Genomic DNA, 210,366 nt, shown 5'->3' with positions numbered 1-210,366 from the left:
GCGGGAACGGGCCGCTGCGCGCGGGTTCGCGCCCGGTGACAGCTCCAGCTGACCGTACCTGCCCTCACGGGCGGGCTGAGGCGGGGCGGCGCCGGTCGGTGTGAGGTACCTGAGTTGGTGAGTTGGTGTTTATATACACGGGGCGGCGCCGCGGTGTCTGCGGACACGGGCCTCGCCGGGCTCTGTCCCGCTTATCTGAGAGGAGCTGGCGCAGCTGTGTCCTGAGGATGCAAAGTTCAGCCCCGCCGCAGGTTCGGCCGCCTCAGGTACCAACATCCCTCCCGGGGCGCGGGGAACCGGCTGCGGGAACCAGCCCATGGCAGCAGCGGGGCCTGGGCTACCGGCCCCTGCTCGGCAGACCTCGGACCGGCCGTGTTCAGCGCGCCCGGCAGCAGCTCCGCACCAGCCTTCCGGGAAACAAAGGAGCTCTTGGCAAACAAAGAGACGGGGGTAGCGGCGAGCAGGTGCCGCGCTGCTTCCCCCCATCGCTGCCCCGCGGGGAGGCACCGCGGAGCCGCCGCTGCTCGCAGGAGGGGGTGCTGGATACAGCCCCGAGGAACCGAGACCCAGCTGGAGGTACTAAAGTTAAGAAGTATTTGCTTTCAGCATTTCCTCTTTTAAAAACTGATTTAAACAAAGCAGGATTAAATATTCTTATAGAGACAATATGAACAGAAAACACTCCTGGGAGTAAAAAAAGAAGGGACAAAAATCGGCAATAATTCCATTCAAGCAACAGTGCAACGTTTGTTAGTCTTCCTCTGCTACACAAGCACGTATCCAAGGCATGCAGTAACCTGTTTTTCAGTTTTCTAAAGCACAAAGTCACCTTAATGCCACTGAGCAAGCTGAGCAAAACAAGGTTTATGTGGATGCAGAAACACGTTTTAGAAACCTCTAGACCATCCATAGAGTAGACCAAACATGTTAAAACTACTAAAACCCAGGTAACTATTACATTTATAGGGTTCTAAAATTACATTTGGCCCTTTGAAGGCAACTGCGAGGCTGGTGTGGCCCCCGGTGAAAATGAGTTTGACACCCCTGCTCTAGAAAGACATCCTATCTCCTTTACGAAAAAAGGAAAGAAACATCAAAAACAGACATTGAACCTGTAAAATAGTTATTAAACAAAGGACTAAGGCAAAAATTAGTGAGCAAGAACTGTATGTTTACTTCAGTGGGATAGCTCACAACTGAAAATTACCACGTGCCCAGGAGCGTGCTTTGTGGTTTTAGTTTCTCTTCATCCAAAAAACACCTTCATCACATGCAACAAGACCTTTACCAATATTTGCAGTGTTATGTAACGTACTTTCGTGACAGCATTTTAAATAAAGCAAACTACTGTGTATTCTCTTGGAGAGCCCCCTCACCAGGTACAATCACAACAGGCAACTGAAGCGTGCTCTGACAGAGGCAGCGGAGGCATGTGCTGCCTTAGAAAAGGAAGCAAACCAGAAGCAAACCAGGGTGGCTGGTTTATTGCACTATTCAGTACTTTAGCTCGCACTGAGCAAAACAAATACCTGAACTCGAACTCAGCCTCAATAAAGGCACTTAGGCTTCAAATATCTTTTTTAATTCATTCATTTATTTACTCTTGTCCAAGAAACACTGATGAACTGAAGTCAGATATAGTAACGGATTATGAACATGGAAAACAGGCATTCTGGCCATTAAAGAGAGAAACAGAGAAAGGTCACTGTTGTAGTTTCCATTTGCTTTCAAGAGCAAGCTGCAGAATGAGATGACTATAGATATATACCAGTCAGCTGCTGAAACAATGATCAGTTTGCATGAGGGTAAGTATGCTACTTCTGCAACACCGTAAACTAATACCTAGTCTTTCAGAACTTATATAAATCCCAAACTTATCCCAGAATGAGGGCCACAGTGAAGAACATCTTGAATTGTTTTATTAGACATGCTAAAGCATGAGTTTAGCGTCTACTTATAGTAAAACTTGCACTGCAGAAGTTCTCATGTGTCCCTCTGGAACAGTCAGTGGTATCCCAGCCTTAGAACAAGGTCTTGCTCCATCTGGCCGGTCAGATCCCTTTCAGATCCCTCACCTTACCTGTTCACATGTTACTTCTCAACCTTTGCTAGTTGCATTGCTTTCCTGCTAGCAGGCAACTGTAGCTGTGCTAACCTACATAAGCACTAACCAAAACCAGCCCCCCCCACGTCTTTTCTAGTGCTGAACTTGCCCCTACTCCCTGTAAAACCTTGAACTAAAATGCTGTCCAACTTCTGGATCAGAGCACTACCACATTCCCTGATTCAACCTGCAGTACTGACATACCTGTTTGTTTGAAGCGGTGATCACAACCTTGTCCCTACTTTTTGGCTTGGACCAGTAAGCACAAAACCCCTGCTATTCCATGCCACACTGACTGGCAAGAAATGGTTGATACCTTTTTCCACCATGCTGCTGTTCAACTGGTGAGGCTCTGTGCTGTGCCCTGAGCCTGGAAATGGGAGAAGTTGAAGGATCTTGCTGCAGAGATGACAGAAAAAGCAGCTAGCTGGCTGAAACTGCAACTCAGTATTTTCCTTTTTCACCTTCTGACAGGGAAGCAAGTACAAATGCTCTTGTCAAAAACAGATGAGAGTAACTGAATTAATTTTCATAAAATTAGCTGTTACAGGAGAGAAGAAAACACTGCTTAAAAGAAGAGTACCCAAAAACATTGGTAAAGTTCATTAAAGCAAGATTTTAAACAGCTGACTTGATTATTTTTTTACTTATATAAGAACACGCATAGGTTGTCTGCTCAGTATTTTCAACTATCTGAAGACTATTTCATCTGCCCTTTCTCTTGCATGCAGTAATTAATCCAGTAGTAGTGAGATTCCTCTGTCAATAGAGGGATTTTTCATGCTGTGTAGTCTCTACATATATATAGGACTATATGTTGTTCTGAATGATAGAATCGCCAAAGTGGGATGAAATTACTGTTGGCACCCTGTGTATCTGGGGAGGCAGGATGCCCAGAGATCATTAACATTTCTCTCAACTGAATTTCCAACCTTCACATGCCTGATGAGGTACATCACTACCCGATCCTAAGTAAAACATTCACACTCTCAACATGGTGTATCTCTTATAAAGATACAAACTAGTTAACATTTACAATTTTTGTATTTTTACCTTTACTATCAAAAGTAAAGTATTTTTACTTTTACTCACTCAGTGGATAGCAAATGTAAAACTGCATATATTTTTCAAATTGATAAAAACCACTCCTGAGGCCTCCACTCCTCATTTCAAATTCATTATGAATTAACAGGTACCACTTTAAGATATCAGTGCATTAAACATCTCCTGGGAAGACACAATAAATATTTCTCATAACAGATAAGCAAAAGAGGCTTATTGATCAGCAACCAAATTTCTTCAAAATGTCTATTAGTCTGTTCAGTCTTTGGGCAACTACGCATCACAAGCTGTGGCAAATGCTCTGACCTCCACAGGCTGATCCGCCTTGGTAGACTTAAAGACACCCGGTTTATTTGAGACACTCAGTACTTTGAACCTCACCACAACAGAACAAACAACTTGGCAGATAATTTGAAAGGCTCAGGTGGTGAATATAGTGAGGCCTTTTGGCATCCTTAATTTGCAGTGAAATTTCTCTTGGCTAGTGGAAGGAGAACAGGTTGAATTTCCCATTTCAAATTAAATGGTGACAGTGGTAATCAGTTCTCCAGAATAGGTCCTCTGGGATGCTACCTGGAGCAAGAGGACTACATGATGTCTTGGTTATCTTCTATCCTTCTAGCTGTGCTATGGCCAGGATGAAAATCACCAGTATGTAAAGGTGCAGTATAAAGCACGTGGCTGAGTTACCTTCAGCAAAGTGATTTGAACAGAATCAAGATTCAGCTCCCTTTAGAGCTTCATCTGGAAGCATCACAGGAATCCTAATCAAACCCAGCAAAACCATAAAATTAGGTGAACAGAAGTCAAGGAGCCTTCGTCAAGAGGGTAGCAGTAGACATTATTCCTAGGCAGACTTCCAAGTGAACTTCAGTGAGAACAAAGTGTAGAATGCCAGCAACTGAGGCCACAAACTTCTGCTCAAAGTGCCAGACTCAAAGCCCTTCTGTTTGGCCCAGTGTTATAGAACCTTCCTTAGCAGTGAGGTTGAGATGACAGAGAAAGCCACAAGCTGAACACAGGGGTTGAAGCAAAGCAACTGTTCCATGTATCCTGTAACTGCAGGTTCTTACCTTAGAGCTGGAGGAGTGGAGAGAACCTCATCGATGGATTTTATATTAGTCTTGGCACCTGAAAAGCCATGCTTTATAGTCCAAAAAGAAAAACCAAAAGTATCTATATAGCTATCAACAACATAGGTCATACAGTCTGCCATATTACTAGAAATCAGCAAATGAACCTGTTTCCAGACTTCAGGATTCCCATTAAAGTAAGTTTAGGAGAAAATGGTCTCTGCAACTTGAAAAATACCCAGAGGAAAAAAAAAATATGTGCCAAGATATAGCACAGCTTGAGGGACAGAAAGTGGCAGAAGAATAAGAAAAACAGTACATAAAGCTAAGTGAGACAGGCAAATGAGGTCTAGACTGAAGAAGAACACAGCTAGAGTAGATGCTCCAACTCATGGTAGATAACTGCGAAAGAAATGGAGGGTATGTTGTATGATTTGTCTTTCCGTGTTTCAGCATGAGAAAAAGTGAATTATAGTTCTTTGGCCCTCCTCAATAACGTTATATCTATAAACGTTTCTTGTCGCCAGTATCTGGGGACCACAATCACCCACAGCTTGAATTTGATACTACTCTGAAATGAAAATGTTAATTTGACATTTTTGAAAGTGATTTACACACACTCCTGAGAAAATTACAATTTAAGTTTAGTGATAAACAAATACATAAGAATAATTAACTAGGTATTTTTTTAATTATAATTTGTTTAAAAATATAAAAGTAATTCACAGCTTCAAAAATATACTTTTGACCCCCTTTTAGCTAATAATAATAGGATTTAACAATAGGCTTGAAAATACTAATGTTACAGATTTTTACAAGTAAGAATACTTGTAACTACTTTTAATGTCTTTGTATTAGGCATGTCAGGTAATACAGCTTTTTGATCTTTATAAAATTTAAAAAAATTGAGCTACAAACTAGATAGGAGCCATCAGCTACCAAAATCCTGGATTTTTTTTTCTTTTTTAATGGAGTACTGAAAGCCTACTTGCTTTTGTATTTCATCTTAATTTAGTGCACAAACACATGATCACAGAGCCGGGTCAAATGCTTCCTTAGAAAGTCAACCAAAAGGTGGTAACAGGCTACTAATAACAAAATATCTTTGTAGACAATCAAGTTCATCACAACCCCCTTCCCAACAATAATTTTATTTTTCTTAGAAATGCCTAGGGAGGTATATGTGCCTTTTACTCTTCCTTAATGATTAACATATAAAAATTTTAAAGATCAGAAGGAACACGAGTTCCTCAGTAGAAAGCCCATTAGAGGAAAACAGTCCCCATCTCTAGTACATGGTAGGATTCAAGGAGCTGGGCCACCCAAAGGAGGTCACCGAAGGGACACAAACGCTGCAGCTGGAGTACAGCTGTCACAGGGACGGTATGAAGGTTCGCTGTGGTGTGGTAAGTAGTCTGGCAGCACGGGGGTAACTGAAGTACCGTATAACTTTATATATACACCATCACAAATTTCAGTTATGGCTTTTACGGCCCTGTTAAGGTCAAGATTATAAACAGGAATTAAAAAATAATTCTTCTATAATTAAAATGCCAACTTCTACCAGCGGAGGGAGCGCTTCATTGCTTGTAGCCAGGTATCCATAGCAGGTTTGTATTCCTCAGAGTCCTTCTGGGGCTCAAAAACAGCTTCTATCCGCCTTAGCTTCTTTAGTTGTTCTTTGTCAGACCAAAATCCTAAAAACAGAAAGCTCATTCTCAATCTCAACTGCAAAGATGTTATTTTTGAGTTGTTCTAATTTATTTCCAAGGGATCCAAAGCAGGAACACAGTAAGAACTCATGACAGCTCTTCTTTCCTCAGTCAACAACTTTCTCAGAGGGAAGCATACTTTTAACATGTGAAACTCTTTTCCACTAGCATCCACTTGTTTGGAATCCTGACAAGAGCACATCTGCTGAACTGGGACCGTTTCCAAGGAACAGCTCTGCTACACTGACATCCCTTAGGTTTCATCCACACTGAGCTTTCGGCTGCAGGTCCCTCCCAACAAAGAAGTGCCACAGAAACAAAAACTTAGCACTAGTTGCTTTCTAGTGTCTTAACGACTGCATAAATGGCAGAAAGCGCTGGTGTTATGTACTGAGATTAACTTATGCTATTGAATCGTTCTTGTCTATCAAGAGCTGCAGCTTTCTTATAGTTCTAATTGCTGAGTAAGTCTTACCTCAGTATATAGTTTATCTTACAGATATTTATGTATCAAAACAATTGAATGAATTTAATATCCACCTACAAAATACACTTCCATTCAGCAAAACCATTGCCAGTTTGTAGTTTTAAGTCTGGTTAACTATATACAATTCCTTGTGAATAGAGCTGCATTTTTTCCCTGTTAATAGTTTATTTTTTACTTCCATTGTGAAAACCCCAAAGAATAAAGACTCGGTTCACAGATGAGAGGGCACAGCTTCAGTATGAGCGACAGGGCTGCACATTAGCACAGCAGTTTGTTACGTGATCCACCCCCACCGGGCACCGTTCCAGGCACTGCAAACATGGGAGGGGATGCAGTGTCCAGGTCAAGAAAGAGGGAGGCTCACCTCTTTCTTCTCCAGCAGTATATCCTGCTAAATGTAAATTAACCTTACAAACACATATGCAGATACTTTTCACATTAAACTCATTATCACTATTCATTTATGTAAAACCAACCAAGCATGCAACTGCTCAGCGAATTGGGACATTGTGTTAGAAATACAAATACGGTCCTTCATTTGGTTTATGTATGACTATGATCTGTTTCTTTAGTACATCACATACAAGTACATGGGTACAAAGAACTACACAGAGAAACATAAACACTGCTTACCCTGGATTCCCACAACAATGACTAAAGTTTGGGGAGTTTTTACAATTATTTGAAGTTATAAACTATTTTTCTGACTTTTTCCTTTATTCACAAATGTGCATTATGAAGGGGAAAACAAAACCCCTTTGAAGGTATACATACCTGAAGCAAGGCCTGCTAGAAAAGCTGCACCAAGACTAGACATGTCTGCATTTGCAGGTTTTTCTATTTTCTTATTAATTAAATCTGAAGTCATCTGCATGACAAAACTATTATTACTGACACCTCCATCAGCTCTATAGTGAAAAGGGAAGAAAAAGTAAAAAAAAAAAAAAAAAAGTGTTTAGTTCAAATGCTTATTGACAACATTTCAGAAAACAACTTCTGGCATTTCATACCCACGCATAAATCTTCCCGTCACTCATGCACAAATGCATTTCCATTCCATGGGCAAATTTAGAGGCCTGCACAAGGTGCCTATAAACTGGGGGCAGAACAGTAGACAGACACAGGCCAGACACATTATCAAAATATGTGAAAGCTCTGTCTTCTAAAACTACATCAACCTGGTTGAAATGTTGGGGTTCAGAACAGAACCTTTACATGGTTATCACCACATGACAAGAGTCAAACCCATTACATTAAACAAACCATTTCAAGTGTTCTCAGACCTAGAAAATACTTCTTTCATTACTACCAAATCTTTGTAGTAGTTAGTTAAAATACTTCACAGTTGCTTCTTTTTATGAGGAATATGAGAACGAGGCATCTATTTTCCTAATTACATCACGAAGACCCTTTTAATGGATAAAACTAGAACTTATCAATGCTGATCTTTAATCATTTGAGAATGATTACTAGTGGTGCAAAGTAATCACTCTTGCAAACAAAAACCAACTATAACAGAAAGCAATCTTTGAATTGTCATTGACTGGCTGGTTATGCTGTTGGACTCCAACAGCAGCCAGGTACAGAGCTGTTGTTCTATCAACTGTGGTGCAGTAAAGACATCTACTGTTTATTCTTAGTATAGAAAGTGTTGGGTAATAAAACTTAACAGTTGCTTAAAAAATCTTCATTTATGCCAGCTGAAATCTTCTCTGTGATAGGATGCCTCAGAAAACTTTTGCATAAATGTATTGGCTGTTTTTGAAAGTAAAATCGGGAGACACTGCCTGATCAGTGATGGTACAGGGTTTTGCTTCTTTGTACATACAGTTAAGAAGGGTTACCACCTGTACGCTATGGCATAAAAACCTTTAACTGGCAAGCTCACTTCCTTAATGCCAGTGACATGCATTTTCCTTTGTCTGTAAAAATAAGACAACCTACAACACAGGACACGAGGACTAAAACTGAGGGTTCCTTCCTTGATGGTGTTGAGACAAGCAAAGAAAAGTAACAGGAATGTAGAGGGCTAATGAAAACAACTTTGCAAGAGCCAGAGACTGAGAAGAAAGGAAAGATACAGGACAAGAGATAAAAAGAGAATGAACATATTTATGGCATAGAAATGACTAAAAAAAAATCAAAAGTAACGGACAGATACTAAAGATGTGTGGACAAAAGCACGGGAGAGCAGTTAACAACCCTACTGGAAAACCCTTTAAGTTTATCTCAGTATCTCCTAATGCTTAATCCAAAAGCTGAATTGCTACTGATCATAATTAACTATCACAGTCAGTATATGAAACAGCAATTTCGTATTAATGAGTAAAAACAGAACACGATCATACAATTTAAAGTTTACATTACAATGTAAATGGGTTCAGAATTCTCATGTTCCCTAAGCAGCACCTCCATACTTCCCATTATTCAGTTCGCAGTCTTAATATGACTTCTCAAATTTTCGATGCAATTTTCTATGTAAAAATGCTTCCTAAAGAATCAAAGATTCCAATACTTCTCAACTTTTCCTCGTCATTAAAACCCCAAGCCTGGATGTTCCTCATCTTTGCCTACTCTGTTCCAGTACATGATATAAGGCAGAAACTTTTACCTCCCCCCACTTTGTGCTATCATTTTTTTTCCACTTCTCAAAAGTCTGATTTCTCAACGTGCCCACCAGTCTAAATCCTTTGCATGGGCATCAGGAAAAAAGCCAGAAGAGGGACAGGAAGACTCTCCTCTCTGTTCTTGACCACGGTATCATGGTGACCCCTGGCTGCCAGGAGAAATGTTGGAGAGCTTTCTCAGCATGAGAAACAATTCAGCTAAATTTTTCCAACACTTTGTGAAAAGTGTATACTAGGGATCACAGTTACCTTACTACATTTCATTTGATTCTTTAGAGACTGAATCAAAACCAATGTATTCACAATTGAATTGGAAAAATATTCTTCCTCTTTCCTTCACGAATAGATCCAGTCTTAACTAATGTCTTCACAAAATCTTGTCAGTTGAAGAGACCCTCAGGGTCACTGAGTCCAAGCATAACCTAACCTAACTCTGGCACTAAACCATGTCCCTAAGAACCTCACCTAAATGCCTTTTAAACCCCTCCACGGATGGAGACAGTAAAATAAAATGCGTAATAAAGTTCACACCTATTTAAATCAAATTCCCATGTATCAAAGTTAAAAGTTACATAGAACTTACCGAATATTTTGAAGAGGAATGCGTACGTCCTTCACAATGATATCATAAAGCTGCTTGTTTCTTAAAAAAAAAAAAAAAAAAAAATAGTTGAATTAAGCATTATATATTCCATAAAGTGTTTCCAGTACCTACATAGTCAGAAAATAAAATAAATAAAAGACAAAAAAGGCCTCAGTTGTGCGAGAAATGCTGCATTTCTAAACTGCATTAAAAAAAAAAGGACTATATCCCAGCCCATTGTATAACAAGTCCCTGTAGAAGGTACATTTATTCCCACCTGAAAGTGATGATGGGTTTCTACAGATATGATGGAGTTGTTGATGAAACAAGTGGTTTAGAATGAGGAAAGCAGACTGACAGTGTTCACCAGAGTTCATCCAGCTGTTCTTTAAAGAGAACCTCCAAAGGCTGTAAGTTTGATTTGTTCTGAAACCATTTCATTTAATAGGAGAAAATCTACACACAAAGGATCTCTACCCTTCTCTAGTCACGTACTTGAATGAAATGAGTTTCTCAGCATGCCTGTTTTCAAGAGACCTGTGCTTCAGTTCAGGAATTATTGCATGTCATGTTTCTCTTACAGTGCAGAAAAAAAATGTTGTTGTCCATTCACATCTTTAAAGATGCTTAAGATGCCTATTACCACGTTTTATAACACACCAAAAATTCAGACTTTAACCACAGATAAAAATTTCAGCTTCAGGGATACTTTAAACAGAGCCAGACTGGGCTACAGCTTCTGACAAAACACTGTCAGGACGAACTTTAAACAGAAAACATTTTTAGAACATACAGAAAACAATAATTAAGTAATGATATAAGGGTTTTTCAATTATAAAAATGACCTAACAAATACATATGAGTTTATTTGTAAAGTGTGAAAAGAAAAAAAGGGAAGCAGCTAAAACTTTTAAATGTAACAGTAATGAATTACTACATTTTATATTTTACAAACTGCAGAAGTCCATGCATCCATTTAACACTGCTGATCAAAATAAAAGTAACTGTAGGAAAATAAAAGCAAGATAATTAACAAAGTAGTACCTGAAAGCTACAGATTCCAATATAGCTCGTACAAGATGGTTTCTGGTAGTGGAAGGTTTCAGCCCCATGAAAGAAGCACATAAATACGGGTCATTCACAGAAACCTGCAGAAAAGATGTCACCGTGAGCTCGGTGAATTGTATTTGTTGGCTTTTGAGAAAGAAGTCAAAGAGTAAGAAAAAAAATAACTTACGACAATTACAGGCAGCATAATGAAAGAAGAAAATTGAAAACAATATGTAAGAGGTATATAGTGTTATTTAGCTAACTCAGTGAACAGTTTAAAGAGCTTTTTTCAACAGGTAAAAGGTTTAAGTGACTTCTTCCAAATTTGACATACTAACACCCAGTAATCTGCACGACTTCTCTTTAAAATACATATAGTGTACACTTTAGGTGTGTAGGACAGGGCTCACTGGTATTGCTGTTCTCTAGGAAGGTTTCGCACGCACACTTTTTTTTTTAAACACTTCTGAACTGCTGAAAGATAAACTGAGTTTTAAAAGTAACACTGAAAAGGATGGTCATACTTGGTTAGTTTATACTACAGCCTGTTTTCAGTGACACTGCTAAAGAGTTCAGCTAAAATTCTAATGATCACTGTCTTCTTTTTGCAGAACTGGAGGATTGATTGATAATCTCCTCTTCACCCCTTCGATGAACTTTATCACAAAATATGAGTTTGCTGGCCCATACCTGGTTTGTGACAATGCTACATCTTATTTTCATAGTAGACAGTAATTTTTAAATTGAAACAATCCTGTCCAGTTGTGTTGTGCTAAATATCAATTATGACAACACTTACGAGAAGTTTGAATTTCATGCTTATAGAATACATACACACATATTTAAAAATTAAGAAACTGCTAACGTACGTAAAAAAAACCCCAAAACCAACCAAACCCACACACAACAAAAACCAACAAGAACACGTATGGACAGGTACACACAGCCTAAAGGAAAAACTGGAATTTTGCATAAGTTCTTAAATAGAAGAAACTAAAAGTAAAAGAAAATATTGCTTTTTTTCCACGTATAACTACCTTTCCCATTCTAAGAATGGAACTACTTGTCCATCCCAGTAGCACAATAAGGATCCATGGCTTCCAAGTTTGCTGATTTTCATATAAAAAGATAATAAACTAAAAAGTGCAGGCCCATATTCTATGTAAGGGTGAGCATCCTGAAAGAATCAATCATAAAAAAAAAAAGAGAAAAAAGTAGCAGTGCATAATATCTGCATACACTCCAATGAAGAGTCCTAAGTTTTTGGTGTTACTACTCACCACAGCAAATTAACCCTGGAAACCCCTATTTATAGCAGAATAAGTGGAAAAATGATTGAAGCACATATTAATTTAAATACACTTTCACAATGATGCTCCTCTCAGTGCGCTGCATCACAGCAGTGGAACTCGGTAAAAAACAAACTTGTTCTTATTGCCTTAATATGGGCAAGTACAGAGACATTTTACTCTGTGTAGGAAACCAACATGTAGGCTTCACAACAACCCTCCCCAACCACTGTCATTTTAAGGTCTAAGAAACACGACCATACAATCAATTTGTGTTACCACCTGGCCATGAAGCTAAGCAGACACGTTACAGTCCCAGGAATGTTCAGCTCTGTTCATGTCCCTTTTCACACTGTTTTTACTCCACTCAGTTTCTAAATTGACACAGATTCTGTTACTGTGTTCAACTGAAATACACAGGGCTTTTCAAAAGCAAAGAAAGCCAGATTGGTGGATACTGTTAGGTAACTAGATGTCACAGCTGAAGAGAAATCCATTCAGTTTTCTAAATACAGATTCTAAATTTGGACTGGGAATATTAGAATTGGGTGAAAAAAGACTGAATCAATGTTTACCAAGAAGCCAGCTCAGGTTCCTTCTGGAGACAGTGTCAAGAAAGCAAGGGAGAGACAAACCCGCAAGGCAAAACAAGAACCAACCGAACAAAAGAGAGGCTTTACCAGCATCTGTAGAACTTGAATATTAATAGGATTAAGAGTTCAAAAAAGATTCAGACTAACATTTGTCCACCTCAGGATTCCTGTTTGCAAATATTGAAATTCGGTGTGGCTCAACATTTACTTATCCACAGCAGAATTACTCAGAGTAAATGCTAAATGGAAGCATCTCCACATAATCAAGTTTTATACCCTTAAAAATAAATGTAAATTATTAGGTCAGCTGGTTGAGAGAAGGTAGCTGAGCTACCAGCAGAAGAAGTGAAATTTTTCTTTGCTTTGTTCCATTAACGTACAGGACTTACACAAAGGTAAGGTTAAAGATGTTAAGTTTCTTTAGGAAAAAACCACTAGTCCTGGGAACAATCAAACCAAGCATGGTAGACCAGTGAAGATCAAAATTAAATGTACTTTTCGACCCACACAGAGACACAAGCTGTCACAAACATTCCATGTAGCTCTAAAATATATGTATTCAAACTAACACATTCCTATCTAAGACTTCTAAAAGAAAAGAGAAGACAGTGATTTTTGAGCAAAACCCAGAATACTGTTTTTATCCTAATGGTTTTTCTTTGTTTGCTAGAGCCACAAAGATAATTAAGGGAGTGGAGCATCTCCCTTATGAGGAAAGGCTGAGGGAGCTGAGGCTCTTTAGCTTGGAGGAGACTGAGGGGTGACCTCATTAATGTTTACAAATATATAAAGGATGAGTGTCATGAGGATGGAGCCAGGCTCTTCTCGGTGACAACCAATGATAAGACAAGGGGTAATAGGTACAAACTGGAACACAGGAGGTTCCACTTAAATATGAGAAGAAACTTCTTCCCAGTGAGGGTGACGGAGCCTGAAATGGGCTGCCCAGGGAGGTTGTGGAATCTCCTACTCTGGAGACATTCAAACCCACCTGGGTGTTCCTGCTCCAGTGGGGGGATCGGACTAGGCAATCTTTTGAGGTTCCTTCCAATCTCTGACATTCTGTGATTCTCTTTGGGCAGCACAGTGGCACCTGACAGGTTCAAACATCAGCTGTCTATGCATTGAAGAACCAGGTGATGACAGACCTTACTCAACTCCCAGAGCACAGCAACAGCTTTCCCTTCATCTTGCCTGGTCCATCTGTCCAAAACAGTTTATAATGCTAATATTCCAAATGACAAGTTGAAGACCAGGGCTACAGCACAGAGTCTTTCCTAGACAGCAACACTGATCAGCAAGACAAAGTTTTGTGGAGACGTTGGGTATTTTTATGTTGACAAACCAAAAATGTAGAAACAGCTATGCTGCTGAACATGGGCTTTCAGTCAGATTGTCTCATACTGCTTAGGAAAGTGGCATAAGCAGATAAGGTTTTGGGGCTCTGCACAGTCCCCAAGCGAGCAATGGCTGTATTAGCAAAACCTGTTTATTTTCATTCTGTATGAAGGTTTGTCCAAGAGCTCTGACTTGCAGCTCTGCCATACTTTGTGGTAACAAATTAGAAACTATTATTAGAAACTATTATTACCAACTGTCAAACATATACTGGAAGCAACTGCTTTGTAGCTGAACAGACAGTTTGTCAGCTCCTCTGCTATCTGCCATTTAATGTAATGTATTCACTGGAACTCTCATCAGTTCTAATCTAGACTAATATGCTAGACTGAACTGCGATATCAGTATCACCCTTGTCGCTGCCTCTGCACAGGGACAGGAATTCATACCTGTAATGAAACTCAACAGGGATCACAAATCAGAGGTAGAAAGGACAGACATGAGTATACATAAGTTTCTCGCATAAATGGAAAGCAAGCAGAAAGAAGCCAGAGCTTGTGACCCAGAGGGCATCAAGTAATTGCAGGAAGTTCCTCAAACAGAGAGGAAGGTGAAAACAAGCTACTGGGAAAAAGAGGGGACAAAATGAAGAACAAATATCAGGAGCTCCTTATGACACACATTGTGCTCAGCAACAAGGCACAAACTTTAAAATAAAGGGAAAAATCTAATACAGACTGAAATCTGCATATCAAAGAAGTGTCAGAATATTACTGTCTATGCCTTTTGTAACACCAGGACATGGCAGTCTTGCTCATATTTAAGTATTAACTAATTAATTGCAATCTACATGTTTAAAACAGGCAGAATAAAATGAATTATTTTAGAACAGTGATTAGAAGCATTGTCCCTATGAAGGCTTTGCGTGAGGCAGAAAGGCTACGGGATCAGTTTTCATCTCTGCAGGAACTGCCCAAGCTACCGTAGGCAAGTCATTTAGTTTCTCTCTCCCTCAGGTCTCCATCCGAAAAATGGAAGTAATTTTCTTGTTTCACAGGGTTTTTCTCATGGGGGGGTGGTGTTTAAGCATTTTCATGGGACAACGAGCTCTATATATTGTGGTGAGGGACAGAGAATAAGAACCTGAGTAGTATAGAATGAATCATAGGATACCAGGTTGGAAGGGACTATAAGAATCATCTGGTCCAACCATTCTTGGCAAAAGCACCATCTAGACAAGATGGCCCAGCTGTGGGAAGATGAAAGTTACCACATTTAAACATGTAAAGGTTAAAATTTTAACTGGGTTATTAAAAATATATTCTCAATTATATCAATAATAATAATTTTACCTGAAAACCTGGAACAAAACAAACGCCTTGAGAATCAACAACACTCCGTGCCATTTTTTCTGTTTCATCTACATTGGTGAAAAGATCTGTAAAGATGCATAAGTCATACGCTTTTATTATTCACTTCAATTTCTTCATGTATTACTAAGAGACAAAAATCTAGAGGTAGACTATTTCTTTGTGTAATATTCTTAAAATATATATTCCAAGGGAAATAATCACTTCATTATTTCATGGCTATCAGTCACATTAAAAAAAAGTCCTATTCAGATGAAGACTATATTCAAAAGGATTCTCTCATCTCCATTATGCTATAGCCTTTTAACTTCCAGATCTTGTAAGAGGTCATTAGCTTTCCAAACAGACATGAGAATTGAGAACACTAACAGTGGCACCCTATGTATGCTAAAAACCAAACCAAAAAAAACTGGTTTTCTCCCCAGAGATGTTGTTATTGTCAGCCCAAGCACCAAATGACTACAGAGACAGTCCTTAATACCCGTCATATTTTCTCAGCACCCTTAATATTTTTACAAGTGACTGAGGTCCTAATATCACCTGTTTGATAGACACTACTTTCAATGCCTTGTCTAGCTGGATGTCTCCTTTCACAACTCTATTGACATCCCTCTTTAGCTTGTTCTTTACCCACATGCAGTTCTTGTACTAACACCCATCTTCTGTAGTTTTAACTAATTATGTCTTATGTAGCCACATAACGTATTTTTACAGAAGACTAGGTATCTGCTGTAAATGAGAGCTATTGCTTTTTCTTGTCTGAAAAAGAAAATTTTCCAATCAAAGACAAATTAGATTAATCTAGCTCAATTTATCTTCGAAAAACCCATCTTGGTAACTTGCCAGGAGTTTCAATTTACCTTTGTAACCTTCATAAATTTCTTTGAAAGCTTTGGATTCTATTGTGCCCAGACTAATAAGCCTAAATCACATTGTTTCCTTCCTGTTTTATTTGCTGCTACTGAACTACATATAGTACCTCTATGTCACGACAGAAAATGAAAATGTTAAGTAAGGCTTACTTCACCTTGAAATTCCACATACTATTTTTTCAAAATTCTTGGAAGTGATCTTATCCCACTAAAAGAAGCCCATTCAACTAAGTTTGTATTGCTGCAGAAATTCCTATTTCCAAACTTTTACCACTATTCTATGTCTCATCTTCATCCACACTGAGTCTCACCATCCTTACTGAGGCCATTAGTTTACCTTGTGTTTCAGCCCAATTCCTTCTGTAGAGCAGAAGTTTTACCCTTCTCTTTATTTGTAAAGCTGATAAAAGTTTCTGAATTCTGCTTATCTGAAATAATATTTCCAGTAAATACAGGTCTTGCTTATGAGAGAGTTTATAGCAGAGTGCCTATTTTATTATTTCCCTCTAAATCTTCCCCTATTTTTGCCTGTGGTAACAATTATAGGTCATATCCATTTCACTACTGGCTGGCTAAAAAAATCTCTTATACTATTCCTCTGCATATACCAACAATATCCATTTTAAGTATGGATAAATTCTATATGGATATGTATCAATTTTAAGTATGGAATTTGAAGTAGCAAGCTTATATATGTACCACTGATACTTTCATCTGCAGCACTGAACCGTGTGATGAAGTGAGTTACTGCCTCAGAAGACCAGTGGCTGTTACTCTCTAGGCTCAGATGAAGACATGAGGACCAATCTGAGTCACATCTAATCCTTAAGGGCACATATGTGAGCAGTATACGCACATATGCACCAGAAGTTGACAACTTCAAGAAATTTGGAATTTTGTGGTCAGCTACACTTCAGGAAGACCTTTTCCAGACAACCTAAAGTTTGAGGCAGTAATTCCTTTTGCTGCACCCCAGTAAAGGTGTACTAAATTTATAAGTAAGCAAAGTAAATAGTTTATTAGAACACTCAGGAAAGTTATCCTACAAACAATCAGTGGCTTTCGATATCAACTACCATAGAGCTAGTATTTTTCTTAGTCTTTTATTAATCTGGAATGCAAATCTTGTCATTACATAGTAGTCATAGTCCAAAGGCATATTACTTCTATGCGAAGCAACATACACACCACTGTCACTTTCAGAAATGAAGTTCTTCACTTCATTTTCATGTAACTCAAATCTGTTGTTAATTCTGAGAGGTACAGCTAGAGATCTCTCAGAAGCATTAAAACAACTGTTTGTGGAATACTGGATTTACAACCATGCTACCTAGACTGAATCAGTAGTCAATTTCTGTGCTTCTCCTCAACTGAAAACTCAAGTTCAAATACCCTAAACCAGAACACCTGTAACTTTACACAGGTCTCCTTTACACTATTTCTATTCAAGTCTGGATACCAGGTTACAAAAAAAAAAAGCAGGCATCTGGAAGTTTGTCATGCTCAAGAGAAAGCAAGTGAGGAATCAAATGTTTCAGGAAAATCAAAGCCTACACAGGTAGGAGGGTGTGAGAGGCAGAGTCTGATGAGAAGATGATTGTGCGAACCAGACTCCCCGCAGTAAACACGCTCGGCAGAGAACTCACTAATGAGATAAAACATTTTGCACTGTCCAAGACATGTAGTCTAGTTTCTTCAATTGTGGATAACAAAGCCAAGCCAAATAACATAACTAAAGCCCTATAAAACGTTTTCTTGAAAGTCGTAACGTATTTTACCTTCTATAAAATTAAAGAATTACTTACTTATATCCTGAGCCCATTTTATGGCAGTGCCAACGTCAGACATACAGCCTTCAGTTAAGTAAACAACTTCTTCCCCAATCTTCCAACCAATGAGCGGATACAGACCTTAATTATTTTCCATGAAACAAAACACTTAGTTAAATTAAATGTTTCCAGACAATAATCCAAATTAAAAAGAGTAGTTTTTATTCCATTCCTTTGCAGAATTCAATCTAAAAAAGTGTTACTGATAGAGGTTAAATTGTTTAAAAATTAATGATGGAATTACAGGAGAATTAAACAATAGTTTGTTAAAACCAAGTTAACCTAACAAAAACCCACTATCAAATCACAAAAAAAAAAACCCACCTAAAAACCACAACTCTCTTTAAGGTAAAGAGAAGAGCTATCTGCACTTAAAAAATATAATAATAAGAGATTCTATGTACTTAAAAAAAATAAAAATGTTCTCCTATTTGTTTTCAAGCTATATAATTTTCCCCAATGGTTTCTAAAATATCAGAATTTACTTCCTCAAAACATAAACCATGAATGCTGGGCTTTCAGATGGAAAGCACAAATACTAAACCAGACATATACACACAAAAAAACTCCAAACAATACAAAGCTAGAACATGGATCTTCTTCATAGAACTGGATGAAAAAGCTAATACTGTTTCAGTCCTTTTTCAATATGCAGTGCTTCCTCACACAGAAAGCAAACAAAGCAAGCTAGTTTCACAATTTCCCCACCTTTGTCCCCAGTAAAGGCTCCCATCAGTTAACTATAGCATTTTACCTGCCTAATACAAACAACAAAAGCAACATCCAAACTCATTAAAAATATTTGGCAACATACTTTGTCTATAACTGCTAAAGATTAGCACTTCTAGGCTTCAGATGATTGGATCTGCAGGAAGTTACAATTGATTTCCACCAAATAGTTTTGACTTGGCAGTGACCCAAAAAAAAAATAATGACTCTGAAATTTGTTTTCCTTATCCCTCAGAAGAAAGGCAGAAAAGCATACGGCAAACACTGTTAGTTGATTTGATAACACAGTTATCAAAGAGCTGTCTGCCTGAAGATACTATTACATCAGAAATAAATAGTGAACAATGAAGATAAACCTGACAATTTGTTTTCCCCTTCCCCCTCCTCCAACATGTTGAAACTTTGACAAAGACAAGAGAAACATACTATTAAAAATTGTCAGTGTGAACCCAAAGACCTTCTTATCTGATACCTGTATTAGTAAGGACATAACACAAAAGTCCTGCAGAATTCTGCTTGTATGCTAAAGCAAAAAGACTTTGTTATCTAGCTGAATAGAACATGTTCTCCAGCACTACAGCTGGACAAACAGTTTTCAGGCCACTCGGTAAGGACCTAAGCATTCAGTGGCCACTGCAATAACAACTTCACCCAAGCCAAGTGCTGTAACTGCTGGAGTGAAGAAAGTGCTCAGACCTTGTGGGACCCTGCAGAGGGCTCGGAGATCATGAGTAATGCAACTAAAGTAAATTACTCCCAGTCATTTACCAGAAAAGCATCAGAAGGATCTAAGGATAATATCTACTTTGTCAAGGTGACTTTGCTGAATCATCTCCAGTTCACTCGCCTGTGTCCAAAAGAGTGGCACGGTACTATCAGTGCAATTGCAGAAACTGGTTTACTGCTGGAGGCACTCTGGTGCTTACAAGAAAAAACAATTAGCAGTACCTGCTTAAAGTTTTGTCTCTTGAAAGGAAAAGCTGATATACATATCTCCAGACCCTTGGTGCAGGCCCCCCTTATAATCTTTATTTTGTACCAAAGGTGAAGATGCAGAGCAGCAAGAGCAAACAACACATTGAGGCAAAAGTCCTAGAGAAGGACAGCTAACGAGGGCCAGAGAAGGCCGTCAGGTAGCCTTCCTGATGCCACTCACCCCAGAATCATTGGTAATGTAAGATCATCTACGTCCAGAGAACGGATTGACATGACGCTTGGTCATGATCACAGCTACTAACATCTAACAGACTACCAGAGAGGTAGATTTAAAATCTATACAACATGCTTCCATCATTGAATTGTGAGAAGTGCTTTCTCAAAGGAACTATATTTTTTTTTTTAAACTGTCATATATAGCAACTAAATGTATATCAGAAACTAGACCAGCAGCTAATTAATAGCTTGCTCAAGGATACTGTAGGGATTCATCTTGCAGTCTTAAATACATATGTCAACTTTAAAGACTGAACACATTCCATTTCATGGCCAGGGCACTGATAAAGCTAGGCAATTAACTTGTCCTACTAACTGTACCACATGACAGCCAAAGAACACAGAGAAAATAATTTTAACATAAACAACAGCCTAAAGCAGTATGTTTCACAGCATGGCCTTAAAGATTTCAACTCCTGTCAGGTCACAATAGCCATATATTTTTTTAAAAGAAAACAAAATGGAAAAACCTTACAGCATGTTTTCGCTATTATGTTTGCACAGATCACATACATTTGATTCCCTAAGTAAAAGTATCATTGCAATGACATCACTAATTAGCCTAAATGCATTTGTATTCACAGGGAATTCAATGTCCCTGCTATTCAGTTCTGACACAACTCCTGTATTTGCCAAGCTCCTTTCTGACTTTAGCTGGTGCAAGTCTCCTTGGGACACCACTGTCCTCCTCCCCAGCCCCACCCTCCCATTTCAAATTGTAGGCTTCCTGAAATTAGTAACCATGGAAAAATATGACAGAGACTGTGCAGGCAAATTTACTTTACTATCATCTGTTGCTTTCTTGACAAATGGTCATCTATGACAAACTAATACGCTTGACAGATCACAAATGTTCAAAACAACGAAGTTTTAAACACTAGAAACACATTGGGGAGCCCATTTCCAGTATTTTAAAAGAGAAGTAATAATTGCTAATTCTGCACTACCTCAACTGCAGGTACTTCAAAGCATAAGGGCTCAAGAGGAGGAAATTGCAATGATCCACTGAACATTTTGATCTGAGAAACCAGAGGATGAACCCCATTTTTCTCCATTCCTGGACTGTATAATACTACTATCAAGAAGAATAGGTGAAGGAAAGAAAAAAACCAAAAGGAGGTATGCAAGTGGTAGAAATAATTATCAGTGATATTACCTAAATTCTATCTTTGAGAGTCATGTTTCAGGATAACAAATATCTACATTTTTCTAATTAAAACTTTCCACAGCTCTGAAAACACTTTCAAGCTGTTTTTCTACAACTGAAGACAGAAGAAAAGCGTAACCCTTTCTATCCCCTTATCATCAACAGCTGTCAAGTAAAGTGAGATACTCCACAAGTAAAATTTCACTAGCTTACCTCTCCATGATGCAAAGAGACGCTCTCCAGTATTCACATTCCAGAAACCACCTGTTCCCATGGTCAGTTTGGCATCTCCTGGGTGAAAGCAGCATTCTCCAAACATGGCTGACTGCTGGTCAGCCACCTGCCGCCCCAACAAACACACAACTCAGCTGCCAACCACCAGCCTACAATCCTGCTGCAGTTTAAAATAACTATGCAAACAGATTCCTGACTACAAATGACCATTCAGAAAGGAACTGAGCATTAAGAGAGGATTCTCATACAATTTCTGAAGTATCTGCAGACCATTTTGACAGACGGATTTATCGCTAGAATCAAATCACACCAGGTTTGGACACAACGTGAATGCCTGTAGTATTACTTGCAAGACTGAAAAATATGTTATAGGAACAAAATAAATATTTTCTGTTTTAGTATTTGATAAGGATAAACAGGGCAACTGCAATGCCAAGGAGCAGAACGGAGTAGCTTGGCTTGAATTCCTCTTCCCCCAAGAGAACCTGAAGTTTTGAGGTCTCACCTTCCTTTTTCCCCTGTTACTTTCTCCTGCACCAAATTATTCCACGCTTAATTTTTATTAAGTCTATTTACTTATGTTTGTGCCTTGGTAAAAAAGTAAATTTACAGAGAAATTGAGTCTACACGTCTTTAAAAATAGCAAGGGAAATTAATGTTAGATAGATGACTTTTTCCATATACCTCAATTCCAGCAGATTTTTCTACATGTCATCACTTTACAAAAATAATGGGTTTTTCTTATCCAAATCCTAACTGCTAAGGCGAGAACATGTAGTTCTCCATTATTTTTACTGAAAATAAATAAATAAATAAATAAAAGGCACCACAAGTGGACCTGTTAACAAATACTCCTACATTTGTGTAGTCTTACTGAAGACAAGCCAGGATGGACCCCATGGCACAGCTTTATACAGAACAACTGATTATCTGCCAGAGACATCAGCACAGCCTGGAGCAGAACCCAGCTCTGCTCAGTCCTCCATTCAGTGCTTAATCATTCGGCCATCTGACCTTCACAGACCTCAACCCCTACAAACCCCTTCCTGTTCCTCTCTCCTCCTTTGCCCCTAAGGTCATAAACTGAGTGTTTGGAGAAAAATTGAACAACCAATTCTACCGCAGTTAAGTCACAGAGAAGGAATAGAGAACACTCTCCAAACAAGCAAGTATTAAATTAAAGCTAAATAAACAGAATACAGGTAAAAATGGACAGATTTATCTACGAAAATATTTTCACTCACCATTGCCATTATTGGAATAGGTACCCCAAATATTTCAGAGTCAGCTGATCCAAAGTTGAAGCTTAAAACAAATGTTATGGAGAAACATCACAACACTAAATTGAACCTTTTGTTAAAATGAAATCTAGGCATATAAGGCCCAAGTCTGAATCACATATGAAAGGTAATGCTACCAATTTATTTTAAAGAAAGCATTAGAACTATCACTTTCAGAAACACTGATAATAAAAATAAAGTTTTGGATGTTGTGTTAAAAAAGTAAATCTGTATATTGAAATATTTTTGTGTGTAGCTGTATATTACTTTGTGCAGATTATTTAGCATTTTTCTAAAGGCCATTAATTCAACAGGTATATTTTCTTTTAAATATGCCTTCATAGTTACCTTGTGTCTTTCACTGAAGGATAAATAGATGTTGGAATGGAAAGTAAGCTACACAAAGTGGGGCTCCAACATTTCTGAAATAATACGGAAAAAGTAAAAATGTCAGCAACTCTCTCATAAATACGATATCTAGAAACAACATTTTGTGGAGCAGCACATACCGTATAGGGTTCAAAAATGCCTGTAGCACTGGCATTTGAGCAATCTGTAGCATACACAGAACCTACCATTAAAAAAAAAAGAAATAAGATTTTAGATATCCAAATATTTAAACATACTTTTTCTTTAAACATCTCTTGAGATATAAACTGAGTGTCTATAGGAAAAGTCATAATGAGACAATTGAGCACGCAAACTTTACCTGCCGCTCACTATAATGTGTATATATTCATTACCTTATTTTACCCTCATGAAACTGGCTAAAAGAGAGTTGGTACTTTGGACACTGTGTACAACACTGACTGCATCGCTGTCAATCATAACCCATCCAATTGCTCAGACACTGGCCCATAGCACAGACACTTGTGATTCTTTCACATTTGTAACAATTCTTTGTTCTTTTCTCCCCCGTCCCGCACAGGTACTTTTCTTCAACCAATGCCAATTAGTCCTGGTAGCCCTCTTTAAATCTTAAATGCTTAAAAGGTGATTACACTAAATGGTTATTTTCCTTTCTGACTACCTTTCCAGGCAGACCCAAAGAATAATTAATTCAGAAGTTTAGTGGGTTTTCTGTTTGTTTCTAGGTGTTTGTGGGGTTTTTAGGCTGTGGTTTTCTGTTTGTTTTGTAAACAGTAAATATACTACAATATTCATCAATTATTAAAAAAAGCAAAAATTGTCAAAGAAGTCTTTGAATTCTAGAAAATATCAATGACAGTTATGAATGTCATTAACCAGATTCCAGTATGTTTTATTCATATTTAAGAGGAAATGCAACATTCACCTTTAGTCAATCTATAGAGTAACCACGTGTCAATTGTTCCAAAGCAGCAGTTGTTTTTTTTTGCAGCTTCTTCTGCCTGAGAACAAATATACATTAAAAAAAAAAAGGTAGTATTAACAACTGGGTACAATAAAGAGGAATGTACTTCCTGATTCCCTTTTTCATTCTCTTCATGGTTAATGATAATGCCCCCAGAAAATAAGTCTGTGATTGACAAAGTTTCTTCTAAAATAGAGCGAGTCAGCTTTATAAGTAATGTTATCCTACGGTTCATGCTCCTAGAAGAGGATAAGCACAGTTTCTTACAGTTGCTGCTAAAGAAAGAAAAGCAATTAATCTTCTGCTAGAGTGGCATCAGAGACTTAAGAAGGGAAACTTCGTAGTCACAACTGTAACAGTGGTGAAGGAGCGGTGAGAAAACAAGGTCCTGCACACTGCGCTTAAGTAAAAAATTAACAGAAATGGAAGAAACCAGTGTATTTTTAAACATGTGCTTGACAAAATACAGAGACATCATTTTCTGGTTTATGTAATCTGTAAAGAGTTCAAAATATTATTTTTCTTGGGATTTTTTTCTCCTTTAAAACAGGAAATTCAGGTTTCATCTAATTACTATTAACCAATGCTGTGTATAACTACAGAATTCAGAAAAAGAACACAGAAAGTAGTTCACTCAAGACATGACTGAATATATTACTCTCTGTAATTAAGAGTCTTGAAATTTTGAGCTTCTTGGTTTGATAGTCACATATTTTAGATATCAGTGCCTGACAAAAAGTGGAAGAACGTTCATCTCACACTGAAATCTCAGCAGCTGCATAACTTTCAATTCTATAATCCTCCAAATTCACACCTTATATTTTCAACAGGTTCAAGCAAAACATGCCAGTAAAAAATTCTACTTGACCTTCTCAACAGTTAGTTTTGTGACAGAAAACATCAGATAAAATTCAAAAGATTTTGGGGTTTCTTTACACAGAGTAGAAAATCAATGATAACCATCTTCTTCAAAAATACCTTGAAAATTAACATAGAAAATAAGATGCCTGAAGTCAGAAATACAATAGGAAGAAACAAGACAATTGGTAAGGATTAGAACAAAAAATAGAAAAAAATATTTGTTAAATAGCTCATTAGCCCATTAGATTATTCCAGCATAACTTATTTCACATGTAGTTTTGAATTTACCCTACAACAAAATGCAAAATAAATTGCAGCGTTTGATTGCTCAGCACAACATTATTTGTGAAACTGTAAACACTGGAATAATGCTGAGTGGAAAGACGGGAGTGCCAGTTGAAAATAAATACAATTGCCACGCAAAACTAGAGTGCAAACAGCCTTAAAACAAATTACTATTACAAACTGTGTAATTATATGAAGTGAAGTAAGGTGTGAGAATAGCAAGAAGTGCGGTTCCAGGGACCTGGATCATAAAGGAAGATCAATACTAACACGACCATCTGGATAGTCAAAGAAGAAATAACACTAACATAATTAAATCACAGCAATTAGTCAAAACATGAAGGGCCTTGGACAGGTTGTTCTGAAGTATGTTTTTCATAATCGTAAGGAGTGACAGCCCAGGCTCATGGTATCTCGGGCTGGAAAACCGCCCCCAAGTATATGTGACATGTGAATGTTGTTGGGGCTGGTCTGGGAACGTGATTGAAACAGACACAACACGAGTGTGGTGTGTATGGAATAACAATAACTGAAAAAATCCTGTCTAACCTCTTAGTCCAGGCCCATATCTGTAAACCTATAAATTGTGAATGATTAATAAAGAGAGCCTCGGCCTGGCTCAGCACCCCCTCCTGAACGCGACCTCTGCCTGTGTGCATGTCGTTCCTCATCGCTGCAGTGAGGTGATTTGATTATGTTTCTTATGCATGAAGAAAACTTATTACTACATGTTTTGAGAATCAGAGGAAAAATTTGTACAAACCTGAGCAGATATCAAGGTACACAGGCTTTGAACATTAACATGGACAAAAGTCTTTCATTCTGGTTCTTCCGAGGAAAATAACAAGCAAGACAAAACTGAAGAGGTTACAACCAAACTAAGTCACTAGCTGTTATTATGGCTTAAGAAAGGTATTGTTTTTCCCTTTCCAACTTACCTCATATATGTTTTTAAAGACCCATGACAACTTCATAGAAGCTTGTTGTGTTGAAAAAGTAAGAAAACTTGGTGCCAAATATCGATCATTCCCAGTCAAAAAATGAAGTATTGTAAAAATAACATGGACTACCTGTTTCAAAAAAAAACAGTTACCTAATTTTTAACCTCCCCCTTCAAAGGTTTCTGATCAATTGTCTTTAAAGGATGACAATACAGATGAGAGCTGCTGACAGAAGATTAGATTCAGAAAGGTAAAATTCTGTTAGGGATTCTTTACATAGGATTTCACCAGGCAGCCTTCCCACAACAAATACCACAGGAAAGATCAACTGCACGAAGTCAGTCTGTTTTCCTTACTTCTGCTGGCAAATTGAGAGAGAGAGCTCGGCATTACGAGGGCAAGTCACCTACACGAGCCCAATGCCTGACCTGATTGACTGCATTACAGATATTACAGTGCAAGCTATCCTGCAGTAAACAGGCTTACTCATGTTAATAAAATGTAATAATTAATCAAGTTTTCATTCACAAAAGATATCGGTGGAAAACCGAAGAATTTAACTTCTTATTGGGTGCGTGCTAGGCAGTTTCCACTTACAGGCAAAATAACTTGTTTTCCCTCTTAGAGCAAACCTTTCTCTTCTAAAGGTATGAAGCACAAGGTATGAGCAGCGTAAGCGTACCATCTGTACATAATCTGAGCAAAGAGTACATTAAAAAAGACAGGCAAAACCCACTACCAATGAAAAACTGCCTATGTCCAAAAAAATAAGATGTAGCAGTGTTAGCATGCAACATTTTAATATAACAAAGAGACCAAAAAGTAAAAAAATGCATGCTAGACCGAGGGGTATCTTTTCCCATAATTAATTACCTTCAGGCCATCAGTGCTACATTTTTCCTGGTACTATCTTCCATGTTGATCTTGCTCAGATAAATGTTTTAGATCACAGTACATCATAGTAACATGTTAACAGGACACTTACAGTATTTCATATATTGCGCTACTCTTCATAAAAATGAAGAAGTTCCAATATGCCATGTCCAAGCAGTATCTAGCTCAGCACAGTATTACCTTCAGCAGAAGGGACTTATTCCAGGAATTCACAAGTTCAGCACTTCTTGAGTCTTGCCAACTTATGAAATTATGAAAAGGTTTCCCTGTCCTCCTGAAAAACAATATTTGAACATTCCCATTTAAAACTACAGAACATACACTGCCCCTAAAATTCAACATCATTCACCATTTCCAGTCAGGACATTTAACACTAGGTCTGTTCCTAAAATAAGTGCATGTCCTCCGGGTGGATTTGAGGAATTACTAATAGGCATGTGGAGACTTTGGGTGTGAGGCTTCTCATCAGAATCACAAAATAAAAGTATATATTCATCTCTTTCAAAGTACTAAGAACAAAACAAGAATGACACACATCACTTATAAACCATTCTGAACTACTATAAGGTATGGCTGTGCAAACACAAAAGAACAGGAGTGACTGACATTCGTTGCTTTCAGGTTGTGACTTCACTGAGTTCAACATTTCTTTCTACATCTTGTTTCCATACAGTCCATGAACACAAATTCATTTTAAACAACACACAAAATACATACTTGTGCCATGTAATGAAAGTTCCTCTCTGCGTTGAGATGCCGAGACCGGCAATTTGCCTCATGTGAAGACCCGCCACTAAAAAAAACAAACCATATACACAAAAACAAAGAAGAAACAAACAAAACTACAACTTTTCCAATATAACTGTAAAACCTATGGAATATTAAAAAAATAATTTAAGAGAATATAAACCTCTACAGACTGGCCAACTAAGTTAGCTTCCCAAGTACCTCCATGCACGCTTCCAGAAGCAAAATTATGTGGAAAAAAAAAAATCCATTAAGAAATGTCACCTAACTAATAGACTACCTGTTTTGTCCAAAGTACTGTTACTCTGAAGGGCTCTCAATCCCACTATTTGAACAAATCACAGGTTAAGTAGCTTCTTCTCACATATGTTGTTATGTTAACTTTCATGTGCAAAGTTACTCATTTGCATAAGGATATTCTGCAGCCTACAACTGCCAGCCACCAAAGGGGTTTCACAGACAAAGGGCACGCCTTGTTCTGCCAACCTTGACATGTGCTTCTGCACCTTCTCTTACCCTGGTCCTCGCATGCGTGCAGGCAGTGCTATTGAGGCCCTCAATCAGCTGAAAATTAAATCTGTGCTTTTGCAAAGCCACCTGCGCCAGCTGCCCGCACAAGTGCTGCTGGTAGCGGGAGCGTACAGGAGGACTGGGGAGCAGGTGGCTTGACAACAGCAATACTTCTTTTTCAGTAGCAGCTGGGTGTAAACTGAAGGCAAGACCATGCCAGTGCTACCCCAGCTCATTAGTGGCACGTGTTACTCCTCCCCATCTCCACAACCTAGATGCTCCCACCACTTTTGCTGCATCAACCATCATGCTCTCTAAACGTCTATGTGAGCAGAGCTAACTTCCATTATAGAGAAAAGCAAAACAGAAAACACGGACGACCTTCAGCTAAGCTGTCTCCTGGAAGGACTGGACTAGTTTCAGAGTGAGAGAAGGCTGGGGCCTTCTACTGAGGTAGTACTGAACTACATCAGTTTATCCACCTGTGCATGGAATCCCATGTTTTAGCTCCACAAACCCTGTAAACCGAAGTGCTCCTATGCCTCCTTTCTGCTTCCAGACAGCTATTCCTGCCCATTACCACACCCTCCCTTGTGCTGGCACAAATATTCATGAAGCTCTGCTGGCATAAACAACCAACTGCACAGTGATTTGTCCCAGGAAACTGCTCTGGACTTGAAACAACCCTGCGGAAAGGAGGGTGGAACTGCTTCTTTTGACAGCAGTGTGGGCTCACTTACATTACACAACCACTTAAAAAATGACTTGCCAACAGTGCACACAGCTTGGCCACAAGAAAAGCTTCCCATTTTAAAACTAACTGAAAACTCTTGCTTCCTGATTCACCCTACAGAGTGGGAGTGGAGAAAGCTAGATAGGTATTTAGGGGATGAGGTGGCATTGCTATTCTTGTGACAGAACAGTTGTGGCCGCTGAGAAAACAAGAACAAGAGTCCAAAATAATCAGCTGCAGCTTACAACTGGTAATGGTTCCTTTCCCTGTCCCCTAGGCTGCCTTCCAAAGGAAGAGACCAGAGCACCTTTGCCTTGATCCAAGCTTGGAGGCAGAACAGCACTTGGAGACCAAACTGCCAGAGGGGTTGAGCAGAAGGAACTTCAGGCACTGTACGAAAGAGTATGACGCACACACATGTGACAAGGAGGCTGAGGCACAGTGACAACATGAGCTGGGGTGCAGCTGACAGGCCCAAGGCACCCGCGTGGCACAGAAGGTGATCCATGCTGCACAGCAGAATGCCAGAGCTGGCACAATGGGAAACATGTGGGAGTTGCAGAGAGTAAGCACATAGTTAGATCAGCATCCAAAAAAGTGGGTTGGGTGGGAATCGGAAGTTTGGGAGAACAGGGAGTTGTTTGTGTTTAGTGCACATAGTGAATACTAGGAAATTTTAGGCTAAAGTACAAATACAAACCAAGAAGAAAACAGAAATCAGATGGTAAGAACTGTCTGCAGTTTGAATGGGGAAAGCAGGAGTATCAGGTTGTAATTGAGTAAGTGTAACTATGCAGCATGCTGCTTCCATTCTCTCCTACAATCACATACACACACAAGTGGCAGTAGAACAATGGGGCATTGCAAGAGCAAACAAGTCTACTCTCTGTTTCTAGAGAGGCATGTGGAGGAAGGGAGACAGGCACTGGGGAAGGATACATACACAGAACACTGGAACAAGGCTGTCACTGATGCGTACACTGACCAAGCACCTTGCTTCTAGTTCTACTCTAATCCTAACCTGACCCCACTGAAAGAAGTAATTGAAGTGTCCTATTTACATAATGGCTCAGGAGGCCTTAAAGCATGTTGTAGACCTGCGCTCAGTGATGAATTTTCAGTACTTTAAAAAAAAAAATAGATAAAACAAGCCTTATTATCTAATTAACTACAGTAATTTTGACAAAAAATGAATTAAGCTTCTCCAACTTTTATAACACATTACCTTGTACAGCCTCTTTTATTACACCAACAAACTGACTCCATAGCACTTCAGGATCTAATTCAACCCAGCCAGGACGAGGATAAATTGATTCCACCTGTTCACAAAGACACACAGCACTGTTATAATCCCTAGTACACAGGAACCAGCACGCTTATCAAAGTTTGTGTAAATACATTTGGGTTTATTTTTTTATTGTTCTTAATTTCCTGAATCTACTGCAAGAGGAGAAACAATAGTGTTTGTCACTTTTGAAACACAGTCGAACATGGGTGCGTGTCCTCTAGAAGACTCCCTCAGTCCAGAGGTGATACAGAAACCCAAAGCCCCAGGGACTGGGGAGCCTGTAAACCCCTTTGGGGGCTCCAAACTGGAAAGGAGGTTTCTCAGAGAGCCTTTTGGCTTTGCTGCTGAACTCGGATGCCGCTGCCCCTGAGCAGCTGCCGGCAGTGCAGCACAGGCCTGGGCGCACCCCACGATGGGCTACTAGTGAGAGAGAGGGTCAGCTCCACTGACCAGCCCCTTCCATCTCTGAAAATCAATCACATTTCTTAAGCTTCCCCTTGCTGCAGTTTTTTTACTATACCAGCTAACAATAAAAAAAAAAAAAAAAGTTAATTCTATAGATCGTCTTTGATCCCAAAATTATGAGCTATGTAAACCAAAAGCAGCCTGAAATCCGTGTTTGAAAGCCCACGCTTTCTCACACGGCACTGTTACGCAATGGGACGTGTGTAAACACAAGTCCTACCCAAGTCTCGGCCAGGCGCTACCAACAAAGGCTGTTTTGTTTGAAGAGGGATCCGTGCACAAGCGACTAAAGCAAAAGGAACAAGGACAGGTGGGCGGAGCAAACGCTGAGAGGTGCCGGGGGGAGCGCAATGGAGGTGGCCCCGGGGTCTCAGCCGGACCGGGGTTCCATTTCCCCCGGGAAGCCGTCCCGTCCCCACCCGGCTCAGGAGTGCCCGTGCACTGGAAAAGCCAAGCGGGGTGAGCGCCTGTGGGCGCTGCCCACGCCGAGCCCCGACCCGCGCCCCGCCTGGGCAACCGGCCGCCTCCTGGGAGCCCACGGATGAGGGACCCGGAGACCCGAAGGCCAAAGCCGCCGTCGCTCGGGGGAGAGTAGGCACGCTCGATCCCGCCCGGGGCCGCCCTCGCCCGCGAAGGGCCCGGTCCAGCCCGCTCGTCTGGTGAGGGCGCCGCCCCGCCGCCCCGGACTCACCTTCCTGCAGCTGGAGCCTCTGACCGCGGCCGCGCGGTCATAGACGTGGCATTTCACCACGGTGCTGCCCACGTCCACCCCCACCACGTACCGCGCGGGGGGGACGCCGCTCTCCTGCTGCTCGCACGGCATTGCCCGCCGCGGCCGGGCGCGCAGGGAGCGCGGAGTGCGCCCGGGACGCACCCGCCCAAGAACAGCCGCGGGGCGGGCGGCCGGCAGCCTATGAGCGCGGGGCGGGAGGCGGGTCACGCCACCGCGGTGCCGCCAGGCTGACAGGTGGCGCCCGCCGCCTCCAGGACGGAACTCAGCGCGACCTCCGCCCGCCCCGGCCCTGCGGCGGAGACCAGCGCGGGGCGGGTGTCAAGGCAGCCACGGCACCTTCCCGGGGGGGCCGGGCCCTTGGCAGCGGGATCCCACACACAGACCAAAACCACCAACACAAACCCGTATTTAGTCTGTGCAAGATCTAGATGAATTTACCAAACGCACGTGAAAGGCTTTTAATTAAAACAGCACATATTACAAGGTTTCTGAAAGGCAGAATTCAGCGAGTACCACTGGGTGCTAATCCTGACCCCCGCAGCTGCACCAGAGGGAAACTCTGCTAGGAGCTGCTGCATGGTAAACAGCTACTGACCTACTGGAGGTACCGAGCAGCCATGAGTAAATTATCTGTAATTACAGGAAACCACATTTAAAATTACTATTGGAACAGAGTTAGTGACGGAAATGTTCCCGTACTGTCCTTAGATGGGTGGTGGTTTTAAAACAGGAACAACCTGAAATATTCTCAGTTAAGCAATAAAGTTCAGAATGCTCAACCCTAAACTAGTATCAGTACAATTTAGTTTTAACCCCAATTTAATTAGAAGAATTAGTAAGTTTTAACTCATTTAATTAGAGCAAGAAAAGCAAAACATACATAGAACATATTTTCCCTTTGCTCTTCTGTTTGCTCTCTTACAAAAAGTTGCACTATGAACAAAAGGATATTATGTGTGATGACGCTCTTACGTTACTGGATCTTTAAACCAGGAACACCAAAGACAGCGAAAGCCACATAAGGAGCAGCAGCTTCCACCTCGCCTGGGCAGGTGTAGAGGTCACTGGGACAAAGGCTGGGAACACTGGGAACCAAAGGCACATGAAACAGAAAGGCAAGAAAGAGCTGCTTTACCTCTCCTCCCTAAGGAGCAACTCATTCAAAAGTCATTGTCTCTTTGACTTCTATATTCTCTTTGACTATAATTTGACAAGTTATAATCTCCTGACATGCATCTAGAGACGTACCAAGTACTTAATATCTCATTAAGGCTATTTTTCTTCAAACTAATTGAATTATTCTGTTAGTTTTGGTAAACAGTAATTATTTAGAACTCCCGAAGAAAACTCCCTAAATAAGATTCAACGTATGTAACTGGTATAAAAGGCTAAAGCCTCTCCCCAAACACTCAAAAACTAGGAAGCCTTAAGTAAAATTGGGAAAATGTATCTAGACATCCCTTCATGTTTTTACAGAATCAAAACAGGTGGGGCCCATCTCACTGCAAGATGAAGCAAAAGTTCAAAAAGAAAATGAAGGTGCTGGTTACTTTTTTGTTTTACAAGCTCTTAATGGAACAAATACATAACCCCTGATGCACTGCATGGCATGCAAGTGACCATAAGCCAATTTCTTCATTCAAATCTTAAACTCCGTTTAATATGCTAATAAGAACTTAGATGCATCATGAACACCTATATACATTAGAAAAAGAGAACATGAACCAACTTGCAGGTATACAGCATGTATTGCAATTGCTCAATTTATGAGAGGCGTATGAAATACAAATTTTATATTATTGTTCTGTTTGCATTGTGATAAAAACAATGCCATAAAGGAGGCAACAGGTTTTCAGACACGCATAGCTTGTCCATACATGACTTATCTGGCATGAGCTTATGGTATTTTGTCACAAATAACACCATCCCCACACAAGCACTCTGTCTGTCCAGAACCTCTGTCACCCTCAGAGAAAAATCTTATTACAGCATGGGTAAAAGCCCCAAGTTCATCGTAGCGCACACAACACCCTCCTCTGGCACAGCACTGCAGTGCTGATTACAAACCTGTGTAACTTTCACTGACCGCCGCAGTCTTCCTGCCGCAGCAAGAGCAGCGGGTGCCAGTGCCCCTGTTCAGAGGGCAGAGAATTCACACACCTGGGGTCACATACCAATTCCTGCAGCAACTGTGTCCTGTACTTCTGCATCTTCTCTGCTGAAATCCTCCGTTTACTTGGTCTCTGGTCTTATCTTTTACTGGACTACCAAATCACATGAAGGAGTGGAAGCACCCCAGGGGCCTGTCCAGTGCTGTAGCAAACGAAAGAGTTACTAAATAAAACCAACCAAATAGCAGAACATCAGGCACAAGAAGGTCCTCCATCACTGCAGCATTTTCTAGGACTAGATTATTCATTAAGATTTCCAAATTATTAATTAAACTGTATTTGGAATAGGTAACTTATTTTTTCTTTTAAATAGAGGTACTCTCAGGTGCATTTCTGTTGTGCCGTTGATCCCTAGGAGCCACTTCGTGCAGCCCAGGCTTCCAGTATGAATCAAAACCTGCCATTGCAGCACTGCAGTGCTAACAGGATACCAGCTACTGGAATCTAGGAGAGCAAGACCCAAAACTTATAATGCATGTTTTTTTTCTTTAACTTCCCTTCCTTAGCTGTCTTTTGTCAAGATACATCTACCTTTCTACTGCCTCATCAAACTCTTATTTACTGTTTTACTCATTTTTTGGCTCTACAATTTTAACAATTTTTAACATTATGAAAGCATTGACCTCAAGGTGCTCAGTAAGTTTGCATTTAAATAAGAGCTCACTAATTTGTATTGCTCCATTTGGTTGGTACAGCCCACATACAACATTCATTAAGCCTTGCCTGGAAACTTATCAGACAACCCAAAATTCTGGCAAATTTTGCTGCAATAATTTACCATATGACCATTCTCAGCAGTTCCTCCTGTATACCTGCTAGAATTTACCACTCTCCTTGATGTCAACAGATAGAACTACAAACAATGACATCAGTTAATCTAGCATGCCAGATTTGTGGGTGATTTTAGGTAGTGATGGGATGTTTCTCAGGCAGTTCCACTCTTGCTAAATCATGCCACCCTCACACGGCAAACTGTCATAGCAACACAGCTGTTCCTTTGGCTCCCCAGAGAACTATCAGGCTGAAAAATAACATGGGCGAAAGAGCTTCAATCAAATTAATTCCTTGATATGGTTCATAATGTGGCAATACAAACAGTTTGGTATGATCCAGTGGAAACAAACAATAAGAGACTGGCTAAGCCAACATTTTCCCCAGAAAATTACCCATCAAAACTGTGCCCACATCCACGAGGTTTTGCACTGTGTCTGGGGCGTGAGCGGTCCTTCCTTTCTGCCAGCTCTGCGACAGAAGTAACCTTTGACAGAGAATGAGGAGGACTTTAGGACAATCAAGTTTTAAGCCAAGAAGTTATCTACCAAAGCAAGTGAAGTGAAAACTGGTGTACTTATTCAGTTAATGTCTAGTTGCCCATGCTTTTAACCCATCCTAAGTAGTATCTGTATCTGGAGATGTGCAATGTGTATATATGAGATAATGTCCATCATCCTCTGGTGTTTCTTAAGGAATTATGATGTGGACTAAAAATAACAGACAACTATGAACAACTTTGAGGAAATAAGAGATTAAGTCCCATTTCTGTGTATGTATGTGTGTGTGTACATGTGATGAGCAGTCATTTGTACCTACAAAATCCGGGGCTGAACAGCTCTTTAAAAGAACATTGATTTCAAAGTCTGGAAATTCACAGGAAAAAAAAATCTAGAAATAAAGAGAGGAAAATGGTCATCAATGAAGCTTAAGTAGAAGAACAAGAAAAAGGATATACTAGAGGCTAAAGGGATTATAAAGCACTTAAAAACTATTGTTTCAATAAGATCTGAGGACTTAAAAAAAAAAAAAGGCAAGAAGAAGGAAACAGAAAACATTTAAACACAGAAAAGTCTAGAAAAAGAACTAATTATCTCAGTACAGGCTCAGTAAACTCAGAGGTTCCAGCAGCCTGCACTACTCTCCACTTACCCTGCTGGGTTAGGTTTCAATAACTGACAAAGCATTTCAGCTCGTTCAAAGAAATATGTACAGAAAGAAACATCAAGAGCTAATAGTAAATGTCACATTCTAACCCAAATTAGTACTAAATCTAAAACATACATCGCTTACTCTGAAATAGATCACTTACTTGCACTGGAATCGCCATTCTTGCTTCACCCCATACCCTCAATGTGCCAAAAGTTGATGACTTAGACTTTTATTGCTATTGTTACTTGCACAGAAATTACATTTTGGCTTTTGATTGCCAGCTTTTGTCTTTCTTGCAATCACAGAAAAAACAGGACTAAGGGTGATTATCAACTTTCATGAAGCACTGCTGATGCAGTAACTCTTACTGACCAAGTTTTACCAGAAAAATTCAGTTTCAATGAAAAACACTTTATCTTGTCTTTTCAAATATCAGGAATCAGGTTTACTGTTTGCACTTGATGGCATCACAACTCCTACTGTTCTCTTTACTTGTATTGTCTTTCAAAGCAGAAATGAAACAGGAAATTTGTAAATTACAGAAAAATAACAGTAAATACCCCATCAAAAATTGGCAGCAATAAGGAACTGTTGTTGGAACCACAGATTGTTTTGTTAATAAACAACAGCTACTTACCTCACGATATCCAATTCTTCAAAATATGTATCAGTTACAATCTCAATATTCATGGATCCTCATGCACCTGAATTTGGATTCTTTTGGCCAAGAGTGTGTATTCAGATTGCCCTTATGCCCTTGGTGTCACTGTGTCCCCTTTCCAGAGACAGAAAGAGAAGAACATAACTGTCTCTCAGTAGTAAGGAAGGCTGATTATGGAATACATATGGAGGTCACATCTCAAATAAAAAGAATAAAGAGATCTCTTACTGTAAGTAACCATTCCTTCTTTGAAATTCCTCACTCTCAGGGGTCATCTATATAGTAGTTCAGATGAACTAAACTAAATTGAACAGAGGTCACTTAATTTTGAAGTAATTCCTTTTCTTAATTTGTTTTAGGGAATGAGGAAACCTAATCACCAAGTGTAATTTGCCATTTGTCTCTTAAAGAAATTCAGACACATTACACCGGTTTTAGTGCCGTTTGTCATTATGCTTCACTCAGAAGCCTCCTTACCAATGAGGTAACTATTCTTGCTCTGGCAAGAATCTCAGCACAATGTTTTGCTCCAGGTGCAGAAAAAGGGCATCAAATATTTCCATGCACTCACAGCTCCTCCTGCTTTTCAGCCATCAGCTGGTTTTGGACCTTGTTAAGAACCACTAGGAATGAACTTGCTGGAAAGCAATCTTACTGCCTGTTCTATAGCTTGTTTTTTTCCTCCTTAAATATCTAAAAGGTGACAGAAGCCAAAGAAATTTTGGAAGATCAATATCTACTTAAATGCTTTTAATGGCAAGGTGACCAACAGCCTTTTTCACAAACTTTGTATCTGTAACTGAGGAGTGGTTGAAAGCTGTCGAGAAACAGCTCAGAGATGGGCAGTCGCTGCTTCTGAGAATCACAAAAATTTGGCTTAATGAGATTTAATTTATATCTTAAAATCTTGGTTTGGAGTGTACAGAAGTTCCCAGGTAGTATGTGGTAATAAAACAGTGAAAATAAGTAACGTTTCTTGTTTCAGTATTTAATCCAAGCAGACACAGACACAGTTTATAAAATTATTCTATCGCATTAAAGTTTTATATAGCGTTTAACTTTCATGAATGTTTTTCCTTCAGTGTATCATATATTCATATTTTAAAATATCTTTGCACACTCCTTTGTGCAACTACATGCTAAAAATCTGCAAATGCACACTTAACACTAAACAGCACAAAAAATACATTCTGTATCCATTCATATGCAAATTTTAAACATTTCACTTGGCAGATAAACAATGGAAAGTTATTTTAAAAAAATCAGAAACTACAAAAATGCACACATAAAAGTCTTCCCTTTTGGATTTTTAGTAAAATACTGCTCTGTATAAGATCTAATGAAAAACCTCCAGTGCTTACAAAATACTTTATATCTATGAGAAAAACAAATGCTTAAATTTATATCTGTATGAATTAAACACAATCATCTTGTTGAAGTATAAAACTGAAATAATAGGGGGCATGGCATAGGTCAATGCAGATGTCACATCTACCGGGACATGTAAAACTGTAATTAACTGGGCACCAGGCAGTCAGTAGCAGAGAATATTTAAAATTAAAAACCAGGGACTAATACAATATGCAGTAGCTACAGAAGAAAGTGTTTAACCAGCTGTATATACTAAATATAGCAATTCTCCTTGAAGAGGGAGAGGAAGTCTTAGTCTGCAGTAATTAATAATAAAAACTGCTGTGTTTAACGGTGTTAAGAGCATAGTGTCCTTCACAACTTTGTTCCTAAAAAATCTGCATAAATTGGCTATCCAGATACGTCAGAATTACGTGATATAAGAATCTAACATCGCCTCATCTCCATCACAGGGATTTCTAAACAGATCTTTTCTCTGATGATCAGATAATTCATATAGGATATAGGGGACTAATATTTGTGTCTCATAACTAAATTTCACATAAACACTTCTAAAATATTTGCCTGTCAGCATCGTGTCAGTTTCATGTTGCTTATAGCAATAAACCACCAAAATGCACAACTTTCCTTTCCCAGGATATGGCTTCAAACCCTCTTGAGACTAGATGGCTCTAAAGAGAACAAAACCAATGTATTTTAAGACTGTATATAGACTATTCTACAAAGTTCGTGATACTAAGTAAAATGAAATAAAATTTCTCAACCTTGTTTTTACTTCTCTGACCTTTTTATAGGGCTTGCTGTTAGCATTCAGATAGAGTTTGAAGCAACCACTGTTTTGGAAAAATCGATGTAGAAAAATCCTATAACATAGTAACTATGTGAAACTTGGTACTACACCAAGAAATGGAGGCAAAGGCTACAGACTTGCAGATCCAACATGAAACCTGTTTGGAGACAACCAAATTCATCACTGAAGTATGCTTTATGTCTAAGCTTTCCAGGCCTTGGAGGAAAAATATTTCTTCTAGAACAAATTAGAATAAAGAAGGAAATAGAAATTTAGTCAACATCAGTGAACAGGACCAATTGAGGTTTCAAATTTTCTTGTAGACTGAAGATTTCTTATTCATGTCAATAAAAATGGTACATGTGGGTTAAAAATAGTACAGGGACCTTTGAGCCTTTTTTTTTTCCTATATGAACCAAGAATGATGCAGTTACTTCCTTTACAACATAGCTGCCTCCAAAACGACAAGTCAACTTTTTGTCTCCATATTCTTATGGAAGCAGCAATCACAGTTCCTGATAATTTAATTTTGCTACATGGAACTTCTATCACAAAACTAAAAAGTAAATATTAAAAGACACTAGCAACAAAAAAATAACCTACCATAGAGAAGGTTTCAGGGTGCAGACTGTTAGCAGGAGAAATGGACTCCAAGTAAATAAACGTAACTCTGACAGCCATATTACACAAAGGGACGTGTTTAAACTCTGGCCACTTTTATAACTTAGAAAAAAAAAATCAGCATATCACTAGCATTTAAGGAGGCTACGCAGATCTGTAGTAGATATCTATGTTATTTTATCATCAGAAAACAATGAAATTAATAATGCTGCTAGATTAAAAAAATTAAATGTACTTTACCAAAGAGGTCTCTACTTTGCAATTTTTTTTTTCATTCAATACATCCTATAAATTAATCTCCTGGAACAGATTCTGCATCAGCAACCACTTTTTGCCACTCTATGGCTAGAGACACAATAATATCTATATTTTGAAAGCTGTAAAGTTCTTGTCCTCTGGTATAAAACCTAGCGGTTCCTAGTTAAAATTAATTTGGCAGTTCCACGGTAGTTAAGTTTTAGTCACACCGATTCAACTCAGAAGGACCTGGAGAGCCAATATAAAAGCTGCACTTAAATAGTTTTTCCTTAGTGTCTCATCACACTATTTAAAAATAAGCTGGAATACAAAATGTCACACTAAGCAACGTTAGATGCCCAACTTATTACCGCTCCATATCCCTCCCCAAAAGCACAGCAATTCTGAATTAAGGTTGCCACTGTTATTGCTGCTTACCCGGTACAGTCCGTAAGCCACTGTTTAAGAAACCTAGGCACAAGGGATGGCATGGGAACCTTAACTCAGCATTTCCTGGCTTTTGCTGATTTAAGTCAAAATAATTAATTTTAACATAATTTTTATAGTTTTCATAACAAACTGAAAATAATAGCAAATAAAATGTTTTTCATTCTATATTATACTTAAAGTGGCTGGTCTTTTTAATAGAGCTTTCTGATTTTTTTAAATGGTAGAACATAACAGTGGGGGAAGAGTTAAAGATAAAATACACCTAGCTACCATATTTATTCTGAAGATTTTGGTGCGCCAAAATTGACAGCCAGCTTTCTTGGCTTTCGCTTGCTGGAAGTGTTTGGTGTTGATTTGTTATGAGGAACGCTTGGAGTAGCCACATTGTCTTGAAATGAAACAGTGGATTGAGCAGCTTGAGGAGATTTTAAAGGAGCTGAAGAACTATCTCGCTGAATGTGGTCAGAAGACACTGGCTGTTCATTCTTTAGTGGTGCAGCTTGAGGGGAACTCTGAAACTCCTTGAGCTCAAAGTTTTTCTTGCTAGCAGCCCTTTTTTTAGTTACCTTTAAATTAAATAAATATTATTTAACAGAATGCATTCTCAAAACCTGTAAATATTCCACTTTTATAAAACATGCATACAATTTTTTACAATAATTTTCTAAAACTAAATAGCACTTCACAGTGGGGGTGTTGCATTCATCCCATAGGCACATTTTATACAAAACTAGAATATGAAGACAAACCTGCCAATCTTACCTGCAGAGGTATAAACTGGTTGTGAGAACCGACTGGTATAGCTCCCCCAAGAGATACATTTCCAGGATAAGCGCCAGGATAATAATGTTTAGGCACCGGAGTTCCCCAGGACACTGGACCAAACACGTGAGATGATGGAGGCATTATATTAGCTGTGAAAATAAGTAACTTTTAGCTCTTTTTAGCTCAAAAAGAAGATACCAATTCCAAGACTCCAAAAGTACCCCAGCCACATTTGTCTGCATGCTGTTTCTCTTTCCAATAAAGCCTCATATTCTTCGCATTTACTTGAAAATGGATAAGTATTTATTTATCATCAAAGAAGTCCCAGAAAAGCAGTTCTGCTGTTAGAGAATTACACCTAGATGACAGCAGAGTTGAGAGCACTACGTCATGACAGCTCCATTTCATAGCGCACATAACTTGGGATCTTCGCACCCTTAGCTGAGTGAACTGTATTAGCAGGAGGTCGCAAGTTCAGGCCATCCTTCTGAAACGAGCCAACAATATAGAAACCCTGGGGAACAGAGACGCAGCAGCTGCTGTATGGGTTACCAGGATGCCGCAGTGGTGCTGGCTCACTAATTACTAGCTGTGAACGTGAGCTTTAGTAGAACGAAAAAATAGGTGGGAACCAGAAACGCCACCAGGATTTTTAGCAATTTTTGGGTGGTTACTTAAAACGCTAATGTTTGGCAGTGTTTCTCAGTGAAAGTTTTTTACAAACAAATAAAACCACTAATGCATGGATAACCATTGGCTATACAGGGCGTGGGGAAATCCATATAGAAAATCAAATAAGAGGGTTTTTTTTACAAATTCTGGACAGGACCTATCAGCTTTGAACTATTGTTTCGAAGGAAAAAAAACCCAAACAACAACAAGACACCAACACACACACACAACCACAACCAAAAATCCCAATTAACACTGAAAGGACAAATACATTCTTGAGGAAAAGAAACAGTTCTTTGTATTGAATTGATTTGAATATTGATGAGAAGAGGTTCATGAACTGTTTTCAAAGCAGTTCAGACATACAACTACATACATGAAGAACAAAACTGGGACTTTCCAGAAGGCATTCATTTTCATATAAAGAACTACTAAAATTATAGGATATCATGACAATATCTGAAATGTGCACTAGTCAAATACTTACCAGGGGGTTGTGCAAATACAGGAGGAATGGATCCAGGTGCTACAGGAACTCCCAGCGGCTGATAATTTGGAAACACTGCGGGAGGTGGAGGCAAAGGGAAGTTTACTCCTATAGAACCCTAGGAAGAGGGAAAGGGAGGATTACAAACAGACATGATGCAATAGAGACAAAGATTTAAAAGACTCTCTGCATACTCACCAGACGCTGTAAAGCAAAAAGTGCTGCTTTCTCCTTTGCTTCAGCTTCAGAATGACACTGTGGTCCATGAACCAACAAACCATTCGATAACTTTATGTGACAAACTGTCATGGTCTAGAAAAATGAGGTAAGATTTTTGAGAGAATTTGTATTGCTGGCAAACTGTGAGATAGAAATACTGAATTTGTTTGTTTTGAAAAAAGGTAACAAAAGGAGCTAAGGTTTATTTTTAGATGGATTTCAGTGCCCATACCAAATGTCTAATATAAGATAGTTGAAACAAAGCTGAGAACTTTAACTTTTGCAGAAAAACGTTTTACCTGTGGTGTTTTTAGGAAAGAGAAATCTGGTTGTGACATTCCAAGAAGAGAACAAACACGAGAAAGTTCAGAAACAGTAGACGGTACAGGCTGTGGGCAAGGGAAAGGGTGACCTCCTGTTTCCACTGCTGGTGTGTTCTGGGGGCCTCCAGTGCTGTGAGGCTTGTTCATATAAGCAGCTGACCAAAAAAAAAAAAGGAAGCGGTATCAAACATTTTGTGCACTGAAAAGATAGCAACTTTGTTATTAGCAGAACAAAAAGCATTAGTTGATTTTTTTCTGGTATTTTCATATCCGATTAACAAAACCTAGGAAACTATAAATAAAGAGATTTTTAGATCTAAATAAAGAGGCAGAACTGAAAAAGAGACATTTTATTACTATATCTTGAAAATAAGTACTATACTGTTAGCTATGTTCTAAAATGCCACTACAAGGTAAAACTCTGAACTAGGAGCTGATGTCTAAACATACCCATTTTTTTTGTTTGTCTATATGGCAAGGGAGCTCCATGGCAATCCTGTCTACTAGGGGGAGCAGGAACATCAGTTACTTGGGATTTCGCTTCATTCTTCGTTTCCAGGTCAGAGCCATCTATCTTCAAAATCTCTTTGAGCATCTGTGTTCCTTTCTTTAAAAATAAAAAAAAACCATTCAGGGACATGATGACATTCAGATAACAATACCTTCTTTCTTAATTCTGAATTCTTAATTGGTAACAAAATCTGAATTCTTGTCTTCCTGTCAGCTACATTTTATCAAAGCACAGATAACAACATCTCAGCATAAACAAACGTGTTTGTTAATTTTCTTTGAGAATAGCTAATTAAAACCTCATCAGTGTTTAAAAGGCAGTATGAGGTTTCATGGAGTTTCTTTAAATAGAAGCATTGATGCTAAGATAGCAGACACTACACTGCAAAGTAATGATTACTGCAGTATACGAACCATAGCAAATGATTGTGGTGACAGATGTTCTTCATTTGTAGCTGTTGCTTCCTTGGAATAAGTCTGCACTTCATTTTCTTTGGAAATTTTCAAAGAAGCTAGAAGACTTTCAAGTTCATTGCCCTTCTTAAAACAAATTTTTAAAAAAAGTACGTCAACTTAGCACATTACAAGCAGATGCAACAGGAGGGGTATATTAGTTTGAGATTAATTTCATCCTCATTCAGGATAGTTTTAGCTTAGGCAAATCAGAGTCTGCTCAGAGTGTGAACAGATATCCATAGACCGCATCAAGTTTTGCATACTAAGTATCGACCAACAGAGAACTGATTTAAAGAATGATCAAGGCTACACTGGTTTGCCTTGTGTCTGTTATGAATTTGCACACAAGTGACCTGGAATAACTGGCACAGAAGAGCACAAGAAATTCAACAATCTATATCCTACCTTTCCACCTGTACAGGGACCATCAACTGCTGCTTTCTGACTTGCAGGCATGTTGGGACTTTCATTCCTCTTCAAAAGTTTGACATTGTACTTATTCACACCTGCAAAATTCTGAAATAAACCGCAGCATTTAGTATTGAATACTAATACTCCATTACTCATTATAAAACAATCATATTAAAAATGCATCTGCCAATAGCTTTCACAAGCTAATATTCTTGAAGATTTCAGCTTACTGAAAACCCAGCATTTGTGTCCTCCCATTACAGCATAGCTTTTAGAGTCTGAGAGGAATAGGAAAATCATTTGGTATCGTCATTATACATCTTAAGCACTTTCTCTCCTTTACTGTCTATAAAAATCTCTAGAGAAAAAAAATCCTCCAAAATAAAATTTACCTAGTAAAAGAATCAACTAATATACCAGTTAAAGAGAAATCTGTAAAATGATGCATCGGATTAGAGCAAGGGAAAAGAAAAAAATACATTTACTCAGTACAGAAGAAATTACCTGTTTGTTTGATACTTTGTTATGTGGCTGATTTTCACCTCTTGTGACTTTGGAATCTTCTTTAACTACAAGAGAATGCAATCTTTTGAAATGCTTTAAAAAACCTTAATAATAATCAAGACTCAAAAAAAATCCATAGCTCCATACAAGCACACAGCGTTGAATTAATTTGATGGTTGCATCTGGTGTTTAATTCATACTTCATATGCTGTTGTATGCTCTCCTTGTAGGATAAAATGAAGTATATGCAATTAGAGAACTAATTTTATATTCTACAAATATGATCACAAGCAAATTTTCAAAGCCAAGTTGTAGGGTTATTTTGTTTTGGTTTTATATCAGATGGGTGGAAAGGCAACATAATGCAGAACAGCTTGATTAAAAGGTTCAGGATTAAGTGTGGAATAACCTAATATGCACACCATGGACATTATTTGACAATAACAAGTGCAATGTAGTGTTCATATAACTATAACATACTCTGTCAATAACTACAAAAATCTCAATAGGCATTTCAATGAAGGTCAGATAAAGCAGGCAGTCCTCCTAAACAAAGTTTCTAATGACAGTACTTACATTTTTTATATGGCTCCTGTTTTCTTTGCTGACCTTTAAAGCTGCCATCATTGAATCCTGGCTTATAGAATTGACTGCCAGTTCCCAGCTTGATTTCCTGAGGTAGAACTGCACCCTAGAATTTCAAACATCAAACCTTAACCAGAAAACCAGGTATCTATCATTTACATAGCAGTTCCATATAATTAACTTTTTCCAGAGCTGCGGGTACCCTGTGTAAGAACACTTTCATCCAGAGGATTTGTTTGCAACAGTAACTAGAAACCTTTTTCTCATGTAACCAACTGACGTATAAAATTTAGTATCTTCATATTTTGAACCCAGGAAACTGTTTACATACTAACCTTCTCATGCATGTTTTGCTGAATGTGGTGAGACTTCCCAGAACTCTGCAATGATTGCCATATGCTGCAGAATTCATCTTCTTGCTTACTCTGTGCCTGACAAAATAAGAAACAACACCCCCCAACTAAATCAGCAGCTATAAACTCAACTTTGGAACAGCTCATAGTATACAAAGACATTCTGAAAATTGTCAAGTTTAACAGTGCTTATATGACAGAAATTTTCATGCTGACACACGGGATATTATACTCATTCAAGAACTGCGACAAGTTCTGCTCTAGTCTGTATCTGGACTAAAAACATCTAATGTACTAAAACACTGCTCTCTCTTAATCATGAGAAATGGAAACCTACTCTAACTATTGAGACATTTGGGTCCAATACTAAATGAACCAGAACACTCACTTTATTTTTCTGATTGCCACTCAGAAATGATCCTTTCTGGGGTGAGTTAGAGTTGCCCTGATTTTCAGCCCTGAGATTGTAATGCTGTCTTCCATTCAGTTGCTAAATTGTAGAGAGAGAAAAAAATCACAAGTGTTTCATTGCCTTAGATTTTCTTTTGGAAAGCAGTTTTTCTTGTATAGACTTAGAAAACACGAGGCAATTCTTCTCCAACACACCTACAGCAACATGAAGTTACCCATTAAGCTAATTTCCTTTGAAGAAGTCACTTTACAAAAAAATAACTTTTAATTAAACCAATGAGAGTCCCAATTCACCTGTAATCTTTCTTCCTTTACTGTGTTTTCAAACAAAGTAAATCATAACCGAGAAGCAAAATTGACAGGGAAATTATGTCTTTTCTTTCTGAGCACGGACAATCGTGGCCTACAGGGAACAGAGCTTAAAGGAAATAATTGCATCTCTGATCAAACAATTCAGTGACACCAAATGTGGTGTCACTGCTCTCAACTAAATATTTGTCTCTTGGAAATGCAACTGGAGCTACTCAGAGCCAAACAACTGTCAATAAGGAACTTGAGGCCCCTTTATTACTGGATTAATTAGTTTCTCTGAAATAAGGATTATCCTACTTTGCACCAAAGAAGATAACAATCATAATTCAGCTTCTATGGAAAAACATTTTTGTACAAACAAAAGGAAAGTCTTACTTGAGTAGGAACAAAAAGGGAGCGAGGAGAATGGTTGAGGCCTCCCAGATGCACCTTTTGTGAGCACACAGATGACTGATCAGATGCATATGAACTGTAGTTATTCGCAGCTGGCTGAGGTTTAACTATGGCCGTCAGTTTTTGATTCCCCATTTCTGACCGACTACCATGAGACAGGTTAATTAAGGCACTTGATGGCAGACGATAACCTCTGGCAGGTGAGCATCTTAAGAAAAGTGAATTACACAGTTATTTCATGTAGTTTAATTGCTCACATTTCAACATACCTGACTTAACAACACTGTTGCCTCTATGGCAGGAGATGATGACTCAAGTTTGAACAGCAGAGGTTGAAAACTGTATCCAATATTGAAATCTAGTACCTTTACACACAATGTTGACCCCCTTGTGCTCTCCTTTGTCCTCCAGTCATCAAAACCAGAAAACAGCAGTAATTACTACTACTCTGAGTTTATATTGTGCCTTTCAGTGCTGAGCTCAAAGAAATTTTGAAGATGGGTGAATTGTTACAGCATAGCTCTGCAGTAAATATTTATGTAAAAAATCAAGAACCTGAGATGAAAACTGAAGCCAGTAGCAGAATTATAAATGGAAGTTAGGCAGCATTTAGTGAGTTTTATATCTTCCTTTATCATTCTGAACAATGAAGATTATCTGTGTTACTGGACATGTTCTTGCAAGGGGTAGCATTGTGTTAGGCTTGCTGAATGCAGGCAACAGGTAAGATTTTCCTCTAAATTCTGTCATAAAACAATTTATATAAGGACAACAGTGAAATGAAGCCTGTTGGGTAAATTAGTGCACTTTGAAGTTTACTTCCTTACTTAAATACAGAAGAGTTATCACACTTTTTAAAAGAAAGGCATTAACCATGCCTGCATCTCCTGATAAGCAGTTTAGGTTTTTAACGGTGGTTACAATTGTAAAGGATCAGATGTCCACTGTTTTTTTCAATCCATAGGTTAAAAAACATACTGATAACCTGTTTTCTACATATTTGATTTAGAAAGTGATTTGGATTTAGTGGTTTACTCTGCTGGTTCATATTTGCTTTCTAAAACCAGAAGCTTCTAAATATGTAAAAAAAGCCTATAAGAGCATTTCCAAAATATAACACGCTTCATAAAAATTGGCCCTACTCAAAGAGAAAAAACACACAAAATAAATAAAAACTGTTGAGAAACAAAGTTCTAAAAAGAGGAATTAAAAATACTTGACCAAACCAATGGCAACAATTTCATGCCATCTATACCAGCAGCATGAAATTACTATGAAACCCCCTGCACAAACCTTATAGTTAGGCCTCCAAGGAATTCTTCATCAAACAGAACTTCAAAGAGCACATCTGTTTCTCTACTGGCTGTAGAAAACAAAGTAAAATACCATCCCATGTATGTAATAGTAGCTGTTTTCAACTACATTATATAAATATCTATATTAGTTATGCAATAAATAATGAAAAGACCAAATCCTAACTCATTAGCAACAACAACAACATTATTCTTTAAATGAGTAATTTCATTAACAGCAATTTGGAAATGCTCCTCAAAGCTATGTATGACTGTCCTTTTAGATATACTTCCAACAGAAATGTACCATGCATAACAATTTAATTAATTAAGAGAGCTGCTATTTATAGCAGCATGTCACAGTTGTCAGAAACAGCCAGAAAAGAGATGCAAGCCATCTTCACTTTCAGACAGTTGGAAACCAACTGCATTAACACTACCTTGTTGCATAATGATGGACTAATATTCCTTTAAAATTACACGAGTATATAATCGTTACGGAGAAAAGAACACCTCTTTAAAAAAGCTGCACTCAAGTCTAGTCTACTCAAGATTCTCTCGAATGCAAACTGAATGAGAAAGGAACTATTTAAATGCCAGGGAAAAAAAATAATTTCTATTACTAGATCTCAAACTGCTACACCCGATGTGATGTAGTAAATCCTTTTGTTTACCTGGATAATCTTGTCAAAGAAGGTATAAATCCATGCCACTTAATAGAACTAGAGTATCACAGAGTAGAAACCTAATTCCAAATAATTTGAGACAAATAATATTTGATAAAACATTAAATGAAACTATTAAGGCTAATACTTGTTTTTATCTCTACTTCTCTTTGCCCATATCTTCCCATAACTTCATTTTGTTCCTTGTTTGCAGCCTGTGTTATTTGTCTTTCTGCCTTCTTCATACGAATAAAGAAAAAAGGCTAAGTAATTTTGTATTCGAAATACAGCTGTGAAACACAAGAAATGAAAATAGTATGCCTGCAGGTTTAATTAAAAAAAAAATAAATACCTCATTAGTGCCTTCAAATTGTATACGCTTCATAGGCGAGAAATTTCTGTGCATTCATAACCATTATACAAAACACTTTTCTGAAGCCTGCTTTCACATCACCAGCTGTAGGGTTCTTTAGCTACAACACTACAAGTATGAAGAAAATATTACCTCCTTTGATTCCTATAACGGTACCTCGAAGGCCAACCGGAACGGAAAAGTTCTCTCTCACGTTGACAACACGGTCAAACAGCCTATACTCTGCATCTCGGTCTGGAACAACCCCATTCTGTTGTTCTAATGGCTGACAATAATCAAAAGATTGTGTTAATGTTTGCAAATAATAGAGATTACAATCAAAATGCTTGTATAACAATATCTGAAAATCACTATAAAGCAAACTTTCTGAAAATAAAATTAACACCATAGAACCTTCCCTCCCCAGACACAAAGCAAACTTCCATTTTTTTCTTGCAACTCCAACTGCTTCTGCCTGAGAAACAGCAGCGCTCTACATGGCCCAAGGCAGACCAAGGGGATCAAGACAAAATAAAACCATCAAGTGTAACCTGCCTGTGGCAGTAACATGGGTATCTGTGAAATACCAGGTAAGATAAGCCGTTGGTCCTATGCCAAGAACTGAACAAAAAGCAAAAGAGGGAAGAAGAGACAAATGGGAAGTACTTTCTATTTTGCCTTTGTTACGTAGCCAATAAGAACTGGAGAAGCAGGAAGGACAGAAGGTGGAAAAGAACTGAAAGTCAGTTCAAAGTCAGTAGAAACTCCTTCTAGGCACAGACTACCATTCTCAAATTGATTTTCTAGAAGGCATCATAAAATTTTTCTTCCATCAATACTGTCATAAAATTCCACTCTGAAAGGTGGTAAGCCTTGGTAGAATAAATACAATCTGGACAACTTAACTTTAAAAAAAAAAAAAACAAAACATTTTCACATCACTTACTCTGTACAGCAAATGGGGTTTCACAGTTACTCGCACCTTCTTGTTGCTCTTTCTCTGCTAAAGGAAAGGAATAGCAAGTCATTACAAACTAGTGTAGAAACCAACACTGGATCTCAGGTACAACAAAACACCTGAAAAGATAAAGCAGTATTCTTTTGTTTACTTTAGACAAAGGTAAACTGCTTTCATTAAGTCTTTAGGATGACTAAGTCCAGTTTTTAAAACATGACTGATTTCTTACCAAAGCTTTTGCATTGTTTGGTTAATTCCATAATCTGCACCAATTTTATTACATGTCCTTACAAGTAATTTCAAAGAAACCAGACCATTATCTCATGTGGCTTTGCCTTCAGTTTTTGCTTTAGTAACTTCCTTAGCCCTTTTTTTTGATCTGTGGCATTCAGAAAACAACTAATTTTCCTCAGACCAAAAAGAAAATGCAAGGGAAGAACAGCTCAATCACACTTAGAAACAGCACTTCAGTAGCTGAGAACAGATACTGACACCTGTTCCTTTCTGAAATCACCAAAAGGCAGAGGTTCAGAGCATGGCCTAATGCTGCTGAATCACCTCAAAAATAGTCAATTAAAACCATCCATAATGAGCTGGGACAATTTATATTATAAATTCAGATATTACATTACGTTACATTCTGTATTCTTTTTCTTTCAAGTAACAAGTAACCTTCCATCTTCTAATTCAAGAAATTGGAAAACAATGAGCAGCTGCTTTTTGGTTCATCCCCACTCACCATGCCGTCAAGCTGCATACCTTGCATTTCTCTATTTCTTCTTCAATTTTCTCAACAATGGCTGCATCCAAAATTTGCAAGTCACAAGATGAGCGAGACAAAGCAGACACAGGATGTGCCTTTAACCAGGCAACAATTTCTTGAACTTTCTCAGCTCTAAATAAAAGACAACATGAATTATAACTTTTAACTGCACAAACTAAGCATTTTACCCCAATTTAATCGGCCAATTATTATCATATAGGCACAATACTTGTATACACTCATAAAGTAACAGAATTCAAGAGTTCTGTATGAGTTTACTATAGAGGTTGAAAAAAAAAATATCTCTAATTAAATCATGTAACACTGTTTCAAAACTATAACCTGTAGTTGTGTCTCAGATAAAAATAAAAGTAATCAGTAAATTATGTTTGCATCCAACCAACTAACCATGTCCAGCTGTGATTAAAGGTTCTGTGACCAGCTGTTTCTCATACCACAGTAAGAAAGAACTTCAGTACATGCCTCTCTAGTAAAATGGAGCACAAACCTGAGATTCTTATATTAGTAACAGAAGAGTCCCACAACGGTACATCTGCCTGGTAAGAGTCCTGTGGAGTGCAGCATCATGCAAACTTACCAACTCAAGCCCGTGAATAGGGCTTACTAGCTAATAATGAAAGCTTTTTCAATGTTACTACACTGTATCTGGAACCAAGGTTGCTCCTTGTGTCCCATGAAACTGACTGAATGTATACTAAAAACGTGCTTTAAATTCTGTACATTATTTTTCAAATTCAAAGTGATCTTCAGCAATTACAATAATTATTGCTTGTTTTCCAAAAGTGATCTTTTGCTGACTTTGTGACTCTCCATAACTCTGCTTACTGAAAGTTACTTTAAAAGCAAGAGTTATGAAGTAGCCATCAAAAATTACATTTCTCACTTATTAGACTTGAGATAAGAGTCTGACAGACACTTGGACTGCACAACTGCAATGTAGACATCCTGATAATTTTTGAGTCATCACTGAACATGCTACTCAAGGAACAGCAAAGTTCCAGTTACATACCAGCCACTATATGACCACCACCAATTTAACAATGTTGTCAGCTTTTATTTCACTTATTCTAGAAAAAAATAAAGGAGAAAGATGGCTTACCCATTCTCATCCTCTCCAGGCCAAATGTCATCTTCATAGAAGATATCTTCCTGGTTGTTCTTGGCTATGTAAGTAAATAGTTCAGGAACCCTAAAAAATTAAAAAAAACACCCCAAACTGAAGAAAACTTGAGTTTCACATCAGCATAAACCACAAAAAAAGCCTCATCAAAACAAACTTTGATGAGCTTTTTCCTATTTTCTTATTTTTTAGTTAATCTAGCATCATGCTGTTCATTTGTCAAGGTTAAGCTGCTGACAAAATTACTCTATCCTAAAATAAGCTTCTCCTTGGAAGGAAAGACAGCTGGAAGGAGAATATTGGAATAAAGGAAATTTCATCAAGCAATCTCCAAAAGTAAACCCGTGTTTTTAGAAGATCTGTGTCCAGAGGACAAAATCCAAAAGACTGGTGCAAAGGTGGATAATTTGGATTAAATTCATATCCAATATTTACCTCTCTAAATACTCAGCAAGTAGTTGTTCTACCGCAGAAGAATACATCCATTCATTTCCAACTTTCTTAGTATAGCCAGGAACTTCTTCATTTTTCTTATTGAACTTCAGGTTTAGCCCCACATTTGCTCTGTGATCTCCATGAGGACTGGAAATAAGAAAAAGCTGATTAACTTGCAGTAACATATATGTGTGTGTGTACATACATTAAAAAACAAGTAAACGTACATCCTCAGCCTTGACCACAGAAAAATTAAATTCATTGTATTGTCTACTTGTTAACACCATGACAGCTGTAAATGCTGCAGGACATCAGCTGTGCTTTGGTCGCTGTCCACACGCATGCCCACACCGTATTGCAAACAAGGGCAGGGAATATTTTACCCTTCCTCCTTAACTGAGATCTAATCTACCTGGTATCTACCAAGATGTAGAAGGATGCCCCCCAAAAAATCAGTGTGGAATAAATGTACACATTAAATCACAAGAAGATGCTCATGCATCAACCACTTTAGTGAACTGTACCAGGAAACGACAATTCTGACATTCACAGAACTATAGGGATTTCCTTCCTTGTAGATTTTAAGCAGTTTTAGCGTTCACCGGTTCTTAAAAACATTACAGGTACAATTATTATCCCTTTATACTAACAGTAATGGTAAGTACAATGAAATCAGATCCCGATTCCACTTTCTATTCTCAGTTTGGCAAAGTCAGTCCAAACTCCTGCTTCAATTCTGCAAATAGCTAACCAGGAAAGTCAATGTATGTCTTTTTACAACACTAAAATCAACAGAACAACTCTCCAGTAAACAAAAATTAAAAATATGTTTAAGATAGGAGAGAAAAACACCACACATGAATGGAATTTACAGCTTCACATCACAAAACAGTTACACACTTGGTAAGAACAGCACTTAAACATGGCAGAAATTCTGTAGAGATGCATTAGAACTTAGAAGCTTCTCCACAAGCAACATTCACAGAGAAAACTTACTTTTTCTTCGATCCTCTTCCAATAAAGATACTCCCTGTAAATCTGGAGACAAGATATCCACTTACTCCAAGACGGCTGGCCAAAATATATGCAGGATTGTATTTCACAGAATATTTCTTTAAAACAAACAAACAAAAAATAATGGCAATTCTCAAAGGATTTTTATACAAATGGCAAATTAATAACGTGGAAGGATCCCTTAAGGACATATACCATTGCAAAATAAACTCGGCACATTGTTTAAGCTTTTACTAGAAAAGCAGAAGCACTTACATGCTGGTTCTGTATTAAAGGATCAAGCTGGGGTTCACATGGAATATTGAAAACTACACGAATTCTACCTTCTGTGATCACATCACGTGAGTCTTGAACCTTGGAGAGAAACACAATACATTAAAAACGTTATTTAAAAACAGTGGTCTTTTGATACTAGACCTCATAGTTTAGCATTTTGCTGCAGTTGGCACAGAGACACTTTGTGATTAAACATCTTGCCTTGACTTGTACACTGCTTCCTCATAGACGCAATCGAACAGTATTATATCAGAGGAATCCATAACTGAAAAATAGTCCAAAATGGGAACTCTGTATTGCAAATTCTCCCAAATACTTAGTAAAAATAAGTCTGCATTCAAGCAATGCTACCTTTTTCTTGTTATGCCAGCAACAGTGATAGCAGAAGAACCCCTTTGTCCTCCAACTAAAGCATCAGGGAACCTTAAAAATTCTGTCTAGCAAATCACCACTACTGCCACACAACACCTTTGATTATTTTAGGCTTATAAATAAAGAAATCTAGGGGAAAAATATATGACATTATTGGAACTAACTTCTCCCATGCAGCCATAGTAAGGAGATCCCAGCATAAAGGCTGTAATTCCAGGAGGAAACAAGTCATCCAGAGTTTTGATGTTCGAAAACCGAGAGTCAAAGGCTTTGATATCCTACATGAAAAAGACAAATTTGATAATGTTCAATATCACTCAGTTCCAGTAGAATAATTACAAAGTTTATATAAATAGATGCTTATTCTAAAACATCACCTGAGTCTCAAGTAATTCATTGAAGACAAAGAAGTTAATGCTATATTGCAAATGTTGTTACACAAGCAACCATGCTACCCTGCAGAACACCACTACTGTACTTCGTTCCAAATATCACCAGTAAAAAGATGACAAAAGCCATTTATTCTGTAAAATCTCTAAACTGTGCAACACGGCCCCAAATTTTGTGACAAAATACTTCTCTAAGCACATTACGATTTCTATACAATAAATTACATTACTTTAAGGTGCTATTTTTGTTCACCCTTTTGTTTTAAAGGAGCAGACACTCCTTCCTCCGCGCACTCCTTTACCCCAATGAAGTAAGGAGTTGTGTGCAACAAAATAGAGAACTTCTGTATTTACCTTGACAACAGTTTGGTAAACAAAAGGAAGAACTTGTTTGGACCACTGCTTCTCCAAGTAAACTTCTCCATTTTGCTTTAGTTGATATCTATTACCAGTGAGTAACTGAGCATATACAACTATTGATGTTTCATGAATAATTATTCCTTTTCTTCTCTGGTACCTGAATACAAAGTAGAGCATGTAATTTGATTACAATAAATGGAACTGAACCAAGAGGGTGGAATTCATTTCTTGAAAACAAAACAAAAAACAAAACACAAACCAAACTCTATCCAAAAGGATTCTAATACTCTTTTTCCTGTTTTATAAAAAAATACCTACAATAAATGGATTAACCAATTGAGTATCCATTGTTGCACAGCCATCACTACATAGCTATGTGTGTTAATTTAAACACATTTTACGCTTACAGTGGAAAGGGTTAGATGTAATTAAGGAAGTTAGCTCAAACGACACACAATAAAATGGCAAGACACTGTAACTCAGTCGAGCTCCACTGGGCAGCCGCATTCTAGGAGAGGAAGAGCTGTATTCAAATTTAGCAATTCTAAGCTTTGAAGTTGTTACTTGCTACTGCATGACTCCATTCTATATACTTCCTACAGCTGAAGATTACTAAGACCAGAACAGAAAATTGAGTGGGAGAGTAAATACTCTTCATTTGAGAGTTCTTTTGTAACAGCATCTAACTTTAAATACTTAGGGACTAACTCCATATATTCTGAAATTTCAACATAAGCTCTTTGAGGTTTGCTTGTGGGGCTTTTATTATTTTTTTTAGATTTTTAATTTCAGCAGACTCATTAACCTTCATGATCAAGTATGTAGCAGCTCTTCTCTGCTACTTAGGCCTGTGATACAACAAAAAAATATAGCTCAGCTATAAAACGCAAAGTTACACTTTAATTTTCAAAGTTACTTACTGCTCTGAAATGCCTTGAACTTCTTTTACCCACGTGCTTTGTTCCTTATCTCCAACGTATGCTACTTTAGTTGGGGGCACTGCATTTCCCATGTAAAGCTTCTGTGTGCCATGTGGTTCTTCCAAATAAAACCTTGAGATTATTTTGACACGTATTAATTCAACCAAGTAAGATTAATCTAGACATAACCCTGAGTAAAACTTAAAATAGTTAGAAATTGCTTGTTAAGGACATGGAAAACTTTCAACATAGTTTTCTCTACCCCTTTCACAACAGGCCACACAGCATATTTTTTATAAACAAATATCAGTGCGTGTGCCAAAAGGAAGACTTTATAGAAACGTTATCTTTTATACTTTTCTGGGTGGATTTCTGTGCATGTATTTTTCCCTCAAAGAAAAGTTAAAAATGTTAAAAGTTAAAAATGAGCTCTCCCAAACTACTCCATCTGTAGCAAATACCGAAGGACTAGACTTAGAGATAACCAAACCTCAGAACAATGTTAAACAAAGGTTATTCCATCATGCAGCCTTTGATACGCTTGGACTATTTGCTGTTCTCAAGCATCACAATAAAACCAAAACTTTTTTACAGCCTAAGGAACTTACTTCAAATAAAAATGACAAGCAACTATCTAATGAAATATCTCTTACTTAGTTTCTCCATCTGACACAGCAACAACTCTGGCTTCTTCGAGGTGTGGCCAGTTAACAAAAACACGCTTTCCAAGTACTGAACTGGCAACATTTTCTACCATCTGAAAAAAACCCAGAAGTTACTATAAGTAATTGTTTAACATATTAAAAGACTTTTCTTACAAAATTTTCAAACCAGTTTTGCAATAAATACTTTTCTAGTTAAAGAATAGGTTTTCTTGCAAAATAAATTGCTCATTTAAACTTCAGTTATATTTTGATACATATTTTTAAATAATAAAAAAAAATCTAAATATATAATTTTATAATAACTATTCAATATATTTCACTATTCTTTTAAAAAAATGCATAGGTTTTAATTTTTTTTTACTTTTTCAGTACTACTCTATAAATGTTTTTCTTCTGTAATACAATATTGAGAAGACATAAATAACCAACATTTCATCTGACTATTTAACAAATTCACTATTTTTAGGACACATTTTTTTGTCTGTTTTGTTAGTTTGTTTTTGTTAAAACCGGAATGCTTACCTGTTCTTTTGAGTTCTTATCAGCTAGGATTTCTAACATCATGTTTTCTCCATGGCTGCTCTGCTGAAACACTTGTACGCCACTTTTTCTAAGATAGAACTGGGTAAAAACAAAACAGCATATAAAATTTACCTGAACTCTTACAGAGTTACATATTAAATACGATTAAAAATGTCAGAAGAAATAAATCTTTTACCTTATGTTTAATGTGCTTTAAAGTAGGAAATCCACAAAAATACAATGCGCTCTTGTTGATTTTAGTTATCTTATTGTGCGTTATTTCTACATGCCAAGCATCCAAAGGTATTGTTTTATATCTGGAAATTAAGTTGCACAACATTTGCTCACACAGATTGACCTTTGACTCTAGAAACTCTCATTACCCATTCAGCTACTCATTAATTGACAAACCCTTTGACTTCCCTGTAAGGTGGCAATTACTTTAAGTCAGTTGGAACTTACACAAAGGACTATAAAACCCCATGCTATTGCTACAAAGAGACTACTCATTACAAAAAAGACAAAACTTCAAGCCATGGTATGTCCCAATCTCACTAATTTAATTCATTGTTATTATCAAATTCTAAGCTAGTAATGGTTCCATATGCTATTATTTGCCTCCACAACTATTCATTCTTCACTGAGTGTAATCCTCCTCTAGTTTGCTTTAAGTTCGACTACTATTAAGGTTATGTTTCCGTTTAATCTTGTAGCCTGAGCCTGTGTTAAATAAAGCTGGCTATTTTCAGTGAGAGGAAAATGAAAAACATACTTGTGTTCAACTCTCTGCACTCGATCCAAAGACTTATATTCTTTTAGAAGTGGTCTGGAATTACCGTGATGATGAATCACCACCATTATCAGATATTTGTACCAGTCTTTCATCCTCTGTGTCATAAAAAGTTTAGTAATTCTCTAGAGTGTTCTTGCTGACTTAGGCATTGGTTCATCTGTTTTGCAAATGAACATTTGAAGAAAAGGGACAAATACTTCTATTGTGCCATCCACAACAAGTAGCGTCTAGTTCAACATTTTACATTTTTCAGTGAATATTTGTCATAGACAAGCGTTAGTTAAAATGCCAATAAAAGTATTCTGATTACTTTTAGTCTACTCTAAAATAGTCACACCAGTGTTACCTTGTATGACATCTTTCTATTGCAGGGAATTTCTCTGGCCACGGTGACATGTACTGGAACTCTGCATCTTTGTCATACCAGTACATTAAGCAAGCACTGTGAGTATTTCTTCGTTTCTCCTCTTCTTTTAGGCACTTATTACAGGACTCCATGGCCTGCAGCAGTCGTTTCTAAATTTTAGAGAAATTAGCGTACATGAACGTGGCAACAAAAAGTGACATGGAAACATCTACACTGGGTAAGTGGGTATCTGCACTTTTCTGGTTAATGTGTTTGATTTTTAATTGTAGCCTCACTCTTCCTCATGTCCCAGCTCTCTGATAAAAATAGGACAATTACAAAAGAATGGCTTTGGAGAACAAAGATTACTCTTTTGCAAATACATTTCCAAAGGTTAGCTGTATTTTGCCTTTTACGTTTAACATACAAAGAAATATTGAAAATATTTTAGATGTTATAAGAGAATTCTGCAAAACAACTACTGAAAAAGCTTCAAAGCCTTATGGGTCATTCAAGTAGCAACTGTTGTCTTTTGTGAGAAGACGAAGTCCTGCCAACCTTCCACTGCAAACTATAGAAATAATTCATAGGCACATGTCACCACCCGTATGTATCTTAACATCTAATCTGCATTTTTACTTTCATCCACTCTTTGATATGCCCAAATTTAATCCAATAAAAGATATTACAACAACATTACATAGCACTTTTTCATATATGCAAAGGGAAAATATTACTACTTTATTCTTCTCCATTAATGTTTTACTGTTAGATTTGTACTTAAAGGCTTGTACCAATTACTGGTGTTCATGTGAGGAGATTTTCAGTAATAGGATTTTTGTTAATAAATGTTTATTTTACCTACAGACTTTCTGTATTTTTGTATGTATATAGGAACAGGTTGAAACTAAATATTTGAATAGCTGATTGAAAACACTAACAAAACAAGAAGTCCACATCCCTTACTTAATACTTCTGTCACTTGAAGCTAAGTTAGCTTGTGGTAACTTAAACTAGCCTTGCTCCCCAGGCAGCAAACATTTATCTTTCCCTGTGGTCTTATCAAGTGTTAAACTTCTATCTAATTGCGTCTCTAACTGCTGATAAATTAAGAAGTCTAGCAGATTTGTTATGAAGCTTTTATAGCCAGCAGACATTGAAGGAACTTACCTCATCAATAAATGGGATTAATACTACAGCTTCCCATTCTTGCTGTTTTCCATTTAGGTCAGTTTTAAAATCTGGGGGATAATATTCTATAATAGGAGAGTCTTGACTAATCATCAAATGCTATGAAAATACAATAGAGGAATTAAACAATATAACAGACAATTTAGCACTAATTCTAGGAAGAGACAGAGGAAGGCTGGTATTAAAACTAATCCAGGGCTGAACAGGAATTCAACATTTAACTGTCCTAGTCTAAAACAGCTTAGCAAATGCAAACATTTGTATTTATTACTAACTTTACAACATACTAAGAATACTAAGAAGTATTTAACCATAGACCTAAAATTTAGAGGTAGATTAAAACTAAGAAGGCATGCAAAAATATCAAGAAGAAAGTTACTTTGACATAAAGCAGTAAGCAACAAATAAATGCAATTTAATTCTATATCATACCTGGTAACATTTAGGTAGCAAATCTTTGCTAGCTGCTGGAAGTACAGCAAGAAGCTGTTCAAATGGCATGAAAGGCTTTCCCAGTTCAAATTTGATTTTGAGTTCGCCAATGTTGCGAATATCTGACAGATAAGGTGCATAATGATAAGGATAATACCTGCAGCGAAAAAAAAGCCCTCTTAAGTTACTTGACTGAATTATAGCACAGCAATGTCCACAGATCAAAACCAAACAGAACTACATTCAATGCTCCCAGCATACAAAGTGAAATATCACTCCATCTTTAAGCAATTTCTCATTTGATAATTTTTCTTACCAGCTCCACGATTGAACTCCATGGTAATAATAATGCAAAATCCACTGTATTGCTTGGATGTAACATTCAGCTTGATCTGCCAAGAAGTCACTTAAAAGAAAGATGCTTATTAGTTTTTTCTAATTTTCGCTGGTATACAAAAATTACTTAGTGCCTTGTACATAGGAATGAAGACAGAGCATTTTGGGAACCTAGTAAGACCATAGTTTTCTAGATTCATTTAAAACTAATAGATTTTTGTTCTCTCTGCTCCTCAAATACTTATTACAGAAAACTTGGCTTTCAGCTTTTCTTGTGTTAGCCAAAAGCATCACTGCTGCAGTACGCTGTCATGTGTTCTGTGCTTTTCACATGGATGAATATTCTGCTTGTTTCAGACATATGCAAAGACCTGTCTTTGGGGTTTTTTGCGTGCGTGGGGGGCGGGGTTGTTTGTTTGTTTATTTTGCTTTGATTTTTTTTTTTGTTTTGTTTTTAAAAAGAAAAAAAGGAAAAACTATACACTTACTCGGAAACTACTTCTACACCCATTTTAGTCATGTAGTAAGTTCTTTTGTATTGCCTAAACTCCGTTTCAAACAGATCATCATCTTCTGGTTCATCTTCCAATACAGCTGAAAAAGCAGTCATGAAAAAAAAAAAAAGACTAACATTCACTTCACTTGTCTACCACAACAGGTTTGAAGCCATTCAGTTTTGACTAAATGCCTTAACTTTGCTCCTCAATTCACAGTTATAGATGCTCATACCTTCCTTGCACTGAAAATAACCTAAAACAATCAAACAAAATCTTAACCCAGAAAGAGTCTGGAAACCCGTTTTATAGTCCAATTAAAAGAACAGAGAAGAGAATGTAAGCCACCAGAAAATAATTTAAGAAAACATTAAAATAAAATTTAATCTTTTTTCAGCAACATCATCTTATATCCTGGAGCAATATGCATACATTTTTGACATTAAATTTCAAAACATGAGCAAAAGACAATTCCTACAAGTGGAATGAGTTTAAAAACATGATCAACACAAACAAAAACCCCAATGCCATATAAAACTCTGTTCACTTGTCCTCACCTATAACAAAATACCTAAACATGCAATTATAAAAAACGTAATGCTGAATGTTGAAGATTTGCTCATTCATTCCTTTAAATCATCATGGAAATACTGGTCAGGTAAGTCACTTCAAAAGCTTTAGCCCCACTCCCTCTCACCACAAGCCAGTGATGTGCAGTTCCATTTCCCAACAACCCACTCCCTAACTCTTTCATTCAGATTAGGGTCATCTCTGACATGAAATTCTTGCAGATCTTCCAAATCTACACACAAATTAACAATATTTTTTGTTATATTATTTGCACTTACTTTTAGGGGTCACTTCACCTTCTTTTTTTTCTAAAGCAGCCAAACAGATAGAATTTTCCTGAGCCTATTAAATTAATATTTGAGATAAAGTAAAAATACAGAATAATATTCACATACATCATTCACATCCATATAATCTGCAACTCAAAATGCTATAATCAAGGTGTATACAAAACCCACCACATTTCCTTCTCTTGTAATTGCCTTGGGAAAATGATTTTATTAATACAGATCAGACAAGGGACCAGTCTCAAATAAAATCTCAACCACCTTTAAAAAATATCTGAATATTTGTTTTCCACAAATACAACTATTTCCAAAACTGTGCAGCACTTTTTCCTACATCATGCATTGTGCTACAGAACTGGAATGCAGTCAAATTTTTCATCGTTAAATTTTTAAGAGTTCAAATTACTTTTGTGGGAAGGATACAAGAAACTGTGTTTTAGAGAGTCAAACAAGTCAAACATTCACTTCATTCTCACACTACACAGTGTCTTTTGTGTACAGCACTGAGCAGCTGTCAATAAGCAGATCATGAAGCTGGCCCTCTGCCCCTGTACCTGGGATATGCAAGCTCCTGACTGTCACTGCCATTCAAAGGATCAGCCAAGCTGGCTAGCTAACACTACACAGCTGCTCCAAACTTCTGTGGCAAATAAGAAAACAACCACAAATAAAGCATACCTTATTTAAGTAAGAGCTAGCATCTTGTTCTTACAAACCACAAACTGCACTACAGAACAGGATAACAATATACAGTGACAGATTAAACTCGAAGGAATTTCCTGTCACGACTCTACACTCCACTCAAGGTATATATTGGAGAACAGCCAATGAGGGGTGGTGGGTAACACAGCAGCAGGGGAGAGTCAAGATACAGAGAAAGGTGCTGTTCCTTATTAATTAGTTTTGTCTAGAATTGCATGTTTAATAACTAATCTGAGATAGCTCACACCAATGAAATTGTTATTTATCTATTCACTGTGAAACAGTTGGCCAATACCAAGACAAGCATGACTGATCTATCAATGTATCTGACATGTATAAAACTTCCAACAGGTTATGTACTGAAAAGTAAAATTACAAAGCACAGCAAGTTTGACCATAACTGACCTAGAAGTAGGTTTTGCTGTTGTTGAGGAAGAGCTAAATTGACATAAAACACTGTTACAGGTTTACAAGATTTCAAAAATCATGAGAACCTACCTTGCCTTAACCATTTCATCACACACAACCAGCAATGTATACAGGCAGTTCCTCAAATGGTACAATTATCTTTTTTGATCTCAAGAAAATCTCAAAACAAAGGCTTATGCCATTTAATTTTTCTAAGATCAAATTCTTTATTTTCTAAAATTAACATTATTTGCAAAATTACATATGTAAAACACTAACCTTTTGTTTCTTTTGTTTATTTTTTCTGGCTTCCTCTGCTGCAATACCAGCTGCCTCGTTGAGGTATTTATTGCCTACTTTACTTTCAAACCATTTGAGGTCTACAAAGACTTCACTGAAGTGTTCACGATCAAACTGTGCAGAAAGATTGAAGTAAGTTTAGAAATATTTGAGGGACGTGTCGCGGTTGAGATGAACAAACGACATAGACCAAGTTCACAGTATCACAGTATGTTTGGGATTGGAAGGGACCTCAAAAGATCATCTAGTCCAATCCCCCTGCTGGAGCAGGAACGCCCAGGTGAGGTCGCACAGGAACATGTCCAGGCGGGTTTTGAATGTCTCCAGAGAAGGAGACTCCACAACCTCCCTGGGCAGCCTGTTCCAGTGTCTGTCACCCTCACTAAGAATGGAAAGTTCTCCCATGATGAAAGCAGTAGATGCCATTTATTGCTACAAGTGCATTTTTATACAGTTTTACCAGTTCATGTGTCTCTTCACTACTGGTTACAAGTTACAGCAGTAACATCTCACTGGCTAATTTTGCTATCAACAATGTTACTCTGTTACTCCCTTCTCTCTCACGGGTACATCCTTAACATCTCCTGATACTCCTTTACTCCCATCTTTCTCACGGGCAGGCCTTAGTATCTTCAAGGCTAATTTCTGTTGCCATGCCCTCCGTCAGGGAACTCAAGGACCCACCATAGTCCCCTACAGGGACATCAAATTTAGTGTGCTAACAGACAATACCTTTTTAGTACGTGTATAACATTGTATCTAGAGTCACTCATACATAAACATCTTGCCCTAGAGCTACAACTAATAGATTAATGTTAGAGATCTTTTTTCTTACCAATATATAACATATACACAAGCCATATTTTGTTTTCTTTCAGTAAGGCAGCAAGGGGTAACAAAAAGAGTTAGATAACTTCCACACTTCACTATCAACTCTAGAAGTAGTGGAAGTATATAGGGTCTGGGTAATATAGTCTTGTGCTGCACACTCAACACTTGCATAGTTCTACCCAGGAACCAGAAGACAGTGCTGAAGCAGGGACACCACACAAACTCCCTCCTTCTGAGTTCAGTAGAAGGCTGAGACCTTTCCATCTCTATATGGCCTATCCCTCTTCTCACCTCTAGGCTGGATTACTGCAGTAGCACTTAACAGGATTGCCTCCTGCACCCCAGTTAGCTCATGAAGAATACTGATGCCTGCCTCCGAACAATGTTTCTTTGCTCTTTATCAATGATCTTCATAAAAAACCTACAAAAAATCTTGCTCTCCAAGATCTTCAGACACAGCTTACCCCCAAAGAAACTGACCAGGAGGGGAAGCACAGAATATTGATTGCTGCCTGCAGCACACACTTTGCCCACTACTGCTGCCCACTGCTCAGTGAGAACGGAGCATCAGGATTCTACCGATGAGACCTCTATGCTAAAGCACAGATCAAATGATTCCATCTTTTTCCTCTTATGTTATGGTAAGATCACACAACAACGGACTGGATCCCACCAGTTACTTTAAAAACAGCTGACTGAACCACTTATCATTAAAAATACAGCATGGTGCATTTTAGGGCACTGCATTGAGGTTATATTCAAAACACTATACCGTTCTACACAATTCAATTTCAGAATTACTTACATCTGACAATTTCGTGAGATACTTCTCAAAGCGTTTTAAATTCAGATGCCCATTTTCATTTATGTAACCTATTGGGAAAATAAAGTATATTTTTTAAACTAGTAATTTTAAAATTTTAATTTAAATGCTCCATAGATAATAGAATGGAATCTTGTTGGCTGTCTACAGAATGTATACTAAATGCTAAACATTCTAACATAACTAAAATAATCAATAAGCCTTAATGCAGGAAAGTTAGTATTTCTACTTTCCACAACTGAACCTGGTGTTCTTACCTCCCAGTTCTGGCAAGATAGCCATGTATGTTCTATAAAGTAGCGGCAGTGCATCGTGATTAATGTGTAAATGAGGTAGATGAGGAATGAAATCATTTCCTACAAGGAAACCCATTAAGATCCAATCATCTATTATCCTTTCAATATCATACTCAAAGGAAATCTTGTCCTGGGGGGGAAAACAAAACATAACAAAAAAAACAACACAAAACCACACAGAAGTATAATTTTTAATACCATGTTTGCATAATAAGACCTCACACATTTTTTCAGTCACAGCTCCATTAGAACTTACTTTTACTGGTGAAAATTCATAATCAATATATTCTCTCATCAGTGATAAGTGCAGTAAATGAAATGTGGTTTCCTCTGGCGCACATGCTCTGTAAATTATTCAAAACATTAAATTAATTATTTATAAACACACTTTCAACATGAATATTTAATAAGTCCAAGGTTACCTAAAAGCAAGTAATCTTACTAAGATTATATCTTTGCAGAAGAAATAATGTATAAACATTTCTTTGAATCTATTTTAGGATTCATCTGGCTTGAGTCTATAAAATTCCGCAGTAGCACCTTCTAAACAGGAGATGCCACTGCACCGTAGGGAAAACAGCTAGCTTAGAGAAAGTGGGGCAGCTTTGTGGAGTTCCATGTTGCATCAACTATTTTCTAAGTAATTATCCCATTGTCCAAGAAAGGGACAATGCAACTTTGCACCAAACCAAATAAATTTTAAGGTATTTTAGAACTAGTCTGAGTACACAGAGAGTACACAGATTCATGTGTAAACTGGCTGGGTTACATCTCCAGTCATTCAAAATGCTTCTTCTAAGAAAATAAGATGCTCGACTTGAAAATATGTTCCATATGTATTATCTAGGGCTTCAACACAGCACCAAAAAATGACCAACCTACTGTTTGTTTATGGCATAAATTAGTCAACATCTCTTCTGCTTTCTCTCCCTCTCTTCACTAAGATTACTTAAGACCCAAGCCAACATTAGGCCAAAATCATTTAATACCTACACCAAAGATTAACGAGCTAAAGACTGATGTATTTTAAATTTGTAAAGGACTATTTCAACTTGTAGATACTGTAACTAGCTGGGACCGCCTCCAATGACAAACCAGCATAAACACATGGGCATTCACCCAGACAGCAGATTTTGGCCAAAATCCTCTGAGGAAGGTGTGGGTGATACACAAGCTTGTCCGAAGCCCACTAAGACGAACTCTGAGCTACACTTGGCTGCACAGAACTTCAGACCAAATTCTGTCATTTTTTAAATGAAATTTTCATATTGACAAATCCAGATTGATGCCTCCAAGACTCTACAAACATTCTGTCCCTTATTCTTCATTGCACTGGACTTGAAAATCCTGTTAAAACAAACACATTACCTGAATCCAGAAATTGCTGAGAGATATTAATTTGTATGTATTTTTAGTATTTCCAAATTTCAAACTGTAATTACTCATAAAAGTCACAATATTGACAGAAGATAATTCCTGTAAATTCCAACAGTCAATTTAACAGTCAATATTACCAATATTACCCTGAAATTACAGGAGTCATATATGGAACAATGCTTGAGGGAAAAAGGAATAAAGACACCTTGCCTTTTGATTTCATACTTTATTTAATCCCTCATAAGGCCATTAAACTTTTATTTTATTTTATTTTTAAAAGGAAAAACTACTTTTCTGTGATTAGACTTAAGGGCTTTTAAAAACATTACAATGTTACGTGCCAACATTATCAACAGAATAAGTATTAGTGAAAAGTTCACTGTGGAAGACTATAAAAAGCATACTTATTTTTTATGTTTATCATGTTGTCCTTGGCAATAGAAACATCTTTATTAGCAAAAACAATGCATTTATCTAAATGTTTACATGACTTATCACTGTATTATCCAAAATCTCTTCTGTACAAAAAAAAAGTCTATTTCTCTCCTCCCTATATCCACCAAATGCTTAAGATCCTTCAAAGAAGGAACCGAGACACAGAACAAACCTGGCCACAGTAAGAGTTATAAAATCATTTTTTCTGTTACTTCAAAATAGCTCCATGTACATGCACAGTTGTGGAACAAATCACCTTTTTCTGAGTGACTGTAGCCCACAGGATAGTTCAAATGGGCAAATCCCTAATAAGAGCATCCAGTCAGGCACTTTAAGAGAGATTGTTTTAGTAATTATTCTAGTAATTTCCTTACATGTACAAAACCTGAGTTATAAATACATTTTTAAAAGTCAATACCTGCATAAGACAATGATGGGAACAATTTCAAGAGAGCCTGGCCTGCTCCACTCATAAAATGAAGGAAGAAGTACAACACACCAAAGCTCTACGGATTTATTTTTAATCAACTGTCCTAACAACATACATTTTTCCTGTGTAAACTAATTCAAATGCACAATTTAACAAGTTGATTTCTCTAATTTTGTGTACCAACATAACAATAAGCTAAGATCGTATTAATTTAGCATACAATCAATAAAAACGGTTTTAGCGCCCCAGTATGTTTTTGATTTAATTTCATCACATATCAAGATTAAAGTTAAATCATTTCACCTTTGAGACTTTTTACCACCAAATCTGACTTCTTCTCTTAAGAGTGCAAAGTGTGCCTCATGACTCGTTAATCCCAGCATAATCTGTTACAAAGAGATATTAGAAAGGTCTTACTTAATTATTTTTTTTAAAAACTGTTACACAAGATTGAATCTGTAACAAGAAATTTTGCTGTTATGTTTCATTACAAATTCAAAAGTTAGCAGGAATACATAATTATATTATTGTTTAATAACATTTTAAAACCCTGTTTGCTTAGGAAGACATTAAACACGCACACTTTATAAACTTGTGTTTGTTTTATTTTAACTGCACGTACCAAGTCAGCATCTAAGCCATAGAGACAATGTCTCGTGTTTGGATCATGATGGGGCTTTGCTTTTTCTGATCTGATGAACTCCATAATTTTATGCTCACCCTCCCCCGGAGTCTGCACAAATAAAACCAAAAATCATCAATAAGATTTTTCTGTAAGATAAAAAAATTATTTAAAATACATATTAACAAAATACAATAACCTCATGGCCTGATAAGTAGACTGTTACTCCTTGCCAGGATTTGTCTGTGGAAATCTTCATATTTACAAAATATTTAAGATGTTCATGCAATCTGGCCATGAATTCCGTTCCTGAAAATAGAAATCTAAATTAAACACAAAGCTTTTCACTAGACATTCAAATTGCAGTTACATCTCAAAAGTGTTAACGAAAAAAACAAGTAAAAATTTTGCAAGAGATGAGGGGGGCAGCTGGTTCCCCTCCCTCCCCAAAGAGTTTTCACTTTTTCCATAGCAATCTAAAAAACTTCTAAAATAAGACAGTATTCCAATCCTACTAAAACTTACTAAAACTTGTGTTCCCAACTTACTTGAGCCTTTATCAGCTCTGTCTTCCAATTAAATAAAATGCCTTAGGATAGGAAAAAAGTACCAAAACATAGATGCAAAGATATACATTCAAACACTTAAATGTAAATAATTAACAAATTATCTTACCTGGTGTAATACAGTTGGAGTCAAATCTGGCTTCTGTAGGGAGAGTTTCTCCCTTTTCTAATGCCTTTTTTATTTTGTCCTCTGCCTCTTTTGCTGATCTAAACCAAAAAAAAACATGGTTGGAGAGAAGAAGCAGAGAAAGATTCATTCTATTCAAATGTTAACATCCTAAGTACATCTTCACTGACAAAATACATATAGTTGATTTTTAAAAGAGTGTTCAAAAAAAAAACAACAAGGGGGAGGGAGGAAGGAAATTTAGCTCCTGAACAGAGTTTGAACTTGTATCTCATATAACTGGAAGGCTTAATACTAGCTCCTTTTCTTTTTTTTTTTTTTTTTTGCTAGCAATGACGACAATCTGTCATTACTCGGATACAGTTAATATTTAGGCTACCAAGATTATCATTCAATGGCTGATCACAATAAAAGCAAATTAATGTTGAAAAATGTTGAAATAATAGGAACACTCAGTATCTATACATCTGAAAACGCTATTTCAGAACGAGAAAGGTAACACAGTTAAACACAGCAGCAAGTTTGGAATACCAACAGGGTAGGAGGGATGAACTGACTTTTTACAGTCACTAGTAACAGAGAAACAAATATCTTAGCCCTTTCACCCAGAAAAAGAGAAGCCACCAATGTCTTAGATTTTTGTCCTTCGCTCAATTCTACTCCAATTTTCTGTTTAGAACTCTTTCTTAATCTTTTCCTTTCAGCTCCCTTTTTTCCTTAAAAATACCCCAAACCAAACTCCAGTAGCTTGAAAACATTTTGTTTTATACCTTTCCCCCAGTTTGTTTCTGCTGTATTTCGCTCACCATCCCTGTACCATCTGACCACTGGCTTTCTTCCCTTACAGCAGTCTTTAAAGAAACTTCCACATCCATCTCCCAACACATGAAAATAATTCTTAACACTGTGAAATCTACTTGCAGCTCTGTATTTGAGCTCGGATGCTAACTGGTATCAAAAGAAAACCAGAGTTTCATTAGAAACTGCATTTCTTCTACGACTGTCAAAGACCATTCCGTTACCATTACCAAAAAGGGGTAAATAGAATTAGCATTCACAAATACCAGAGGCTCTCTCAGCTTATGAAGCCATTGGAGACACCTGTAAAAGCTCCACTGCAGATTTATTTCACAGAAAATTTCCAAGGAAAAGAGCTCCTCCAGCCCCCAAGTCCCGCATACACAAAGAAAAATCTAAGTAACAAGCAAATTTTCCCTTTTGGAATCCTGATTTTACGTATTAACATTTTACACTCATTTAGCTAAAAATTAAAGCTACTGTCAAAGGCAGGACCATTCATATTTCCCTTTTCATTGCATACATTTAGGTAAATATTTTTTTTAAGTGTTTACTATCCTAAAGGCACAGCAAGAACAAATATTCTCACCTAAAACGTCTCCCACGCTGCTGATTCATTTTTGCTCTTGGAGCTACTCCATCAACTGCCATGAAGAAAACCTTCCTTGGTTTAATAATACGAAACAGTACTTCCAAATAGTGAAAAATATCAGCAAAAATCTTATCTTCTGAGATTCTGAAGTGAACATCATCATCATTTGGATGTGAACACTGATGTATAATGCCATTCATGTCCAGGTATAAGTTGTCAAATTCTGGAATCTACAAAAGCCACAGTTAGTACCCACTGGTGACGGCTGAAGCGGTGCAATCACTGCCCAAGGCGCGGCTGAGAGTAACAACTCCTGGCAAGGAGCTGGGGTGGGAAGAGCTCCCTGGAAGCTGCTGCACACCAACGGGCCAACAGCATCTTGACTGGTTACGGGTTTGTGCTTGCAATCCGCTATTATTATTTTCCCAGTGAAGTCAGCTGAACAGATACCTGCCCTATCCTGGCTGTTGCTGGTATCTCAGGACTTACGTCCCCTGTGCTCGGCCAATCTTCTACATTGTATAAGGGAAAAGTAAATAAAATTACGCTATTCAGGAAGAGATTTTTTTTTTTTAATACATATAACCCCCCTCATTTCACTGATTCAATCTTGTATAGCTGCACCATAAACAACAAAAAAAACTACCAAGTGGAGTACACAGTTTCCAACAGTATTTGAAAAGCAAAACCAGCTGAAGAGCTTTAGAGCTCTCCCCTGTTAATGAGTTTCTACCATGCACACTGCACGCTGCCTCCTCAGCCATGCTAAGAGCCACCTGCAAGTCTAGAGAGTGGCAATTACCAGCAAAAGCAGTAGAATTATCAATAATAGCATAAATTTCTTTCCCACGTTTTCCAAACATGTTTTTTCTGTCTAGTTCTCTGCTCTGATAACAGCCTTATCTGTAGCAGTCCAGCTTTCTTTTAAAGAAAAATCCCTCCCCTGAACACACACAAGCAACATACAGAGCATAAACACTGTCAAACAGATGAATCAAAGGGTCCGTTATCTACCTTGTTACCAAAACCACCAAACTTGCACAAGAGCAATTTGCAATAAACAATTTTATTCTTTAATTCACCGATACAACTGCTCATAAAAATGCTTCTGTCATTGCAACTGGAAAAAGGCACAACTACATTTTCATGAATTCCTGCAGCATTGCTGCTGACAAATCTTTACATAATTTTGAAAGGCATGTTGTTGGACATGTATTTATCATCCAGACACAAAAGAAACACAACTCTGTTTCAGGAAGAGGAACAAGGAAGAGAAGAAACAAGGGGCAGGATCCGGAAGGATCTCCATTCACCTGCAATAACTAGTCTTCTGCTGTGCATAATAATCTTCAGTACAGTTAAATTCAGTAACTAAACTGCTCTCAACATGCTCAGACACCACATCATCCACACAGGCACCCTTTTCAGCTAAAAAGAGAGAGAGGCATTGCACAGGCAGCATTCTAAAGAGATGAAAACTAAAGCTTTTATAGGGAAGCGGCATATATAAGGAAAACAGATGGCCTTTCAAGAAGCACAGCTATAATATGATACTTTTAAAATGGTGTTTTTTACATAAGAATTGCCTTTTATTCTGGGTAGTTTTTCCATAGTAGCAAACAACAATCCCATTCTAGATGCTGTATGTGTCAGTCTATATATTCAAGTGGTCTGGCAGAGAAAAGGAAGAATAGAGATATATGCTACTGCTGAAACTTAATATCACAGATAATAATCTAGACATTTTCTTTTCTCTTTTATACAGAATATGTATTCTACCTAAGCCAAGAACACCATCTAATCTTTAGAAACACTAACTAGAGAACGACATCAGCATGCCTAAGGCCGAGTTGTGCTTTCGGTTTCTCTTCAGAGTTCTAAGAGCCTCTTTCAGAAAGCACCCCGGGTCCTGCCCCTGCTGCCATCCCGCCGGTCAGAGCAGGCACAGGCTGCCTGCCCAGCCTGCCACCGCTCACGGCCCTTCAACACAAGTTTAAAGCTGCCAGAAACCACAGGGAGCAGCCCGGGCTTTTAACAGAAGAGCTGAAAAGCCAGCATACGCTGCTGCTGCCGTGCCACACAGACAGGGTAAGGCACTGTTGAGAAACCGAGCAAATCATAAGCAAAGATCTAAGCCTTGAAAATTACTTTAAAACTAGAAAAACGGGTCACAGTTAAGAACTTGTGTCTAACAGGTCCCAAACATGATTTCTCTGTAAACAAGACTTTTTACCTGACTGCTAAAAGCACTATTTGTAGCTTTACTTTTTCAAGCTTTAACATACTTTTCAGTGTTGCAACTAACACACACTCCGACACACGCAACAGCAAGGAAACGCAGCAGAGCTGTAGAACCTGCCCCTCGCCGTTACTGTGCCCAGTTACTGAACCCAGACACCGGGAACTCCGACCCGCTGGTCCCCGTGCAGGCGAAGGGCCACCCGGTGCCGGGGGAGCTCCGCGGGCTTTCTGTGGCAGCACGGCCGGAGAAACAGAAGCGAACGGAGCGAGCCCGGCCGGGGGGCCGGGACGGCTGCGGCTGAGGATCCGCTCCGGGCCGGCACTGCCCGGGAACTGCAGGGCACTCCCGGCGGCCTCGGGTCGGAGACTAAGGCTTTTGAAGGGGCTCCGAAAGCTTCGCCTGCTCCCCAGCGGCCGCACGCCGCCATCCCGCCACTTTCGTCCGCTTCGAGCCGCCCCGTGTCTCTGCGAGCGGGCCCCAGCGCCGGCTCAGCCCTGCCAGCCCGGCCGGGCCCAGGCGCGGTCCCGCGCCCCGCCGAGGGGCCGCTCAGGACCCCCCTGCTCCGCGGAGAAGGGCCCTTGGCAGGCAGCAGCGCCTCGCTCCCGGCTCACCTGATGCTCCTTCAGCACCTGGCTGAGGCAGGGGTACCGCTCCGAGATCCACCGGTAGAACTTGGGGACGCCCATGGCCACCGCTCACGGCCCCGCCGGACCCAAACAACCGCGGGCCGCGCTCCGCCCTCCTTCCGGCGCGCCGCGCTGACAGCCGCGCCGACCACAGAGAGCGGCGGATAGAGCGGCGCTGCCGACGCGGGGCAGGGCGGGGTCCTCCGGCAGCGGCGGAACCGCCGACCCGGCGCGTCCGGCCCGGCAAGGCCCGAGCAGCCGCCGGTCACGATCAAAGCGGGGCGCGTCGGTTCTCGCCCTTTCCTCCGCCGGCTCCCACGGGAACTCCCAGGACGCGCCTCAGCACCCCACTCCCCGTGCCATCGCTAACTGCCACAGCGGGGCCTGGTGCCACACGTCCCGGTCAGGTTCTGTCCACCCTGATAGAACAATAAAGCCCATCAAAGGTCACGTCACCCCGATACTGCCACATACTGCAAAGATCATGGTAGAATCCAAAGATCTTGGAAAAATGTTCAGGTTTATGAGACAGTGACTGTGCTTTTGAAAGATTACCTACTAGTTCCCCAGAGAAACAAAACTACTATAAACATTGTAAATTCAATATTTAAATTTACTCTGCAGTGTCCAGATTTCAGCTGAACTACGACTTGAGTCACAGGAGATGGCATTACTGTGTTCAAACACTCATGGCATCGGCCCTCGGAACAGCAGAAACAAAAATACCATACAAAAATTCCAATTATATCCCATTGTATGGTAACAGGGTATAATTTTCTCTGTTTCCCCCCTCAATTCCCTACAGTTTGAATGCCTAGAGAGACATTACTCTAAGCTCACGTATTGGGTCTACTCTTGTCCGTACCAAAACACTTTTCCTGAAATGGAGCCTGAGAAACACTCACTATAGCCACAGGTTTACAGGAGAGGGAGGAGAGGGCCTGTCCAGAACCTTCTTTAAAATGTGTGTTAAAGGCAGTGACACAGGTCCCTGCCTGCAGCGCAGGGCACAGCCACGCTGCCACAGTTCCCGAACCGGCTGCCTGTGCGTCTCCTTCAGAAGGGATCCAGCACAGCAGCAAAGGGCTAAGGAAACAGTTTCAGAATATTGTAACACTTTACCAGTTCCTGCATGGTGAGATTTAAGATCCCCAATGCTTTTCTAAACATAACCAGGCCACGTCAAAGGAAACCAAAATTCAAGATGTACTGCTGGAAAGAAATATTCATTATTTTTAGAAAGCTCTTCTGAACTATATGTAGCAAAAGTTGAAAGAACCACTTTACATCATATCAGTATAAAACTTCAATGTCAGATTTTCTAATCTATAAATAAACTAGAATGAGAAAAATCTTTACAAAAATATACAGTACCTGATAGAATGCATTCTTTCAACACTGCAAAAATTTTTCACATATGCCCATAAGGAACTCGCAGAAACTTGCACAGTCTAATTTTTAAGTAGTTCCTATGTACTGCCTTCTATATGTATACAAAACACAAGTCATAACACCTTACACATCTCTAAGTGTATTCATAACATACTTGCAAATAAATTGTATATTTTACATAGACTTTGGGTTGATGGGGAGACTTTTCTGGTGCTTACAATCACAAATCAACAGAAGTAACCAGTTATCACTGATTAATACCTTCTCAAGAATACTATAGCTACAGCACTTGTGAATGGTATCATTCCAAAGTGAACAAATTTCACATATATGGAGCCCAGCCCATATACATCTGGCAGAGCAGGTTGTCGTCACTTGCTTCTTGAATGAGGTAATGAACATGCCCTTCAATAGATAAGGGTAGGCCTTTTATTCTGTTTCTAGTCTTAATGACACCTTGCAGCCTTTGTTCTATATCAAGGACGTGGGTTTTGGCCTGGAAACAAAAAAAAAAGGAGGGGAAAAAAAAAAAGAATTGTGTTACTATCCATGAAATTCCACTTCTTAAAATGCAAAAGCATTTATTAGGACACGTATGACTTCTATATGCCAGTTTAACACAAAACCCAAATGTCTACACCACTTACTTTGAAAATAAAGGATAGTCACTTTTTAAAATAATTCTTTAAAGTGGACAGATTATTGGTCAAGTTATAACTTTTGCTTTACATTTTTACAGATACATTTTTTGGAGAAGAGTGAAAAAGCTATCCATACGTATTTGAAAAGGTTGAAATGCTTTACGTTTCGCACAATTACTTTGGAATAAATGCAATTTTTTCCCAGCCTTTTTCTTGGAATTCTGGATGAAATTAAAGAACGTCCCTAGTCTGTAAATTTTAGGCCAAAATTATGAGCAACTGAAAATGAGGAAGTCTAATAACAGGTTATGCTGAGCAACTCAAAAAGAATGTAGCTAGTTCATACCAATTACACATTTGCTTTTAAAGCTCAAGCATAACATTGGCACCAATCCAGAACAAACAGTTAACATCTACAGCTCTGTGTGTGGTCCTGTAACTAAAAGAAAGGTTATGTAGACACAGCATGGTTAGTAATTGTTTGAAGACCAGGAGAATCTCTGTGCTTAAACAGCTCAGCCACATTCTTTGTTAAAATACAGCTTCAGTACTGTAGTTTGCCCTTATCCCCAACTGCTGTGTTTATCACTGCTCTGTTAAGTTTTATCTGCTATTTCACATAATTATTAAGAGAGAAATTAGAATTTTTTCCAAAGAGGAAAGAGAATAAATGCTACATGTTGTGCAAGCTGTATTTTGGATGAACAATCAAGTATTTATCAGCAGCTACAAAAGAAACAGTACATATGAAATCCTTTTTAACCAAATTTTAAAAATTTAACCAAATTTTTAAAGCAAATTTTAACCAAGTATTCCTTGACATGTAACAAAGCACATATTTATTCAGTAATAAACATCCACTCATGAAAAGCACAAAAACATGCATAGAAAGGATTCCAGATGTTACCATCACTGTAAGTCTGGAGAACTGTGCAACAGTCAGAGGGAGGGGAAGCAGGAGCCTCCTCTCTCATACTGACTGTTTCTGTTGATCTTGTCCTACTAAGAGAATAACAGGCTTTGTTTTGTTTGGTTCTTTAGCAGATCAGTTACATTTTCTATCAATAAAAATAGTCTATGGATAAAAATTATGAACACAGATAATCAAGAAGAAACAACCAGAGGAATATTTAAATTAAAGAAAAAAACCAAGAAAGGTAGGGTTTCAATTAGAAAATACAGAACTTGGAACCAGAACCAACATTTGAATATCTTATGCTATGCTTGTTTTCAACTAACCTTTTCATTGACAACTTCTCCAGTTTCGTTCACCTGTGCTTTTGTATTTCCTTTAACAGGCTTACTCCATTCCACAAGAGGATCATGGAGAAAAGTCTTTAAGACACTAAATAAAAATTTTAAAAGGATAAGATACATATAATACATATAATTTTCAAACCAAGAACACTGACAGGAGTCTAAAGTTAGCGCTGAATAATTATATTGTTTTATATTTAACTGCATGCCATGGTAAGACTGAGCTGCATGACAGGCATATGCTGGAACTGGCGTATTCGCCAGCAGTTACTGTTTCAGATGTTCACACCACAGAGAACCTTTCCCGAGTTCATAGCAAAACTAGTTGCAGTACCTCATTAGGGGCTCCCTTTGGTCTCGCATGAGCCTCATTGTGACTTCACAAGCTCTTCGGAAGAGACCTTCTGTTCCCATTGGACCCATCCCATTAACCATGTTGTGAGTGAGACGAAAAGGAACAATTTCCGGAACTTCAAAAGTTTCTCCCTTTATATTGATAAAGAAGAGTAAACCCTAAGCATTTTAAGCATTATTAAGGAGTAACATTTGCATTGGTTTTAGTTTTTTTTCACCATCTTTGTCACTGGCAGTTTTCTAGCTGACAAGAGATGTTTGCTCACACCACAGTCCTCAGCTGTTAAAGAGAAATTACAGTGAATAAAGGATACCAACATCCAAATCACCTTTTTCCCTGCTTTACTACACTGATACCGGTATAAAATTTTGTACAGCTGCTCTGTAGTCTCATGCAAAATGCTAACCTTTATAACATGCAAGTTACCTCAAAGACTTTTTTTTTTAAAATAAGGGTTGTGCAGGGCAATTTAGGTTCACTAAAAAGAAAGCAGGAGAAATAAACTAACAACATCTCTGCCTCACTTATCTAAATTAAAGAGAGCACATATTCCACACCAAAAGCATCTTTCAACAGAAACACCAAAACTCCAAATCCCACTCCAGCCACAATTCCTGCTGTTCATTTTTACAGACCCACTGGATTTTTTTGTGCTGAATTTGTGTAAAAAACCCATCAAACTCTTCATAGTAGAATTCTGAATGTAGTAATTGCAGCTTTGTTTGGAGGGTGGCAGTGGAGAGAGGAGAGTTACAAAATACAAACACACAAAAATTTGGGCTATTTTTCAGTGTATCCACATGAGCTCATCTGATACTGGCTAAATAAAAAAGCTCGCTTTCATTAGTGCAGTATACAGAACAATCACGTACTCTTTACATACCCTAGTCTGTTTGTCTGATATAAATAAGAAACAAAGTGAGAGACAGAATATTAGATACGTTAAAGTAAAAAAAAGTGGGGGGGAAAAAAAAAAACCCAACACAAGACAACAACAGAAATTAATAACTTACATGCATGTAAAACAAAGAGCAGGTTCAGGAGTGGCACTTCTCACCTTATTGAAAAGGCAGTTGAAATCCACATGCACACATTCACCAGTCAGAGAATCAAACAGGATGTTCTCACCATGACGGTCTCCCAGACCGAGTATGTAACCAACCATGGACATAACTGCCACAGAGCGACAATAGGCTGACCTACTGTTGTACCTGTGGAAATAAGAATCAGATATGTCGAAGTCACTGCCTTGGGTTATCTGTCTTTTTTCTAGTAGCATCATTAATGTTTAGTGAAAGACACCAAGCAGGTATTCCTGAGCTAGCCCAACCCTGGCCACTCACCAGGAAGTAGGATCAGGAAACGTTCTAAGGAACCATTCATGAAAGAGAGGAGGGTGACGAGGCAGAAGGACTTCTTTGAACATTTTCAGCTTTTCAGACAAAGGTGCTGACTTTGGAAGCATATGCTGGCGCAATTCTTTTCCAGTCATATAGATACCTGTAATAGACCTCCTCAATTAGACTAGAAAAAACCCCAAACATAAAGCCTTATACATACTATTACAGTGTTTATTTTAGAGAAGATAACCACCTGCATAAAGTTGAAATAAATGAACAAATGGAAAATAACACATAGAACGTGGTGGTGGTGGTGGGTTACTGGAAAGCAAATAACAAATCATAATGTTAACTGAAAGACAAACAAAAAACCCCACCCTCACAAAGCTGAGATGTTTGGAGTCCCAGACTCCCAGATGACTGCATACACCCAGACAAAGCACGAAATTTCCTCCCAAAGTGTTATTGCGCTGACCAGGAAGTTGCTGTGTTAACAAGAAATTCAAAAGCAATCTGATCTTTTCCCTGGAAAGTCACTGTACCCTCAACCTTGATTCAATTATATCTTAATCAAATCACACAAATGTAACAGAAATGAAAAAACAACAGACCAAATCTAAAGAAAAAATCCACGGTCCTTTCTATTACTCAGTGCTGCACATACATTGCCATGCTGTTGCACTGCTGCTGAAATTATATACATCATTGTATAAAAGAATGCATTAAGAAGGTTGTGTTATCAGTTCTCACAAGGAACTCGTTTATTGCAAACACCAATTGTCTTTCATTTTAACATCTACCACATATATAAATAATTATATATTACAGATAGATAATTATATATCACAAATATATAATTATATATTGCAGATAGTTAAAAATACACGTGACTGCATCTTCCTAGAATTTAGTCTTTGCTGTTTGTCTCATTTAATAATAAAGATACAATGCCTTTAAAAAATTAAAATATTACTATAGTCTAATATATTTCTTTACCTTTCTCCTTGTAAAGTTTTATCAGGATATTTCTTAAACCAGCAGTATTGTTCACCCATTCAATTATGCCACATTCGTCATTTAATGGAATAACTGCATAGGTTCGAATATGGAGTTCTCGCCTACGTGACTCTGCATCTTTTCTTAAGCACTATTCATAAAAGAATAACAAGATTAACAGATAACACAGATATGATCAAAATGTAGCAATAAACATTAACCATTATATCTATTTTCCAATCACAAGATTTAGAACTTAAAATTTGCTGTCTGCGGTAGGTCAAATGCAAGCAAAATGCTCATCTGTTCTCCAAAGTAAATTTAAAAAGATAATTTTGTAATAAAATTGTCAAACTGCATAACTTGTACCTAGCTTAAATCCCTTACAAGCAATATTTGAAATAAGAGTTTTAGTGCTTCAGAGATACTATAATTTGCTTTAACCTCATGGAAGACATAGTACCTTAACCATATTGCCAAGAAGTAAAACGTAACTAAAATAATTAGTATGGCAACACTTCTAGTATGAAAACATGAATTTACCTATTTCTCATAAAAATGTAAGAAAATACTGAATAAGAAATACGAAGCATGACAGCAGAAAGTTTGCAGTTATTTATTTACTGTAAACAACCTTTCCTGCGTATTTTTGCTGGAATAAGTGATTGTTTTGGCAAAATGTTCTATTTTATTGTTGTTACCATAAGTCTGTAAGAAGTTACACATTATCAATTGCTATTGATTTCTGCTGAAATAAGATATTTTGCAACAGTTTAAGCTTTATCTCAAGGTAAGAGTGTGCGGTTTTTTTTTGTTAGACAGTTCACCATTTTGTTCTGGTCAATAAGTACAATGCACCTGATTGTCTAACTCATCAAACCTTATTAATAAGGGAGTTGAATTCCATGAGCCGACAGTCTTTCCTTAGATCATCTTTTGGCTTACACATCATAATGTAAGATTTCCCATCTGAGCCTTTCAAGGTGATCTTTTTTGGCTTTTGAAGTGAGGCAAGAATTTCCACCTAAAGAAAAATAATAATTTTTTATTAATACCTGTATCATATCATACAAACTGAAGTGTCTAACTGTAAAAAAAACCAAACATTGCAACCAATCACATTAGCACTTCCATGGTGCTACATCATATTAACCTCAGGTCAAAACTTTATCTAAGTACCAAGAGACCACATATCTGTCTCAGGTTGTTATGACAGAAGCCACTCAGTGTCCATGAAAGTAATTATGAAGTTTCCTACTCACTCCTCCGTTTCTAGGGAACCAAGACACATTTGCAGCTACATCTGTTGACATGAACTTTGAAATGAGGTGACAACTAGAGGCTCACCGTATCGTCAAAGCCTGCAATGTAGGCCCAGCATCCAGGGAAAGGGTCGTGGTTGGCGTGTGTTCCAGGAACTGAAGGAAGAGTTGGTATCATTACAGATTGCAAGGGAATGAGAATTTCACTAAAAGTTTGCTCTTCTACTAATCTCTTAAGTGTTTTGAAATGAATATTCATGCTTAATGTTGAGCTGTTTCCATCAACCTTGAAAAAAAAAAGAGTTGTTCAAAAGTTAGCAATAAACACTGTAAATATTACCGTTATTTCACATTAACTAATAAATATAACAATCATAAACGCTTATAGTAATAAGAAAAATGGCAATCTATATTTCAAATTAAATAGGAGTGGCCACAAGTAAATACATCTGGCCTTTATGGCACATGTATTTTTCACTCAATCTAAATACAGAATAATGAAATAATTTGTTTCATTTTACCTTTACTATAAAGTTAATTTGTTCATGAAACACAACCAGCCTGTTTTTATAATAAAACTCTGTGAAAGTTATTGGGCAAGAATCAGACATGAAAGCACAAACCAATGGAAAGCCCATACACTGTGAAAAGTTACACTAGGTACTGAAATATTTTGCAATGTGCTCAATTTAGAGCTATTTTCTACTTTTGGGGGATTATTTTTATCAAGTAAAAAAATCATTTATCATCTGTTCAATTGCAGTAATGTAATTAATTGGCTAATAAAAACTATCAGAAGAAACTTTTGTATAACATTTTTGAATAATCCTATTAGGTGCATTAATTTGTTTATTTTTGTAAGTACCGGTTTGTTGCATAGTTCCAAGAGCTTATCTGTAAGGCGTGTTGCATCTCCAATAAATTTTCCTAGAGATTCCTTCATGTGAATAGCTTTGTTCAGAATTTCCTTACATCTATTAACACGCATAGGGTAAGAGGACTGGAAAAAAAAAAAAAAAAAAAAAAGAAAATTAAAATTTATTAAACAAGTCAAATCAATTGAAGAATCTTAAGAAAAAAATGCAACAAACACAGTAATTAATATATAGTTTTCTCTACTTGTTGCTTGTCATATTTAATATCTGGACAAGCATGTTCTCCAATTGAAATCTGGTACCTGAACAAGTACTAAAGTGGTACAGTTGGGGTGTTTGTATGTGTGTGGGGGGGTTACTTCCTGAATTTTTCTTGAGAGTCCCATAATATAAAGGCCAATATTCAAGAATATGCCAGTATATCCTGAATGTAATTTCACTAGCCTTAAAGAAATAGTGTGCACCACGCTTTCCACTTTGCTTTGGAATGACCTTACAACCAGGGATGTATCAGGGCAAAGTGGTATTATCCATCTCATTTTAATCAAGGCACAAAGCTGAATCTTTGATTATAAAACTGGAAGTACTATTACAACTACTACACCAAACAAAATCTGTTTTACATCACTACGTAATTCATCAGCTATTTGTTATCCAAACTTCCTTTCCTAATACATCATACAAGTCATAATGCATGTTAGCATTCTAATTTGGTACACTTAAACTGTAAAATCTGAACTTTAGACTGCAATCAAATCTTTTGCAGTGATAGCACTGATACCCTGTTCCACAATACCGTATCACAGCAAACGAAACTCTCAATTCCTTCTTAGCATCCTAAAGTAAAATAGGTTACGTTCACATTTATTAGGTTTGTAAAACTGTTTTCATCAGACATAAAGATGTAGCTATACATGTTAAGGTACCTTGGACACAGCAGTCATCATCCACATTGCTTGCTGTGGATAGGCTAAAAACACTTTAGCAACAATCACCATCAGAACTGCAAAGACTTCATCATGAGAATGGCAGATTCGGGAGATTAACTGAGAAAAAGCTGTCAGAAACTGGTAAGGTGCCAGGTGATTTGTGTGCTCTGTAATCACCTTATTTATTTTAGCTAAGTCATTTTTCATTTGAACACGTTCTGAACGACTAGCTGAAAAACACAAGATGACAAGATTATGTTCCTTTTTTTTCCATTGGAAATGAAAAGTCATTTCAATCAAGCCTAAAGAAACATTTTTTGCTGATAATTTTCATAAGCCAAAAAAACTCAAGGATAAGGAAAGGCTTCTACTGTAAAGTTCTTTTTAACATAACATACAGTGACTTAATACATATACTATTAAATACCAAGCAATAAACAAACACAGACAACAGGAGCAGACAATAGTGGAAAAGCTCGCACTATGCTCTTAAAACATTTATTACTCTTCCTACATTGATACAGTCCTAAAATTAGATGCAGTCCTTTGAGAGCAACCGCAAGGCTGATGTGGCCCCTGGTGAAAATGAGTTTGACATCCCTGCTCTAAAGCAATGCAATGGCATAAAACAAAAACATCCCATATATTTCCCTGGTAAAAGGATGCCAATGTTTAGTGGAGAGGACACAAAGAAAGTCTTTACAAGGGATGAAATTAGCACATCTGCTCCTATCTCCACCCCTGCACCTGAGGACCCGGTATGAGTAGCACATCAAAACCAGCGGAAGCAGCATCTGACGTGCCTGCAGCCAAATTCAGTTGACCTAAGCATACAGAACCAGGTCAAGATCAAGGAGCCAGAACTCTCTGCATCAGTCTAGACCTGCAGGCAATATTTGCAATTTTCACTTGTACAAAAATCTCCCACCCAAACCACATCTATGGCAGTAGTTTCAAATGCCCCAATGATGCCCACAGGATTCTTTTTCCCCTGTTTAAATGTCAGTAAAATCCCTTCAACAATTGGAACCAAGACAAATTGGAAAAAAGCCCTAAAGCCTAATGCTCAAGTGTATACAAAACCACTACTCATTATTCATGAGGCAACTTGAATTATTCAAGAGGTGACAGGTAACATGCAAGGATCTTCCCCAAATCTCTTTATCAACTTAAGTTATCTGAGGATCAATGCTATCTCAGTATATATTTTTTTTTAAAAAGTTCTACAGGGTTTAATTAAAATAATTAATACTCTCCTGCATATTAACATCTTGTAATTTAAAAGACTAATAGTACTTTCTTGTCTCACTGTGTTCTTAAGTCTAAACAAAGAACTGTAAATACACTTTTGAATATATAACTGAAAGAGCCGTGAAGTACGACACAGGAAGTATGTACTGGGAAGAAATGTTCCACCTTTATCACATTCATATGCTTTTGCCCCGAAGTCCAGCCACAAAGACAGCATTCTTGGCATTGACTGATAGATGAATTGGTTTCCATACTGGAGAGACCTGTGATTACATGTTTAAATCACAGCACGTTAGTGATTTGTATCAGAAGCATTACAAAGTTTACCTCCTCAATTGTTTCATATTCCACTCTAGACTTCAGAAATTTATGCTCAGCCTTTTAATATATCTGCAATAACTAAAAGCTTACTAATACACAGAGGTTTTGTTTTTATTAATCACAACTGCAGATGAAATAATTAACTATCTTACACAAGACACAGACAACACTTGCTTAGGCAGAAGTAAAAGTAATTAGGTATGAAAACAAACGAAAGCATCCAGTATTTTGTTTTACAATACTGCATAAAATTGGAGTCAGTCTGAAATGCTGAAAGACAATAAACTCCTTTTTTTTTTCAGTATAATAGCCATCCTTCTATAGAAACTAAGCAAAGTTCCCGCTAGGGTCTAACCTCCCAAAATGGTGAACGATGTATCTTATCAGATCTCCTTGTTTTTCCATCTTGTTGTCAGTTACCATCGGCATTAGTTTATCGTAGTATTTAGCAAGATAAAAATGTCCATCTTCCCATTCTGGCAAGAAAACTGTAACATCCTGCAACAAAATCAAAAAGAAATAATTGCTTTTGAGAGGACGGTAAAAGGAAAATAAAAAGGATCCCAAGCAGCAAGAATCTTGTATTAGTTACCTTCATGCAAAGTACATGCAAAAAAGTATTAATTGCAACTTTGTAGCTCCAAAATTTTAATTTTGCACCAAGATAAATACCTGTACAAATTAGAAGTCTGCTTTTAAAATACCTTTTGGACTTGGACACAGGAAGATAATTTAAGAGAAGATGATATGGGATACCTCAACTAGGAAAAATTTTAGTTTAATTAAAAACATTACAATCAAGTTCCTAATCCTGGTAACTCAATACTGAGTTTCTCTCATGCTTTTGAAAAGTGAAACAGCAGGATGGTTTTCACATCTCTGTTTTCCTTATAACAGCATGACATTTAAAAGAATAACAAAAAATGGCATGACATATATTAGAAAAGAAATAACTCAGCAAGTGGCATATCCATTCTCTAATAACACTGGCTTGTTTCCAGCGCCAATATTTAGACAGTACAGAATTTTAAGTGTTAGCATTTTAATACAGTCCATCAAAACTGCACGAGCTTCTGCTATTTCAACCTTCCTTGATTTGGTACATGCATTAGATCCATTATATCCATAAGCGACTGTTACAGAAGTATCTTAATTAGTAAGACAGCAGTAAGTATTAACAGCATCAAATGCCAAAACTTGTATAGGAGACACACTACTTTTAAGGAAGCACAGAGATCTGTGTCTACTTTAGGAGGCAATATTAATCAATGCCAAAACAGTATTTCAGAGGCATAACAAGATGAAGCAATGTAATACTGTTTTGGTGAAGAAAAACATACCAGTTGCCTCTTTTCCTAGCTTTTCCGCAACTGGCAGCATAGTCAAAGCACAGATACATGTCGCTACCAGAGAGAGAAGCAACACTGCAGAGCAGCGCAATGTGTCATCAAGTTATCTCACTATTTAGAGTAGCCCACATTTTAGTGAGGAATTTTAACTTGTGCATGCATAAGAAAAAAGCCATGCTCCTGTAATTTTTCTTTTTTTTTTTTTTTTTTTTACTTTAAAAGAGCTGTATTTGGTATTCTAAGCTGCCACTGTTGGGAACTGTAGACTTCTCTGTATCAATGTGTTATACTAAAACTAATTCAGACAGTTACATCTTTACAAGAAGAACTACTTCCCTCCTACACATTGATACACTGTTTAATCCCATTGACATGATCCTTGGTTGACATCATCCGTAGCATAAGAATAGTTTACTTAAGGAATATATGATTATTACTACTATTATTATTAGAAACTATTGTATTGTTAACACTAATAAATCAGATTACCTTATACTTTTTCATAACTGCATTGCTTTCAAAGTTAGCGGTTTCTTCCATAAACCTGCCCACTAGCAGCATTGCCCGGCCATGGATGAGCTGATTTTTGGTATTGCACGGTGCTTTATTTTCAGGGAAACATAAATCAACCCCCTTCTGGAGAACAATGAGTGCTTGATGAACCTCACCCTAAGGGAAAGAGGAAAACATTTTATATACTTCAAACAAGAGAGATGTAAAACTTCCACCTTACAGTTATTATTAAGGCAAAGCTTCATCCCTGGGTGTGTTCTAGACTGTTCTGGCTGTGGTCACTGAATATTACTGACTTCAAATGCTTCTTATATTCCCTTGTTATCTCAGCACTGTCGTCCCTTTAGGTTTGTCGCAATAATTGCTCCCATATTTGCAGCCTAACTCTGTTAGTTAAAAGAATACAAATAAAGGGAAGGTCTACTATGAAGATAATTTAAATTTGCCTGTGCTGCTTTGACAGAGACAGGTAATCCACCAGTTCTATACACAGCTGCCAGAAAAGTCAATGGATACATAAAAGGTCTGACTAGCAGCTGGAGGTAAAACTTCTGTGGCTCAGCCACAATCAGTATGTGTTAATAGTCGCAGCTGACATATTTTGTTCTATGTACACTGATTATGTGCCTTTTTTTCTTGAAGAAAACTAATGATTATTTTCTTGCCTGTAAGAAAGTTCCATTTTCATTTCCTTTACCTTGGACCAGAGCCACTTTGCTCTTTCTACATAAAGTTCTGAGAGCGCAGATTCCCCGGCATTCAGAAGAGCATTATAGGCAGTCTGGTGATGACCAGCTTTTCTGGCAACTCTGGCACTCTGGAGCCAACACTGACCAAGCAGCTCACTGTAATCCTGGCTGCAGAGATATAATACAATTTCCTCAATAAGCCACATACTACATAGTGATCACTTAAAATTATTTGTAATATATGTTTCACCTTTTTTCCATTTGCTAGAAACAAATACTCATTCCCCATTTCTCCATTACTTTTCCTATAGACATCACTTCTAATTTCTGTTTTGAAGGTACATAATATTGGAGAGGACTGCTTTTGTCCACAACATAAATTTCCACAGTTTTGTCTTCTGTCTTCTAACAGGCATATGGAAAACCAGGATATTACTGAGAATACAACATAGAGAGACAAGAACTAATCATGTCCTCACCTTTTACTGAGACTAAGCAAAGCCCTCCTCAGTGCTAAAATGGGCTCTTTGGCTCTATAAGAGTTCTGGGTCATTTCAATACGAGCGCACCAATTCAGGGAATCTCTTCCATGATCACCAGCTGGTTGCTGAAACATTGGCCCAATACTATGTTCCAACTCACACAGCATATGCAACCTGTGTTAGCAAAATCAAGGCAAAAATTGTTGAAAATTAGTTGCTGTTTGAGATACATACAAGTTTGACATAGCTTTTACCATTTTCTTTCTAAAAGTTGGACATGTAAGTAACTCCAAATAGTACTACTTCTTTTAAAAGCAAAAAAGCAGCAAAAACAAGCACACAAAATCAAGGAATTTGTGAACTGATTAGTTATTTTCTCACTATCCCTTTGCTAAGCTGCTGAAGACAGACAATGAAGATCACTTGGAGAGGAAGTCAATCTTCAGAAAGATTTTTTCTATCCTTTCTTTTAACAATAATTCTTAAAAAGTCTAATATTTTCAACAAATAATGTTTTAAAGGCAATATACTATTACTTAAACACCTACGTTACAATAAAGTTAGTCCATTTATTTAAAAATATGATTATTATTAGTTGTCACTGTAAAGCTGCAAAGTTGAGAGCTTGTAACCACCTCCGTTCTTATTGACAGAATCTAAGTGTAGTGGGTATGTCTGACACAGAAACAGTGACTGCTCAAAGGCTTATGAATAGCCCAGATCAATGGCTAAATCTATTTGGAAGCACTTCTGTCTCAATACTCAAGCTTCATTTCCTAAACAAAACACTGAAAAAATTACCAATGCAAAATAGAATGAAGAAGTAATTAAGAAATATATACTTCAACTGGCTAGTTTCATGCACTATCTTGCCATAATGATGCATTTACAGTGGAAAAGTATTAAGGCTTTTTCATTAAAATAAGGCTACTCACTTCTTAGTCTACTACAGCCAGCTGCAAATCTTATTAAAAAAAGTAAAACTACTGAATGGCATGGGGTTTCAATTTGTACTGCTTTTTTTTTGATATAAGAAAGAAGTGCTTTTAGGCCACCATACAAACTAAAAGCAACACTCTTAAGTTAATGGAGTTACTGGCCTAAACGCACTACTTTAAGCACATAATTAAATGATTGATTTTTATTACCTGATGTTTACATAAACTTGCTGATTTTGAAACAGTATATCCAACAGTTTCGTTATTAACATTTTTCATGGGGGACAAATATGAATTCCAAAAAAACCCCATGGTTTCCAGTTGAGTAAATATAAAAAAAAAAGTGACAAAATGCAGAGCAGTACCATTTATTGCGGAAACTGAAAATTATTACTGCTGCATACTTGATTACGTGATTTCTCGATTTCAAAATAGTGACATGAAAATCAGAAACCTGATAATGTGTTCATATCCTCGCTGATAGGATCCTCTTTCAAAGCTCGCTGCTGAAAGGGGTACAATCTGTTCTGCTCGAACAACTTTGAGTGTTTCATAAAAAGCTGCTTCATTTTTCTTCTTGGCTGATAATAATAAATGTCCTAGTCTGACACTCCAAGTAGTGGACTTCGCATCTTTGGGGAGAAAAAAAACCAAACTTCCAAATTCTGTTCCTTTAAGCAGCTGAATCTGAACATGCTAATTTGTCTTAAGATACTACTGGAAAAACAAAAACTCAGAACTAATCAATAGAATTATAGAAATACTGTCTAATTCCACCCCAAAATCCACCTCCCCCAAACAACTCCAGAAGAAACTTGGCCTTACATTCGCTTGCAATTTCTACTCAAAGACTAAATAGTTTATAATCAAATACATTCACAAGACTAAAAAAATAACAATAGCTGCCCCTTGATTCAGGGTGATTAGACTAAAACATACACTTGTTCAGAAATGCAAGGAAGTATTCATATTTTGGTATCATGATAACTTACCGGAAGCCAAATAATTTTCCAGTAAATCCCATCGTGACAGTTTCCAGGCTGCTTCCACTCTGTAAGTGTTCAACTCAGAAATCCATTCAGACCTATTAAAAGAAAATGAAGGCAAGAAAAGCTTGTGCTGCAGTCACTTTCCCTTCCCTCACCCCCAGTATGTTAGCTCTACATTATATTAGCAAACATTCTCTATATGAAACTCCTCTTACTTGAAAAGAAGCACAGTAAGTTTGATTCTAATAAAATTCAGTAAAAAAAAAAAGGATAGGCATTGATAAAAAAATAATAGCTGTACAACATGATCCCACAAACTAAATTTCCAAGCAGTGTATTTAACTTCTATGGCACATTTTAAAAGTTATCATCTTCCATTCCATTTATGCTATTAGGCTACAGAATAGCTACGGAACAAGTAACATGCAAGACAATGAATGAAAGATTCTATTTAATAAACTAAAGCACATATCAACACTGTACACAGTGCAGACAAGAGCACTGACATTTTGGCAGGTCTTGAAATTAATTTATAGATAAAGCACTTAGAAGTTTTCTAGCTTCACATGCTGACTGCATATGCTTGATAATGCACAAAAATGGCTACTGAGACACAGGTGCAGCACAAGAGCTTTGAATTACTCAAATAAACTTTGTATTAGATGCTTATAGTACCTGTTCGCAAGCACTCCATTGACCTGAGTAATTACAGTAGATAACTGACCAAGGCCTAACATGGACTTCACTACACCATGATAATGAACAATCTAGAAATAGGGAAAACAAAACAATGAAAAAAAAAATCCACACATCAATGAAATTCATGGCAGTCTGAAGGAGATTTGCATGCCTTTCACAAAATGAAAAGGCATAAACAGTTGCACCATAAGTGAAGCAAACATTCAAAATTAAAACGAAATAAGTCTATGATTACCAAATAACTTAAATCACTAAAGGCCATTTTTTAAATGTGCTTCACCACAATGTGATTTGATGTTAATTTATGAATATCCATATCAGAGCTGTGAATAAAAATTTGATTTAAAGAAATGAACAACAACAAGAAGGAAAACGTCACAAGAAGGAAATAATCCCAAAACCCAAAGCAATTTCACTCTTCATAAAAATATTTTTCATACTCTGGGAATGAAGTAGGGCCATCAAAACTCTCTGTTTACTATACCTGTTATCAGCTGTGCTAGATAACCTCTGCTTTGTAGAGAAGTGAAAGGAAAACCATAGGGATATCCTAGCCTGGGAAACTTTTTACCAATTTCCATTGGAAAACTAGTTCAAATACAGAAAGGGTAATAAATATCTTCAACTTTTTGCATGTATCACTGCATCTCTGGATATTCACTTTGGGATACCAAAAGCATGGTGGTTTTCCAGTACTGCTCAGTTTTACGGTGCCTTATTTGTTCCAAATAAAGAAAGGGATATGGGAAAGGAAGACAAATAACTATGTTGTCTTTACTCATTTTCCAATTGCTCTTATATTATGAACATTTTCCCTGGAACTCAATAATCAAAAATAGTACGTCAGAATGACTTCGAATAAAGCCTGCGGTAACTTGCTTTAATAGTTCTCTTGGCATGTATAAGTACTGGTTGACACTTAAGCAATCCAATTCCAGGCCTTCCCAAGCAACGGCTGAACTGTACTTGCTAAGCTGTCCTCACAAAAACCCGGACACAACCACCCAACTACTAACCCAAGCCTGCAAATTACAGTATAAACCCAGTAAAGAGATTTGTTTCAGCTCATAAGATGCTTCCAGTAGCAATAATTATTCAGAAATTGCCACAGTAAACTCTTATGTTCCCGTTCTACTTAAATTTTCTGAGGAAGTATTTTTGGCTTAGTCTTGTGTTCATTAAGAAGATTTAAAAAATTATTATATATATTTTTAAAAATACGTAAGGAATTTGTCTTGTATTTACCTGGTCAGGTTCCAGTTGGATAGCCCTATCATAACAGGCTGTCGCATCTCTTAACAAGCCAATACTTTCATGTTCAAGAATTTGTTCTTTGAGAGATGGTTCTGCTTTCCGAATGGCACTCACCCCAGCTACTCCATCTGGCTCATGCATAGCAGCATACAATTTCTATAGTCAAACAGAATTGGAAATGGACATTAAAAAGAACTTCCAGACAAGAAGAAGATATTGGATATATAACATGCTCAGAAGCATACATCTTCTTGAAAATGGAGAACAGTAGGACTTCTGGCATTAAGCTTTCATGGAAAATGTCAGTTTTGCTGGGCCGCTTCCAAAGCTGAGCCCTACTTTTGCTTAGTGTACTATTATACTCCTGATCTCATACTATAGAAATAAGAAATAACACATCAAGTCACTGGAAACAATCTGTGTAAAGGGTAAAATAAAGATCCTCTTATTACATGATAAAGTTGTATAATACGAAGCTGCAGACTACTTAAGGTAGAAAAGCAACATACTGTTTTTTTCAAATTTGAAACATCACTGAGGAATATAAACCATAAGGAACCAAAGCTTTATCAATCTATGCCTATATTCATTTTAAAATAAAACAAGCAAAACTCAAAGAGAACTTCAGAACCTGAAGAAATCCAAGATGCTCCTGAATATTTTGTTTCTTCTCTGTGATGAATGATTCAAAGTGCATTACAGCCCTTGTGTAAGCCTTGGAGCGAAAGGAAGCCACAGCCAGTGTATCCTGAGGTATGAGGTCTAGAAAACGTGTCACATTTTGATATTCTCCATGGTCCTCACTTGATGCTATATAAAACAAAACAAAAAAAACCTGTCCATTGAAGTTTCATTTCTAAGAATTACCTTATGCATCAAAATTCAGTTAATTCATTTCACAATTTAGTGAGATAATCTGTTTATTTTAAGAACATATTTTTCTCTTCTGTCAACAATAATTTATTTAAAACAATCCTGGTGACCTTCCTACATTTTGCAAGACAGCACAAAATACGTTAAACTGAACCTTTAGAAAACTATCAAGAAATTAACATTTCATTTTTTTTATTTTGAATCTGTATTTCTTACAATAGGTATTCAAAACAACGCATTCAGGGGGATCAAAATCCCAACACGATAGTAAGTAATCATAAAGTGGACTACCGTATTACACTAATATTGCATTCCTAAATGGTCATAATGTGAAGTGGCAAATCTAAATACTTATTTGAAGAATGTAAATGTCACTTGAAATAAAATAAGCATCACTCACTTTTTAGATCACCTCTGTCTTTGCTAGACTTGCTAGTGTTTTTCTCGGCGATAAGCATCTGAAACTTATGTCTAGCCCACTGAGTGAGATGATCAAGCATGGAGAACACTGTCTGCATGCTCAGCTGACTGAGATCAGATGCGCTGTCTTCAAGTCTCCTAGTAGACTGGTCATCATGTTTCAGAACAGCCATAATCTCCACGTAAACCTACACAAACATCAGTATGATAAAAGACAGAAGTGTCATAAAGGCATCAAAATAGTAGGAAACAGCAACTAACATGAAAATCAAACTAAAATACTAGATATTTTAATTGTATATTTTAGTAATTTGGGGCTTATTTGCAAGCTCTGGTTGTCCCATGATTTTAAGAGGAAGAAATGGCAGACAAAGTAGCAGTTGTTGTCAGGAGATTCCATACACAGAGAGAGCTTTTGAAAAGCAAACCCTTGGATTCAGAGTAACCATCACAATTATTGGAATTTTAAGTTTCAAAACGTAAAGAATGCTATTGCACTTCTGCTGCAAATACTTCAAGTATTATACTGAAGCAAGTACTTCAAGATCTGATAAAAGTCAAGTTATCTACTGGCTACCAGATCACAGATCTACTTTTTGCTTATATTTAAGTAAATACCATGCTAAGACCTGCTTCCTGCAGTCAACAGAATATGAGATGACACACGTAACAGACACCTATTGTGGATGTACTTGTCCACACAAGAAAAATCATCACACACCTCTACACACCCACAACATTTAAACACAGATATCTCAGCTGCAAAATTTCAAATTAATAGAATGTAAGTTATATTTTGAAGTCTCTTTAACTTCTACTGAAGCAAATGGAAGCAAAGCAGAATGGATGATTCTTTCCTATTCCTGCTTTGCTGCAAGACATCTATGAATAATGCTCTGTATGAATCTTGTAGCTAAATAGTTTTTCCACTTAAACTGTAAGTGTATGCAAGGGATAGAAAAAATTAGGGGTCTGAATTATTGGAAGTATACGATTTCAATCTACTTCTTGTGCATTGCACTCTCTCTTTCCACCACTCCAGCTCTTGATGTTACTGCAATCATAATTAACTGCATAGTATCTTGTCCTTAGGCAATTATTAATAGATGAAAAGGAGTTTAACACCTATACCATTTTTTCATGCAGCTCTACGGTAATTCTGCAGAGCTGAACAGCTCTTAGGATGAACAGCCCCTCCGCATTCCCACGGAGAACGCTACCTTTTATACATCTCACCTCTTGTTGATCCTCTTGACTGCATCCCAACAGAACATAGACAAGGATGTGTGGAAGCAGATAAATTGTCACTTTATAGTCATTCTTCATCATAATACTGCAGCAATCAAAAACTTTTCTGGCAAGATCATGTCGTACCTATAGAAAAATATTTCCAGGAAAAGCACCGTTACTAAGTGCAAATGCCTGAGCAATTAATATGTTTCTTTTAGTTGACAAATACAAATTAAATTCAACCAAATAATTTTAAGATACTTGGCTCCTACAGAAGGTTCAGACTTAAACTTACAACAGGGATGCCAGATGGCAGCTACTATTACATGTATCAATTGTTGATATCACAAAAAGACTGGCAAGCATTGCTCACATGTTCCACTTTTCCACGTGAACTTGCACTGCCCATAGCAAAAAACCTTAAGGCCAAGAGTCTACTACTGCATCAGCCTCTCTTCTGCCCTTAAAAGCCTGCAAAAAGGAGGGAATTTTGAAGACATTCAATTCTTCTCTGTCTGAAACAGAAAAAGTACAGTGTAGCTACTGAACTACTGTGATTAAATTCACTTCACAAAGTGGTTAATTTGAAAGTGAAATTTTCAGTGAGTCACATGTTGAAAACGGTAAAGGAAAGGAAGGAAGAGACAAATACTTCTTATGTGCCGGGACTGTGAAGTTACGCGGACATATGAAAGAAATCCTTTAGAAACTGAGAAGGTAAATTTGAGGTTTTCCAGAAGCGTTTCAGATACTCTTCAGCAGCATTTGTCAAGTACCTTCAGCTGCACAAGAGTCTCCGGACAAGGGCAAACTTGCTACACTTTTGGCTTTGACACCAGCTGTGAAGCTGAGCCAGGAAGCAGCAATGCTGGGACAGGTGCACGGTCTTTAGGCACGTGCTTTCACAGGCCTATGCAGAACAGGCATATTCCCCCATCCATCCCTGACTTTCAAAAATCAAAATGTAGTTCAAGAACTGTGTTGTACATACCAATATAGACAGCAGATTTATTCTCTTACCTTTGTTATAAGATAACCTGCCCAAGTTGCTGACCACTCTGCAAAATTATCACCTAATTTGCTTAAGTAAATTGGCTTCTTCATCTTAGACCAATTTACAGCCTTTTGATAACTCTTGTACCTGAAATTTAAAAATATTCCTTTCAATAAAACTAACTTTAAATGAAAAAAACAAACAATAGCACATCACTAATTATAAGGTGCCCTAACTGGAATCATACTAGGTTTCATCTTCTGAATATTGTAAAAAGAATTAAGAAAATACTTTCAGAAGTCAACATATTTTACTATAAAGCTTCTTAAAATGCAACATGAAATACAAACAATGTAACATGTTACCACAATTCTTAAATACACTTTGAAGTGCTGTTCAAATCAGCTTGCGTACTATTTTTTTTGACAGGAAAAACCCATAACATATATGAAAGACAAGAAATGCCAAAAAGTTTTGTTTTTTTTTTCTAAAATGGTAAAACCTAACACAAATTAGCATGACAGTCTTCCTGAGGAAACAGAGAGGAAACATAGTTGATTATTTCAAACTAGGGTGCATACATAATTTAAAGTTTTCTTCGCATTATTTTTTTCATTAAGTCATCAAAATAAAAAGCCAAATTAAAACCCAATGAGCTCCTCCTACTTCTATAAAGGGTAGCAGTAAAAAGGTAGTAATGGATTTAAGCACAAACTAAAATGCTACTGAGAATTTGTACACAGGAAAGAAAACAGAAATAAAAGCTTCAAAACATCCTATAAGAAAGACAATGCTCTAGGGACAAAAAGGCAGATCTGGGAAAGTATGAGCTCAGACTTTTACTCTTGATTTACAGAGAATTACATTCAAAAAATTCTAATTCAGCTTTATGTAGAAAGACCTTATTTGAATTTTGTATATACATGTATCACTCTTCACAGAAGAGGAACAATCACAAAACCAAATGAAGTTATTGCTAGCCTGGAGAAAACCAAGTTTTTAAAGCTGTTGTTGTCACATACCGTGTATTCAAGTGAGGTTCCAAGATCTCCTGCACGTGCTCAGGAAACCTCCTCCAAAGCCTGGAGCCTGGGCAGTCAGTGTTTGTCTCTCTACAGTCATAGATAGACAACAGCTCCTGAAAAGTTACCGTTTACATGACCAAGTTAGCAGCGAAAATATTTCATTACCATGAGAATAACAAAAACTGGTGTATACACAAAGCAATGAGAATGAAATTACAGAATATTTAATTCAGAAGTTAAAACTGCAAAACTTTCATCCAACTTTGTTAACCCCCTATTAATAGGCAGTGTTGGATTCCAACTAACTATTGAGTGTCCAGATTCTCCAGTTGGTGTTTTGACCATGTTATCCTGTATTCTTCACATCTGCCAACAAACCAGGACTAGAAGCTAGTCTGATTCCTCCTTGTGCACATGCTAATGAAATTCCATTATTCTGCTGACTACATGGGGACACTTATTTTCTCCTGGAGCAAAGAATTGTCCTGATAAGATATTAACAACAACAAAAGAGTTGGCAAACTAGCACAAAAGACTAGAATCTGAAAGTAAAGATAGGCTCGCTTTCAGTTGTTTCTTAAAAGTATAAGCAGAAACCCTCTCAGGAACAATTACTGCTTTTAATTTTTGGCTATATGGAACCTGCACCATTTCTAAGTCAGTCTCAGGATTACTGCTCAAATCACTATGTATGGACTGTTATTTACCCCTGAAACATCAGATCTCTCCTAAACTATCATGACACAAAAGCAAAGAAATCTTTGTTTATTCGATAACTCCCCAGAATTCCAAATGAGCAATGAGGAGTTTTGTGGGTTTGTTTGTTTTTTTAAAAAATTACTACCCTCAATATCCTTCTTTTACCTTGTAATTTAAAGCTGTACAGGATAAAGCTTCTAATACTTAAAATATGTACTTAAAAATGTACAATTTTATTGCATAATTCTCTATTCAGTGTGACAGGAAACAACTTGTGAAGAAAAAGTAGAATTTAAGCCCACGACTTACCTGAATTGCATATGCTGCAGAATCCTGAGCACGAACATTATCAGCATAAGCAAGGAATGCTCTGGTCAGTTCCATTAATAACCCGTAGGCAAAATTTGGATCCTCCACACCAGCCTCAATCACAAACAGAACACCAGTTTTATCAAACCAAACAGAGTAGTAGCTGTATCTTGAATCTCCAAATCATCACTTTGAAGCCTGACTCTAAATTGCTTCAAATGAGAAAGTAAGCATAGACTTCCGAAGGGTCTAAAGATAAGAGGTTTCCTAATCCCAAGGACTTTTAGAAAACCCTTAATGCTAAACAAAACACTATAACAACACTTCTTACCACAAATGTAAAATGCTTTCCTTGAGTTTCACTTGTTGAAAAATCCAGCCTGCCGGGATCTATGGCTCCCAGTTCACCTAAACATTCTCCACAAAGCAATCGGGCTTGAGAATTTGCATCCTGGCAGCCGATGAGAAGCACAGTTACCAACTGGGAGATGACTGGCTCCACAGTTTCACTGTCTGTTACATACTTGATCAATTTTTCCTAGGAAGTTGAAAAATAAATATGAGCAAAAATGAGGGACTGGGGCATCAATCAATAATGCTGCCATGAGCAATATTGTATTTCATTATCAGACACCTCTCTACTGGCTTCTTTTTCTTTCCTTGTCTTATCAAGAACCCCTCTTCTTTTCTACATTAATCTTTTTCACTTTCACTTTCACTCTTTTCCTCATGTGTTCTGATACTTGCATTCAAATTCTTTCATGCAGCGGTTGCCATTCCTTCTGGTTTTGCTGCCATTTGTATCCTTATTACTTCCCATTTGTTCATCTTTTCTTCACCCTCAGACCCTGCAAAGCCCAGGGTATCAAATCCTTTAATCAATACCCATCATTTTAATTGGATTTCTCTTCCTTTTCATTTTGGCCCAGCTTTTATTCACCACTTCCACATTTAGTCCAAATGCAGAAATAAAATTATCTTAATAATGTGAAGATGTTTGCCATTGTTATGTTCAATGAAAATTGAAATCACAGCCAACATGAAGAGAAAATAGTTCCACAACTTGTGGAAATAATTAAGTTTGATTTTCCTCAATTATTTTCTAGACTTCTGACTAAGCAAGTCATGCTGAGATTTTGCTGACCTGAGCTGCAAGAATTACTAATTGGCCAGCAACATGTATAAGGACCATTTGTTTTTTAGCTAGGTTTTTAAAAAACTTCTGACTGTAAAGTGTCCCACAATCTTACAGCTACTAAGAGGACAGATTTATTTTTTTTTAATAGATCACATACACTTTTTTTGGCTAATAACCACAGAGATTTATAAAGCAATACCGTGGCAACTTGTACTGGCTATAAAATTTATTTGAATATGATACAATTTTTCAGGGTGGAAGGCGAAAAAGGAAGAAAAAATAAATCAAAGGTGTGAAGTGGTCATGTACATCTTAGTTCTTTCAGATATTACACTCACATACAAAAAAGCTGTCCTTACTGTATTAGTCTCCTGATGTAAAAACAACACATGGTCTAACAGAGAACAAGCCCACACAATAGATTGTGGAAATGGACTTCTTAGATACATCTTTCCTAGATACGTCCTTCCTCAGGGTTGAAAGATATAAGAAATACACCACTAGCTGTGCTGCATCAGCATCACACAGATTAGAAAGATTTGAAAATCCTCTCACAAGCAGACATGATGAAAAAGAATCCCTTCGCCTCATTATACTAAGAAATGGCTAGCTTAATAAATTGTGAAGAATAAGACAGTTCATGTGAATGCCAAGTAACAGTAGGGAGTTTTAGATTATTGGTCCAGATGCTACTTTGACTTATTTTTAATTCTAATGAAAGAGGTTTTCTATACCTGATTTCTATATAACGTTTCTTTCAGGCTGGTAAGTGCATGAATACGAACATCCACATTCTCATGCTGAATAGCTCTCATAGACAGCTTCAGTATTGTCTGCAAGTCAGTGCTTTTGGAGGATTCCTGAACAAGACATGACATAAGAAGGTCAAGTTAAGTATAGCAGGAACATGTTTAAGCAGCATCTCAAAGAACACAAGTGATAACACATACAATCAACTTCCTTTCTGCTTACATTCTCACCTACAAGCTTATACCACTGTCTTCCTGTATATTTTTTAAAATGGTTTCCTCTAAAAGGCGCTATATTTACAATTTTGTGTGAATATGATTGTCTAAATAAAAATTATTAAATCAGAAGCAAATGCTTTGCTTTGAGCACCTCTTCATCTAAAATCAAATCAATTTTTACTCATTACCTTATTGCCACTAAATAATTGCTGCTTCCCATCTATTCCCTAACCATTTTGAGAGCAAGTGAAAGAAATGGACCATGGGCTACTCCTAAAAAGGACAAACTGTTACCTTTAGAGAGAATACCAAAGAGGGTTCAAATTAAAAGTATCTTCTCTTGTAACACATTGTAACACATTGCCACCGGTAATAGTGCTGACATTTCATCTTATAATCTCTTTAGTCTCAAGGCTGAAATGTCAGCGTTCAGAAGACACTTCAGAAACAAGCAGGTTAAATGTGAGCGTATTTCACTCCTAAGAAAGAATCAGAACCTGCTTCAAGGTATTCCTGCGATACACAAATTCTGTTTTGTTGCGGAAGCAGATAAATACTATTTCTGCTTAAAAAAACACTTCACGTGTTTTCTTCACTTGTCATTAATTCATTTGATGCTTTAAAAATAAAAAAAAATAAATAAAAGAAGCTGTACTTTTCTGTATTCCTGAAGGACGACTTGAATTTCTTTTAGTTCTGGAAGGTCAGGCAGAAAATATATTTCATGTAAAAAGTCTCGTACTGCGTCCCTAATAGGTACAAAAAATATTGCAAAGAACATAACAAACATTACTTGGACCAGAAAAATCTTAAAAACCCATCACAAGAAAGCAGTGAAACGTAATGACTAGAAGAACAAAGGCTTGAAAAGCAGGAAAAAAAGTAAATTCAATTTTTTAAAAAAACAACTTTAATTTAGGGTTTTCCCCATTCCTATTACAGGGTTTAATCCATATAACTGGTAATATTTTGTACGGTACCTGTTCTCAACTATAAGAAAGTAAAATACTGCTGTAGTTTCCTTTGGTTGGATATGTATAAGTGGCAATAATGCCACTATCACATGACTAAGCAAGGAGCCAAGGTATGAGTGATCCAGACTTCGAACAAAACAATCCCAGGCTCTAAACAAGAAAAGACAACAAAACAATCGTAATCAGGGATTCTTCTCTCCATAAGAGCATTTTAGGTGAATCATGAGAAGCATTTGAAGTTATTTCAGCTCTGTAGTTTAGATTATTGTCTAGAACAAAACAGTGTATTCAAGGGCTAAAATGGCACATGTCACTGGGTACAGTATCAGTTCACCTGCAACACAGTTCTGGAAAGTCATCCTTGTATCTTAGAGCTGTTCTCAGTGTAGTCATCATCTTCACTCTTACTGAACTGATGTGTTTGGAACCCATGAGCTTCATTAAAGACATAAGACTGTTTAAAGCCTAGACATAGAGGAAAGTCATTTTAGTGTATTAGGTGCTCAGCAAAACATACAAGCCATGTTTTCAAAAAAAAAAAGTTAGGCTACCCTGGCTTCAGAAATCATACCCTATAAGACAGCAAATGCAGTTTGATATTTCAATAAAGACTCATTATTCAGGTTGTTCACAGATTGATTAGAGAACTGTGGACACCAAAGAAGTTAATGGTTACAGAAGTCTGTTATAAAGCACAAATTACTATATGTCTGAAGTTTTAGAAGCTGAAAAGCTGGGATTTGAAAACACAGAGAAAATAAACTTGCATTAAAAACCCCAAAACAAGCCCCACCAAAACAAAAACTCAACCTCTAACTGCACCAACAGAATTGACATAGAGCTTCTGGCAGACGTGGTTGGTCAGCTTCAGGGAACAGATAACTCAGCTGTCAATGGGACTGATGAAAGACATACTGAGATGCAGAAAAAGCAGGAGATATTTCAGCCACAGTAACACTGTACCAAACAAGGTAATACAATGTCCAGCATGACAGATCAGTAGCACAAGAAGAAACCTGAGCTTGATGAAAGGTCATGGAAAGGGAAACTCACCAAGAACAAAAAAAAGAGAATAAGAAAGGTAGAAACAATAGCAGGTGCATCAGAAGAAATGCTACACAAATGAAGACACTCAGAAAGCATGAAGACATGTGGCTATGAAAATGAGAGCATCTCAATGTGACTATCTGAGAAGCAAAAAGCTTGAGAAAACCCCAGAGAAAATACAGTCCATCAGTGTAAAGGATATATACATTCTAGCACTGAAGAATTCCCTATAGAAGTCATCTGCACTGCCCCTCTGAGGTGGATAAATGCCTTGTTTTGTGTCTAGAAGCACCGCCACAGCAGAGGTGTGAGCTCCAATTTCTCTAAATGCTCTCTACTGTTAAGCTGAAAGGAGCTGTTCCATGAGAAGCAAAACCAGTAGCACCCAGTTTCTCTTGGATTTGCATCTTGTTTTCTTTAGCTTTGCTCTTAGTGCTCTTAACTCGTTTTCTCCCATATTCTCTCATCCTTCTCTTTGTTTCACACATATAAAACATACTCTTGGATTCCTCCTCTATAATTACTGGTTGAGTGTCTTGTTACATATACCATGTTTGACTGAAATATGTACATTCTTTGACCATTAAAGAAACAAACTTCCAAGCTTACACAGAAGTCCTACCAACAGTGACACCAACAGTTTTCAAGAATCATGTGGGAAGCTTAGTATCTTTGAATCTTCAGTTACAGTTGCACAAATACATAACTAAGTCTGGAATACTTAAATAGCCCTTGCTTATTTTTTTTAAATTATCAAAAATTAAATTTACGCACCATTTTTTTATCCTCAATGCCCACACTAGAACTCAGTAACTGCATGTTAAAAAAAGCCAAGATACCAAGCAATTTAGGTTGCAGATAATCAGCCTGTGAGGGGGAGAGGGAAGGAGAAGAAAAATAAAAGTTAAAAGTAAATAATCTTACTCTTAACACATTCCTAAACTTAATAAATTAAAAAGCAGGTATGAAATGCTAATTCTGAAAGGCAAGTAAGAAGCATCCCAAATATATACACTGCTTCTTAAAAAAATATCGGTGTTAATGAAAGACATTCCCACTGGGCTGTAGGGTTTTTTGTTTAAGTAGGATTTGGGAGCGTGTGTGTTTGTGTATGTGGGAGATTGGTTTGTTTGTTTGGTGGGGGTTTTTTTGGTTGTTTGTATTTTGTTTCAGGTTTTTTTGGGGGGGTTGGTCGGTTGTTTTTAGTGCATACTTGGTACATATCTCCCTATTACAGGAACACTTAATATGAAACATCAGACTTTCCTCTACTTTTTGCCTCGAGTAAGTGATGTTCAGAGAATGTCAAGTTGTCTTCACTCTCAAGCTGGAGACAAAAATAATTGAACAAATCTGAACATAAATATTTTTATGTCCTTACCATTTGTTCAGGTGATGTTATTTCTCTAGGTCCCTGATAAGGATCATCATGAGATGCAAATGAAGCCAATATTGACAAACCATTGAAGACCTGTTGATAGTGTTCTCCTATACGCAGCAATAATTCATTATGCAGTCCTTGGTAGTCCTGTCTCAGCAAGCTGCCCAGCTCTATCTCAGTTTCATTCTGTAATCAAATAGCAAACAGAAACAAAGTCTTCATTTCATAACAATGAAATTAGTACACAGAGAGACAGTAAGCTTTAGACTCCAATTTACCATAGAAATAAAAGGAAAAGCTTCCCATCAGCTCAAGATTAGATAAACTAAGTTTTCAGAGTTTTTAAGTTCGTAAAATATCTTACAACAGTTCCTCAGAGCCAATAGAAAAGATTACAAATACTAGCAAAAAGAAACTTCTGCATATACAACTTCCCTACCTATGCTTTGCAAGACCTTAACTCAAAGAAAGCAGAAAGCTCATTATTCATCAATTGCTGCTCCTAATCTGCACGTGTAATAGAGCGAATGCCAATTTACCTTGAGGTAATGAAGCGCCCGCTCAAGCTCATCCTTGGAGCACGAACAGACCAAATGGGAGAAGATGTATTTGAAGTTATTGATTAAAATCTCTCTTCGGTTTACATTCAGCTGTTTTGCTATGATTCGAATAAGTGTGGAGGCTGCAGGACTAGCCTTGGCTGCAAGGTCAGGAAGCAAAACTTGTAGGGTCCGCTGATAAATTAAGAACAAAACTTAATGGAAAAAAACCAACCAAACAAAATTCCTCCAGAAACCCAGGGTTCAGCTTTGTTCCATTTGTGTCAGTGCAACAATACACATCTCTGGTCAAATATATGACCACAGGTATGAATAAATAACGACTTTAATGAAATAGAAATACCTAGTAAAAATGCTGCTAAAATAAAAATAATTACTTAAGGGAGTACTTCACCTAATTAATACTGAGAAACATGCAAACAAAAAGTGAGCTAGCATTTTCTGTGTCTATCCAGATTCTCCAAAACAGAAAATCTTAAAATAAAATAAAGCAAAACAAACACAAAAAAGCCCTACAACCACACACACCACCACCAACCCAACCACCGACCAGTCAACTAAAACACTGCTTACTCAACAGTTGTGCATTTCCCATCTACCAACAAGCAAATGACAAACATGAGTATAGACCTACTTAGGCTTCAAGTAAAACAGATACCTAAGCAGATCAAGAAGAGATGTATCCACAGAACAACAGTTTTCTTCACTTGAAACAAGAAAGCAGATACTATGCAAAAATCACACCTTACAAAGAATCACTCAAAGTGCACTAAATCATTAATGTAGATATACTCAAGCAGTACTCGACCTTAGTTCATCACCTGTCATACTTGAATTAGCACTGTAGCCATCACTGTAACTCATTGATAAAACTGTTCCTCTATATTTGAGCTCCCAGCTGCAGCAATTCCAAAGTATGCTATCTTACAATAAACAACAGAAACTAGAGAAAATAGATCCAGATCTGTGAAATTCACATAAAAATGTGGACCAAAATAGAAATCCACAAGCACACACACAAATATCTAGAGTAAAACGGACTGACCAACTTACTGAGAGAAAGCGATTTAGATCTGGAAAATCAAATACATTGGCGACCTCAGATAACATGTCCAGAGCCATTTCTCTCTGATGGGCAGCTGTTTGTTTCTGTAGCTCATTACCCTGGCACAGAGCACTTGATACTGCCATCTGGCTGGAGTGCAGGGATTCCACTAGAAACTAGGCATGAAGAAATACACAGTTACTATTATTTTCCCCTTTTTCACTCCCTAAAAAATAAACACAAGGGTTTTGCTTCTCTTTCTATGAATCTGTTTTTCTTTCCCATTTATCATTTGTTGCACACAAATCTACGATTATTACTTTGCAATAGAACTGGACTATCACCCACTTCATCATAGCATTTAATTTTGCAACCCTGGATTCAGACATTGCATTATTAAAAACAAATGCAAAATAAGAAAAGTCTGCTTTTGATAATTTTCTTTTAAATAGAACTTCTGTGTTTAGGTACTGGTTATAACAAAAGAACAAATCACTCATGTCAGTATTATGCCTGTAAAATGTTGACTTCAGTTCCAATTTTAAATCATAGCGTCTTGCGGCAAGGGTACCACATAATGCAAGAAACAATATAGTTCCTTTATTTCAGAATGACAGCACCTAGGGGAAAAAAAAAAAACAACCGATACTGTTGAGGGGAGAAGACCATGATAAGGTCAACAATTTTCCATTCCTTCCTGAATGTTTGTAAGGGGTTTGTGTTGTTTTGTTTTAAATCACCTCTTTCTTGTCCTCTGAGATTTCACCTTGTAGATTACTGTAATTTTTACCTTGAAGACCATTTTCAAAACACACAAAAAGAACCTAAACATATGCCTTTCTAAACTGACAGATAGGTTTTCTTACCTGACAGATAGGCTTCTTGTACTGACTGAAAAATGCTTGCAGCTTTATGGACTTAGCAGCTGCCAAGGATCGAATTTCTGTGTATGCTGCTCCAGCCACAGAAGTTGACTTGGACAACAAACAGTGTAACAAATGCAAGAGGGCAAATGGTACTAAATCCCCTTTTGACGCCCTTAGAAAGTAAGTAGAAGAAAAATAATCAAAAAGAAAAAAAGAATCATTGCATTAATAAAAGGACTTAAGAATATACAATTATCATAATGCAAAATGACTCATAATGGTATTTGCATAGCTTAGCTGTACTTCCTATGACAGGGCAGAAGAAAATTAGGAATATGAATCAACAGCTTAGTACAGTTGCAAAGGACTCTGGACAAAGGCTGACCTTGAAATAAATAGTTTAATTTTACATTTACACTTGAACAAAAAAGTTACTTTGCAACGCAAACTGACACTACTTTGCAATTTTCAAGATACTAACAAAAATACCTTCCAATATCTCCTGTTGTGAGAATCAAGGTATCTTTAAGCTCGTTATTTCTTGATATTTTGGCCTTTGTATAGGCTTCTTTCATTCTTGAAACAAACAGCTGGAACACAGGAAAATTAAAAAAAAAAAAATCATTTTGTAATGTTTGACGTTAGTGAAACAAAAACCATGGTTAAGTTAGGAATAACAACAACAAAAAAAATATGATTTCACCTCTTTTATGAATCCTTCTTCGGAGTCTAAGGATTCTAGTATGTTCTTTATGCAGTCACTGAAAGCCACTCTTACGTCTTTGTCTGGATCTTCCATTAGATTTAATAAAGACCCAACAAGAATCTTCACACTGGACTCATCAGTGTTAAAATCCAGATGTTTGCAAAGATGAGGTATATTTTCTATAAATGCTGGGTGGCATGGGTTGAAGGAGGAAAGGAAAGATATTTTTAATGCTTTTAAAAATATATTCAAATGCACAAAACAGTGATGCAAATAAGCCATAAAGCACTTCATGTTGTTTTTGTTTTGTTTTAATCGAAAGAGTAAATATTTTCAAGCCAGACAAGCTACTTAAAACTCAGATTTTATCAAGTATTGCTTTTCTAGATACAGCCACAGACCAAAATTAAGCCAGGGTAGTTCAAGAAGAATATCAATAACAACATCAAACATTAGCAGTGACACCAACCAAAATACCACATTTCAAGCACTCTTATGGTTATAAAAAAAAGGAATGGAGAAAGAAGTAGTGACTTAGTACCTCATACAAAAGTGCAAAATGCAAATAAAGGCAAAGTCACATACCTAGCTTTACTGAACTGGATACTTCATTCTCAAGGAGAATAAGAAATGGCTTGAAAACACAGGCTTGCACAGAACAAGTTTTTTCATGAGCAGAAGTCACAGTAAGGCTGCTACATAAAATATCACAGGTAACATGCTTAACAGCAGAGTCTGCTAAGGAAGGTCGCACACTGAATGTACCAGCAAGACAGCAAGATAATTTCCCAATTACAGCAGCACAAGCCTCCTTCACTAGCTCAGACTCATCTTTGATTTGATTTCTGAAACGGAAACAAACATAAAACCACTTGAACAGGTCATTTACGTAGAAATTTGTGGTTTTACTTAGTTCTCTTAACTATACTGAAAGTACTATTAGGAGAACTTAAGGATCTGTCACACTAAATTATCTTTTTCCTTTTCAGATTATCCTCAACTTCTGTGAAATGTGTGAAGTAACAATGGGCGTGGTGAGTATGGCATGTTATAAAGAAACTGAAGACTAGACACAATAGGACAGAAGACAACAAGATTAATATAAAAAAGGCAGAGAAACTGGAAAGATTTTAAGAGACATAGGGACAAATATAATGTAAATTTAACTGACAAAGATATCTCCTTTCCCCTCCTCAGTTTAAATGTGTTAATGAGAAATGGAGTCTTCAACTAGTGAAGTAACTCGCATACTGACATGGTAAGTGAACATTATTCTATCATACAAACATCGCCACTTACACCTATCCTGTTGATATCCCACAATTTCTGAAATCGAGATCTAGCAAATTCTAGTTGAAATAGAAATAAATACTTATTTTTCTTCTTATAATACATTTCTTTTATTTGTGTGTTTTTCTTCTTGCATGAAGACAGAAAAGCAGCATTAATACATACAAAAGAGATCTGGGAATCATACTGGAGGACTGCACACTTGATGGATGAAGCAGGAGAGAGAATCCTTTAACACAAGCAGCTCGAATTACTTCATGGGGACTTTGTAGTGCCCAATGATAAATGGATTTTCTCCAATCCAGACAAATCTTTCTTGGGAAGAGGGACAGAAGGAACACACAGTGTGATTGAGCTTGGGGTGCTAAAGAGAAAAAATATAAATAAATAAAGCAGATAATTACTTGATTCAAACTTTTAACATCATCAATCATCATAAGATGGCAAAGAAAATAATTTCACTTTAGAACAACCATTCCAGAGAAATATTAGGTTTTACATACTTCAACATACTTACAGAAACTCTTTGCAGTTTTTTGACTCAAAGCTAGAGGATCAAACCCAAAAGCAGATGGCTTAAAAGAAGAATCATCAGGATGGCTGTAAATCCAGGGCAGAGACAGTAATCCACATAAGTTATCAAAAATCTGATCACTCAGTGGAATTTTCACTAAAGGGAAAAAATAATAATAATAAAAAAGAAACAAAATTTATACTTATACAGCTACGTATAGTTTATAAAACAAATGCACATTTTTTCTATCTCCTACCTTTTAGACATATAATAAAAAAATTATATAGTGTTGCATCAAAATAATATAAAAATTTCATTAAACAGTTGACAGCATGTAATACATAAGCAGCAGAATTAACATGACTTCAGTATCTCTGGATTTGTGTGAAGACTCAGGTGGATTTTGGGACAGCAAGTAAGCTGAAGTCATAGCACAACTTCAGTCTTAGTAGAGTCTGACCTCCATCCTATCAGTTACTTTAAAAACAAACATGCAAATACTTAATATATTTTTGGTACACTTCCTGCCTGCCACATTTGCTGATGCTGGTCAGAAGCTTTGAAAACTTCGAGTGAAACAGACAGTAAGACACACTGTCTCTATGTACTTTAAAAAGAAAACTGCTAAAACTTGATTTCTTTCTTAAACATATCCACTATCCCCATGTATTCTCTCATTCAGATAAAATCAATAGAAATACAAAGACTAGTAAATCATGTCCAAAAAGGAAAGCAAAGAAAGCTCTCTAAACAGAGAGAAATGGTCTCTTTTTTTATTCAACCTTTTTTGTACAGGAATTGTAGTTCTAACACAAGATCCAAATTTCAGTACCTCTACCACAACAGACCAATTTAGTCAGATGCATTCCTAATTTATAAATTCAATAAGAGACACACTAGCTCAAAGGATTTCTCACCTTGTGCATACAGCAAAGCATCAAAGATTCTCACGATTCTGTCAATCACATGCTCTAAGTTAACAATCTGTGTAGCAGCCTCTAACAGGTTTCTGCAGACTTTCACTACTCTTGTGATAAAATCAGAGGAAATCCATGTGAACTGTATGTTCACCACTGCATCTGAGGAGCTCAGAGTATTCTTACATGTGTCAGAGGTGCATGGATGAGTTACTTTGTGATCTATGCTGTTAAAACAGAAATCATATGATCAGTGCAAGAGACCACAAACATTTAACACTGCTTCTAAGCAAAGTTACTATGAAAATGTACTACTTCAAAACATACAGGATTTACCCAATATTTGTTCCAATACATGGACAAATATTAAAGTAATCTACACAAATCATAATAACAGTCACAAGAAGCTATTGGCCTCATAATTTCACCTTGGTGCCTTTACCTGGTAGAATTTGTTGGGGGAGAACAATGAACTATGCACAAAGCAGCTAGTCGCAGAATTACAGCAATCCCTTCTACAGTCTGAAGAATATTCGCTGTCAGAATTTCTTTCTCAAGGACAAATATTAAGGAGGCAGCCTTCTTTGAGATGGCATTCCACAGAGTGTTCTTCGATTTCATGTTTACAGGGCTAAATCTGTAATTTGACCATATTAATTATTTTCCAACACATACTTTTTTTTTCTTTTTCAGAAAAGATAAATCATCACAGTAAAAACAGAGCTAATCCATATTGGATACAGGATTATGAAAATATCAAAGGAAGCTTTAGTTTAAATGTGCACTTTGAGAGAACACGATACTAACTCTGAAGTTAAGCATGATGGTATAATCAGCCAGACTAATGTGATTCCTTTCTACCACGAGACAGGTGGCTCTGTAGATAAAATGAGAGCTACTTATTCAGAGGACCTCAACTGACTGGAAACCTGACTGACAAGAACCTCATGAAGGTCAACAGAGACACATGAAAAGTCCTGCAACTGCACAAAAAAACCCATGCAACAGAACAGGCTGATGGCTGACCGGCTAGCAAGAAGCTTTGGAGAAAATGACCCAGAGGACTTACGGAGAAGTTGAATGTAAGAGCAGTTGTTGCAAAGAAGGTCAACTACATACTGGGTTGTATTATCAAGAGTGAAGGCTGATCGTGAGCCCACACCTGAAGAACACCATGCTGGAGCCCATTTTGAGTGCTCAAATACAAGAAAGAGAAAAACATCCTGGAACAAGCCCAAGATAATCAGGGAGCTGAAGCTCAGAAAACTGGCTTTGTTCACCTGAGAACAACCTGACTTAACTAGACCTGCTTTAAGCACATCCAGTGCAACAGCATAGGCACATACGATTCTGTCATTCTACATGTATTCTCTCCACTTTTCCATTTCAGTGTGTAAAAATGAAAATAATTTGCATTGAACATATTAAACATACAGCCTCTCTAACTAAAGTTTGGCTTAAAAATCATCTATGGATTCTGATTCTTTAAAATATCATTTAGATATTTTCCTAAAAGATCTTTTAATGTGACTGTTATGAAGCAACTGCCTGAAAAAAGTTGTCAGTTATTATCCAACGGCCAAATTACTATAAAAGTAATTATCAAGTAAGCATCATACATTACTGGTGTAGGCGATTTCCTTGGATGCTTTGTTGCTAGGCTTAGTCGTTGTCTCTTTGGCGGAACTTCATCACTGCTGCTGCTCCACCCATCAGTATCAGAAGTATCTAGCTGATTCCGATGAAGCTCCTGAAGAATTTCTTCTGTTTGTGTTTTTAATGCTGTATAAAGCGGGCTCACTAGATACTGGAGCAGACAAATGACAGAGGTACCATGATGTATGCTATGCCTTACTTCACAAATAGATGTTATTGTTTCTGCCTTAAAATATAAAATTTCAAATTATGATAACAAAGTTCTTAGAAACCTTTATGTTCAAAAATGTTAACTACAAGATGAAAACTCTCATAAGCAATGAAGATTCCTGCGTTCCTACCCATGACAATGCAGCTTGTACTGCTGTTTCCTAGTTCTTGCCACAATACCTTGCTACCAAAGCCATCAAGACAGACAACACAAAGCTTAAGAGACAACAGATATGATACACATGTGGGTGTACAGGGTAGAGGGAACACTCAGCATATCAACACTTCATTATCGTTTTAAACTAAAAGCACATAGATTTAGATTGGACATATTTTACATGAGGGTGATGAAACACTGGCCCAAGGTTGACTGGAGAGGTGGTGAATGCCCCATCCCTGGAAACATTCAAGGGCAGGCTGGATCAGGCTCTGAGCAATGTGACCTAGTTGAAGATGACCCTGCTCATGGCAGGGTGTTGGACTAAATGACCCTTCCAACCCAAACTATTCTATGATTTATTTTAATTCAAACCTTTCTATTTGCCTGTCCCAAACAAATATGACTAAAAGCATATGGTTAGAAAGTAAGAGCAGCTCAGATGAGGGGAATTTACTTCTAAAGTTGCCCTTATATGAGTGTACTCTGTGCCTTACCCTCATTTTATAGTACGATTATAGACAGACCCTTGTGCCTGCATAGCTTCTCAAGTTTAATATATCTAAAAAACAAAGTCCAGCTTCATCCACCTAATTAAAGAAATCTGACCTCTACAAATATGTGAAACAGTTGAGAAACAAGGAGTATCAACTGAATTATACAACTAAAGCCAGTAATTTCTAGATTTTCCTCTTTGCCCAGATACAGGATTTTGTACGTCATCTAGTCACATGATAAACACAGTTTTTAAAGTTAACCTACCTCTTGTTCTTCCTGAGTTCCAAGCACACTCACAAAAATGCCACATATGGTGCTGATATGGACTTTTCTTACTTGTAAGGCAGATTCATAGCCAGCTGGAACAAACTCCAGAAAATACTGCAGTATATGGCAAAAAGCAGCTTTCAGCTTTTCAGACTGAAGACATCTAAACACATCACCTTCAAACAATGCACAGAGCTTCTCTAGTAGCATATTCAAGTAGACAGGTTCAATATTTTTGTAAGAATCTGCTTCAAAAGGCAACAATGCCCTCACCAACAGTAAGAGTGGTTCTCCAAAGAGTTCTGATTCTTCAGTATCCATTTCAAGTGCTGACTGGAGAATTCCAAAAAAGACTGTAAAGAAAACACTGGCCAGCTGGTCCGGAGGTCCTCCTAAATTAATTAATTTTACTAAAAACTTCACTGCCAAAGCTTTAACTTTTGGACTGCCATACTCCAACAGGGAGCAGCCTATCCCCCACAGAACAGTATCTTGTCTTACAAAAAACACATCTGCGACAATATCTGTCAGAACAGACATTAAAATAACTTCCAAACATTCCAGATAGGGCATACCCATCAGCTGTAATGGTGCTAATCTTAAATATCCCACGTTGTCACTTGTATTGCTAGAAAATCTCTTTACAGTCACTGGCCAGAGCAATGCATCTCCCCAGAGATGCTTCTGTGCATCTCTTTCATGCAGGAAGATTAAGTCTTGGAAAAGATGTAGCAAGTCTTTTGTTAGTACTTCAAAAATGGAGCAACTCTTCATTTTAAACAGAAAAAGTAAAGAGCAAATAACATCACAAATGTTCTTGTGCAACGTGTTGCAGTTTGGAGTTGCAGCAATTCGGAGAAGCCTTGTTATGATCCAGTTACTAAATTCTAGGACAATAAAAAAGAAACAGCAAACAGAAAATTATTAAGATAAAAAACAAATCATCCTATTATGAGCAGGTTGCTCATCAGTAAAACAAAAGAAAACTCCTTGAGATAAATGAATGTAGGCTTAGTAAACAGAGAGCCTTTACTGTAACACTTCTTCAACAGATCTTATTGAAAAAGAGTGGGGAGAGGGGAGTGCACACAGGAGGAAAAAAAAAATTAAAAGACATTTTACACTGGGTAGTTCCAGACATTTTCCTCAGGCAATGAATATGTGTACAGGGTATCTCGTCAACATGAACAGGGTAATATCATTAAGCAATGGTAATAATGGTAATAAAGTCAAACTCTGTCCTGTTAAATTTCCATTAGCACAAGTACAAAACAATTCACAACACTAAAAGTCTGTGATAATATTCACTTACTTACAAATAAGTAACGCTAAACTTACAAGTAGGCCTTTTTCCCATTTTTGTTATTTTGTATGATCCCATTGTCAAAAAGTCTAAATCCTGAAAATATTAAGCTTCAACATAAACATTTCTAACAAACTCACCAATGCAACTGCCTTCAGTTTCCTCCTGATTTCCATGCACATTTACAAACATAAGTGGGGAAGATTTCACGATGTATTGAATAAAATCAAGCAACATTACAGAACTTGGCTGTGAATCTGATTTCTTAACCAGTTCCAAAGCAACTTAAAAAAAAAAAACAAACCACATTTCTGAATTAGCATTGCAATAAATCAATCTCTCAAATTTTGTTCACACCTAAAGAGAAAGAAAAAATTCATTATATAAAATACTATGAGATGGTATTACACCTGCATAATTATAAATTTCTTTATCAATAAAGATGATTTTGTGCGTATTGTAAATTCTCTATGTGACAAGAAACTGTATGAAGAAACATATACATTAATCAGCTTAAATATTATTAACAGTACAGGCATTAGCATTCAGTTAGTATATTTAACAGTTTAATAAGTGAAGAAGAGCAAGTAGCTAACACGTTAGGTTTTAATCATAGAACTTTCCCCAGATATATGATCTTGGTAGGAGAAAAACCTGTAAGAATTGTTCTAAATCTCCAAGAAACATAATATAAAATAGTAAATTCAGTTTACTGAATCAGAAAATTTAGCAAAATACTAAACATATGTAATGGTGCTGTATAGCTCCATTGAAACAGGCATCTGAATCACATCAAACTTATCCAAATACCACATAGTTAGTTAGTACAAGAAGAAAACTATCAGATAGCAATTAACCAGAAAATTTACATGGTAATGATAAAATATAACACTCATTTATTCAAAAGCAGTATCTAAAGCAGATTGGCTTTTTGTTTTTATACTCTTCCCTTCCAGGACTATAAGAGAATTAACAGATACTTAAATTGATCGATTCACTACACAAATGATCAGTCTTCCTGAGACAGCCACATGAATTACACCTTGGAATCAGTAAGTTACCCTTATGGTGACTCTCCTTGGTGCAAATATACAGATAACTACAAATGATAATTTTGTAGTATATGTTTTTCATAATTACCAAAATGTTTTTAATGTACTGTAATACTGTACTGTAATAATGTGATTTAAGGAATACTAAAATAAGGCTTTGTTAGAGTCCAAAAATTAAAAATAAGGCTGTTTACATCAAAGCATTTCAATTCTGAAAGACCCTGTGAGTATGAAGATTTGCAAGCTATATTACTCAATGAACAATGACATGATACTCCTGATTTTCAATGTTGTAAGCAATTATATTCATATAACCTTGCACTGCATTCCCTCCTCCCCCCCCTTATTTTTTACTTAAGTTACTTCACATCATAATAGCAAGTACTTCATTATGGCACTTATTGAAAAATAACTCATAATTGGTATTCCATTCAACTACTAAATCTTTGTGGAAATTAGAGTTGTAACTTCTTTTTTTTTTTGGCAGAAATTGCTTAACTCATAAAGCAGAAAATAATTTCAAAAGAAGGGATGTAATACTTACCAACGTCTACATCTGTAAGAATTCTGTCAATGAACTGGCAGAGTATTTGTCTTGGTTTCTGCACAACTGTATTGTAATCTTCTGGACTAGCACTAAAATTAAAAGCACATTATTCATTATTTTGACATTATCTATCTTAAAATACAAAATAAATATTCAAAGTCTATCTCAACAACATGTTAAACACTGTTTTTTTTCCCCTTCCAGAAGTCTTCAAAAAGAAATAACAATTGATTTCCTGCTTTAGTGACCAACATAGTCCCTATTCTTCTTTCTCTTCATTCTTCACTAGTACAGTTTTATGAAGTGCTGAAGATTGTTCAATTTTGTTACACATTTATGTTTGAAATACATTAAATCCACATCTGGCTGATTAAGGGATTTATCCACATGCTACTACCAAGCAATAAATCAGCTTTGGTGCCAAGAAAAATAAAATTAAGAACCCGTTTAACTTCTGGAATCAATCAAAATTATTCAAGTAACTAACCACCAATACCCTGGCTAAGAAGTGTCAATACCAACTGCTCAGGTGACTAAGACAAAAGTTATTCTTGTCAGGTCAAATCTTCAACATACAATTGTACCTCCCTGTCAGCTATCTGCCTACCACAAAACAAAGCTGCAGTCTTCATGCTGCCATCAAAACTTTAGAGCCAAACGTTTTCAAGGTCTCTTAACTATCCGTGAAACCACACCACAAACACAAGAGGCGTCCCCAGGACGCGGGGTGCTGTGCAAGCCAACATGCCTCTCCCACCAGGTTCGACCAGCACCGACCGTGAGAGAGAGGAGCAGCCCCGGCAGGTGGGGGGAGGCGGCGGCCAGGGTGAAGGGAGGGCGCAGGCCCAGTCCCCCGACCTCACTCATCAGTAGGGAAGGAACCTATTTTTCCACCTCCCCAACGCTACACACGGATGCCGGCGGGGGCTGGGTCCGTCCTACCTGGCCAGCTCCCGCAGCGCGGGGATTACGGAGGCCATCTCCAGGCCCTGCTCCGACATAGCTCCCGCTTTGAAACGGGCCGCGCGCCGCCAAGGCGGGAACTGCGTGACGGCGTCCGGCAGGACCCAAAACTTTCGCGGCGTCGCAAGGGCGGCTGCGCGCCCCGGCGGCGCGGCGGCAGTTTAACCGGTTCGTCACTAGGCGGGAGCGCGTGAACGGCGGCTTAGTGCCGATTTCCAAGGGGCTCCCCCGGGACGCATGCTGTCCGGGCAGGGATCTCCGCTGCAGCGCACAGACAGCTAACAACGGGCCGAGCGCACTCCGCCAGGGTGTAGCCCTTTCCCAGCGTGGGCACTGAGGAGCTGCCGGGACTGCCGGGCGGGATCCGGCCGCGGCAGGCGTCACGGTGGAGGGCAGAGAGCGGGTCCTCGGGACTCGCAGAGCACAGCGGGAGTGGGAAATGCCACAGTCCTGAGGGTGACTTAAAGCAGCGGGGGGAGAGGCCCCGGTCTGAGATGCTGGGTAGGAAGCCCCCACTAGAGCGCTCCCTGCAACACACAGCTCCCCTGGGCCCGCCATGGCGGGGCTCTCCTCAGAGTGCCCCGGCGCATTGCAGCCCCGAGCTTGGCCTCCGGGTGCTCAGGTGTGAGGCGAGTGCCTCAGGCTGCAGAGAACGGCCCCGAGCGGCCCTCGGCCCTCCCCTGCCGCCTTGCCATTGGCTGCCGGCGCTGCCCGTCTGTCCGCCTGCCGGCAGCAGGTGGCCGCGGGCCGGGGCGGGTGCCGCTCATTGCGGGAGGTGGCGGCGGGCGGGCAGGTACGCAGCGAGAGAGCGGGACGTGGGTGGCCGGTTTTTGGTGTCAGTTCTTCACGGACCGAGCCCGGGGGGAGGTGGGTGGAAGGAGCGAGCCGGGCACTCTTGGTGGCGGGAGGACGCGTTCTGGCAAGTGTGGGGGCTCGGCGCCAGCCGGCCCAGCGTTCCTCCCGGTAGGTAGCGGTGAGAAGCGTACTTAATATTTGAAATGTTGCTAGTTTGGGTTTTTTTTTTTTTTCAGGTTTTAGCGTATGTTGCTTTTTGTTTATGTTCTTTTGAGGGAGTGAGCGCGCTTAAATGCATAAAACACGAATGGTCTTGTGGAAAAGCCCGAAGGGCAACTCAACCCCCCGCAGCGTGTGGGACTGAGGGCGGGAGGCGCTGGTCAGTGCAGCCCTGTGACCCGGCCTGTGAGCTCTGAAGGAGCAGCAGGGCTGCGAGGCTTCAAAGTGTAGAAGGGTAAAATAAGAGGGTTTATATGTAAGTAGGAATAGCAGGGAGACTATGTGAGGGGAAATTAAATTCTGAGCTTTGTTCTTCTCATTAGGAAATATAACTCTTTCTGTATTTGTTTATGAACTTAGTGTTGTTTCTGGGCTGAAATAAAATCCTCTTGGAGGCTTCTGATTCTGTTGTGTGTTTGCACTATGTGAGGGCTACGTGTCTTGCATATAAAACAGTCCACAAAGTGGGTGCATGTATGTTTTTCAATTACTGGTTAATTTCTGATGGATGCTTTCTGTGGAACCCATTACTAACTTTTTTATTAATAGATTTATTTTTTTTTTTGGTCTTGTAACATGTATGTGTGCCTGCTGAACTTTCAAAGTTTGCTAGCATGGGAAAGATGTGGGATACTTTGAGAAATTTTACACAACATAACTGTTTTTTATCTTAGTTTGTTTTTCAACACATATTGTAATGTTTTCTACTAGCTGACTTTAAAATGTTAGTATTTCAGGAGTTATTCCTAGAGAGAAAGCAGAAACCATGTAGCTTTGTGTGTTTTGTTAAGTAGAACTATAATGGTCCAGGAAGACCAAGTATGTCTTGTTTTTTGTTTGTTTTTATCAGTGTTATTCTGAACACAAAATTTTCTCCACAGTTTCAGTTAAAAAAATCTATTTATTGTGAAAGCTGCTTTCTGAGTGTAAGCTTCCAAGCCTGAGACGACAATCACACTAAGAAAGGTGTAAATTACGCTACCTGCTAATTTGATGTGCAGCTGAAATTCCTATATCATCCCTGATATAGGAATCAGGGATCTTGAGAGAGTTTGAGCAGGCTATATTATTATTTAGCTTTCAATCCTAAGAAATAGGAGCAATTTATTTAATCATTGTCTGATTTTGTTGTTGGTGGTAAAACATAAGTGGGATATGCAGAGTGCTTTGTGGCTGGGGGCGGGGGGAAGAGAAGTGCTTTTGCCTAGAAGTCTCCCGAGTTAACAGCGAGATCCTATTAATATAGGTATTGTAGAAGTGCTTCTATTTGTCATAGATAGAATGCTATACAAATTTGTGGTGCAGTTTCTTTAAGCATTTACCAAGCATGGAATTCAGGCTTTTTATTTTCTGTAATAATTACTTACAGCAGTTCACTAAAGAGACATCTGCTCCCTATCCTTCACTGAGAGTGAGGTACTCTTAATTATCTTCTTTCATTCTTCCTTATCTCATTATTTTATGCTTTCATGTCTCTTGACCCTCAGGAGAAGGAGCAGGTGTATTATCATCCAGCTGGAGAGAGTGAATCACTACTAATGAAAATACTGTGCTTTGACACTGTTCTATATTTTCCAATGCAGAATTCATATTACTGAAATGAGTCTTAGGTGTGTAGAGCTTGCCACTTGCAGACAGAACTCAGGGACAAATTCATTCAGATAGGTAGAGCCAACTATCAAATCTGGTGCATGTGGCAGTACCAAGATTTCTGCTAAAGCTGACATTACTTCCTCCCCTCACCCCCACCATGGGCAATCCTCTCACTTTATGGTTGTGTGATTCTTCCACACCCAGGTCTCCATCTTCTTTGGCTTTTGTTGCTTCTTTACCACTTGCCTCTGCAGGTCAGCATACTTTTAAGAGACTGCATGACTTTGCCTGGGACCAGCAGGCTCCAGAGCACAAGAACACGTTAATTGCCCTTTTATGCCCTCTGTTGTTTAATTCTGAGGTAGAATTACTGTTCCTCTTGAGGCTCACCCACTTTGTGGAGGTATGTGAATGTTACCCAACGCGGTTAGCATAACTGCAGTTAAATCTCAGCTCTCTCTTGCAGGTAGATACAAGTGATTGTGCTAAGATATTTAAGCGCGCATGTGTATTCCTTGATGCCTTTGTAAACTATGGAATAGGAACATTATGCAGGCTGATGTGGTGTTCAGAGGAAATGCAGCCAAGATGGTGCATGGGGGTCCACAGAACTGTACTAAGTAGTTTCATGTAGTATCAAGGTGTACTTGCAGCTTATTATGGCAACCACGCAAATGATAACACTCGATAGTTTGTATGGTTACTTGAGGACTGATTTCCATATATAGTCATGAAAGTAGTTGCCTGACCTTTGAACGCACTGCATTGTTCCCATACACCATAAAAACCTATGTTCCGGTATGCTCTGTTTTTATCTGTGTATGTGTTGCTTACCGAAATTGGCTGGAGTGAAAGAGCACAGATTAAAATTATATCTCATCCTGAACATTGGTTTTATGATTAAAAAAAAAATAATAATAAAAAAGGTGAAGAATCAAAACAGATGGTAAATGGTGGTAAGGACCACAGACAAGCCATCAGCCTAGAAGAGGAATGTGTATGTTCAGCTACCAAGAAAAAACAGATAAAAGAGGAAAAAAGTGAGGAAAGTAAATATAAAATGTTAAAATCTGATTTTCTGATGTCTTTCTATATGTAATCCAGACAAGTCCTAGTCCTGCAAGCATTTATCCACATTTTTTCTATTAATAAACCTGCTTAAATACTTAAGATAACTGACTATTGATGATGTAAAATTAAACATTTGAGTAATGTGGAGAGATAGCATGTTAGGTTATACATTCTTTTGCAACCTGGTGTTATTATTTGTACAGCAAGCAATGAATCTTTTTTGCTTATCTACAACTTCTACTATTCAAAATAGTTGACTGTATATAACTTTTTGTTACTTGTTTCTTGCTCTCTAGTATTTCTAGATAAGTAGTATTCTTGAGACTGGTAGCTATGGAGGAAACTTGCAGAAATGTATTTACTACCAGGATCAGTGTTACAATTTCAAGACTTGTCAAGTTGATAATTTTTGGATGAGAGTAAAATGCCTGGAATGTAGTTGCCTAAGGCAAAATTTTCAGGGTCTCAAATGCTGCTTTTAAAAATAGAAAAAATCCAGAACCAAAGAACAATGCAACTGTGATAATGATTTATTGGGAGAAATTCTTCCATGGTTTAATTTGCTTTGGAAGCTACAGGATTTTTTGTGGGGTTTGTGGAGGTTTTTTTGTTTGGTCATTTGTTTGTTTTAAACTTGTAGAAACAGTGATGCTTTATTCCAACTGCAAAACTCTGTACTAGTCATGCTGGGGGAAAATTGTGCAGTGTTTTAATTAAAAATGTAATTTTAAACTCTATTTTAAAGTTCTGGCTGTTGTAACTGCATAGGTTCTTTTATTAAAGTATTTCTTCAATGAAAACCTGAATAACTGTACTAGCTACAATTTTCATAGTGGAAAATTGTTTTCTGGCAGAGATTTAGTGTGGGGAGAAATAATTTTCCATCTTGTTCTGTGTTCTATTCTCATTAAAACTAAAATAGAATTATAGAATCATTTTGGTTGGAAGAGACCCTCAGGATCGTAGAGTCCAACTAGAATTTATGCATGGGAATATTGACAGAAGTTCTGCTCAATGTCAGCTTTTCTCATTTAATGGCTTACTGTAGAAACCAACACAATGGAGGAGGGAAAAAGGGGATTAATGAGCTTTGCCCTATTACTTTTTTTTTAAAGTCAAATAAATTAAACCTATAAATGTTGGAACAGAATTTATTATCCCTTTTAGGAGCATATGTTCCTTGGTGAGTGTTTTCCCAGTTCTTGGAGGTTTTGCTACTCTGTGAGGATTGTGTCAATGGAATGGACGTGACCTTAACAGCATGAAATACAGGAATTCCTGAGCTAAATAAGATTGTACCAGTACTCTAACATTTAACACTTCATGTAAAGTATGCGTGTAATGTTTAGTTGCCACCCTTATTGCAGTGATTAATTAAATAATCTTAGCATTCACCACAATGTATTAAATACTTCGTATCTGTGATTAACTGTTGCCATAAAAACTCCCAAAATCACTAGATCTATATAAATGGGTTAAATAAATGTGGAACAGGAGTACAAGCCAGCAAAAGGATCTGATTCTAGCAAGCAAGTTTATTACTGGAGAAGGGTCCACTGTGTTGTGCCAGACAATAAGGAAACACTAAATTGTAAATGTAGTGCTGGGAAAAGATACTTTGCTGAGCAACTGCAAATGCCTCTGAATCTGAAGCCCAGGCTGTGAGCTCTGCTGACTGAGATGATGTCTCATTAGTGCATTTCAGCCTTGATGTTCACTGAGCAAACAGTTAATTGGTGGTCACGTTGTGATATGCAAAGGGATATCAACAATGAAAATGACAACTGACATCAGTCAGATCAAGTTCAATGTGGACTGGGAGTTCCAGGTTACTGATAGAACCAGTTCTGCATTACAGGCATGTAGTGACTCTATTAAGGGATTTCTAAGCATCACTGTTGCTGCACCTTTAAAAAAGGGCTGCAAAATGAGACTGACTATTCTCTAGTGCATTATGTCTGTGATAAGATTACTAATTACATGATTTCAGCTTTGATTCAGCTGGTTACATGCAGGAAATACTGAATGTCAATCATTACCTTTGTTTTAGAACTTCTAAATGTAAATTACTTGATTAATTTTTAGATGTTTTTTGTGGGGGGGTGTGCTTGCTTAATGCTATGTCATACAGGTGTCCAAAGAGAATAAAGGTAGAACATCACAATAACTCATCAGTGAGACTGGTACTGCTAGGCCTTGGAAATAAATTATGCATAAGGCAGATTGTGTGCTTCTACATGCATGCTTCTGGTGAGAAGAGGATTATCAACCTGCTTTCAGGGCTCTCTTGCGGATGTTTCCTTCATAATAATAGGCACTAGCAAAAAAAAAAAAAAAAAGAATTAATGCTGGATCCAGCATTGCCCAGTTTAATTCACTTAGTGAATGAATCTTTTCACATTGTTAATAATTGTTGGTAGAACGGACTGATTAAAAACATTGACATGTAGGAAGCTGAAATATTGGGCTGCATGTTATCAGCAAGATTGTATTTACTTGACTGCTAATTTAAAGGATTTGTCTCAGTGTGAGCTTCAGGAGCCAGCTGTTTCTTTTCAAACCAAATGTTCCCTCATAGGGTTTTTGTTTTCCAAAATTTGTATAGTTTGGAGTGTTTTTGTCTTGCTTATTTATCAAGTTCCACATGTCTTTTCCCCATTTTGTTTCCACATGTCCTACCATTTCTCTTTGCACTGGTTTATTCCCTTATGACAGAAGGATACTAGATTCTGTTCTTTCATATCCTAAAGGTAGGTCAATATGAAGTAGTATTAAATTCTCCTTTTCCATTGAGCTAAGTATTTCACTTCTGCAATGAGTCTAGATTTGCCAAACTTCGTTTATAGAATCAAGATACATTTAGTTGAAACTGGTAACTGAAGATATATTTTGCTTTACTTGTCATCACATATATCAGCCACTTAATTGTATGGGGTGGAATTTTTTTCACATCCCAAAGTAGCAAAATGTTATAGCATGTCAATAAATTTAAATCTTGTAAATAATTCCATGGATTTAAAATAGTTATGCTTAGAGTTGCATCCACAGGTAACTACTTCATTAATTCAAGGCCTATAGGACAAATCCTTCTAAAGCTGATACTTTGTTCATATTAATCATAGATATTTATATATCTTCAATCTTTCCAAAGGGATTTTATTGTTCTGGTATTACTGTCTGTCTCCAGACAAAATTTCCCAAATATTTGAGGACATCCATTCTGCCAGAAACCCAAACTCCCAGTTGGCTTCTTCAGCATGGGCAAGGTGGTTTGGTCGTGTCCTCCCAAAGCTGCTCCCAAGAGAGGCGTGACAGCGACATGAGACTGGTTGTTTGTCATGCCAGAGCAAATCCCTACTTCTGGCAGTCTGTGGTGTGTTTGTTTTCACAAGGTGGCTTGCATTCTGGAGTGGCAGCCCTCCTCTTGTGGTGAAAGACAGCTACTGGGTCAGTCATGCTGGGCTTTTTAATGAAGTTCTGTCTGATAGACTGAGTGCCTTGGGGAAAGCAGAAATTATTATGTGATCTATGGAAATAGATGCATGCATTTCTTTTGCATTCCAAAGTTTCTGCATGCTTTTCATCCTGAAATAATATTTGTGGTGATTAATCTATGGGACAAACTCTTCTGCCATATAGGTTATTCTTTAAGTTACCATTCTGTTTTTTACTAAGTAAATTAAGATCGAGGCAATTTAACTCAATAGGATTAATCCCTATCAGTCCTTCTCAACCAAATAAGCATATGTTGGATGAGTAATTGGGTGCTGCTGTAGTCTGTGTGCTAAGAAGTACTTCATTAAGCTGTCAGTTCAGGTGTATTGCTGTCAGCCGGACTCCTCAGCCAGGAGACAGACCAGTCAGAGTGGGAAAGCTTGTCCCTCATGCTTCCTGCACAGTGTTCACTTGCTGATTGATAGTGATAGCACAATAAGTATTTCTGTGCCATGCCTAGAAGTTTAAAAATAGGGATTTATATATGGATGTTTAATGCTCAGGAGCATTAACTTTGGAGAGCTGGAAATACAAGTTATTTTTCATGAATTGTCACTGTACAAAGAGACAGAAAACAACATGACAGGGTTATTCAGTCTTTGTGAAGGTCAGTGGGAGGAGGATGAGCCCCTTTGTGCAGACTTGTAGCTAACTTAAAATCCAAAATGTTTGCTAATGTAGTTAAAATACTATGTGAAATAAAATATATATCTTGTAAGATTTCCTCCAGAGACCTTTTGCCCTCGTAAAAGAGCTGATTTATCAAAAAACTGGTTTATCTGATACTTGATTATAGTTGATCATTTTCTTATGAAAGAGACAGTTTTTAGCTACATGATTTCATTTGCTGAACACATGGAAGCCTGCTCTCAAAGTCCTAACAAGTGTTAGGACTTACAAGTGGTATAAGAAATAGTAACATTTTATGTTGGAAGTGTCATGGTTTGGAAACACTTTGGGCTGTTATCTGGCAGTTATGGAAGAGTGCAGCATTTTTTGCAGGCTATGAGAGCATACAGTTGTTACTTTACTGTGAGGCATTGTAAAATGGCTAACACAAAGCAAATATAAGTACATATTAAATTTAAGAAAACTCAGAATTCATGTTTAACAAAGCAAAAAGACTCCTTACAAAGGTAATCTGCATCAGCAGTTTACAGGGTTTTTCAGTGTAGTAAGTATTGTGCCATATAGTTACTACACTGAAGATAACTATATAAGCATACCTTTCTCACTTTATGGAACTGTAAGTCATTATTTTTAAAGGAACCGGTAATTTTTTTAAAGTATCATTTTTAGGTTTGTAAGGGTTGTTATTAGCCTAGCACTACTTTATAAGATGAATGTTTTTATGATACTTGGATAAAGGAAACACTATTTCTCGTTAATAAAATAATGCACATCTTTATTCATTGTTTCATGTTGTTTCAATGTATGATTTAAACGCTTAAAGATGTCTGCTTATGTTGCCAGCTCAAACTATGTTTATAAAGTTTTTTTAAATTATTTCCTTTTTTCATAAGAAAGACAGTGAAGTTTTCACCGAAGCATCACAAACAAGTTTATTTTCTTAAATGAAAACTATCTCCTGATCATTTGAATCCTAAGGCTGAGGTTTTGAAAAATTTAATTACAAAAATATATGCTGAGAAATTTCTTTTTCCTCTTCAAAATGTGATTAAAAATGACAGTTGGCAACAACAACTGTAGATGTTTTCTTCTGGCCTAATTATTAAGAACTACAGTAGCAGCAAATTAATTTCATGTGTGCCCCAGATAGTCTCCTAGGGTAGTGGCTACAAACAACTCTCTATTTAGATTTAGTGACTCAGATATACCAGTGTGCTCCTTTTACCCTCAGCACTTCAGCAGCCAGAGCTCCTTAGGGCTGTGAACTGGCACAGGGGCAGCGTTTGTCCATCTGTGGACTCTGCACAGACTGGAGGGGTTTGAAATGCTGCCAGTTGCTTTTGCCATGTCCTATGGAAGACCCTCCTTTTTCCTCTAGCTTGACCAATGAAAAAAGAAAAACAAAAATAACCTATGAATTTTCCATGACAGAAAATCCTGGCTTGCTTGTAGTATAGTAGCTGCTCAGTCTAATCTTCTAATAATCTTTTGAACCATGTAGAGTTGAACGAGGAATTAGCAGGTGACAGGAGGCCATACTGCCATCTGATAACTAATGAAAACTGAAAAATACTATGGCAATGCACAACTATTTGGAACTATTCAGTAATTGAAATTAGCTGGAATATGAAGAGTATGTGGATGTAAATTAAATTGTTGAAGGCAGGAGAATGAATGTGCATTTCTATTGTTACTCTTAATCTTCACATGATTAACTTCTGGGGTGACCTCAAAACTAAGTTCATTAGTAAGAGCCTGTGGCTCCCTCCTAGAGTTTTAGCATTTGTAGCAGCCTGTGGTTTACTACTTCAGACTACCAGTGGGCCGGCATATGGAAAGATAAAGGCAGGAGTTTTCTGGAGTGTTGCAGTCGCACTGTTTTAAGTTCTCCCTCCCCCTCTGCCTCTTTGGTTCTTTGTTCACCGATAGCTTTGTTCAGAGTTTTGCTTTTTAAGTTATGTGCTAACTAAATGTTCTCTTCACACTTGGAGAAGACAAAAATGGTTCATAATGTTCCAGTTGGCTTAAAAAAAATATATGTTTTTGAAGTCATGAGTGCCATAGAAGGATAAATTCCTTAGCAAGGAACACTGAGTACAGTACGTCCTACCTCTCAAGCAGCACTGAATCTGGAAGAAATAGAGGCTTGGGACAAAAACTGAGAGCCTTGCGAAAGATATTGTAAAAGTATCAATGCTATTGTAACAGATTAAACAAATAAAGGTGAGTACACTTTGATTGTAGTAGAAGAAATGCAAAATCCAGCAAACTCTGAAAAATTGTGAAGCATGTAATGTGAAATCATAATTTACTAACAGGAGCAGCAGAATTTTGTCTGTGAAATTGGTAATAATAATAATTGCTGTGCTGGAAGCTGGTAGATAGTGAAAAACTGTGCTATTTGTTGTGCCTTAGTGTTTCTGATTACTATTTTTTCCTTACTATGAATTCATGCAAGTACTTTAATAGCATTATCACTTTTAGAAACATACTATTTAAATTGTAATTTAGAGTCAGATCAGAAGATGGTGACTTCCTCAATATCATCACTTCTCATAATTTGACTGAGCTTTCTATAAAAATTGAAGATGATCTCGGAAGTCAGTTTGAGAAATTATGTGAGGAAAGCTTGAAAAGTTAATATGAGAATAACGTGAAGTATCTGAAAACAGAAGGCAAATGTCATCTTGTGTGAGTAATTTTAAAACACTGTGAGGCTTTCTTTGTTTTTTTAATTGTTTAGAGTATTGCATGTGATTGCCTTTTGAAGAGTTTAGGTTATGACTTTTGCTTCTGGTTAACTTTTATGTTTAGTAATTAACTATCGGTGCTATAGTTTAATAAAGAAGTCAAGAATAATTAAAGCATAACCCCAAGTTGTGAATCCTATTTGTAGATTACTAGGACACCCAGAAACAGAAAACCCGTCTGTGAGATGGGGGTCCCATCAACACTTCTGCTGTGTACACAATTTTTTTTTTTTAATCCAAATCATAGAGTCACAGAATGTCCTGAGTTGGAAGGACCCACAAGGATCATGGAGCCCAACTCCTGTCCCTGAACAGGACACCCCTGCTGTTCACACCGTGTGTCTGAGGGTATTGTCCAGTCTCTTCTTGAATGCTGTCAGCCTTGGGGCTGAATGTTTCAATAAGGATTTCAGGATTTGTTAAGATATATATCAGAAATATATTAAGATATATATCAGAAAATATTTCTATGGGAATTTCCTATCAAAATAATGCAATTTTTGTTATTGTAGTTGCATGCTAGCAAATGCTGTATGCACATAAATCTAGACAGAGGAAGAAAGACATTACATATCATTTGCTGGTGTGTCTTTTAACTCACTTTTGCTCTTGTAAACTTGATATGTAATGTCAGCCTAGGCACAGAAGAATGGTTTGAGAGTGGAGTCCCTGAATGAACTTGCTTTTATGAGTGTAGCCTTTCCATTTATATTTTATTGTGGTTTGCTTTAATGAAATGTCACTGAGAAACCAAGTTTGGACTTCAAAAAAAATTCTATTCAGGGCAGCAACTGGTAAATAAGTCAAACTGATTTTATGACTATTTCCTAGTTTCTCATCAGATTTTTCTATATGTTAATGATAGACTCTTTGCATCTGTGTTTGCTTTTTAAAACTACTATGGTGCTTTGACCTTAGCAGGCATTGGTCTTGCCATAATTTCTGGGTCTGGCACCCTGTGCTATGGTGTCTGTGATGTTGGCTCAGCTTGCATTTTTTCCTTGCTTTTGGTGGCAGCATCTGAGGCACCAGCTTCCTGTGCTAATTGGAAAGCATGATTCCTGCCAGTTCTGGCCATCCAGAGACAGTGCCTTTGCCTGATCCCTGGGTGGTGCGTTCAGAAGTGATGATACATGAGCAAAGACTTTCACGTGGGTAAAGATGGTTGGTTGGTATGGGGACAAGGTCAGTAAGGCAAAGGTAGCCTTGCAGAATAGGAAGAGCTGGAACTTGCAGAAGTTTTCTGGAAAGGAGGGTTTAGCCCATCTGTGTATGCGAAAGTCAAGTGATGAGTCAGCATGGGATGTAGGTTTCAGTATAACAAACTCGTTTTTTGAGTGTATCAAATGATCCATCCAGAGGGCAAATGATATTACTGGTGAGAGGAGATAAGAAAAGGTCATATAAAATAAAACAGTATATTAAGTTGATTGAGCTTGTTTAAGGAAGACAAAACTGGTTTCCCTCCAAGGCTCAGTCAAATGCTTCCTTGGACCAGTGTAAACATTATGATGTTGACACTTATAAAGAAGTTTCTTCCACCAAGTCACCTTAATCTGTCCTGACCCCCATCCTAACTGTTAATACCTTGCTAACTAATTTGAATACAGCTCTGAAATAATTGATTCTGTGAATACAGACATTGCCATGTGTATAATGGAAAAGCAAGATTTTTGCTTCTAGAACCACACCTTTAAATGTTTACTTTTTATTAAAAAGCCCAACTGCAGACTTTTGGATTAAAAAAATGAGATGATGGGGTTCCTTCAGTTCTGTTACTGTTATTAGTTTGAGTTGTGGGCAGGCTTGATAGTGTTCTTGAGCTAAGGAAAACATGTTAATGCTTAATTTGAATACATTTTTTCATTGCAAATACATGTGACTGTAATTGTGAATAGAGGCAGACCTGATTGTAACTATGTGATCTATCTGAAACAGAGAGGTGAAAAATGGTCTCTCAAGTGTAAGCCACACAGCTCTCAAAAATGGGCTGCAAGGTTCGTGGGTTTTGTACCAGGACTTGTGAATTTCCGTTGTGGGCACTAGTTGTAACTATATTAGTAAAAGATTAAAATTATTCCAGACTCTGGACAGTATGGTGGAAACTAAAGCAACAGTAAAATTATTTACATTGGGAAGATTAATACCACACCCACAAAGATCACATCTGTTGCAATGCTGGTGGTTTCTACAAATGTACAATTTCTAATAGGTGAGAGAAGACACTTGTTTGAGGGTTTGCTCAACAAAGGGAAGGTCTTCTGCATGATGTTATCTCCCTCATCCCGCTTCTCCTGCCACTGTTTTTGCCTGTTCTTTCCTGTCCTTGTGCGCCACTCATGGCATGCAGGGTTTGTGGTTTGATTGTTTGTTTTGTGGTTTGTTGGTGTATGTTTGAGGTTTTTTTTGCCAGATGAAAGAGTTTATTATTGTAAAATCAGAATGTTGGTGGGTATGTCTATGACTTTCCACATGAACAATTTTAAGGCTCAATTAGGGTGTTTCAGAGCTAAATTGCTATAGGTTGGTGGCAAAACTTCCTGACTTCAGAAGTCACTGAGGCATTTAAACTCTGTGCCTTTAGCTCTGTCCTTAAGCTGTTGGCCAGACAGTAGTAGGCTCAAACTTCTTTAAAGGGCATAATAGAACCATCCTTTTCTACTGTAGATTATAGCACCTCTATTCTTGCCTATTCTACTTCATTTCTATGAGACCATAAGCTTATTTTATTCACCAGGAATTCTGAAAACACTTTTTAGTGGAAACAGTCTCTTGTCAGTGGATAGTTGGTATGTTTATGTTAAACATTAAGTCCTTATGCCCTTTGTGTTCTTTTTCCTGATTAAATACTTTTGTAGAGGAATGAAACATATTTAAAATATTTGAAATTGATCATGGAGGGTGTTGAGATAACATTAAAGGTAATTAAGATTTATGGTCTGAGTGTATTAGGTTCCTACTGTGCTTTCATTTTCCATATGTGTCTGCACTGCTCGTGACAGACCTTCGATACCATGTGTGTGCTGTTGTTTAACTGTCACCAAGGCAAAGGTTGTGCATAATACAGCCAAGAGCGAGTGACAATTCAGCAGATTCACTGTATCCAAGCTTTACTTTGGACCTTTGAATTTAACCATGTTGGAGATTCTGTAGGGAAACATTTCATTGTCCCTTAATTTGCCACTTTTTATGGCACAACTGCTCATCATTTTGTATTGTGTACTTTGATTCTGTACTCCCTCATTTATGGAAAAGCTGATATTTTATATTTAAATTACATAAAATATGCAGATACTTCAGAATACTCAATATTGAAACTTACATCAAGTAAAATGTAAAGCCCATCTCAAACCTGGGATGATTTTGCTTCAGATTAAGGAGTTTAATTGTTTTAGCAGACAATCTGATTTTGTATTCTGAAAAACAGTGTCGTCTGTTATCAAAAGAAAATTCTTGTTTCTGTATTTCCAATGTTGATTTCCCTGGTATTCTCAAGTCCTAAAGAAAAGCTACTTGTTACATGGAAGCAGCTTTTTACATTTTTTTTTTAAATCTGGAAATGATGTGCTAATAGGCAGGGAGACCAGGACATGTCATATTGCAGAGATACACAAATGTAACTTCCTTGCCGTTCTGTGTTTCTTGCAAAAGTGATTTAACCACAACTAGTGTGTTACAGACGACTGTATTTATATACGTAAGAAAATGCAGTTAGAAAGCAGCAACTCATGCACACGGCTCCAAAGGGCTAGTGGATTGACTCATATCCCCTCAGCGTGCCAGGTTCACAGAGAATGTCACTATTTCAGATGCGCTCTTGATGACATGTGCATCAATACCACAGCTTGTTGTATAAAGCAAAGGAGACAAGGAGCAGTGGCCTGTCATCGGTTGTGGAATGTGGCAGTCTGGAGTTCACTCCCCTGCATTCCCTGTGGTGTCTGGAATGCAAGGGAAGGTGTCCTGCCTTCCCTTGCCTGCAAGGAGCGATTGCGGGGGGAATCCTTGTGTATCACCTGCTGTTCTAGACAGCAACGTGGTCAGTGCAAATGAAAAGGAAGAATGCAGCCTCGAAGAAATGTTGGCACAACAGATCCAAGCAAGAATTTTTTTGAGTTTTATAGATCAGGTGACATCTGGGTTAATGTTGGATGAGCAGGCATCACTTTGCCTGTGAATATTGGGTAGACAGATTTGATATCCCTGTTCCAGATAAACCACTCCCAGCTCTGTCCTGGAGGCAGGTGAAACTTGTTGAACTCTTAAAAAAATAGTTAATTAACCAAATCAGAACAGATCACACCTGGTCTGAGATGATCAGTTTGGGCAAATTCAGCCCGGAGTGTTGATGTAGCTGAACTGTAAGCAGATTGGGTTTGCAGAGTGTTTCAGGCAAGGTACTTCAATGAACTCTGCATGTGATAGCATTTTTTTTTTTATTTTTTTTTTTTCCAAAATTGCTTTCCTATAAGTGGTTCCCCTGGTATAGGCAAGGTTTCCATTGATGTTTTTTAGTAGGAGTGCTGAATGCAACAATACAAGGCACAGGCAGTCTGAGATCCTTTTGAATGATGCATGTGAAGGAAACTATGTGAAACTGATACTGTTGATGAATTTGCATGGCTGTTCTGTGTACCCAGCAGCCAAAGGATACTGGAGGCATTTTGTTTGGATGAAAAGGTATCTTTCTAAATTTAACATGTATCTGCTTTATAACAGAATTGCTCTTCATCCTGACTTAAGCCTCATGAAATTGTTCTGTGGTATAAAACACATTAAGTAAAGTCAGATCAGACTCACGACCAATCTAACAATTAGGTAGCTCAGCTTATTGTTTTACTGTTTATTCTTGAGTCACCTGTGTTTAGCTTAAAGGCATAGTGGAAAATGTTGATCTTACTATTCACCAGAGTTAATGTACTATGTTGAATAAATTCCTATTAATAATTAACGTCAGTTTAAGTCTTCTTACATAAATTTTTGGGCCATGAAATATGCATCTTATCACTCTGGCTGCTTTGATAGTCTTCCTCAAGCAAAGATCAGTGCATACCGTTTTGGAATAAGTTTAAAAAAAAAAAAAATCAATCTCAGATTGTACCTTATTCACTGTGTAAGGCTGTACATAGAAGACTGAGGAAAAATCCATGGATTGTCAGTTTATATGTTGAAGCATAACACTTACACATTGTTATCCTCTCAGTTCTATTCATTAAACACTTTTGATGGTGATGAATGTATCCAGCCATGTTTATAAGGCTAGGCTGAGAAACATACTGACTCCTTCAGGTAGTGAAGCTTCAGATTGACTGTATGCTGCTTAAAGAACTTTCCACTTCCTGCTTCTCTGTTAATAACTGTATCTGTTACCATAATTATACTCTGCCTCTGCTTTCAAAAATAAACAATGTGCTTCATCAGTTGCAATATCTTTTGTATTTAAAAAAAATATATAGATATGTCTTTATATAGCTAATTAGTTTTACCTTTCAGTGCTCTCCTGTTTTAAAGGTTTACAAGCATCCTCTTTGCTTCATTAGGAGTGGATCTGGTTTTGTACCTTCTGTCTTTATAAGACCCAGTGCTCATCTTTCTTTAGGTGTATCAGATTCTTTCTGTATTCAGAGGACTGTTCTGCAATCAAAACTTCTTTCACTTCAGATAACATGAAGTGTAATTCCCTCCTATTAATGTCTCCTGCAGCTTTTTCTCTGATATTGGAAAGATAACCTATCTTTCTATAATAATAAAAATTATAAAGTCACTGAACCCTTTTGATTATTAATTTTGTCATGAAGGTTAACTCTCTAACTTATTGTGACAACTCTTATTCTCCACTGCTGTTTTGTGACAGGCCACCAGTGAGACACCTGGAATAATTTGTCCTTTCACATTGTTTAAAGTATTGGTTTAGATGGCCCCTAATCTTTATTCTTGAGGGTCAAGTATAATCTTGGCATAAGTAAAAAGGTGTTTCAATGTAAGCTGAGGTGTGAGGGACCAAAAAAAAACAACCCCAAAACCCACAAAAACATGCACAAATAAAACCAAACTAGTGTATGTGTATTTTCTAAATTTTTATAAATTTTTATAATTTTTTTTATAAATTTTTTTTATAAATTTTTATAATGCTCTAAATTTTTATAATATGCAAGTATTTTCACTGATGTTTAATTAGCATTTCCCCAGTTAAAATACAGCAGCATTTTTCTTTTCTCTCCTTACTGACTAAAGGGAACATTTGATGCATATCTTGGTTTAACAGATTTAAGGATGATGTAGCAATGGAGTGGTATTTGCACCAGAGTCAGAGGAGGTGTGTCCCTAGAGCTGCCCAAAAAGAACAGCAACAAAAGAAAACAAGCTCTTGAGTCAGCATTTGTCATGTCCATTGTTGTTGCAGAAGCAGCTGCACATGGAAACAAGGCAAATAGAATTTGAAATGAAGAGCTGGAAAATAAATTGCCTGCAGGGATGGAGGAAACTATTGGGCCTGATTGGCAATTAACTGCTCTGCCTTTTCTGACAGCTTTGATAACAGGTGAAAGAAGTGGCAGGAGCTGCCATTTGGGCTGCTCACTTCATCCTGTGTGGTTGCTCAGGCACAGATACTCCTCTGCACACAAAGAAATACCACGATAGTGTCAACAGTAGTTCATGTCTGTTTTCATGTTCGATGTGGAATGTTTCCAGGAGACCCCAGTGAATTGTCTTTGGATATGAAAAGCCTTCCAGGTGTAGAAGGCAGGTTAGGGAGAGGTTAATATTGTCAGTTCGTGTTAAGCTGAGGACTTAAAAGAGAATCGAGGGCACTTTCTCAGGATAAAAACTGTGTTTGTAGCTACCCTGTCCTGGGGTGGCAGGAGGTGGTTTAGTGTAAGCATAGACTACAGAAAATCCCAAGTGTCAAATGAACACTACTGGGGTCCAGAGAAATGTGTTCTCTGTAATCAAATATATCCTTCAGCACGTAGTCATAGTTCCAGTAGAGGTGTACCTTTGGAGGCTTACTGTTAAATCTTGTCAGAATTGCGTGCGGACTGAGTCATCTTGGGTGGTGCAAGGTATTTATTAGCTTAGATAGCAGGTCCCTGTTTCCATATTGAAATTGTCTGAAATGTCTGAGTAGTTTAGGTGTCTCTGGTTGCTCAAACTAGATGGCTCCTGAATGCCAGAACCATGATTGAAGCAATTCTGCCATTTAATTGTCCAGCTAATTTACCCTGTAATTATATAACAGGGTGTTTAAGATTGTGTCTTTAGAGCAGATGTATTAGCTTTATTTATCTGCTTCATTCAAGAACAGGTGTTTCTACAGTGTTGCTAAAATAATCAGTGTCTTTGGAAATCAAGGGTTGGTATTTTCTCAAATATAATATGATGGAAAATCTAAAATATGAACCATAAAAGGGGAGGGGTGAAACTAATTGCACTGCAACTTCAAACAAGTTGTTTTTAATAAAACCTGGCTTATGGTAACGGTAAATACTTAAAAACATTAACAGTATGACAGAAGTGGTGGTGTCTTTTGCACCTGCGTGCCTAAATATTTCACTTGTGCTTTGGCATGTTGTTTTTTACTCTTCCTATAGCTCAGAGGATTGTCTTTTGGGTTTTTATTGTTTTGGTTTGTTTTTTTGTTTTGGGGTTTTGTTTGTTTTGTTGCAGCTTCAGAGTCCTTTAAATTTCCTTAGTAACTGGGTTTTAAATGTTTATTTTTCTCCCCCGATTTTTCCACAGTTCATTATTTCATTATTTGCAATTGCCACATCAGGCTTCTGTTCAAAGAACTTGCACTTCCAGAAACATCTCTAAGGTCATTTTTTTTTTTTCTGAATATATATTCCAAATACTTGTATTGTTGTGTTTGTTTTTTTTTCTTTTGAGTATGGAGGCTGGTAGATGCTGCTAGTAAGCTTAGCAAAATGGATGAGTAGGATTTTAGTACTTAAATAAGATCTAGTGACATGAAGGAAAAAGACTTAACTTGCCACCCACACTCAAGGCCACATCCTGCGTGACCCACAGGAGCATCCCAGTGAAGACACTGAAAATACTCACCTAGGTAAAACAGACAAGCTCTCATTAAAATAACCCACTCTTTAAGAACTCTTTTTATGTAGCATCATGGAAGAAAAGTAAACTACTGCTTTAAAAGAAGCAGAAACATTTGCTGAGATGAGTCAGTTACATAAAGCATGACTTGTTTTTTCTCTCTCTTACACAACAGTGTCAGTGGAGATAAATAAATGCTTATGCTGCAGATAGGGCCTAAATAAATATTTTTGCTTTTGTACTTTGAGACAATAGTCACATACACCTGTGATAAAAGTTTTCTTGTATTTTCTTGAATGGTCTGGCAATACAGTTGCTATCTTAGAAGATTTTACCACATCTCATGTTATTTGTTTTCCTTAAAACTCTGACCCCCAGTTGAAGTTTGTTACATGGGAATCTTAACTTCCAAGTCATTTTCTTTTTGCAGGGGATATCTAACTCTGGTTTCAGATAAGCACAAACTCCAAAACATAAACCCCACAGATTTAAAAAGAAAAAAAAAAAAAAGGAAAAATAACAGTGTAAAAATGTTACTTAAAAGAAAGTCATGGTATTTTATAGTATTTTGAACTAATAGGTGCTTTGTTTATCAAAAAGTAGTGTTTTGAAAAAGTTGGTAGCTACTCGTTGCTAACTTCTGAGCATTGCTTGTGTCACTATACATATAGGTTTAACTACATATAAGATAGCTTGTTCAGGATTTCTTTTAACTCTAGACACCTTCCCAGCATTTTCTGCAGAGTATGTTTTTCATTACAAATAGATAAAGAATTCTTAGTGGGTATGTCATAATATGGGATATTCTCTCCCAAAGATACTTCTTTTACCAGCAGTAAAAACAGCAGCAAAAAGATTCTCATTGCCTCTTGTATTAGAAAATCAAAGGTAAGAACTTAATTTGCGTTTATGAAAATGCTGTTGAGGGAATCAAAACCATCCTATTGCAGAGTGCCTAGCGATCTGAATATGTGCATAGAGTTAAGAAACATCTCTAAAAAGCTGAGTATTTCATTGAATAACTCTTATTTATCTAGAATATGAATATAAATGACAACAAGTATGTAATTCTGGGTTCAGCAGAAGGCAAAATGCTATGTATTATGGCATTCCTCCTCATATTTTTGGATTGGTAGGTTTGAATAAAATTAGGTCTCAATATCCTGGTCAAGTTCTGATTTCTGGATACCTGAACCTCCATCCAGTGACACGCTCTCCAACATAGTATCCAAGTATGTTGAACAACTATATTTCTTAACAATTTAATGTTTTCCCTGCTTTCTGTAGCCACACAAGACAGACAGGCTGACCCTGTGCTCTTCGCTCTCTGAGCGAGGGAGGGCAACCCACGAAAGCCATGCAAACCAACAGCTTGTGCAAGGCTTCTCGTTTGGTCTTTTTTCATAGATAGGCAGGGAGAGACAGTTTGTGATACACAAATGTTCTGTTCTACCCAGTTGCAGAATATATCAGGTTTTGACACTGCTGATACAGATGTGTGGTATCTTAGAGAAATAATGCACAGCAGTGATGTCACTGGTTGTATTTCTGAAATCAGGAGACACTTAACACAGTGAGGCAATGTTATGTGTTTGTGGCTGACCACAGCTGATTCGTTTTGTAGTAGAGCTGTTTTCACAGTAGAGTGGATACCAAACATGAGCAGTATTGTGGGCACTCCTGAGGAACTCCTCCAGGAACTCTGTCAGGCCTGCTGGCACGATCCCCCAGCGAACCGCAGCTGCCATGGTGCCCTGCTGCCCCTTCTCGTGTGTGCTGGTGCCCTGTGCGATTGCTTCATTTGGATTTTTTCATTGTCAGATTGGCATGGATTGAAAGGAAACTGACACAGCTAGACTGGCAAATAAATTATTTGGGGGCAGAAATAGAGATTGATAATGTTTAATTTCTTTAATTCTGAACCAAATTCTGATTCCGTTATTGGAGTCTTACAGCAGAGCTCCCAGGAATCCTGTTGTTGCTGGTGCTGTACAGCCACCTGGTTCTGAGGCAGTCCTTGCACAGGGTAGGTTGGTAACCTAATTAGTCAGAACACACAGATGTACAGCCTTGCCCAGTGGCACTCAGCAGGTCCATGGTAAAACCAACTGTCAAAATCAGATTTCTCCTTCCAGTGTGTAGTCCAGTGGGTAATAGTACAGTTTTGTTGGTTATGCATGATTTTGGGAGAGAAGCACCTGCATATAGCAGATCCAAATATAATTATTATGAGCAAATAATAACCTGGCCAGTTCAGGAATATTTTTCTTGCTCTAAAGCAAAACCACTAAACTAGAAGGGAAAACATACACAAGTACAGGACAACTTAGAAAGTACTTACGTAAGGTGGATTTTTGCCACCTTGGCTTAAAAGCAAAGACAACACTGGTAGGCACAGCAGCACCTGTTAGCACATCGTGCTCTTTACAGCCCAGTGCACCGATGGCACGTGCGCAGAGAATGGCAAATGCAGGCGTAAACTTGCGTGTTGAGACAATTGCATGTGACTTATGTACAAACTTGCACTTACTAACAAGGGTCTCAAGGGTCTTGAGAAGGTGCCTTCTGTTTTGTGTGGTGTGTTGGTTTTTTGTTTTTGTTTTTTTTTTTTGTTTTGTTTTTTGTTTGTTTTTTTTTTTGTTTGTTTGTTTTTTGTTGTTTTTTTGTGGAGTTGGTTAGAGAAAGTAGATTCACATTGAGATTGGAGAATCTCTGTGCTCAGTAAAACACTTTATTCAGCTCTTTGCCAGCGTTGTGAGACAGCAGGCTTGTCAGAAGGGTGAAGGGAAGGGTAATGTGCAGCAGCTCTGGAATGGCTCGTCAGTGTTCACCTATCTGTAGGCAGGTGCTTGAAAGTGTCCCACTGAGTTTTACTACTACGCAAATGTTGGGGTGCTCAGTGCTTTTCAGGACTAGATCTAGTACTAAACTGATTGGCAGTGATACTGCATTGCACTTAGAAAACAATTTTTCCAAAAATTGTTCATTGAAATGTAAGGCTATCATTTTAATGTTGGAAAACCACTCTAGCAATAGAGGTAGGTTGTTGTTGGTCAGTGCTTATTCTGTGCAAATGAAAGCATCATGTGTATGAAAACAGGCGCTGCTGTTGTGAATTCTCAGTCACTATTACAGTGAAAAGAATTGGTAGGTGTGTGTACTTTAAAGGATTGTTTGCAGTGTTTTAAGTGTGCCAGACCTGGAAATGTCATTCAGGTCTCATACCTTGTATTGAAAAGATCAGTAACTTTTGTTGCTATGTGCTTGGAATAAAAGCTTTATAAATTTCTGTTTTATTATTAGGTACCAGCAACTGAGGACGACACTTCTTGCTGTCCAAAGATGGAAAACAACATAACTACTATATCTCGTGAAGAGCTTGATGAACTAAGAGAAGCATTCGGTAAAATAGGTATGTTTTAAATAAGAAAATAATAAGGATGCTATTAATATTACAAAGACATGTAGGATTTGTGGAAGAAATCTTTATAGATCACTTTGTTTTGATAGCGCCGTATTTTCCTTCTATGTTGCCAGTAATACCGAAGAAAATAAGAATGTTTACATAACCCCCACCTTGTTTTCACTGAAATTATGTGTGTTTGTTCACTTATTTCAACTTCAGCAATGATAACAGATGCATTTTCTTGCTCAGCAGTTGCATTATTTTTGACACTATATATGCAGCATGATATGTCTCAAAATTCATTTATTTAAACTCCTTAAATAAAAAAAAAAAAAAGAAAATTCAATTGTTTACTCTATTTTCATGTTAGGTGGCTGACACTTCAGTTTTGCTGTACTTCCATGCTTTGAACTAGTATTTTGACTTTTCATCTATTGGATCAGATTTTACATTTTAAGTAAGCTAAACTTGGAGATTTTTTTTGAGCTTGCTTTTGTAGCTAGCAGATGTTAATAAATAACTGTACAGTTTTGTATGCTTGACAGGATGTTTGCAGATTAATTGGAGAGCAAACAGAAAGCGAGAAATTATGTAGCAACTAACCCTTATTTCCAGATTGTAATACTGTCATGAATGTTAAAGTTCACATCTGCTTTATTTCTTGTTTGCTGCAGTTCTGAGGGGGTAATTTGTAACTGTGCAGCTCAGCAAATCAAACAAACATATTTGTAATCATTCATCATGGGGGAACAGGGTCATTTTAGGCAATTAGTCTTAAATATTAGGGGTTGCCAGCTTGGTAAAGAGGCTGTTGGGAAGCAGTATGTTAGAGATCTGTAAGATCATGAGTAGTACAGAAATGGTGAAGAGGGAATCATTTAGTTTCTGTCAATACAGGTATCAGGTGATGCGCTGCTGAGAGTCAGCTTAAAATAAAAGTAGTAACTTTTGTTCATTGACAAATAATAGAATAACGAATCCGTTAACTTGGGATGTTGTTGACACCCGAAAAGGGTAAAAATGCTAAAGAAACAGGATACATCTATGGAAGGTATTTAATGAGTTGCTACTAAACCACCATCTTGATGCAGTCTGTACCTCAAGGCATCTGCAGGAGCTGCAAAGACAGACCAAAGAGCATTGTATACATGTATCATCCTCTGGGAGGTGTTAGGGTAGGCAGGTACTCCCTTGTGTTGTCTGACAGCTTTTCTGTTTGTTTGGTTTTCACCTTCTGCATTCCTCCTTTATTCTCCCTTTCCTTTCTGTATGTTTTCACATTTCTGCTCCAATAATTGTCTGTACTGCTTCTACTCACTGAAAAGCATTTTCTTCCTTACTGGATTATGCTTTCTGTAAAAAAAACATGTCTTCTGTAAAAAAGCAATGTCTTTATGGATAAATTGCTTGCAGCTATATTGGTAAACTGAGAGAAAAGGCATGTATTTAACTCTGTTTGTCATAATGGAAACTTACCCTCAGTGAAAGATGAGCCTAGAGAAATAAAATAGCTGGTAATCTGAGTGAGCTCCTCAGCAGGTCCTCTGCTTTCTAGACCATCCCTGTTATTACTTGTGTTGTTTCATGTCTGAAGGCTAGACAGTGAATGGATTAACAACATATGCAGACATAGAGTTTGTCTGTGTAGTGATTTGTGAACTGTTGGTAGTATCAAAAATGTAAAAGGAGATATATATATATATTTTTAACAAGTGTTTTTAGATTTTCATCAGCAGTGAAATTAGGCCTTCTAATGAAGCTGTGCAGGAGCTACGTAGTGTCGTATGGATTACAGGGAAATTACTGTGTAGCAATCAATTATGGCTAGAGATGAAAGCATGTATCTCTGCTTGCCTGTCTGTAATGTGATGTGTATTCCTCCACTCTGGCATTAGTGGCTGAGTTCTGATACTGGAGACAATATGAAGAGAAGTCTTCTAACTACTAAACAAACAAGAAGCAAAACAAAAACAAAACAAGAAAAAAACCCCACAACAACAAAAAAAGGTGGGAGCACCTTGACAAGTCAGAGAAGTGGCCACATCATCTCACTTCTGCCTCATTGTGTTACTTGTGACATTCTCTTAAGATATGCTTATCTTAGATGCATCATTTGTAGAACTGGAAAAATACTATTCCCATTTTTCAAGAGTTTTAATGTGGTCTTGAAAGAGATTGAAAATTGTTGTCAAACATGGAGATATTAGCATTAAATATATAAAATGGTGGGTATTATATCCAGCAGTAGCTATGCTGGAAATGATTTCTTGCATTTGATTGAACTTCATCTATACAGTGTATAGACTATAGCTTTTCTGCTTTTCAAAGTACTTCTTTCCATTGCATAGACATTATGCTACAGCTAAGACTATTTTAATGGACATTCTCAAATTCTGACAGGTATGTATACATATATATGGAAAAACACATGGTTATTAACTATTCCTATTTTTTATATCTATTTATGCTTTATGTTGGATAAAAACATATTATAGGTTTGTAAAATGTTGCTTTATTATACTAAGACAGGAAGTCAAGACAGGTTTCTGCACACGGATTAACCCGAGGTGGAAGTACAAAGGGTATTTTTATAATTTCTTCTGTGCTGCTGCGTTATTCATCATGAGTAACACAAATTATACTGCATTTTTCTTTATTTTTATGTGATATAGCCATTGATTTCTTTCCACCATTGTGGAGTTATACCATACCTCTTTATATGCTGTACATGCACATTCCTGACACGCGGTCTTAGGAGCCAAGTGTCAGTGAAGATGACAGTGCAAATTGCTCCCAACAGAGCTAGTTAACAGATTAAGGAAAGGTACCTTTAATAAACAGATGCAGATCACCCTGGGTTTATTCTTGACAGGTAAGCCTAACCACATCAAAAGTTTTGAAGAACAGAAAGTGTCTATCAGATATTAGGGTAAGAAACAGAATGCAGTATTCTTGTGTAAGCAGTTTTCCTTGCGTAAGTGTAGTCTTCTAATGGCAAGTTGCATCACATTTGAGTTTACTAATTGCAAATGGTGTAATACCAACAAAAGGAATATAATAATCGATCTCCCTTTCACCTGAATGTTTGTAGAGAGTTATATTAGGAGTCTTAAATAAAGCTTAAGCTTCGCTATTTAGAAATTTGCCATCTTATTATTCTGCGGTTTGGGTTTATAAGAGAGTTCCTGAGCAAATGCATAATAAGGTGGCAACAACTCCTAGCCAGTTGTGCCTCTAATCTACAAATATTCCTTTATGCTTACTTATCTATGTCATAAGAAGAAATACTCATCTCCTAGAACTGTATTTCTCACACTTTATGTATTCCCAACAGTTACTGTACTTGATGGTTCTTTACGTAAGTATAAAAGCAACTTGTGTTTTAATTTTACAGATATTGACAACAGCGGGTATGTGAGTGATTATGAGCTTCAAGACCTGTTTAAAGAAGCAAGTCTGCCCTTGCCTGGTTACAAAGTCCGGGAGATTGTAGAGAAAATCATTGCAGTGACGGATAGCAACAAGGATGGGAGAATCAACTTTGAAGAATTTGTCTCAGTAAGACGTTCTCTTTGGATGGTTCTCTGTTGTCTGATATCTGTTGAGACCATGGTAGAAAACTGAATGAAGTGGTACAACTAAGTACTATTTTGATAGAAATAACTAATGTTTTGGGAATGGGAAAGTTTTCTGTGAAAATTTACAATATCCTATATAATTATTTTCCAGTCTTTGTATTTCACTCTCCCATATAAATAGTTGCATCCAGGTATTGAACTATATCTGTTACTTATATATCATTGTCTGTCTTGAGACCTCTACAGTATTTGGGCAAATTTAAGACGTACCAGTATATCCAATACGGTTTGCATATGATGAAGTGGAAGAAATATGCTATATAGTAATTGAAAATGTGCCTATCTTTAATTGTTTTCTTTAGGTAACCTATGTATCTGTGGGAAAATTGTGTACATTGTTGAATATCTGCTTTTTTAGATGGTATGGCTTAATAAAGGTAGCACTTGAGGTACTCACTAGGAAATAATAGATTAGATATCCAGTATGCAAGTTTCATGAAGGGATTTAAACTAGTTTTACCCATACAGTTTGGTGGTTTTTTGCTGTTTGTTTTGTTTAGAACAGAAGTCAATTGAAATGCCTGAGAGAGACAGTCAGATTAAAAACATGAGTTAACACTCAGCTATTTGAAGGTATTATCTATCACAAAATGCTTTTTTATTATTATTAATTTTTATTTCTTATTTCAGATAATTCAGGAATTGAAAAGTAAAGATGTTAGTAAATCTTTCCGAAAATCAATAAACAAAAAGCAAGGTATTACAGCAATTGGAGGAACATCAGCAATATCTAGTGAGGGGACCCAGCACTCCTATTCAGGTGAGAAATAATTAAACGAGCAATTTTGCATGGAGGAACACTCTAAATTTGCACTGCAGATAAAGAAGGAAAAAACTGGAAAATGTTGCTGTTGAAAGCAAATTAACATGGAGAAATCATGTGGAGATGGAGAAGATAAGTGTGGGTGGTAGTTTATTAAAATGGGGGCTGTTCAGCTGTTGGTAGTTTCATGCTGCAGTCAGAGGTGATTTAGACATCTTTGCGAGACCAAAAAGTGAAAACAAGCACTGGCAGCATATGTGAGTGGGAAATAAATGGTCCCTTTGGCGTACTTCTAGTAATGCTAGTCAAGTTCTTGTCTTCTTTACATGCTGATCTACTGTTATTCCTATATGCAAGAAGAAATGGGTGCAAAGTCCTCTTCAGCTGTCTCTGTGCCATTATGGAATTGTTCACTCCTATACGATTTTTGCATAGTCTGTCTCATACTTGAGAAGTTGCTTTTAACATTTTATCTGTTTTTTTTAATTCTACCTCCCCTTGCTGCTTGTCATTTTTCAGTTGTGCCTAAATTGCATTGCAGCTCATGGTCTTACTGTTAACTAACTTCCAGGATTCTATTGCAATAAGCAATATTGCAGCTTATTTTGTTGACTCAAGTCTAGGATTTGGTGTGGTTCCAGAAGAGTGTTAAGATTCTATGAATGAGGAAGATTCACTTCAGTTAGCTAAAGGCAGTGATAACCTCTGAGGATTATCCTTATAGCACCAGCTGCACTCGGTGTACCTCCAAAGCAGGGGATTTATTCCATCTCAAAGGCTGCCTGTAGGGGGGGACACTATCGCAGGTAATTGTTCAGACTCCCTTTCATTTCTGGAGGAGAGAAACTGACCCTATCAGAGTGCAACTCGTCTGATCTGGCCCCATCAGTCATCCAGTTTATGATGAGGTGAAGCGTGCACTAGAATTTCATGTTTCTTCCTACTGATGACGACAGAAGTGTAATGAGTCAAGTGTAGATACCTGTCTTGTATACCTCTTGAGGTGAGACGGTTTTCGTCTGGATACTGATACTCGATTGACTGTTGTCCCAATGAGCATTCTTAGATACACAGTAATCAATTCTGCACTAAATATGAAAGGGAATTTAAAACTGAAGTGCTAAGTTTTTAAAGTTTCTCAAAGTGAAATACAGCACAGTAACTCAGATGATAGCCTCAAAAACACTGCTGGTCTCTGAAGTCCTAGTAGAGGGCAGAATGAAATGCTGCATTTTAAACCAATGGTGTATAAACTGAGATGTTGCATATTTCAGATCATAGATTTCCCTCTTTTCATTGCAATTGCTGAGAAACTGAATTCAAAGTCCTCTATTATGACCCATTATGTTGCTATGATTTTTATGTTGTCCTTCAGAAAATCACCAGGTGTTCAGAGGGTACACAAGGGGAAAGATCCATCTGTACTTGCCTTTTTTTGCATGCTTTCCCACCGGTTTCATTCTTTTCATAACTGGTCCCTGTGAAACTAAGGATTTTGTTGCAGAGGAACCTCTTTGACCCAAGTCTGGTGTTAAGTCATATGCCTTCATGGAAATGGCAATAGATTAATGCTGTTTTTATTTCAGAGGAAGAAAAAGTTGCTTTTGTTAATTGGATAAATAAAGCTCTACAAGATGACCCAGACTGTAAGCACCTCCTACCTATGAACCCATCAGATGCCAGTCTTTTTAAATCCCTTGCAGATGGCATCCTTCTTTGGTGAGTCCAGGACTGGGAGAAAGAAAAGAAATGAATCTCAAAGGTCAAATGCTGATCACAGTGACATGAATTGGAAAACTTCTGATAGGTTTTAACATCAGGGCTCTACTCTTAAATATTTCATCCAATGTGTAAGATGGGGAAAACCTGTTTGCCCACGGAAATGTTATTTATAGTAATTTTTTCATGTGACTCTGTGCATATATTACAGAAGTGGGTTTCAACTTCAGATCCTTAATTATGCATGTCAGATATGTGCAGGCTGTTTATAAGGGAGATAATTGCACAGTTCATATATTCACTCACTGAAATAAATAGAAATGTTCTCTATTTCAAATATATTATATATTATATATTATATATTATATATTATATATTATATATTATATATTATATATTATATATTATATATTATATATTATATATTATATATTATATATTATATATTATATATTATATATTATTTTAAAAAGTTACTAAATGTAGTTACTAAACCACAGGATGGGAGGAACAGAAATCTGAATGAAGTCCATGGCAAAACAGAGAGCGTATAGTGAGTGGGTCCTTTAACTACAGTCTGCTGTAATTCCCTAGTTACACTAATAGTACTTGTTCATGGTAACAAGGGATTAGTTTATCAGAGTTGATGTGAATTAGTCCTTGAGATCCTTGTACATGCTCGATACTACAGAAATGCAGTGCAGAAATATATTGGTTATACTGTTAAGGTTTTCATTAGAAACTGTCTTTAGTTTACAGTTTTAATCTTCTCTAGAAACTTTGACTGCACAGACATGCTCATAACTCAAATATAAAACCCAGTTGCTCAAATTTCTTATAATTAGATATTATCTGGAGGTTTCTGAATGAATGTGCAATTATTTAACAGGGAGAGGGGATTTGGAGGATGAGGTGTTTTTTGTGTGGTTGTATTTTTTTTTAATCTTGTCAGAAATATTTACAGGTATTTTAAAGTGTTAGAAGCTTATAATCAAATAATATATTTCCTGAGAAATGAAAGAATAATCTCTGACTCTTCTTCTTTAGCAAAATGATCAACTTTTCACAACCAGATACAATTGATGAAAGGGCCATTAATAAGAAGAAACTCACTCCTTTCACTATTTCTGTAAGTACTGCACAGATAGGAACTTGCCACAAATGAAAAAAGTAAAATATTTTTCTATTGCTTTGTTTTAATGACAGTTTTCCTGGTGGAGAAAAAAAAAAATGAAGTCCTATGTATTAAAAACTGTCAAAGCTCAAAATTGTGTTTTCTTAATAAACTCTGCCAAATTCTCTTGTTTCTTAGACGATGTACAGGAGAATTTGTATTTTTCATGCTCTCCTTAGTTCTTTCCCTGTTCAGTATTTTCACTTTGCTTTACTAAGTATCTGAAGAAAATTATTTTACACTTCTGAATGGATAGTGAGGTCATATTTTAGCAATGCTGAAAGTATCTGTATGGATGTATACTGCATGGTAGGATGATGAATTTTTAGCAGTGAAGAGTGGCTTGAAGGTGAGAAGCTCTATTTTTAATTGTGTATGAAGTCCTGAAAATATTTGAGAGAAAACATTTTTAAGACCTTAGTTTGGGTATATGAAAACAGGTCTGGATCTGGGAAGTAGATCCATAAGTTGCCAGCCTAATGAGTTAAAAAACCAACCTTGATTAAAAGCCTCAGTTAACTGGCAGACTTTTCAGGCTGTCATATTAAAATATGAGTAGTTTAAACCTACCATGTTCTAAATATCTCACATGGGTTTTGTAATATCTACTTATTTAAATAAGGTGTGTCAGCAAATATGATACCACATGTGTCTGTGTTGTCTCTGTATGTAGTTAAAATATGACACAAGAAAATAGAGTAATATTTATGAGAGCTGTCAGGTATTTTTTTTTTCTTGGAATGTTTCATCTGTGACAATCATTAGTTTACTTTCAGTGTCAGGATGTTGAACTGCCTGATTTTCTTATGTTATCTGTTCAATTACAGTTTAACAGTTGCTTGAATAACTGTCTCAGCCTGTATAAGATCCAAGACGGGATGACAGTGATGTCAGTAGCCTCCTGTACAGCGCAGAATTCCACATAAGCATGTTTTTCCACAGGATCATGTCCCTGATATTTTGAGCAGTATTGTTTAATTTGTGTATCTCATACTTACGAGTTACAAAAATATTTTGACTGGAGTGTTCCTCAGCAATCCAGGCTGTGGAAGGTGGCCCATGATTTTTTGGTGGGTCCGTGTTAAACACTGTCAATGATGTTTTTCATTAAATTTTGATAAGATATGTGAGGGTTCATAAAAAGTCTCCAGTTTTCCCACTGAGATCCAATGAATTAATGCATTATTTCTTATTATTTCTTCTGAAACTTTATTATGAAGAAAAATATAATATGAAGAAATTTACTAAGAATTACAACCTCATACATTTGTTAAACGATGATATTCCAAACAGGAAAACCTAAACCTGGCTCTGAACTCGGCATCTGCTATTGGCTGTACGGTTGTCAATATTGGATCACAAGACTTGCAAGAAGGAAAACCACACTTGGTATTAGGACTCTTGTGGCAGATCATTAAAGTTGGTCTTTTTGCTGATATTGAGCTTTCCAGAAATGAAGGTAAGATCAATGCCAAGTACAGCAATATCTGCAATTTGGAATTAACTGAGACCACAATAGCAATTATTTCAGCTTTCTTTCAAACTTGCTTTTAGCTCTTATCGCCTTGCTAAGTGAAGGGGAAGAACTAGATCAGTTAATGAAGCTTTCCCCAGAAGAGCTCTTGCTACGGTGGGTGAACTACCATCTGACCAATGCAGGGTGGCAGAAAATCAGTAACTTCAGCCAAGACATTAAGGTATGTAGTTACCACTACTAAATTACACTTCTAAGATTGATATTAGTTACCTAGGACAATTTGTACTACCTTGTCAGTTAACTTTCCCTTGTCCATCCTTCCCTTCTCCTGGGTCTTCAGAATCCTATCTTTTTCTTCTGTTGTTTTAAGGAAGAAGTGAGTGGCTTTAAATTTCCTCCCAGTGCATATTTGCTAATGGTCATTGTCCTTTATACCTATCATTCTACAAAAGATCAGGAAACCTCTTAAGCAAAGAACAGCTAGCTATTCAGGAGGCTGTCTAGAGGAGATGTTGATGCTTGATCCCAGAAGAGAACAGCCCCCACTTGGTCCCTGTGCTTTGCTGGTGTGCCAATTTACTGATGCAAGGGGACTGAAAGGCACGCTGGTCCCTCAGGGCAGGTGACAGGCCTGTGTAATTTCTCTCTCTTCTTCAGCCATTCTGCTTAAGGTATGCAGACTGCTGCCGTAAGTGCAGTTGAAGAGAGAAAACCCTAACTTTTTAAAACTAAAGGCAAAGGAGAAAGATTACTGAAGGCGGGAAGACCTCTTTTCATTGAAGAAAATTACGCCATTAACTGTTAGCCTTCTTGGTGACATTTCAAAAGAGAACTATTATTAAACCAAACTTTCAACTAGGGTTTTATATGAAGACTGCTACTGTGGTAAAAATATTACATGCTATTTCAGAGAAGTATTAAATACTTCTAAAACTAGCAGGTTTTTGTGTCACTTTCCTAGTTTCTTAGTGGAGAGAAAAAACAAGAAAAATACTGAAAATGGCATCAAATAAATCTAATTTATGACTATTGATTCATCCTAGAAGAGCCACTTGCTCTCCATTTTTAATCCCACTTACCTTGTTGATTAAGATAATCTTTTATACAAGAGGCTATCTGAAAAGGGGTAGCGAAGAAACGGAATGCCAACACTGAAAACAACATTTTGTTTGTTTGCTTTTTTTCTGTGAGTAACCTACATAAATTTACTTTAGGTACTTTAATTATAGCTGTCTAGTTCACATCCAACAGAATAAATTTAACATTGTCCAGAACAATTAGCAGACATTCCTTTTCTCTATCATCTGGCTAAATAAGTTCTGTGTGAAATACTGTGGTAGAATGGCTGTATGACCTCACCCATATTCACTGAAATTAAAGTGCCATACTTTTAACTTCTTTGGCTTTTGAACTCGACTATCAGAGCAGTAAATAGCTATGAAAGGCTAAATACTTGCTCATTTTGTTTTAAAAATATTACACTGCTTGTTTTAGGATTCAAGAGCATACTACCATCTGTTAAATCAGATTGCACCCAAAGGAGATAACCTTGATGAACTGCCCATTCAGATTGACTTCTCAGGATTTAATGTAAGTACCCAGAAACATAAAAACAGACTGGAATTATCTGATACCCCTATGTATGTATCCAACATCCTGGTTACAAGGCTGTCCCAGGATCCTCTTTTGTTTTGTAATGCGTACAAATGCTCAGTCAGATTCCTCAATGTCACAAAAGCTTAAATGGGTAAAAAGTTGAGTAAATGTCCAGGGTGCTGCTGAAACAGGATAATGCGTCCTGCATTATAAAATTTGGAGATACGTTTTACTTGGAGTAGAGTCTTAACTGTTTTTTATTTTCAGTTGGGTTTTCCAACAGGAATATTAGAAGATCCTGCTCAGTTCTGCTTTTCTGGAATTCAGACAAGGAGAAAGAGTAGACTTCAGAACCCTTATGATCCTTCCTCAAACCAAATAACATTCAGAAATAACATGTGAGCCTTTCCAAGAACCATCAGGAAAGGAAAGAGTGGCAGTCATCAGGCTTTGAGTTGTGAAGGGGTAGAGGGCCTGAAACCAGCCTAGGTAGATGTGAAAACACTCGTCTCTAAGCTGCTACATAAGGCTCATTAGAAGGATTACTTTGAGAATGCATTGATAAAAAATTCAACTGCCTGCCTAAGCTATAGATACCTGTATATCATCCAGAATCTTAAGTAGAATCTTGTTATTCATTGTAACAATGAAAAACCACATGTCAAATTATATTTGCATACAAGATTTAGACCTCTCAAACTCCTTCATGAGGAGAACTCTGTCTTGTTTGCTTTTCTTTTGGGTTTTTTCTGGGAGTGAAGAAGGATAGTAGTCAATTTTTTCCCTGTAATTTCCTACAGTTCACATGATTGTATTCTGTAATGGGTTATAAACCAGTATAAATAACATGTAACAACTTCTCCTAGACCAAGTTTCTTGCTGAGCATACCAACACTGAATTTCTAACTGCTATTCAATTCTAACAGTAATTCAATTACTAGTCATTGCCCTATAAGCAGTAACTCTTAGTGTTGTGAAGATTAGGTGCAAAATGTATATGCTACACAGTTTTGAAGGCTGATTTATTCTTTGTAGATTAATAATGAGAACAAATAATCAAAATAACACAGATTACCAATTTAAGATGATTCAGATGCAAAAATATTAAAGGGAGAGCAAGGTGTAGTGGATTATCAGATTCTGAAGCATTCAGACTATTAATGAGAGTATTTGGCGTCATCTGTAATTACTGTGCTTGAGAATGTAAGTTTAAAGCAGTGATGGTGAACCTATGGCACACATAGCAGAGGACGGACTGCAGGCATCAAGAGTCTGGAAACAGAAATATAACTACTATACTTCTGGCTGCTGTTGCTGTGATTCATGAGGAATGAATGCTGTGCAGGCAGTCACAGAAATGAAGGACTGAAAGCAAGTTGAAGGAAGATGGGATGAGGGGAATTGTTATGGGCTGTAAGAGCTACTTCAGGTGTTGGGGGAATGAGGGAGAAACTGGCATTGGTAATTTAAAGATTTGCCAAACTGAAGTTTCAGTAAAGAACGAAAATGTGCCAGTATTCATTACAAATTAATTTTTATTATTTTTTTTCTTTTAGGATAAAAATGACTTGAGGAGGGCTGAATACATGCTCCAACAGGCAGATAAATTGGGCTGCAGACAGTTTGTAACACCAGCTGATGTGGTTGCAGGCAACCCTAAACTCAATTTGGCTTTTGTTGCAAATCTCTTTAACACATATCCAGCCCTACACAAGCCTGACAATTCATCTTACGATCTCAATTTATTAGAAGGTACTCAACTTGCTAAGCATACAAGAGAAAAGAATATTAATGATTTCTATTTAAGTATTCCTTCTAGGCTGTGATAGAGCATCCCTGTGTGATGGTGCCTGTGTTAACACCAGCATATTGAGCTTTCTCATTAGCTTTCAATATAAGCCTGCAGTAGAAGTCCCCATTACTGTGAATGTTGTTCACTCATGTTTGCCTGACCAAAGGCTATTTCTGAATAACTTTCTGTAACTCATTTGCAGGAGCCAAACCTGTCCTCTTACTCCTTTCCCAGTTTCCTGTGCCTCTTTCCATACTATTTATATTTTAGCTGATGCACTAATTCTATCTTTCCCTCATTTGCAGTGCTGTACTATGCAGCTTTAGTAGTTTTGTAAAGTACTTTTCACATATTGTGTTTATATATATGTGTGTATGTGTATTAGTTTGTTGTCTTTTAAAGCAGGAAACATTTAAAAAAAGGCTTATGTGTGAGCAACCTATGTTAATCTATTGCATCAGCAGCCTATATAGATCCTAGCATATCAGCAAGTTTGGACTTTACAGTCCAGATCCCTAATGCTGAAGGGATAATTGGTAGCAATCTTTGGCTGTTATGCTTTCTGTGGACCAGCTAATCCAGCATAATGAAACGGCTCCTGCCAGTGTATTTCACAGTTGTTCACTGATCTCAAAGGAATGGTGAGAATCAGGGGTGCTGCACTCGGGAGAATCATCAGCAATGTTCACACATTCCTCTGCACTGCCTACTCCTGCCTTCCTCTTACTGTTCCTATCAGGTTTCCTTTCCATCTAGGTGAGTCCATCTTCCTTTGCTCCTCTTTTTTTCATTATTTATCTGCTCTGCTGCACCCCTACGTCACAAATCTTGTATCCCTCAGACCGCTTCTGTTTGAGGCTTCCTGCTCTAGTTCCAGCTGGGTGCCAGCTGTGGTAGAGGTATCACACAGGAGGCAGTCCAGGTAGTCTTCCCTCTCCAGCTGTGATATCCCCAGTCACCGCAGTCCCTGCTGGCCAGGACAAATGATGGAAGGAAAGGCCTGCTCATCCTCTGCTGCAATTTTGGTAGAAATGTATGCTCTTGGAAATGTATACAGAAGCTCTGTGGCGGTGGAACATGTTCAGTTCAGTTTCTCTGTTCTGAACATAAAGATGCAGGTTCCAATTCAGTCAAATTTAGCAGAGTTCTTATTGGCGTGGCAAAAACCAGCTGAACTACTTTCTGGACTATCCTGAAATAATTGGATGAGATCAAGGTCTCAGCTAAAACAGTTTGTAAAAAAATTACCATCACCTGAATGCTAGAAAAGGATTCTGTAATGATAAACACTGGCCAAATTTAACGTAGTGTTTATAGTATATTTTTAGAGAGAGATAATCATGCCAATGTTATCTGCTCAAAGGCAAGTAAACATCTCTCCTTTGTCCCCAAGTAATAACTCCTGTGGTGTCATGTAGATATAAACTGTGAAAATCATTATTTCAGCCAGAAAACAATGGTTTTGATGTGGTTTTTGGTTAATTTGTTTTATTTTTTTCCATAAAATTCTGCATTTTTACTGATGTTTTCTGAAGGTAGTGGTATAATATGTAAGACATTCATTTCTTTATAGTTTCATCATAGACTGTCTGTTGAAATCTGACTCATATTTTATAATGCTTTCCTGTTTTGCTTCATGAAATCCAGATTTGACCCCTCCTAATGTAGGTACTGTATTTAGTACTTTTCTGTACTCCATAAAAGTGTTTATTCTGCATTTTTTCTTAGTGTTTTAATCATCCCTGTCCTTTTCTGGTTGATTTTTGCATTGTTCTTGGATTTTTCTATTGCTTTAATATGCCATCATCAGTAAAAGAGAAGGTGGAAAAAAAAAAAAAAAAAAGGCAACCCAAACCCACAGGTCCAACATGATGCATATAAAATGGGGGTAGGACTTGCAGTAAGTCAAATGCCAAATAGTTACTTCTGTGGGTTCAACCACTAGGGGCTTTCCATGAACAGATGTAAAGCTCCAGGCATGTGTGGGTGAGTAGAGCTTGCTGAAAGCCTTCATTTTCCTGCATAAATTCCATCTTTTCAGTGACTGTGCCATCCAAAGATTATGATGTGGGTGTTCTCTTTGGTTTATGGCAATGAGCATTGTGCATACATTGACATCTGCTCTGACAGTGCTGAACAACTCTGGTGATGTGCACCTGTACACAGAGGGCATATCCACTGCATGACATTTCACTGGTGTTGTTGCTCCAAGGAACCTCTCACTTGTGGGGATAGCAGCAGAGTTTGAAGCTAGGCAGAAAGCTGAGTTCTTGGGGGGAGGAAGAGGAAGGACTTCTGTCCGCCCACGTTTCCTCTGCTGCTGTTGCTTAGTCCACTGGAAGCCTTCAAGGCTGATGCTGAGGGTTCCCTACTCCTGCTCAGGCTAGCTGACCTTGGGGTCCAAGTTGCATCTTGAGCTCAGTTGCATTTGGAGCCCTTTGGACCTCTGACCACATCCCTGGGGCTACTCCCCACTCAGTTCCATGGTATAATTATCTCAAATAAAGAGATGGCAATAAATATAAAGGACACTACCAAATTTGCTCCTCTCTCTTTTGTGTAGCTCTGCCCCCTTTCTGCAGTTTTCCAATGATTTTGGCTATCTGCTGCAGCACTTAGCAGAAGATATGCTCCTGATAGGATCACAAGGTATATGAATAAAAGAACAGAGAGAAAAAATTGGTCAGTTCTGAGCCATCTGGAAACTTATGAACGCTTACGTGTTGCATGATAAAGGGATTTGTTTAAAGTGGCATATTAAATTTAGCATGTTGGGTTTAGTTCCTGGATTCCCTCTGTCCAGAAAGGTGCTGCCCAACTTGCATGCTCTTGCTCCTGCTTGGCTACTTTGGATTCCTTTAGCAGTATTAAGCATGCATTTAAAAATTTTCAGTCTGAGTGCAGTTGCTGAGTATCTGGTTTTGTAGCTATGCTTTGTTTAGCAAGAGTTCATTAAATACTCTTGTCACTGTCTTTGCAATAGACGAGTGTTCCTAGATGCACTTTGCAGTCAGTGTTTTGGGTATTGCAAACAAACTCAAAGTTCAGTAAGCCTAAAAACTTCAAAAAAGAAAAAAAGAAAGAGGGACTTGCTTCAAAATGCTATTAACTCTTAAGTTACTCTTTATAAACTTAAATTATCTATCACACTTGTATTTTGATTGTATGTTTTTATGGAAAAACTTGGGTATTTTTAATAACTTTGTTATAAAATTTGATTCTTTGTCTTTTAAATTTTGTTGTGGGAAGAAATATATGAAGCTAAGCTGGTTTTCTTTATAAATGTATTTTGAAGTCCAGAGCTTTGTGTTTTAAAGGGGGAAGAGACCTAGATTAAAATTATAACCTCTATCTAAAAATCTGTTATGACATATTATTTTTCCATGAAAGAGACCTATTAAAAGGGGTTTTCTTTCTATTCTAATGATAAATTTGTGTTTATACGGTAGCTTCATTTTGCAAAAACATCTCTTGTTTTGTAGTCAAAATAGAATTGCAGTACTAAATGAGACTATTTTCATGTTACATAAACCTCATTAGACAAACTCAGTGTTGTTATCCCAAGGAACAAAAAAAAAAAAAAAAACAAAACAAAACCAGCAACAACAACAAAAAAAAGCTGCCACCACACGGGGGGGGGGTGGGGAAGGGGAGGAAAAAACCTCCAAAAACTCTTGTTTAGATTTTTTACATGTTTCAGGCCTGAGAAATCTGTTCTGTTCTTGTTTGGGGAGGTTTTCTCCCTTCTCAACATCCTTTGTGTTTTCTTAACTGTGGATTATCAGCCCAGGAGAGCAAAGCAATGAGGTTATTCCAGGCTCATGTATTCAGGCTAAATATTTTCTTAAATGCTGTTTTTTGATGTAAGGGAAAACAGCTGATGCAGCATTGATTCTCATGCGATTGGCCACAGATTCACTGTTGAAATTTAGATAATGTATATAGAAAATTCATGTATTACTGTGAACTGTAATTTTATAGAGAAAAAGCATTAGCTTAGGAACTCTTGATTACAACAGATGAAAACAATCAAAGTCAGGAAAGTGAAGGGTGGTTTGTTTTTTGTTTCGTTTTGTTTTTTCTACTGAATTTTCTGCATTTCCCCTAAGCAGAGTTCATAGTTAGAACTGCAGAAATAACTATCCTCCTTGGTAATAGAAATAGCTTCACAAATTTAACCAATACAATACTGCTTTGCTAAGTCTCCAGTGTTTAAAGTGAAAAAGGTGAGGCCTGTTGCTTTGGGGAGGACCTTCACAAATTAATAGTGGGAAATTCTGTGTGGAGAGAAGTGGGGCTGTATTTTCTGGAGTTTGATCCAACTGCAATAAGGGAGTTAGTACTAACTTATAATAAAAATATGCCATTTCAAACAGATTTAAAACCACTTTTGAATGCAATTTTCACTGATTTTGGTTTTAGGAAAGTATTACTAATCATTATTTTTTCCATGTTATATTAATTGTCTAAAGTATGTCCAACAAGCTGTCTGTTTCTGTATTCTATCAAATTGTATTTACACAGAAAAATGTAGTTTAATAGTATTCCATGTAGTGCCTCTGACCTTGTGCGTGGAACTGAGGGACTGAGTGCAATGGGATTGCCAGTAGAGGCTGCTCTCAGGGAAAGGGTGAACTCATTTTTGTCGGGGGGGGAAGGGGTGAAAAAAGGTTTGAGAGTAATTTTATTTTTGCTTATTATTTTCTCCAATAATTTATATAAATCCTATTTGTCACCATAGGAGAAAGTAAGGAAGAAAGGACCTTCAGAAACTGGATGAATTCACTGGGTGTAAGCCCATATGTTAATCATTTATACAGGTATGTATTTTTTTAACCAATAATTTGATTTTTCTTGGATGAAAGGGGAAGAAAGAAGAAGAAAAGAACAAAGGAAAGTTGTATTTCTGCTAGAACAGTGATTTCCAGGTTTCCACAGAGTATGATAGAAACTTAAAAACTAATCTGTAGAGCTGCATTAAGCAGTATCAGACTCAGGTATTCTACTCACAATCCAGAAATAGTAGAAAACCTAAGAAGTTCTTATGTACTCCTTTCACTGGTACATTGAATTATGGTTTTTAAAAAGTTGAGATAATGGTGTTTTATAATGCATGATTTTTGTTTTATCTCATGATGGATGAAATGACCACAAATCTATTAAAACAGTAATGTAATTGTAAACTCTGAGAGGATAGATGTCTGCTGGCAGACTCTAAGAATCTGTGCAGTGTGGTATTTCCTCAGAACAAAGGGCTTTTTAACATGCTTTTTAGATGCTTCTGATCACTTTCAAATTGTGCCAGCAGTTCATTAAAATTCTGTTAATAAAAGATGGGATACAGGGAGCAACTGGGGACATCTGCTTGCATGTATACTTGCTGTTAGGTTTCATTGTTTCCGTTTTCTGACCTCTGTCAAGTGATACCATCAGTAGGTAGCTTAACATCAAGAATTTCAGTTAGCAAGTAGCTGAAGGGGATTATCAGGCATGCAATTTATAATGGGAAAATAATATTTTTCCCAATATTCTTTTTTTTTTTTCCATGAGATAAGTTTGGGTGGGGATTTTTGTGGTTTGGTTTTGGTTTGTTTGTTTGGGTTTTGTTTTGTTTTTTGCCAAATAAATCTGTAGGTGCAAATAAAGCATGAGTCAAGCTAAAACTAGATCAAGAAATGAAAACTCTTTATCTAGATGTTTTCTCTTTGCATACCCTATGAAAGCAATTACTTAATTAAAGTTGGTAAAAGCCATGGCTATGCTTACTTCACTGAGATTTGTGAAAATAATAAAATGAAATGTACAATTCAAGGTCAATAATTGCAGAAATCATGCAATAGCATATAGTCTAGTTTCTTCATAGAATGACACAAATATTTATTTACGTGACTAGAATTTTTCAGCAACTTAATTACGCTTTGAGAAGTCCCAAGTACTTACCGTTTTCATTGTGAACATGAGCTTTTGTACTGAACCCCATTGTTTTACTCTGGTTTAGTGACCTCTCTGATGCTTTAATAATTTTCCAATTGTATGATATGACTCGTGTGCCGGTTAACTGGAACCACGTCAACAAACCTCCTTATCCATTACTTGGTGGTAACATGAAAAAGGTGGGTAAATACCCTCAACACCGGCCAGCTTCACTGTCTGCAGTTGTGCTGTGGGTTGTCCAGATTTGCACGCTACTGAGACACTCCTGGGAAAAAAAAATAAGAGGGGGCGGGGAAATACCTTACAGATATTATCCCAAGAAAGAAGTAGCAGTTATAGCACATATCACTTTAGTTTCTAAATGTGGACACCTTTGGAGCATATTTAATTTAGGGTCCAATTAGGGTATATAAGTAGAAGTCGCAGGCCTCACGCAGCTATCATTGCCCAAAGCTCTTATTTTGTGTGGTGTTTCCTCTCAGAGCAGTTTCACAGTTCTATATGCTGCCAAGAAAACTTGTGCAAGACTTGCAGAATCCAAGCTTTTGGTTATTTTTGTGATCATTATGAAGCCAGAAATGTAGAAGAAAAAAAAATTACTGTCTAATGCATTTCAATATTTTTCCAAATTCAGTTTTGATCTAAGTGTATATTGGTTCATTGACTTCAGTGGGAGTGAACTTGGTTTTCTCAAGTGTGAAAAAAGGTTATCATTGGAATCTTGCCTTCTTGCATTTATAATAATAGCTGTTTTAGTCACAGTGTAGAAAGGCTAGAAATCTCTCTCTGGCTCCACATCTTGCTATAAGTAACAGCAAGCCAAAGTAATTGAAAATGCACAGAGGTAATACGTCTGTATTATAGAAATACCAAGGTATTTACACTTATTTTATATACATTTATTTTTAGATTGAGAATTGCAATTATGCAGTAGAGCTTGGGAAGACAAAAGCCAAATTCTCACTGGTTGGTATTGCTGGACATGATCTAAATGAGGGTAATCCAACCCTGACTTTGGCTTTGCTGTGGCAGCTGATGAGAAGGTAAGTTAGGCACAGTATACAATAGGGGGGTGTGTGTGTGTGTGCACATGTGTCTCGGTAAATCAAGACAAATTAAAGCTAGCGTTGAGTTCACTCAACAGGTATTCTAGAGAGCTATCTGTAGATATCCCTCTTCTCAAAGATAAACTTTTATTCATTTTTAGTACTTTTATATACTGTGTAGTGATTGAAACCACAATAATGTGTATATGTACACATCCATACAGAGAGACAATTAAAACCTTATATACAATTGTGATTAAAACTGTAAACCTTGCAGAAAGTAAAAAGAGCACAACTTATTTCATGTTGATTTCATGTATATTTCAGTAAGTAGACAGTAATTTAAATATTTGTAAAGTCAAAGATAAATAGGAAGAAGTGATTTTTGCTGCAAAAGTTAAAATTGGAAGAAATTTTTAGGCCTTCACAGCTACAGTAACTTAAAAAACTATATATAAGCTATCATAAAATCAAGATCTTGCCAGTGCACTTGAGTGGGAAAAACATAATTTAATTTCAATAAAGAGTACTTTATTGAAATGTTTTCCACAAGTTAATTTTCTTACACATAGTCCAGAACACTCAATGGTTTTTGTTTCCTCAGACTGTTTCAATCCAGTTTTTGAGGTGACTTGGATAGTAGGGAGCCATTTAAGCTTATAAAGTAAAATTAGTTATGATGTGCTGAGTAAAACAAATATATGAAGAAGATTTAACAGAGAATATTTTGAATTTTAGGATGTTGTTTTGTTCTTGCAACAAAAGTACCAAATAGTTGATAAGGTAAGAATACCTCATGAAGATGAGTACTTGGCATTGTTACTTTGCTGAAGTAATATTTTACTTTTTCTTGTAGCTTTGTGCTGTTAGCAGAGTTGAGTTCTACCACTCATTTTAACTCTGACTCTTATTTTCTTTATTAAAGGTATACTTTGAATGTACTATCAGACCTTGGAGAGGGTGAAAAAGTAAACGATGAAATTATTATTAAATGGGTGAATCAGACACTTGCAAAAGCAAATAAGAAAACTTCAATTACAAGTTTCAAGGTAATCAAATCAATTTCCTTTTTTTTCTTTCCACATATGATCAGATCTGGGATTTTCAACCTGATCTGTTAACATCTTGGCTTTAACAGCAGCTCTCCTATCAGCTAGCATAATTGCATAAGGAAATATTTCTGACAGGCTGTGAATCTTCAAAAGCATTTTACAAGTCTATTAATAAGAAACAAAAAGAAATTATAATAGCTGCTGTAGAATTCAAAACAGAAAACAACAAAAGTCAACTTTCAAAGGAGCTTCTGTCTGAAGGTACCAATGTTCAGGCATGGTTATGTCTTGCAGATTTTGGATACAGGCGCTCTCATGCTTGTACAAATATAAAGAACAATTTTGGAAATGCTGAGGGGCGGGGTTGGAATCACCATTTTTAATCACAGCTGGTCAAAAAGATGTGCTCTTGCCTGACAGCCGGGAGAGGGAGCCCAAGTTAACCAGCAACATCTGTCCTCATGGGCACGGCTGATGTGCAGCAGACCTGTGAAAAACAGGGGCTGTTCCCACTTAGCAAATATCAACAAATTGATAAAGGAAGCTTTCCTTTCATGTTTTTAAAGTGTTAAACGTGAGATAAGTCACACGAATGTCATGTGTGCCATGCTGTGTGAATCTCATTCTTCAGAAAAGGTAGATTAATAATTGCACTTGCATGCAAATAAACATACTTACACAGGTTCATTGTATACTCTGTGAAACAGTTATGTCTGTGGTTCACAACAGACACATAAGAACCTAGAAAGTTAGGTATTTCAGAGTCCAATGTGGTGTAAAATTGAATTAGGTAAGCGTTAGGCAAAAGCTAATATCAAATAATTTTCTAGAATAAAATATTTAATTTTTACTCTAGAAGGTAACTTAGGTCTTTGTCTTCTCAAAAGGGATTGCTGCTTCTCTTACTTCTACATAAATTGTAATGTGGTATAAATAAGCTGACAGTATGAAGACAATCTGCCCTAATACCTTGCTTTTAGTACACCTGTGCTTTTTGAGTGACATCAGTTGTGTTTTTAAGGTAATTCAATTGATGGTAGACCAATAAAGATAAGGAGCTGCTGATGTAAAGGAACATTATTCAGTATACCTTTTTTACCACTGATGTTTGACAACATTCACATACATAGTCTTTCACAATTTGAATTCTTGTCTGTATTTTGGGGTTACTGCAGCAAGCAGATTGTGTAGCAGAAAAAGCAGAGGTCCCTGATATTTATTGTGAACTTTGAAAGCAAAGTTCTATTGAATTGCCATTAGTTCAAACAATAAAAATGACAAAGGTGTGGGTTTTGGCTTATGATCCCGTGGAGAGACTCCATGCTCTCAATGTCTTCAAGCAGATTTGTTACTATTTTCAAGTGGTGGCTCTGTGGGGCTTCACTGAATTTGAAATCATAGTTGTGACCTGGTGACGGAGGCAGCTGTGTGTGCTGAGCCCCTGCAGGAACTGAGCCAGCCGGTTCATCAGCTCCTGATCTGCATTAACAGCTGGGAAGAGATAACTGCAGCAATAGCACTTGCAGTTTTAAGAATAAAAGAAAATGCATGTCTGTGCATTAAATACAAAACTCAGACTGCTTGTGCTAGCTCAGAATGCCATCTGAGCTGAAAAGCTGAAGAGTGAGCCATAAACTACTGTAGAAAATAGTTCTGTTACCAAAAAAAGATAAATAAAAGTAGTTGGGAATGTAAATACCTTTTTGTTGTCTTGAAAGTCTGGTCCTTGGACTTTTAAAAAAGTTCCCTTCCTTAGGGAAGGTGGGAGTTTCTTTCATTAAATAAATGTAAACCGTTTGTGTAGTAATAATAATAATAGCAACAGTGAGTGTGAATCTTACCATTTTGTTTGCAGAAAAGAACATTAGACTTTGGAGGGGAGGGAACCTTTGCACAATAAAGTAGCAAAACATGATGCTCTCTTTCTATAGGCTTGTAAGATGTGCTGTAGGGTTTTTCTGCATTGTAAAGGTAATAAAAGCAAACTTTTTATACTCTTTTTTTTTTTTTTTTTTTTTCTTTTAGGACAGATCAATCAGCACTAGTTTACCTGTCCTAGATTTAATAGATGCCATTGCACCAAAAGCAGTTCGTCCAGAAATGGTCAAGAGAGAAGATCTTTCTGACCAAGACAAACTGAATAATGCTAAGTAAGTTTTAAATGAATGCTTTGTATTTTCCTGACGTGCAGGATTTACTGATTTGTTAACAGAGAAAGATTACACTAATATTAGTTGACTTGTTTCAAATAGAATACATTACGAATTCTAATCTTCTTGAGCTATTTTTCTAGCATATTTAAAATATGAACCTCAGATTAATGGCTCATGTGACCTATCACCACTGCACTGCATTTGGTTTATTAACAGCCTGCCATAACCCGTGCTGGTTTTGACAAAAATAAATGCTTTGAAAACCAGAAGCAGAATGTCTGCTAATACAATTTCTAATATGCACTTTCTTCACAATAATATCCATTTTCTTGTAGAGTGTGAGTACTGACCAAACAGGCATATCCTGCTACTAAAATTTGTTGTTACTGCGATCTTTGCACACTAGTAGATGAAGGGAAATAATATTTTCTCCTGTTTTCCCAGGTATGCCATTTCAGTTGCTCGAAAAATCGGTGCTCGTATCTATGCTCTCCCAGATGATCTGGTTGAAGTGAAGCCAAAAATGGTGATGACTGTGTTTGCGTGTTTGATGGGAAGAGGACTGAACAAAATTAAATAATGAAGATATGTAACATAACTTTCTGCCACGTTAAGCACAATGAATGCCTCGCAGTTTACAGAGGTCTGAAGCTTAGTATAGAACAAGAAAATTTGTATTCACAAATATAATAATTAATTACATTTTAATAATGTTTATATTAGTTAACATTTTATTCAGTTTCATAACACTGATTATTTATGAGTAATATTGTTTTCGGAACATGTGCATTACCAAATTAACATCACAGATTCATATTGCTTTTAAAAACCCTACACCATACTAATCAAGCTTCATTTGTATTAGTTTCCATAGCATTGTAAGAATCTGCATCTTATTTCAGGACCTATTGTGAAACAAAGCTTATTTTTTCTTTTGTGGGTGTTACTTACATGTAGTCATACAAGTCTGAAGGTGCATTCCAGTCCTATAATATGACTCCTAACTGCACAAAAGTTATTGTCCTTGCCTTATTCTTTGAGAACTTTACTCATTTGAAGCAAATGAGAGTCTTGGCATTGACTTCAATGGGAGCAAGTAAAGGCCTGTGCTAATGTCTAGAAACTAAAGAATATTGATAAAGCTGATTAAACTTTTTTTGTGGGAATAATCTTTAAATATACGCAGTAGTTCTGTCACTGAGCAGAGGCTTTTATGGTACGTGTATTAAGAAAAAAGAGCAAATAATAAGCAGAAATTTAATATGTCATTAGGTCTGCATATGCATTAGCTTTTGCAGTTGGACTAAACATCTGAATTTTTTAAAAAATTTTCATAAAATATTGTATAAGAAAACAATAAAGAGCTGGCTAGTCCAGTTTGAGGTTTCACATTAAAGTATTGCATTTCCTTATCGATCGATCCTTTAATTTTTTTTTTAATCATTTTTTTTCCTAAAGTGTGTATCGTGTGCAGAGGTTTTTGTCTTGAAAGACTGTTGCATTGTTTGGATGAGATGAAGTCCATAATTATTATTAATTTTCAAGTAAGTATTTGTACTCCTTCCTCTGCAGCCATAAATTTTCATTATACATCCTGGAGCTGGACTTTTAACGAAGTTGTTAACAGAAGCCAAACAGTAAGAAAGAAAACTAAAAAAAAATTAAATATTTCTTTTTTTTTTTTAAGTATGAAGCTGCTAATTTTTCTCTCAGCTCCTGAAAACAGTCATAAGTCTGGTAAAACCCAAGAAATGTGATGAGTGAACAGACTAAACTTTGTCTTCGATACCTTGCACAGCATATTAACAAAGAGGATGCATCCATTTTGTTTCTATTACATAAGGTAATACTGAGAGTTGAGGGAATTAAGTGCTTGGATTCAGATCCATTTTTTTCTGTTTACTGGTTTTGAGTTATCTGGACAAGATTCAGTTACTAGTATTTGATAGTTACCTGTTTTCTGTTCCCAGTTTTAAACAAGGACTTGGTGTTGTACAGAATTTGAGTCCTTTGCCCTGAATCTGAGCCAAGTGAGTCTTAAGTCCTCATTCAACATAGGCCAAATTGAGCCTTACTTAATCTCTATACTGCAAGAATAAACGATCTTGAGATGTGCAAATCTGAAGTACTGTATTTACCTGTCCATGTACTCAGCAACTTACTCTCTCAGGGTCACTATTTTCAGTTGTGTAAACTATTGCTGTAGTGGTTTGTTCACTTCAGGAAAAAATCTGCTATGATTATGTGGCTTGCTAATACACGTTTAGAGTTACTTCAAAGTTTGATTGAGATGGGCTTTCAGGAAGAACCATCTCTTCTCAATGTAAAAATTTGACACATATGCTAAGAGCTACATCCTAAAGGATAAATGACAGCTACTGCCATCTGAAAATAATTGTTTTCTCTGAATAGTAATGTTTTAGAGAGTGCAAGTGTTAACCAAACATGATTCTTCTAGAGGAGATTCAAACAACAGCTTTCAGCTTATGTATTGGTCCTCCTTCCTCAGATGAAGTCAGTAGTGCCATCAGCTCTGACATTTAGGGATGAAATGGCACACTTTTTTAATATGGAAAAGGAAAAACAAATAGATGTGCTTTCTAGAAGTATTCCCAGAAAGGGAAAGTGAATGCCCCTCTGGCAAATGCAGGGTATTTCAAAAAGATGAACCTAATTTCGACTTCAGCTTTGGTCCATCTTCTTGAAACAGTGCGTGTTTGGAAATGGGGCCTGCTGCGGAGCTGAGCAGGGCCGCGGGCACCGGAGCAGCTGCCATAAGAACACATTTAAGGGAAAAAGCAGAAATGAGGACGATTAACAGTTAGATGTCGTGCTGCGGTGTGGTCGCTCGGTGCCTCAGCGGGCAGTCAGATAACGGGCTCTGTTGAAGGAAACCCGAGAAATCCTCCTCGCACCTCCTGCCCGGCGCTGGCCCCGTACCCGGCCGCCCCCGGCCCGCTGAGCGCTGTCGGGAAGGTCGGCAAACCAGGGCCGCGGGAGCGGAGAGAGAGCCCGGCAGCCGTGCCCCGGCTGCTTCTCCACAGACCCAGCGGCACCGCTGACGCTCCCGCCCCCGTCCCGCCGCCCCTCGCCAGGGGGACGCCGCCATCAGGCCTGCGCAGTGCAGCGGGGAGCGCTCGCCCTCCGCCCGGCCCTGCTCTGCCCGCCCGCGGGCTGACCGCGCCGGGGCTCGCCGCCCCGCTCCCGCCGGGCTGGCAGCGGGCACCGGGGGTCGCGCTGCGCCGCGCCACCGCCCCGCCCGCGCTCTGATGGGCCTGGCGGAGCCGGCGCCATGGCCGCTCTGTACCAGAGCGCGGACCCGTCCGCCTCGGCCTCGCCGAACAAGCTGTTGGCGCTGAAGGACGTGCGGCAGGTGAAGGAGGAGACCACGCTGGACGAGAAGCTCTTCCTGCTGGCCTGCGACAAAGGTACCGGCCCCGCTGCCTGGCCCGGCCACGCCTGCCTCGCCCTCGGGGAGCGGAGGCCTCGGCTCCGAGGGCCCGACCCCGCCCCTGTCCCGCAGCAGCGCAGCGACCGCGATGGCTTGTGCGGGGGCTGGCGGCAAATACTGCGGGTGCCGCGCCTCACGCCGGCGGCGCCGCGCCGTGCCCCGCCGTGCCCCGCCGCGGGGCTGCTGCCCGGACACCGCCGCCTCTGGCCGAGCCGCAGCGCCCGGCTCGGGGGCAGCCGCCCGGCCCCGCGGCCTCCCGCTGCCCCAGTGCCCGCGGGCGAAGGGGAAGGCGCGCTGGGCCGTCTCCTGTGCTTGTGAGGAGTTTGTTTTGTGTCAGAGTTCCTAAGATATTTGCTGTGTTCACTCTTAAATGAGACTGTGAGTAGGTAGTTATTGTAAAATTGGGGGTTTATTTAAGTATTTCCAGAACGAGTGAGACTGGCTTCCTATGATTTGTGCCCAGGGGGTAGATGGGAAGAGATTTTTCCTTTCTAAAATATGCTACTTATTTTAAGCATGTGTTTAGTTACCCTTGAGTAGAAACAATCTTAAACTCATCACAGTGTGTCTGAAATGTTGGACCCTGAGACAGGCATTTAATTGTGTGCTGGACGGTTGCGTGTAGCTGGGGCCGGTTGCAGGAGCCGGTGTGGTTACATACAGAGCTGTGTGCTGGCCCTGTGTTTAGGTTAGTTCCCAGCCCTACGAGTGTTTCTGCGGAGATGTTCGCCCGCGGGGTTAGCAGGCCTGCCCTGGTGCTCTCTTGCTGCCGGCAGCCCTGCTGCTGCTGTGGCCCGGCCTGAGGATCAGACCGACCCACAGCTTTCCACGTGTAAACAGAGGCTGGGGCAGCTAAGAGCCTGCACAAAGAAAAACGTTAAAATAAAAAGGGTATATAACAGCTGGTTTAGTGCTCTTGCAGACTCTGTATGTGTTCTGCTGCACATAAAAGCATTCTACATATACTTCTGTAAGTATTTTACAGCGAGGTCCTTTTTTGTCATAGTCTTCTGTGTTGCGAAATAATTTGCTACCCTAGAGAAAAACAATTCAAAGCTTTTATCTTTGGCAAGAAGAATCAATTAAATAGAGTAACACTAGACATGGCAGCCTGATGGATCTATACTGCAGTCAAATCGGAAAGTGCAGCTTATGTACATCTTACTGTAGTTAGCTTTACTTGCTTATCAAATGTGCTAGCTTGTATTTTATAACATTGCAGCATCATATCATACCTGCTTTGATGAGTAAAGTGGCTTCTGCTCAAGGAAGATGCAAACCTGTTTGTAGCATTGTAGAGTGGGCTTCTCTGACCCAATGGCTCTTTTGAACCAAGAAGCCTTCTCTGATGTAGTTGAACTTGATGTTTCTCGTGTCTCACAGGTTATGTATGAGCTTTTGCCCCAGCTTTGAAAAGTACCCATGCTTGTGTGTGTATTTTTGTTTTTAGGACTGAAACTAAAGGGGTGGATTAAAATACATCTTGGCACTTTCCTCAAAGAGATCTTCTGAAATATCTTTAGTTTTCTCCCTGATAAGAGAATGCTTATCTACCTTGACATCTTAATTGTCTGACATATTCAACATCTGTTGTCAGCTACAGAACATTGTCTTGTTTGATGGTACATGGTACTTAAACGTTTACATGCTTTTAGTGCTTTATAATAATAGTAAGTGACATTCATAAGTTACTTGTGCAGGTGACTATTACATGGTCAAGAAACTCTTAGAAGAAAACAGCTCAGGCGAAATGAACATAAATTGTGTGGATGTGCTTGGACGAAATGCCGTTACCATAACCATTGAAAATGAAAACTTGGACATACTACAGCTTCTTTTGGATTATGGCTGCCAGGTATACAACACATAAGTTACTGACATTTTTCAGTGTACTCGTCAATCATGACAAATGTATAGTAAAATTTTCAATTATATCAACAAGTCAGAATTTTATTTTAAATGTTATTCCTGTTGCAGAGATAATGTATAGATTATCTTCAAGCAATACAGTGTATAGTCAGAGTCTATCATATTAAAAAGTGTAGAATGCAGAGATCTCTTTGGATGTGAAGTATGCTAACTTTTTTAAAACGGTAGCACAGTTAGAAAAACGCACGTTGTATTAGACGATTTTAAGTTAGTGAAAGCATGTGTTTCTGTAGCGCTTTCTTGTTAAACTTGATCTGTGCTTGATGGCAGAGGCAGTTTCATACCAGCAATACTTCCTTAACGTAATGTGACATCTCTGCTGCTGCTGGGAGAGTTGCAGCTGTGATGACTGAATAAGTAAGACAAGGAAAAGTACTATTGTTTGTTAGGTTGTTTGATATTGGATGGAAAAAAAAACAGGATCACCTTTTTAGTGGCAAGAATAAAAGCCATGTCTTTTTATTTTTAAAGTAAAAAATTGAATTTTCTAAGCTGAATTAAAAATATTAATATCAACTGTATGGAAAACGAAAAGCTGTTTAGCTCAACGTAGGTGAAGTTTCAGAAGCAGTTACCAGCCCAGGAAAAAAAAGAAGCCTGTGTTCCTGGCTTCACCACAGAGCTGTGAATGTGGGGCTGAATCATCTCATATGCCTGAGTTTTGCTTCACAGATACTTGCTTTTAACATTTTTAATAACTTGTTAAACTGTACCTTAGGACTTGATTTTTCGCAAGTATCCTGCATCATCTTTGCTGGAAAGTAGTTTCTGTGATTCTTCTACTGTTTGTGCAATGAAACAAGTTGTCAGTAATGCTTTGCTAATTCCTGGAACAACAACCTCAATATGTGTTCTGACCATATGTGTGGTGATAATACAGAACATCACTGTAGTACTTTAAAAATAAGTTACAAAAAAAAAACAACAGTAAAATGCAGTTTGGCTTCAGATTGACTCTTCATGGTGTTTAAGTGGCTACTGTTTTCACATGTGACTTGTTTTCTTTCCTTAGTCATCGGACGCGCTTTTGGTGGCTATTGACTCGGAAGTGGTGGGAGCTGTCGACATTCTACTGAATCACCGACCAAAAAGATCCTCCAGACCAACCATTGTAGTTGAGTGTTGCTATTCCTTCATTTCTTGTTGGGGAGTTCAGGGGCTGTGCTGTTGTATTCTGAGTAACTGTAGTATGTAAAACAACGTTCTTAAATGAAATTCCACATCTCTAAGGTGGTAGAATCTATACATTAGGGATTATTTTTATTGCCTCTTTTGTCTTAAAGAATAGAGTACATTGTTTTGCTTTAACACCTAGGGAAACCAGTGGCCTTACACGTGCCAAATGCTAACAGATGCCTGGTTAGTCAGAAGAGGAAAAAAAAATAGAGTGGCTGTAAATGTTTCTTGTGGACTGTTTGCAAGCTAATTAGCAGCCTTGACCGATAATGAATATATTAATGTGTTGAAGCTTCCTAGATTTTTCAAGTAAATCTGTAAACATCAGATCTTCACCTTGAAATTTAATCTGTTGAAACTTATCTTGACAATGCTCAAGTATCAAAGTTTATTGAAAGTTCACAAGTAGAGGTGGGGGAAGGGAAGGAGTAAGGCATTGTGTAACAGAGTACAGGTATAGTCATGATCTATGTATACAGGTATAGTCATGATATATAACGGAGTGCAGGTATAGTCATGATATTTTTTTCTGTGCTTACATAGTGTAAATATAACTATTTTTTCTTAAATTAAAGCAAAATTAAGTTTTTAGGATCATGCATGTGTGCTGGAGAAGGTAGGCACTGAATGCCAGGTTTTCTGTGTAAATAAGCCACAAACATTTCTGTGTCCTTTCTTCATTTTCCAGGATTCATCTGAGAAGTAATTAAATATTGTTACAAATTTTTCTTTATTTTCATGTTATGAAACATAGGAAAATATTTTGAAGGAGGGATTCATTGTTGAACAGTCAAACAAAACTCCTACATTTAAACACTGTCATAGGAGTGTCTGTAACAAATTTAGATATTTGCTACATTTTATTCCAGAAACTAATGGAACGCATTCAGAATCCGGAGTACTCAACGACCATGGATGTGGCACCTGTCATTTTAGCGGCTCATCGTAACAACTATGAAATTCTCACCATGCTGTTAAAGCAAGACATATCATTACCCAAACCTCATGCTGTAGGTTGTGAATGCACACTGTGTACTGCAAAGAACAAAAAAGACAGTCTGCGACATTCCAGGTAAGAATTACTAGTCACAGACAGTAATAAAAAAGTTCTTATCTTAATTCTCTGGTGTTGCTTGGGTCAGCTTCAGTATGTTCCCTTTTTCTCTTTAAGGTGAACATTAAGAGTGGATTCCTTTAATATATTGTATTATCATGGTTGGGTTGTGCATATTAAGCTAAGTGCTGAAACCAGGACTCTTTCTTTTCTACCAGTTGTGTCACAGACATTCTAGCTATGTTGGGCTAGGAGCACTGGGATTATGCAAATAACATTTTTCTTGAGTTAGTTAATACTTGGGGTTTTTTGAGCCAGAATGAGGAGGTGGATAATTTTGTATCCTGTTTCTAAAAGTGTTTATGTAGCATGGATTGATGAATGGAAACTAAAGCCTTATTTTTTTCCGGTATTTTTGAAAGTAGATAGCTTTTTAATAAAGGCTTAAATGAGGAGAGGGGTTTACCAACCTTAACAATATTTTTTCTGGTTAACTTGACTACATATTTGAGGATTGAATACGATATAATATGTGAGGGTGAAAAATCACATTGCTCAAAGATCATAAGTAGACTGCAATTACAATATACAGTTAATTAATACATAATTACTCCAGTATGTATGCAAAATACTGAAAAATAAGGGAAGTGAAAGGGTAATTGTTACTGGCATTCAGCTACTACAGGCTCCATTCTTGTATCGATCTGATACACTGTGTCATTCAGTATGAGAAAAAGTGTCAGGGGATCCCAAGCAAACAAACAAACAATAGAAAAGCTTGAGATAACAGCTCTTAGCTTAAACTAGAACAGATAACATACTTGTCAGTGTTCATGAGTTACTAATTTTGCAAGAGGCAAACATCCCTTCAGATGCTTTTCCTGAATTAACTTTTTTGTATTGCACATTAAAGCTCCCCACTGGTTTTAATTTATTTTCTAAAGTAGAAGGTTGCCTTACATGCTTTACTTCCCTCTCTTATTTCCACTTGAAAAATCATAAGAACTACCGTATAACACGTAAAATGTCAAAATTTATCAATAATTTTATCCTTCTGCTGATGTACTGGTGACATCTGAGGTAGTGAGGAAAAGAAGAGGGAAGCAGGTTGGCCAGTTTTTGATATAAGGATTATAAGCATGTGAAGGACAGTATCTTCCATGATGTATCACTTGAATGCCTGTAGTCTCTGATTTTAAGAAACGCAATTGTTTTGTCTTTCATCTGACTGTTTTAAGGAAACTTTTGGAATAGGTTCTGATTTGGAACTGCTAATCAAATGAAACGTCTTCATTTTGCTTAATGTTCTTTTGTCACAGGTTTCGTCTTGACATTTATCGGTGTTTGGCCAGTCCTGCTTTAATCATGTTGACAGAGGAGGATCCGATCCTGCGAGCTTTTGAGCTTAGTGCGGACTTGAAAGAATTAAGCCTTGTTGAGGTTGAATTCAGGTAGGAATTCAAACTAACCAACTTCATACTTCCATGAAATTACATCTATAGAGATGCGTATGTATTAGAAAAGGTTTATTCTTAATTTTTTGTAATTGGAGTGTTTAAACCAATAATTAGACATAATGACAAGTTATATAATTTATGCCTCATTAGCAGTCATTCTGGCAGTTTAATTACTTTAAAAACTTTTAGGTCTAGACAGTTCAATGTGTATAGTTGCACCAGCAGTTCAAATTTCAGCTCTATTCTGGAAAAATAAATAGAAACTATGCTGAATGCTGACATATTTCAAGATTGCACACCTATCAATCATATCAATGTTTCATTAGTACTCTGCACTTGATTTTTCCCTACATGAGGATAGAAGTATGCAACACCCTGTTTGTACTGACCCAACTCATGTTGAAAGTTGTTTTGGGTGTTGTTTCTGAATTTTGCTCCTTTATATTATAAGACTCTGAAGAGCATGTAAGATTTCGTGCTGAAAATGCCCTGTCTGTTTAACAAACAAATTCTCAGTATAATTTTATGTTAAAACTATGCAGGTTTCTACCATTTTGAAACTTACCAGCACAAAAGCTTGTATTTTTTCTGAGACCATGAAAGGAAATATTTGTAGGGGTAAAATTCTACTTTCCTAAACAACATATGAATTTTCTGGTTTTATAGCTGATTGTCTGTCTTATTAAGAGTTTGAATGTTGCATTTACATGATACAATTTGGCACTAAAATGCACTATGTGCCAGGTGAGACAAGCAAATCATGTGCTTTATTTTCTTGTGTTTATTGTATGAATAAATAGTATTCAGTAAATAGACTTTAATTTTCAGATGACAGGAGTAACGCAAAACTCAAAGTAACTTCCAAGTGGAAAGTCCACATGATAACTTCCCAGCGCGATGTTTTGTGACTACTACGCTTTCTCATCTCCTGAAAATAATTCTAACCTTTAACTCTTTATATGAAACTCATAAGAATTTGTATACTGCAAGTCATTTCTCATTTTTATTCTGTCTAGTGGAGTTGCAAACTAAACTGAAGCGTAATTGCTATGTTACATGGTGAAACTTACTTGGAATTGCCTTCAGAATGCTTGGACTTTGACATGATTGTTGTTTGGTTTTGGTTTTTATTTTTTTTAAATTTGTCATAACATAACATACCATCCCAACCAAAAACAGTTAATGATTTGATGGAAAATATGTATGAGCAGTGTAATAGTATGTACTGTTTCTGTGTCCTTCAGAAATGATTATGAGGAGCTAGCTCAACAGTGCAAAACCTTTGCTAAAGATTTGCTTGCCCAAGCACGGAATTCACGGGAGCTGGAAGTTATTCTGAATCACACATCTAGCGATGAACACGTAGACAAGCGAGGATTGTTGGAGGAAAGGATGAACTTAAGCCGCTTAAAACTTGCAATCAAGTATAATCAAAAAGAGGTTTGTCTTTGCAGTAATTAGATTTCTGTATCATATTTTGCTAGTAATTAATTTAATTGTTCTGCCTCTAGACATAGAAGTGGAAATAAATTTTTAAGAATTACAGAAGAGGTGGTAATACACAGGACATCTGCATGTGAAACAGGGAAATTATATTGCGAGATACTGAGTGTTTCTTCAGTATTTACTGTGGTGAAGAATTTAGTATTTTCTGTATTGGACTATAGTCTGCTCTCTTAGGAACAGCTCTCATAGTGGCCATTGTTTGTTCAGATCCTCATTAAATCCTTGCCTAGGGAGGCACAAATCCTTAGGTGCCATACGTCATTTATCATCTTCTTGCCTGTCATTAGCTGTTCAGCTTTGGTTCTGGCCTCGTCTGTGCTGTTCAGTAATTATGTCAGACCTGTGCGAGTATGACTGAATGGCGCCTCTGTTCTGGAATAGTGGCGCCTTTCGTGCCATCCGTATGGAACTTCTTTCATGCAGTAAGTCATTGTTGTCTTTATCCATTAACAAATTATAACTCCAGTTTTGCTGTATTAGAAGGCAAGTGGGTATTTGGAGGATTCTGGTACAAGAACCAGGAGACAAAGTTTCCTTTCCATGCAGAATCCATTTTTAGTTAGCATTTGCAGAAGGCATTATAATTCCATTGTACGTATTTAGCCTTAAAGTGTTTGTGAAACTGTTAAAATACATAGTGTTTGAAAGTTGTAGTTACAGAATATCCTAGAGCCAGCATTACACATTTTTGGTATGCATTAAACAAGAATAATGAAGCGTTTCAGATGTTCTGGTTTTGAGCATAGTTTGTTTTTACCACAGTGGTTGGAGAATAACATTTTTTTATGTGGTATGAGGAAAGTATCTTTGAGGAATTTGTTTTGTTTCTGACAAGTGAACTATGGAGACAGTTTTTCATGGTGCTTTCTGAAATGTGATTATAATACCAAGGTTCTTTTTGTTGATATTTTTTAAGTGACATGACAAACCATCTTCTAGTGAAATATGTTCTTTCATAACTCCATGCAAATAAGCATCTGAAATTTTAAACTACCTTTGCATATTCTGTATAACCTTCAGAACAAAATTATCTTCTTTTGAGTGACTGATAGGATATAGCTTATTCTGACTTAAAATTAACCCCGGTGAATAGAGCCATAATGATTTTAAGAACTGGTATGTGTAAAACTGCTTGGTTGCTTCAGTCCTCATCTTACGAGGTGGTGTGTTTTACAATGTGGATACTATTTTGCAATAACAGTATCTTACTCTTCAGATAAGATCACTGTATTTTATAACAACAGACAATGAAGCTCTCTGAGGTATGATGTTATTTATATGCTAGATTTATAAGTAATTATAAATCAAAACTCATTCTTAACCTGAAAACCATTAAAAATCCAGTATGTATAATTCATGTTTAGGTGCTGGCTTTAAGTATGATATTAAATATTGGATGCTTAGGATCATAATAGGTCCATAGAACTTGTGTTGTCTTATAACTATTTCAGCTTAAAATTCTTGCCTTTTCCTGTTCATTGGTGACTACGCATAGTTTGAAAATGGATTTTATTACTAATAATGAAAGTTAATAACTTATATTAAGAAACCTGAGACTGATTTATGGTTTCTTTCGTTTTCTCTTTTTTTTCCCCTTTCCCTAGTTTGTGGCTCAGTCTAACTGCCAGCAGTTTCTGAACACAGTATGGTTTGGCCAGATGGCGGGCTATCGACGCAAGCACACGTGCAAGAAAATTTTGACTGTTTTGATGGTTGGCATTTTCTGGCCGGTTTTGTCCCTGTGTTACTTGTTAGCCCCTAAATCTCGAGTAGGTCGAATAATTCACACTCCTTTTATGAAGTTTATTATTCATGGAGCTTCATATTTCACATTTCTGTTGTTACTTAATTTGTATTCCCTTGTCTACAATGAGAATAAGAAGAATACAATGGGACCAGCCCTTGAGAGAATAGACTATCTTCTGATAATATGGCTGATAGGTATGTATGATTTCAGTAGATTGCATGACGATTGCAGATACTGATCAAACTATAATGAGTTGTACTACCTTCTTACAAAATTGGCATATTACTCATTGCTCCACTGAAGTTTACTCTTTGGGGAGTATATTGTTATGGGAAAAACAAAACAAACAAACAAAATACCCCACCAACCCAAAACATGTTTTGAGGAAGGGATGTGAAGTGTTGGAACAATCTCTAGTTATCACAGAAAGTGAAGTATCAAAGAGAATTTTGTAGGCTGTAATAGAAGTGGTACATCAACAATAAGTATCAGCTTGGTCTTTCATGACTATTCTGTAGTGCTTGATTTGAAAAGTAATAATAGAATTTGGACTTGTTGCAGAGTTGGCCCGTTGTTTAAAGAAACAAGTACATATGCTGTATGCTTTTGTGTGCATATGTATGCCCACATGATCCATCTTAGTCTAATAAATTGAAGGTGTGTGTTTCTCTCACCCTTGTTTTAAAACACAGAAACGAGTGTCATTTTACCATATAACTTTCCAATTCTATGTGTCATTGTCACTGATTATCATAACTGTACCTGAACAACTGCATGTTAATTCTGGTTGATGCAGTAGAGGGAGCCCAGGTATAATTTTTGTTGAGTACTCATGAACTTCTGTCTTGGTTGGAAATTCATAAAACCTTTAAACATGTTTTTGCTTGTTTGGTTTTTACATTAAAATTTGGTAAATAAATTCATGGGAATTTCTACTTTAAGGTAATTAGATATGTATAGTTTGGTTGCCTGGACTTCTAAAAAGCAATGATATAGTTGAAAACACCACAGTTTTTATCTAAGTAGTTGTGAGTGGCTTATTTGTTATTCTATGGTGGGGCTTTTTGTAATGGTGATTCCTTTTGTTGTTTGGCTGCATTAAAACTGTTGGGTAGTTCATGCAGATTTTGGAAATAGCAAGTAGCCCACACACAAACACATGCAGGTCTTAAATTTGAAAGCTTCAAATGTTGAGTACAAGTGAGTGTTACAGACTCCTCCTTTGTTTGAGATTCAATATCTGATTCTAGAAATTCTTTTGTTCCATCAAATCTAAAGTAGACGGAAAGAGTGTCATTAGGTGGTCTTGGAAATTTGAATGAAAGGCTGTAGAAACATTTTGTTTTCTTCATGTAGTATTTTAAGGTGGATTTCAGATAAGATTGAAAAGTGACCTTTAAGTAACCTAATTATTAAAATCAGGTTATTTTTGACATTATTTAATCTTAAGATTTTTTTAAAATAGGAATTGCATTTATAGCTTAAATGCATATTTTATAATCACATATTGTACTGTTGGAAAGGAATTAATTTAGAAAATGCGTGACAAAATGGATTGGAATAAAAAGAACCGAGTAATAAGGATTTACCTGTATTATTGTCTTGCATAGTCCCATTAAAATACTTTTTAACAATCAATGTCAAAACGGCCACAACAGAATTTCTAATACTTTCTAATAGCAGCTGGTTTTGTGTTCTGCTAGGTTAACTTTCCAAATCATGAATACAGTAATTCTCTTTTTGAAGTTATTTAGCCTAAATCATTCAAGTGTCTTCCCTAGCAAAATAAAGCAACAGGGAACTCAAATTCTTGTGTGTGTAAATAACATCAGTTATAGCATCCTTTACCTCTCCAGCTCTTTTTACTGATTCTGTGACAAGTTTACTGTAAAATACATGATGATCATATGGAAGGGAACAGAGATTGTGCTTTAGAAATATTTTCTTTATAACCAGGAAGGAGAGAGATTGATGTAAGTCTTCTAATGAACTGCGCACAGCATGCTTTTTTTGTTTAACAGGCTTTCCAACATTGCAGGAAAACTTGTTGAACAAATAAAGTCATATATAAGTATCTGATTTTTTTTCCATTTGCTGGATCTTGTTCTTACTGGGCCAGAGTTTTAGAAAAATTGCCAAGTCCTAAAAGCTAAACCAAATCTAACAGTTTTTAACTACCGTTTGTACGTATTCTGCTTTTCTTCTTGTCCTAAATATAGTAGTATAAATCTGAAGTACTCAAAAAACATTAAATAACTGATTATTTGTAGAAATCAAAGGTGCCATTATATTTCATCTAATGGTCCTTTCAAATTTTATAAAAATGTCAAGTCTGTAAGAGACATTCACTTAGTAAAAATCTTAGCAACTATATTTTTCCATATAGCCAGACATGGTTAACAATGCTAAAATTAAGTTTGTTATAAGGATCCTGAATATTTAAATGCATGTTGCTCTAAGTCAAACTTTGATTTTTGCAATCTTAAGTCATGGTCTCTTTTTGCTGCTAATGTTATTTAATGACAGTTAAGTTAGGAAAAATTTCTACGTTTTGGATCATTTCAGTAACACACACTTCTGAGAAACACTTGATACTTCATACAGAAATGTAATGCTTTCTGTAGTGCTTTTCATTTCCTCTCAAGCCCTTTTTTTATTGGAGAATGTGTTTCTTAGCTGGAAAGTAGGCTTGAAAAGCTTAAACATTCTGTTGCCTTATGATTAATGCTTTTAATCCAATGCAATGCTTTTAGTAAATCTACTTAATTACTTCTTTCTGTTAGCTAAAATATCATTTACAAAAGCCAGTTAAAAGTGCTTTAGTTGTAAAAGAATATCTATTCAGTGCAATGGCTTGACTTCCCTGGTGTTTTGTTGTTTTATTTTTCCTGCAGGAATGGTGTGGTCGGATGTTAAAAGACTCTGGTATGATGGTTTAGAAGACTTTTTAGAAGAATCCCGTAATCAGCTTAGTTTTGTCATGAATTCTCTATATTTGGCAACTTTTGCTCTCAAAGTAGTTGCCCATAACAAGGTGAGCACCCATCTTCAGAGATGCAAAGCTCCTCTGGGCCCAACTGGGCAAATATAAATGTAGCACATTGCTGCAAAATATGTGAAGATATGTTATGTGTGGTATGTTAGTTGTGGTGTGTTGTAGTTAAGTGTACCTTTAGTAATAGCCTATTACATGGATACAGTTTAAGCTTCCAAGTTGTGTTCTGTGTGATCTAGGCCATGTAGTTGTCAAGATTGCTGGTCTTGTTGCATCTTGGGCTTCGAAGAGAAGTTGGTGAGGCAAATAGGGCGTTAGAAAAAGCATCAAGACATCTCCAAGTACTCAGGGACCCCAAACAGGGTCGCTGCCTTCCTAGTAAGAACTGGCTGCTCTTCCAAACAGCTTGGATTGGCATTTGGGGAAATCTCCCCATACAGCTCATCTGATTTGGCATTTGAGTACCGCCGATTCCATAGAACAGTACTCTGCAGAAAGCTGATAGTAATCTCTGTGTTTAGATTGTCTTAACGCTTTTTTGTTACAGAAAAAATTATTAAGCTTTAGATTACATATGCTCAGATGTCACAGGTGGATGTGTTTGGGCTTGGTGTTTTGTTTTGGTGTTTTTTTGTTGTTGTTGTGTTTTGGGTTTTTTTATTTATTGTTTTTTGTTTGGTGATAGTTTTTTTGGTTGCTTGGTTTGTTCTTTTTTCTTTTGGTAAGGAAAAAAGCACAAAGGCCATAGAGAAGCTTTGTCTTTTCTCTTTGAAAAGCCATCTGGATTTAATTGGAGATACAAGTTTTGAAAATTATCATTCCCATTCTGTTGCATGTGTTGTTAGCTGCACAGCATATGGCAAGCTGCCAGACCCATCAAATATGCATATTCTGGCAAAATTCAAGGCAGTGCAGTAGCACCATTATTTTGTGTTGCGGACTGTGAGCTGACAGCTGTCTGGCAGCTGGGAGGGACATAAACTGCTTCAGTTCTTCCCAGCTCGGTGTTTGGCTCACTTCCCTATCCTTGCCTGGATTCAGAGGCTGGTAGTTCTTTGGAAAAGAAAGCTTCATTTCTTGAAAAAAATAGAGAATACCATGTTGGGCTGCCTTCCCAACCATTTGCTTTTCAACCAGCACGTCTACAGTAGTAGTTCCTTTGCTGAGAGCCTTTTGCTGCTAATTTAAGTTGTAACCTTTTTGAAGATGCAGGACTCCTGTCCTATGCAACAGGCACATGATGGCTTTTTTGCCACTTTTACATGGCAAAAAATATTTTTATACTTTATAAATTATTTACAAAACCAAATAAAAATGCTTGGTTTATATCTTAGGTCTATATTTTAGTCACTGAAGCTGTAAGAAATGAGTCTCTGTAACAGAAGGATTTGTACACATCAATTGCAATGTATAAAAACATGTTTAGCTGTGTTTCTTGCCATCTTTGTGCAGCACAGTTTCAGGCAAGTTATTTTAGAGCAACTTTGAGTTCACTAGTTTTTGAACATCCATTTTGAGATATCAGAAGCTGATAATATAAATGCTGGATATTTTCAGCCAAGCCAAAAGTTAGGGATCTGTGGATTATTCCATGAATAGCTGAATAGTACCTAGTGGGTTTCCTTCGGGGTGTGTTTACACCAAGTTTACTTGTGACTCCCCTTCTCTGTAGTCACTCATAAAATCCCTTGAAGGAACCCCAGATCCTAAGTACTTCTATATCTTTCTAAAGCTGGTTAAGACCAGCTGTCACTACATTGAAATTGCATGGGTACATTAGTTAGGTGTTGAATTTAAATCGTCTGATTTCTGGCTCCCCCTGGAATGGCTTTTAAAATGTCTTTTCTAAAAAGAGTGAGATATCTGAAAGCAGTAAGCCATCTATGACTCGTATGTGTTAATTTCTTGTATGTTATTGCCTGTTCTGGAGGCAGAAGTAGGGAGCGGTGCCTGTCTGTATTTACAATGTCAGTGATCTCAGTTTGTTCTTTTTACATTGCAGTTTCATGATTATGCTGAAAGGAAGGACTGGGATGCGTTCCATCCTACCCTGGTGGCAGAAGGTCTTTTTGCTTTTGCTAATGTTCTTAGTTACCTGCGTCTCTTCTTCATGTACACAACCAGCTCTATTCTGGGACCACTGCAGGTGAATATCAAATATTAAACTTGATCTTAATTTGCTATGAAGTCTTACAGCAAAGAGAAAAAGGCCAAATTAAAGTAAGAAAGAGTAAAAAGTAGAAAGAAGTACTATTGTATTGAAGTTTGGGTTTTTAATCTCTCGTGTAAAGCTTACTGATTTAGATGGAAAAGGTAAGAAAAAGAGTGGAAGACCTAGTGTAGTTCACTTTCTAACAGTGTTTTTTTTCCCATGATAACTGTACCTATACTGTTTTCATGTGTTCTTAGCTTAACCGACTACATAAGTGTTTGCAGTTCGAAAAATGTAAGGGTCAGGTTCTTCGGTAAAGTCCTATGCAAATGACCATCCTAATTTCTCTCAGAAAGATAGAGGAATGAGATGTGTAGCAAGTGAACAGTAATCAAAAAAGCCCTTTTATGCCTGTGATCTCACTGAAGTTAAATATAGAGTTGAATTTATTTGAAGGATATAAATCTCTCGAGTATTGAAACAGTCATCTATTTATAGCCAGTTATAAGAATCACAGAATGGCTGGGGTTGGAAGGGACTTGGTGGACCCAAGGGTGCAATAATACAGAAGGTCTCATACCTTCAGATGCAATTACCTCCCTCAATCCTTTTTTAGATTAGAAGGAGGAAGAAAGCAGCATTCTAAAAAATATTGTGAGTAGAAGTCACCTCTTATTCTACTAGCAACATTTTTTGCCTTTCTTTGGTTTATCTGTTCAGCTTTAGTCCTCAGCACTGACTGATTTTGTTACTTTGCCAGGGAAAAGCCCTTACAAACTGAAGTACCTGTTACTAAAAGCGGAGCTCACTGAGGAAAGCTTTGTGTCAGTATTCTTCCAGCTTCTTTGGCCTTTCTGGGAGGGTTATGATGGTAAATCAGATCAGACAAGTCTCTGCTTTTTTGTTCCAATGATTCTGTTTATTTTTTTATTTATTTTTCCCCTGATAGTGATACGATTTAGTTACTATAGCTGGTTGTCAACATCATCACTGGGTTTGCAAGTGTCTGTTGAATGAAAAGATGCTTGGAATAAATAAGGTCATCATCCAGTGATTTATACTGATGGAATTGCTAATAGTTGAAATCAGTGCTTTGTCTTCTAATGCACAGGACTGGTTTTAAGAGCTTTGTGGCAAGAGGATGATCTGCACAAAGGCAGAATAAGTATTTGGGAGCAGCAGTTTTTTAAACTCTTGCTCTGCAGCTGGAGCTATACCGAAGGAGGTTCTGAAGTAAATAGTTTTGGCTCACATCATTAGGTCTTGTATGAAGGCTTTAGGATCTAGCTGAAAACCTCCAGCTCGAAGGACCAGCTCATTTTAATGAGTCAGAGTGTTCGATCTTGCTGCACAAATAATTATCTTTTACAATATTTTTGTTTCATACAGAAAAGAAAAATAATTGCTTGTTAAATTGGTCTTCTAAAAATCATCTTAAAAAGTGCTTTAAAAAGAGTGCTCGTAGTTCTTATAACCAGTTTAGTATTATTGGAAGATGCCTGTTTCTCCTCATAGGGTTTTGTTTGGTTTACTTCTTTCCCTTTTCTCTCTGGCTGTGTTGCCGTTAATTATTTTTACTTTTTTTTTTCTTTTATGCATTTTTTAATGGAACTGTACTTGAATACTTTGAAAAAAATACTTAAGCTTTGGTGTTGCAGTAAGCATCAGATTTGTTATACAAATTGGTTGAACACTGAAGTCTCTCCACATTTTAAAGAGATTCACTGTTTAATGTGGATATTTATTTATGTACTAGATCTTTCACAAGTTTTTTATTAGGAGGCTATGTTATGAAATTTCCCAAGTAAATAAAAACAGTCAACAGTCACCCCATTCAGTGGCACACTGAAGCTTATGTTATTACTGTTGGCCAGTATAGCTTGTGCAACAACTCTTACAGTATTTTCTGAAAGTAGGTCACAGAGTTCAGATGGTGGTAATGAAATATGGCATGGAAACCCCACAGCCTGGCGGGGGTGAAGGCAGTTACTATGTTCTCTTAGCTATTAGAGTTATTTTTAAGCATTCAGTTACTTCACTTATTGATTAATAAAACCCATTTTAATACAGATTTGTAAATTGGCTGTGTGTCATGGTTTTTTATTATTAAGAGCAGATCAAGTAATATTTCCCTAGATTAGATCATTAGCTCTCAAATGCTTAGAAATTATAAATACTTAAAAAGGAATAGCATGACTATATGAAGAGAGCAACTGGTATTTGGGCTGTGTTGTGACACTCTATTCCAGGCAAAACAGTTTGGGGCGGTTTGGACCATTTGTACATTTCTGTTTCATCTACTTTGTCTCTCTCTTGCCTGCAACCATGTGTGAGTTAAACGGTAAATGTTTTGTGTAGGGGTTTGTTTTTTTCTTTGAAAGGACAGATGAGATGAAATTATCATGGGGATTACACTCATCCTCTGACCAAAGGAAATAATTACTGCATAGCTCTGCCTGCAGTTGCCGATTCTCCATGTCTGTGGCAAACTGCACAAAGACCCAGGAGCTGCTGTACAACAGGGATACTCAGTGAGTTTCCAGTAGCGTGGGAGGGAGCAGGAGCTGGTGCTTCATCTCACAGTAAAATTATACTTGCAAAACCTGACCAGTGATACAATTCTGGACTAGGATTTGGTACAGATTGTGATTCATATAGGATTAGGCTTTCCACACACTGGTTTATATAGATGATTAGATTTGCGTGACCCCATTTTGTTATTTGCATTGTTTATAACGGTATATTGTTCTCTGAAGAAGTTTGTAGGAAGAGTAATTGAAATGCTGTAATTGTGATGCTGTGTTGTTTAAAAAATTGTGCTTAATGACAAATTAAGTCAGGGTCCTTTCTGTGTTGGGAAGATGCACAATCATGATTGTTTTTTAAAAGATGTATTTATACTGTTGCAAGCTTCCGTGTAGGATATTCCGAAGTGGAAACTAATGATCTGAATTTCATGTCGTATCTTCTATATTTTACACTCTTCAATGCTTATTTTCTTACACACCTACATTGTGTATGTTTAAAATCTTATATAAAACATACAGTGAATTAATTCTGTCTTCTGCAAATGGGCTTTGATGAATTATGATTCCAAATGTTTTGATTAATTCAGTATCCTTATGAAGTGTTTTCTTATCTTCTATGATGGTATTGATGTTCAAGTGCGTCTCATTTACTGCTTTTATCTACTGACTTGTGAGTTCTTTATTACCATTGGGATTACAAATAAAGAGTAAGGTGTGCATACTGTTGCTTATGGTTAATTGAAAGTAATTAACTTATTCAGTGATGTTAAAACTACATAAATTTTCTTTTAACATCAGGAATTTTTCCCTGAAAAATGGTACAAGGATACCTCCTGATTTTGAGGTCTGGTTAGCATCTTAAATTTTAAGTAAAACATTGAAAATGTAAATAGATATGTTTTCCTCGATTAGAAGCTGAAGGAGAGAGTACGAACAAAAATAACGACATGATTTACTAATACTGGAAATAAATCTACTTCACAGATTTCAATGGGACAGATGCTACAAGATTTTGGAAAATTTCTGGGCATGTTTCTTCTTGTCTTGTTCTCGTTCACAATTGGATTGACGCAACTTTATGATAAAGGATTTACTGTAAATGAAGAAAAGGACTGTGCGGGGATTTTCTGTGAACAACAGAGCAATGACACATTCCACTCGTGAGTTTGTTATCTATGAAACAGCTGTATTGTTCCAGCCCTTAATTCCTAGTAATTAAATAAAACTGGAATTTTTCACTGAACTTGAATTTACTTGAAGTAAACATCAAATGAATTTACATGAAGTGTTTGCTTTACCTAACCATACTATTTTTTCTTTCTTTGTAGGTTTATTGGCACATGTTTTGCTCTGTTCTGGTACATATTCTCCCTGGCCCACGTAGCAATCTTTGTCACACGTTTTAGCTATGGTGAAGAATTACAGTCTTTTGTGGGTGCTGTTATTGTTGGTACCTACAATGTGGTGGTTGTGATTGTATTAACTAAGCTCCTTGTGGCAATGCTTCATAAAAGTTTCCAGCTGATAGCGGTAAGTGTTTTCTGATTAAGTTCCAATAATTGCTAGCTCTGTCTTTGCATTTTATACAAATTTCTTCCTACACTGTGTGGGCTAATTTACAGACCTACATGGATGAGCTCTGTCTTTGAGCTCAAAAGGGGCATCTTTCCTTCAAATATAAACTTTTAATTTACTTTGATCCAAATAAAATGGGTACTTTGCATGATGAACATGTGCAAGGCTTTGGCCCTCTGGGAATTGAACAGTGTCTCGATACAATGGCTGTTCAAACAAGATGCTATTCTTGATAAGGTGTGGGGCTTGGGCATTTGGTAGGGGATTTATACCTTCATAGCTGAAGTTTTTATTGACACCAGAGTATATAGTGAATTGAAGAGATTTTTTTGGTATTTGAATTATTTAATGTTAGTTACAAATTTATTAACATACTATATAATCTGTATATTAAAATACTATATAATCGAAGCTGAATAACGGTCAGTTTTTAAGGTATGATAACATAAACCTTACGAACTAACCTGCTAATAGTTTTGCTTCTGATCTCTGTTAATGTTTCTGATGCTTTAGAATCATGAAGATAAGGAATGGAAGTTTGCTCGTGCCAAGCTTTGGCTTAGCTACTTCGATGACAAATGCACGCTACCTCCACCTTTCAATGTCATTCCCTCTCCCAAGACTATCTGTTATCTTTTCAACAGTCTCAGTAAATGGATCTGTTCTCATACATCAAGTGGCAAAGTGAAACGTCAGAACAGCCTAAAGGTAAGAAATGATTGGGAAAGCTGTAGGCTCTGAAGTTGGAAAGGTGCTGGTTGCTAAAATGAATCAGCAAATTGCTGTGTGAAGCTGCCTGACACGTGTTGAGTGCTACTAAGATAAATAGGAGTTATGGAATAATGTGTGGTGCGTCCAAAATATAAATAAATGTTACCTATGTGTATAATACTTAAGTAAGTTTCTATTAACTTTCTGTTTGGGGAATTTCAACCCCATTTCCTCTAAGCCTCTGTTCCTCCAGAAATAGGCTGGAAAAAGGCTTTGCTTGATTGCAAACTCGTTGTAACCTCAAGGCAGTATGTGCTAATCTCAAAAATGGTGAGGTTAGAAATGTTCTTTGGGGAGAGTAATTGGCTTTAAACGTGTTAGAGAAGTGTCAAAATAAATAACCAAAAAGGATCACTGAAGCCTGTCATTGTTGGGGGGAGGGATATTTTTTTGTTAAATAAACATTTTTATTGTACCCTGTAATTTTGCATACTAATTTTGCATGTTCTTGCTGACAAAAATAGCATTAAATAAACTAAATTCAAAGACTTCATGGTATGGGTACTGACAAGCATTCAGGATTATGGAACTCTTAATTGCTTATAGGATGATTACCATCCCAAATAGATTAGAAATTTTTGGTTTTTACTGGTACAGTAAATGATAATATAATTTAAATGTTGCTGGCAATTGACATGCATTGTACCTTTTTGTGCATCAGGATGTATTTTTAAAATAGCTTTGTTATTTTGTTCATATTTATTTTCTGTATAATTGTATGCCGGCTTTAAGGCTCAAAAATCGCTTCTGCATAGTAAATGTGTGATGTTTGTTTAAAGGAATGGAGAAATCTGAAGCAAAAGAGAGATGAGAATTATCAAAAGGTGATGTGTTGCTTAGTCCACCGTTACTTGACGTCCATGAGACAGAAGATGCAAAGCACGGATCAGGCAACTGTGGAAAACCTGAATGAGCTGCGGCAAGACTTGTCAAAATTCCGAAATGAAATGAGAGACCTGCTTGGCTTTCGAACTTCTAAATATGCTATGTTTTATCCAAGAAACTAAGGCCTAACTTCTAAACAAAAAGTCTGTGCTTTTAGATACCCAGAGATGGAAGTGTTGACCAAATAGAAAAGATGATTATTGCACAATAATACATTTGAAAATGCATTTGCATGAGCTGCAGCTAGATGCAGAATTGGTGGAAATAAATGCAAACCCAGATATAGTAATTTTCTTAAGCTTTTAGTGTGTATATAAAATTTGTATATAGGATTTTTTTAATGTTCCTCAGACTGTGGCTGCCAGGTGTCAGAGCTTCATAACTAGCACAACGTGTTTATTTCTTCTATTTTTGCTGGCTGTTCCTTTTTGATACTTGTTTTTCAAGTTGTGAGAGAAGATAGGCTTTTTAAGACAAAAATCCAGCCTATGTATATTTTTAATAGAAAAGTCAGATATAGAATAATAGAAAATTTCCAGCACGTTGGAAATTATGTTTGACTGTAGGTTACAGTGCATGAGAAGACTGTTTGGCTCTGAAAGAGGCAGTTCTAGTGCCAAGTTTTGTATGTTACCCTGGACTGTATGCTAACACTTACAGAAAATCGAATCATCAAGGCTCTTCCCTTTCATGAGAACATTCACAGTTTGACCTCAAAATAGACCAACCATTTCTTGAATATTTATGGTTATATGTAAGACCATCAATTCCTGCGTGGATTTTTCAGCAGTGCCTCAAAACTATGTTTTACTATACATGTTAAGATTGGAAACAGAATTTTAAAACTGACCTGTAAACTTTTAAAATTTAACATCTTGGGGTTTTAAAATCTGGACGATAAATTATTTGAAATATCAAAACCTGTGATTTAACAAAAATGAGGGGGAGCACTGAGTGCTGTTGTTTGCAATGCTGAACAATTCCTGTGGGACACTGTGCACGTCTTTCTGAGAACACGCCTTGTATCTGCTCATGGGACAGCTGTAGTTTAGAAGGGCCTGCTTCAGGCAGCTTTTACATATCCTACTTTTAAACTTGTCTTTCTTTTTTTCCTTTTTTTTTTTACCCACAGTTGTTGCCAAGCTAAACTTTTTTTTGGTGTCAGGAATACTGTGTTTTGTGAGAACATGTGATTTGACTTTGCTTACAATGGACAGTAAGGGCTTTGTGGATTTTCTGTGCTAGAGGGTCCTATACGGCTTTATATGCTTACATATAATTCAAGTTGACAAATTGTAACTGAGAAATGTGAGATTCCTGTATTTTAGGTATGAAATAAGTATATTTATGACAGCTAAAGGATTGACTGACAATTTTACTGTTATGGTGGTGCTCTTCTAAAATGGTCTTGTATCCAGAAGGCGCAGGTAGCCATAGTGGTCTTTGACCACAATTGATTTGGGGAGGTTGATAAGAGTGGAGGCGTACATGAATGTTTACTTTTTTGGAGGAATTCTTACAAAACTCTTTCTTGTAAAGGTAATATATTTTCTGTACTGTGAAATTATGTATATCTGAACTAGGGTTTAATAGTTTGCTTCCAGAAGTCTTATAGAGGTATTCTGATAAGTCTGTTGGCTTTTCACGTGAATAAGAAGCTAACCTCTTGTGTTCAAAGCAAAGGAGATCACTGAATTTTGTATTTGGACTCAGATCTCATGTTTGAATAATACACCAACGTAAAAAGTATGTGCTGTGTATGTTATGTATATCCAAGAAAGGAAGCAGACAAATAAAAGCTCTTAGAAAAATATGGTGGTATTAATATTAGTCGTATTTGAAACACATTGTATCAGGTACCCTATTAAAAGTACTTTCTTTGTCATGTTAAGATAGTAAGTTTGAGGAAGGTAGCTGGTGTTAGTGTGTTATTACCGTTTTTCCTTGTGGAACCATCCTGTTCATCGCAATGGCTTTGTGCCGTTCCAGACACGCTAGATTGGATTCCAGATGCAGTGTTGGCCACTTGGCGCTCGGCTCCCACTCGTAGTTCTCCTGGGAAGGTGGGTTTGTTATCTGTACGAAGCAGCACGCTAATGTCGCTATTTCTCATTGCTTTCAGGACGTTAAGCAGAGTCCCTCAGCGCTGGCCTGGTCATCGCACGTGGCACTCTGTTCTACTACAGCGTACATGTGCCCTTAGGCATAACTGTCTTATTTCAAGGCACTTTTAGGGGGCGTTGGATTGGATGTGGGAGTTGCAAAGTTTTTATTTATCCATGGAAATATATATGTATAAAGCGGTAGCAGAGACAGAGAAGTTTGTTCCCTATAGTGCCTTAGTTGTATGACATTTTGCATTTCTGCTTTGTTTGAAAGCTGTTGTAGTCTTTCCATCTACTTTGCTGCTCATCAATCCAGAGTGCTTTGTACTATTTGGTCAATCTTGTCTTATCGTTTAGACTTTCCTGCTTCACACGTATTAAACATATCATTGCTTTCTCATTTGGCAGTGTAATACCGGCTGTTCCAGAGGTTGTCTGCAGATGTTGGGGCTCTGATACTTCCCTTCTGGACACTTGGAATGGTTCTGGACATGCCCAGAGACAAAATTTTACATGCAAAATGTTGATTTTTCTTTCATATGAATGTGTGTTTTGTCTTAGCTCTAACTTTGCCTCCATGAACGAAAAATCGAGATGGAAGTTTTCATGGTATCTCCATTTGTAGCAGAAAGGTCAGAACCATTCATTACTGAAAGACAGCTTACTCTATGCTCTTCCTGAACTATGGTTTTGATTATTGTTTCTGTTGAAATTATTTCAGAAATTGTATTTCAGATAATTTTGATTCTGTTTGGTTGCAGATTGTATTTTTAGTGTCTGGAGTTTACAGTCACTATGTCTGCTTTTAAAAACTTGTAATAGTTGTTACCTATGTTTTGTAACCGATCCTTACTTGAGAAAACGGGCCCCATTCTGCTAAGTCCTGGCTCCCGTTCCCTGTTGCAGGGCGGCTGCTGCCAGTGCTGCTATTTGGGAAAGAAACTGGTCTGAAGGGAGTGTCGAGAAGAACAGGCAGGAGCTTTCCCTGTTTACCGGCTGGGGAAGGAGAGGAGCAGCTGCCAGACTCCTTGCCTCGCTGAAAAAACTTATGTGACAGATGGTTATGTCATCACAAATAAAAATAGATCATTGTAGTTCGAGACAGTTCCGAGCATGGTTTCCACGTTGCTGCTCCCCAGGCTGCTGCTGAGGAATGTGGAGAACACCATGCACAAAAACCTTTAATCTGCATAGGAATCAATACTGGAAAATCAAAGTTGCCATTTAAAATTCTTTAAGTTACAGAATTTGATCTGCTTTCCAGAGGAATGTTGCTGTCATTTCCACAGCGAAGCGCTGTTGGATGGCTCAGCAGAGCGCAGCCCGGGCCGTCTGCCGGGCGGCTGCCGCGGGAGCCGTGCGGCGCTGCCGGCTCGGGCTGGGCGCTGCCGGCTCGGGCTGGGCGCTGCCGGCTCGGGCTGGGCGCTCTGGGCTCGGGCTGGGCGCTGCCGGCTCGGGCTGGGCGCTGCCGGCTCGGGCTGGGCGCTGCCGGCTCGGGCTGGGCGCTCTGGGCTCGGGCTGGGCGCTCCGGGCTCGGGCTGGGCGCTGCCGGCTCGGGCTGGGCGCTCCGGGCTCGGGCTGGGCGCTGCCGGCTCGGGCTGGGCGCTCTGGGCTCGGGCTGGGCGCTCCGGGCTCGGGCTGGGCGCTCCGGGCTCGGGCTGGGCGCTGCCGGCTCGGGCTGGGCGCTGCCGGCTCGGGCTGGGCGCTGCCGGCTCGGGCTGGGCGCTCCGGGCTCGGGCTGGGCGCTCTGGGCTCGGGGTGGCCGCTCCGGGCTCCCGCTGCAGCAGCCGGCCTGGCGATGCTGCGGCTGCTCGGCTGTCACAGGGGAGAGGCAGCAACAGCAGGAGAACGGCAATCCACATCCCTCTACCGAAATAAGCAATTAGTGCTTCGAGTAAGCACTGGGGCTTTCAGTACAGCTTCCTGCCTGTGGTTACAGATTATCGGAACTCTGCTATGGTATTTATGCACAAGGAAAACAAGTACTCTTAGGTTTTGTTCCATCTGTATCGTTCCTGTTAGTGCTCAAGTTTTATCCTGTTGGAAAAGCATGTATTTCATATCTGCTTTTGACCAAAATGTTCTTCAACTTGTCAGTATTAATCTTCACCTATAATCTGTTCATATTCCTCTGTCTTTGGTTATAGCCTTTCAAAGTATCAAATAACTCTGTACAACTGACAGACGTGACAAAGATCTCTTAACATTATGACATTGTGTAACTGCTTCCAGTCTGTTCCTTCCCTTATCCTCAAAACAGCTACTTGTTTAACCTTTTGCATATAGGAATGAAATAAATGAGACAGACAGGCTCCTATTTATACTACTGGTGCCAGACTGAACATTGCGGTATTGTCCATCCTTTCACAGTAGAGACAAGACTTTAAACTATTTACACATGTACTTTACTGCCACTAAATTAATTACTTCTTACCTCCTCCTTAATTACCTAATGGATCATAATAGTGATATTTACTAACTAGATTATAGTCATCAGTAGAGAAAAGTATGGTGCTGTTATACAGTTGTCTAATTCTTTGAAGAGTAAATTCAGTTCATATTAACATCAATGATTCACTGACTTAAATGGAAGAAAAACCAGGCCCTTGATCAGCAAGAAGAGTAGCGTCAGTCACACCGTGCAAGACCCAAACCATCGAAAGCATGTAAATGATCAAAAAAGAGTTTCTGTTTTCAGCCTGCCCCACTTCATACATAATGAATAACTACTTGGTGCATGATTTAATCTTAAAATATTTTATTAAGCACAGATAATAATGCAGAAATCCATGTAATAAAACAACTTTAGAGAAAAAGCTAAGTTAAAATGAGTTACTATAAATATTGCACTTAAAATTCTTATTTTACATACAAAACTCCTTAAAAAACTGGACACTTATAAATTAACAGCTTCCAAGTAACTGGAATTTGGTATGTTTGAGATCAGATGGCTGTGCTGCCAATCTTCGGCTTTAAGACTTAGGAGGATCTGTTCTCATCTCGGTAGGTTCATGTGATGGACACCGCTTTGTGCCAGGGTGTGCTTAGGTGGACGGGAGGGAAATGGGGAGCATGGTCTTAGTGTTGACAGTCAGTTGTATTTTCATGACTTATCGTAAATGAAAAGTATTTTTCAAGAGAGGTGATAGAATGCAGCTGCAGAGTTTAGTTATAACATGTTTTGTTTTTCAAGGCATTTAGGATCTTTGAGTTCTTAGTCTTAAAACTCATGACAAAGCTGTTGGGAAAGACTTTGCCTCTACCGTCTTCTTCTACCTGGCCCATGATGATGTAGTTTAAACCTACAAAGGAGAGCATGCTGTTACAAGACAGGAATCCAGGATGTGATTTGGTAAGTGTAGTTCTTTATCTGTGGTCTCTGTTCATTTGCACTCTGTCACCAAGGCCTTCTAACATTTTTTTCCTTCCTACCTAAAGCATGTACTTCCTTACTCATCTTTACCATGCTTGTTATGCAATAAAGTACAGTTACATAAAAATCAGGTATATAGCTAAGTACTACATAATTAAATATATAGGAGATATTCATTAAATGTAGATTGTCAAATGAGTCTGAAAGACCCTAGGAATGTAGTATAAACACTGAATAACTTAGCTACTGACACCCAAAGTGGAAAGTATCACATTCATTTTGGATATTCTCTCATTTGCTCAGCCTGCAGGATAATGCACTTAAGGAATAACGTACTTAGGTTTTTTCATTCCCTTTTCCTCCCCTAAAAGACATGAGCATTTTCTAGACACACGGAGGGGCAGTCAGGCAAGCAAGGTGGGCTTAATGTGTGATAAGCCCTGGCTTTGCAGAAATCAGACGGATTTGCATATTTTTATGGCTTAGAAGGGTTAGGGGTTTGCAAGGCCTTAGACGGGAAGGAGTGATGTTACAGGGGTATAAGCAGAAAAGGTTAGATATTAAATAATGGCTATTAAATAATTCATGGGGATTTAGGAAGAGAAACAGAAGTGTGTGGCTTGGAGCCAGCAGTCTGCCTGCAAGGAGACCATTTGTTCCACCGAGGATATTATTATGTCTCCCAGCCAGGTGTCTGGCTTCCAGAGAACTAAAGGTAAAAGCAAAACCTACTTTCTGACAAGGATTTGTCACTTTGGTGCTGCCCACTTTGAATGCTTAAATACCAGTAGTATCCCCAATGTTATCAGAGGTTTTTTTGATGCTTATTACATTATTTTGACTGCTTCCTGCTATAGTTCCATTTATGTCCTCCTGTTCTACCTGTTTACTCAGGACACAGAGCTGAAAACTGGTTTCTATTTTACTTAGTTAGTTCAATGAAAGCTATTCTCAGTGTTTCTGCTGACACCATATAGGTAGCCCTTAACTGGAAATTATCTTGATTCATCTCCGTATAATACTGTTTAAGAGAGCTATAGAAATACTGACTGCAGATATAGAGTGGGCTTAATGCCACTAGTATTTCTACAGTAAATGTGTAAATATATTCAGGAGAGAAGCAACAGGGAAACACTGATTTTTGTCATTTGCTGTGACACACGGCTTTTCTAGTGTAGCATGCTGTTGGTTTTCCCTTCTAAATAACTGTTTATGAAAACTAACTCCAAAATACATACATGAAAAAACAAAATCTGAGCTTTATTTGAGAGCACCAAATCAGGTTTTACTTTATATCACGTGCGTTTAAATCTATATATATATATATATATAGATTTCAAACTCCTTTGATCTGAGTCTAATCCATTATAAGTAAAACTTAAAAATGCAATATAAACCTGGATAACTAGTTATTTAGATCTTAGATTGATTATAAAAATAATCGCTCTAACTTTACTGATAGCGTTTTTAAAAAGTGTTTTATTTTATAAACGCACAAGGCAGTTATATTTGTGTACTTACCTCTTCTGATGAGAGGACACTGCTTACATACAACAATAATCTTGGCACTCATATTCTTGCCAGCTTGTTGAATTGCTAAATTTCCCTCCTTATAGACATTAATGATTGATATTGTTGCGTGCAGGCTGCCAGCCCGCGTTACTGCTGTGATTACGGTTCCAGTTATTACTAGAAGAAAATACATTTGATACACTTTTATTATTTTTTAGACATACATGTTGAGGCATCATAAAAAACAGGTAAGTATATTAGTCCATAATAAGGAAACAAACAATACTGGCAACAGTGATAAAAAATATGGGTATCATCTGCATTAGATAACTCACTACTGACAACATTTGGTGGCACCAAATACAAAACTGTTCTTAGGATTTATCAGTCTTTTGCAAACCCAGTTCTAGGTTCCAATCGTTTCGACTAAACAGTACAACAGATACTACTTTTAATGACTTATTTTAAAACAGTGGTGAAGTTGAATTGAAAACGTTCTAGCAAAAAGCTGAATTCCCAGCTTTCGGACACCCTCACATGAGTAATAGGATAGTTAATGCCCTAGGAGCTAGATGTTGATCTGAGGCCTGATACTGATACAAATTTGCCAATTTCAGCTAAATTTAGACTACAGATTAGACATATCTCCTAAAGACCTCTCAGTATGAAAATAAAGATACGTTTTTCTTCCTGGCATGACCAGCTTAATTTGTAGGCCATTTTTCTTTATCAAGCTGGAATGGTAAATAGCATTAGCAATTTCTTTTCTTCTCAGATCACCTTTTGTAAATAAGCTACTCTACCCTAGGATCAGTTAGAGCTTCAGTTATCGATTATGTGCAGCTGGATTTATTTTACACATCTTCATAATCCACATTTTGGGTTAGGCATTTGTAAATTTACACATTATCTTCCTTTAATCCAGAGCTTTTAATTAAATGGGAATGTCCGTGGTCAATCAAAAGAGAACAGTCAGCAGTGGAATAGTCAGCAGGTGTAGCATAAAATGTGTACAGGCCGGTTATGGAGAAATGAGATGACAGTACAGTAACTGAATCAATACTTTCCTGTAGGAGATTGTCTGACACTGTCATTTACTTTTTGGATGGAGAATGTGTGTTTGTTTGAGACATACACACAGTGCCTATTTCAGAATATTTCCAAGGATTTGTTGAGTGAGACATAGATACTAATGTCAGATAAACCCACAAGATGATGTAAAAATATAGCCTATATATGAATGATAACTCAGAACTACCTCTGGTAAAACTCCTATGAGTCTAAAAACACAGTGCCAAGTGTATAGTTAAAAAGAACCAATTTTGCTTCCTTACCAAAGTTGCTTGAACAATAATTGCTTTCGATAGTACCGCTCCTCTTGCACTTCTGCTGGCACAGGGCAACTGTAGGTTTCACAGCTTCTCGAGGAACAAAAAGTAAATTGAAATGAAAATGAGGTATTTGATACAAATGCAAAGAAATTTGTTAGGAAAAAAAAAAAGAAGAAGAAGAAAGATGAATCATCCTGATGTATAATTAACTAGCTCTGGTATTGCAGGGAATGAACACCACAATGACAATATTCCTTTTCTCTGCCATTGCCTCCAAGCATCATCTTTTCACACGTCTCAGCTACATATCTGTTCTAATGACCTTACAGAATGAGACGTTACAGAAAGTTTACCTTTGATTGCAGTGCGATCTTAAATATGCTTCTTATTGTGCCACTAATATTTAGTGTTGTTGCCATACAGCCCTAGTACTACATTTAAAGTATTGTAACATTATATTACAGTGACACTTGAGAGGGAGGGGGTGGCCTTTTATCTGAAATTACTGTCCTGTGATTGAAGAGATCACAGTTCAAATTCCTGACTCTTTTTTTCTACATTTTTCACATAGCTTCATGACACATTGTACTGTAGAATTGTTACTGATGACATTCTGAAGCACAACATAATAAATCTATTTAATAGTAGGGGTCAACATTTTGTTTCCGTAACAGAATGCTTTGTTTATAAGCAAGGGAATACGCTTTGCATTTTTGTCCTCCTTGGGTGGATGTTAATGGTTTCTGTATTTCACTCAGCTAATCCTTTCCGTGTAATGTGTTGGGATGCAGTATTTTTAAGGCTTTTATGTCCTTTTCAAATTTGTTTGGAATTGGTCAATGACATCACAATTATTGGAAACAGAGCTGAGACAGACAGATTAATAAAACCTAAACCCTACAGAACCCTAATTTCCAAGAAAAACTAAATTAGTTATGCAGAATATATTTGCATTTTTTACTTTCTTTAGAATGGAGCATTTTGTAGAACTTTTATTCAGCCCGTACTTTCTGAAAAATAACTTCTAACTCATTTTCCAATCAGTAATTTACACGTGTACTTCTCTTCTAATTGCATGAACTAATTGATTCTTTTTATACTTTTCCAGATTTCTGAGATTCAGCTGAATAGCATTAAAACTACTTTGTCTTCAGTGTTATGCCCATGACTGTTAAAAGATCTGCAAATTTGCTGGTTTGCCTTTCAAACCCAAATTTAAAAATTGGACTCTGTATTTTTCATTGATTTGAGATTTTTTCGTTACGTTAGTGTTTTGGGATTTTTCAGTCTTCACATGGTTGGTATTCAGTGTGACTCTTCAGACCATTCAATGCCTCCCACGAGGAGCAGTGTTCTGCACAGCAAGTCACTGTGTCTGTGGAGGCACCTCTAGTGGGATTGTACATGATGGAGCCTCAGTGCTACAGTCAGATCTACGTGGTCATGGGAGTGAAACTCCCTCTGTCATCACTTCTGCTGTCTTGATGTTTCTCCACAGTTCTTTCATACTGGTGTGTATTTTCTGTTTTTAATTATATGCTGGGTTGCTCTTTATGAAGTGACATCTGTGTGGAATACAGTGTAGAAATAATACACTATATTCAGCTCCTAGAACTTAAAACTAAATGCTAACTTTTTCAAATTACTATTTCAAATTACAGTTAGCGCTTGGCAAGGTGCCATGCCAGTTAATTAGTTCTCCTGCTTCACAGCATCCATTGGTAGGTCAGGCAAGTACCTCCTACCTCAATGCCACATGCAGCAGGACCAAAACTAAGAATTTAATGTTCCTTGAGTCTCAGTTCAGTGTCCACAGCAGGAAGGCAAGAAATGTAACATGAAGGTGAGTCACAGGTGTGTGCCACTATGGCAGCTGGCAAAAATTTATTGAGTGGCTTTGTTTTTTCTAAATTTAAAACTGGGATTATGCATTACAAAATATTCTTGTTTGGTCTGTGTTTTGGTTCAAGTGTTAGTTTAGAGTTTAGTAGACATTGGTTGGTGATTTCGTTATGATTTGTCAGTAGAGGCTGCCTATTCTTTAACAAAATATAAAGTGGCTACCATTTTACATGTAGCCATATTGTCAGGCAAATGTATGACTTGATTCAGTGAAATAAGAAAATTACTTAATCATATGTTTTGGATTAATCTTCATTACTTTTATTAATGTATTGTATAGCATTTATTTATTTCTTCAAGTAACAATATTTTGATGTAAGACAGAGACCGAGGTAATTTTGGAAAATGCCTACTAAAGTTGAATATTTCATTAACACCTGGAGTTCTGTGCAAGTTTGAACAGGTCTGATTTGCAAGATAATAAGCTATTTGAACTGGACGCTTCTGAATGCAAATGATTGACTGGAAATTTAACTAAACCGTCAAGGTCTGGTGTACTTTGGTTTGTTTTTAAGATCAGAAATGCCTATGCCATGCATAATTGATCAGATGTTGAAAGGACTTCTTATTTCTGTCTGTCTAACAAGTCCTTTTGAACACCTTCCCTCTGTTGTCCTCTCACAGATGATTTTACATTGCTTTTATTATCTAACACTGATGTTGTCATAACAATTGATTTGGAATTAATTAGTAGAGTCCATCTCTTTCGCATGTGCACACACGAACAGCTCACAGAGCAAAACCCTGAACACAAACACAGCGTGAGACACCTGACAGAGCTGAATTAATTATTATTAGAGTAGCAGTCACAACAGGATGATTTACAGATCATTATGGTTTCATTTGTATAATGTTTATTTTCATCTGTTTTAAAGACCTTTCATTATCAGCGTTTAAGCACCACAGCTTCTTGGATTCCTGCTGACAGGCCATTGCTGTCCTGACTTTTGATGCCTTTTAAGTATAAATCAGGTTATGTGTTGCAAAAACATCATGAATAATTTGGTTTTCTGCTATAAAGGCATCTTAAATCTCTCACATCCAGGTTATAGAAATTGTAAGAATTTATCCCTTCAGTATCTCCGTAATGAGGTAGTTTTGGCAATACCCTCAGAGAAATCCTCCTCTGATCTTTCATATATGCTGTCTAGTCTTAAATATAAAAGGAAACTTATTTTTAGTGTGACATATTTCTTTATAAGTTCCAAACCCTGATCTTTTTTTAAAATAAAAATAGTTCTAGGAGGGTGTCATGTTGACAGGATGTCGCCAGAATCTGAAGAGGGCTCAGGTGGCTTCCATACTGATTTTCCTTCATCTTAATAACTAGGTGAAGAAAAATAGGGCCAGATTTTTACATATTAACACATACAGAAGAAAGAGTTCCTTCAAATAAAACTATTTCCTAAAATATTCAGAACTTCTTATGCAAAAGAATTTTGTACATCAGTTTTTCTATGGAATTTGCTAGTTAACTGTCTAAAATTGAGAAGAGACAGGAAAACTCTCAGCGGAAGCAAGTTACTGTTACACTGATCTCTCATCTGCATAGATTTCCCTTTAATAACGTTAAGTAGATTCTCCTTTGAGTATATTAAGATATTCCCTTGAGTATATTAATTTTAATTCATTCTCTCAACACTTGAAATACTAACAAACCATAAAACTATTTTTTCATATACTTTCTATAACATTTTCCCGTAACCTTCTCCTTGTACTGGATTAATTTTTTTTTCTAAGAAATAAAATAAAATAAAGCCAGTAAAACTTACTTGAGGTAGCAGGGAGTGTTGTAGTATTAGGCGGAACTGTAGTTGCGGGTAACTTTTTTGGTCTAAATTTATAATGGCCAATAAAGCCATCAGCTGTTAAGCTTAAATCAGACAAAAACTGAATGAGCAACTCATTTCTCTCAGACAAAATAGGCCTGAAATAGAAAACCAAAATATTTCCATTGTTTTGAATGTTAAAGACAAAAAACATTAATAGCCTTCTAACAACACCACTTTAATTATTGGTCTGAATGCAATATCTGCCCTCAGACTAACACTGAAATACATGTTTCTTTGCTGGCATGTCAGACACTGGTGCTGTGAGTGTGAAACTCATTCTGATGAATCATCTAAACCTCTGGTTCCTGAAGGTTCTGTCAGTATATGCATCTATCTTTAAGGGGAGAGATTAACACAATGGGAAAATATACTGAAGAAATCCTCAGTGTGAAGCTGAGGTAAGTAAATGGGTTTCTTTATTTGTTTTTGTTTAATGAAAAACACATTACACATTTGGAAGGCCTTAAGAAAATGAATTTAATGTTGGGTTATGTAATTCTTCAACAAAAACACTACAAATAAAATGGTTTGGGTTATTATTTCTTTATGTGGTTTTGGTTTTTGTCAACGTTTTGATATTCATTACCAAGACCTTGCAGGTAATTTCTTATGATTTGAAATGTCAAGGACAAGCACTGTTTGGTGTATTAGTTTTCAGTTCATAAACTGCACAGTACCTCCTGTGACCCTGCCTCTGGATGTGGATGTCGTGCAATGACGCTTCCTTCGAGACTACTGTTAGAACCATGTGGAATGCAAGTCTTGCCAAAGCAGCACTTCTCTCCCTCTTTTGAGCCTTCTACAGACCTTGTCTCAATATTCATTAATAATAATTAACACAAATTTTTCAAGCAAAACCACAGTTTTTGGAAAAAGAAAGAAAAATCTAGGAGCAAAAGAATCTTGGTGAGGGGAGAGGAAAATAGAAAGTGGTTTTTAGACGTAGTTTTACTAAAATAACTGTTGTTTCTTCCCAGGAAGCCTGACAGTTCCTGAGCAGGAGTTCTTCAAAACATTTAATCAGGCCACCGAAGGAAAAACTCGTGATCATCTCCCAGAGTTTTGGCAGGTGTTCCAGAAATTAGTTTACTCTGATGGCTGAGTGTGACAAAACCAAAAGTAAGTGCCTGGTTATCTGTAATTCTATAGATTTACAGATGCTGTGGTAGTTGCAGGCTTTGTTTGCTGCAGAATTGACCCAGGCTGTGGATGCAGGGGGGCACAGATGATCAGCTGCCCGAGAGCCTTGCTCTGCTTCCTCAACACCAGGGCTACAACAGCACTTCTGAAAAATGTCACCTACTCTGTGTATCCTGTCTTTTTAAAAAAGGCTTTTTGTGTGAGAGGCAGGGGTTTTTGAGTCATTACTTCTCCTAATAAATGGTGCTTATTATGTATAACATTAATTTACGTATCATAATAATTGTATTTAGGAATCAGGTATGTGGTTACACTGTACGCTCACTCGTCTGCAGTTGGATCTGAATTCATCACTGCATCACCAAACCAGTTCGAGGTATCCATTTTACTCATACTTTCTGTGTGTACTGTTTCTGTAACAGAATGCCATGTTACATTATCTTCTGGTTAATGAGTTCCACCTTGTATAATTAGTGTCAGACAAGCAATCTATACTCTTTATAGAAGGCTCACTTCACAATTCAGTTTACACACAATGATTTCTGGTTCTTTTACAACACTGGTCTTGTCCTTACTGTTTTTCTGAATCCAGCTGATAAATTTTGATAAGAATTGTGCAGAGCTAGTGGAAAATCTCCAAGAGCCATACTTTCCCCCTTCCACTAGATATATAAGTTGCCTACATACAACTCTACAAGGGAAAGTGACTGTGTTGAGGCTCTATCTTGGATTTCTGGTTAGAAAGCAATGCTATCCTAAAAGTGACTTTCAGGACACTTCAATGTTCTGTAACAAGAAGTGTCATCTCTAAGCTCTGTAGCCTGGGTCTGAGCTCAGTCTTCTGCCCTTGCACAAAGTCCAAACTAACCTCTCTGGATGTTGAAGCCCATTAGGGCTTGGCAGACCAATTTACAGCTTTGAGATGCTGTGGGGATAGATGCCAAGCCACAGTTAAGAGGTGGTTTAGGAAGCTGCTGGTTGGAGCCAGGGCTAGTCATGGACAGAAAGAGAAAAGGGAAAACCTAGGGACAGACAAGATACTGAGCAGCTCCTGGAAGTTCAATTGGATGTAGAAAGTGTCATATTTAATTACAAAAAAAATATATATATATATATTTCTGAAGCCTAGTACAGAACAGTTAGCAAAATGACACATAGTGGTAGTGAAGTTCATAACTTAAGATAGTTACTTACGCTGGTGGACTGTCCCCGCAGTACTTCCCAATTCTTTTAGCGTCATTGATTTCCCCACCATTAAACACTGCGACATAGTCGTATCTGCAGTAGTTGTCTCTCTCCACATCAAACTTCTCAAACTTTAACTCTATTAGCTGCAGGGAAAGTATAAATAACTCATGCAGGTTTTGCTGTGCAGAATAATGTTTCTTATAGTAAGTGACCTCTTCATATGAACTACTAATTCATTTTCTATAAAGTCCTTAATCCACTTGATTGTGGAGTAACATATTTTAATCCACATGACTTCTCTCCAACAAATAGTTCAACATATGACTCTAATATTCTATAAAACATTTATTTCATTCTCAAATATATGCAAGTAACTTCTCATAAAGTTGTTTTTATGAGTGAATGAAAACAGAATAGTATCTATTAGGTATTATGCTGCTTTTAAAATAACTATAACAAATCTAAACCAGAGAAAAGGGGCTTTTAGTGTCATTGTATCACCCAAGATACACTAAAAAAAAACAAGGGCAAATTTGGCAAGAGCCATTTCACTGAATTCACTAAGAGCAAGGTCTGAATCATTGTGGTTGCCAATACTGTGCTTACATGATGCAGAAATAAAAAGGTCAGAAACAAGAATAGTGATAGCAATAAAATTAGTAAATAGTAAGACTAAAACCAAGAGAAAGTAAGTATTTAAAGGAATTGTATTTCCATACACGATTTCCTTAAATGTTGGGGCTTTACAGTTTGTGAGAACTAGTATAACTCTGGTAGTTCCAGTGTTGATGCTACTGTCTCCATCATGACTTCTATTTATGGACTTTTCTACTTCAAAAACAATGTACAAGAAAACAGAAATGGACTTTACTACTCTGAGGCGAAGTCCTGCAGTATTTTTGTCAGTTGTGTGTAGCAAGGAAGGAAAACACAACATAACCACACAATTGAAACAGAGGCAATATCTGCATTTAGGCTGCACAACAGTATTTAAACCACCTTCCCATAATGAGGCTTCAATGACAACACTGAGTTGTGTTGATTGTAGATATGCAGAATTTCTCTTTAAAGATCTGTCTCAAACAAAGATGATATTAGATCTTTTAAGGCTGTACAAAGAAAAAGGAATAATTTCTACATCTCATGCACTTTATTTGATTTACTGACATAGTAAAAATGAACTTGTTCCACATTAATAGTAATGATAGCCTGATATCACCTGAGGCCTTAGTTTTGCCTGGATATGCTTTTGCACTATTCAAAAGTGTAAGGCATCATTTTGTTTCCCATAAAGTATGAGTAACCTAGGGGGACTTTTTTCAGAGATGAGTAACATGCTTGTTTCAAAAACCTTGTCACTGTGATGAAAAAATGCACTTTAAATGGAAGTACCCATCAGAATAACATGCTTCTGATCAAAAAGATGGTATAGAAAGAAGCAATGCAACTAGGAGCAGAAGTACTCAATTTTTCCACATGCAGGCAAAAGAGCAGGCCACAGTATCTACTTTACTATTATTCCTAAGTGAACTTTGCACTAATAAAGAACTATTTCGTGATAGAACAGAAGCTCTTCACGATCATGAGAATCTCCTCCATGTTCTGTAACAAACGAAGTAATTATTGGATTGTATTAGAAGCGAAGGAGTGCTTTGTTTTACTGCTCAGATGCTTGTGAAAGGAAAGTACAGACAGCGGCACCTGAACTTTGGCAAATGAAGAGTGAACAGCTTTTCATGTGCACTTGGAAAGAGGTGCTTATTCACTACTTTCAAAAATGACCTTTGTCACTGACAAAATTCTGCCTCATTTGCATGCAAACAACCATTACTGCACTACATGAAAAATATGTATTTGGAAATTTGTTCATGTTCCAAATATGTATTTGGAAATTTGTTCATGGATGTTCAAAAGGCACGGCATATAATGTCCTTATTTTTATGCTTACATAGCCTTTCTTAAATCTTCTCTACAAGCTTAGGAAAAGTTTTAGGCTTATCTAGAGATATTTGGAAAGAACCAAAGTAATCTGCAGTTTACAGATAAGGTTTTAAAAATCACTGCCTATCTACAGGATTGTTAAATGACCTGTATCTAGCAAGCAAGGAATGTGGATTAAAGATGAGTACAGGAAAGACTAAGCTGACATATTGCTTCAGTTCAAGGGAGAAAATATCTTGGGAAATGGAAAAGTATGAAAGATCTGAAGAATATATTTATCTGGGGCAGCTTTTTTTATATGGAGGATTACAGTCATGAGCAGAAGATTAAGAGGAAAGTTGTCTTTACATGTAGAGGAATTTAAGAAGCTGGACATGGTTAAGAAAAGCAACCTACCAAACATGCCTGGTCGACCAAAACATTCAATCATTGTAGAATTCCTGCCAAGGTACAGAGCAGATGGCTTGGCAACGACCAGAAAATGTAAAGCTAGAATTGCAATTAGCCCTACAGCGTAGGGAACACACTTGTGTTTGCCATGTGTGGCAAACGGTGGTAAATGAGCCCTCTTCATCTGCCGTCACATCTCTTCAGGTCTTAACAAAGTGGTAACAGATGCTCTGAGGGCATCTGGCTAATTAAGCAAGCATGTTATGAGATGGAGCCTTCAGAATATGAAATAGAACAAACTTCATGAAATGCACATTGAAAATCCCTGTGCAGGACACATCTGGATACATTCCCTTTACCATAAGCAGAATAAATAATTTCTGCTTTAAATAAATTCAATCAGCTCTGCCTGTGTACCTCAATAACAAACTGCAGCAACACCAAAAATACTTCAAATGTTGTTAGACTTAAACCTAGAATTGGTCATCATTGTGTTTGGTCCTGAGATCATCACCTGCCCTAACTTAATTTGCATGATGTTGTGTTAATTAACAAAATCACCTTAAAAAAAAAAAAAGTTTTAAAAGCCTCACCAGTTGCAGATGCTTTTAAAAGTTAAATTTAGGGGAAAGTACCAATGCATAGAAGCGGACACGCGCTGCTGAGAAGGCACAGGAGTCACTGGAGCGAGGCAGGTACCAGATCAGAGGAAAGCAGCTGTCACTGGAGGGTAGGTGTCCTGTGCTCCTTGCACAAACCCAACTCAGATTTCAGTCAAATTGTGGTTTAGTTGTTTCAGTGCAAGGTGGGCAGCGTGCTGTGCGAGCGGGCTGTTGGTGCGGTGTCAGTCCGTGCAGGTGATGGCAGCTGGGCCGCACTGGCGGGCAATGGCAGCCCCTTACCTGGTTCTTCGGGGCGACGATGTGCCAAGAGCAGGTAACTCCAGCTGGGTAGTCTCGCTCTGGCCAGTTGGGTGTTTGGAAGGACCCCGATGGCTTCTCCAGTCGTCCCCCACAGTACTGATCCCCTGCAAGTACAGTGCACAGTGCTGACCACAGTGGAAGGAGGACGCGGGTGACCCACGGAACAGGCTCTGTGGAGAGCCCGTGACAGAGCAGGGCTTTTTCCTCCATATCTCTCTTCCCAGTCTCAAATTACAAAGCTACATCAGGTATGTAATTCTTATTTATAACATAATTACGAACCTTCTTATTAAATTATCACATTACAGTAATTTAATATATCTTTCCAGAAGTTATCAATACAAGGACAGAACTGAAAGGACTAATGTATTACTCATCACCTGTATTGCGTCTTCCACATAATCTGTCTAGGCTGGTGCCACGCTAACAGCAAAAGCCTTGAAGAAGAGTCTCTCAGCAGAGAGATACCACCTCCCTGCAACCCCCCAGCTTCGCCCAGCTCTTGGCCTTCCCAAGCACAAGGCAATACCTTTATGTTTAATAATCCCTAAAAGATTTTTCTTTCACGTGTTTTTCTAATTGTTTTTAAACCAGTGTAGAAACCCACAGTCCCCAATGTCCCCTGGCACAGAACTCCATCACTTCACAGCTCAGACAAAAAATGCCCTCTCCTTTCCTTTGCTGCCACTTGCTCATCTGTTTTTGTCTTTGAAGAGACAGCGACTGTGGTCCCCATTGACCTCCTCCGTACCGGTCATGACTTTAGAGCCCTCTCCTACACTGCCCTTGCCCGTCTCTTTTCCAGCATGAAGAGGTCCATTCTGTGCAGCTCATCTTTGTGTAGAACATGTTCCTTAACTCTGCCATATTTGTTGTCTCCGATCACTTCTGAGAGTTTGATTATATCCTAGCATGAGATGGGAACATCAGAATGGCGCACAGTATTCAAGGTGCAGATGCATTTATGGATTTACAGTGACATAATTTGTTGTTGTAGTTGGTCTTTATTCCTTTTCAAAAAATTGTTAAGTTTATGTTTCTTTTTGGTAACTATTGAGCACTGGATTGATGCTCAACTATGTTTTAATAAATTATCTATTTTACATGTAAGATCTCATTCCTAAGCGATAGTAGTCAATTCAGAGCCCATTGTATTGCACATGAAGTTAGGGTGTTTTCCCCTTATTTGCCACATTTATCTATATGGTATTTTGTCTGCCATTTTATTGACTAGTTATTGCCACAATGCTGCTAGGTGCAATTATTCTGCAAATCTTACGGTGTTAGCCCTCTTCTTTACTATTTCTTTACTAACTACAGTGGTTAAACAGTTATACTTTGTTATTTGCTAAGTGAGATAATTAATATGTTGAACGACACAATCCCTTATATCTCTGGCATCCCATCTTTTTAAGCAATAATGTGGCTCTCCATGGAGTTGTACAGCCATATTTGTCTTCAGTGCACATGTAATTGTTAATTACCTCTTTCATGGGGTTCTGCTGCAGAAAACTTTGCAATGAATCCACTTCCAGCAGTATTAGCATCTGAAGTCATCTGCACCAACATTTTATTGCTGTTGGATATGAGGGCACCTGGTTTCACCGTACCACAGAACCTGCCGATGCGTTGTCCATTGGCATGGCCGTTGTATATATCCACAAAATCATACCGGCACAAGTTGTCACTTTCCAGGTCTAGATATCTAAAAGAAAGAACCACCACTTTTCCTTCTGGGACCTGCAGAGAGAGAGGGATGGAGACATGTATCTTGAAATGTGACTGACACCACATATCTATCTGATCCCACTATTTGCACGAGTATTTTTATATCCTTCACTTCTTGCCAGGTAAGCCTTTTTTTGTCATCTATAGTCCAGGCAGAGTGGTTTGGAAATCATATTGGACCAATCATAAGAACAAAGCTCTGGCCATCTCTGTTGCCATTATTTTCTTCCTGATTCAGAGCATTGTCTCACCATCACCACCCAGTTCAGTTTGGCATGTTTCTCTTATTTTCTGCTGGAAGTATGCAAGCAGCCATGCAGCTCCCTGTCACCAAGTAAGGGGAGGAGGGTGGGATTAACATGGTTGAAAAAAAATATGGAACAAGCAATTTACAATTTTGAACAAATGAAATGGACTCTCTTATCTTGCTGATTTGTGCCATAAAATTTCATAGTTTGAAGGGTTTTTTAATTTACTGACACGTGACTTACATTTATAAATAAAATTGGAAACTTTATGGTTATTGCTGTACAACCCTAAAATTTAGCTATTGGAGTAGGTACATTTAGCTCGAAGGCTGCAGCGAAAGAATTATATTTGGAAAGAATATGTGAAACTATGAACAGAGAGTTCAAAAGAACCATTAGTGGGTGCCCTCAATACAGAAGAGAGTTTTGTTTTCCAAACTATCTGAGGAAACATAAGTCAGGGCAAATCTTACATGTCTGCATCTGTGGACATTGCAAAAGAGGCAAGACTACTGAGAAGCATGTAAGTCAAGAGAGCATAATAGTTTACAAGGAGGAGAACACGTCCTGGGATATAGTTGCAAGTTTTTAAGAGAATAAGCAGCATACTGAGAAGACTCTTCCAACAAAGCACTCAATGCTATGTTAACAGGACAGGGAGAAGGGAAACAGTATTTTAAAGTATAGAGAGACCTTAGACTGGCAGAGTGTAATTATCTGCATTCAGTTCATAGCCCAGTAGAGTGATTACCCATTAAAATAACTGCAGCTGTTCTGTTTTACTGAGACACTGCTATTATTTCCTGCTTTAAATACATACCACACACTTAACATATCTGTAAGTCCGTATTTAAGACACTTTAAGAGTTCATGATTTGTTTTCTTTCCTTAACAGTGACTCATTTTAACAGTGACACCAGTTTGAGATAAACTATTCCTATATGAAATTGTCAAACAGTGTTTGCATTCTGTGAGTTCCAACAATTAAAAATGCTTTGTCAGGTATAGATGAAAGTGCTACACATGGAAATGACCACTTAACCCACAGAAGATACTTACACAGGCAGCAGCTGTAGATGTTGTGAAAAATGTGCTGTAGACATATTCAGGTTACTCAATCATGCAGCTGCTTTTATGTCCAGCACTGATACTGACCCTGCAGCAGGACAGACTTCTGCATGAGCTGTTTCCAGCTGCCCGGGTCCACGAACCCGCTGGCTGACCAGCCCCACTGCAGCTCCTGTCACTGGTGTCACAGTATTTTCCTTTAGTTCTTGTTTAAAGTTCTCTCAAAAATGCATTCCATTCCCCCATGCTGACGTACACCACTACTACTACATCAAAACCACAAAACTCATCTAATCTTAGCCAGAAATTCCAAAGCACAATGACTATATTTCAGACAACTTTAAAGCCAGATGTTAAAGTTACACTCCTGGAGTGAGCAAACCTTATAGCTGGTATCAGAAAATAACCCACATGTATATTTAGTCAGCATAAGGCCAATACAGACACATGGTCACATTGTAAGATATTCTGTGAAAGCAATATGAATCTTTGAATTGCTGTTCTCACAGCTAAGTCTCTTATTATTGCATTCACTTGTCTTCTGGTCTTAATCACTAAGAAGCATTAAGACATGGTCATTTTAACAGGAAAAAGAGCTAAAAGGAATTTGGTATTCCTGTCAGAAGACCTAAGTGTTATTTATGGTTTACTACAAACTTCATGTGACCAGACAAATCAGTTCAAAAATGCTTGCTGTAAAGTCAGTTATCATGTTTTAGTATAGACAGAGCTGCTATGCCTACAGTTAAGATTGTCCAACATTTTCCACTACAAAACACTGCTTATAGTGTCTTGCAGCTTGGATGCAACTTACTCATCTTTAAGAAGCTTCCCCTTTTCCCCCCACTGTTCGTGAAATTCAAGCAGAAGTTGCTCCATCATATTAGATTAAATAGTTTTGTCGGTGCTTATGAGATTTTTTCCTCCTTTCTCAGCTTGAATTGCCTCTTTGAAGTCACCTACTCCCTCCCTGAGTTTGAAGAAGGAAGTTGAAATGTGAGAAGTGGCTGGTTCTGGGGTAAGAAAAGGTCTTTTTGCTGTCCTTGTAGAAATGCATTCAGATTTAGCCAAGTGGTTACCCCTCAGTGACGCTGGCGGGTGCTCACTGAGAGCGCGTTGAGCCAGCGCTGCCCCGCTCGCGCCAGCCTCACAGCACTCAGCCTTGCCCTGCGCTTTCTGCTCCCTCGTGCTGCCCCAAGGGACATGGGGAACCAGGACATGGGACTGACCCGCACTGAAAAGGCAAAGCTGGCAAAGCTGCCGAACTCCAAATTGCCAGACAACCATTCACTCAAGTCCTGGGTTTTCTGTTTCATTGTGTAAGTAATTCTGTGCAGTTTTGCATGCTTCCTTCTCCACTCTCCACCACTGATTGTGTTATACTATACTAAGTTACATTATCTATTTATATTTCATTATAGTATTTAATCTCTCTAGCTTCTATTTGTTCAGTCTACTTGATCTTGATCAAGACTGTTCCCCATAGATGTACTGAGTTTCTCAGTTTGGTTTCATGACAGTCTGTAAGAAAATGTGTAGGAGAAACTGAGCTACATGGTCATGGATGGTTAAGAAGGAGCCAACTCCAGACTTCAGTTGTCAAAATCATACTTGCTCACATTTAGCTGAAATTTGGGGAGCACTGGGTCCCTTAATCTCAGTCACTACTTACTGCCATTACCTTATAAAATAATGTAATAGCCTATTAAAATAATATTTGTCACTATTCACAAAAATAACAAATTTGTTGCAGCATGTTAAATCAATTAAAACTTTGTGATCTGAGCAGATGACATTTAGGAGGGCAGAGGATGGTGATTCCACATTCTGGCAGGAGCTGGTCCAGTTTGCAGCTATTTCCAAGGAATCCCACCCTAAATACAGGCATCTTTGCAAAACAATACTTTTCTTTCATTTCCATCATTTCCCTTTATTAAATGTTGAAAAGTAATGTGCTAAAATCTGCCAATGTTTATCCTAGAACATTTAAAGTATTGCTTCATGAGAAACACAGGGGAGAACGCAGAGGCCAGTATGACTCAGTTGTGTTTACTTTGAGCCACATCCGAGCCTGATGCAGTAAGCTGATGGGATACCTCAGAGGGAGAACTGGAAGGAATTGCAGCTCTTCTTAAGACAATAAAAAAGAAGAGGAGTCAAAGGAAGAGTGTGATGCTTCCCCTGCAGGGTGTGCCTTATTTTTATGTTTTATCCACCCAGCTGGTATCTTTCAACAGAGGCACTTTAGCTTCTGCCTCTCCTTGTCACATGGTGGGTGACTGACCCATACTTGTCCTTTGCTTCCCTTCTTAACTCTGTGAACTTCTTTAGGATCAGATATCATCATGCTAACCTCATATGAAGGATGCCTTACTCTTATTGAAGGTTAAAGGAAAACAGCACTCTCCGAATTTTTAGGGGGAGTTTTTCTAGACCGTAATTCCCTAAAATAATGTCCATTATTAACCTCTTAAATAGGGCATGATTATTTTATATATACAACCCACCACAAAATAAGGTCCCTAGATTTTTCTTGTTATCATTCTTTGCAAGTATTTAATATAATGTTAATCAAAGTTCACTTACATTTAAAGTAGTTAAGCTGTGTTTCTGTAGTTGTTCTGACTAAACACAAAGCCCTCTTGATCATTGTGTCTCTTTCAGTTTCTGAGGAGGATTCCCATAGTGTCATACTTTTAAAAATTACTTGGCTTCGATTATTTGCTTCAAAAATAATCTTTTGATGGGGAAAACCCCTTAAATGCCAGCTTAGTAAGAAAATATTTTGCCTAATTTTTAAAGCTATACTGTACATGGATTTAATATATTTTGGTATATGTTTAATACCAAAATGTTGATTGTATGTTTTGCCATAGAAGTCCTAGGTAGACTCAGAAAATACTTCAGCCACTTGCAAGCCAAACATGTTATTTCTCTCTACTGAGAATGAATGTGAAAGTCATTTGGTTTTACATCCTGGGAAGAAGCACAGCTCCAGCCTACTTGCTGCTTCCCTGGCTCCATCCTCTCCAGCCACAAATGAACAATTAAAAAAACCAAATCCTATTAGCTTGCTCTCCCTGACAAAGGCACCAGATTCTGTTCAACTATTTCTTTTCTGGCAATACAACCATGGATAAAGATCTGTTCTCTACTGGAAGGGCAGTTTCACAGTGACAGGGGAAAATGAATGCTAAAATGTAGAGAAAATGATTTAAAATACTTCAGTACCCCAGGGCAGGTTCCCAGCTCTCCTGATAAGTAAATTTTTCAAACCTTGCTTATTGTCAGCAAACCTGCTGGAACACAGCTCCTGAACTTATAAAAATACAACCTTACATAACTCTTGACAGTCTTCAGTAGTATTGTTGCACATAAAGTCATCAGAGTTTTATGGGAACTACACAGTCTGACAGAAAAACACAGGACAACAGTCCAGATTCTTGGACTATGTGACACATTTATGTGAGGTGATGGCCAGGAAGGATTACAGAGTATTAAAAGTAAATGTATATGACATATTTTAGATAAAGCCATATACATTACTATAAGAAAGGAAATAGCTGTACAAATGACTTCTTAGCAAAGCCAGCTAAAAGCTGCTGGGTAGTCTGCCAAAGTTGTAATATAACCACAAGCATGTGCTGAACACTTCTTAGAGCTCTTAGAATAGAGAAGCTGTTTTCTTTAGCCAGCTGAAAAAGTCCCAGTCCCTTGAAAAAACAGAACCATAATTGAGTTAGAGAGACTCTTCTAGCTTTAGCGAACCAGTTGGAAAGATTTCAGCTGATACCCGAATGCTACGTTGCTTTATCTGTACCACCCATAACATTTTCTAAACTTATTTTCTTCTAAATAATGAATTAGCTGTCACTCTGTCTCTCCGTGAATTTCTTCTATAGACGAGATCCTGTATTTGAGAAAACAACAGCTTCATGCTTCTCGTGAGCCAGACACAAAGTGAATCAATGTGTCTTGCAGACTTGTCAGATCCTGCATTAGACAGAGTGTTTTCAGGAAGGTGTTCACAGCCCTTGGCTAAAATGGACAGGCAAAAAGTCTTAGTCACCTTCTAAGATCAGACGATAAATGAGGAAGCCTAACAGTAACTGCAGCATATTTCTTCATTGCAGTGTAACTGGCTTTTTAGTGCTATTGCAAGCTATTCAGCAGTATCTGGTGAAAGGATTTTGTTGTTTAAATTCCTGCTAACCAAACCCTTTAGGGTACCACTTTGCCTCAGTCTGGTAAATCATCTTGTTTTTTTAAAGAGGGATCAGGCTTAGTCTTGCAAATTTTGTAGTCCTTGCCTTCTACACAGCTGATGGGAGGGAAAAAATCAACTTAGTGAGCTTAGTGAGCAATATTGTCTAACAGGGATTAAATTAGTTGGGGGTGTAAGAAATCCTGGTCTACTACAGTTGTGTAGCCCTTCTCTGGCTTTGGGGGAGCTCCAGGGAACAGGTATGCAGCAGCTGAAGAGCAGGAATAAATGGCAGAACAGCAGAAAAGTGGGAATTGGCATGATCACGAAATGCCAGAAGCGGAGTTCCTCCCACGGTCAATAAAGTCCAAGTACAGACACAGCCCTGGTGTGGCTTTGTGGTGACACTTTTCACAATGTTCTGGCTAACCTGGACACTCGCGTCTTGTCAGAGCCCCATTAAGTCTGCAATGAAACCACTCTGTATGGACTCTCTAAATACAATCAATTGCTCTCTTCTCCCTCTACCCCAAATATATGATGAAGGGTATATGCATGGGATGCTTGAGTAAATGGTTCTTCAGTGCTGGCTCCATTTGTAATCCAAATTTTTTAAATGGTATAAATCTTACGCTGTTATAATAAAAATTATTATTTACCTCCAGATTCGATTTTGAACTTCTGAAGATCTAATACTGAGTTATACTGGTAAACTAACTTTGGAGTTTTTTTCTCTTTTACTTAAGGCATGTGTGTATGATTCCAAATGCAATTTGTGTCTGTTTTTCAGATCGTAAAGTGGGCCATGCTAATTGCTGTAATCTCAGCCCCTTGACCACAGGAAGCAAGTTTATTGATGAGCATACACGCTATTTCACATCATACTCTTCTGTAAAAAGTCAATCACTGATTAAAGGTAACCTCTAACTTGGCCCTAATAATAATGCAACATAAAGGTGCAGAAAGCAACTGTTGTAGCTTCAGTGGTGTCCGTCAGATAAAACGATTAAAATTACATCACTCGTTTGGTACGAGAATCATTTTAACTGAACACCGTAAACAGATCAATGTCTCCTGCTTTGCGTCAGCATCTCTATAGTAGCAGGAGACAATTATTCTGTGACATCCTATTCTGCTGCCAACACCTAGCCTGTAATGCAGTCTTTGAACTGAAGTTCTCTTTAGTGATCCTGTCAACACACAGACTAATTTATTTTTTTATGCTTTTTTTTTTTTTTTTTTAAGCACATATTCTAGGTCTGAATATCACAGGAGTTCTTAGTGAACTGTGCCTAAAAAATTGAGAGAAAATCTGGTGGTCAATTTTAGACAGCTTAATTTGTGTGATGTGAGGAAAAGTAATAATTCATTCAAACCCCTTCTGAGTCTGTGGGTAAGGTCAGTCCAGCACTGAAATGTTTAGTCCTAGTTGTTTAATGGCATTTGCTGTCCATGGAGATGATGTTTCTGCCCTACAGTCTCATTTCAGCATCAAAATATCAATCATACCGCATGCTCTCGCACGGTCATTTATAAATGTAACAACACCTTCCTGTTGCTTTCTCAGCTTGCTGTATGACAAGCTCCAGATGTCCTGGTTGGCAGAACACTGTTATTAGCACACTGCAGGCAAACCTGCCTGAATTTGGGGTTTTTTTTTGAAATTTTCTATGTTTTCTTGCCAATGAATTTTGCTTTTCGCTATGTGCACCTCAAAGCTTTAATCCATTTGATCTAACTATTGCTTTCTGCAGTGACTTGAAAGGGTAGAAGTTTGTTTTCAAGTGGATTAATTTAAAACAATTGGAGATGTATCTATGAAAGTCAATGAAAATTTGCTTCTGACATTAGGCGAGGTCAGTTCTATTTCAGCCACTATTATCATATTACAGCAACCCTAAAAAGTTCCAGATAGTTGAGCTGCTCTGAGTTACTGAGTTCATTATTGCATATGTATTTTCCAATATAAAACTCTGGCATTAACAATAAATAGTTCTTCATTGTCTTCAGCACTGATTTTGTGATAGTAAAAATTCTTACTGTGATTTTCCAAGTACATTTGCTGTTTGGAGGGTAGACTCCAGGAAATCCTTCACTCCCAATAAACCCTGACTCTCCAGATACAACTCCTCCACATGCAAATGTAGGCCTGAGGATAATAGGAAAAATAGTGCTTAAATTTTAAATATATTTCATTTATTCTTTATATAATAGTAAAGAGACATGGACTGTCTTAGAAACACAGCTAAAATACTTAAAAGCATTGCTAACTTTAAACATATGTTTCATTACTTACATAATTTAATTACTGACACAGACTGTGCAATTTAACATGCAAACTTAGGTGTAGAGCAAATGAACTGCTTGGACCTTAATTCTGGGTTTACAGATTTATCCTTCTTTCTTTAATTCATAAGATGGAAGAAGCAGTGCTGTGATACATACATCATTGCAAATTGCTATTATAATGAAAAAATATTTGAAAGTCATTAGTAATGACTTTTTATAGCATGTATAATAGTTAAAATAGCACAGTAATAAAAATAACTTTACATTCCTATCTGTTCCACCCTGAAATGCTTTGAATTTAACTACTTTAATCAAGTAAGTTGCTTTGGAAGTTTTCTATACCACAGGAACACAATCCCCGATGCCTGCAAGTCCTGCTACTCCAGCCTGGTGATGCATCATACATCTCGATGTTGACGGTGTGAGATGTGCAGGGCTACAAAGGTCGGGTGCGGGCCCCTGCTCCAGCACCGCGCTGCGGGGAGCCCAGACAAACCCCTGAGAACCACAGCGTTAGTGCTGAGGGCAGGAGCCCTGCCGAGCTTTAGTTATTGGGATATATTATATCGTATCACACCGGGTTGTAGCGTATCAGTGTTATGTTATACTCTGTTACCTGTTATCTGGGGGCTGTTTCCGTGGAAAAAGCCCCTGTCCCTGCCCTCCCAGGACGCACTAAGGGGCTGTAGAACACCCGCGGGTGCCGCCCGGGCAGAGCGGGGTGTCCGCGCACCGCATGTACGCGCGCTGGGCACCGCTCCTGCGGAGGGAAGGAGGGGAGGGGCGCTGCGCGGGCGCGGAGGGGGGCGCGGTACCTGTGCGGCGGGGCCGCGGGTCGCGCCGCCGCCAGCAGCAGCAGCGGCAGCAGCAGCAGCGGCAGCGGCGGCCGCGGGGCGGCGGGCGGCATCTCCGGGCGGCGGCGGCTGGGGCAGGGCTGGGGCCACGGAGCCGCTCCTCGGGCTGCCGCCTGCTCCTCCCGTGTGCGCTCGGGCCGGGGGAGGAGGCAAAGGCTTCCGCGGCCCTCCGCCCCGGGGGCAGGGCAGTGCCGGGCAGGGGCCGTGCCGGGCAGGGCCGCCCGCCCTCCGTCCGTGGGGCGCGGCGCTGCGCGGCCGCGGAGCCGTGGGCGCTGCTGGCTCTCCCCTTGGGGGCCCTGCCTGGCTGTGCCCAGCCCCGCCCTGGTGTCCCCTGGGGGAGGTGGGCGGCGGTGCTGCAGCCGGGGCCCCGGGGGCACCCCCGGCACCCCGTACTTTGCGCACGCAGGGACCCCGGTCAGCCGGATCGCCCCGAAGTCCGCGGCGCCCTGCAGCGCCCTGCCGCCTGTCCTCAGGTGGCACAGTGGGGGTGTTTGTCCTGGTCATGAATGAACTCAGTGTCACCGTCTGTGCAATCGTGTACGGCTTCACCAATGCTAGAGAAATAGTAATGCTACTTTAAAATTTCTTCTTTATTTAAATTCTAAAGTAAACTTTAAATCCTTCACTTTGTTTACCAGTTGGTGATCTTGACCCATTTTAGTAGCCTTTTCACTCTGGCTGTGAAAGATACTCTTTAAAGGGCTGTGGCAGAGCTCACAGTAATGAACTCAATACTTGTGTGTTTGTAGGATTTGGGCCAAAGTTGTTTGAGTGAAAAAAGAAATGAAAGATTAAGTCAGTATTCTTACAGAACACAAGAAAACTTGACATTTAAAAAAAATGTTTACAGAAACCACATTGTTAGTGCTACTGGATGATGACATACAGATTATCACGTCCACAGATGATAATTGATCTTCTAAGAGCTGTTTTAAGAAGAGCCTGCTCCTCTTCTTGGTTTAAGTCCTTCTTCCCATATACACTTCTTGCAAGAGAAGGTAAGTTTGTATTAGTGTTCAGGCACAGCCGACTGAAACAAAGACCGAAGGAACTAAACAGACATTTTGCTGCGTGCAAGGCAGAATACAAACCTAGTATCTTAATTTTAGCCTATTGATTAAGCACTTAACATTCCTATTCTTGCAAAATACGAAGAAGGGCAGTCCCACTCCCAAGGCTTTAAATAAGTGCTGTGGATTAGAGAGGATGCTTTGAGGATTAAACAGAAAGAGGATGCTGCAATTTAGCAGATGTAATACCTGTAATTCCTTTCCACAGCGCTGGATGAAGAAAGCAGTAGAATAACCTGGATCTGTGCTTGCTACATTTCCAAGACGATTGGTGTGGAGAGATGCTGCTGCTATTGGGATGTCCCAGATCTTTGAAGGTGGTCTTCAATACAGCTGGTAAGACCGGACAACAGCATTCCTCTGTACACAGAGGCAATGGAAGACAACAAAGAGCAGAGGCTGAGGTGTGCAAGGGCTTTGCAGAGGCCCAGGTTTCATGTGAGCGCACGTGTCGGCAGCCAGGAGGGAGGGCCTGGCCTGCAGCCCTAAGGAGGGGCAGCCCCAGGTCCCCAGTGAGGCTGGGGGAAGGAGCAGGACACATCTAGGCAAGGCTTGGTGAGGGATTGGGGCAGGGAGCTCAGTCCATGAGACTGTGGAAACAGAGAAGATTGTAATGTGGTCATAGCTGAGATAATATTTGCAGCTGAGTTTTCAACTGATTTGAAGTGTCAGAAATGGGAAATAAGACAGCTAAAAAGGAGATATATGCATACTCCATGACCAATAGTATGCTGGTTAGCCAGCTAAAAGTTTAACCACTCCCTCTAGGTATACTGAGTTTAGTCATGA

The 210,366-nt window shown here is 37.7% G+C and overlaps 6 protein-coding genes across 26 annotated transcripts; 2 read left to right on the top strand and 4 right to left on the bottom strand.

Moving 5' to 3' along the window:
• Positions 1-4,911: 4,911 nt before the first annotated feature.
• On the bottom strand, positions 4,912-36,188 carry GK5 (glycerol kinase 5). Of its 7 annotated transcripts, XM_065073002.1 has the most exons (19): positions 36,113-36,188; positions 35,139-35,214; positions 34,719-34,810; positions 33,556-33,694; positions 30,121-30,214; positions 27,623-27,698; positions 27,086-27,179; positions 26,009-26,140; positions 23,886-23,961; positions 23,101-23,162; positions 22,940-23,013; positions 22,556-22,616; positions 21,291-21,417; positions 17,966-18,070; positions 15,271-15,356; positions 10,693-10,796; positions 9,649-9,708; positions 7,213-7,346; positions 4,912-5,936 (listed from the first exon to the last, which is right to left on the bottom strand). In XM_065073002.1, exons 4-19 carry the CDS (start codon positions 33,589-33,591, stop codon positions 5,800-5,802), a joined length of 1,458 nt encoding a protein of 485 aa, XP_064929074.1. In that variant the 5' UTR covers positions 33,592-33,694; positions 34,719-34,810; positions 35,139-35,214; positions 36,113-36,188; the 3' UTR covers positions 4,912-5,799. The 7 variants fall into 7 exon arrangements, with proteins under 7 accessions (XP_064929074.1, XP_021147824.1, XP_021147827.1 ...); XM_021292149.2 differs by lacking the exons at positions 34,719-34,810; positions 35,139-35,214; positions 36,113-36,188 and having other exon boundaries at positions 33,556-33,787; XM_021292152.2 differs by lacking the exons at positions 33,556-33,694; positions 34,719-34,810; positions 35,139-35,214; positions 36,113-36,188 and adding an exon at positions 32,354-32,511.
• XRN1 (5'-3' exoribonuclease 1) lies at positions 36,113-71,949 on the bottom strand. Of its 9 annotated transcripts, none has more exons than XM_065072981.1 (43): positions 71,740-71,943; positions 68,884-69,116; positions 67,479-67,576; positions 67,003-67,112; positions 66,804-66,914; positions 66,485-66,567; positions 64,196-64,283; positions 63,901-64,069; positions 63,626-63,693; positions 61,969-62,103; positions 60,571-60,634; positions 59,717-59,822; positions 59,209-59,298; positions 58,893-59,049; positions 58,440-58,559; positions 57,270-57,439; positions 56,327-56,447; positions 56,131-56,229; positions 55,597-55,700; positions 54,944-55,075; positions 54,018-54,180; positions 53,439-53,552; positions 52,882-52,980; positions 52,609-52,724; positions 51,613-51,759; positions 51,157-51,246; positions 50,033-50,168; positions 49,262-49,318; positions 48,469-48,601; positions 47,300-47,369; positions 45,989-46,214; positions 45,279-45,380; positions 44,873-44,968; positions 44,529-44,643; positions 43,953-44,017; positions 43,443-43,553; positions 42,996-43,121; positions 42,522-42,678; positions 42,048-42,226; positions 41,728-41,841; positions 41,530-41,647; positions 40,368-40,519; positions 36,113-36,250 (listed from the first exon to the last, which is right to left on the bottom strand). In XM_065072981.1, the coding sequence occupies exons 1-43, from the start codon at positions 71,812-71,814 to the stop codon at positions 36,239-36,241; spliced, it is 5,031 nt and encodes a 1,676-aa protein (XP_064929053.1). In that variant the 5' UTR covers positions 71,815-71,943; the 3' UTR covers positions 36,113-36,238. The 9 variants fall into 9 exon arrangements, 8 of the variants coding, with proteins under 8 accessions (XP_064929053.1, XP_064929052.1, XP_064929049.1 ...); XM_065072980.1 differs by having other exon boundaries at positions 36,146-36,280; positions 71,740-71,944; XM_065072977.1 differs by lacking the exon at positions 36,113-36,250 and adding an exon at positions 37,104-40,171 and having other exon boundaries at positions 42,996-43,118; positions 49,262-49,315; positions 71,740-71,944.
• Positions 71,950-72,963: 1,014 nt separating this feature from the next.
• On the bottom strand, positions 72,964-113,029 carry ATR (ATR serine/threonine kinase). Its single transcript, XM_065072958.1, has 47 exons — positions 112,875-113,029; positions 111,930-112,021; positions 110,474-110,617; positions 109,028-109,917; positions 107,862-108,049; positions 106,685-106,879; positions 106,243-106,469; positions 105,329-105,481; positions 104,977-105,175; positions 104,107-104,366; positions 103,519-103,709; positions 103,305-103,405; positions 102,816-102,987; positions 101,958-102,125; positions 100,884-101,078; positions 100,345-100,530; positions 99,738-99,830; positions 98,251-98,381; positions 97,923-98,066; positions 97,598-97,691; positions 96,709-96,834; positions 95,168-95,374; positions 94,837-94,950; positions 93,826-93,941; positions 92,830-92,950; positions 91,816-91,953; positions 90,560-90,767; positions 89,918-90,096; positions 89,278-89,442; positions 88,009-88,100; positions 87,337-87,428; positions 86,799-86,976; positions 85,404-85,580; positions 84,933-85,092; positions 84,212-84,391; positions 82,729-82,871; positions 82,218-82,315; positions 80,799-81,031; positions 79,863-79,997; positions 79,083-79,283; positions 78,616-78,759; positions 77,736-77,886; positions 76,743-76,899; positions 76,457-76,610; positions 75,379-75,530; positions 75,027-75,132; positions 72,964-73,642 (listed from the first exon to the last, which is right to left on the bottom strand). The coding sequence occupies exons 1-47, from the start codon at positions 112,931-112,933 to the stop codon at positions 73,469-73,471; spliced, it is 7,983 nt and encodes a 2,660-aa protein (XP_064929030.1). The 5' UTR covers positions 112,934-113,029; the 3' UTR covers positions 72,964-73,468.
• Position 113,030: 1 nt separating this feature from the next.
• On the top strand, positions 113,031-158,649 carry PLS1 (plastin 1). 7 transcript variants are annotated; one of them, XM_065072995.1, is made up of 17 exons: positions 113,662-113,688; positions 133,451-133,529; positions 134,807-134,915; positions 138,304-138,467; positions 139,178-139,307; positions 140,897-141,029; positions 142,077-142,158; positions 143,497-143,662; positions 143,758-143,900; positions 145,175-145,270; positions 146,833-147,028; positions 151,810-151,888; positions 153,067-153,181; positions 153,912-154,045; positions 154,974-155,097; positions 157,126-157,250; positions 157,698-158,649. In XM_065072995.1, exons 3-17 carry the CDS (start codon positions 134,846-134,848, stop codon positions 157,831-157,833), a joined length of 1,893 nt encoding a protein of 630 aa, XP_064929067.1. In that variant the 5' UTR covers positions 113,662-113,688; positions 133,451-133,529; positions 134,807-134,845; the 3' UTR covers positions 157,834-158,649. The 7 variants fall into 7 exon arrangements, with proteins under 7 accessions (XP_005505955.1, XP_064929070.1, XP_064929065.1 ...); XM_065072997.1 differs by lacking the exon at positions 113,662-113,688 and adding an exon at positions 113,819-113,858; XM_005505898.3 differs by lacking the exons at positions 113,662-113,688; positions 133,451-133,529 and adding an exon at positions 113,031-113,396.
• A 1,711-nt stretch (positions 158,650-160,360) lies between these two features.
• TRPC1 (transient receptor potential cation channel subfamily C member 1) lies at positions 160,361-182,290 on the top strand. Its single transcript, XM_065072989.1, has 13 exons — positions 160,361-160,681; positions 162,405-162,559; positions 163,646-163,747; positions 164,679-164,881; positions 166,183-166,314; positions 167,565-167,760; positions 169,431-169,767; positions 172,468-172,607; positions 174,571-174,714; positions 178,233-178,408; positions 178,577-178,778; positions 179,337-179,531; positions 180,374-182,290. The coding sequence occupies exons 1-13, from the start codon at positions 160,546-160,548 to the stop codon at positions 180,599-180,601; spliced, it is 2,346 nt and encodes a 781-aa protein (XP_064929061.1). The 5' UTR covers positions 160,361-160,545; the 3' UTR covers positions 180,602-182,290.
• A 3,030-nt stretch (positions 182,291-185,320) lies between these two features.
• PCOLCE2 (procollagen C-endopeptidase enhancer 2) lies at positions 185,321-208,628 on the bottom strand. The gene is made up of 9 exons (XM_065073970.1): positions 208,469-208,628; positions 207,405-207,513; positions 199,601-199,856; positions 198,096-198,220; positions 194,869-195,005; positions 192,475-192,629; positions 188,804-188,887; positions 187,479-187,646; positions 185,321-185,886 (listed from the first exon to the last, which is right to left on the bottom strand). The coding sequence occupies exons 1-9, from the start codon at positions 208,558-208,560 to the stop codon at positions 185,750-185,752; spliced, it is 1,263 nt and encodes a 420-aa protein (XP_064930042.1). The 5' UTR covers positions 208,561-208,628; the 3' UTR covers positions 185,321-185,749.
• Between the last annotated feature and the right edge of the window lie 1,738 nt (positions 208,629-210,366).

This window comes from Columba livia, chromosome 9 (genome assembly GCF_036013475.1).
Source record: "Columba livia isolate bColLiv1 breed racing homer chromosome 9, bColLiv1.pat.W.v2, whole genome shotgun sequence".
Taxonomy (NCBI): domain Eukaryota; kingdom Metazoa; phylum Chordata; class Aves; order Columbiformes; family Columbidae; genus Columba; species Columba livia.
The sequence above is the reverse complement of the archived record's forward strand: the minus strand, read 5'-3'. Positions and strand labels throughout refer to the sequence as shown.

Coding starts and splice junctions, on each gene's coding strand:
- PCOLCE2 (XM_065073970.1), bottom strand. CDS start 208,560: ATGCCGCCCGCCGCCCCGCGGCCGCCGCTGCCGCTGCTGCTGCTGCCG. Junction 195,006..198,095: donor TCGTCGCCCCGAAGAACCAG/GTAAGGGGCTGC, acceptor CTTTCCCTGCAG/CTAATAGAGTTAAAGTTTGA. Junction 185,887..187,478: donor GTGTCCTCTCATCAGAAGAG/GTAAGTACACAA, acceptor TCTCCTTTGTAG/GTTTAAACTACATCATCATG.
- ATR (XM_065072958.1), bottom strand. CDS start 112,933: ATGTCGGAGCAGGGCCTGGAGATGGCCTCCGTAATCCCCGCGCTGCGG. Junction 106,470..106,684: donor CCCCCAACAAATTCTACCAG/GTAAAGGCACCA, acceptor CTGTTTTAACAG/CATAGATCACAAAGTAACTC. Junction 99,831..100,344: donor TAACATCACCTGAACAAATG/GTAAGGACATAA, acceptor TCCCCCTCACAG/GCTGATTATCTGCAACCTAA.
- TRPC1 (XM_065072989.1), top strand. CDS start 160,546: ATGGCCGCTCTGTACCAGAGCGCGGACCCGTCCGCCTCGGCCTCGCCG. Junction 167,761..169,430: donor TCAAGTATAATCAAAAAGAG/GTTTGTCTTTGC, acceptor CCCTTTCCCTAG/TTTGTGGCTCAGTCTAACTG. Junction 172,608..174,570: donor AAGTAGTTGCCCATAACAAG/GTGAGCACCCAT, acceptor TTTACATTGCAG/TTTCATGATTATGCTGAAAG.
- PLS1 (XM_005505898.3), top strand. CDS start 134,846: ATGGAAAACAACATAACTACTATATCTCGTGAAGAGCTTGATGAACTA. Junction 139,308..140,896: donor GACCCAGCACTCCTATTCAG/GTGAGAAATAAT, acceptor TTTTTATTTCAG/AGGAAGAAAAAGTTGCTTTT. Junction 147,029..151,809: donor CGATCTCAATTTATTAGAAG/GTACTCAACTTG, acceptor TTGTCACCATAG/GAGAAAGTAAGGAAGAAAGG.
- GK5 (XM_065073007.1), bottom strand. CDS start 31,471: ATGCCGTGCGAGCAGCAGGAGAGCGGCGTCCCCCCCGCGCGGTACGTG. Junction 26,141..27,085: donor ATAAGTCCCTTCTGCTGAAG/GTAATACTGTGC, acceptor TTTTTGAAACAG/GTAGTCCATGTTATTTTTAC. Junction 21,418..22,555: donor CTATTCCAATAATGGCAATG/GTGAGTGAAAAT, acceptor TTGGGGCGGCAG/GTGGCTGACCAGCAGTCAGC.
- XRN1 (XM_065072974.1), bottom strand. CDS start 71,814: ATGGGCGTCCCCAAGTTCTACCGGTGGATCTCGGAGCGGTACCCCTGC. Junction 51,247..51,612: donor CTTGCTGAGTATTTAGAGAG/GTAAATATTGGA, acceptor TTAATTTTTTAG/GGTTCCTGAACTATTTACTT. Junction 41,648..41,727: donor TTTTTGCTTTACAGCGTCTG/GTGAGTATGCAG, acceptor CCCTCTTCCTAG/GGTTCTATAGGAGTAAACTT.